This window comes from Manis pentadactyla, chromosome 2 (genome assembly GCF_030020395.1).
Source record: "Manis pentadactyla isolate mManPen7 chromosome 2, mManPen7.hap1, whole genome shotgun sequence".
Taxonomy (NCBI): Eukaryota; Metazoa; Chordata; class Mammalia; order Pholidota; family Manidae; genus Manis; species Manis pentadactyla.
In genome coordinates this window covers 104095015-104383372 of record NC_080020.1, presented here as the reverse complement: position 1 = coordinate 104383372, position 288358 = coordinate 104095015, and the positions used below count along the sequence as shown (strand labels likewise).

General features: G+C 36.7%; 1 protein-coding gene across 3 annotated transcripts; it reads left to right on the top strand.

Annotated features, from left to right (window-relative positions):
- Positions 1-103151: 103151 nt before the first annotated feature.
- Positions 103152-280553, top strand: PARP8 (poly(ADP-ribose) polymerase family member 8). Of its 3 annotated transcripts, XM_036900391.2 has the most exons (27): positions 103152-103507; positions 103594-103695; positions 104632-104686; positions 179334-179371; positions 202495-202584; positions 203155-203225; positions 204717-204794; positions 206047-206141; positions 225701-225761; positions 226189-226279; positions 234142-234208; positions 239394-239519; positions 240024-240588; positions 242165-242215; positions 242322-242417; positions 250060-250152; positions 256796-256921; positions 258166-258231; positions 260687-260754; positions 262455-262503; positions 263610-263722; positions 263946-264018; positions 265208-265277; positions 266944-267017; positions 268103-268172; positions 269024-269108; positions 280178-280553. In XM_036900391.2, the coding sequence occupies exons 1-27, from the start codon at positions 103399-103401 to the stop codon at positions 280278-280280; spliced, it is 2685 nt and encodes an 894-aa protein (XP_036756286.2). In that variant the 5' UTR covers positions 103152-103398; the 3' UTR covers positions 280281-280553. The 3 variants fall into 3 exon arrangements, 1 of the variants encoding a protein (XP_036756286.2); XR_005027730.2 differs by lacking the exon at positions 280178-280553 and having other exon boundaries at positions 266944-267130; XR_008995037.1 differs by lacking the exon at positions 280178-280553 and having other exon boundaries at positions 266944-267632; positions 269024-269062.
- The last annotated feature ends 7805 nt before the right edge of the window (positions 280554-288358 follow it).

The following is a 288358-nucleotide window of genomic DNA, read 5'->3' as shown; positions in this document are numbered from 1 at the left end:
CTCTTTACGAGTTTAAAATATCTAAGGCGATGTAAAAAGTGTAGCTATTGTTGGTTTAGCTAAACACACTACATATGAGGAGAAAGTACAAATTACACGTTTATCTAAACTCATGGTATGAGTACTGGGGTGACTTAGAGTGTCGTAACCAGTATCAGGTAGAATTAAGGAGGAAATATGCTTAAGAAGCTTACTATAGAGCTCTGCTGGGGGAGGGAGCGCAAATACCATGGCAACAGGGAAGGGCAAGCAAGCTAGATGAGAGTGAGTAACAGCTAGAACCTTGGGGAGTGTGGGTTCAAGGGCCCTGTATGATTACAGAAGGTTCTCAAACTCGGTAGAAGGAAAAAAAAGCATTGTGGAAATAAATCATGAGACTTTTAGAAAATCAAGATACTTCAAAATGAAACTGGCCCAAATGCCAAACCTTACATATTTTCCACCAGAACAGAGAACTGGAGATTCTTTCACAGAGTATGGTATGTGGATTTCTTTTAGAAAGAAAAAGAAAGGAAGGAAGAAAGAGAGGAAGGAAAGGAAGAAAGAAGTGAGAGAGGAAAAATGGAGGAAGGAAAGGACATTCTGTCAGGTAAAGTCAAGGATTTTGTTACAAAAAAATCATTCATTCTCAGAGTATCTTTCTTATTTCTCATTTACGGAAAAAATTAAAAATGCACCACAAACAAAACGTAGATTTTGTTTCCTTTCTCATTGCTTTGTGCATCCTTTAGTCACTTATGGATCCTTATGGATCATCTACTCTGCCTATAGAGCTGCAGAAATTTTTTACCTTTTCCTAATATATTTCAGAAATAATATCCTATTTAGACTTCACTTGATTGGCTGTAGTTGTTTATTTTCCTTAAAAAAAATTACATATCAAAATGTGAAAAATATCCCCTCCTCCTACTGCAGGCTAAATTTAAACTACCCAGGTGGTGCTTTCATCAGCATTTTACCTATTCTTTATGCATATACGGTATTCATCATTTTGTGTTCCTTACAATCCTGGTAATTTTTCCTAAAACACTGGTTTCCTGCTGAGAGGTTTCAAGTGTGGATACACATAGTTTTGTTTTCTTTCACTCATCTGCTGAATGTAATGATCAAACTATAACTCATATCTAAATAATTAAAAGCAACATCTGTACATAGTAGGAACTGGGTAACTGAACAGGAAGGAGTGACAATGATTGACTGTGAAATGCAGCAGTGGGGGCAGAAGGGAAATTCCTGTCATCCTGTGGCTGATCTGAAAAAGCTCAAGGGATAAATGAAATATCCTTGGTAAGATAAAACTTCTCTCTCAGCCAGCATTAAACTAGAACTACAAGTAGAAAATGGTAATTATTTTAAATTTGTATCACATGTAAGTAATGCATAAATCTATGTGTAAAAAAAATTTAATATTGTAGATTAGACTAAGATCCCTTTGAACACTGCCCCATAGATAATACATGCAATATTGTTTGTGGATATGTGGATTCTTTTTTCCCATGTGAATTCTGAGTAGATGTTTCATAACAGGAATGAGGGACAAAACCAGGGAAGACTAACCACGTAACAGTAATAGAAATAGCTAACATCTACTAAATTCCAAGTAACTTTTCTAAATACTCTGCACATATTAACACAGTTAAACCTTACAAAGACCTGAGGTAGTTATTGTATTTATTCCCATTGTGCTGACAAGTAAACTGAGGCACTTAGAGGTTAAGTATTTTCTCCAAAGTCATGGAACTTGCAAGTGGTGAAGTTGGGATTTGAAACTATATGCCTCCTGTTCCTGTGCAAAACCACCAGATCACGTATGATCAGTGTAGAAAAAAAGGGAGCCAATGATTGAGTGCTGAGAGTACAACCATTGATAACATGCAACATGCATCTATCTGCATTGGTATGAAACAAGTACCCTTCCAGGTTAACCCATGTTTCTCACTTGACTATCAGATACCCTAGCAAACACGAGGATTTATATCCCACTTTCTAATTTGCTGCTCTTCTCTTATATGGGAAAACCACTTCAATTCTCAAATGCATTTCTTCTTGATGAATAATTGAACTGAACTAACATGTGAGGACTGATACCAGGAGGTCCCCCTGCTCCAACGCTGTGAATTAACATTGCTGCACTCTTCTTCAATATAGATTACGATAACAAAACATCATTTCCATTGAGCTGCAACTACATGAGTTAGGTGCCTTCACTGGGTCTAAAATATCCTACTTTTGTTAGTTTAGGTGTCAATTCCTATTTATCTTTCAAACACTTGCTAGGGTGCAATCTCCTCAGTGTAGGCTTTCTTCCCTGATTTATGTCTGTTTCTTGTACCTGCTATTAGTACTGCACAATCACTCTAGGTTTTAATTTTTTTTTTTTTGGCATGTTCTCATGCTGGACAGTAAAATACTTGAAAACAATCATGGTGTTTAGGTATCCCAAGTCTGAGCACAGTGCCTGACACATACTAGATGCATTGCAAATGTTTGTGAAATTAAATGGAAATGTGGCTATTATATCAGCATTGTTGCAGCTTGGCGATACTTTATTCAACTACCTTTACTGCTCACTTTTAGTCAGGGTTTAAATTAACTTCCATATATTGAGAAAAATTCATTTTGTATTTTCTCCAAATATTCTACAAAGCTATATTCAAGCATGTCTTATTTGCTTGTAATCTTGAGATGACATTCTTAGCAATATTTTACACTTGGAAAAAGCTTTTTATTTCTTTCTTTACTAAATTTAGGAATAAGTCTGCCAATTAAACACCAAACAAATATTTGTAGTTACAAATTTTATGTAGTGCTCCTTTAGGAAGATGTACTTTAACAGTACAAGAAATGACATCTAATTCTACCAAAATGAGCTTAACTAACAATTGTTTTTCCCATTAACGGGATAAGTCCTCTTTACAAATAATTTTTCTTGACTGTGGAGTTATGCAAAAATGCAACTCCCATTTCTAGCAGGGTGGCTACCAAAGATAACTAGAAACCCTACCATCACTATAAATACCTAGGTATGGTGGATGGAATGTAACAAAACTTATTTTAAATGCATAGCTAAATTTTCAACAAACAGTGGAAAGTTTATAGGTACCAGAAATAAAATGGAAACTGAAAACCAAAGGGTAAGCATGTGGGTGGAACACAAGAGACTGTCCTGTGATATACTTTTCCTACCACATTCTTTAGGTACTCAAGTTGTATTTCCCATGTGAGAAAGTGGACATGTCCTCAGGCTAACATGGACAGAGAATTAGAAATGAGAGATCTCAAAAAAGCCAGGACCCTCAAATGTCTATACATTTGGTGGAAGATTTAATTTTTAAAAAAATTGTCCTGTGTCACAGAGATGTAAGGAAGCTTTCTGTTTCTGGTTCTATGTGGCAAAAATAAATAAATAAATAAAGTAAAATTCTAGTCCTGTGTCTACTTGGGCTTGAGGGTAAAATGTTAATATTAACAATATGCATTATCTTGTTCCTGGGACAGTGATTAGTACTAGGCCACCTGGCAAGGCTAATGCAAAGTTTTTTCTTAAAGCCATACCAGAAGTATTATCTCAAAAAAAAAGGGAGAGATGAAGCCTCATTAAAATCAATAATCAATAAGTAACAACCCATATGGAAATCACAGAAACAAACTACCATGAATGAGATTGAGCAGACATGATAGGAAGTTTAGAGAGAGTCAGGAACTTGACAGACAAAAAGGTGATCCAAAAGAGGGCATAAAAATAGTATGTATCAATGTAAAAAAAAATCTTTTTTTAAGTACACAAAGATATAAATATGGCTGCATTCACCAGTAATGCAAGTAATACACAGATCACAAGTCCAAATGTCTACAGGGAGGGAAAGATTAGACAATCTGGACAAGGGGGAGGAGGCTCAGAGGTAACCAGTAAAAAGAGGGCATGATTCATGTAGGGGGAACAGTTTGAAGAGTAAGAAATTAGTAAAAAATTGCCTAGTTCAGGTACATATTATAGATTCATGAGGAATAGAGTTGACTAGATGGAATCAGTGCATTTCAGTGGGATCAGCCAGGCTGAAGTAAACAACCTGGTTAATTTCCAACATCCATCCCACCACTTCCCTGATAAGTGGCTGTGTGATTGGGAATGGAACACAACTGGGGTGGGTCTGATTTGTCCACTACTCCCCTCCCCAAACCATGTCTGACCTACAATGCAATACTTTAAATGTAGGCATTATACCTGTCCATATCCCATCAGCATCCTGTGCCTCTGTAAGCTCTCTTATTCTATTTCCCATTACTTTGTTTTTTGGGATGTTAGGGGACAACTGGACAAAAACAACTGCAAGCAAAAATGAATTATTTAAAAATACCCCTGTTGTCTTAACAGCAGTATCTTTGCAGAATAGTAACAACCATTTAGAAGTCTGACTGGTGTGGTGTAATGAAGGGGAAAGGAGTAGAGGTAGGGTGAGTAATGTGCTGGACAATGTTTAACAATTGCTGGGGAAATGGGGAAGATTTGTAGCCTTTGATGATTTCTGTGATGTAAATCTTCCCACTATGGTTGATTTCTAGCTTCAATGTATGAATATTAGTAAAGGGGAAACATCACTGAAGTGGAGGCAGGCAGCTGGGTCAATTATAGGAACAATTGTCAATTACAGACCCCAAATGAAGAAGCTTCAGCAGGCTGGCATCATCAATTATAGGCCTCAACACAGAAAGAGGTACATTGCATTTCTTACCAGAAATTGGTTACCCCTGCAACTCAGCCAATGAGAATCTGTCATTGCTCTCGACACTTGCTTTTCTCCCATGGACTTTATTCAAAACAACCCCTCCATCCATATCGCTAATTATCAAGGAAATGTAAATCAAACCACAAGGAGATATCACCACACACCAGTCAGAATGGCCACTATCCAAAAAAACAAGAAATAACAAATGTTGACGAGAATGAGGAAAAAGGATACCCTCCTACAGTGTTGGTGGGAATGTAAATTGGTGCAACTTCTGTGGAAAGGAGTATGGAGGTTCCTCAAAGAACTAAAAAGAAATACCATTCAATCCAGTAATTCCACTTCTAGAAAATCACCCCAAGAGAAAAAAAATCCCTGATTAAAAATGGCATATGGATCCCTATGTTTATCACTGCTCTATTTGCAATAGCCAAGATATGGAAGCAACATTAAGTATCCATCAATAGATGAATGTATACAGAAGCAGTGGTACATATACACCATGGAATATTATTCAGCCATAAAAAACAAAAAGAAATCCTGCTATTTGCAATAACATGAGAGGATCTAAAGGGTATTGTGCTCAATGTAATAAGCCAGGTGAAGAAAGACAAATACCACATGATTTCACTTATTTGTGGAATATAACAACAAAACAAAACAGAAGGAACAAAACAGCAATAGACTCTTAGAGACTGAGAAGTGACTAGTGGTTACCAAAGGGGAGTGATTAGGCTGAGAGGGTGAGGGGGATAAGGGAGCACAATAATTCACAATCATAATGTATGTTGGTCACAGCAACGGTAGTACAGCATGGAGAATATAGTCAATGATTCTGTAACATCTTTCTATATTGATAGATAGTAACTGTACTAGAGGCGGTGAGGATTTTATAACATGGGAACTATTGAACCACTGTGTTGTACATTTGAAAATATTATAAGATTATATATCAATGATACTTCAGTAAAAAGAAAACCCTCCCAACTTCCTCCTTCTCTATAAAGTTTCCTCTTTCTTGTTTGTTGGACTTGCCTATGGTTCTGCCATAGCTTGCATGTGTCCTGAAATGCAGTTCTCAGATACTCCTGAATAAACCTGCTTTTGTTGGTAAAATAACTGACTGTTTTATTTTTAAAGTTAACAAGTGTAATAACCAACTTGAAAATTTCTGATAATTTAACACTTGACGGTCTCACACCACCATGAGCTGGCTCCAGCACACCTCTGGCGCTCAGCCTACCTGCAGAGGCAGCACTGTGTCATTTCAAATGCTCTCCCAGTAGGTCACCCATCACATTTTTCTAATTGTTCATATCAGCCTATGGATAATAAATATTATTCTCAGATTCCAGCAATAGGGTTACTGTTATCCTAGGTATTGATGGTAATGTGGGCTTTGTCTGCTTTGTCTTTATATGTATCTTATTGGGAAGCTGGGAAACAACAAAGCAGAGTTATTTTAAGCTGGACTCCAAAACAATAAAATATTAACATTTCTAAGTTTGTCATTCATTTACTCAACAAAAACATATTAAGCATTTTTCCAGGCAGTTTGAGGTGGCAAGGAGAGAGCAGTGGGCCAAAAAAGTGAAATAATTAAGACCAAACATACAATTTCTTCTTCCTTGCTCCCCCCAAAATTCTTCCCTGATTTGGTTTTAAAATGTCCCACTTCTTTCCATTATGCAAATTAAACACAAGGCAGTATCTATACACAAAAATCTTATTTTGAATTTACCAGTGCTGGAAGGAAATATATCTGCTTGAACACAGACATGTGATAAACCATGGTAAAACAGCTGCAAGGAGAGTATTTTTTAAACAAGCTGTCTAATTTTGTCAAGTTACAGGATTAATAATTCACCTATGAATTATTGAAACAATTGCAGTATTTTTTGTGATAGAAAAAATCTGAAATGCCTATTAATTGGAAAATAGATAAGTTGTGATAGATCCATATAATGAAATGCATAGCAGAGAAGACAAAATCTAAGCTATACATGTCCATGTGGCTGAACCTTACAAATTTAATGTTGAAAAAGTTATACATATATATGTATAATACAGTATGATGCTTTTTAAACAAAAGTTTTGAAACCTTTATATGTGTGTGTATATGTGGGTGTGTGTATACATATAAGTATGTATGTATGTATATATTTATGTGTGTGGTATAAAAATCTGCCGTTTGAATGGCATGATAATTTCATGAAACTAGTGACCTCAGAAACTGAAGTAAATTTGATGAATTAAAAAAGAGACTCATAATCAGCTTTAACTATGTCAGAATGTTTTATTTCTAAGTTGAGTGATTAGTATATAAAATATTCACCTTTTTATATTCTATGGAATATGTGAACTATCCCATGACATATTTTAATAATTAAAATTTCATTGACTAAATATTTGTATCTCCACAGACATTTGTGTGATTTCAGCATTAGTCAGTAGAGTATTGTGCATAAAAACCCTCATTAGCCTTTCCTACTTTCAAATTTGAGAATTATTTTCCTCAATATTTAATTATCAATGTGTCACTGATGTTATTAAGGACTTCTACCCAATTCCAAACCATAACTTCTGGAATAATGCATGTACAAAAAAAAATCAGAATTAATAATTAGGAATGATAGAGCCATCTCACTTAGAATAAATATAATGATAACACACATTAAATATTTCTTTGTTATTTATTATCCATGTTTTGGCCCAGGAAGATCTACCAGGTTTTTCATAATCAAGATCTGTGATGTCGTGTGAGTGTGTATGCTGGTGCATGTGTATGTGTATCCATTGAAAAGTGTCTTTGACATAATTTTTAATTATGTAAATTGATCCAGAGCACAGAACACGAACTCTAGTCAAACAGGAATATTTAGTTTCTCTGAAATTAACTTAAATATTGATTGAAGAGACTCAAAGGGATGATGTCTCTGACCTAGAAATCCTTGCTTTGACAGCCACAGAACTGAAATTACAGATTGGATGTACACTGTTTCAATAACTCTGAATGAGCCTAAGGAGAGTATTTTTTCTATTTCCATTGAATTTTAAGGTCAGATCCAGGCAAAAAATTGCCTTGCCATAGAATAGGCTACTGGGAGAACAAAAACATAGTTAGCCACAGGTTTAAAAATTCTAAAAAATCTTACTTATTTAAATCTGCATTTAAACCTTAAGGTGAACATTTATTGCTTAAGGTGCTATTCAACTTTATTTGAATTAAAATCTATATTAATTAACACCTTGCATACATAAAAAATGATGTTAGGCTGATTCTTTTTGTTTTATTTTGTTTCAACTTTAATTAAGGGTTGAGTTGCAAATGTGAGAGAACCAGAACCTCAGTATTGATCCTTATAGATGAATATTTTGAAATATACAACTTTGTAATTTAACAAATTAGTGCAGATGTTCTCATGATGGAAATAAAATAGAGTAATACTATCAAAATAAATGTAATCTGTACCTTCATAAGAAATGTACATTTTTGGGTGGGGGGAGGGAAATCACAATTCTTTACCAAATATCATTATTCTTTTGAAGTAGTAAACTCCCTTCCCAAAATAGTTCAAGGGAAGTGTGTCCTTTCTTTTCTTACCACCACCACCACCACCAAATTTCCCTGTAACTTGAAAGGACAAATTGTCCTAGAATTACAACTGCTCAATCGGCTTCTCGGGTGTTATAATCCAGAGTGTAGAACCCACTTCGTGCGCCTGCCCAGACTGCCAGGCTCACGACTGCCTTTCTGGGCTTCGGCAGGGTGCTCCCTGGAAGGCCCCCGCCATCATCCCTAGTGCTTCGCCCACGAGCACAGCCGGCTGTCTCAGAGGTCCCGGGGTCCGCCGCCCAGCACACCCTTCGCGCACTATCCACAAGCGGAATTGCGGCAGCCCGCGCTTCCAGGCCCGCCTTGGTGGGACCCACAGTGGCCCTGGTTCTTCCCATCACGTCCAGACCCAGACGACATGTGGTGCCACGGCAACTGAGACAGGGCTGACCCAGCACCTGCCAGCACAACTCAGAAGTGCGGGGGTTTCATTCCCCATGGACAAACTCAGACCCATTCAAGTCAGGAAAGCCAGCAGATAAATTCCTTGCCCTTCCTTCTCTGTCAGACTGTTCTGGGTAGTAGACATTCCTTAAGACCTTCTTTGAAGACTTCCTTACGGATTGTGAGAAATGCGTCGTGCTTTCTTCTGAAGCTGCAGCCTGCTGGGCAATGTGCCACCTTTCTTCCTTCTCTGAGTAATTTCTCTTTCCCTCGCTCTGGCTGCCCTTACACTGACCCTCACAGGGAAGTCTGAAACATAAACTTTTGACTTAGACTCTATTTTTCAGGGAGCTTTAGGACACTTTGGGGCACATCTCATCTTAGACCTATAAAAAATCTAAAATACGATGATAATAATTTTAGATGTTTCTGTAAAATTCCCCTTGACTATTCGTGGTTATTTAACAGCAATCACCCAAATTGAAAATCAACAGTAACAAAACCTAAGGTAAAGATCTCCTAATGCCAGTAAATTAGAATCGTTCAGGAGAAGATCCTGTTTTTCTCATATCTCTGCTAGTAATGTAAAATAACAATAATCTAAAAAAACCTGAAGTTAAGACTGTTAAAGGATAAAATAATAGAAAGTACACGTTTCTAACAAAATACAGGACGCATAATTGGTTTACTATGGAAAATAAATCTTATGAATGATAATGAAGAACATGGACAAAAACAAACTCATTCACTGTTTTTTTCTTTCCGAAGAATGGTACTGAGGAATAATTTAAATAAAATGCATAAATAAAATACCTAAAATAAAAGGTAAGTAAGTGTATAGTTCAATGAGTTCTGACAAATATCTATACCCATTTTACCATCATCACCATTCAGATTTAGAATATTTGCATCACCCCAGATAGCTCCCTCGTGATCCTTTGCAGCAACTTTCCCACCCTGGGCCCCAGGCAACCACTGGTCACTGGCTCTCACTTTCTGTCATTACAGAGCAATTTTGCCCATTCTATAATTTCACGTCATCATCATATACACACATACACAGACATAAACACACATCTAACTTCTTTCTCTCAGCATAACACTTTTGAGGTTCATCCCTATAGTTGTGTATGTAAGTAGCTTGTTCTTTTTTTTGTCAAGGAATATGCCATTGTACTGATATGCCACATGTTAATGGACCTTTGCTTCATTTCTAATTTTTGCCTATTACAGTACAGCTGCAATGAATATTTGTGTGCAAGCTTCTCTGTAGATATATATTTTCATTTATTTGGGGTAAAAATATAGTGGTGGGATCACTGTATCATACGTAGGACAAGTGTATGTTTAGCTTTATAAGAAACTGTCAGATTATTTTCTAAAGTAGTTGTACCCACAAGCAGTGTGCAAGAGTTCGAGTTGTTCCATATTCTTCCCAACACTTGACATTATCAGTCTTTATACCTGTAGTCATTTTAATGGGTAGCGTTATCTCCTGGTAGTTTTAATTTGCCTTTCCCTGCTGAGCAGTAATGTGGAGCATCTTTTCATTGCTTATTAGCCATGTTTTATCTTTATGGAAAGTGCCTGTTTAAATCTTTTTTTCATTTTTGTTGGTGTTTGTCTTCTTTTTCACTTTTAAAAGCCTTCGGAATCCACTGAGGGGTCTTATTGTTTGCAAATATGCCAGAACATTTTCATTAAATTCATGAAATAAGAACAATTAATTACCTCATTTTCTGCTTTTATCTTCCTTCCTCAGGAAGCTCCAGCTCTTCTAGCCTTCAATCTCTTGTTAGCCCAGGCCCAGTTTTTATCCCCTCCTCACATTGCTCTTGCAATTAGCTTTGCTGGAAATTCCACTTCCCTGTCTGCCCAGGAGACTGGATCTTTCTCATCCTTCAGATCTCAGTTCAAATGTCATATCCTCGGTGATTCCTCCCCTGACCATCCAATCTAAAATAAAGCCTTTTATGCCATTTCCTATTACACGTCCTGTACCATCCTTTCTCATAATCTGCTGTTAAATGTTTTTACTTATTTGCTTACTTGTTTATTGTTTTCATCTCCATGGACCTGTGCTGCATGACAGCAGAGACCACACCCAACCCATTTTCCAGGGAACCCTCAGCACATTGCTGGCGCAAAGTTCACAGTGGGAGCTGAATAAACATTTGCTGCTGGAATGAATTGATACCTCAGTTCTCAATGAGTTACTAAGTTAGAGGGTCAGTGTATTTCGAGAAATCATTCCCTGTAATTCCTGTTAAAGTTTTATGTAGCTATCAGTAATTCACAAACAGGGATATCTTTGGATTCTCTTTCTTCTTGTCTATTCATCAGGAGAGTCCTGGGAGAAAGGAGACTTCATGAGCTTTCCTAGATGACTCTGCAATTATGGGAATTCCAAGGAACCACAGTATAGTTCTTGGCTTTTGGGACTCCATATCAATGTTGAAACTTGTCAGAAGTTTACATACAATGTTTGGAACTATCCCAAAGGGACTTTCAAAATAAATAGGATTATCCAAGATCTATTGAGCTATTTCTGGGCTCACCAAGACACTAGACAAATCACACAGTAAGCAAATTAGCTTTGTCCCATAAAAGACGACAGGGTGTGGTAGCTTGGTGAGCACCAAGTCAAGCGTTGCCATGCTCAAATGCAGGGTCACTTTTTTCCAATCTCCTAATTTATGAATGAATAAATGAATGAAGGCTTGGGTTTACATATGGGTTCTGTCCCTTAGTAATTACATAAATTTTGGCATGTTACTTAATCTCTATACACTTTCATTTCTTTATCTTTAAAGTGGGGATAATAATACTGAATTTATAAGTTGTTTTCTGGATTACATGGAATGCTCATAGAGTGCCTGGCAAACATTAGAAGTTTTATTTTGTTTTTGTTTACTCATTTTGCATTTTAAATCACTTCATCTTACATGTATTAGAAAGCAAACATTTTCCAAACACATACTGTGTTCAGCTATTAAAATTGCTAATTAATGAATATTCACTGACAGCAATAAAAGCTTACTGAGCCTAGGAAAAAATAGGTAGCAATTACATAACCTAGAGACTACAGCAGCAAATAAAAGAAAAATCTAATTATTAAAAAAGAAAGATGTTCAATGTGTAATATTAAGTGAAAGAAGCCAATCTGGAATGACTACATACTGTATAATTCCAACTGTATGACATTCTGGGAAAAGGAAAGTTATGGAGGCAATAAAAAGAGCAGTGGTTGCCAGGGGTAGAGTGGGATGAGAAGAGATGAAAAAGCAGAGCACAGGGGAATTTTAAGGCCATAACAATACTCTGTATGATATTATAATGATAGATATATGTCATTATACATTTGTCCAAATACATAGACTATAAATACTAAAATGAACCCTAAGGTAAACTATGGTCTTTGGGTGATTATGATGTGTCAATACAGGTTCATCCTTAGTGAAAAAAAATAGAAAGAATGAAAAAAGCACCATTCTAGTGAGTGCTATTGGCAATGAGAAAGGTTATACACATGTGGGTGGGGCAGGCAGTATACGAGAAATCCCTCCACCTCCCTCTAAATTTTGTTGTAAACCTAAAATTGTTTTAAAATGAATGGAAGGGCAACAAAAGAAAAATTAAACGATTGGGGCCACATCAAACTAAAAAGTTTTTGCACAGTGAAGAAAACCATCAACAAAATGAAAAGATAACCTACTTAATGGGAGAAGATATTTGCAAACCAAACAATATAACTGTTTAACTGATAAGGGGTTAATATCCAAAATATATAAGGAACTCATAAAACTCATAACAAAAAACTGAACAACCCATTTAAGAATGGGCAGAGGACTTGAATAAATATTTTTCCAATAAAGACATACAGATGGCTGTCACACACAAAAAAGATGTTCAACATCATTAATCATCAAGGAAATGCAAAACAAAACCACAGTGAGATACCACCTCACACCTGTCAGATTGGCTGTTACCCATAAGAGAAGAAATAATTAGTGTTGGTGAGGATGTGGAGAAAAGGGAACCCTCCTACACTGTTGATGGGGATGTAAATTAGTACAGCCAGTATGGACAGCAGTATGGAGGACCCTCAAAGAATTAAAAATAGAACTACCATACAATCCATCAATTCCACTTCTGGGTATTTCTCTGAAGAGAATGAAAACACTGATTCAAATATATATATATATATATACACACACGCACACCTATGTTCATTGCAGCATTACTTACAATAGCCATGATATGGAAGCAGTCTAAGTATCCACTGATAGGTAAATGGATAAAGATGTGGTACATACATACAATGGAATATTAATCAGCCATAAAAAAGAATGAAATCTTGTCATTTGCAATAACATGGATGGACCTAGAGGAGGATATTAAGCTGAGTGAAATAAGTCGGAGAGAAAGACAAATACATATGACTTCACTTGTATGTGAATTCTTAAAAAGAAAAAGAAACAAAGATCAAACAAAAAAATCAGAAACATACTCAATAGGTCAGAGAAAAAACTGGTGAATGCCAGAGGGGAGGGGTTTGGGAATAGGCAAAATAGGTGAAAGGGATTAAGTGGTACAAACTTCCAGTTACACAATTAATAAGTCATGGGGATGTAATGCACAGCATAAGGAATATAGTAAAAAATATTGTAATTTCTTTGTATAGTGACATGTGGTAACTATATCTATCAAGGTGGTTATTTCATAATGCATAAAAATATTGAGTCAATATGTTGTACACCTGAAACTAATATAATATTGAATGTCAATTATAATTTAATGAAAAATGAAAGGAAGAGAAAATGAGATGTACAATAATTCAAGGAAGTTTTTCAAGGAAAAACTACTTCTCATAATTAATTTAAAGGAGCAGAGATTCAGACAAACTTGAAAATAATTATTTCATGATATTCTTATTAAACATTCTTCATAGAATAGTTATTTAATTTGTCCTTGACTAAAAAAAAGTGTTTTTTTCATTAAGGCATTTGATTGAGAATATCATGAAATTAGATATTATATTCTATACATATTTTCCAGAGATTCAGAAGTTAGTCTGTGAAATTTCCTTTTAGTATGACTTTGTCTAACTATAGAATTATAAATGTTGATGCATGGATTATTATACAGCCATTAAATATCAGAGATATTTAATAAAAATCCAAAGTTAAATAGGAAGTTCCTTTTCAATCCTAGGTCCTTCATAACAGTGAAGAAGAGAAATTTGATGAATAAAGTAACTTCAAAAATCACATCTGAAATCAATGGATATATATAACTAATGTCAGCTCAAACCCTCCTGATCATATACTCCATCTTCATGCTGATCATATGTACTTGAATATCTTGTCATCACCTTAAACTCAGCAAGCCTAGAGAAAATGTTTTTATCTCTGCGAAAATAGTTTTACTTTCTCAATCAAAATCTGTCTCATTTTTCTGAGTCATTAAGCCTTCAAAGTATACACTTGTCTTTCAGTCCTTATTTGATTTCAAATGTCATATCTGACCAGTTACCAAGTTCTAAAACTCTTTCTAGTGAGATAAGAAAAAAAATGATGTTTATTTCTTATTTCCTTTCTTACGCCTCAAACCAGAAAGGGGAGAGGAAATTTTAAATGTGTCTTAAAAATAGCCCTTGCCTAAAGTCCAGTCATCAAAAGCTATTCTTTCTCAGCTACTAAGTAGCCCTGTGACATCAGGTAAGACTGATGTCCCCTCTCTGCTTCAGTTACCTGATCTTCAAAATGGAAGTGGGTGGTATTCTAAAATACCTTTCAATTCTAAAATTCTGTGTGATTCTCTTCTCACATTTGTCACTTTCTTCCCATCCCCACTGTAGCCAATCCAAAATTAGGCATTTATAGCTTTGTTTGTAAATAGTTACATTACTTCAAAATCACTTCAGCCCTTTGCCTTAAAACCCACCATTGACCTTACTGACAGATTTAACTTCCTAAAACACCATTTTCTCTGTTTTCTCCTTACCTGAAATGGCTAGCAGTGTTAATTAGATAAAGTCATATGCCAGATCTTTCCAAATCACCTGCCACCGAAATTTGTTGCAGGGTAAACCACCTACATAAACAACCTTTCTGCTCCAGTCAACCTAGATCACTCATTAATACAAAAGCATTCACTAAGCTTTCTAATTTCTACTCTTTTGCCGTTTTATGTATACCAGTATTCTTTATCTGGAATGCCTTCTTTGTTTCTTTCTACCCACTGAAAACTCACCCTGCTCGTATTTCACATCCTCTCAAAAGTCTATTCTGATGACCCCAAAGCAAAACTCTTTGTCTTGCAACTAACTGTCACATCAAATGAGAAAACTTGAGTGTTAGTAAATTGGGAGGGAGAGGGGGCTCTCAGGCTCTTGGGGATAGAGAGAATTCCCAAGCTCGGTGCCTTGTAGGTGAGGCATCGCCATCACTATTCATCCTCTACCATCCTGCTGAAGGTCCTCTGGCATAGGCTGTAAGTGTCCTGCCCGTAACTGGTCTGCACTCTGTATGCCAACAGCTGCTTAACTGGAAGCACCTGGAAGTCTCTGGCTGAGGACTCTCTGCCTCCTGTGCAGAGCAGGAAACAAGTCCAGGGAACTTATAGCTCCAGGAGAAACTCAACAAATGAAAGATGGGAGTCTGTGGATAAGTACCCTAGTTTCCTTGCTCCTCAAGGAGGCTAATTCTGAAGAATGTTCCACACAGCCTTCCAGAGATCTCCAGTCCCAGTTGCCCCCATTGGTAACCTACACAAGAATGCTCCTGTATTACCTTCATTTTCTTCCCAGTCTGGCTTCTCCAGTTTCCTATCAGGACTTTGGGAGGTCAACTCCTCTATAAACTACCTCAGCCCGAATACTTGTCTTGGGGCCTGGGTTTCTAAAGGAAATATATAGATTTTCTATATATTTCATTTTTTCATCTTTTTCTTTTCTCTTGGTTTGACTTACAATCTTTTGAAAAAATTGTCATTTCATTAATGCTTTCAAATTTCTTGATACATATTTATTCATTATGTTCTTTCATAAATTAAACGATTTCTAATGTAGGTTCAGTTTATGTCTTTTCATTCCTAATACTGTTTTTCTCTTTATCTCTCTAGTTTTATTTACCATGCTTAAAAAATATCATTTTTATTTTTATTTTCAGTGAATTATCTCTTCTTTCTGTTATCATTATTTCTAACTTTGGATTATTGTTGCTTCTGTTAGTCTTGTCATTTTCTATTTTATTAATTTCTTCTTTTATGTTGGGTATTTTTTCCTCTGTGTTCTCTTGGTTTACTATATTTCTAACTTTTTTGGACACTAGTTTATTTATGCTTATTTGCCTTATCTTTTCATTAATGGACATGAAATTATATATTTCCATCCAAATACTAATTTTGGAACACCAATTGGGACATTGTGTCTCTCTCCTATTTATTAGATTTAAGTATTTTAAAATCTCTGTTGTCATTTATTTAGCAATGTGTCTTATTTGGCACTGTGAGGTTTTATTTCCAAATTATTGTGTTTTATTAGTTATCTTTAGTTGCTGGTTGCTAATTTTATCTATTTTGGCTAGACTTGTGAAGTGTTTAATGTTATTCTCTTAAATTCTTAAAACTTTTGTCCAAACTAATGCTTCATTTTTATAAAGGTCCAAAATCTGTGCTTGAAAATATACATTTTTGGGGGGATGAATACTTCTCTAAAATATGTATTGGCTAAAAATACTAATCAGTATTTCAAGGCCTACTTTTTAATCTGCTTAATCTATCAATTTCTTAATTAATTGGTTAAGATACTGCCACAGAATTGTAGACTTGGGATTTTTCTTCCATAATTCTGTCAGTTTTGCTTTATCTATTGCAAAGTTCTGGTTCAATGCACACACGTTTTAATTGTCATATTTTGGTTGATTGTTCACCTTATCATTATGAAATATTTCCCTTTCCCACTTTTAATGCATTCCATCTCTAGCTCTACATATCGTTCTCAGTTCTGATCCTCCCTGTATGTGGAGGTTGAAAACTTGGCCCCTCCCTCTGTGTATGTGCTGAGGCCTTAACCACCAGGGATTTTCTAGGAGAGAGTCACTGTGTGGGCTTAATGGCTTCAAATATGGCTCATTGCTATGTGTTCCTTCTCTGTTCTGGCAGCTAGACTTGGAGACGCTTTACTTTCCTTTTCTGTCATGGAAGATTCTACATCTATGCCACTGTCTACCTATCCACATGTTTTATACATATATATATACATATGTGTGTGTGTACAAAGCAGGAAGAGATGATATGTGTATTGTAATGCGTACAGAAAGAGAGAGAGAATGCACACAAAAAGGGGTGTTTTAACATGTGTTCCTTCTGCCATCCTGACCTTGAAGTCTATCCAATCTTTTCTTAAATAGGAAATGTGATTAGTTGGCATTTCCATTCAATTTCTTGAATTGGAAATGCCCTCTCTCATTTGGAATTAATTTTCCTGAGCAATTTAGTGAATATCCTCATTGCTCTCCTGTGGAAGTTGCCCAAAAGATTTCTATAAAAGTTGCTAATGGCCACTTAGTTCTTTCACTGAAAATGCATAGCTCCCCTCGAGCAATACTACTGATGTATTTCTATAGAACGCCTTGTTAAATGCTTACTGCTTTCAGAAATGGAAGCTGGGCTGATGCCCAAGTTTACATTAAGAAGGGAATGGTATTAATGTGCCCTTAAAAAGCATCTTTTATAGCCTAGCAAGAGGAAAAATCACTTTGCTCTCATAATTTGCTTTGTGTATTGCAGTTACTATTGCTAATTACAGTATCCCAATGAAGAATTTATTTAGTAAGTCTCATCAGTTTCCTCTCTCAGTAAAATTTTTCTTCCTATTAAAATTTTATATTATTTGATTGGATAAAATATATTGATAGATGATCAAAATAATTAATGGCAGATAGACTGGTTAAGTTAATGCCTTGGTTGCTTTCTTTATCATTCTATTTAGACTTAAAAATACAAGTTCTTTTTCTTTCTAAAATTAAGTAAGTCTTAAGGAGTTCTAAATCTCATTTAGACAGGCACATCCACTTATATTTTCAACAATTTTGAATTTGTTTTGACAGATTTTCTTTCTTTCTTTGCCATCAAGATTACAATTTATGGTTTCAATTTACAGCAGTTAAATATTATAGTCATTTTCAGAAAGAGAAAAAAAATGTTAACACAATCTAGCTACCTTTATATTGTCATACATGAATCATTTACAAAATTTTAGAAATCTATTCAACTTCATTTCTCATAATGCACTCCCATGTTTGTATACTGTGCAATGCCAAGACTTCTATATATGCAGTTTAGAAAATTGAGATAACTATCTAAAACAAAAGTAATTAAATAAAGCACGTTTTGCAGTACCATTGTGACCGTGCAAATTGAACAGTCTACTAAAGCAAATTTTGTTCAAATGCATTTTCTTACATGACATTTTCCAGCTTTTGCATAGTACAACCTGAATTAAAGATAAATATACAGTAGCTCTTTCACATATAAGCAAAAAACAAAAACAAAAGCAAAAACCAAATGTTACATTCTATTGATTATCAATGACTGCAAATAATAAAGAAGATATGTTTCATTTTCTCATCAATATTAGAATTGTTACCCTAGATGTAACAGAAGTTAAGATTTTTAAAGAGGCAAAATGAAACCATTTACTTAAGGTTACATTACACATAACATAGCTTGTTTTTAATTGTATTTTCAAATCAGATTTATACACATTTAACAAAGGGTTTTGTGATTCAAAGCTAGATAATTTGGGTTATAGATTAGAAGTATCTTCTGTTTAGCATGTGTCCATTCTGACACTTGACCTTGAAATCTATCTAATCTTTTCTGCAGCAGAACATCATTAATTGGCATCTCCGTTAGATTACCTGATGAAGTGGCTATTAGTGTTCATAGGCTTTCTAATTTTTTGTTTGTTTTTTAGTTTTAGTTTTTTTTTGCCTTGGCTTGATTCTTTTACATCTACGGTAACAATTCTAATATTGATGAGAAAATGAAACATATCTTCTTTATTCTTCTCAGAAAACTGTTACATCATGAATGTTTTCAAATTTACTGACATGGTTTCCTTAGATTCTCTTAGAATTTTTATAATTTCTAATATAGTTTTAGTTTATTCTAATATAGTTTAGTTTATGTCCCTTAAAATTTTAAGTTTCCACCACAAATATTTTTACTGTAAAATGTATTTTTTAATTTATTTTTTATTTATTAAACGCCTTAGGAGTTTCAGATGAAAAGATTTGGTAGTAAAGCGGTTTCACTTTTGATTCATCAGTCAGCTTAGTAAAACTTCTGAAAGCATTACTTGTTCTTTATCAGTAATCATTTTTCTTTATAACAATGTATTCATAATAGCTTGAAAATATCATGGTATTATTTTCTTTATTGGATTTCCCAACTTCCAAATGGTAATTTTGTGACATCTGTGAGAGCAATGACTCATGAAGCACCCTCCTAAACAGGACAAAATTGTCCAGTAGGTAATAAGACTCAAAGTGAGACAGTGGGTCAAGGCTGAAGAGGCGATTAGGAGCACATAGATATCTCAGAACATAGAGCTCCACAGAAAATTTCTGAAAGGCTAACTATATCCAAGTTTCTGGCTCAGTGGGAACAAAGAACAAGGAAGAGGAGAACAGAAAGGAGGGGAAAGTCAGAAGGTAATTGGTGATTCCATATACATTTTTAAGGTTGTATTACATAATTTCTTTCAGTTGCTTAGGCTTTTAGAATGAATGTAATCATAACTTCAACAAACTGATAGCTTTGAAAGCTAGGTCATACCTAACCTATTCTAAATTGTTTCAACTTAGGAACTGGCTGCACAGAGACTGGCAAATGTCAATGTGCACTCAATACAGTCACTGCATCAAGCTTTACTTTGCTTTATTTTTTGTTAATATAGAAGTGGCTGGCTAGTGTTCTAAATATGTGTGCATGTGTGCGTGTGTGTGTGCATGTTTCAGGATATATATACGTATATATATATGCTGAATGCAAATGAAGATGCCTTTGAATTTGAAACAGAACATTCTTGGCATTGGGACAGGCTACCCATTTTATGCTTTTATAACTACTGTCATGTAAACATTTGAAACACTTTGCAATCTCAACATATTATTAAATAATCTGATTGATGCAACATATTTTAAAAATAGTTTGTTATGTCTAATGATTTGGACTTGAGCATTAGGCTTTACCGTAAGTTTACTTGGGCATTGAAGTAATTTATGCTTGTTTTCCAATATGGTATCTAGAGTGATTGTTTAAAACTGTAAATCTTATTTTACCTCTCAAGTTAAATCCTCTAATGGTTTCCCAAGGCCAAATTCCTTAACCAAACCTTAATATAACCTGAAAAAATGGTTTAGGTACATGATTCTCCCTTGTCTCCTAAATGTGCTAGCCACAGTGTCCCTCGTGTTCTTCCAAACTCCCCCAAACCTCAGGTCCCCAGAATCTTTGCCTTGCCTGCTTTTTGCTGAAATCCCACTCTTCTAGATAAATCCTGCTTCATGTATGAGCTCAAGCTTTACTCCTTGGTCCCCCAGATCAGATCACTTCCTGTCACATGTTCATCTAGATCCTGATATTTTCTTCCATACCACTTTTCACAGCTTGTTATTGATTGAGGATAAGGGAATAACCACTGTTCTATATTATACTGTAAGATCCCTGAGTAAAAGTGGCCCATACCAATTTCACTCACCCTTTTATCATTAAGACCTAGCACTGTACTAAGCATCTAGTAGGTATTCAAGAAATATTCTCGACTAAATGAATGAATACATGTATGTAGTTACAGACTTTTTTAATGTTAATGAAAAATGTATTACAACCACAAATAAATAGAATTTTCAGTGTTTTGCAATTTATATATGTGAACTCAGATATTTCCAAGAGTCCTATCATATTCATGGACCTAGAATTATTTTTTCTGAAAATAGTGTCTTCTTGTGCCCTTTCTGTACTCTTTTGTCTCCAACATATTTAGAATTTTTAAGTCATATTAGAAAATATATATTAGAAAATGTGATAGTATATTAGTTTAAGTTCCCCCTGGAACAAGTAAACCCTGGAAAAGGGATTCAAGTGTGACTAGTTTAGATGGGAGATGACCTCAGAAAACACTTGCAGCAGAGTGAGGAAGTAAAATGGAATGTAGACAAATTTAATAGCATGATAATGTAGTAACACAACAAGGTTGGGTTACTAAGCAAGTTACCACTTTGAAAACCAATGTTGAACACGTACCTAGCCTTATCCCAGCAAAGGGGCAAAGAAGCTGGAGTATTTAAACACTATTTTCCATCAGTTGTGGTTGACGCCTGCTCCTGAGAGCTGTACATTTTCTTGGATTTCCAGCCTGCTATTGTGCACCAGCAAAGCAGCCTCAGCCTGTAAGACACAAACCTCAAAGAGCTGTACATGCTGCCTTTGGAAATCAGCAAGCATGCAGTATGATACTAAGAACCTAGGGGGCGATGGCAGGGCACACAGTCTGCTTACAATGGGCTTCATAAATATTTCTCAGTACATTACACTATATTTTGATGAATTCAAAGACTGAAATTTTCCATAATCTTGAATTAATCATGATATTTCTGAATCAAATGTGAAATTGTTGGCAACACATTTTTACATACAATAATAAAAAACATAGTAAGACTGGGCAGCTATAGATAGCAGCAAAAGGTAGCATTGCTGAACCCATACAGAAGTAGGCGGCCCTTAAACTTCCTTGGTGAAAGGATTTAGCACAGTATTTTAAGGGTTAATCTAAAATATGGTGTTTAAAAATGCTTTCAGACATATGTGGATACAACTTGAATAATAATTTGGCAAACAGTGGGCCTCTTCCTTCCTTTCCCTTCTGTTCCCTTCCCTCTTCTTTCCTTTCCCTCACATGTTGGAATTGACAAAACTTGCTTTCCAAATGAAGGCAAACACAGAAAAACAAACAAGCATATGAGTCCTAAGGAGATGAAAAGAGCTGAAAAGGAAGAAAATGAAAATAAAGACATTTTTCAACAAAAGGCATCCAAATTGGTAAGGAAGAAGTTAAACTGTCACTCTTTGCAGATGACATGATATTGTACATTAAAAAACCCTAAAGAATCCACCCCAAAACTACTAGAACTAATATCTGAATTCAGCAAAGTTGCAGGATACAAAATTAATACCCAGAAATCAGTTGCATTCCTTTATACTAGCAATGAACTAGCAGAAAGAGAAATCAGGAAAACAATTCCATTTACAATTACATCATAAAGAATAAAATACCAAAGAATAAACCTAACCAAGGAAGTAAAAGATCTATACCCTGAAAACTACAGGACACTCATGAGAGAAATTAAAGAAGATACCAGTAAATGGAAATACATCTCATGCTCATGGATATGAAGAATTAATATTGTCAAAATGGCCATCCTGCCTAAAGCAATCTATAGATTCAATGCAATCCCTATCAAAATACCAATGGTATTTTTCAACAAACTAGAACAAATAGTTCTAAAATTAATATGAAACCACAAAAGACCCCAAATAGCCAAAGCAATCCTGAGAAGGAAGAATAAAGCATGGGGAATTATACTCCCCAACTTCAAGCTCTACTATAAAGCCACAGTAATCAAGAAAAATTGGTACAGGCACAACACAGATGCATAGATCAATGGACCAGAATAGAGAGCCCAGATAAAAACCCAAGCATATATAGTCAATTAATATATGACAAGGAGCCATGGATATACAATGGGGAAATGACAGCCTCTTTAACAACTGGTGTTGGCAAAACTGGATGGCTACATGTAAAAAAATGAAACTGAATTATTGTCTAACTCCATACACAAAGTAATCTTGAAATGGATCAAAGACCTGAATGTAAGTCATGAAACCATAAAACTCTTAGAAGGAAACATAGGCAGAAATCTCTTGAATATAAATTTGAGCAACTTTTTCTGAACACATTTCCTTGGGCAAGGGAAACAAAAGCAAAAGTGAAGAAATGGGACTACATTAAACTTAAAAGCTTCTGTGCAGCAAAGGACACCATCAGTAGAACAAAAAGGCAACCTACAGTATGGGAGAATATATTCATAAATGACATATCTGATAAGGGGTTAACATCCAAAATAGATAAAGAACTCACATGCCTCAAACCCAAAAAGCAAATAACCCAATAAAAAATAGGTGGAAGATCTGAACAGACACTTCTCCAAAGAAGAAATTCAGATGGCCAACAGGCACATGAAAAGATGCTCCACATTGCTAATTATTAGGGAAATGCAAATTAATGAGATAAATTTCTCAAATTAATGAGACCACAATGAGATATCACCTCACCCCTGTTAGGATGGCCAACATCCAAAAGAGAAGCAACAACAAATGCTGGCAAGGGTGCAGAGAAAGGGGAACCCTCCTACACTATTGGTGTGAATGTAATTTAGTTTAACCATTGTGGAAAACAATATGGAGGTTCCTCAAAAAACTAAAAATAAACATATCATTTGACCCAGGAATTCCACGCCTAGGAATTTACCTGAAGAAGACAAGGTCCCACACTCAAAAAGACATGCATGGCTATGTTTATCACAGCACTATTTACAATAGCAAGATATGGAAGCAATTTAAGTGTTAATCAGTAGATGAATGGATAAAGAAGAAGTGGTACATATACACAATGGAATATTATTCAGCCATAAGAAGAAAACAAATCCTACCATTTGCAACAACATGGATGGAGCTAGAGGGTATTATGCTCAGTGAAATAAGCCAGGCGGATAAAGACAAGTACCAAATGATTTCACCATTTGTGGAGTATAACAATAAAGCAAAACTGAAGGAACGAAACAGTAGCAGATTCACAGACTCCAAGAAGAGACTAGTGGTCACCAAGGGAAGTGGGCAAGAAGGGTGGGTGGGGAGGGAGGGAGAAGGGGATTAAAGGGCATTATGATTAACACACATAATATGGGGACCACAGGGAAGGCAGCATAGCATAGAAAAGACAAATAGTGACTCTATAGCATGTTATTACACTGACGGACAGTGACTGCAATGGGGTAGAAGGGGGAACTTGATAGTATGGGTGAATGTAGTAACCACAATATTGCTCATGTGAAACTTTCATGAGATTGTGTATCAATGATACCTAAATTTTTTTAAAAAGGTCAGAAAAATAAATAAATAAATAAAGACATTGGTCATCTTGTGGTGTTTTCACATAAATGATGGGTATCTTATAGAACTTGAACTTACTGTATTGGAGTTACTTTTAAACACTTTACATAATACCATTAACTTTCCACCCTAAAAATGAACTACCATAGGAGATCAATTTAATGCTTATGGATGAATATTGTACTCACTTCATATGTGTAAAATAACATTGAACACGTTGTGATTTTCAATGAGATAAAGTATTTTATACATATTTATTACTCTCACAATATCTTCAAGTAATAAATATTGTTATTCATCTGAGAAAGGATTTGAAAACAATGCCAAAAAGTAAGAAACCTCTCTGACTGTTAAAAAGAATGTAAGAGTGTTCAAGTTTATGGGGTGTTGCTGTGATGAAACCAATTATTGTGAACAGCACTTTCAGTTGTCAGAGTGGTCTCATATGCATTGATTCAACTAGTCCTTGAAACATTCCATTTTAAAGGTAGGAAACTATGTCTAACATTAAATATCTAGTTATGTTCTTGTTTCCCACTTTGAAAAAAAACAAGCCTTAGACGTGAGTGTCTTTCCTGAGGATTTCAGCCCCCAGCAGGTTCACTGTGGATTCAGTAACACTGAGGAATAACAATGGATTGTTCTTGGGGTGAAGGGGTTTATACCCAGCGTTATTCTCCCGGCAGTAGGTTGAGCACTAGAATCACATCTGCATCCAGCCGTCTGCAGGTCCGTAATCCACCTCAGTCCCTGCGTCTGCCCAGAGCACTGGGCAGAGCTCTTTAAATAGTGAGTCAGTCAGTGATAGCTTATTGCCTAGGGTGTGGAAGCAGTAGCCTAGCAGTAGGCCAATTATATCATCAAGTAGTTTAGGGTTAGGTGAGGATCCTGGCCATAGAAACTTCCATTTTCCCCACAGGGACCTACCTCAATTTTCCCCAAATAAATCCAATGAACTTGTGTCCTACATTCACCTTCTCTTCCTCCAACATAGAGTAGAGGTATCAACCCTCTTCCTGCTGAAGGCCAGGCCCTTCACTGATGCTCTGCATCAAACCTTCTTTTGCCTCAGTCACATCAGTTTTTAAATATCTTCATATCTTTTCCATGTTTAAAACCAATCAAAACAAATGGAACATAAAACTTCACCCTTAAATACTTCACACTCTAGCTTTTCACAGCCAAACTCCTTGAATATGTTGCCCATATTCAGTCCTCATTTCCTTCCCACCCATTCACTCCTCAATCCCCATTGTCTCCCCCATTAAATTATTAATCCAACAGATTTTTTTCAACTTCATTGTATTTAATCCCTTTGTGATTTTGTATCTGTTGATCACCTCTGCCTTCCACTGGTTCATTGGTACTGTTTTCTCCTGGCTTTCTTCTCATATTGTGGCTGCAATTACTCAATTTTGTTGTTAAGTTTAAACTGCTTTACTCACAAATACTTCAAGGCTAGGACTTTCTCCTCTATATGTTTTCTAATAGTAATTTTATTCATGCCAAATTACTGTTTCTATCTATTGACCACCAAGTTTACACCTCCAGTGAAGACGTCTCTTTTTACTTCACATGAACATATCCTTTTTTCTTCTAGACATATCCATTTAACTGCCTCAAAGGCATCTGTTTAGTTAATAAAACAAAAATCCCAGAAAACTTAAAGCTAAACTCATGATCTTGTCCTCTTTCAAGATTCACTAGCCCAGTAAATGGCACCACCATCTATCTGATTTCACAGGCCAAAAACCAAAATTTTCATCCATTCACCTCCTTCTCCTTCAGCCCTGTATCCAATCTCCTCTCCAATCCTATTAAGTATACCTCTTAGATATGTTTCAAATTCACTTTCTCCTCTCCATTTCCAATGTATCACCGAAGTCAAAGCTACTCTCTTTTTTCTACCCTGGCAATTGTAATTGCTTCCTAACTGGTCACCCGCACATCTTCTGTTTCCCCTTCATTTTGTTGACATGATCGTGCCCCTGTTCTGTTTAAAACCCTTTAATGTTTCCCCATTTATCTTAGGAGAAAATCCAAAACCCTTGATGTGGGCTATAAAGCCCTGCACATTCTTCTCCTTGCTTAACTTATCAGCTTCATCTGATGTCACTTTCTCCATCACTCTGGGCTCCAGCCAATCTGGTTTTTCAAGTTCTTGAATATTGTATGTTCTGCTGCTCCAGGTCACTGTGCACTAGCATTTACTTCATCTTAGAACACCTCTTTGCCTAGGTCTTCCTATTTATTGTTAAATAAATATTTAAATATTTATTCCTATTCCTATTCACATATTCAAACCTCAGCTCAAATGATCAGTTCCTGGAAAACCCTTATTGGACCATCCAAGTCTACTCCTACATTCTTAGAATAATATTCAGCTTTCTTTAATGGCTTTCAACAAGATTATTAATTGCATGCTTATTTTTATAATTATTTCATTAGTGTATGTCTTCCCCCATTAGACTACAGTGAAAAAAGAAAAACATGACTCATTTTATTCACCATGATCTTTGGTGTGTGGTCAAATTCCAGTATTTATTAAATAGGTGAATAGTCATACCTGGGTCTTGATTTTAGTGTGACCCTCCATTCACGTTACCATTTACAGAAACTTTACCATCGCAGACAATGCTATCATGTTTAAAAGATTCACCTGCATTTTTGTAAACCCCGTACTATACATAGCATTCACAAAAAACAATGAAAAAAGGGACTTCACCTTCTTTGAAAGCTTAATTATAAAACTTTAACTCTTTATGAAAGCCTGCCATACAAAAAAAGTTATGTACTTTACTGCATATATCTTATTATCAACCACTTTCTTTTACTTTCAAAGTAATGTACTTATGGAAAACATTAATTTTATCAAAGCGAAGTAGAAGATTGTGTCTGGGGAGCTTGTAACTAAGGATAGATGTGTAAGTAATTCAGATAGCAGTGAATTTTCAGTTTCAGAGACATCATTTCCATGAGACCTCGTAAGGGCTGTTGATGTGCTTGAGCTTTGCAGACGATATATTGGAAGAAGTAGACAAACTAAACGCCACCTGTTTGTTTAAACTGTAAACCATTCCAGATATAGCAATGGCTACATTTAGAAAATAACCTTAGATTTAAGAAAGCTCTAGTTGGTGGGAGTAAATATTACCTTTCTCTCCTAATGGGAGTGGCTGTATTAGACCAATCCGATGCTTCACATTTTACTGAATGACTTAAGCGATTAAATGCTGCTACAATGACAGAATCCAGCTGCACCCTTCACCATTCATAAAAGAACAGTCTTGAAACTCACTCAGATCGCTGGTACTCTGGACACTTCCCTCAATAGCTTAAATCCCAGTTAATCTTTATCCTGTGCCCTTGAAATCCACAACATAAATCAAACTCATGTGGGTCATAGGATAGATGTATGTTTAATTTTACAAGAAACTGCTCTACTAATTTTCCAAAGTAATTCTATCATTCCACATTCCAACCAGTAATATATGTGCATTCCAGTTGCTTCTCATTCTTGCCAACACTTATCACTCTTTCTAGTCGTAAAACTACAGGACAGTGAGACCACGTAATTTCCATATTGGAGACTGAAGGATTTCTGAGATCAGGAAACAGTGAAAACAAGTTTTTTAAACTGTAAGATTGCAAAGTAATGCAATCTCTTTCAATTTCACGACATGATTACCCAGGAAATTACTCATGTAAGACAGTAAGTTGGGGAAGAGCCTTTTCTTTGCAGTCGAGGCTTCCTCCTACTTAAAGCCCCACATCAGCTCAAAGGTTCAAAAACAGTTTGGTAGATTTCTCTTACTCAAAGCAAAGACTGTCTTTGTTCTGGAGACCTCTTCCTCCACCTAACCTATCCCTAACCTCAGCAACTGCACCAGGTAAAAGTGATCTCCATCTTTTGCTCATATAGGAAGAATTTGTCTCTCTGGATAATTTAGTTCTTTAGACTTATTTGTACCTTTGAAACTTTGAAACAGGATTTTCACAAAATGGTAAATTTAAACAACAGTATCAATTCTTTGTTTATTGGGTAATTTGTGTCAATGGAAGTGAAAGTCTCTTGTGTTCTGTTCCATTGTAACCATAAGCACAGCACTTAGAAAAAAATTTCTTTTTTTTTGCTAATGTGAATGATTTCCTGAGGACATACTCCCAGAAGAACAATGAAATGAATTCCCAAGAATTCCAAGCATAATACATGTTTTTGTGAAGGTTGCCAAAAAGAATAATAATGTAGTAAGGGCATTATTTGTCCAAGAAATACTATGTTCCCTTTTTCACAGAGAGTATTTATTACCCTACAGATTTGAAACATGACTCATTGCATGTTATTGCATTCATTTTGTTAAAATATTTGTATATTCTTCTCAAATTTATATACTCTCACCTCATCCACCCTAATTTATTCAATACTCATTTATTCCAAGAGCAGTCTTAGTAAGAAAATGACCTTTGCCTCACTTTCACAGACAAAAATGAAGTAAATGAGGGTAACTGTAATGGGTATACGGTTTCCTTTTAAAGAGATTAAAATTTTCTAAAATTGATTGTGGTGATGGTTGAACAACTCTGACTACATAAAAATTATCGAATTGTACACTTTAAATAGGTAAATAATATCACAATAAATCTGTTATTTTAAAAAATGAAACAAGGGAAGGAAATATGACTGTCAGTGAAGTTTCTATGATATTTCACCAACAACTGAATTCTCTCACCCAACTGAAAGCCAAAATCAGTTTTGTAGGGCAACTTCAAACATATTAAAAAAAGAAAGAAAATTATCTGATCTCAAGAACATAAATATAACAAGAATGATTTGAATTTTTGTTTTATGTCAGACACTGAACTGAACATTTTAAATGAGTTCTCATCTAATTTTTCTCTCAGTTCTAGAGAGATGTTACTATTAATTTCATTTTTTTGTAGATGTGAAAACTGATATTTATATCATAGCAAGGAACTGAAAGAGCCAGGACTTAAATCCTAGGTTTGTCTGATATAATCGTTTTGAATCTATGGCTTCCCAGCATTAGAGCACAAATCCAAGAAGGTCTTCCTTGCTGTTGACTGTGGCCAAAAAGTCTACACATGCAGATGAACACCTCAGAGTCACATAAAGTATACCAAACTTATTCAAGCCAAAAAATTGATATGTACACGTCAAATTAGTCTGCTCTGGTGAAAACCTAGATTCAGAAATCCTAAAAGCCTAAATTGAGAAATCTAAATTCTTTGGAGGTTAACCTGAAACAGAGAGTGCAATACATTCTCCAGTTCCACCTGGCTATAAGTTTATAGCTATGTTCATGTTCATGAATTTAAAACTTCATTGATCGTGTGTCCAACCACAGTAATAATACTTTAGGTTCCATGACACTTTACAGTCAATGAAAAGATTCTGTAATGGTTAAGACAACCTGTGGCCAACCTTTTGAGAATATCAAATATTACTTTTGCGACACATCTTTGACATTTTTCTTATGGGTCAGGACACATTTCTCAGAGGAGCTTAGACCATTTTCCAAGGTAAAACAACTCTTTAGAAAAAAAGTCAGGGAACTACCTCAAGTGTCTTTAGCCAGGATCCAGGATCCTTTTACCAAACTATATTATATTTATTATTACTAATTAATAAATGTTAGTTCCCTTTCTTACCAGTCCCTGGTAAATGCCCAACACCAGCCCAGTAATCACGCATGATGCTGCCTCCATGGTCTCAAACACAGTCAGCTCTCTGACTTCAGACTCTGGCAATAAACTTGGCATTATCCCAAACTCTTGCTCCTGCCAAGTCCAATTTCACCAGGGAGTAATAAAAAACAACAATACATTTTTAGTCACATGTTCAAAGAACACTTCTAGATCACTGAATTTTGGACAGTATTTCATCTGTGGGATGCCAATTATTCTAATTACAACAAGTTTACCCTATAAAAAGAACACCTGCTTTTCAGGGCAACATCCCCTAAACAATACTGAATTGAATGAAATTAAATTTTGTCTTCATTTAATAGTAGTTAGGAAATGCTAAAAAAGAAGCAAGGAATTACATTTGCTGTTAGAAAAAGCACTGATAGAGAACTTTGTGGAAAGAACACTTCAGAATTTTATACTGTGTATATTTGTACTGTATGCACTCAATCAACAAAATGCAAAGAAATGACAGCATATAAACCCTGCCAAAACAACTCGTCAGTGTTGGCATTACAAAATGAACTATTTCTTTTAGAAATGCAATTAAACAGAAAGGAACTGAGATTTGCCTTATACACAAGTAAATTTTCAGATAACTAAGGCTTACAGCTCCTAGATGCATCAGTGTTTATCTCACTATTCATTCTATAAGGATAAATTCTATGCAAGCCTACCATGTTTGCCAGGCACTGAGCTAACCCTGTGGTACAACAGAGAACAGTCCCCACCCTTATGGAGTTTGTGCAATGTTAGATGGGGCCATTATCAGACACATCTCATGTTTCCCTCTTTAGACCATGTACATTCATGTAGTCATGATGACTTTTGATGAACACTATTGAAGTAAAGTACTAAGTCTATATTTTATACTTTGTGTCTCTTCCTCCTAAATAGAAGTCTGCCAACTTCTATGGCATACTTTCCAAATTTCTAGTAGTTTTTTCATTTTCTTAGTTTTTCATCTTCCATGAGGGGTAAAACCAAATAAGTAACTTACTCAAAATTGCATTTTTATTAAGTGAGACTTGGAACTATGGGCCTATAAAGTGCCTGGCCACTTGTAGGAACTCTGGGAAACTTCTTCAGCAATTTGAAGAGAACTTTGGGTTCACATATTTGCTAAAAGTTAGAGCGCTCCACAAGTGATATTCCCTCCAGTTAATTCCATTCTCTTTATGAGGTTAGCAGAAGGGAAAATTGGTAACTGGACTCCTCTGGCTGCATAACAAAATGCCATAGACTGGGTGGCTTAAACAACAGAAATCTATTTCCTCACAGTTTTGAAACCTGGAAGTCCCAGATCAAGGCTCAGCAGAGTCAGTTTCTGGTAAGCACTCTCTTCCTGGCTTGCAGACAAGCACTTTCTAGCTGTATCCTCCCATGGCAGAGAAAGAGAACAAGCTCTCTGGTGTCTCTTCTTGTACGGATACTAGTATCAGGGACCCACTTTTATGATCTCATCACCTTAATTGCTTCCTCAGAGGCTTCATCTCCAAATATGGCCACACTTGGGGTAGAGGAAGACACAAATATTCAGTCCATAACAAGTGGCTAAACTAAATACTAATAATAATAGTTATTATTATTATATTAGGTAGTGATGAACATGGAAATTCTTCTGAGATATTTATTTTAGTTATATTTCGTTTAGTGCCAGTTTGTAGTCAAACTCAGAAATGGCATCTATTCTTTGGATATCTTAAAAGAGGATATCAAAATACTCTGGCCTATAGCTAATTTTCAGAATCAAAGACTTTGGTTTTTATTATATATGTTTTAATTCTATAAAACAAGAGATAACCTGCGACTAATCAATGAGTGCAGAAATAACCTTTGTTATTTTTCTAGCATGTACATTTCTCAAGGTCAGATGAAAAACCATATTAAGCTTTTTTATTTGAGATTGATATTACTGCTTGATGATGTGGATGAAAAGGCAAAATTCATGGATCAAAATTTGTTTTCTAATACAGTGTCCAAATACGAATGAGGCTTGGTTGCTATGAAGCCTTCCCCTTGGGTTTTCTTTAGAAGGTTATAATGGTATTTTTCAATGACTGCCTTTGATACAGTGGTTGTGAAACTAATCAAGTGTAGTGGTCCTTCATCTGGAAATTCCTTAGACTTCATCTAATGGATTTTTAAGTTGTTTGTCCAGACTGCAGGTCACTGATTTACCTGGCAGTTTTGTTGTTCTTGTTGTTTTTTAATGGGGGTGATACAGTAAACAGAAAACACCATGGTTTTCCTTCATAGGAAAGTAAATATACATTATGCATATTTTTCATTTATATGCTACCATGGTACCACTGGTGCCTTCTTTCCAGGATAAATACTACTTGCCATCAATCGACTGACAGCTGAGTGTGGTGTTTGCTAAACTAGCCGAGCACTTAAATTTACAGTACTTCTTAAACTATGTTGTGTAAATGTACTACCCCAAGAGAATTTTATGGTGCTCTTTCTGTTTTCAGATCTAGTAGATCTAGGAGAGAGCCTGAAATTCTGCAATTTTAGAGGTAACACTGATATTGTTGGCCTGACCACACTTTGAGGAACATGGCTCCAAAAGGCTCAAGGCAAGATCATTTAGTTAAAAACTTAGAAAACATAATGTGATAAAATAGCATTAGTATCCTACTCTCTATTAGTGCTTTGAACATTGATGAGATTACGTATATAAAGTAGCTGGTACAAGATAGTTCAAAAATGATAAAACCTAGTAATTGAATAAACAAGAGACATTTCCATTGTTAATTTTATGTAGCTGAATTTATCTAAGGCAGAGAATTTGAAGGGCTTATTACGGTAGTGTGGGCAGGTCGGTAGGGGTGCATTGAAAATATGAAACTCCAGAGATGTGAGAATGTTTCAAAAATGGGAGTAAACTCAATGACTTTTAGTCACAGTGATGAAAAAGTAGAAGCAATAATTTCATCTGGCAAAATTTAAGTTTTGGAAGCCAGTGTGGACATTTCTGTAGTCAGGTAGATTTGACCTGATGGGAGCATGCAGGTAACGGTGGAAGTAATGAAAAAGCGGAAAGCAAGTGGCCAGTGTTTATTATTGAGAGCCTACTCTCAGCCAGGAAATGTGCTTTCCTTTACGCTGGTTACAGGTAAAACCACCTGGGAGACTTTCAAAATGCAGGGGCACATATCCAGGCTTCACTCTGTTCTCAGCAGAAACTATGTGTGAGGGTCCAGGTAAATCTTTTCAAAAGCCCTTCAAAGCATCTCTCTCTCATAGCAGGGGGACCATCGTTTGCAGATTAGTCTCCCCCCTCCCCCCCACAGAACTCCTCCCCCAGTCGGAACTCTCCCCACCCCCCAGGAATCCTCTCTCCTCCCCAGAACTCCTGCAGGGACGCTGCTCTTTTCTTTCCCCACTTCTCCTCCGTAAGCCTGGCCACCTCCGCATCTCCACCTGGAAGACATACAGGGTCATGGCAGATATCCTGGGCTCTGATCCCCTGGTGGACTTCTCTTTTTATTCTCAAAAGTCTAGACTGAAAGTAAAAAATATTTTTAGTTGGCCGTTTTTCCTCTCTGCTCTACCTAATTCTTCTAAGGCGATTAGAATGCTCAGGAAGTGCAGACAAGAAAAAAGTGCACACAGTTCAATATTTCAAGATCCTTTCTCTCTATAGTAAATGGCCTGCCTTAGTATGATTCCAGGTATGATGAGTCCCAAGTACGTATTATTCCTACTGTACCCTGCTGCCAAGTATTGCAAGGTATCTAGGAAAAAGCAATTAAATTAATAATGACTTTTGCTTTTCCTTATTTCTTCCCAGAAGAAATGCACTTTGCAATATTAAAAAATACGGTGCAGAAATTGCAGTAACGTCTTTATCTTGAGCTACGATGTTCTCACCTTGGGTTCCATTTTCATCCCACATCTTCAACTCCGTAGCTCATGTTTTGGGCCCAACTCAGATTCTAAAAAATGAACATCACTCTTTCTTATAGATCTTTCTCACCCACTTCTGCCTTTTCAAAAGGCCTCTTATGCCTCTTACCTGCCTTACTGGATCAGATGTTTTCCCTTCCATCAGAGCACAATTTATACTGTTCCCCTTGTTAGCTTCCCTGAACACAACAATTGAGTCCACCCAGTTAAAAACCTGTATGCAAAAATGCCATCACAATTCTGAATACCTTTTCCAAAGTGGTATTTCCTCAAAATGTGTGTAGGTTGTCTTAATCTGGGTTCTTTTAAAGTTTGAAATGCGTATAGTATTGCACTGCCCTTTTATCTTTTCTTTACGACTTTTGTAACGTAAGTCTATTATGATTTCCCAGGAACAGCGATTCTCAGCCCTAGTTACACATTAGAATTTTTTGAGAGCTTTAAAAAATATTGTTGCTTGGACCCAATCAAATCAGAATCTCTGGGGTGGACCAAGATGTGAGCTTATTTTTAAATGTCAGGATTGCGAATTGCTACATTAGATCATACATTTCTTCAAAATGGGCCCTTCTTTTTTCCCCTGAAAAACAAAGAACAAACAAAAAACAACCCTAGGGCATAAGTGTAAGCCAGAGGGAGTCCCAGAAAGGTTTGGAGGCCTGGAAGCCCGAGGGCTCCCAAGAGACAAATTTGGAAGTCACAGAATTGGAGGACATTTTAATGGGGATATTTACTCAGCTACTAGATACGGTATTTATAGACCCCATTGCAGCTAAATCTCCTAAGCCTGTAGGAAGTACCTCTTGTTCAAAATCAATCTCTTATTTAGTTTATAATCAATGACTCGTGAAGGCTGTGGGAGAGAAGAGAGGAGTCAGACATACCTAGTTGTAGCTTCTTCTCACTATGGCACCACATGACTCCTGAATTGTCCAGAGCAAAAACTTTCTTATCAGATTTCTTAATCAAGGGCCCAGAATTTCTACCTAACCTCTGCCACAGGGCCCCAGCACAAAAGGAGCATCGCAAGATAGACTGTGGTTCAGAATTTGAGACTAGGCACCAGGAGACTACTTATCATAACACTGATCTTTATTTTGAACACATCAGTAAAGGATTTTGTGAAATGACACAATCATACAACTAAGTGCTTAAAAAACTACAAGTACAATTGAACTAAAAATTGATTGTTGTCACTGTGATTATTTATGAGTGATAAATTTGGCTCATGTTTCTCTATATGTTGCCAAGTTTTAAGACAGGGTGGTGTTTGGAAAGTGAATATTAGGGAAAATGTCTCATTGCAGAGCATTTAATGATATGAACCCAATGAAAACTAAGAATCTTGTTAAAAAAAGAAAAAGACATCTTAGTTATCTGTGATGACAATGAAAATCTGGGGGGAGGGAGAGAGAAAGTGTTTTTTCTTTTGCTTTATATCTACAATGTCTTCCTCCTTCTGAAACATACTTGTTCTCCTTCAGCAATCCAAGCATTGTTTAGGAGAGAAATGGCTGACTTTTAATAAGCTAAATTCTTGAAAATCCAGAAGGAACTTATGCTGCTTCCCAAGCCAAAATAAAACTTAAATCTTTATCCTTATTACATTCTCCAGGGAAATTTCAGCTCCTGGGTTCAGCCCCTGGGACATGTTGCTGAAAGGCTTTTTGGCTGCTCCGGAGGAAATGATCTCAAACTTCCCCTGAGAAGCCACTGTAACTGCTCATTTCAGATATTTATACACACAATGTCTTTATTCTCAAAATAATTTTTCAGAGGCATTTTCTACAGAGATCCTTAATGTTAAATTTCCATTTCAGAAATTACTACTAGTAAAGAGGGTAACTTCATAACAAACCAAGAAGATTGTAAAACATTTTATAAATACCTAAGGCTTCTGCCACAAACAAGAAAATAACAATACCCAGGGGAAAATGTGTTCCAAAGCCACCAGGAAGAGTTTTGTTCCTTTTAATTCCTGTTATGGTAAATCCTCTATTCTGCATTCTCTCAATGTTTGTGAAATTAACCAATGCTATATTATCTTATTTTTATGATTACCTTTGGATGAGTGATCACAAAGAATCAGTGAAAACTTTTCCTTCTTAAAGACAAAATTGCACATTACTCTATGTTAGCACTCAATAAATACTTATAAAGTAGGAACTAACTTGAATCACATGAAATTACCATTTTTATTAGTTAAGTATAAATCAGCATCAACAATCTCATATGCCTAATCTACTACAGACTAGCTCTTGTCAATCACTTTTTTTCAAATAGCCGATTATTGCTACTTGTGAATACCTAAATAATATGTTTTTCCATCTATGTCAGAAAAGTTCAGCTAAGTTTTTTTTCCTTTCTGCTTAGTGTAGACATCTGCACTTCATGATAAATAATATTTCTTTGCATAAGTATTTCAAGTACTTGAAATATTTTTCTTTTATAAATCTTAACATTCTTCTCTATAATTTGTCGATTTTTATTGCATTCCTTTGATGTTAAAGAAAAATATCTTGTAGACAGGTAAATTGAACCAGAATGTTTCAGCTTTACTTTTGCTTGGACTCACTATATTATCTATGTACATATAAATCAAAGATTAGCTAACAACATCATTATTTCTTTAACACCAATTTTGAAATTGTGTTTATCCAAGCTTTAAAAGGCAAATCCTAAATTCCACTGCACCAGGTGCTAAGGCAAATCTTTTTACCATTTCAGTTAGTCAATCCTACTCTTTTCCCCCAATAGATAAACAATGTTTGACAATGTTACTCTATGGTAAGCAAAAAGGATTTCCCTTTATCTTACCAATACAAATGAGACAGGGACCATGGACTTAGAGTAGGGTGAGGGTCTGTGGAAAAAAAAAAAAGCAAGATAACCATTGGTAGATTTGCTTTGGCCTGCTGGGGGGCCCAACTTATTTTTCTAACTTTACCCAAGTGCTGCTTTTCTTCCTCTGGCCCTAAACAAATGATTTGTTGCAACTTGGGCAATGTAGCAAGCAAGCCCAAAACTACTGCAAGCCCAAAACAACACAGTAAAAAAACAGGAAGGATTCCTTCTTGAAACCCAATTCGTTAAAAAGTAAGACAATAACTCAGCCCACCTTGAGAGCAAAGCACGCAGCCGTGAGTGATGAGTGATATGCTCCCAGACCAGGAAGCTGGGAGGAAATAAGAGCAGTAAATTTCTTGTAAATAACCAGGGAGACTAATAAGAAACTTAATGTCTCTACAAAGATAAACATTTTGGGACCACTTAGCAGGTGTACATCCCTAGCACTTTGTCTCTCAACTGCCTGCAAAACCCCTAGACAACGCACCGCCCCGGGGCTCTCTTGTCCCCTCCTGGCTTGAGCCAGGAGCTCTGTCTTTTCACTTTTAAATAAAAGCCTCTGCCTTGTTCTCCTACCTCAACTGTTCCGCCAAGTTCATTTTTCGGCTTCGTGAAGAAGAACCCCGGCATCAGAAATCACAAATGTTAATGTCTAACAAAGACAAACTTAAGGTGATTGCACATCTTTCATCGTTGATTTAATTCCAACAGAATTCCAACAATCTCCAACAGAAATATTAAGTAACAAAACATTACAAAAACTGCAAATTGTCACTGTTTTCCCTTTACTCCCTTTTCCATTGTTTTCTACTATGTGTTCATGTTCCCGGATCATCTGTTTACAAAGCTATGCTTTCAAAATGCTGATATATCCCAGAGATCCCCTATGTCCCATAGCATAAATCTCGTTCTTTCCCTTTCCATTTAACAAGCTTCTTTGTCAATATATTTAGTCCACTTTTCCTCATCCCAATTTTCTGCTCCTTAATTTTAGTTTAGGCACATTCAGAGATTATTTTGCTTATTCTCTACCTCTCTCTTAAGCAGTATCAGTTACCTATTTTATCTAATAGTTTTATAACGATTTATCTAATAGTTACATAAACACCTTCATATGCCAATTCTGCATTGTTCTAGTTCGAATTTCAGCAGCTCCTTAAAGATGCTCTTCCACAAAACTAGCCATTTATCTCTTACATAGCAGGATCACCCCTGATGTTTCTTTGTTTGCCTCTATTTTCCAATTATTCTTTCCCCAGGGGAGAGTGGAGGGAGGAGAGTAAGTGGGAATGTAGCTTGGAACAGGAAAGAGCAGGGCTTGAGGGCTGGGACGGGAAGGCCAGAATAGAAGGATGGGAGAGAGCAAAGCAGGACCAAAGTGGAGAATTAATTGCTTCCTGCAAGCCTTTTACATACTAGGAGTGCCCCATTTTCAAAGGTACTGAAGACCAAGGGAAAGGAAGACATTAGAGAAAGAATTGTGAAAATACTTAGGCATCAGTACTGCTCCAGCAAAGAGCTGTGTAAAGAATAAAAGGACGTGCATGATATTATGTGCTCAGTCTTTACCCTTTGGAGGGCTCCTCTGCTCCCAACTCCCATCAGCAATGACTCAGGAGAATACCCTGGCTGCATATCTGCCCAACTATTAGGATTTGTCTCCAAAGTTTCCACTTTCTCTCTCCTTTTATGTTGAAACTTGAAACCAAACTCTTAAAGTGGTCTTACACTTAATTTTCCTAGTCGTTAATCCATGTCTTCATAGCATAATTTTTAATAACAACCACATAAATTCACATTTTTTCTGCTGGATTGTTAAAATAAGGTTGGTTATCAACGGATACAGCTCTTTTCAGAAGCTCTAACAAAGGAGAATTAAACTGAAGTTGGTTCTATAGATGTAAAAAAGACTAAAATCTGTCTGGGCCTGAAGGACTGAAACTCAGTGTGGGCTGAAAAAGAGAAAAAAAGCAGCCTTGGTGATAATCAGGCTGGGAGGACAGGCACAGATACAACCAGCTACAAAGGTTATAGGAAACATAGTTTCTTCCGGGCTCCTGCAGCAGCTAAATGCCATCAGGAACGCTCCTGCTTGTGTTTGACCACTACTTTGTTACCAATGGAGCCTGGACCTGCTTTGCTATCCCCACCCACGTGTATTACAGGGTAGTCAATAGATAAACCAACAACTGGATCTCTCTAGGCAGCACCGGGTCCCTACTTAATCCCTGCTTTTCCTAAATCCTGCTTCAGAATCAACTTCTAACCCAGAACTGGTCAGCTTTCCTTAAAACTTCCTCAGAATCTTTCAGCAGGAACTGAAATCCATCCCGTGTGGGCAGCTCCAGTCAGGGTTCCTCAGAGTGGGCTCCCCTGTTGGCAAGTCAATAAACGTGATTCTGTCAGTCAAGGTACAGGCTTGAGTCGGGTAGACTGCCTGAGCTCTAACAGATGTCAAGCAGAAGTTAGAGAGTTTGAAAGCTTTTGGCTATTTGGAGTTTTTAAATAAGGTTTTCCAAATGCCAGATTTGTGTGGTGGGGGCTGGGGGAGAAGGAAGGGATAGCATATAAATTATAGCAAAGAAAAAAATGCCTTTTAAAAAATCAAAATCCTTTGAGACATAATGAAATGAGTATCTGAGGCTTCATGACTTTATCCAAAGCTGACAACTTTCAACATTAGAAAAATTTCCTTCAATAATAGAAACATAACTTTTCTAAAAGGTATGACAGTTTGTCTAAGGTGGAATAAATTCACATCCACTATTTAATTTTTTAACAAACTTAATTAACCCTATGGTTTATCTTCTCTAACAAGCCTGGATCTCTTTGGCAAATACCTGATAGGAGCATTTATTTGCCTTTACTCCTCAAAAAGGCCCCCTGATGTATGTGTACCAGTTTTATTTCATTCAGATGTATGCCCCAGGTATGGCCTGTTTAGGACATTTATTCTGTTCCATAGTTTGTTTGTAAACACTATTACAGTTTTATGCCTTGCATCTTCAAAATATGTTTTATAGCTGATCAAAAATATCCCTTCCCACCATCCTTTTCTTATTTAAAAAAGCCTAAATCATTTAGACTTTTATTCAGCCAAATATATTTTGTTAAAACTTGGTTCAATTCCAAAAGAAAATCATGTTAAAAATGTTCCCCATTGTGAATATCAAAAATAACATTAATCCTTTAATTCTGAGATAATCATATTTACAGTCTCAAGACTTAGTATGCTCCTTTTTCTTTTTTAAATACTGTTTCTTAGCCAAGTTTCTGTTTAAAGATATATACCCAACATTTTTACTCTTTTAGATACAAAGTTCATTATTTTTCCTTAATAAAGATAATAATCATGATAGAAAAATTTGTAAGTGTAAAATATATATATATATATACCATTATACTCCTCATAATCCTAATAGATCATAATATCAATAATGCCCTTTTTTATTGAAGTGTCATTGATAATACACATATATTGGTTTCAAGTATACAACAGTGGTTCAACAGTTACCCACATTATTAAATCCTCATCCCCACTAGTGCAGTTACTATCTGTCAACATAGGAATGTTATATAATTATTGGCTATATAATAATCTCCTATTTTTTAAATCACATATATTTTCACATTTGCATTAAGTTAGTTTTGACCACTTTATTCATTGTTATTAATTTCATTAATATTTCCTTAAGTTTTCTAAGTGATCATATCATTGTCTAAAAATTTTAACAGTTATATCACAACTTCTTAAAAAGTCCTACTTCCTACTTTCTATTCCTCTTCTGTGTTGTGGTAGGCAGAATAATGGCCTCCCAAAGACGTACATGTCCTCATCTCTGGAGCCTGTGAATATGCTGTGTATGTGGCAGAAGGAAATTAGGATTGCAGATGGAATTGAAGTTTCCAATCAGTGACCTTAAAATAAGGAAATTATCCCGATGACCCCAATCTAATCACATAAGTACTTAGAGAAACGTTCTCAGTTTCCATTTGAGAAGGTTGTTATGATAGAAGGTCACAGACATGAGACATTAGAAGGACTTGACTCGCCATTGCTAGCTGTAAAGATGGAGGAAGGGAGCTGTGAGCCAAGAATGAATGGCCTCTAAAAGCTGGAAAAGCCTTCTCCCTGCAGGCCTCCAAAAAGGAGCAATACCTTGATTTTTGAAAATCCCTGTCAGCTTTCTAATCTACAGAACTTTAAGATAATAAATTTATCTTTTTTAAATCTTTTCTGCCACTAAGTTTGTGATAAGTTGTTACTGCAGCATTAGAACACTAATACGCTGTCTTCTTACACTGACCTGAAAAGTGGTAAAAAATGTCAAATTGGGGGAGCAGAAAGAAATATTTAGGTTGGAAAACAAATAAGGAGGCCCTCTCTTAGTAACAAATGATACAGGAATTCTTCTCTACTTCATTAAATTTAATTACATTTCTAATCTAATTTTGTTGATCTGGTTTCTAATGATACAATTTAATGCTTCACATCTAATTTTTGTGGTTTGCTTTATTAGTTTCTTGAAGTGCTATTTTCAAAGGATCATACAAGATTTTTTTGAGGAACTTTTGTTGGCATCTTCTCTAGGGAGTTATTATTTGAAATACATGATCCCCTTAAAATATTGGCCCCTTCTGGTACTTTTGCTATCATGTCTCTTTATATTTGTTATGACAAGATTCAGGTCCTATGTACATATTCTTATTTTCATCTTCTAACTTTTCTTACATTTAAGCTGTATTAAGCTAAAGATAGAGTCAATACACAGATGTATGCTAATGACCTTGCCCCATTCTCAATTTCTTTCTTTACAAATCCACTAGTCGTGGGTGGGATAAATAGCCTACTGTCTCCCCACTATCCCCTCATTCTCCTTCTGGTAATTGCACAGTGCTCTTGGACTGTCAATCACAGTGGCCTGTCCCTTCCTAACCAATGGGTAGTAAATAAACCAAGATTCTTTACATTCTGGGAATCTGAATCTTAAGTGCAATGTCATAGTGTTCTTGAAGTTGAGTTATTGGCACTCAAAAGAAACTCTCTGAATTTTGACTGAGATCCTGAAAGCATTGTAGTTCTATTTTTTTTCTAAGGCCTAGTTACTTTTTTTCATTTTATTATGGAAGCTAAGAAATATCTTCCTTTTATTCCTTTTTTATACTTTATTTAACCAGAGTCAGTTTCTAATGTTTTCAACTAAAGGCCTCAGACTGATAAACAGGGGTGGTCAAGATGATATAGAATAATCATACTTATTTCTGTGCATTGCCTGCAAAAGTGTTTCTTTGAATGCTCTTAGTTAAGAATCTTTCTGTTCTCGGGTAAAACGGAGATAACATGAAGAGAGAAAATATGTCAAATAATTATAAAAAGGCATTAAAATAAAAATAAATTTTAGGAAAATCTCCCTAGTGACTCCAGTGTTGCCAAATGTTCCTTCCAATTAATTCCTCTTTTCTCCCAGTGTACGAGACTGCACAATGGAGACTGGAATGGGATTAATGGAGAAGTTTATCTTTTGCTTCCTATTCTGCAGTAGGGATGTCAGCAAACGTCTTTTCCAACTCAGTCCTACACAACTCTCCAAGTCAAAGGCTTTAGCAGCCATGTGTCTATGTCAACTCTCTCCAGCCCTCAACTGCTGAATGGTGACATATAAATAAGGATGGCTTCCACTTAAAGTGGCCTGATGGTCTACATAGCAAATAAGGGCAAGACACCCAGTGAAAATGAAAAGAGTGACAATGAAGGGCAGCCCTAGGGGAAAAAGCCAGAAATCATACTGACATCAGAGATACTAAGTGATAAACATTAGGAACAAGTACTGAACATGACACATTAGGAAATAAATCAGATTTATAGTGGATCTGTTGGTTTGAGTTCTCTTGTACAGAAGAAACTTTCTAAACCAACAGAGCACCCACTCTTTTGCCCTACCCCCAAAAGAACATTTATAAATGAGTTATAAATCCCTTTTACTGAGATTAATCTATAGGAGAAAAGTTTGAGAACCAAGACAGCAGTGGATACACAACTCCATTTATCATGAAGGGAAAATAACTTTTTTTGAAAAGTTACTCAGCCATCTCTAAGAATCTAAAGAAAATTTTAAGTACCTAGCCACAAGGACTTCTGAATCCAGGATCACAGAGAAACTGAGTATCAGGCATTCACTTACCTTCCTTCTGTAGTTCTACCATGAATTTAATATAATTCATAAAACTGGAGAGTTAAATATGTGAGAAATGGGTGTGAAAAGGCTTTAGAAAAGGAACAATATGTTGGGCAGCTAGAACAAATTCTACCACAGGATTCTTACAGCAGTAACATTTCTAGTTTCAATGTAGTGCTTTTATTCTTCCTTTTTCCCCATGTTAGCTCCATTAATTATTCGTTGATTTCCATTCTCTGTCTTTTGTTTTTCTCTATTTCTTAAATCATTCAATTGCATTCTGTAATTTTGAAATTGACTATTTTTAAATAGTTTGTTTAATTTTTTCTCAAAATGTTTATCATATTTTTAATTATTTCATTACTCTCCAAAATTTTTAAAGTTAAAAAGGAAATTGATTTGCTCTCTGATCTTAACTTTCTTTTATATGATACAAGGTGTAAAAGCAATCTTCAAAAACAAGGGTAAACACATCATATTTTTATAAAAATAATGTGTATATAAAAGATAATGCATATCAAGGTCTAGATCAAACTACCAATTTGCAAGAAAGGTAAAGGAAAGAATAACAGAATAAGTCAAATGACACCACCAGAAGCAATCAAATAAATCCAGAATGTGAGAAATTCTTCAGTACAAAAGACCTAATTTCTTCAATAATGTCATTGAAGGTGGAGGGAGAAGCTATTACAGACTTAAAATTTTGGTTCATCACAAAATCCTCTAGGGAATCCTCATATGTAAAAAACAACTGTTTAAACACATTTTTTGAGAAAACCAGGGGAATTATATTAAGGAATAATTGCTCCATTTGTTATGTGTGATAATAGCATTGTGGTCATATTTTTTAAAGCCTATCTGTTAGAGATGCATGCTGAAGAATTTTCTGGAAAAATGTATGCATGGGTGGAATTTGACTTAAAATATTCCAGGACCACTTGTCAAAACTGTGTTGGAATGGGGTGGGGCAAGAGATGACAAAAATGACAAGAATGTTGATGATTCCTGAACACAGATGCTAGGTTCAAGGGGGTAGGCATTGTACTCTCTCTTTTTGTAAATGGTGAAAACTGCCATGGTGATGGTGGTGGGTTTATAGGTTATTTAGCTTCTCTCTTCAGCATTTTTCTAATTTCTTACTATAATGAACAAGTACTGAACATGAGACATGAACATGAATAAGAAAATTTTTAAGTATTTCAAAGGTATGTCCCATATTTCAAATGTAGTCCCATTACTAAGGGAATTTGTTCAGCCATTATGGGCTAACTGCCAGTTTTTCAAGTTTTGAGAAATGAATTTTGACATTATCAGGAAAGGTGCCATCTTCCATCACAAGGCAGTTTTGAAGTTCAATTGAGATCACATTTCTGAAAATACAGTACAGCCATCACAGTATTACCCGAATGCACTCTTATTTTTTATTGGTGTGCCTGTTGCTCTCCTCCTTCTTTTTCTTTTTTGTTATTATAATCCAGATTGTTAGTACATATACACAAATTTATGGACTTTCATCTCATATTCTGTCATATTATTTGGCATCCGAAGTAGCTTTACCTAGTTCTAGTTCTGTTCTTTTTTTCCCAGAGATGCCACTAAAATCTCCTTTGAATGATTGCTATATGCAGAGAAATTATCCTCAAATTATTTTCAGATAACACTTCATATTTCTCTTAAGAGTATGACTATTAAAGATTCTCACATTCTTCCCTCAAAATAAAACACCACAGGCTCAAAAGATAAATGTTAAAATATTTTGGTGAATGGAAAATACTGAGGTAGTAATAATAGTAGTAGTAGTAGTAGTAATGATGATAATAATAATAATAATAATTCCCTTTCCCCTCAACTCCCTTCCCAATCTCTCTCTGCTAGTTCCACTTGGCTCAAGTCCTATTGTTATTGCCCTGCTACTATCCTCCCAGTTCTTCCAGACCTATAGTCCATTTCAGTGGATCTAGGAACCTTATTTGTTTGATCCTTGCCTTTGCTGATTTACGCATACACTCTTTTCTTCTTACTGCCTTTCACTGTTGGAGCTAGACAAAGCTTCTTTCCTAAAAAACAGCTAGTACATAGTTGCTCTTTTCTTTACGCATATTTGCAGGCAGTGTTTTATGCCTCATTTCTGGAGACTTCACTCACTGCACTGCACTCTCATGTGGCTTTTTTTTATAACAGTCATTGGCGCAGAAGTAGTCAATTTATTTCTTTAAATTCCCATGTTATTTATTGTTTGGAACTGGCATCATTGTGTCCCTCTCTAAATTTGTTATGACCAGTTACTTAGAATCCATACAGAGTTCACAAGGGACCTATGGAATTGTAAACCCAGCTCCATCATTTTAGTGGTGAGAAACCAGAAATCTGTTTTCTGACTTTTCATCATGCTAGAACTCTTTTCAGATACCTCAATTCATCATAAATTTTAATAGTCGTATTTTATATTTGCATAATACTACTGCGTTTACAATGGGCTTTCACACATCTTCTCATTTGCAAACAGTTTAGAAACCATTCCTGACCACTAACTCCTAATTGTATAAGCCACAACCTTGGGATATTCCTGCCCTGTGACTGTATTTCCCCTGTTCTGGGCCCTTGGGAAACAGCATAGAATTGTGCACTGTGTTTTCTTCAATGCGTTCTCACTCTTGGGAGAACCCCTTTTGTTATACACTCCATTATCATGGTAATATTGGCCTTCATCTCTGTATAGAAACATCAAAAATGTGCATAATATCCTTTAAAAATATTATCTTAATAAACATCACTTGAGGTGGATGGGAAGAAAGTGAATAAAGGAAGGGTATACTTCCTCCCAGAGAAACCCACCAAGAGCCTCCAAACAGAAGTGTGCCGACAATCCAAATGAAGGAGGTTCACTTCAGCAACAAAGGCAAAGTAACCAAGGTGCTCTGAGGTAGGGCCTCACATTACCTTTTATAGCCTTATAGGTTTTGTAAGCCTTTTCACACACTGCTCTCTCTTTTTCCCTTCTAAGGGGTTTCCCATTCTAGTCTACCTATGTATTTTTTTCCTATGAGTTAGTTAAGTCCTTTTCTTCTAAATATGCAGCACTTTTTTTGCTTTTGATTTTCCTGACACTGTATAGCAGAAGGGATGGCAGGAAAATAAGCCTCCTCAGTTATGCTAAGTCAACACAGGCAGAAATGGTGTTTTGCACTTCGGTGTCCTTAGCCCGTTGCACAGCGCCCCCCCTGTACTGCAGGTGCTTGGGTATGTAGATCAATAAAGAAACGAAAGCTCTTCATGGGATTTCCACACCGTCCCCATTTCCCGCACTCTTTCCTGCAGCCCACTTCCTCTAGCATTTGTTGTTCCACCTGTTTAAGTAACTTACAAGTTGCTGTAAGGCACACTTACCATTGAAACCATGTTACCTTCATCTCACCCTGCAGTGGTCCTCAGTACAGCCCCTTAAGGAGAGCAGGGAGCTTTAGAAAATAATCGATTATGAAAGAGAGAAATTAAGCCATTTGTTCAAAATCACATAACAAGTTGGTGATGAACAGTGAACTAGACAGAACTCAAGTCTCTGACTGAGAGAGAAGTTCTCTTTTCATATAAACCACACGGCTTCCCAAAAGTAGATCAGCAATTCGCATGAAAATTCCCAGAGTGCAGCGTGACTGAAAAGATAATATGGAGACTGATGTGTTGCACAGATAGCATTGGACTGCATGTCACCCTGGTCCCATCCTGTTTTGACAGACTTCCTTTACTTGGGCAGCAGGCAGGGGGCACAAGAACTGTCAGAGTGAGTGGAGGCCACAGTTTTATGTTTCTGAATGTGTTGAGTCATTTCCCTTAGTTCACACTTCTGCCTCACTCTGTCTTCTAAGTTATTATCATGGCTTTCATCTCTCTGCTATTTTGATAGTTGGGATTTTTTTACCCATTACCCAAATGAAATATTGATTCTCACTTAGGAACCCCTAATCCTTCCCCAGTGGAATTGGCCCTTTATTTAATACAATTGCTAAACCGGTAGGATTAAAAATGCTTTTACAAAGACATTAGAAAGTTGTTTACGAAAACAACGGTTAATTTACAGAAAATAGAAACAGAAACTAGAAATAATTGCCATCTGCTTTCTCTAATGTGTGCTCAGCTCTTTCCTGCCTGTGATGTAAATTGAAAGCCTTTTTGAAAAAGGCCATTACCATTCAGGTGAGAAAAAAAAAACAGCCAAATTACTGAATTAGTTGGTAGACTTATAATTCCTAGTCTTCAACTATTTTTGTATTTTTTTATATAGTTATTTCTTTAGCCTTCTCTAATATTATATTTAACTAATCCCCCAGTAGAGAAACCCTAACTTCCCTATTATTTATTATTCCTTGATTTTAATATGGTATTTTACAAAAACTAAGCTTTTTTAAGTTAATAAATCTTAGTAGTAGTCTGAAAATGCCACTTCTCAATGAACAGAACAAAGCTACTTGAGAATAGAGAGACGGTAATCACCATCACGGAAGTAAGCAAACAGAAGGAGCCTGCCCAGCAGGAGGGAAGTCAGCAGCGGCTGCAGCATCAAAATATTAAAGAAGCTTGTTGGAAGGGCAAAACCTAATATAGTTTGTCTGTACACTTGTAAAAGGTTTTGCTTCTTGTCCCTTCTCAAATGCCCTCTGTCATTCATTATAACTGTATTTATTGTTTCAGGAGGGTTGTACATAGAATTTTGATCACAGTCAGAACAAATCACTGAATCTAGATGCAGTCATAGATAAATGACATAGTAGAGATTCATGCACAAATTTGCTCCATTGCCCTCTCAAATTTCTCTTACCATCAATCCATCTAGTTGGTGCTCTGTGAAGGTCATCAGAGGTCAATGTAATTTCAATAAGGTTTTAACTGAAGGATGGCCTTAACATTCAGAGACCTTTAGATATGTGTATAACCAAAAAAGCCACACCCCTGTTGAATGATCACCTTGTGCATGAGTCACCCATCCTGTGTCACTTTTCCTAAGAATACTCATGCTCTAATACATTAACCATTGATTCCCATAAACTTAGTTCCCCTCAACACTGACATCCAAATAATCTGAATTCTTTGCTGAGTCTTATCAAAGTCGTGTCATTTCCAGTCTTTATGTTTTTGCTTATACTTTTTCTACCTGGAATGTTCCTATATATCTGCTTCATTTTCTGTTTTATCCTTCCACCATCCATATGGTCTACAGACTATCACCAGAATTCATCTTAGCTGACTCTCCACTTTCAGCTTTCCCTGAACTTACTCTGAAATAACATTTTTCTCTGCCAGATTACTATTTACCATATATTAGTACATGGCTTCTCTACCGTGAAATAAAATAAATGGGAAGGAGATGGGACTTGAAAAGAAATCTTTTAAGGCAGGTGCTGGGGAAGTAGGTCTGGCTTATGGTGTACAGTCCAGGTTATATTTTCAGAATCTGAAGCTGGTAACAACTGAAAACCAATGCAAAGCCAGTAAGCTCTCAGCACTGGCCCTAGAGCTACGCATTTCAGTGAGTGGTCGAGTCAACATGGGGAATTGTGTTAGTAAAAAGAGGGAGGACAGGCAGGGGTGCGGTGCAAAACTGTTGAAGAAAACTGACTCAGAGATAGCAAGACTAACACACGGCTTAAACTGTTAAGAAATTAAGCCTATTACTGAGTCACTGAATCAATTATAGGGGCATAAGACAATGCAAGAGCATAGATTCAGTCAGCATTAGCAGCAAGGATGAAATAACATTGAGTCTTCAACACTGAGCTAGAAATATGTAAATCCTTCTTGCCAAAAGTAAAATATAAAGGACATTTATTAGTTCAGGGTGAATTCAGGTCTTTTGTTAAGACGGCCTGAACAAAAATACTTTTTTCCACTGAAAGTGAACAGTGAAGCATAAAACCCCAAATTTAGCTGCAGGTTCCATCACCTGCTGGCTGGTGTGTGTATGGAGCATAAAAGGAAGGCTCAGAAACAAAAGCATGTAGAAAAAAGTATAAGGTACCATTTACTTGCAAAGAAACATGAGGAAGCCAGACTGCTGAAGAACTGGCCCATCAAATTAAAAAACAGGGCAAGTATTTTAAAACAAGCAAAATATTATGAAGACTGTCAAGTTTACATTACTCTGTTCATAGTGGAAAGCAGTAATTCTGTCATGGCTACCATATTCTCCAAGTTCCTAACACATCTTCAAATGGTACCATTGCAAAAGTCAAGGATAAAGTCGTTTTCATTAAGGAGTTAACCTGCAGGAAATGTTTGAGATTTTATTTATCTGGAGGATGGAACTAAACAGATCTTTTTATTTTTTATTTATGTCAGAAAGGAATGTGAGAGTTCTTTTCTTTCCTTCAGTGCTGGGATATGACGTACGCGCCTATGATGGCGGCACTGTCCGGTGTCACTTGTTTTCACAGCCCTTTTTATGGCCATGTTTCCTTCCCTAGAGGACACATTTGTCTACTTACATTTGCTTAACAATTTTCTCAGTGTTATTCATTTTGTGTTTTACTTTGACTCATCTTACTTGCATAGAGGTAACAAAAATATCTTGAGTAATATATAATTACCTCCTTGTAAGTTTTTTTTAATGTAACAATATGATACAAAGACTTAAAATTTACTTCTGGCTGTAGGTTTGTAAAGTCCTTATGGTTTTAATTTATTTTTATGTGTTTATTAGACCAGTTGAGAGCAGATGAAACATCTAATTCACCTCCAGTTGGTATCATCTGCAGTACTAGTAATTTTAAGTGTCCGTTTTTCAAAAAACACCCAAGTTTCTCAGTGTCCCTGCCGTGACAAAAAGTGACCTTCTTTCCCACCTCCAAGGCTGAGATTCCCTAGTCCATACAGCAAGTACCAGGTGCATTTCCTGAAGCCTGTTGCATGCATCACTTCTGCATGCTAGACAGAACTTGTTTTATTACTGGATTTGTCTTATTTAATTAAGAGGAATTTGTAGCTCATTAATATTAAAAAATGTTTCCCATTGTATAATGTGGAAAAGAGGACAGATTCTTATTGAATCAATATGAATAACTACATTGTCATGAAATGTAAAGACTTATTAAAACAAATTTATATAATGTTAAACCATTATAACTTATTTATGACTGCTTTAACAAAGCCAAATATTGCATGTCATAATTTTTTGCAAATTATTTGTATGTTTTTCAACTTGATCCTACTTTAAGAATGTTTATGAGAATTTTTTTTCTCAACACTGAGGACTCAAATTCAATGTGCTCCATTTAATTTTTACAAATTTAATCTCTTAAATTGGGGAGTAGAGATAGATTCAGAAGAAAGAAAGGGAGTTTTGCTCATGTTCATTAAAACAGAAAGTAAACCCCAAATAAATGAACTTATTAAGTCCTTTAGTTCTAAGCAATTACTTCTTGCTTTGCTGGTCTTGAGCAGCATAGTCAACCTTCATGAATTCATCTGCTTCTATGTTATAAGAGTCTTGGAAATCCTGACTCATTCACTTAGTATAGTTAGAATATGGTTTGTGGGGACAGGTCAGCTCATTCAGAGAAGCCAACATCAATGAGTCAATTTCCTGTGGTATCAAGACTATCAACAGTGTCTGGGTTGCAATTCTTACTGAAGCTCTTTTGATATTTCTTCCAGATGACTCAACTTCTGACTGGCACTTTATAGAGAGGCCTTCAGGTATGTTTAAAGGGAAAGAAAATGTTATTGATAACAGGACTAAAAAACTGGTCAATTTTTTATTGTAGCAAACAACATCACAAAGGAGAAGAATGGAATTCTCTGTTGAGGTATATTCATTTAATGAATTTTATTAGCGATTACCACAAGATAAACAGCATATTAATGACAATAAGAGCATTCTGATACATCTCTAAGGACCTTAATTCACCCTGTATCTATTATTATTGCACCAGTTGATTGTAAAAATTCGATCAGCTGAATTTTATACCAGTCTTTGTACATGAAAATAAATATGCCTCAATCCAACCTGAAAAGTACGCAACTGTTGCAACATAGCCATAGTAATCATACATAATTATTGCATTTAATTAATTTAGTTGTGGGCTTGAAAAACAGAACAGCTCCCAATACCCTGTTGAGCTAATTAAGAACATGGAGAATGCAAAACATCACCTTTATTTCTTATTTCTTCATGTATATGGCTAAAAAGCAGGTCTTTGGGGTGGCCCAAATTGTATTCACAAAAGATATTATAATAGTATTATTACTTTGAGTTTGAGGATTAAATTTTGGAAAAGTATTATAAGAAACAATGTCAGGGATAGTTGCCGCACACTCAAGTGCCCATCAGGTTACCCCAGGCAGGCTCCCAGCTACGCACGTGGGTCCAGGATCCCAGCCTCGTTGGACCCCTCTGGGAAAGTTCATCTTCCTGAAGAATAAGAATTGTAGCTGACCCCTATCCCTGTCCCTCCATCCCAGCTTGCTTTTATACCCCTGTGCCCACTTTCCCTTTGAATTTGGGTACTGGGATCAGGTACCCAGGGCTTACATTGGGAGCTCCCCAGTGATAGGAGGAATTAAATAAATGCATCTTCTTCCAAAGCCTTGTTTGCTCGTGGCCCAGGTGCTGCTGCCAGTCAGTTTCCAGCAGGGGTAGTGCAAACCTGGACAATACCGGGTGGCCACACCTGGGCGTTTTTGGGTCTGGGCTTTTCCCTTATCAGTTGGTTAGAAATTTCACCTAAATTTGTCCCTGTTTTAGCCTATTCTGCTGTACAGGTCTCCTGCTCAAAAGACACAAAGGGACAGACAGCAGGGGACGAGGGTTGCCAAAGAGAAGAGAAAGTCTACAGATAACTAGTAGTCAGCAGATGAGGAGGAAAATCAATAGTCCCAGCTATTCAAAAAATCTAGAACACTGTATCCATAGGGTTAGCAGAGTTTATGACTGTAGCGTCCAGTGACCTTTACAAGTTAAAGTACAGAAGAGATAAAAAAAAAAATGTCCACTCATTTTATTCACATGAAGAGTTGATATTCCAGGACTTAATAAGTTCATTTATTTGGGGTTTATTTTCTATTTTAATGAACATGAGCAAAACTCCCTTTCTTTCTTCTGATTCTATCTCTACCCCCCAATTTAAGATACTTAATTTGTAAAAACTAAACGGAGCACATTGAATTTGAGTCCTCAGTGTTGAGAGTTCTTGCCCAAGGATTCTTCATTGGAGCTATGATTCTAGGTGTTCTCTATTCCACATGTAAGAATTACATTAGACCTTGATTCATCAGGGTGACCCCCAAAAATGAAGCCACTAGATAGGAAAAGCAAGACAAGAAGATTCTGAAAACTATTTCTTATCAAGAATGAATTTTCAATATGAAGCAAATGACCCTGCCAAAGTGCCAGGTAGAATTCTTGTTGCCTTGGAATATTAAATGTCAAATAGTTTAAGAAGTTAATTTCCAAATCAGCATTCATAAACAGTCAACTCAAAGATACCCTTTGTTAATGTCCTTCAAAACCTAGGACATAATTTCCCAATGTTTAAATTTTTTAGTTTCTAGTTAGTGGCTGAAAATAATCTGTATTATGCCAAACCAATCTGTAACTTATTAGGTATAGAGTGGATGCAGAAAACTTTTGTATATCTATGTCAAATACAACACTCTATTCATCTGCTTAATTCTCTCCAAATAGGGCAAAGTAGAGCTTTTTCAACTCTTTTTTAGAATGACCAAAAATGATATTAGAGAATGGTCATGTTGATGTTTAAAGTTGGTTCGGTACTCCTTGCTTCGCTCTAGTGTGAGAACTTGACGATTTTACCATAAAAAATGAATTTTTAACATTTATTTTTATACTTGCCTAAAGGACTTCAAGGAGTATGAAAGTAAATTGCTATAAATCCCTATTCCTTCAGATAGCAATATTGTGGCTGTAAAAGAACTGAGTCCAGATCTGGTAGGACATTGCAAAAGACACAGGAACACAAAGTAGGTATTTCCTGTTAAGTATAGGTGTGACCTCAAGCTCTCTAATTGCTCTGAAAAAGTAAACAGACTATTAGTTTGACAAGAGGTCACAGCTGTCTTGACTCAGGCTTACTCTCTAAGACTCTAACCTAAATAAAATGTAAAAGAAGTGTCAAAGGATACAAATATGCATATAAATTATAAGCAACTAAGGACAATGAATGGTAAAAAGCAATTAAAAAGCACAGCAATAAAAAACACTGATCATTAGAAACACAAAGACAAAATGATTATTAAAAATGGGATTTTGTTAAAAAGTTACTCAAATGTATAGCAAAAACCAAACTGTCTTGACTACATGAACAACGTTTGCTATATGAAAGAGAATAAGGTTTTGTTATTTTTACTAAAAGCAGGCTGGTATACAACAGTTGATTTATCATTTTATCAAAAAAATCCCAAAATTACAACTTTTTGAATCCACATGAGAAATTGCAGTAAAAGACTCAAAAGCCCTTTTGCATTTTTATACATAAACTCATTTAATATTGAGTCAACTTCAAAAATACTGTAAAGACTTTATTGATCACTAAAACTCATTATTTGCAGGTATTACAAAATAGAGTGAATAAAGGTTACTTCCCTCAGGTATTCTACAATTATTATAGACATTCACATTTGTATTTTAGTCTAACTGTATTCTGGCACTACCACAGCAATTTTACTTTGAGAAAAAATTCCTTCCTTTTTGCCCTGATAAACAAAAACACGTTAATTAATATCTTGCATGCACTTTCCCTACATTGACACTGACTTTAATTCTTAGGGAAGCGAAAATGAACACGTACACCAGTAGGTGTTAAAGGTATTTGCACATACTGTTCATTCCCTTATCTGATAGTATTCCATAATGTATGAAAATAAGAACATAGACATGTTAAAAACTTTGCTTGAGTGTGCCGATTATGAGTTATCTCGAAGTAACATTAGTCCCAGTTAAAGTTCATTAATACATTAAAATTCTACTCAAGCTGACACATCACAGTGAAACAGAAATTTACATTAAAATTTTGTCAGATCTGAAATTTAAAACGTTCTTCCCAAACAGTGTGATTTTTACCCACACAGTATAATAATTTGTAACCCTATCTTAAGTTACAGGGACAAAACTTTTTAAAGGACAGTAGCTATTATAATTTAATTTAATTGAACCATAAAGCCAGCACGGGACATTTAGAGAGTTCTGATTAATTAGAGTCTTCTAAAAATTAAAAAAATATATATGCTAACAGTAACTTTAACATTATGATAAAATTAGGAAGAAAATATAATTTATTTAAGCCAAAATAGTTAAACCATACACAATTATCCCAGGATTTCCCATGATGAGAAATACTACTTAACTCCATTTTAATCAAATAGAAAAACCCTTCAAAATTCGTTTTCAAATACCAAAGTCCTTAGCATATGAGGTTCCTCTTACATACCTGCTTTCCTTTGTTACTTTCGCACATAGCAACAAGTCCGTCCATTCATTTAACTCAGAACCAAAGCTGTGTATTTTTTCCCCTGAGCTATAGTTCAGCAAAGCATCTGTGTTTATATAGATAAGCCAATGAAAATAGCTCCACTAAATTTAAGAGTTGCTTAGCCTAATTCATTAATTTTCTCTAGGGATGGTAAAATATATATGAATTGATTCAAAAGATATTTATATCATAAAATAGGGGGTCATTATCAAACTCTAGGCCAGTGATGATATTCTCCCGATCTTATTATGTACTTTTATGTGCTGTTTATGTGTAGTCCTCATGTAGTCAGATTGTGGCATACAAAGCATTCCTCACTTCTTATGTAGACTCAGTTTTGTGTTTCTGTGATATTTCCCTGTTTTCTTTTGAGAGAGAAATTTGTGTACTAGAAACCCCTTAGCATTTTCAGAAGGGCATTCCACTCCAGACAAGTTAAAAGCAACAATTTCCACCACAAAACATATTGAGGCTCACTAATGCTTGGCTTAGTGAAACCAAGTGAAACTCTCTCAAAAGTTAGAGCTCTGTGTTTTACAAACAATGCAAAACTGTCTTCACTAGTTATTGCTATAGCAGTGATTTAACCTGTATATGCATAAGAATCATATTAAATATAATTCTGAATTAAAATAGAGATTCTCTGGCCTTTGCTTGGCAACATGTGCTTCTGCAGGTAAGATCTGAGGTTTTGCACTTTTTAACAAGTTCTTAGGTATTGCTGATAATGCTGGACTGGGGATCACTTTGAGAATCACTGTCCTAGAATGTTCACAAAATAACTGATTTTTGTGCTCAATTTTTGTGCCAAAGTTTCTTGAGAAAGAAAAAGAAAAACTAGAAACACTTACCATTATAAAGCTAATTGACCTTTTTTCATAAAAGTGAGGAAAAAATTTATTACATTTCACACCCACAAAAGGCTTTACAATTTTGTTCATGCATTAGAAGGAAGCAGAGAACATGAAAATTCACTGACCCAGGTCTCAAAGAGTCTCAAAGGATGGCTCTCCATCCCAATGGGTACAAAAGTTTTGAGCTCATATTGTTGAGCATAGGCAAAAAAAAAGTATGAAAAACTACCAACTAGATTTCCCAACACTCTCACCCAACAGAAAGGCACTCTGACATTATGTGACAAAATCCAAAAGCTGTGGCCTGGTAACAGATTCCCAACAAGTCTTGGACACAAGAGGCCTAAAATCAGAACATCTGGATTATTGAGGCCTAAGTAATATCACATGTGGGTTATTTACACACCACTCCATGCCAGTCCCATTGGTATTTTTTTCTTTTTCTCTGTCTTTGCTATTCAAGAATTCTAAAAATTCGAATTTTCTTCCATTTCTTTTAGGAAGACATAAATACATATGCCTGCACACTTGAAATTTTATTAAGAATTCCAGAGTAAAAATAGCCATCACTCTGAGAAGCAGATGGGTTGCTCAACAAAATTTTTGTGATAACTGATTAGCATTTGGAGAAAAATAAGAATACCTCTTAACCTAATTTTTAAAACTCAAACTGAGTTCCAGAGGTACAATGATTGAAACATGGAACACTGAACCATGGAACAAGGAATAGTGGTTGACTATTTTGTAAACTTGGAGTGGGAAGTTGTGTTTTTGTGTTTTTTCTAAACAAAACCATTCAAGATTTTAAAACCAAGAAGCCATAAGGGAATGTACTGATTATTTTAACTATCCCCAAATAAAAATATCTACTGATGAAAAAAAAACAGCCATCACTTTCCAACCCTTTTTCCTTAGTGGTACACAAACAAGGGTGAATGGTCATGAGGTCTTCATTGCCTCAAGACAGGCTGAACTCTGTTAGTGATGTAATGAAGGCTAAATGGGAACCAGTGTCTTCAGGGCCACCCCAAATAGGCCGCACACGGTGGCCCACCATGCTTTGTCAAGAACTTTTGAGGAATTTATTTTTAAATTTTTGTCCTTTATAGAATCTATAATAAGCTTTATAAATGTAATTTGACATTTCCATTTCAACTCATATAAACAAATTGGTTTTCTTACTTATCATACATACAATGTAACATTCCCCCAGGTCAGTAAATAAAATTCAAAACCGCTGTCTTACATGACTGCATAATTTTTACATATAGATATAAATAAGGTATACATCTGTAATATGTGTGTATGAGTATAGATATGTACATATAACTAAATTTTACAAGTTATTCGATCATTCTCTTATTGACACAAGATACACTTTGGTCCTATACATTTTGCTGATACAAAAAAAGCAGGAGCCACAGGTTCAAGTTCCAAAATTAAAATTAAAAGGTCAGAAGTTTTTGTCTTTAAAAAAAAATTACTTCCAGATTACTTTACAAAAAGGTTGTCCATTTCACATCTCCACCAACAATGTGTAATGTTGGTATCCCTGAATCTTCAATAGCACTAAATTTCAAAAATATAATCAGTTGGGAGAAAAAAGTTTCTCCTTCAATTTGAAATTCCCCGATCACTAATGAAATTAAGCATCATCATTTCTTTAAAACACAAGTGTTGAAAATATGTTTAATCATAATAAATGTTAAGAGTCATAAGCCAATAGTCTTGGTAGGTTAAAAATCAGAATTCCTAAGCAAACACAGCACTGGCTGCGCAGCCAGAAAGTACCTGTACAAATCCTAGCTCTTCCACCTACAAGTTTTGTAAATGTGGACAAGTTGCTTAACTTTTCCAAGTTTCTGTCCTTACAATATCTAAATTGGATGAAATCATCATACCTACCTCTGGGGGTGTTGTCATAATGTTAAGGAACAACATCTGTTAAAGTGGTGAGCAAAATTTCCGGTGCACAGGAGTAAACACTGGCCAATACTATGAGGATGCTCACCACCTTCTAATATGCTTTCATTGGTTTTCTCTCTAGATCTTCAGTGACACATGTGGATGCAGAGCAAGAGCACAATGACATCAACTTAATGACCTTGATGTATTCACATTTGAAATATCTTAAAAGTGTTTTGCTGGCAAACCAAACGACACCTGCTGTCTTAAGTGGGCACTCAGCCTTTCTTTAAACTATGGAGGTGTATAACATTACAAAGTGAGAATACGAAACCAAACAAACAAAAAAAAATGAAGCAAGACACATACCACACACTCCGCATAAACCTTAAAATAGTGAGTCATGAAATTCTTACTGATGAGATGGTAATGTTCTGAAGATTGAAATTTGAGGATTGCAAATTCATAAATGAATAGGCACCCCCTGTGAAACTGTATCATCAGCTCACCCATTTACTCATTGTTCCTCCTTTTCTGTACTTATATATCTTTGCTTTTTGTCTCTGTAAATTCATTCCTTCTTCCTACTCTTCTATTTTTATACTCTGAATCATTTTTTCCCAGTTTATAATAACCTTTATCAAATGATGGTTTGCATTTGTTTATCCTTGGCTGACTCAAACATTTGATATAATTTCCCTTAAATTATCTTCCTCCTGTCTCACAACACTACATCATTTTCGATTAATTCCCAATAAACTCTTAATCGTCAATGCTCTGTTGAAGCTAACAGAGTTAATTCCTGTTTAAGCTAATGGGTTCAACTTCTTCAACAAACAAAGCTTTCATGAAAGCTGCTGACAAGCCAGAGTATTAACTGAATCTAGTTTCATTCCTTCTCACTTTCCTTGATCTTTACCTCTTATTCTTTGAGAAATAGCCATAGTGTTCTGGTGCTAATAAATAATATGATGAAAGGTAGAGAACAAAGTCCAAGGAGGCCAGAATATTCTTCTTAAAGCTGATGTGACAGTTCTTGTGCTCCAAGCTTCAGATTAAGAGCCCATGATTTAGGAGGCACTCTATAAGCACATCTTCAACCATAAGGCAGAAACCAAACACATCTCATAATATGTGGTTTGACTAATACCTTACACAAGCACCAACGATAAGAAAGCACTGGTGTATCAGACACAAAGATAAAACATTTTTTGATTGGAATTAATTTTTTTTAATGGAAAGACTTCATTGTTATTTTTTATTATAAAAGTAATGTGTGCTTATCATTTTTAAAAAGTGTAAAAGTCTACATTTGACCCAGGAACTCCACCTCTAGGAATTTACCCTAAGAACGCAGCACTCCAGTTTGAAAAAGACAGATGCACCCCTATGTTTATCGTAGCACTATTTACAATAGCCAAGAAATGGAAGCAACCTAAGTGTCCATAAGTAGATGAATGCATAAAGATGTGGAACATATGCACAGTGGAATATTATTCAGCCATAAGAAGAAAACAAATCCTACCATTTGCAACAACATGGATGGAGCTAGAGGGTATTATGCTCAGTGAAATAAGCCAAGCAGAGAAAGACAAATACCAAATGAATTCACTCATCTGTGGAGTATAAGAACAAAAGAAAAACTGAAGGAACAAAACAGCAGCAGAATCACAGAACCCAAGAATGAACTAAGAGTTACCAAAGGGAAAGAGACTGGGGAGAATGGGAGGGTAGGGAGGGATAAGGGCGAGGAAGAAGAAAGGGGGTATAATGATTAGCATGTATAATGTGGGGGGTGGGGGAAAGGGGAGGGCTTTGCAACACAGGGAAGACAAGTAGTGATTCTACAACATCTTACTATGCTGATGGACAGTGACTGTAAGGGTGTTGGGGGGGGACTTGGGGTAGGGGAGAGCCTAGTAAACATAATGTTCTTCATGTAATTGTAGATGAATGATAACAAAATTTTTTTTTAAAGTCTAAAAGAAAAAGGGTAAAGATAACCAGCAGTCCTGCATCCCAGAAATAATCACTGTTAACATTTAGATGTAAAATATCTAAACATTTCTTTATGGACAAAATTATCTTTTACAAAAAAGAACATACTAAACGTATTATTTTAAATAACCTATGTTTTTCCCATTGTAGGTACCATAAAATGTCTTCCAGTGACAATATAAATTAATCCATTCTTTTAAATAGCATGGAACATTTCATTGTAAAATAGACACAATATAATGCAACAGAAAATATTTACTGACACGTTTGGATGGGAATTTAGGTTGCTATAATTTTCCTGTTACAAGGCATTACAAGCATTATAAAAATCATCTTTGTAAAGATATTTTTCTGCTATATTATTTGTGTAAGAAAATTACTTGAAAGAGAATTGCTAGATCAAAGATTCACAACAAAATTTAAACTTCAAGATACTGGGTCTAATTATTCTTCACAATACTGTGCTGAGTCGTACTGTATTTGAGTTTCTTTTTCTCCTTTTTCACTACAGCTGTTCATCTTAATTTTTGCCAGTCTTGAAACAAAAAAAGATTTAAAAAATTCAATACAATTATACATGGGAGGTTAGTCAAAGAAACACAAATGGCCAGGAGTAATAAGAAATGTTTAATCAATTCAGTAGGATTAGTAAAACTTTAAAAAATGCATTAATATTCAATGTTAACAAGGGAATGAGTATTAGACATTCTCATATAACATTGGTAGCGATATAAGCTGGGGCCATGTTTTGGAAGCATATTTGGTCACAGCAAGAAAAAAATGTTAAATCTGTACATTCAAGCAATTTCACTGACAGAAATTCATCACACACATAATCTTACAAAAGTACATAAACCAAGATATGGTATTGTTACTCGTAGCAGATTATTTAAATAAAATATGACATATTCATACAATACAGTTGTGGAGATTAAGAATATCTTGAAGATAAATTATTAAACAAAAACTCAAATCCTAGGTAATCATTTTACAACATATATGTGTATCAAGTTGCCAGGTTGCACACCTTAAACTTACATAATGTTATTTGTCAACTGTATTTCAATACAGCTGGGAAAGAAAGCACAAAGCTTAGGTTCAAACATCCTTTTGAATAATTCTAAAAGATAAATTTATATTCTTTATAACTTGTTTAAGAGATGTATTTTATAGAGATGAATATGTATTAAAATCATTTTCAGAAAGGCATTAAAGTAACTGCCAGCCATCAATGGGTGAGCTGATGATATGGTTTCACAGTGGATATCTGTTCATCTAAAACCTTCAGGGGAAGTTGCTCTCTGTTGGTAGAAGATTAGTGGAAGGGAATTTTATATGTTATATTTTTACCTTTATTGAATCCTTGGATTTTCTTACTAGGTGCATGAATTATATTTTTATATCAGCCTGAGTTATCAGGTAAATGAAATTGTGAGTCATTTATGTTTTCTCCAATGTTGTGTATAAATAAAGAAAAATAAGGTTTGTTTTAAATTTGATAATTCTAAGTCTGTGATTTTTAGGAAAACCCTCTGTTATCTTCCTATTTCCTTTCACAAACACTATTTATGTTGCACAAATAATTATTTTCACAAGACAAATGTCTTATAAGATAGACACAAAAAGTGGCGTACATCTTTTGGGTCAAACTAAATTCATGATGTAAACAAAATTGTGTGATGTCAGTTTTTAAGACCTTTCTCTGATCTATCAATCTACCAAGTTAAATAGCTGAAATCACTCCCAAAACAAATCTTTTTGCAGTCAGCAAAATGAAGCAATTACATGAATAAGTTTTTCCACTTGGCCTATTTTCTGCCCATGGTTATTAATCAGTCTCACTGACTACATTTTCCATTTTACATCCACTTTCAGGCACCACTCCAGGTGGCCAAACATTTCACAATATGTAAATAAAACAAAACATTTGCCCATTGAGCAAATGGATGTACTTCATATCTAACTCTTCCAGCCTCTCTCCAATCACTCAAAAACACAATATGGTTTCTATAAAAGGACGCTCACTATTTTCATTCTGTTTGGCTAACTAGAATTTATTTAAGTGAAATTTTACTCCAGCCAGTCTTAACCAGATAGCTGAATTGGTTTAAGTTGATGCACATGTCATCTACCAGCTCTTTGAGACCTTTGGCTGGTTGTTCTTGCCTTGTGCCCTCTGAATTCGGAGTCAGGAGAGTGCCCTTCTGAAACAGCTATTTCCATGGTATTCTTTTAGGTACCAGCTCTTACCCCTGACTATGCATTGGAATCACTATTTCCTCCTACGAATACTCTAGACACAACCAGGTAGAGATGCAGATTTAACTGGGACAAAGTGGGGCCAGGGCACTTTTTTTAAAGCTCCAGATGTGATTCTGTTGTGCCTATACCTTGACTCTAGAGCAGGACCAAACATTACTCTATGTTAATGATACTTCTTTTTTAAACTAACCAAAATCCCTAAAATGAGAGATTTTGATAGCTTGATCTGTCTGCCCTGTGATTTGTTTGGCTGCAACTATTCACATCTATGTTTCTTCATAGCATTTGCAGTGTTATAAGATTAATGGCTCTTAGGTCAGAGAGGTTTAAAAAGTAAAGAAGCTTGTCCCATTCCCTAAATTGAAAGTGTGACTTAGGCATTGGGATATTTAAAAATCTCCCAAGTGAGAGTAATGTGCATCCGAGGTTGAGAACCACCCTACAGAGCCAAATACTTAAGAAAATCCTTGTCCTGCCTTGTTAAACACAGTTGTCCCTCTTTCCAAAGAGATCCCAAGGGACACCTAAATACATGATAATGACAGACAAAGGGAAATAATGCACAAATACCATATGGACACATATCTTCTGGCTTTTTAACTTTGGCTTGGAAATACCTGTGTGACACTTCATTTCTAGAACTAAGCCTCTAGAAAACATATTTTCACTGTGCGGTACAGCGCCAGTCCTAGGAACAATAATGAGATGGGAACTTTTTTTTTCATGGCTTCTTCTCAACTTCTTTTATCATCTTCCCTTTTTTCTCTAACCAAGAAAGGAACTCTCTTGGGTTACACTCTCCAAGGGCTACTTAGCTGAGACATTGGCTTCCAAAAGTATATGACGCTTCTCACAAGGATGTAGAGTGTCTGTATTTAATCGGGCAGACTATGGAAAGGTTTTAACTCTCTTTCCAGGAATACTTCCTCTTCACTCTATTCATCAGAACAATCAGGTCTCTAGACCAAGACAGAGATTCAAAAGTAAATTAAAAAGTAAAAGAGCTAAATATTAAGTTCCCATATGACTTTTCTACAATCTTGGTGTGTCCAGGACTGTTTTGATTTCAGCAACAAAAGTTCCACATCCAGACAACCTCTCCTTCCTGGGTAAACTGGGAGATTGATCATCCTTTTTCTACCTGTGTCTCCCCCTTGTAGGACTGGCTCATAACCATGCTGCTATGTTCTGAATGTTTGTATCCCCACAAATTCAATTATTGAGTTCCTCCAAGGTGATGTTATAAGGAGGTGGGGCCTTGGGAGATGATCAGGTTGTTAGAAGGGACCCCGCAGGAATGGGAGCAGTGCCCTCATGAGACACCCTAGAGAGATCCCTCACCCATTCTCCATGTAAGGACACAGTGAGAAGAAAGTAGTCTACAAACCTGGAAGTGGGGTATCTCCAGATACCGAATATCCTGGTGCTTTGGTCTTGGACTTACTTGGCTCCAGAACTGTGAAAAATAATTTTGTTTTGTTTATAAGCCGCCCACTCTGGAAATTTGTTATAATAGCCTGAACAGACAATGATGAAGGTCCCAGTTTTTCTTTTTAATTTTATTTTAGTGCATTACTCATCGCTGGTTTTGCATTGTTTAAGTAATATATATTTATCAAGAGACATTGGAAATATACAGAAAATAGTGAAGAATAAAACAAAAATGATTGACAGAAATAGTCAGTATTGAAAATTTAACATGCTCCCTCTCAATATTTTTTTCTCTGATTTATATTGATAACTATTAATGTCAAGAGAAAAAATCAGAGATTCAGTCCTGTGAAACACCTGTCCTTTGCCTTTAGACAATATTGGACAAACATAGCTTAATTCTATCCAAGCTTCCCTTTTATAGACTCCATGCAGATTAACCCTCTTCTGTTGAGATATCAATTCTTGAGACAGAATAAATATGGTTACTAATATATTAGCTTTCTGAGTAAACTACAATCCTGTTATACTTCCTTAATTTTGTAGCAGTTGGATTTTGAGTGATCACAGAACATTTCTTGGATAATTTCTAACATAATTTATCTTTTCTTTGGCAATATTCTTCCTTTTTATATTCAATGCTTATAACTATAATTTAGGGGTATAATTTTTGTCTCATATTCATATTCTCTCCAAAAGTTCATGTATATTTCTATATGTATTTGAATACTTATATACAGTATGTAAAACAATGAGATTTTATTGTACATATATTTGTATGCCGCTGTTTTGGAAAGTAATGAAATACTGAATATATATGAAATAATTTTTATAAAATATGTATAACATTCACATTGGTTATAAAACAAGAATGTATCCTCCTCCAAGTTTTAAGACTAGGACATTGAAATACATTTGAAGCTCACATGCTTCGACTAGCCTCTCTCTTTCCTACTCTACTCAATCATTTGCTGGGTCCCAAACTAGTTTGTTCTTAGATCCCTGGCTATTTGTTCTCCTGCTCTCTTCTCTATTTCAGGAAAATACATTTCCAGGCATCTTTGGCCTCCAGTTTCTAAGTAGACTAGCCATTGAGAGTCACTGCAATAAGCCAGGATAGCATATCCTATCTCCTATGGTATCTCCAGCAAAGCCTGCCACTTTTCTGAGGGTCCAACTCCTGACTGATAGCCCCTCCTTCCAGGAAGCCAGCTCTACTACTTGATGCTGATCCTAGCTCTAAGCACCTGTTTGAGATTTGAGGCTCTTGACTCTGGTAAATACACTTTCTATCATTATCCTTCTACCCCGAGGGGCATTACGGTTTCTTGCTCTTAAGTAGGTGATTCACCATGCCTGGTTTGTCTTCCATTATCTGAGTAATCAATTACCTGTATTAAGCCACCTCTACCTGAAAGATCAAGAATAGTTTCTGATTTATAAGAGGACACTAAAAGCTCTTCTATTTCTAGTTTGCTAAAAAGATTTGCCAAGATTAATTATTTAATTTTATTGAATTCACTTTCTGCATCTCTTGAGATAATTTGGTTTTCCTCTTTTAATTTGTTAATGTGATGAATTACATTTAAAGATTTTTTTCTATTGTTAAAAATCTTTGCATTTAGAAATAAACTAAAATTTCATACTATATTACTTTTTTCTAGATCACTAGATTTCATTGACTTATTTCTAATTTAGAGCTTTTGCCATGAAGAGCTTTTGTTCATGAAGGAGATTGGTTATAATTTTCCTTTATTATACATTTCTTATACAATGTTGGTGACAAGATTGTAGTAGCCTCGTAAAATAAACTAACAAGTGTTCTTTTTTTTCCATTCTGGAATAGTTTATGTACAATAAAAATACTACATTCCTTGAGAACATTTGGTGGAACCCACCACTAAAAATGTCTGGGCCAAGAGGTTCTCTTTTTGTGGGAAGAGTTTTAAACTTCAAATAAAATATCTTTAATGGGTTAGGAAAATTTTCAAGTGCTATATTTTATCTTGAAAATTGATAAATTTGATTATGAAAAGTCCTCAAATATTATTTCCTTGATTATAACCTTTCCCTAATTCTGTTTTTCTTTTGTAGATCTTATTAGATATTGACTCTGTTTCTCACTGTTTATTTCACATATCCACTTTCCTTCCTGTGCTTTAGTCAGTATAATTTCTTCATATCTAATTTCCAACTAACTTATTTTATGTTTGGCTCTATCTAATATAGTGTTTAACCTGTGCATTGAGTTTTTAATTTCTGTTACATTTTTTATTTCTAAAAGTTCTCTTAAATTCAGTTCCAAATTTGCTTGATATATAATATGTACATGTTTTAAATTTATATATGATATAAATACTGTTTCTAATTTATTTACTTGTCACACCTCAGTGATTTCTTCAAATACATTAAATACAGTTTTTATGGTTACATAATAATTCTAGTACCTGAAATCTTTATGATTATAACTCTATCCCATGTTTCTGCTCATGACGCCTATTTCTCCATGAGTTTTGTGATAGTCTGCTTTTAATCCTATGCTTAATCTTACTGGAATCTTGTCTATGGTAATTCTCTGAGAACTAGAATACATGTGTATTTCTCCAAAGATGCTCTGCCTTAGTTTTAACTAGATTCTTGGATATAATACCAACCAGAGACAACTAGAAAATAAATTTTCATTTGAGTTTTTTTTTTTTTAATTCTATAGATAGAATTTAAACTACAAATTCATGGGAAGATGAACTTGTGATTTTCCTCCTCCGATTTTGGGACCGAAAAACTCTTGAGGTATAGTTCTTCTTCCTCCTCTATCCTTTCACTGAAATTATAATCCTTTGGAGTACTGGCTTTAAGCAGGCTTTTCTATAAGATTGCTACGCTAAGCAAGCTCTAGGCTTTGTCTCCTACTTTCCCATATCCCAGATAGTCATTAAAATTGAAGCTCAGCGTTCCAGGGACAGTACTGTGTTGTAGAAGTCTCTGGTTATGGTGCTTATATACCACTCTGAATTCATTTATTCTCCTCATGGTTAGCCTATGGGATTCAACTTAATTCCTTTGTAGGTCAGCAAATCCAGTCTACATATTGCTGGTAATAAAAATATCCCTTGCTTTTTGAAAACATTTTACATCAAATCATTTTTATTACCACTAATATTTATTTTAAATATGCTTTTAAATAACTCAACAGCATTTTGTTATATCTCTTTGTTATCATATATTTAATTAATCTGTCCCTCTCTTCTTGTTTTTAGAAGTGAAGTTTGTACTGAACTCTCCATTTTAAGGAATGTTGCAATGAACATGCAATTTCCAAATTGCATCTCAAAAATAATGGTACAATTTATACTCTGATCAGTTGCATATAAAAGTGCCTATTTCACTGCACTCCTACCAAGACAAGCTATCTCTGTTTTTATATCTGCAAATCTGGCAAAGACTTTGGAAGGTATCTTAGTATTTTAGTTGTATTTATTTGATTATCAGAGTACTAAACTACTTAGCATTTTATCATCAATTTTCAAACATAACAAAAAGATTTTTTCTTATTGTTTTTATATTAATGTAAACCCTAAATCACTAATTTCTTCAACCAAAATTTTCCTAAGCAAAAATATATGTTGCTCTATTCAGAGATTTTATATCATTCTCCCTTATTTATAGCCTGCAAAGTCTGTCAGCCTTATATATTAACTATAAACAGCTGATCATACATAATGTCTTTATTAGGATAATTTCTCTATAAGTGTAAATTTTGTAAATAGTCCTTTAAATAGCTTTACAGAATTTCCTCCGGTTTTAATAATTGCAGATAAACCTCTTTCTTCTATTGTCTATTGCTTCTATTTTTTTACTCTCCTTTTTCTTCCATAAAATAAATAAAAATTTTAGTACCAGGCTCCATGATATATTGTTTCTTACTCCCAGCCTCCCACATTTAAAAAATTCAAATTGACCTTTTCTCCCATTCTTCTTATTCTAAGTCACCAGTATGTCAATACCTAGGAAATCTCATCAAGGGTTTAACAGTCCATACTCTACTGTCTCTTTCTTAATTTCAGTTTGATCTTCCTTATTCTCATTCGGTTGTATTTTTTTTTAAGTAATATAACTTCAAGCCTTTTGTTCTCTAGTGGATTTTTTCAAATAGCAGCCATAACCCTTCCTTACCCTCACTCAGCAAAAAAAAAAAAAGCACTGAGCTTCTTGGAAGCAAATTATTACACCAATTTGAGAGCAAGAGAATTTAAGTACTGACAAACAAATGAGGACCTTAAGGTCATGCTCCTTACAAAGGTTTTAAGAGTCAGGAATCCCTGGGACCCTCCTGGGTTTTATTCTGAACAGGCTAAATGTATCACTTTTTTAAAAATTAAGCTTTTCTACAGTTCTGTAGCATTTGTTTACATTTGCCCATGTTTACACTTGTCCAATTTTTAATTCTCTAGACCTTGTTGCTCAAAAAGGGGTCTTGGGACCACTGACATCAGCTTCACTTGGAGGGTTTGTTAAGAAAGCTGAATTTCAGGCCCTTCCCAGAGCCATTAAATCAGAATCTGTAATTTATCAGAATCCCCAGGTAATTAGTATGTGCAATCCAGTTTGGAAGCACTGTTCTGGCCAACTAGGAGACTCTTCTACCTGCCTCATAGAAGTTGCAGGAGACATAACCAGTTAAGCAAAAAGATCACTTTTCTTAATGAGGAGCAGACACTGGCTATTATTTTGAATGGCAAAACGGATCATTCAGTCTCAATTAAAAATAGGTAATGACAGAGACAGAGACCAAGAGTTTCCATTTAAGACATGCCTGTGATACAATTACATTTGCCAAACAAAACTGCTTGAACAGTGGGATGCAGTTTTCTTCTTTCCTCTCCTTGAGGAGACGGGAGGAAACCACAGGCAGAAACTAACAAAACTGGAAGCCAGCTGGCAGATTCATGCTATCCACCTCCCTACTTTCTCGAAAACACTGTACTGAGCCAGTTAACATTCAAAAAGTCAACTCTCCTAATTCTAAAAAAAATACAAAGACTCCCCATAAGTCAATTTCAAAAGACTTACAGAATACTGTTTACAATTCTATTCTTCTTGCTTCATTAAAATGTGATTAGCAATATGTAAAAACTTCTACTTTATTATGAATCAGTAACCTCCCTTCTGATCAGCATTTTCTTTTTCAATTAACTTTAGAAAATGAGATTCTGGAAAGTAAACTTTGTGATTCTGAGATTTTTATATTTTCAAGTTGAATTTACTATCCTCTTACATCACAAAATGTGCTTAAAACGGTTTAGATTATATTTAAATGTTCTTGGATGAGGTGTGCTTAGCGACTGAAGCCAGTTATTATACAAATCATGTGTTTCTCCATACCAAATTAAATGAAATGGAAAAAGATGACAGTTCTATCTAGTATTCCTGCTTCAGTACTGCACAAATTAGAAACATCCATCCTCTATTATATTTACAAGTTCCAGGGCTGCTTTTTCATTTAGAAGTAGAATAATTAATAAGAAAAAAAAAGTGTGTGTGTGTGTGTGTGTGCATAATAACAAAATAGATCTAAAAACCCAATTGTCTGAGTAGCTAGCTGAGTATTGAAAGCAATAAGCATGTTTTGCCTTAACAATTTCATATTAAGCTTCAATGATATATAAGCAGAGCACATGGAACATAATGAATACTTGATGAGTAAGGGTCATCACTGCACAGTAACTATGATATATAGTTTATAGTTAAAAAGTGACTGCTCTTGGGACTTCGAAGGTGTTTGGGGTATGTAAATACCATATTAAGAGAATAACACACAAGTAGAATTTATTCTGCTCTCCTTATGAACACTAACTGAATTTTAAGGATTTCTTTAGCTTTTAAAGCACTTTCACTTGTGTTTGAATTTACCCTTTAATTATGGGGCTTGATAGGTTGTACCTTTCTGGTCCACAATGCTAAATGAATACCTATCCTTAGGCCTGATTTTACCTAATCTGAACCATTTTTATTTCTTCAACTCTGCATCTTATTTCTATTTTATAATAAACATATATAACACATATGCTAATATGTGGAGTCGAGGACAGAAAATTGCTGAAGAATTGTGTTTATTTTGTTCTTTTCACAAACCAGATACCGTAATACAGGAAAAAGTTTAAGAATGTGTACATGTTCAGTAGCCTTCAGTACAATTCACACCAGTTATCCCAAAGTTTGTAAGAATCAATATTTTTTGAAGATTTACCATGTGTGAGATGGTTGGTTTTATGTGTCAGCCTAATAGGACCACAGGGTGCGCAAATATTTGCTCAAACATTGCCCTGGGTATTTCTGTCATTGCTTTTGGGTGAGACTGAGATTTAAATTGGTAGACTAAGTGGAGCAAATTTCCCCGCCTAATATGAGTGGGCCTCACCCAATCAACTGATACCCTGAATGGAACAAAAAAGCTGACCCTAAGTAAGAGAGAATGGTTCTTCCTGCCTGACAGCTTTTGAACTAGGCCATCATCTTTTTTCTGCCTTTAGATGTGAGCTGAAATGTCAGTTCTTCCTCATTCTTGAGCCACCGGCCTTCCAACTGAACTATACCACTGGCTTTCCTGGGTTTCTACCTTGTGGGCTCACCCTAAGATGTGACTTGCCAGCTTTCATAAACATGTGAGCTAAGTAAAATACATATATCTTATTGGTTCTGTTTCTCTGGATAACCGACTAACACACGGTCCCTCACATAATATTAGAATTTTGACTTGGAAATAATGATGAAACTTAATTTCTTACAATGTTCTTTCACCTCTTACCATTTCCTCTTCAAGTGGTATTCTGGTTTGTCTGTGTGTGGTTATCATTTCAAGATCAGAAGTGAGCAGAGGTATTTTAACTTTTTCTTATATACCCAATCTCCTGACCAATTCTTGCTTTTCACTACCTATCTCTGTAAGATTTGCAGACAAATAATAGATTTGCTCATGGTAGCTATATTAAAGATGAATTTATCTTCAATCAGTCCAATTTTTAGATAAGACGCTAGTGAAATTATTTCATATAATCACATCAAAATCATTAGACAGTCCACAGAGCTAGAGAACAGAGTTGACCTTCTCCATTCTCAGATGGTTATAAGGAAAATTGTATCCACAAGAAAGATAATTGAGGCAGAGTCTCTTGCTGCATATCCAATATCTATTTCTCATTCTTCTTTGATAATAAATCCTGTTATTGTTAGGTCCCTAGTCTCAGCTGATGAATGATGAAGGATTCTGTGTCAATAAATATAATATCATTTTTTCCTATGCTTGATTATTTTAGAGGCAGGTCTGTGATCTATTTCTGGCCTCTGATGTGTAAGAGGAAATATTTTGAGGGAAATACTTCACCACTAATAAAACAGAAGGTGAAAGGCATTTTTGCCCCTTTCTCTACCTTCTTACTTAGGAAGCTTTCAGTAGTTTTTTCCTGTTATGTTAGCTTCTGAGTAGCCTATCATTTCTTGCATCATAATTGCATTATGTTAATTTCTATTCTATTTTCTCTTGACATCACCGTTGACTTAATATCCTGTGGTTGCCTTTGCTTGCCTAATCTTCTAACATACTTTATTAAAAATACAAATAAGTGTTTACACTAATGGTCTGGGTGCCCCTCAGAAGTTCACAGAGTTTAATGCAAAATGTTTCTTTTGTTTTTGTAAATAACTCTTGATTTGATCCTGGACCATTGTAGAGACTGAAGTCCTATCGATGAAACAAAATGACAACATGAACTGCTTATCATGAAATGAGTGCTACCCAATTAATGAGCATACTCCATCAGCAGATGGGAGTGATATAAATGGACTTAAGGCAAAACAGATCCTGAAGACTCAGCAAACTGCATGAGTTTATTCTCTGTATTGCTGCCCCTTCTTAATCCTCATCTACGTCTTCATAGGAAGCTCCTTGTAGGCAGCTGATTAATGAGGGGAAAACTGAACCTGATTTACAGAAGTCACTGTGCCAGCCAAAAGTAGATTGCTTAGGCATTATAGCTCACTTGAGTGTAATCCTAAAAGAACTTCAAGCTATATATTTGGTTGTCCACTATCCCTACAAGGAGAGATATGACTGATTTATGTGTGGAAGATAATAATTTGGCTAAATGATCAGAGACTTGGAAGGAACAAGATTGGAGGATTGGTAATAACGAGTTTTGCAGAAGAAATATATGGATGAACCACTGGGAATGGTCCAGAGTATGAGAACATTTGTGCTTAAGACAAATGCTCCCCAAACTACTGTCAAGAAGATTATCAATCAGATACGTAGTTGTGAAACAATACCTTTAACCAGTCATTGCATTGCATTGCTTATTCAGAAAGCTGAACAAAGCAGTCTTGGTGGTGGTAGTAGGCTATGTACAGGCATGACAGCATACACTGTCTCTCACCAAAGCCAGTTCACCTTCCAGGGCTATTAGGTGTCCAACTGCAAGCAGCAGGGACCAAGGTAGGCACCCTACAGTGTAGGTTTGCTGAGCAAACCACTCACCTTTCAGCAAGCTTCTTAATAACACTAGAACTCCTCTATCACAGTGGCAACAGGGAGTTTTATGACTGGAATCAACATTTATTCTGGGATTACATTGTCTTTATCTGCACCATGCTTCTCTGATCACTGTTCTTCATGGGCATATTGAATGCCTTTTATGTTATCATGGGATCTGATTCTATATTGTTTGTATGCAAGAAACTCACTTTATAACAAAAGAGAAGATATTCATTGGTCTTGCCTGTCTCGCCATTTACCTTATCACCCAAAAATAACTTAATATGGAAAGGTGAGTATTCGATTGGAGATTCAATACCAGCATCAGCAAAGAGTCAGTTGCTTGCCAGCGAGGTTGGATTGATGCTAGAGGACGCAGAATGTGTGTTCTGAACTCGTAACCATGATCTTTTATGGTGTCTCCCACAGAGCAAATACAAGAACCTTTCACGAAATACAACCACTGATCATTTTCAAATTTTTGTCTCTTATCCCTGAGATGGTAGGCTTTGCTGAATTAGTACCCAAGGGAAGATCTACAGCAATATTCCATTGAATCTGAGCATGAGAGACTGCTATGTGGCCTTTTAGGGCTCTCATGCCTCTGGATAAACAATCGAAAAATTTAAGAGGTGGTTACATTGTTGGCTGGGGTAATAATCTTGACTCTAGAGGGGAATTAAAATTGCAATTTCTGGGAGAAATGGAAAGAACCCTGGAGATCCCCTTGGATGGCTCCTACTTCTGCCAAGTCCTGTGGTAAAATTAATGAAGATTAATTGCCAAAACTTGGAAACCTTCGATAGGTGGATGGATAAATAAACAGTGGTGCACCCATACAATGTAATACTATTCAGTGATTTATAAACAAAAAGAGTTATCAAGCCACAGAAAGACATGGGGGAAACAGATTCATTTTGCTAAGTGAAAGAAGCTGGTCTAAAAAGGTTACATATATATATATATATATATATATATATATATATATATATATATATACTCTAACATTCCAACTGTATGTCATTCTGGAAAGTATAAAGACAGTGAAAATATTGGCTGTTGCCAGGAGTTGGAGGGAAGGAAATGTATAAGTGGAGCACAGGAGAATGTAGGGCACTGAAATGATTCTGAATGGTGTTGTCATGGTAGATAGGTAACAGTACATACATTTAGCAAAACCCATAGCTTTGTACAACAAAGAGTGAACCTTAATGTAAACTATGGGCTTTAATTAATAATAATGTATCAGTATTCATAAATTTTAACAAATGTACCACACCAATACAACATGCTGAAAGCAGGGAAAACTAAGGGCTAGGGAGAGGTATACAGAAGGGAAATATATAGGAATTCTCTGTACCTTCTACTCAATTTTTCTGAAAACCTAAAACTTCTAAAAAATTAAGCGTACTATTTTTTTTAATAAAGAAAGGGAGAAAGGATGATCACAGCAAGCTCATGCAAACAGATTATGAAGGACATTTCTATCAGGAAGGAAGATTTGGCCACCTTACAATTAAAATCCCAACAAGCAGAGATGTTAGCTGAGGCAAATGGTCATAGATGCCAATAATGACAAAATATCAAGATGGCATAGTGATGGGCTCAGAAGAGGAATGGACACCACCCAGAATTCTTGGACTTGGAGTAGATGCTGTGACTGATGAGATTTTTGGATTGTTCCCTTGTTGAGGACTAAGTGTTCAGTTATTGAAAAAATAGTTGCATTCTCTTAGAAGGAAGCATGGGTCTGCATTTAATTGAAAAGAGAAAAGTTTATGTTGATATTGAACAAATGAAAGCATGGATATTTATTATTATTGGAAATCTTTTCCTGTTGGAGAAGTTCCCCAGCCTGTTAGTCTTGATGGGAGCAGGAAACCACCTCTTGCTTTAGGAGCTAGCATGCCAAATGCTCACTTTCTCAGCCTCCTTTACAGCTAGGGTACCAGCATATGATCTAGGTTCTGCCAATCTGTTTGCCTGTGCTGAATTATGACTCGGGAATTCATAAAAACAAACAGGTTCAGTTAAGCCTTCTCTGTTTCTAGTGTAGGCAATGGAACAGCTGCTAAAGTGTCTGCTTTATAGTGCACAGTGGAAATGGTAAGGGTGGTTTAACAGTTGGCCTAGGATTGCAAAGGGTATAATTGCAAGCTGCTGCGTTAGTTCTTAGTGGTAGTGAACAGGATTTTCTCTCTGGATGCATTCTACAGGATATTTCGGGGCACGTTTTCTGCTTAGCTTTGAGTCTGGTTTTCCAGTACCACATGCTCCCCAGTATTTCCATGATCAACTTATCTACTGTTAAAATCAGACATTAGGCTTCTATGATTTATAGTTTTAAAAATCCAAGATACACAAATGTAAAAGATTCTCAGCAAACATCTGTCTTTTAAGTCAACATAAAACCTATGTCATATCAGGAAGAATGAAAAATCTCAACTTAAATTAAGGTAAAGACCAAAGATTTCTTAAGCCAGGTTGCCATCTGCTCGTTCCGAGAAAGGCTATTTTCCCCTCAATCACTGAATGAGAAAGTTGTACTTTCTTACGATTTGATTAGGTGAGGGTGTATGCTCCGTCCCACACCAGTTACCGTGACTGAGAATTTGGCTTGGGAGTTATCCCACTCAGATGGTGTCGGAGCTGAGAAATTCGTTGTCTGGTTAGGAGTGTGTGGGGTGGGGACACTAAGGCCACTACATGTCTTTCCAACAACATCCACTACATATATTTCCCTTTCAGCAAATTTTGCTGCTAAGATTCTGCTAAAGCAGAAATCAGAGGAGCAGAGCCTGGAGTCCACAGCTCTTGACAAAATGAGGTTGCTTTCAGTTAGATGGATTTAAATCTCCCATGTGCCCATATGTCCTACTCCAAATTTATTTTAAATAATTTTCAGAACCATGTTTAGTGTATTCCATTTGTTTACTTATACATGTGAGTATTGTGTATATATATAAGATATATATGTATAATTCTTTTAAATATACACACACACACTCACATACACTTTAATGTATAGTTTGAAGGCCTTTCGTATTAAACTGTTTTCCCTGAAGAGTGAAAAGATGGGTGAAAAGAAAAACTTGTTCTTTATTTACATTTGTAGCTTGTGCATCGAAATATTTGCATTATGGATATATTATTATTTTCATAATTTTATTTTATTGTTTTGTCTTAAAACAAAAGAAATTGATTTTTTCACAGTTCTGGAGGATAGGTGTCTACAGTCAAGGTGTGGGCAGGCCCTTGCTTCTTCTGAAATGTGTAGGGGAGAATCACCACTTTAAAACAGGGAGATGATTTCTCTTAAATTTGGCTTCCAACTAAAAGTTATCAAAGTATATTCTAGATGTAATTTGTTTCTCAGGCTCCTATACAGAAATTTAAAAGGCCCCTACATTTTAGAATGGTCCTAATATATACATGCACATGGTCTACAACTGTCTACCAAATACTGACAGAGAGAGTTATGGGGTGCGACAGAGATGGCAGCTTCTCTGCTTGTCATAGCTTCTGCTAGTTCTCCCCTCTGTGTCTGACACATTGCATGTTACTGTTATTTAGCTACTGAGCTAATACGCTTATATACTATAAGGGGTCTCATGTGATCCTGCAAATAATTAAAGACACAGTAGTTTCCTGGAGGGCCAACATGATTCCCTGAACAAACCAAGATACCTAGGGACCTAATCATGCTATTTCCCTAAAAAGCCTAGCTTTGAGTAAGAAGTCACGTCACACAGCAATGAGTATTATAATTACTCACAGCAGTTTGCCTGGTGCCTTATAACATTCAATTTACAGAATTAAAGGTAATGGAATTCAAAAGAAAAATAGCTGGTTTTAAGGAATGAATGGCCACATCAACTATTAGAAGTGTCTGTGGGTTAGTCTCTATATTTGGGTTTCACAAGGTTTATATTTTCAGTTAATATCCTGTTCAGCCTGCTATATCTTCCATTGAGTTTTTCTAGGACAAAACAAATCAGAGATTGATCTTTGAGTATAAACCAAAGAGCAAGTAGTCAAAGAACTGAGACAAATTTTGAATAAAGAGGTCTATCAGGACTAAGCATTCCAGAAGGATAAAGACTAGGCAGAAAAGAACCACATGTGGTATAAAAACTCTATAAAATGCACCAAAAAAAAGAGTTCAATTTTTTTAAGAGGGAAGATGTAACCTGACAGAGGGAAGAGTTAGCAGATTGGGCAGATAAAAAAAACAAATAAAATACCAAAGAGTTACTTGAAGTCTAGAAAATGAAGCTTTAAATGTTCTCAGAAAAGACTTGGGATGCTAAACTATATAGTTTAGTTAAAAATTGTGACATGTGGTGAGGGGCGGAAGATGGCGGCGTGAGTAGAGCAGCGGAAATCTCCTCCCAAAACCACATATATCTATGAAAATGTAACAAAGACAACCCTTCCTAGAATAAAGACCAGAGGACACAGGACAATATCCAGACCACATCCGCACCTGAGAGAACCCAGCGCCTCGCGAAGGGGGTAAGATACAAGCCCCGGCCCCGCGGGAGCCGAGCGCCCCTCCCCCCAGCTCCCAGCGGGAGAAGAGCAGGCAGAGCGGGAGGGAGACGGAGCCCAGGACTGCCGAACACCCAGCCCCAGCCATCCGGGCCAGAGTGCAGGGCGCTCGATACTAGGAAAACAGGGCAGCAAGAACAGTGAGCAGGCACTGGAGGCTGGCGACAGAGGGCATAAGAAAAGCGCGCGACCATTTTTTTTTTGTTTTGTTTTGTTTTGGCGAGCACTTTTTGGAAGTCTTAAAGGGATAGGGCCCCCAATACTAGGGAAACAGGGCAGCAAGAACAGTGAGCGGGCACCGGTGGCCTGGCACTGGAGGACACCAGAAAAGGGCGCGACCATTTTTTTTTTTTTTTTGCTGTTTTGTTCTGGCGAGTGCTTCTTGAAAGTCTTAAAGGGATAGGGCCCCCAATACTAGGGAAACAGGGCAGCAAGACCGGTGAGCAGATGCCTGAGGCTGCTGCTGGAGAATAAAGAAAAACGAGCGGCCACTTTTTTTTTAATATAAAAAAAAAATTTTTTTTTTAATTTAAATTTTTTTTTTTTTTGTGGTTGTTTTGTTTTGGCGGGTGCTTTTTGGAAGTCTTAAAGGGGCAGGGCGGGGCACTTAATCCAGAGGTAGGGAATCCAGGGATCTCTGGGCACCCTAACCCCTGGGCTGCAGGGAGCAGGGAGGCCCCTTACAGAGATAAATAGCCTCCAGGCTGCTCCCCCTCCAACGCAACTCCACCACTTTGGAGCAGAGGCCTGAACCAGGCCACACGCACAGCAACAGCAGAGATAAACTCCATAGCAGCCTGGCAGGAAGCAGAAAACCTGTCTGCGCGCAGCTGCCCAGCACAAGCCACTAGAGGTCGCTGTTCTCCCAGGAGAGGAGGGCCACAAACCAACAAGAAGGGAAGTTCTTCCAGCCGTCACTCGTCCCAGTTCTGCAAACTATTCCTATCACCATGAAAAGGCAAAGCTACAGGCAGACAAAGATCACAGAGACAACACCAGAGAAGGAGACAGACCTAACCAGTCTTCCTGACAAAGAATTCAAAATAAGAATCATAAACATGCTGACAGAGATGCAGAAAAATACGCAAGAGAAATGGGATGAAGTCCAGAGGGAGATCACAGATGCCAGAAAGGAGATCGCAGAAATGAAACAAACTCTGGAAGGGTTTATAAGCACAATGAATAGGATGCAAGAGGCCATTGATGGAATTGAAACCAGAGAACAGGAACGCATAGAAGCTGACAGAGAGAGAGATAAAAGGATCTCCAGGAATGAAACAATGTTAAGAGAACTGTGTGACCAATCCAGAAGGAACAATATCCATATTATAGGGGTTCCAGAAGAAGAAGAGAGAGGAAAAGAGATGGAAAGTATCTTAGAAGAAATAATTGCTGAAAACTTCCCCAAACTGGGGGAGGAAATAATCGAACAGACCACGGAAATACACAGAACCCCCAACAGAAAGGATCCAAGGAGGACAACACCAAGACACATAATAATTAAAATGGCAAAGATCAAGGACAAAGAAAGAGTTTTAAAGGCAGCTAGAGAGAAAAAGGTCACCTATAAAGGAAAACCCATCAGGCTAACATCAGACTTCTCGACAGAAACCCTACAGGCCAGAAGAGAATGGAATGATATATTTAATACAATGAAACAGAAGGGCCTTGAACCAAGGATACTGTATCCAGCACGACTATCATTCAAATATGACGGTGGGATTAAGCAATTCCCAGACAAACAAAAGCTGAGGGAATTTGCTTCCCACAAACCACCTCTACAGAACATCTTACAGGGACTGCTCTACATGGGAGCACTCCTAGAAAGAGCACAGCACAAAACACCCAACATATGAAGAATTGAGGAGGAGGAATAAGAAGGGAGAGAAGAAAAGAATCTCCAGACAGTGTATATAATAGTTCAATAAGCGAGCTAAGTTAGCAGTAAGATACTAAAGAGGCTAACCTTGAACCTTTGGTAACCACGAATTTAAAGCCTGCAATGGCAATAAGTACATATCTTTCAATAGTCACCCTAAATGTTAATGGGCTGAATGCACCAATCAAAAGACATAGAGTAATAGAATGGATAAAAAAGCAAGATCCATCTATATGCTGCTTACAAGAAACTCACCTCAAACCCAAAGACATGTACAGACTAAAAGTCAAGGGATGGAAAAACATATTTCAAGCAAACAACAGCGAGAAGAAAGCAGGGGTTGCAGTACTAATATCAGACAAAATAGACTTCAAAACAAAGAAAGTAACAAGAGATAAAGAAGGACACTACATAATGATAAAGGGTTCAGTCCAACAAGAGGATATAACCATTCTAAATATATATGCACCCAACACACGAGCACCAGCATATGTGAAACAAATACTAACAGAACTAAAGGGGGAAATAGACTGCAATGCATTCATTCTAGGAGACTTCAGCACACCACTCACCCCAAAGGATAGATCCACTGGGCAGAAAATAAGTAAGGACACAGAAGCACTGAACAACACAGTAGAGCAGATGGACCTAACAGACATCTATAGAACTCTACATCCAAAAGCAACAGGATATACATTCTTCTCAAGTGCACATGGAACATTCTCCAGAATAGACCACATACTAGGCCACAAAAGAGCCTCAGAAAATTCCAAAAGATTGAAATCCTACCAACACTTTTCAGACCACAAAGGCATAAAACTAGAAATAAACTGTACAAATAAAGCAAAGAGGCTCACAAACACATGGAGGCTGAACAACACGCTCCTAAATAATCAATGGATCAATGACCAAATCAAAATGGAGATCCAGCAATATATGGAAACAAATGACAACAACACTAAGCCCCAACTTCTGTGGGACGCAGCAAAAGCAGTCTTAAGAGGAAAGTATATAGCAATCCAAGCATATTTAAAAAAGGAATAACAATCCCAAATGAACGGTCTAATGTCACAATTATCGAAATTGGAAAAAAAAGAACAAATGAGGCCTAAGGTCAGCAGAAGGAGGGACATAATAAAGATCAGAGAAGAAATAAATAAAATTGAGAAGAATAAAACAATAGCAAAAATCAATGAAACCAAGAGCTGATTCTTCGAGAAAATAAACAAAATAGATAAGCCTCTAGCCAGACTTATTAAGAAGAAAAGAGAGTCAACACAAATCAACAGTATCAGAAACGAGAAAGGAAAAATCACGACAGACCCCACAGAAATACAAAGAATTATTAGAGAATACTATGAAAACCTATATGCTAACAAGCTGGGAAACCTAGGAGAAATGGACAACTTCCTAGAAAAATACAACCTTCCACGATTGACCCAGAAAGAAACAGAAAATCTAAACAGACCAATTACCAGCAACGAAATTGAAACGGTAATCAAAAAACTACCAAAGAACAAAACCCCCAGGCCAGATGGATTTACCTCGGAATTTTATCAGACATACAGGGAAGACATAATACCCATTCTCCTTAAAGTTTTCCAAAAAATAGAGGAGGAGGGGATACTCCCAAACTCATTCTATGAAGCTAACGTCACCCTAATACCAAAACCAGGCAAAGAGCCCACCAAAAAAGAAAACTACAGACCAATATCCCTGATGAACGTAGACGCAAAAATACTCAACAAAATATTAGCAAACCGAATTCAAAAATACATCAAAAGGATCATACACCATGACCAAGTGGGATTCATCCCAGGGATGCAAGGATGGTACAACATTCAAAAGTCCATCAACATCATCCAACACATTAACAAAAAGAAAGACGAAAAGCACAAGATCATCTCCATAGATGCTGAAAAAGCATTTGACAAAGTTCAACATCCATTCATGATAAAAACTCTCAGCAAAATGGGAATAGAGGGCAAGTACCTCAACATAATAAAGGCCATCTATGATCAACCCACAGCCAACATTATATTGAACAGCGAGAAGGTGAAAGCATTTCCTCTGAGATCGGGAACTAGACAGGGATGCCCACTCTCTCCACTGTTATTTAACATAGCACTGGAGGTCCTAGCCAGAGCAATCAGACAAAACAAAGAAATACAAGGAATCCAGATTGGTAAAGAAGAAGTTAAACTGTCACTATTTGCAGATGACATGATACTGTACATAAAAAACCCTAAAGACTCCACCCCAAAACTACTAGAACTGATATCAGAATACAGCAAAGTTGCAGGATACAAAATCAATACACAGAAATCTGTGGCTTTCCTGTACACTAACAATGAACCAACAGAAAGAGAAATCAGGAAAACAACTCCATTCACAATTGCATCAAAAAAAATAAAATACCTAGGAATAAACCTAACCAAGGAAGTGAAAGACTTAAACTCTGAAAACTACAAGTCACTCTTAAGAGAAATTAAAGGGGACACTAACAGATGGAAACTCATCCCATGCTCGTGGCTAGGAAGAATTAATATCGTCAAAATGGCCATCCTGCCCAAAAAATATACAGATTTGATGCAATCCCTATGAAACTACCAGCAACATTCTTCAATGAACTGGAACAAATAATTCAAAAATTCATATGGAAACACCAAAGACCCCGAATAGCCAAAGCAATCTTGAGAAAGAAGAATAAAGTAGGGGGGATCTCACTCCACAACTTCAAGCTCTACTATAAAGACATAGTAATCAAGACAATTTGGTACTGGCACAAGAGCAGAGCCACAGACCAATGGAACAGACTAGAGAATCCAGACATTAACCCAGACATATATGGTCAATTAATATTTGATAAAGGAGCCAATAGACATACAATGGCGAAATGACAGTCTCTTCAACAGATGGTGCTTAAAAAACTGGACAGCTACATGTAGGAGAATGAAACTGGACCATCGTCTAACCCCATATACAAAAGTAAACTCAAAATGGATCAAAGACCTGAATGTAAGTCATGAAACCATTAAACTCTTGGAAGAAAACATAGGCAAAAACCTCTTAGACATAAACATGAGTGACCTCTTCTTGAACATATCTCCCCGGGCAAGGAAAGCAACAGCAAAAATGAATAAGTGGGACTATATTAAGCTGAAAAGCTTCTGTACAGCAAAAGACATCATCAATAGAACAAAAAGGGACCCTACAGTATGGGAGAATATATTTGAAAATGACACATCCGATAAAGGCTTGACATCCAGAATATATGAAGAGCTCACACGCCTCAACAAACAAAAAACAAATAACCCAATTAAAAAATGGGCAGAGGAACTGAACAGACAGTTCTCCAAAACAGAAATACAGATGGCCAACAGACACATGAAAAGATGCTCCACATCGCTAATTATCAGAGAAATGCAAATTAAAACTACAATGAGGTATCACCTCACACCAGTAAGGATGGCTGCCATCCAAAAGACAAACAACAACAAATGTTGGCGAGGCTGTGGAGAAAGGGGAACCCTCCTACACTGCTGGTGGGACTGTAAGTTAGTTCAACCATTGTGGAAAGCAGTATGGAGGTACATCAAAATGCTCAAAACAGACCTACCATTTGACCCAGGAATTGCACTCCTAGGAATTTACCCTAAGAATGCAGCAATCAAGTATGAGAAAGATCAGTGCACCCCTATGTTTATCGCAGCACTATTTACAATAGCCAAGAATTGGAAGCAACCTAAATGTCCATCAATAGATGAATGGATAAAGAAGATGTGGTACATATACACAATGGAATACTACTCAGCCATAAGAAAAGAGCAAATCCAACCATTTGCAGCAACATGGATGGAGCTGGAGGGTATTATGCTCAGTGAAACAAGCCAAGTGGAGAAAGAGAAATACCAAGTGATTTCACTTATCTGTGGAATATAAGAACAAAGGAAAAACTGAAGGAACAAAACAGCATCAGAATCACAGAACCCAAGAATAGACTAACAGGTACCAAAGGGAAAGGGACTGGGGAGGATGGGTGAGTAGGGAGGTATAAGGGGGGGAGAAGTAAGGGGGTATTAAGATTAGCATGCGTGGGAGGGATAGGAGAAAAGGGAGGGCTGTACAACACAGAGAAGGCAAGTAGGGATTCTACAACATTTTGCTATGCTGATGGACAGTGACTGCAAAGGAGTCTATAGGGGGGACCTGGTATAGGGGAGAGCCTAGTAAACATAATATTTGTCATGTAAGTGTAGATTAGTGATACCAAAAAAAAAAAAAAAGGGCAGTTCCTGTGTGGTACCTCCAATGAGTTCTACACAAGAGTATAAAGGGCATATAAAAGTGTAGGCAAAGGGTCTGTTTGTGTTTATACCGAGGATCAAAGCCTAATAGGGCTACCCCGAAAATGAACTAAGGTACGATATGAAAAAGAACTTCCAACATCAGCACTCTCTGGAAGACTCATGCCAGAAGATGATCATCAAAAAACCCCAACAAAGATCCACGCACTGCTACAGCTGTAGATGCACTCATCCCACCAGTTTCTGGACTTGCCATGGGAATGAGGAAGGAGATATCTAAGCTGGCCTGTGCATACAGTAAAACAACAAATTTGGCTGGATCTATACAGTTGGAACTCAATCAACAATTAGGAGAAGTGCAAATTGTAGTGCTCCAAAATCTTACAACTACAGACTATTTACTGTTAAAAGAACATAAGGGATGTGAACATTCCCCAGGAATGGGTTGTTTTAATTTGTCTGATTTCTCTCAGACTGTTCAAGTTCAGCTGGACAATATCCACCATATCATAGATAAGTTTTCACAAATGCCTAAGGTGCCTAACTGGTTTTCTTGGTTTCACTGGAGATGGCTGGTAATTACAGGTATGCTTTGGTTATGTAACTGTACTCCTATTATGTTAATGTGTGTGTGCAATTTAAGTAGTAGCTTAAAACCTATACATGCTGAAGTTACTCTACAAGAAGATATGTCAAAGAAATAATCAATCTTCCCATGTTTTCTGCCGCCTGCTACTTCTATAGCTTTTCTTCTTCCTTCCTAATTACAACCCTTAAATAGAATTCGTGCCTCATATCGAATTTACCGAGTATCATAATTCTTCCAAGTGGTAAAGATATCTCAAGACAAATGCTGGGCATAGAAGCTACAGGGCATAAATATGCAAAGAAATAAAAAGCTAACCTTTTCAAACAATAAGGCTTCCCTCTCACTTACCAACTTTACATTTCCCTGTATGGCCCCGGAAGATGACTGGTTAGCCAGAGACGGGTAAGATTCCTCAAGGGAGAAAGAACCTAAGACAGGCACAGTCGCAGGGGGTCATCAGGTGAGAAATTGGGGATCAACAGAGGTGAGGCTTAGAACCTCACCCCCCCTGTTCTGAGAGAAATCTTCTGCATACGTGGATGTTTTATTGCCCTTGTCTAGCTTGGATTAACACATAGTCTACAGGCACACACCTGATCATCTACATTTGCTCCCTTACAACACTAAACTATGTTTTCTACCTTTATCTTTTACCTACCTACCACTTCAGCATTTTGTTAAAAATAATAATAATAATAAAGAGAGAAATGTGGTATCCACATATAAATCAAGTATAAAAATCAAATGAGTATTCATATTTGAACTGACTGTTTATAGTTTATAATGCATGAGCAAAACCGAAGGTTTCTGTGATGGCTGCCCTTGTACTGTTCACCATGTAAGAACTTATTCACTATGTAAGAATTTGTTTTCCATGTAAGAACTTGTTTGTTATGCCTCAGAAGATTGGAGACTGATGAAAATTAGGCTTGGGGTGGATTAATGATTGTGCATTGAGCATTGACTCCCCTATATAGAACTTTATTGTTTTTAACAACCATTTGATCAATAAATATGAGAGATGCCCTCACAAAAAAAAAAAAAATTGTGACATGTGAGGTTCCTATGATTTAATCTCAACACAATGATTTTTAACTTTTTAGAGTTGCACTTAAAAAAATTGTCGTTATTTCTTTATTTAATCAAAAAAATAATAAATGCAATGGCATTAGATTTTAAATAACTCATTGGGTTTAAAATGAAAGTAAATGTCTCCTGTCCCCTCCCTACCATCTTAGGTAGGTGTTGTTAATTTCTTGTTCATCCCTGTACGTGTTACATTTACTTTTTAAAAGTAGTGTTCAACACTAGTGTACATACTATTTATTCATGAGCCTTGATTTTATCATGTAATAATATGTTTTAGAGCTCTTTTCATAAATCATATGTCTCTATGCTTTCAGTTATGGCATGGTGCATTGTACAAATGCACCATTATTTATTTATCCAGTTTCTTATTAATGGTTATTTAGATGATTGTTGCCAATTTGCCCTTGTAAACAGCAATGAACATCATTATTTACATTAATTATTGCAAATATAGAGTTTGCTCTGTCAAAGGGAATATACACTGCTAATTTTGATAGATACCACACTACATTGTACACCAAAAGATATAATAAATCTGCACATTTTCTAAGAGTGTGTGAGCATAGTCCTTTTTCTCAAGCTGTCCACAATACTAGATTTGATCAGACGTAAGGTTTTGCCAATTTAATAGTTGAAAAATGTTAGTCCAGTCCAGTGCAACTTGGATTTGAATGCCTTGAACTCTCAGTGAGGTTGAGTATCTTTTCATACATTCACTGGTAATTTGTTTCTCAGGTTCCCTTTTTCTATGTAATATTTGTCCATATCATCTATCCTTTCGCATACTGTATTCTTCACTTTTTCCTTAATAATTTGTAAGTTTAAAACAATGACCTCTTTATCTTCTGCACATGACTCTAGTAAATTTTTCTCAATTTGTTTATCTTTTAACAATGTGGAATTTTTTTGCTATTTAGAAGGATTTTAAAAAATATTTTACATAAACTAATTTTTATTCTTTGCTGTTAAGACTTCTAGATTTGGAAATTTTTAGACCTCCCTGAAGATCACCTATAGGAAATTTTTAGATAATTTCCTCACTTTTTTACCATTTGATTGTTAAGCAAAGATTAACATTGGCAATGCAAGGCAGTGGAGGAAATTTGATCAGTGCATAACTGTTTTTAACCCTCATACTACTTCTACAAGTGCTATTTACTATCTCTGTCTTTTTTTTTTTTTTTTTTTTTTTTTTTTTAGATAATTATTTTTTATTGAAGGGTAGTTGACACACAGTATTACATTACATTAGTTTCAGGTGTACAACACAGTGATTCAACATTTATATACATGATAATTCTAAGTACCAGCTATCACCATACCAAGTTGTTACAATATTTTGACTATATTCCTTATGCTATACATTACATCCCGGTTGCTTATTTATTTTACAATTGGAAGTGTGTACTTTTTCTTGGTTGTTGTTGTTAGGGCATCTCTCATTTTTATTGATCAAATGGTTGTTAACAACAATAAAATTCTGTATAGGGGAGTCAATGCTCAATGCACAATCATTAATCCACCCCAAGCCTAATTTTCGTCAGTCTCCAATCTTCTGAAGCATAACGAACAAGTTCTTACATGGAGAACAAATTCTTACATAGTGAATAAGTTACATGGTGAACAGTACAAGGGCAGTCATCACAGAAACTTTTGGTTTTGCTCATGCATTATGAACTATAAACAGTCAGTTCAAATATGAATACACATTTGATTTTTATACTTGATTTATATGTGGATACCACATTTCTCTCTTTATTATTTTTAATAAGATGCTGAAGTGGTAGGTAGATACAACATAAAGGTAGAAAACATAGTTTAGTGTTGTAAGAGAGCAAATGTAGATGATCAGGTGTGTGCCTGTAGACTATGTGTTAATCCAAGCTAGACAAGGGCAATAAAACATCCACATATGCAGAAGATTTCTCTCAGTACAGGGGGGGTGAGGTTCTAAGCCTCACCTCTGTTGATCCCCAATTTCTCACCTGATGACCCCCCAGCGACTGTGCCTGTCTTAGGTTGTTCCTCCCTTGAGGAATCTTACCCGTCTCTGGCTAACCAGTCATCTTCCGGGGCCACACAGGGAAATGTTAAGTTGGTAAGTGAGAGAGAAGCCTTATTGTTTGAAATGGTTAGCTTTTTATTTCTTTGCATATTTATGCCCTTACTATCTCTGTCTTAAAGGTGAAGAAACTATGGTTTAAAAGCTTAAATAATTTGCTTAAGTAGTTAGGTAATTTCATCAAAGAAGTAAGTGGTGAGGCCAGAATTCAAATCTAGACAACATGAATCTGAGCCTGAGCACATTGCCCCTACAATAACTATTTCCTGTTGAGATTTATATTACAATGTCAGCAACATTTTACACTTATTTTTTCATCACTCTCTCCAAGAAATCTGCTGTAGGGTAGGGAATGTATTCATCTCTGCATTCCTCAATGCATAGAATAGGGCCTGGAAGTTGAAAAATATTTACTAAAATAATCATTTTTCTATGACAGTTGTTATAAATACCAACTCTTTGTGCCTGCTTACCAATTACTACAGTGGAGTTGAAATGGAAATTATGGACCTTTCTTCAGAGAATTTATGGTTTACTTGGTAAGGTAAACTATTTATACCTATGAAAGATGAGGGATATTTACAAAAGAATATATAGTTAACCCTCAAGAGGCTGAATTAATAATAAAGTAAATCAATTCTGTTTTTAAACAACTGAATGAATAAATAACCAGTTTTTCTCTGCCTTGACAATTTTTTTTCATTCCAAGATTTCTATTCATGTCTTTTTAATTTTTAATTTCAAATTGACTTTCTGGATGAGAAAAAAATGAGTGTGAGCCTGAGATTTGGAAACAAGATATTGCAGAGAGGAAATTCAGGATTAAGGTCAGATGTGTGCAGCTACACTGACACAGACAAGCCAGATTTTTAGCTCAGTTCTCCAACTGAGTGCCTGGTGAATGCTGGAGATGCAAAAAGATGAACCAGTATAACTGGCTTTGAAATATGTTCATTATTCCATCTCAGAATGGGCATGTGATATATATTCTAACATTGAACCCTGGAAAAATGATGACATCACATTGAAACCTTGACTTAGAATTTTTCACATGGTTTCCTAAATCAATTCATTCATATGTTAAGAGTAGACAAAATCTTTAATCATAGAAAAGGGATAATCACCTGAGGCTTTTCCTTAAATTATCACTAGAGTGAGAAAGTTAGTTAACGGGGTACACACACATGCATACATGCACATACATGAAAGGATCTATAGGATGTGTTATAGGTTGAATTATGCCCCCCCATTCATGGGTTGAAATCATTAACTCTCAGTACCTGAGAATGTGACTGTATTTGGTTATAGGGACTTTAAAGATGTAATTAAGGAAAATGAGGTCATATGTAGATTGTAACTCAATAGGACTGGTGACCTTGTTAGAAGAGGAAATTTGGACACAGACGTGCATACACACAGAGAAAGGACAATGCGAGAACAAAGGAAGAAAACAGTTGCCTACAAGTCAAGGAGAGAGGCTTCAGAATGAAATCAACCCTGCGGACACCTTGATCTTGGACTGTTAGCCTCCAGACTGTGAGAAAATAAATTTGGATGTTAAGCCATCCAGTCTGTGGTATTTGTTATAGCAACCCTAGCAAACTAATACAGGATATGTATATATATCTTATATACATAACATCCTTTCCTAATATGTATAGAACAAGAGAAAAATAATCTCAAATCTCTCTTCCTTTCTGCTGTTTTTGGATTACAGACTCTTCTTGCATAAATACAAGAATTAAGAATGTTAAAGTAAGAGAAAGGAAAATAATACTGTTATTATCTCTGCATGTTTTCTAAAATTGCTGCAATGCAGCTTTTTATTTACATTAAGAAGGTGATGTTAGGAAGTTTTATTGATGTGGAAAAACCTACTCTTATTCCAAACAATGAAATAAGAGATAAAAGATGACAGAGAATTCTTTTTACATACATAGCTAAATTAGAACAATAGAAAATATTTCCCTGCCTCCTCCAGGCATGAAGTCAAGTATCACATTGCAGATCGCTATAAAATATAGGTCTAAGAATGAAAAGTTGGGATGTATATAGAGAGAAAAAGAGAACAAATTATAATATAAATTTAGTAAAATAACAATATTAACAAACAGGGTAAAGAGTGGGTATTATTTGTGCTTTTTTTTCTTTTTCTTAATTATAAACTTGCCTATAAGTTTAAAATAATTTCCAATAAAATTTTTTTAAGTTAAAAAAGGTATTTTGGAGAAATATTTAACACCTAGTCCTTTCAGATGAGGAGAACTCCAGGCTCTGAGCAAACTCAACAAGAGTAAGTGCATATCTAGATACATCACAGTGAAATTGCAAGATACTAAAGACAAAAAGAATATCTTGGAGTCTACCAGAGAGGCAAGGCAGATTACCTGAAATGAAGGACAATTAGATTTTTGCAGACTTCTCTTCATCTGCAATAACAGCAGGCAACAGAGGAGTAGTATCTTCTGAATTGTGAGGGAAAATCATTGTCAATCTAGAATTCTACAACCAAATAAACCACCATTCAAAGGACAGGGATTAAAGATATTACCAGATGGATATGGAGGGATCTAATTCACAGATGTCACTGTAAGTTTAATTGCTGAGCTGTGGTAAACGAACATCTGATAAGCTTATTGGGAATGAGTTAAAAGCTCTTCAAAGCTGAGGTCATGTGTCTTCATTAAGCACTTGGAGCTATGTGCTTGATGTAGAAGAGACTCTGCTTCCTCCCAAAAGAAATCTCTGCAACTTCACCACCCCAAGTGTAAGTGTAAGAAGGGAAAGGTTCTATTCTTGGTTACTCTTCCTGCTAATGGATATGCACATTAGCATGACACAATGCTTCTCTTTTAGTTGCTTAATTCCAAAGATCCTCTCTTTCAAAAATCACTATATTCTTGCCAACCATATGGAGTTGTGCTAAGCTGACCTAGTTAACTGTATAGACTACATGGCAGTCATCTGGCTGGCACATTTCTTTATACAAAATTTTATGCTTTGAGGGAGAACTCTACATAAGTTCAAGTAGGAGAAATTGTCTTTGGCAGTTACTTGACATTTCAACACGTTACTGTTAACTCTTCCTTCAGCAAACAAACATGCTATAATAAAACTATTCCTAGATATACCTATGTTCATCATGCTTTCAGATGGTATATGAGGTAGCCCAAAGAAGGCAAATAGGAAAAAAATGATTATTTAAAAAAAATTGGTGCTGAGAAAGAGAAATGTGTGAAATGTGAGGAATAATGTGAGCAAAGTTTGAATTTAGATAAATTTTATATATATATATATATATATATTTTTTATTAAGGTATCATTGATACAAAATCTTATGAAGGTTTCACATGAGCAACACTGTGGTTGCTACATTCACCCCTATTATCAAGTCCCCCCGACACACCCCGTTACAGTCACTGTCCATCAGCGTAGTAAGATGCTACAGAGTCACTACTTGTCTTCTCTGTGCTGTACTGCCTTCCTCGTGGCCCGCCTACATTATGTGTGCTATAAATTTTATATTAAAAATAAACTTGTTTGCTAAGAATACCTGATTGGCTATGAGGTAGGACATCATAAGATGCTCTTTTCCTCAGTGTCTGACACGATTGCAGTATTTATTACAAAGGTAAAGCTACATAATAGAAAAACACAGAACAGGTTAAAGAAACTGTGGACTTTCTAGAACTGTGTTAAACTATGTGGATAGGAAGGCAGCAGGGAAAGAAAAGGGATTTGGGCTTAAGAATGTGGGGAAATTCAAGGTGCTGCAGAAAGGCTGGTGGTGTCTTTCCAGGAAAGCTGGAAATGGGTTAAGGCAAAGGAGAGGAAGGGACTTTCAGTGGGGAAACTGAAGACAAAAGGGGATTTCTTCATCATAGAAAGGGGATAGAGAGGCACTGAGAAAACTTCCCAAGGGAGGAGACTGTCAGAGGAAGGATCTGCGAAGAGTCAAAGGAAGTGCGCAGGAGGCAGCGGCTTCGGTGGGTTCAGGCTGCAGTGCAGGCAAGGCTGTGAGGCTTGATGGAATTCTGTTGGCTGCACATTTTTCAAAATAGTGCATTCCAGCACTCCCTTGGCCCTTTCTAGCTGAGGAACTAGCAGGCTAGTGAATGGAAGGTTAGGCCTTTCTAGAAGAAAGCTAAGTGCTGTCATTTAAAAACTAGTACAGGAAAATAACTAATATGAGGGGATAATACCCCCTTTAATTTACTAAATATATATCTCCACCTACCTACTTCCATGTATATCACCATTAATTTATTTTATTTTTTTTCTCTTTCCTTTCTACCAACTCTTTCGAGTACTTTCTGGACCACCGTGTGCTTGTTGCCTCTGGGAAGGACTGTGAAAAGTTGAAGCAGAGAAAAATGTTTCTTGGCTTTGTTTGTAAAGTTAGAAGCCCTTAGGGAAGTAAGGAAGATTCTAGACTTAACACAGTATTTAGAGGCAGAGAGCAGAACTTCCCCTTTATCTTCTTATTAAAATAAAAACAAAGCAAAAAATAAAGCCAACATACTTTGGGTTCACACTGGAACCAAGAGAAGGGAATATATGGAGAGTGGGAAGAAGTGTAAGGCCTAGAAAGAGAGAGCCACTCCAAAGAGGGTGCCCTGACGAGGCTCAGGAATGTTGCTGCAAAGATGGCAGCGAGGGGCACGGCTGGGCCCAGACCGAACCTGAGTGAGTAGACCAGCCTTCTAGTTAGTTGCATAAGCCGACTAGTTAGTTGCCTAACCACAGGGGTGATGCTCGCTAAACTTCCCCCTCTGTGACCCCAACAGATTCCTTCTCAGGAACATTGTGTCTGAGATCACAGCATTCCCTGTCAGTGCCCATTGGGTGGGTAACGACATCCCTAAAACGTCACTGTGTGGAATGGTCTGGGGGAGGTGTATGTGGAAGAGAAAAAGTCCCTGTTCCTGACCCCTGTTAAGAGGAAGCCCTGCTACAGAGCCTTCCACCCATGTCAGACATCAGATAAACAGTATCTAAGTGCACCCCTAGAAGTTGAGTTTTACTGAAGCAGCTCATTTTAAAAAGAAATATTTTCTTTTTGAGTTGAGAAAAATATAGTAAGAGTAAAATAAATACTTCACTTATTGAAGTGTAGCAAAGTTAGCTTTCCATCCTTTTTGTTGTTATTATTAGTTCTGAAATTCCCATGGAGAAATAAGTGATCATTTCAAAATCCGTAATGTGGAAATCAGGCTAAATGCATTCCCTTTAAAACAAACCAAAATGTTTAAAATTAGGCCAACATTCTATGTTGTTGTTAAAATTTTTTAAGTGAGGAAAAAGAAATACAAATATCCATAATACCACCATTCAAGGTAATCGTTCTTAACATTTTGATATTTCCTAGCACACCATAAGATTTCAAAAGTTTGACTTCAGACTGTGCTTTCAGCTTACAAGGCATGTGCTAAGCATAACAAAATGAGAGCCACCAGGAAGGCATGAAGGCATCTCTGTAGGCTTGAAGTTGGTGATTGTTAAACTAGGTTTTCTTATCAAGAAACTCACCATTTTATAGTTTAGACCAGTGGTGATGGTCTGGTGGACTCTTTATTGATTTAGTTTTTAGTCTTTGTGTCAGTGAACAATTACCCCAATAATGCTGAGTAACAACTCCACGCCCCACGCCGTGGGTTAAAACAACAATCAGTGATTCTCATTTCTGTGTTTGTGCCTGGTGGTGGCTGGGGTATGCTGGGCTTGGCTCCAAGTTACAGGTTAAATCCAGGTCTGCCCTATATGTCTCTCATCCTTCTGTGAATCAGCAGATGATCTGGTTATGTGCTTCTCATATATGTGATGGCAGGAGAGCAAGTCCAACCATACGAACACAGTTCAAGCTTCTGCTTGTTTCATATCTGTGAACCATCTATTGGCCAATGCAAATCAGTGAATAAGCCCAAAGGCAAGGGCAAAATTGTACACTCAACCTAGCAGGAGGCCAAAGAGAACCGCACATCCCACAGCAATAAGAAGTAGACTTCTGCCATGCAGATTAAAGGGCAGGAGGATTTTTGAGTAAGAACGAATCTATTCCATTAAATTTCAGTACAAACACTGAGTTCCATAAATTTGCTTTGTTTATTCTTGGAGTAATTATATACAGTTAATGTCAATGCTGCTTACATTTTGATTTGCCCTGTGACGACTTTGTCATGGATGACACTTTCATAAAAAGGGAGAAGAAAAATACCTTTTTAGAGTTTATCCTCATTAGGTTGTTTTGTAACCACTTTTCCTGGACAGTAACTAGTGATAGTAATACTGATTCTAATTCTTAGGTCCATTATAAATTTTCTTTGTAGGCTATAAGATGTTTAAGCAAGTAGAAAAATCACTGTAAACACAAAATATTTCCTACACAGGGCAGTTGAAAGGCCAAAGACCCCAGAGAAGAGAGAGTCAGCCTCAGGGACCTAAGGCTATGTGGACTGATGTTAGGGATCAGAAACTAGCAAAAAGGAAGAAGGCACATTAACTGCTATAATGTTAAGCAAGAAGTATGGGATAACACCTTGGGTTTTCATAAAAGCAAACCTCTAAGTGAAAAACAGCAAGTAACTTTGAAAAGAGTCTCCAGTGCAGTTCCTCATTTCATTGAACATGCATGTACTGTAGCTGCTTTCACTGTTTTTTATGTCTTCAACTCAACAGCCTTGGAAAGAACAATGTTCCCACTCTCTCCTCCCTCGCCCTACTCTTTCTTAAATAAACTTTTCTTTATAAATGTGAAAACCCATTTCATTCATACGTCTACTATTAGACAGGGCTGCACCTAAAATAACCTAGACAGAAAAGAAGAAATATGGCTAGAGTTGGCAACCTTTTTGTTGAAAGCTTGCTAATGTCAACATTTCTGGAGGCTGGTGTGCCAGGTGGCAGGAGGAAATAGATTTGTATTCTATGGGATATGTGAGCTCCTGACGCTGATATAAAGTGGTGCTGCTATTGAGGCCAACCTGGTCCTGATGGACTCAAGCTAAGGTTGGGCCCAGCATAGTTCTAGGCTAAGCAATTGGCTAAGATTGATTTGATAAGACAGGCAATAACTTCCCTAGAACTGCAAGCATTTAAATATAGGGTGACTATTTATGTCATCTTCTGCCAAATTTGTCATGCAAAACTGTTGTTGAAGAACTTGAGCCAGCAGATACTGAGCAAGTCAGGTCATGTGCTTTCCCTTTCAACATCTTTCACATACTTTCCTTCAATCTGATTTTTGTGTACCTTTCTAGCTTTATATAGAGGAATAGTCCTGTCCTCATGCTTTTATGCAGTGGCATGATAAATGTTTAACAGCTCTCCAGTGAAAATAGTTGAAGCCCTGTTTTACAGTGATTCTGATTTCTGTGGTTAAATACTCCCACTCTAGCTGATTTTAAGCTACCAACATGAAATCACTGAATGTGGAGTGAGGAAGAGATGTGTACAGTTGTCATCCTGCCTGAGCCAGCTTAAGTGAGGCAGCTCCAGCACACCATTGACACCAGGCCTTTCCACTTCTGGAATGTCTGTCTTCACTTCCTTCTCTCCTCCGCTTGCCCCCATGCTCAGGATCACTGATACCCACAAACCCTCTGTTCCATCTGAGTTATATGCCCCATGTCTGTGTCTCTATTTTGCACTGTGGAAGAATACTCTCCTTTCTTATAATAAGAATTTATTGAGTGTTTTCTGTGTCTCACATGGTAGTGTAAGTATAAGAGAAATATTGTGGATCAGAGAAAATTACTCAGGTTCTGAGCCCATTCCCTTCATGTCTTAAGGAAGAAAGGAAGAAAAACAGTAAGTGTGGCTAGTGCTGTTACTGGGGTAAGCATGAAGGAGAGGCACCGATATGGAGCATAGCCTGCAACCATACTTACTACACTATGAGAATAAAATGAGAAGAAATCCAAACTGTGATAAAAAAAAAATCCAATTCACCCCAGAAAAGATGAGTGAATATCCCAGATCCAGTCTAGAGAAATACAGTGAACTGTTGCATTAAACGATTTTTTACCAGTCTAGCAAGACACTAGGAAGAGATGAATGAATGGCATTTGTTCCTTCCCACGTGCTGCCCCTGAACAGGGAGTCGGTACCTGACCTGAGCTTAACAGATCACAGTGCTTCATGCACTGAGCAATAGTGGTTGTCCAAAAGATAGGCTCTTGACCCCATGATAGGAGTTTCATTATATTATTTTCATCCTGGGATTAATACATAGTTCTTGGGGAAAAGAAGTTATCCTTCCTGCACTGGGTTCACTAAACTGGAATGTTATAGATTGGGATTATCAGAGGGCCACTTTCCCTGTCCTTTGAAAATGAGAATATGCCAAGAAGAAATAAAAAGAGGAAAAGAGAGAATATGCAGGTTGGGTTGAGTCCTCTGTTCAATTCCTGAGCCCATCGTTCCTCCAGCTCGTGCCTCGGTCAGCTGAGCCAACTAAGCATCCTTCTCAGTTATGCGAGCCGACAAATCAGATCTTGCCTTTGCTGGTTTGATGACAGTTCTGTTTTATAATCAATGTTTCCTGACAAATATAGCGGTCCTGGATATGACCTCAAAGAGGCAAGAGTGAATTATAAGAATGTACCTCCACACAAGTTCAAGCATTTAGAGAGAACTTAGAAGATTGGGGAATAAATAAAATGTTTAGGAACAACAGGAAGAGGAGTATGAGGTGTTTCCCATGCTGCCATTCCTAATATTAACAGCTTGTTCCATTGGATGGAATGAAGAGCAGAAGAAATGGAAGAGGTCTACATGGGATTTACCCCCAAAGCGGGGCAGAAGTAGCAAAGAGAGCCTTGGCAGCTCCTAACATGGGAGTTGAGCAGTGGTCTCCTCCCAGGTGGGAGAGACTATGTGAACAGCGATAATAGGATGAGAAATAGAAATCTATTTATGTAGCCAAAAGTAAAATTTAGCTCTTCCTCCTCCACCTCTTCCTCTTTGTTCCATCACCACAGTCTCTGCCTCTGTGGTCGCACTGCTTCTCCTCTTTCATCCGTGTGTATGTCTGATCTTCGCCTGCCTCTCACTTATAACGGCATATGTGAAGCTGTTTGGAGCCCATCTGGATAACCCGGGGTGATCTCTTCAGCTCAAAATCCTTAACTTAATCCCATATGTTAGGATCCTTTTTCCTTATAAGGTAACATTTATAGGTTTCATAAATTAAGACCTGATACTTTGAGGGCCCTTATTCTGCCTATCAGACACACTAATGGATTTGGGGGTAATGGAGCATCAGGTCAGTAAATTTCTCTTAAATATTTCAGACAAAAAATAGTTATTTGTTCTACACTTCCAACTTCTTAATAACTTTGTTACAAAACAAATAAAGATAGATATGAACAGTCAAAAAGAGAAGAAAAGAAATGGATCTCTAGGGAAGCCCTCGTTCCCCAATTCCTCCAGTGCCTTCCTCCACCTCAAATCTGTTGGATTACAGCATGGCGCCACACACAGGGACTTACAAATATGAATAAGAGGAAGTTCCTGTGCGGGGACTTACAACTTACTTGTAACAAATGCATCTGGACAATATGATAGAAAAACTACCAGACATATTGGAGAAACAAAGGAGGAATTAATCAATTGTGTACATAGGGATGAGAGACAGTTTTTAAAAAGGGACTCCTTCATAATTAATTTTTATTAAGCAACTTCTATATTTCTCTTTGCATATGTCTATCTCATTTAATCCTCCTCTTCTGCCATCAAGGGATAGGAACCATTGTTCTCCTCATTTTTCAGATAAGAAAACTGAGAGTTTTATGTAACAACAAATTGGGATTGTGTATCTTTCTCAAACTTACATCTCTAGTAAATTAGAGTCAGAATTTGATTCTAACTCATTTACTTCAAAACTCAGTTATCACAAGCCTTTCTTGGGATAAGGGTTAAAACTATTTCACAATTGATATCACAGAGAAGAACAAGAGTATATAATGGAAGTTTTTACCTCAATTAAAGTGTGCACATATTATTGAAATTACATGGAACACAAATAACTGCCAGAAAACCAAAGAATCAGAAATCCCAATGTTTAGTCATCAAATAACTTTTTAGAAATGCTACATATCCTTCTCTTAGTTAGGAATATTACAGACTAGTTAATGAGACAGTAATTTATTTAACTTTATTTAATGAGTAAACCCGATGAATAAAACCAATTCCTGACTTGAAGGAACTTATAGTAGAGAAATGGGGAGGAGAGGGAAGAGGAAATATTAGTGAGCTGGAGAAATTAGGAAAGATTTTTTTGAAGACATTAGTATCTGGTTTGAAGGTATTAGATTTCAATGTTTTATTTTTATTATTTTTAATAAACAAAAATTCTAAATTCTGTCTAACTAAAGAATATCTGTAAGAGAAGAGGGATTGCTATCTAGAATATATAAAGACATTCTATGAATAGATAATAAAAAGCCAGAAATCCAACAGGAAAAGAGAGAAAGGATGTGACAGGCAATCATACTCAATTATGCTTACATACTCAAAGGACTATACAAATTGCCAATAAACACTATTTTCCCAACCTCACTAATAATCAGGGAAATGCAAATAGAAACAAGATGATTATTTTTCATCCAGCCAATTAGAAAAATATTTAAAGATTGATAGCACCTATTGCTGGGAATGTTGAAGAGAATTTGGTACTTTCAAAAATAGTTGGTGGAATATAAAATAAGATAATTTTGAGAGCAATTTGCTTATACCTATCAAATTCTTAAATTGTCAGTTCTCTACAATCCAGGCAATCCAATTCTAAATCTATCCCAGAGAAACTGCTGCAACTGTGGATAAAGATGTGTGTTTATTGCAAATTGTTTTAATCACAAAGCACTTTGAAAAACCCATCATGACTGCAGAGGCATGGTTAAAATATATTATGGCCATCCATTCAATAAAATTCTCTGCAGTAGCTAAAAGGAATGAGCTAGATCTCCTTGCACTGAAATAGAAAGTTCTCCATGCCAGTGGAAAAATTAAGTTGCAAAACCACAAGAATTATGTGGTTCTTTCTCAGTTAAAATTTATATGTATAAATCTCTGAGTGTAGGTATATATGAAGAAAGGAAAGATTCTCTCATAACTATTAATACTAGTTATCTTTTTGGTGAGGTGCAGAATTAGGGATTAGAAATCTTCACATTTTACTCTCTGTACTAATATATATATCTTAAATAGCACTGAAAATGTGCACTGTATATGCACTTTTAAAAATAAACAAAAGGACTCATTCTACGAGGCCAACATCAGTCTAATACCAAAACCAGGCAAAGACATCACAAAAAAAGAAAATTACAGACCAATATCCCCGATGAACATGATGCAAAAATACCCAACAAAATATTAGCAAACCAAATTCAAAAATACATCAAAAAGATCATCCACCATGATCAAGTTGGATTCATCCCAAGGATGCAAGGATGGTACAACATTCGAAAATCCATCAACATCATCCACTACATCAACAAAAAGGACAAAAACCATATGATCATCTCCATAGATGATGAAAAAGCATTAGACAAAATTCAACATCCATTCATGATAAAAACTCTCAACAAAATGGGTATAGAGGGCAAGTATCTCAACATAATAAAGGCCATAAATGACAAACCCACAGCCAACATCATACTTAACAGTGAAAAGCTAAAAGCTTTTCCTCTAAGATGGGGAACAAGACAAGGATGCCCACTCTCCCCACTTTTATTCAACATAGCTCTGGAGGTCCTAACTACGGCAATCAGACAACACAAAGAAATAAAAGGCTTCCAGATTGGCAAGGAAGAAGTCAAACTGTCCCTGTTTGCAGATGACATGATATTGTACATAAAAAACCCTAAAGAATCCATTCCAAAACTACTAGATCTAATATCTGAATTCAGCAAAGTTGCAGGATACAAAAATTAATACATAGAAATCTGTTGCATTCCTATACACTAATGATGAACTAGCAGAAAGAGAAATCAAGAAAACAGTTCCATTCACAATTGCATCAAAAAGAATAAAATACCTAGGAATAAACCTAACCAAGGAAGTGAAAGACCTATACCCTGAAAACTACGGAACACTCTCAAGAGAAATTAAAGAGGGCACTAATAAATGGAAATTCATCCCATGCTCTTGGCTTGGAAGAATTAATATCGTCAAAATGGCCATCCTGCCTAAAGCAATCTATAGATTCAATGCAATTCCTATCAAAACACCTACAGCATTCTTCAATGAACTAGAGAAAATAGTTCTAAAATTCATATGGAATGACAAAAGACCCCGAATAGCCAAAGCAATCCTGAGAAGGAAGAATAAAGCAGGGGAAAATATGCTCCCTGACTTCAAGCTCTACTACAAAGCCACAGTAATCAAGACAATTTGGTACTGGAACAAGAAAAGACCCATAGACCAGTGGAACAAAATAGAGAGCCCAGATATAAACTCAAGCATATATGGTCAATTAATATAAGATAAAGGAGCCATGGATATACAATAGGGAAATGACATCCTCTTCAACAGCTGATGTTGGCAAAACTGGACAGCTACATGTATGAGAATGAAGCTGGATTATTGTCTAATCCCATACACAAAAGTAAATTTGAAATGGATCAAAGAACTGAATGTAAGTCATGAAACCATAAAACTATTAGAAAAAAATACAGGCAAAAATCTCTTGGACATAAACATGAGCAACTTCTCCATGAACATATCTCCCCCGGCAAGGGAAACAAAAGCAAAAATGAACAAGTGGGACTATATCAAACTAAAAAGCTTCTGTACAGCAAAGGATACCATCAGTAGAACAAAAACACATCCTACAGTATGGGAGAATATATTCATAAATGACATATCTGCTAAGGGGTTTACATCCAAATTATATAAAGAGCTCACGCACCTCAACAAACAAAAAGCAAGTAAGCCAATTAAAAAATGGGCAGAGGAGCTGAACAGACACTTCTTCAAAGAAGAAATTCAGATGGCCAACAGGTACATGAAAAGATGCTCCACATCGTTAATCATAAGAGAAATGCAAATTAAAACCACAATGAGATATCACTTCACACCAGTTAGGATGGCCAACATCCAAAAGACAAACAACAACAAATGTTGGCAAGGATGTGGAGAAAGGGGAACCCTCCTACACTGCTGGTGGGAATGTAAACTAGTTCAACCATTGTGGAAAGCAGTATGGAGGTTCCTCAAAAAACTAAAAATAGAAATACCATTTGACCCAGGAATTCCACTCCTAGGAATTTACCCTAAGAATGCAGCAGCCCAGTTTGAAAAAGACATATGCACTCCTATGTTTATCGCAGCACTATTTACAATAGCCAAGAAATGGAAGCAAACTAAGTGTCCATCGGTAGACGAATGGATAAAGAAGAAGTGGTACATATACACAATGGAATATTATTCAGCCATAAGAAGAAAACAAATCCTACCATTTGCAACAACATGGATGGAGCTAGAGGGTATTATGCTCAGCAAAATAAGCCAGGCAGAGAAAGACAAGTACCAAATGATTTCACTCATCTGTGGAGTATAAGAACAAAGAAAAATACCAAAGGCACAAAACAGCAGCAGACTCACAGAACCCAAGAATGGACTAACAGTTACCAAAGGGAAAGGCACTGGAGAGGATGGGTGTGAAGGGAGGGATTAGGGGGAAAACAGGGCATTATGATTAGTATGCATAATGTGGTGGTGGGGTGACATGGGAAAGGCAGTATATACAGAGAGGACAAGTAATGATTCTATAGCATCTTACTACGATGATGGACAGTGACTGTAATGGAGTATGTTGGGGGGACTTGATAATAGGGGGAGTCTAGTAACCATAATGTTGTTCAAGTAATTGTACATTAACAATATCAAAAAAACCCCAAAAAACAAAAAACAAAAGGAGAATTACTTAAGACAAAGCAGAATATGAGGGAGTACAAGCTGAGATGGATGTGTTTGTCTGCATGGGATGGTGAGGCACCTAATTTACCTACGGCCAAGGATCTTCTATGGTTGAAATGGGAATGAGAATTTAATGAAAGACAAATGGGACTAAATTAAAGTGAACCTCAGAACTAGAAAGCACAGTTCAGGTTGTACACTGTAGCTTTGGTATTAGGTTAGTTTATTAAGTTTGTTAGAAAGACCATAAAACTTCAGCCCGGCTGCTGTGCTTCCCCATTCGACTTTAGGGAGCATCGAAGGACCAAACCTGTATGAATTTTACATCAAACCACCCCAAATTCTCTTTCATTTTGTCAAGTTTATTCAAGGTTGACTTCGGTTTGCTCATACTTGGATTGCTAGAACTACGTATCAGTTGAGATCAGGAGAGAAGGATTAGTTCCTCTCAAGGCAAAACTGCTATTGGCTCTATAAAGAATCTCCCAAATCCTCTTCATTTAGAAGAGGCCAGTTGGACCTCACATTTTGAATTTTATGGATTTCTTCCCACTACAGAACCATTGCAGGAAGTTGTATAAATCTAATAACTGAAAAGAATTTTGCGATCACTTTCCTTCCAGGGGCTTACCATTTCTCTCAAAATAAAATCCCACTTCCTCATCCCATAGCAACCCCTCAGACTCACCCTTTTCCTTTTTTCATTCTGATTCTACCATAAAGGCAAATTATCAGAGCGTTATTTCCAAGGCTTCTGGACATTCCCATGGGCATTCACTATTGCTAGCCCCATGGTCCTTCTGGGAAAGGGGGCTGTTCTCTTTGCTAATCCCCCCTCCTATCCTTCCTCTTTTCTTAATCTCCATGGAATAGTAGAGGCCAGGCTTTCACTTTTCTTAAGACCTTACTAAGGACTGGGATTCACTTGGGAAAGGAAGTTCAGTGCAAGAAGGGGGGATGTAACCTTCTAGAAGAGGCTCCTTTGAGAGCTTATAGGCTCCAGGTCTTCCTCAGAATACATTAAAGGGCTTCTTGATGGCTTAACTCCTGGCCTGCTGCTATGAGCCTGGCCAGTTTACTGCACAATGATCCTTCGAACACTTATTTTCCTTAAAGTCAGTTCAGCTTGGAGAGAGGAAAATTTCATTTGCTGTCTAAGTCTCACCTTAGACAAGTTAATTAACCCCTTTGTGCTTCAGTTTCTTTTTTTGTAAAATGTGAAGGATAATAGTAACAGCTACCATATAGGGTTATTGTGAATGTGGAATGAGTTAATATATGTAAAGTACATAGAGCAGTATCCAGCTGCTCTAATAAATTCTGGATAAGTGTGTTATTAATACCCATCACATCATTGAACTTAATGCCACATTTCCATTACCTGATACTTCTAAAGTGGGGTCTTTTAGCATAGGTGAGGAATTTACATTTTTCCTCTAATAAAGTCTATCTGTTGGTTTGGGATCATTTTTCTAACCTGATGGGACTTTTTTTTATTAGATTCAATCATGCAAAATACAGATTATTATCTTCAATTTACTATGCCACCAGAATTCTCTCTCATTGTGAATGATAACTTTTATTCTTTTAGTAGATTAAGGGTCTGCTTTGTACTATGTTCCTGAATGCAAATAAGTGTGTGTGTCTGTGTCCACACGAGTGTTTAAGGCAGGGGTATAACCCCCTCATCTCAAAGGCACATATGGTTTTTAATAAGAATGCAAATAATCTAAATGTTTAAGTAAGAATCTAAAATGAGGCAGGGTAAACAAATACTGACTGTGGGCAGAGTCTGAAAGAATCATGCCGTAAGGATCTAGCATAGAATATTGATGCCTTGGTATAGTTTTATTAGAGAAAGTTCTCTCACAGAAATGCATACAAATAGAAAAGTTAGTTTTTATTTTTTATCTTATATCTTAAAATTTAAAAATATTTAAATATATTACACCTTAAGGGCATGAACAGTGAGGTTAGCATTGTTTAACAAAAACAGGGCAGCTTGTGAAGCTTGAAAAAAATCAAATACAGGACAATTCATAAGAAGGCCTATTTTATGGAGTGAGTAGTAAAGAGGTGATCCAGATTAAAAACCCACTAAGTAGCTTTCAAATTATTTCAAATTTATTTGTAGTAAGGGTTCTACTTAGAGAATGCAAGCTTCTCTGACAATTACAAATTCTTCTGAGTTGATAGATTTTTAAACTTTTTAGAGAAGTGCAAGCACAGGAATAAAGAAAGAAGTTATGTGGAAGAGAAGAAAAGTGCTTTAGGTAGTGGAAGGGCCTTACACAAACTGGTGTATTGAGGAGGGAAGGACTTGAACCTGCCCTGTGCTAGTCAGGAAGTTTCAGGGGAGGTTAGAGCAGGAGAGGTACAGGATTGTGACTGGCTCTACTCTATCAAATACCACAGTAGGCCACGTGATGCTGAGGAACCTCTCCTCTTGTAATTCACAGTGAATGTGGTGTGTTTGAGGCTGTAGAACAAATCATCCCATGTTTTCTTTTCTGCAAGATGACCGAGTTGGAGTGTATGACCTCTCATTGCTTTTGTTTCTCTAGAATCTTAAGAATCAAGCGGGGGTTGACAGTCATTTCTAATTCTCCTAAATATCATGCCGCCACTGTCAGACTCCAGACTGGACTGATTAAGGGTCTGCAGCTCTTGGGTACTTATGCTGCTACGGAAGCTGACTAAAGCTGGGGGTACCTGTAAAGAAAAGAGACTGCAAGGCACACCATCCCTGCATTCAGTCAACTTTTAGGCCTCCCTCCTACACTGCAGGCACTGCACCAGGAGCTGGGAACGCAAAACCAAAGGCTACAAGGTCTGCTCAGGGAAGCCTTCTCAGGGGAGAAAGGGTCAACAAGGAAAGTCCCACTGGAGGCCTGGCCTGGGGCAGTCTAGAGGCAGGGAGCTACACCAGCAGGAGGTGGCCTCAGGCAGAACGGGGGGGAAATCGGAACATTTCTAAACAAGACAAGAGAATTGTAGGAGTTTTGCGCCGTCAAATGGGTAGCTTTTTAAAGGAAGCCAAACAGATATCCATCATTTTGGGAGACCCTGGCACTTACCCATTGCTTCTGCCAATTTTACGTCGCGGGGAAGAACCGGGGAAGAATCTTTGGAAGTAGAAGTCCCTCAGAAGGGGGCTGTGTTTCTTAAAGGACGCCTCCAAGGGGCTGAACTACTTGCATCTGGGAGAAAAAGACTTTGTCAGTAAGGGCACGGGAGAGTGTAATGTCTGGTGTAATTTCAAGGCTTTTTCCATCTTGCCTGATGTAGCAACAAGGAAAGATTTGTTCCTTTTATTTATTTATTTTCAATTCGTAAAGATTTTCCTCTTCCTTTTCCCTCCTTCCCAGCCACTCCGGTTTGGGTTTTCCATCCGACTCGTAATTCCTTCAGAAAGTGGAGTCGAATTCATAAAAGTGCTGGAGGTGGGGTGGCAGGCTGGGAGCCCCGGGGAGTCACTACCTCCGTTCCCACTCAGCCCCGGGCGCGAGGGACTGTCGGTGTGTGGGGGCAGGTCCAGCCTGCCCCCGGGATGGCGGATACTATTAAAACCCCGGCGGCCCGGCCCCGCTGACTCGGAGGCGGGCGCGGCGGGCGCGGGAGGGTCTGCAGCGGGCGGCGCCGCAGCAGCCTCCGCCCGCGGGCGCGTGTGCGCGGGTGTGGAAGGCCAGCGAGCCGGCCGCGAGGGGTGTGCGCGTGTGAGGCGGAGCGGGGCTCGCCCCTCGCCGGCGCCCGCCGCCCCGCCGCCCCGCCGGCGATCGCTCTCGGGCAGTCTCCAGCACCCGGGGCCCCCCACGGCCGGAGGTCCGGGCGGGGGAGGGAGAAAGTGAGACTCGGTGTCATCACCATCCATTGTCAGGACGGGAGGAAATCGGAATCCAGCAGAGGCGAGCGGCAGCTGGGCGGTCACATCTGGGAATGCAAAGCCGACCTCCCCCTCCTCCTCCGCCACCGCCACCTCCTCCTCCTCTCTCACCCAGGAGCACTTCCGAAACCACTTCGCCTTCAGCCCCTGCCTCGGCTAGAGGTTTCATTTTTAACTGAATATTTACGAAAGCTGGAAGCGTGCGAGGGGGTGGGGTGGGGTGGAAATAGCGGCTGCTTCTTTTCCAGGGATTTATTTAATGGGGATGTGTTCAAGGCAAGAGCGAATTCAGAAGGATATCGACGTCGTGATCCAGAAGTCCAGAGCCGAGAAGGACTGCCTATTTGCAGGTGAGTTCTCGCCTTTCCAGAGCCTCGGACCCGGTGCCACCTTCTCTGCCCGCCCACCTTTCCCCTCCCCAATTTTGGGACCACGACGCCTGTGGCTGGTGGTGGGGCTGGGTTGCACGTCCCCAATCCGGGGTTCATCTGGCAACAGCTGCTGCAGCGAGAGCGAGAGTCAAAAGGGGGAGGGGGTGCCAGCCTCTCCCCTTCCCCCCGGTCTAGGGCAGCCACCAGCTTTGGGGGCAAAGGCTGGTGGCCCAAGCAGAGATCTAGACAGAGGGGCGGTGCGTGGCATTTTTGCCCCCCGTGGATGCCCAGAGCGTCCAAGCCTGCCTCCGGGGTTTCAGCGGCAACGGCCGAGTGGGGTGGGCAGGACCCGCCGGGTTTGCGCAATGGGCTGAGCGGCGGCGGCGGCCGGGAATGGAGCCCGTTGCGCTGCGCTGCGCTGCGCCGGCCGGCTGCGCCTGGCGCCCGGCGAGGCCCCCCCTGGGGCGAGCGCTGGGCCGCCCTCCGGCCCCTTCAGTTCCTTCTAGTCCCTTCCGACTGGCATTGCATTGCCCAGGAACGAAAAGGGACTATTCCCCAGGTTCTCGAGGCGCCCAGCGCCCTTGTTTGGGGTCGCCTTTCGTCCATTTTGCTCCTCCGGACGAGGGACCAGATTTTGCTTTCGCTGCCGCGAGCCCGGCGGGGGCCGCTTCCGGTCGCCCGGACCGGGAAATTCCCGCCGTTGCCATGGCACCCGGCACTTGTTGCGGGGGGCGGTCTCCCGCGACTCCCCGCCCGGGGTGCGCAGCATCCCCTAGGACGGGGCGCAGAGAGGGGACCTCGAGGCTCTCCAGCCCCGCCAGGCCTCCCCTTGGCGCCACCAAATAGGGGGCCAAGTCATAACCAGGGTTAAAAATACACTCAAGGGGTAACCTTTAACAGGACTTTTCGTTTCAGATTTCAGGTACTCAGACTCCACCTTTACTTTCACCTACGTTGGCGGCCCCAAAAGGTATTTATGTGTATAGAGTTGCTTCATTTCCTGTTCACAGGCTTGTGTTTCCTTTGTTCTTAGTGTGTTCCTTGTTTGGGTAGTTTTTTTTCTTTGTCCCTCTTAACTGCTGTCCTTTAGCTACATCCCAAACCTGAGTTCCCTTGGCTTTAAGTAGTAGAGGAAAAATAAGTATGCTTGATTGAAGTGTTTCTAAGATCACGCCACAGGCAGTGAGCCCAACTATTGCACCGTTCCTGTTAAAAGCTGTTCTACAGTAGAAGCTTGCTCTTGAAGCATTTGGGGCTTGAGCGTCAAGCGGGTGCAAAACCGGAATAGTGGGTATGAAGTGAATTGCATGAAAGACGTACACGATGTCACAGAAATAGTTTATTTTCCTGGTGAGTGGAAGCTGCATCTTTCCGCGTTTTCTGAAGGTTGACATGAATGTGCAGTCTGTCAGTTCTCCATCTTTTTTTTAAAGGAGAGGTATTTCGGTTTTTACATTTATAGTAAAGAATTTGGAAGTTATGTTGCTAGAGTTGTAACTTCTTTTTGGAGAGGGAAGAATGACAAATGCATGTATTAATACTATATTGTTAACAGTGTGAAAAAAACCAAATCCAATTTTGTGTTTTCGGAGGTAGAGTTATAACAAAGATAGACAATAAATATGTTTTGCTATCTTCACATGTTAAATTAGGATTTTTGTCCAGTCTCAGCCTTTGGGGACCCAGTGGTTTAAAAGAGCAGTGACCACCTATGGGAACTGTCACAGAAGCAGCTTCTCAGGACTTGACATCCAGTATCATGTGACCACATTCCAAAATATCTTCTAACTAATGGAAACATTTATGAATGTAGAAATTGCAAAGGAGCTTCCTTCTGTAAATACATTTGTAAAACACTTGGAATTTAATGTAAGCCTTTAAAATGCTTAGGATCTGTGTTGCAGTCTGTAATCTCAACAAAGCTTTTATTGAAACAGTTATCAGATTTCCCATATGTACAGTTTGCCTATACTTCAGGGTTGATAAATTAATTGGTGTAGTTGGAAATACAACATTTATAATACATACTTACGGGGGAGAATAAAATTACGATATTTCTTAGTTTACTTTGTAGTACTACCATCTTTGTAATTATGAATAAAAGGAATTATTAAATTAGACTAATGACCCTACACTCATTATCCAAACAATATTGGTGAATGACTAATATCCTCTTGGATTATTTTAACAGTTAAAATACACTGTGTGGCCCATTGAAAACGTTCCCCACAAAATTAGGTAGATAACTGCTTGAGCAGTTTTTTTCACAATTGTTGCTGTTCACCTAGTGAGAAGGGTGAACTGAGAAAGCCCTTGGTAGGTTTTTCAACTAACTAGCTTTATTTTCAATAAGATACTTTAGTTCTTTTGGCCTCAGTTTACTTACTGTACAATGAGGGGGTGAACCATACACTTATTTTCTAACATCTGTTAGGTAACTGCAGTAAGCTTCTTTCTCAGTAAATTATTGAACTGGTGTTAAATGGCAAGAGGTGGGAAAGGCATGGATGCTTCCAGAAGCAAGGCCAGGGGGTTGGGATGAATAATTAACTAATCAAGATAACATCAATTTTCACTGTAGGAACATAAAAACACCATGGTTGCTTTTAAAGTAAGTTTCCTTTTCTGTGTAATCCTGTTAAGGGATGGTATTTTCTTAGGTCCCTGATTTAAATACCTAGGACTTGTGTATCTAATGTGGAACAGCCTCAAAGAAGAAAAATAACTGGTATAACTGTTAATGTGATTGCTTAGTCTCAAAAATTTGTTCTACAAAACAATATGTAAAAAGTTGCTTTAGTATAGTAATAATCTCTTTGATGATAATTCCTTTGTGGATGTGTAGCCAATGGCAGAGGAGACATTTTTTTCCTGAAAATAAAAATATGTTGTTTTCATTAATTAGAATTTGATATATATTATGCATATTTATTGTGATGTATCAGTTGGACATATAAATTTAAATAATCCTGCTATTTTGTTGTAATGTTCTTACCAACTTAAAGTATTCAATTAGTAGCATCATTTCAGTTAAACTAGTGTTCACCATTAAAGAAAGTGTGAATCTTACAGAGAGGTAGTATATGATGATGTTGAATTATAGTTAACTATCATTTCATTTAATCCTTGAGAACATACTTAAAGAATAATTTTCACTTCAGATTGTAGATAAAACTTAATAAACCAGTCCCCCTCTTGACATTGTCCAAGAACTGAGTTACACTCTGTTCTAAAGGCAGGGGTTCACTTAGATGTCGTTATTCAAAACAAGAAATAATATTGAGAATTTTTTTTACACACTTTTCTTACATTTCTGTGGATAAAAGGAAATGTCAAGAGGTGACTGTGTCAGTACTGGCCTTCATTTGGAGGTCAAAGTGCCTGTCAACATTTGGTCTTCTGCTCGAGTGGGCTTTAGGTAAGGAATGAGGGGTAGCAGATGGTCAGCTGGAAGGCTGAGTTCTCTTAGTTTTCTCTAATGGGAAGGTTCGTGGAATTACTATTCTTCTCACATTTGGATGTCCAACTGAGACTCGAGTTAAAGAAACAAGCTCAAATTTTACACATTTAAATGATGAATACTTAGTTAAATGAAGAACCCTGTTTTGTTACACTCCTGAAACCTGTGCTCATTCCTCTACATTATAGTTCCCTGCTTCTTTGAACATGGAGACACTTTAACTTCAAAAAATTATGCAGACACTTGAGAACAGTAGTTTTTGTGTCTTTTGATTGAGAAATGATAAGAAAGGAAGTGTTAAGTGTTGTGAATTTGATTATTAATACACCTACATATGCTGAAAAATTTGTGGTATATGTATATATAAGGCAAGATGAGTTCATTCAAGCAGTCGTCCTTATAACGAACATCTCTGATTCCTGGACTTGAAGTAACTCCACAGTCACCAGTAGTCCATGGCCTGCCATAGGCTGCTACCTAATGCTGCCTCCCAGTGTTAGGGTTTGCTAAGAATTGTAAACCAAAGGCCTCAACTGTATAAGATCTGAAAATCTAAAAAGTAATTCTTCCCTATGCTTTGTCATGCTTGCAATCTGCCTTTTTATTTCTCTCGTTGTTGGCAGTAAATTTCTTTAGACCACAAAGGATTTGGGTTCTGATCCTTCATCTCACTTGCAGTCAGTCATGCAGCTAGTGGCAGAAGAAACAGAAGGGGTAAAGTTGGGTGGTGACAGCTCCTGGAGGGATGGGAAAGCAGGCTGAATTCCTGGTGCCAATGGTTAAGACTAGGAGAGAGTAAGGGGAGCCCAGTGGGCCTGGCCAAGACCCCGTGGGATTCCCTGATTGTCAGCTTCTAGCAAAAGAAGTATTGGGAAGATAGAACTGAGGTTTTACAAATATGCAAATAAGAAGTGTTTATTGTAAAAAAAATATAAGTGAAAAAGAAGAAAATAAACACATTCCTCCATCTTCTATTAACATACTAGAATTTATTCTTTTAGAATTGTGATGTCTGTTTGCATATAATGTATATGTATCCAAAGATCATATCTTGAGACCTCACTTTTTTTACCCAAGAAAATAACAGTGTGTTTTCTTTAGAAAGGATATGAAAATAAAAAATGTTTATTAAATTGGGAGTTTTCCAATCAAGAGATGTCACTCTGCATGATAAGAAATCTGATATTTATATTAGAAATCATTGGTAAGCTAGAAATTGAATATTTGACAGAATGTTTGGAGGTGCCTATAAATGTGCACCTTGTATGAATCGAGACTCTTCTGTGGTCATGGGTAGACTGGCATCTTTTGAAGTGTGCCCTCCTACCCCCTTTTTAGTAGTTTCTGTCCATACAAATGTCTCACAGCATTATGTATAACACTAACAATGGTACTTCCAGTCCCTCAAATCACTTGCTACCTCCTCTTTCTCCTGAGTCTTTCTCCTGAACATTTACCTTCCACCTCTCTCTGTTCTTAACCCTAGTCAGCCCTCACTGTTGGGAACTTCTCTTAAGCCAAATACCTCTTGAGAAGCCTCTCTAGGCATCCCTTCCCCCGTATGACTCAGCTAGGTGTTTTCAAACTGTGTTGCCACCCTGTATTTTTAGCACCTGTTTACTTGATCATCTTGGAGGCAGGGTGTTGTCCTGCTCTTTGTAGTTTCCTCAGCCCCTAGCTGACTGCTTAGTACAGTATATTTTCTCAAATAATTATTTGTCAGGTGAATTAAATGAATGCCACCAAGTCTTCTGGCAGGTGAGAAGCAACTTCCTAACCAAACTGATCAGGAATACAGATATTTAAATGGTTCAAGAAGCCCCCAGTCTGGTGATGTCACTTGTAGTGGAATTGCTTGTTAATCTGGAAGTTGCCTAGCTAAGTTAGAAGCCCTCGTCTCTGGGTCGTATGTTCAAATGCTTTCAGGGAACAGACAGTGCAATTGCCTAGGATAACAGAGAGTTAGGGGCATCAGAGCATGATGGAAAGTTTGGATTCCAGAAGTATTTAATTCATTAAAAAAAACCCCAGCAACACAGGTAATCAAGCTTATTTTCTGGGAGCCCTAATTCACCTGGGCTCCTACTGTGTAATTCCCTACTCATGGGGTGCCTTGGGGAGAGACAATCTACTTGACTGCTAAAGTGCATTTGTTTTTGTTCTGTTTTTACTTTCTTTGAAAGGAGAAGTGTACGTGCATGCAGGAGTGGGGAGTTGCGAGGGTGGAGAAGGAATTCAATAATCTCAAAAAGATATCTGAATTTTTGTTATGAAAGTCCTCGCTCATTTTAGAAATCTTGGCATATGCAATTATTTTGAAACCATCGAGTACTCCTTAAGGGGTCAGGATGAAAAAGAATGATCATTTTTAAAAAAATAAAAAATTAGCATGTTCCTCTTGGCAATTAGGACTTGCTTCCCTTAACTTCCTGTGACATCAATTATCCAAAATGATGATTTTTTTTAAAAAAAAGTATGTTCCTTGGAGCCCTGGGAACCTACCTCGGAAGGTAGGGTGGCAGGTGGAAGGAAACCTGAAGGAAGCTGAGTGAGAGATCTGGGCTTTCTACCCCTTTGTAAATTTCAGCTGCTCTAGTCCTTTTCTGTATAAAATTTTCTTTGAAAGTGGTTTCATTGTTAAATTAGTTTTAAAACCCCTGGCCTAAAATAACCACCAATTTAACACAAATATAACTTCATTGTAGCTTTTATATTAAAAAATACTTAAACTCCACTGATTTCATGGATTAAGATTATACTACAAATCATATTTATTGGGCTTGGTCTCTGCCATGCGCTAGGCCTGCCTAACATCTTGTGTTTGCAACAAAGACAAGTAAGTTTTTGTCAGCTATTTTATGTTTTACAGCTAAAGAAACTGAGGCTTCAGCAATTTAAATAACTTAGAGTTAAGAAGCAGAGCAGAGAGATACTTCAGTGTTAAGACAGTGTTTATATAAAGGTTTAAGGAGCATTGGTTGAACTGGCATGACTAGAATAGTTGGGAATGTTTGGGGACAGGGAAGGATTGCTGGTGGGATGTCTGCCAGCGGGAGTCCTGAAAATCTACTGGTTGGCGAGGGAAGTGCCTGAGCCCAGTGCTAAGTATTAATAGTGGAAAAATAGTGTATATTGGCTGTGGAATCCTTATGCAAATATTGAGCTGATTCATTTAAATTCCCCATCACTTCTTTCTGCAGCATTTTTTAAAAAACATGTAAGTGAAATTTCATCAATCCTAAAGATATTGTTATTCACTGCACAGATTTGATTTTGGATAGATTGTGTTGTAGTAGAGAAATCTTGCTTTAGGACAGCTGCCAGTGACTTAGCGTGCAAGTTTAGTTAAGTTACTGACATGTAATCTTTCTCGTGTTCATTCCTTTGATTTTTGAAATCTCATCCAGGAAAGACTAATAAGATACGTTTTTATTAATAAGGCTTGTCATTTCTGTTTTATTGTGACATAGTCATAATTTAGGTTTTCTGTTCAATTGAATTGTCTCACTTGGGGGGACACTTCAACCCAGCACATCAAAACAATCCATTATTTCCTCTTTAAAAGAAGCTTTTCTTCCCAGCCTTTCCCTCGTCAGTATCCCATCACTTGAGCCAGTTAAAAGGAATTTCAGTTTCAGTTATCACTATCCACCTTCCACTTCACCCCTTTTGATGCCCCAGTAATTGGCCTTAAAGTGGTCTCAAAATTCTTGATAAACAGCTTCTCACCCCTGCATTTCATTTATACCTCACCCTTTAAGGATGAACTTAATCATAGCATTTTTCTGTTCAGAAGGCTTCAAATGTGTTCTCTTCACATCACATTTAAACCCCATTTTTGGCTTTCAAGAGCCACCTTCCTCATCCATTCATGTATTAGGCTTCTTAACACCAACTTAACTGCTGTTTATTGACCTCATCTCTCCATTCAATAGCAATTTGTATTTAGTGCATTAAGCACACACAGCTTTTTAAGGTTTATTGATTGATAATTCTGTGTTGCATAGTATGCTTGGTTTTAATATCAAGATTATGCTTTTTATTATCACAGACCAGTTCATTTAGTCTTTTCTTTGACCCAAGTGGCACTTTTGTGAAAATATATGATGTATTTATGCTCAAGGAGAGGACAGAGACCATGAGTAGGACAAAAGAACAAGGCAAAATGAAATCTGAGGAAGATGGGATGAGAATGTAAATAGATTCTGTCCAATCCATTACAGAATAACTAAGGCAACAATGCCTTGAGTATAGTTCATTTGCATATCAGTGACATCCCAGTTTGTGGCCGACACCTTGGCACATTAAATGGAGGATGCTAAATCATTCAAAGTCAAACTTAAAAGGGAGGCACCCACTTAAACCCGCTTGTGGTCAGATCAGTTTTCCTGGTACAGAAATTCAGAGAAAGCTAGCTGCTAACTGACTTCCCCCAAGATGGTTTCTTTCTGATCATTTTGAAATGTAGACTGGAAAGACCTTACTAAATGGCTTGAAAGTGTTAGGGTTTGTCAGCCAGCTCTGAAGTATTGTAGTTTTTTGGATTTTCATATTGTTTTGTTTAAAAAACAAGTGCAATTTGTTATCTAAAAATCATTTAATAGAGTAATTTACTGCATTTCAAGTGCAGAATGGAGTCAGACTAATGTAACTACCTTACATGTGTTAGGTTTTCATATCTATGAGGAACACAGTTCAGACAGAATTAGAAAAGAAATCAAAATTAATGTTAAGGACAGAGCCATGTAAATGAATGATAAGCCAAGCCAAAAAAAGTTGCAAAAACTAAATCAGTATTCTTTTTGAAAACCGAAACTTTGGTTCCCAGTAGAGTGCCTAGAATATAGTAAATATGTCCCAATATGTCTTAAATGACAGTAGTATTTAAAAGACAGTAATATTTTTTCCAACATTATGTGATAGCATTTCTCAAAACTGTTTAATTAGATGTTAGTTTAGTGGCCAAATATGTCTGGGAGATGCTTAGTTAATATTAAACAAGTGTAGTGGTTGGCTTTTTAGAACCTTTTCAGGGTTTTTCAACTTATTTGATTACAGACCTGGAACAGATCTTGAGAACTGTTTTGTGGAAAATACTTTGGCAAACTCTGTATCTCACTCATTAAAAATAGTTTTGAGTAAACAACAGTATAACAGAAATTGCCAATCCACATGAACCCTCAAGAATTTATTTTCAGTAATTTTTTAAGAATTGCTTTATGACAAGAAGAGCTTCAGTTAAAAGCATTTGGCATTTCATGCCAATAACTTTTCTGAAGGAGGATTTATTTCTCTAGCTTTCTCACTTTCTCCTCAGTTGTGTTGAATCCATTTATGATAAGGGCTCTCAGCTATTCTTCATCGAAACCCTGAAGTTAGCAGGGCCCTCTGTGGTGTAGGACCAGAAGTCAGCCTTATAAGGAAGTGTAGAGATAGATAATGATTCTGTGGAGCAGAAGTACTCATTATGTCCTCTTAAATTCTGTCACTTTGACTGCATTAGATCTGCTTAGTGAGCAGTCCTTGATGGCGTATACTTCTGGGGACATTGGTGGTGAGAGAAATCTGCAATTTATCTAAATGTTTCGTTTCTTTGATAAATTACATTTAAAAAAATCAATGAGGGTGTCTTTTTCATAAAATCATTTTCTTCCTAGTGAGAAATTTACTGAAGGAATTTTAAAACATTTCTCGTCTTTTTCAACATCAGTCAGGAAGCACACTTGCCCTTTTTTCTGCAGTGTCAATCATTACACTGGAGGAAGCTACATATTACCTTTGGTAACACATGAATGGAGAATGAAGCTCTTCTTTAAAGTGTACTCCTATGGACATAGGACCTAGTACAGTATTTAAAATGATTTAAGTTCACAATAGGTGTATTCCTATATGAATACTAGATAGCTTTCGTGATTCTGGGCAACCAGTGGAACCTCATATGTATTGAGAATCTACTAAATTCTAGGTTTCTCATTTGGAAGTCAGTGTGCAAAATCTCAGCTGAGTGCATTCGTGATTGTGATAATATGTTTGTCAGTCTGTATCTGTATCACTGATCTTAAGAACAAAGTCTCAGATATGGGTATGTGGGAGACCTAAGCAGAATGCTAAAATCTGCCTCATGGATTAAAGCTGATACAGTTGTCATTTCTCATTAAAACACACCACAGCTAGATAGGCAGCAAAAACGTTAGACCCTCCAGCTGAAAGGCAGTCATTACTTTATTGTCACCACCGGATTTGATATGATTCTTCTAGTCAATGGTCAAATTCATTTTTAGTTAAGAAAAAAGTGAATTGTTCACTGTGAACCAAATTATTTCTTGATTCTTTCAGGAGCAGTCCATTCTTATGGGCAAACCAGCCTACAGTGGTGATTTCAGTGAGTTTCAATTAAATGATTTCAGTAAGAATTGCATATTCTTGGCTGAATTTGACCCCAGAATTATGAAACTTGGGCCAAGAAAGATTTTAAATTTAATTCTAAAAAAATCATGCTGGTTTGGCTTTTTTTTTTAGTTGAGGTGTAATTGACAGATAACATTATGTTAGTTTCAGGTATACAGCATAACCATTTGATATTTGTATATATTGTGAAATGATGACCACAGTAAGTCTAGTTAATGTCTGTCACCACACAGGAAAATTTTTTTCTTTGATGAGGACTTTTAATCTCCACTCTCTTAGCAACTTTCAAATATTCAGTACAGTTAACATACTGTACATTACATTCCCAAGACTTATTTATTTTATAATTGAAAGTTTGTACCTTTTGACCCCCTTCACCACCCAACCCATAGCTTGATTTATATGAGCTTCCTGTGTTGACTTCCTATGTCATTAATTAAAAATTTCCAATATCCTCTATTCTTGATATCCAATATGCACATTCCTTTCCAGTAGGTAACTGGCAGGGAGAAATCTACTTAGGGCAGTCATTTCACAAAAGGCTTTTTAATTTTCATAAAAGACTTTTTATAACAGAAGTGTTGGCATTTCTAGCTTTTGGGATACATACTGGGAGATGTTAACATTTCAGAGGCACTTTTAAATACAGATGTAGGTGCCTACCACTACACACCTGTTAGAATGGTCAAAATCTAGAACATTGAAAACACCAAATGCTGGTGAGATGTGGAGTAATAGGAACTTACCATACATTGCTGGTGGGAATGCAAAATGGTAACAGCCTCTTTGGGAGACAGTTTGGCAGTTCTCTTATAAAACTAAACATACTCTTTTTATATTATCCAGCTGTCACTACTCCTTTGTATTTACCCAGAGGAATTGAAAATTTATGTTGAAACAAAAACCTGTACACAGATGTTTATAACAACTTTATTCAAAATTGCCAAAACCTGGAGGTAACCAAGTTGTTCTTCAGTAGGTGAATGGGTAAGTAAACTGATACATCCAGACAATAGAATATTATTCAGCACTAAAAAGAAGTGAGCTATGAAAAGGCATGGAGGAGATTTAAATTCCTATTACTAAGTAAAGGAAGACAATCTAAAAGGGTATGTACTATATGAGTCCCAACTATATGACATTCTGGAAAAATCAAAACTATGGAGGTATTAAAAAGATGAGGATTGCCAGGGATTGTGGGGGAGGAAGGGATAACAGGAAGAACACAGACGATGTTTAGGGTTGTGAAGCTATTCTGTATGATCCTATAACAGAGGATACCGATCATACATCTTTCCAAATCTATGGAATATATACCACCACGAGTGATCCGTAAGGTGAGCAGTGGACTCTGGGTGACAATGCTGTGTCACTGTAGGTTCATCTTTAGGAACATGTATACCCCTCTGTTGGGGTATGTTGATACTGGCAGAGGCTATGCCTTTGTGGGGGTAGAGGGATATGAGAAATCTCTGAACCTAAAACTACTATAAAAAATAGTCTTAAAAAAAAAAAGCCAGAAAGAAAAGGCAGGTGATTGACTTTTTCAATTTCTAGATGAGGATTCTGATCTATAGAAAATTTAAGGACTCCTTTTATACATTGCACAGGCATATAACCCATAATATGGTTATAGTGGGTATCCCGGAATGGACAGATTGATTTGGATTCCTTTTAATCAATCAGTCAAAAGACTTACCTTCTGGGAGTCTTGGTTTTATCATCCGTGAAATAGTAATATTGCAGGGTTTTTAGGATTGAACTAGATAATATGCTTTTCCAGAAGGGCATCCTGAAAACTACTCTCAGGCTCAATGGTACAGATTAAAATCAGCAAAGGGCAAAGGCTCCTTGAGCCAGTTCTAGGAGAAACCAGGCACAAGTTTCTGTGTCTTGTCAGTAGAGTCACATGGACACAATTTTCCCAGCAATCGATGTGTGACAACAACATGCAAAATGTTGCCAGCCAGAAAACTCAACCTGAGCCTTGGTGTCCAGGGATTTATTAGCGATTAGTCACATAGGCATGATGTGCCTTTATGACCAACCTCAACTACTTGGACTGCAGCCTCCCAGAGCAAAAACATGTGTTCTTTATAACACATCTGTTAGCATAAACTGTCTTGCAAACTGGTACTGCGTGGCTCCAGACTTTAGGCATACAGAACCACTCCTATCAGGCAGAATATTCCAATGTCTCAGAGCTCATTTTCTAGTAACTGGCCAAGGGCCAGTCTTGGGAAAGTGCAGGGTTTGAGCAACCAAGGCCCAAGGTAACCCTTTCCTGCGGATAATGCTGGCAGTGTCCAGCATAGGACCTGGCAGAGGAGGTAGTACTTGGCATCATTATTCATAGCACTATTCCAGTTCTAATTCCTGATATATGTACCTTAAGAGCAAACAGAATAAGAGAAAAATTTTGTTGTGGTTTTGTTTTGTAGAACAACTGCTGGTTTAGAAATACCAAATTTTCTCCATTTAAAAAGGTAATTTGCAAGATCCACTATCACTGAATAACAACTTCTAATGAAAACTACATGAAATGCACATAAAAGTAGAAAAAAGATGGCAGTAACATACATGCATTCATAGAGCTGCATGTTACTTTTTTTTTTCCAGTATCACAAAGTCCAGGTTTATACTTTTGTCAGACTCACCTTTGGCCTTTTGTGATACAGCTTTCCCTCCCCATGCTCTGAGTTTCTGGTCTTCACATATAACTTTAAAGTAGAGTTAAGATGTTTTTAAATATGAAAAATCAGAGATTTTTGTTTATATTTCTTATTATACTTACCCTTGGATTTTTCCCCTTTAGCTGAAGTGTGCCGTACTGAAAATTAAGTAGTTTCTCTGGGAAGTCGGCTACAACCTGACCCAGGGCCACTGGACAAGCCGCCTTTTGCCAGGTTGCTCACACTGTACCAGCCTCCCCTGTCCTCAGTTATTATGGGTGTGTTATGGGACCTTTGGCAGTTTCTGCGGACTTTTCTTTGTCTGAAGTGTAACAACCGACTCTATGGAGAAAACAGCTGTTTTTTCCAGAGCTGCATCACTGCTTTACCCAGCAGCAAGTGGTTCCAGTGCCTGGGACAGAGGGGTGACAGTCGGGCGGAGTGGAACGTACTACTGAGGGCTCAGTTCTCACTTTGCTGACACTGGCAGATAAATCTCACAACTTCCTTTTGCCTAGCAGTTAGCGAAGATGTTTCTTTTGATATATGTGTATATATTTATATTAGGGACATAAATAAAAATTATGAATTTTACAAACAAGATAATTAAATACCAAACAAAGGCCTCCCAAACAACTAATATGGGACAGGCAAATAATTCCTAATTCCTGCTGCTAAATAGGCAAATAATTACTAATTCCTACTTCTAATCTACCCTCACGTTCTTGTCCCAAGCACGTTTCTCATTTACTCCACATGAGAGATACCTAGAGAAGCTAGCTGTTGGAAGCAGAAGGTGCATGGAGCAACTTTATATACATGCTGATAGCCTGGATTTCTTCAACATTTGCATTTTTAATTAAAGTATCTGTTTAATCATTTAATTTTAAGCAGTGCAATAAAGGAGTACTCTGTGGCAGAGGGTGATTTGGGACCGTATATTCCTCATTAGACTTGCCACTTCTGCCTCTTTTATTACCCTGGATCAGCGCCCTTTATTCTGACTTCTCACGGCTCCCTCCCTTCTATTTCTCAAACCCTGCACATTCTCTACAAGCTTCTAGCCTTTTTGTTTTTTCACAATGACTCTCATGGCTGTTGGAGCTGCTGCAAGCAGGTGGGAAACAGGAGGGGTGAATGAGCATAGAGGTCGTTTGTACAGCATCTGTGTTCCTAATGCTCCTCATTCACCTTGTCTGTCTGTGTCTTTCTGTGTGCATGTCTGTTTACCATATATAAAATACATGCACACATCTGCAATTTTTATAGAGCAGCTATTGTCAGAATTCAAACCTGGGGGATGTTGGTTATTTTTAATGCCAACTGGCAAATAATGATGATTCCCCTCCACCTCGCCCCAACCCTTGGTTAAGTGGATTCATCTCGTACACTAAAGAAGAATGTTACTGTCTCATTAAATATGTTTCACTTTCATATGCCAGACACTCAGGCTTCCCCGTATTAAGGGTTACTCTCTCAGTAATGTTGGAAGCCATGTGATAAAAGAGGAATTATAAAATGCTGTTTAAAAAAGTAAAATCTTGCTCTGTTTGGCACATATTCATCAGCCCCAGTGTTCACTGTTAAGGGCCTGAGGGGCCTGCCTGATTTTCATGAAAGCAGTGCATTGCCATTCACAGGAACAAGAATTACTTTTGCCCTATTTGAAAAGGTACATGAATACCTTAAGTATTAGATATTTTGCAAATGGCTGAAATTTTATAAAATGTTCAATTTTATCTTCTTTCATGAATTCAAAGGGTAGAGCTTAGTTTTCTTAAAAAATTAATTTGCCTAGATAATTTCCCTAGTAATAGGGCTTAAGTGTTAGTTCCAACTAAAAAGAGTATGTATTATCATAGATGTAAGAATAGAAGATTTACAAATATATCTGATCCTATTAGAAAATAATACTTCTCTTAAAATTTAAATGACAAGAAGTTAATGATTGTAAGTATCTCTTATTTCATTTGAGAAAATTATTTCAGTGAAAACTACTGAGCAACTGAGATTTGTTTTCTCAATGTCTGCAAGCTTTTTTTTTAACTTAAAATTTAGTGTGTTTGGCTTTGAATCCAGTTCTTTCATTCTTGAAATTCTGTTGGGTCACTGATAAATGAGGCATTGATTCATTTTGGATGTGGATAGTCACTTTTAAGCATCTTCTAGAGCTTGTCTACTTAAAATTAGAGGGATTAGCAACGGGAAGCTGGAAAGGAAGGAATGATAAACATCCTCTTTGATGTCTGCAGCATACAGTTTGAAGATTCATTACTCTTAAAGCTCTAACTTGTTTAAGACACTCATACAAAATTTAACTTCAACTAGTTGTGAAACAATTGGCCCAAAATAAAATTAAAGTCCTTGCTTGAAGTCATAGAGGAGACTCAAGGATCAAACAGAATTTTCTTTCAGCCTCAAGTTCTTTAGCATCTGTGAGTTGAAGGGACTAAGTGAAAAAAGCAAACCGTTTAGTCTGGTCATTAAAGGGGAGCTGTCCCAGGGGTTACTGTGACCTGGGTAAAGAACATTCCAACCCTGAATCCCTTACTCTTTCTGTCTCTCCACACCCCATTCTTCTTCCCAGTTCGCTTTTAATATGATGTGATTGGAAACCAAACAAACAAGCTTGTTAGAACGTGTGTAAAATCCCACAGATTTTGTTCTGGGACCTGAGGGAATGTAAACGTGGTCTTGTGACATGTTTTTTGATGGTTTAAAACCGTTTGGTATGTTTTGTTTTCTTACGTGCTTAATTTTATGGTTATTATTTCATATCCTCTGAAGAGAGCTTTGGCTACAAAACAGCATAAATCTTGCACCTAGTACCGTTTGTTATATTGGCAGATGGCAGTGCATTGCTGTTTGAGGGCTGTGCCATTAGAAATTATTTTCCCAAGGGTTAGTATGTCCTCCACTTCTGAGTGGAGAAACCTAGATCTAAGCCCAGCATAACTGAATACATATGGCGGAGGGACAGTGTTTGATGCCACTTCCTTCGCTTGTAAATTGCTCATTGCATTTAAATATGAATAAAAAGGTTTTCCACCAAGAATATGAAAATAATTTGCTAAGCTAAATTTTAATGAAATCATTTGGGCTTGTTTATAGTCCCTTAACATTTTGAGTTCATGTGTTAATACTAAGTCTACTTACTGGAGAGAAAGTACAAAAAATGGTATTCAATGTGATAACCACCTTGTTACTGCAGACATGTAGAAGTTTGGCATTTTAAATATCACATGTTATAGGTTAAAACAAAACTGCTAGTGTTCCAAAGCAGAGAGAGGCAATCTGTGCTTGCCTGTGCCCTTTAATCTTTCCCTCATAAAATAAGTCTAGAGGTCTTCTCTATTTTTAATTTTCAAAATTAGGTCATGTAAGTGTTGTGTCAGACTTCCAATTCATAAGCAGTATCCTCCTGAATAGAGAAGATAGGATATATTTATATCCTACTAATTGCTTAGCTGAGGACCAGGGGCGAACATAGAGTAATAACGGTATTTTCAAATGTTAGTAAACTCTTCTTCCTCTTATATGCAAGTGTGATGGTTTCCCCCCAACTCCCCCCCCGAACTAGTATTAGAACATGTGATGTGCTAAGTGTGAGTACAATTGGGGAAAGCAAGATAGAAATCAGGGTTGACTTGGAGAAGAGCTGGTCGCAGGATTTGTGGGTTAGGAGTTGGTGGGTGATGGGGCTAAAAAAGACAGTTAAAAACTAGGGAATAGTAGATAGAATGGATTAACAGCAAAACTCAGGTATCTCAGGGATTTATCCTGAAAAGATTGTGGAGAGTTCCTGTGCTTTAGTGCAGCAGGGGCTCAAACTGAAAGCCATCAATTTAGGAAATGACTTAAATACCCCTGGTTTAGCTGGAGTGTGAAAGGAGTATGAATGCTTTATTTACTTTGAGGAAGATGTTTGACCCTTTTCACAGATTCCATCAATTTCAGATGTGATGTAAATACATTTTCCCTTTGGCTATTTTACAAGGACATTGAGGATTAATTAAATTTAAAAGAAAGTAGCTCATTAAATTCCCAGGAGACTGAAAAGCTCTTTATCATTTTCTCATCATTCATTCCTTACTGATTCATTTTATAAATATTTGTTAAATACCAATTACAGTGAAGACATTATACCAGGTGCCCTAATTAGGAATACAAAGATGAATGATTAGGGTGACTCCTGCCCTCATTGTTATATGTTCATATTTTATTTTTAAAATTCACATTATAATATGCAGGGATATAAGATTGCCAATCTTCAGCAGTAGTTGATCTTTGATTACATTGCTGACACATAATTTTACTTTGTAAATTCATTTTTCCTTTCTAAATTCAGAACTACCCTTTAACTTCTACTCTAAAAGAAGTACAACATAACTTCATGGTTTTTTCAATAATGTAGTCATGCTATATGAACTATGAACTATTTTTTCTTACTAAAGAACCACTAGTAGTAATAGCAAGCCAAAACAAAACCCTACACATTACTTCTTCCATTAAAATAACCTCAGTCTTATTTTAGATGCCACATTAAGAATAATTTTAACTTGGTGTTATTTCTGGTGAAAATATTACTAAGTAGAAAAAATTTTAAAAGCCTCTAATATTCATATTCTTTTGTTAGCATTAAAGAAACGTACATTAAACCACAGTTTGATTTAAATATGTTAATTATCAGGGACATGAACTAAAGTATTGTCAGTAGCATTGATAGGATATTCTGGTAGGAGAAAGCACACTGTTTCCCAGATAGGCTGGTGAAGGTTTCCTGAGTTAGATGACATTTTAGCTGGTTGATTCCTGAAGTTCATTGAATAATGAATGAACAGTTTTGACTACAAGGCTGAAAATGTTAATCTTTAATTTCAATTCAAAGCAAGTGAAAGCAGATAAATTTATGATGTGTTCCTGATTCTCTCCTTTAGGTTTGAAAAGGAATAAAGACTGTCCTTCCTAAACTAGTACAGAAAGGGGGAGAATTTCTCTCCTTGATTATTATTCAATTTGGGTTTGTGCTTTTGGAAAAGGAAAATGATAGTTTTGGAGTCATTAGTCTTTGTCTCTTATGCCAAATAGCATAGATATGTTGATGTTTTGGACTGGTTGTTTAAAACAATAAATAGTTAAGCACACACAGTCTCAGATAAAAATCTATGGTTATAAGAATGCTGAACTAACATGAAAATTATGAGTTGAAAAAATGCTGGGTTGAGAAAAACATTAAGTGACAAGATTTTGTATATATTCATACATTCTATTTCTCTTCAGTTTACATAGTGTCATAAAAATGATGAAGTGCTTAAATGTAGTCTTGACAGAGCCCCAGCATGTCACCTTTGCATAAATCACATGAGCCTTTCAGATACTGCATGATGATATTTTAGGGCTAACTTAATGTTATTTGTGAACCAGTGTCAGGAGTGATTTCTAGGAGTCATTTTACTGCCATAGAAAATGATTCAGTCAGTGTGGCTGCTTTGAAAGCCAGGAGTTTAGTGAGTTTCATAAATGGCAGATAGTTCTATTCCTGTCCCCTGTTCCTTTCCCAGAAGCAGGGTGTGGTCTCTTTATGAGGCCTGCTTTTGGGTGGTATGATTGGTGGGCAATCAGGAGACGTGTGATTCTGTTAGAGTTCCATCCGCAAGATCAAATCATTATCATCTCTTGGTAGCATCAGCTCTCCCACTTACAACAATTGCTCTAGACTAGTTATCTGTAAGCTCCTTTTTCAGAAACGTGGATTTTATGATATTCTTAATCATTCTCTTTGCATTTAGTTTAAAAATGTTTGTAGGTGATTAGAGGTGGGGATGAGCAAACCAGAATTTCTGGAATGCATGGCCCATTCTCCAAACCACACAAGAGCTGTGTGTCGAAATTTGTGTATGCCAGGAGGCTTCATTTGCCAATGACAGAGACTGGCTTAAATATAAGAGGATTTTCTTATTTGTCTTACTCTATAGATTGTGTGGTAAATTGGGTTTCTGGGTTGATCAGTTCAGGGTTTAATAACGCCTTCAAGGAGCTGATTTTTTTCCCAGAAGTTGGCTCTTGCCTTTCCTGTCAGCTAGAATCGCTTTCTCAGGGCATTGCAAGACAGCTGCAGACAATTCCAGTGGTTTTTCCTCTTCCATATCTAGAGAGGAGAGATGCTTTCAGAAGCTGATTATTTTAGGCCTGAATTCCATGGCCCATTGCTACCATCAAGGGTAAAATTAGTTGTCCCCAAATTAGCCACCTTGAGGAAATTATGACACAGTAGTGAATGTAGGCATGTTTCTAAGAAAAAGGGCATAGTTGCTGGCATGGCAACCAAGAAGTACCCCAAAGAGAGAGTTTTTCCACTCCATTTCATAGTTTATTTTCCGGTTTGTCCTTGGAAAATCTAGGCAACAGTTGGACTTACCTTAAGCAAATACATGTAGTGTGCTATGTGAGAATAGTTCATTCTGACCCACAGCATCTTCAGCACAAACAAAATACATTCCTTGATTTGAGTGTGCCCAGGGCAGACTTCTGTATCCATATCAGGATTTTTGTCATGAACCTCAAAAAGCCCTAGTGAGCAGCCACTAAATAAGAGGCTTTATAGGATATCCAGATTCATTGGGGAAAAGATCAGAAGATGCTGTAATGAACCATCCCATTCCAGTACAGATGGTGGAGATAATGATTTGTAAATATTTTATCGTTTTGGATAATATTCTGCAGTTTACTTGAACTTATATTATTGATGTGATTTCAAACCCGCATATGTGACATAAAATATGTATACTTTAAGCCAATGATAGGAATTAAAAATCAGATAATTCTCATCTCTATTTAAAAAGTAATTATGAAAGTTCTCAATATTTATATAATGCCTGGAAGTTAATTCTGGCTGGCTCTTCAAGTAGCATTTAAATTCTTAACTGAAAGAAAACCACTTATATATGATGAGTGCCTACATACATTTTATTCCTTTTATTATGTAACCTTGTCAGTTATGAAAGTTAAGAATGTCGTGATATATTACTGGTTGAGCTGTGGCCCAAGGTACACAAACAAGAAAATGATCGCTTTTGTGCGCTTATCTTAGACAAACCTCATCATTCAGAACTGCTTCCTTGTTTGTGCCAGAGGAATGGGGTGGGGTTTGGGATGTTTAAATATTAATAATTTTTTTCTTGATGGGTTCTTCAGGGCATGCTGCATTGTTCCTGGGGGCACTTAAGCTGCTGCCTGACCCTCTGGCCTTCTGGGGAAGAGATTCACGATTCTGCCAGTTATCTGAGGTGTGATGTTCCAGGAGGCTGGGCAGCTTGACACATTCCATTGGCTCTTCTGTCCTTTCTTCCACCCCAACCACTCTTGTCAGCTATCACAGCTTTTGGTTTTCTTGATCAACATGGAAGTTACCTCCCTTTAGTGAGTGTAGTCTCGTTTTGCTGTAGTAACCAATAACTCTGACATAGGAGCTGTTTATAATTAAGGCTGCTTACTCTTTGCATTGCTCTTTGGCTGGTGGGGGCTCCGTGTCACCACGTGGGGAGTCGGATGGAGGGCCTCCGTCCATGTGTGCGTTAGCTGAAAGCACACCCTGCTCAGTCTCCACTTCTGGGAAAGAAAGAAATTGGAGAATTCTGCATGGGCTTTTCATTACCTCAGCTGGGAAGAGACACACGTCACTTCTTCTCACATACCAAGACTCACAGTGAACATGTAGACTTAGCCAAACACAAGGGTTACAGGGAAGGGGAGCAAAACGAATGTTGGTGAACGTCACTATCCCTGCTTTATTTTTCTATAACCAGAAAATGCTGTAATTTCCGAACACTTGGTGAGCTTCCTGGGGATGAATTCATCCCTCACCCACCACTTCACTTGGTAGAAGGGTCTCTTGGAATCTGTCGAACTACATACTTTCTAAATGAGGCATATGTCCTACAGTGCACCTGGACTGTAGGTGCATTCTGCTGGAAGCTCTTCTTGGAAACACTGGCATCCCAGCCTGAGGCTGCTGAGGCAGACACCCTAAGGCTCCTCAGTTTCTAGCCTGACGTGGAGATTGGGCCTCTTAAGGTCATTTTCTTCTCGCAGCCCTCTCAAGAGAGCTGCCCATGGGCTCATTCTCTTTTTTGCTTTACAATTAGGAGTTGGGACCAGGGAATTATGTATGATGGCAAGAAAGAAAAAGGATTCTCACTTGATGGCTTCCATTTCTTTCTTAAAGAAGGTGGAGGAATGGAGAGATTCAGAAAGCTGGAATAGTCACTGTGAAGAGTGGCAAGGGAAGGAGAGATGCCCAGTACTTTCTTTTCTGTCCTGTGCAGAATCCTCCGGTCTTGTAAAGCTCAGACTAGTTCGTTGCACAACTTTCTCTTCCTCTTGCTGGTCTGTACCAGACTTCTGGTCATTCTCCCTCATTTATCGAGGACTTTGACATCCAGTTCACAATTTTCCCATCAACCCTAAATCTATCCAGCACATGACAGATTTCAGGATCCACACTGATGACCTACTTGATGGTCAAGGGCTTCTTCATCCTTTGTGCATCTCAGCACTAGTACTTTGACATCCTATCACTTTAGCCACCCATCTCATAGTCACACCTTGGAACTTGCTTTCTTCTGGAACTGCTTAAACGCTGGCATATTTAAGCCATGTACCTCACTCTGACGTTGTCAGTGTCCCATCTTTCCAACTCTCACATTATGACTACCACTTCATTGGGACCTTTAATCTCATGGCCCATTTACTTTCTTTCTATTAACTTCTGCCCAATTTTACCCATATTCCATTATTTCAAAGACCCATTTGGTAATGTCCTCTCAACCTCCTCATCCTTTCATCTTTCTGTTACTCCACTCCTGTGCTTAGAATGATTAACTCCCTGCAGGTGGAAACTCAAGCGGGACGGTGTTCCTAAAAGCATGATCGCCAACCTCAGCTGGGCCCTCGCTCACCAGATACTCCGTAAATAGTTGAATAGTGAGAAACAAGCACTGTTTCCCTGTTCAGCTCCTCTCCTGTTTTCCATGGTAGTTACTCTTCCTCTACATCACTCTTCTACCCTTCTCAAACCTCTTATTCCTCCACCTTCTTCCAGATGACATTCCATGAAAGTTCACATAAAAATTAGTAACCAAAGGATAGCAGTTCTCTCTACCTCTTGCCAAGTACCTACAAGCCTGTGCCTTCCTCATCCCCCCCTCCCCTGTCATGCGGTTCCTTGGGAAAGGAGCCCCCTCTTGTGCTGTGGAACAATCTGTTCCATGATTTACCCCCTTGCACTTAACTCCTCACTAGCTTCTTGCTGACTTTGAAAGAAGACAAAAGCAAACAAGCTTACCAGCAAAAACTCCCTTGTTTCTGCCTTCTCCATTTCCTCCTGTCTTCCTCCCCTCAGAAGTCAAATTCTCTGATAGAAATGTTTGTGGTCTTTCTTTTTTTCTTGATAATTTCACCTTTTCTCTTCAGCCTAACAGCAGGCTGGCATTGCCTGCAGCACTACATTGATTGAGCTCTTCACGTACTTGCCTTCCTGGAATGTAGCCTTTGACAGGGTCAATCATGCCTTCCTTCCCTTTGGAAATGCTCTCTTCTCTTGGCTTCTCTGAGGGATTCCAGGTTTTGCCCCACATCTCTGACAGCTGCATCTTTTTATGGACTTTGCTTCGTATGCCAGTATCTTAAATGTCAGTGTAACTTACCGTTCCCCCTTGTTCCCTCATCATTACCCACTCCAAACATTCTGGGAAGACTGCATCAACTCCCCTGTGCTCAGTAACAACTATATTGCCATGTCCAGATCTCCCAGTTACTGACCCTGTGTTTTTAACACTCTTGTTCCTCGGTGATCTGTTTTGCAGCCCAGATCTGTATATGTCCACCTGTCTAATAGACATCACAGTTTGGAAATTTTAAGAATCTTCAAACTAAGTACACAAAAAGTGAAACTTATCTCCTACCAAGTTCCTGTGTCATTGAATGACTCCACTACTCACTCCTATTAACCCATGAAAAAACTTGGGTAGCATCCAAAGATGCCTTTGTCTCTTAGACACCCTTACATATACAGTTAATCACTACGTTCTTACTTATTTTTAACCTCCTTGATACCAGTCAAATTACTGATGCTGAATGGTGGCTACTTCCCGACTCAACTCCCTCCACCTTAGTTGCAACCACTACTAACATTTCTTACTTTGATTATTCTAAAAACCTTTCCAAATTAATCACTTCTTGCAGTCTTACTTCATTGCATTCCACTTAGAGCAAAATAATCTTCCTTAACTGTAGATCTAATCATATTACTTCCTCCTCTTGAAGCCCTCTCTCATCTCTCCACCAACCACAGAACGAAGTCTGGACTCTTTGTCGTGTCACTCACAGGCCCCTTTGTGGCTGGGCCTCTCTCCACTTTCATATCTGTAACTCACTGATCCCCATCACTTATTTTTGAGATTTATTTTTTTTTGCATAGTTTTACTCCTGTTTGTTTTGATTTCAGTTTAGACACTATTTCCTCTAAGAAGTTTTCCCTGAAACCCTCAAAGTTCGATTAGATGTCTCTCCTGGGTGCTACAGGTAATTAGCCACATAGGGATAGTGATCACATAATTAAAATTCCCTATTTATGACTATCTTTTACATTCCTTAAGGGCAGGAACAGTTTCTTTTTCACTTAGTACAGCATCTGACCTAAAGAGATAAACTGATGAATGAAGGAATAAATGCTTTTGGGACATAGTTAAAGACTGATTTATTGATAGGAAATTATTTTTCCTCATGATTGCCTTTTCTTGCTTCCTTTGGGGGTAAAAATTAATACCTTTTACCCTCTATTCATTTGACTAAACCTTATTATCTTTAAAGATTCAGCTTAAGTAGTTATACCTGGCTAATCATGACCCTATCTTAGAGGCACTTTGCACCCCCATGGCCCCTATGCTTATTTGTTGTAACACTAAAAACAATGATTTATAGTTGTTTGTTTTCCTGTATTCTCTTCTTGATTTTAAATTCTTTGAAGCAGTTTGTTCTCTGCATCTTTAAGTGACTGGCCTAGGAAAAGAGAAGCTCTTAACATTTTTTTATTTTAAGAGTGTTTGTGGACTGCCCTTAGGAATTCTTCATATAAATTAAACATAAGAGTTCTCAAGATTATTACCAAACTGAAATGCCATTGGTAGCTTTTTAGCCAAATTGTCCATTGATAATAGATGAAAGGAGTATTTTAAGTGCTTTTTTTCCTTATCTTTGATTATTTACTTCAACTGACCAGATTTCCCTACTGATCTTTTAAATGTGCTGTCCCAAGTAAAATCTGACTAATCATGGAAAGTAGCTATTATGGCCAACACTTTCTCACCCTTTATTCATCCATTTAACACTACAGTTGAAAGTCTTCCCAGGCATAAGATGGAGTACATTTTGCCAGCATTTTGAATCTAAGTCTTGTTCTGAAGCCATTAGGAGAGTAAGTCTGTCCAGGTGTTGCTGATTATGTTGACTTAGGAAGTCAGAATCTATCTTGGGATAGAGGAACATAACTAAAGTTATAGAAGAACATGTTTACAGTCTAAGGTAGTATGATAGAAATCTAAGATTTTTTTGGTATGCTGTTTTTTACATCTACATGGCCCATGATTTTAGAGTTTTGCTTACTCTAAAAATGTATACACATGTGTGCATGCATGCACTTTTGTGCTTTCTCTCTTGTATTTTTATTTATTATGAATAAAGAAAGATTATCCTAATTTCCTAAATGGTGTTTTGCAAGTAGCTTTTTTTCACAATAGCGGTAAAAATAGCAATAAGTAATTATTCACAACCCTTTATGTACCACACTTTATGTTGAAGCTACTATCTGAACATTGGGTGTTTTCAGTATCCTGCAGTGAACAGGGATTCTTGTAAGATACTGTATTTTCTTGCACTTGTCTGTTTACTTTTATTTCTAGAGTGGAAATTCTGAGTCTTTTGATACGTGTTGCAAAATCACCCTTAGGAAAGTGACACCAGTTTACACTCCTGCCATCTCTCTCATGACTTAGCTCATGCAGGATGTTGGAATTCTTAATTTTTGCCAATTCCTTGCACACAAAGTTGAAGCTCATTATAATTTTAATTTGCATTTATTTAATAGTGAATATGTTTATATGTTTATTCCTCTTAATTTTGAACAGGTCTCCTTAGAGGGTGTCAGAACCACATTTCCTTTGGAGGACTTTCAGCTCTGCTTATACGAGTTTGGTGTTCTTGAGGCATTTCCTTAGTGTGATACCAAGAATCTTGGTTTTAACTCTGATGAGCCTGACAGTACAGCTTGAGATATTTCCCTTCAAGAAACTGGGGTATTATAGACTTTGTGGAATAATCAGCTCCCAAGTATAGAAATGTGTAAGACAAATGTATATGTGAGAATAATACATGGGGCAAGTGCCTTGACAGTAATACTGAATTGCCAGTGCTCATAGCAATGACCTAGTGCAGTGCCCCCAGCGCTCAGAAAATGAAAAGGTAACAACAGTCCAGGTTCATGCTCATGTATTAAGACCTTCTCAAGTAAGGAACTAGGTTATAAATAAATGGTTGTTGGAGTCTGTCCAGTTCAGCTAATTGAATATTTATTAGATTAATTTCATAAAAGGAGATGGGTATGTTCTGTAATCTGCACTAATAATGTGCACTAATTAATTAATGAAGATTACTGTCAATAAAAGAACAAAGTATTTTGAGAAATTTTTCTTTTGTGGCTCTTTTAAAAATAAATGTGGTCACTTTTTTTCCTTTGGTTAGTGTTCAGTCTTGTTCTTTTTAATTTTTGTATCCTTGTTTCACTGTGTAGTTCAGTAGTGGATTCTTTCTAAGTTTTTTTCCTAATAAATTATTTTGATTTAAAAATAACTCAGCAGATATGGAATTAGTATTCCCCAAAGCGCTACAAGTTGACTTACTTTTGAATATGCAAAATTCAAGCTTCAGTGTACTTGAGCAGTGTTTTTGTGATTGAGAGTTCCTAAGGGAATTATAAATTTCAAAAATTTTCTCTTGGGTGAATTCAAAATTACTCTTCACCATGGCATTATTTTGATATATTTCAGTTGAAGATGCTGTTTATTTTTGAAGAAAGATGTAATTCAGGTAAAAGACATGACATGCTCTTTATTGTTAGGAATTATGTAAATCTTATAAATTAAATCTGCACATCTGTACTTAGAGGACATAATTCCATGGTTATACAAGAGAAATGAAAGAATTTGTTTTAAATGAAGAAAAGAAAATCAGTTAGTTTGAATTTCAAGTGGATAATGCAAAGAGGACTGAGGAGAACCAAACTGTACCATTGCTCCTTCCGTGGGTCAGTCTGTCTTTTATTTAGTTTATAGTCACTGTTTGGGCTGTGTTACAAAAAAAAGAATAAAAAAATTAAATCAGAAATCTTAAGCTTTACCTGGGTGAAAGCTTTGAGTTTTATTTTAAGGTTAATTTAAACTTGGGTAACTGAGAAATTAAATTTGGGCACCAAGGTACCATATTTTAATGGATCTAAAACACATCCATTAAATTTCTTGAATGGGTACCCGTAACTAGATTGTATTATCTAAAAACAAAATAGTAGTCCAGTTTTATCCATCTTTACCTACCTCTCTTTCTCATAGTAGTGTTATAGACTTTCTATTTCCCATTTATTCATGAACTCACTGATACACTATTGTTCACCATAACCAGTTTTACTAATAATGAAAGTAATCACTGTGCACTACTTCCTCTTTTTATCTCCTTTGTATCTTCAGGTCACTGCCTAAGTGTGACACAGGAATGCCTTCCCTCTCTCTTTTGCCCACTTCCCTGTCATTAGGTGAAATCCTCCTATTGGAGATTTCTTAGAGCTTTACAACTGCAAGTTTACACATTTATAGATGATTATTTGGTCAGAGTTTAAATTCTTTCTCTAGGCTATGAATCTACAAGGGCTTTTGATGTCATGTCTGGCTCACTATTCTCCAGGGCCTAGCATGATGCCTGGTAGGTACACACTAAATGGTCAGTGACTATTTCTCAATTGAGTGCATGAGTAATCAATAGGAAGGAGTTGGTGTTACTTGATTAAATTGGAGGTTTAGATAAGAAAACTTCTAAGAACAAAATAGGTAAGACACTTACTGATTTACTCATCTACCACTCCAGCAGACACAGGCAGCAGAGAAGCAAAGATGAATGAACAGGACCCCTGTACTTCAGGTGTCTCTGTTAATCAAAGGCTTCCCCTATTTTCAAGGCTTCTTGAGAACCCTAGAACATCTGTTTGTTAGAATTGGACTACTCTCACATGAATTCCTGCCCTCCTAGCAGGTTCTTCTTATCTTCTTATTCCTTTTCACTCCTCATCTCTGTGATAAAATGACCTTTGCTTTATGTGAAGCCAGGAATTATACCTCAGAGTTTTATATGAAGCAGAATCTCTGTTGAAATGGGGTTCTTCCCCACGAAGCACAGCAGAGAACAGGGAACAGGAAAGAGGCCAAAGACCATCACTCAATCGAAGAATAATCAATCTCTTATCCTGATTAGATACGTGCTTTACCCACTTCTCTGAACGGAAGGAAAAGCCATTGGAGGAAATAAAAAGGAAACAAAAAATTCTGAAAAAAAGCCGTAGTGTCAGGGCTTCCTTGAAAGGGTTCAGGGAAGGAAAAGGTTAGAGAACTTGGTATTATGGAAGATGTGCTAACCAAGATGATCTTTAGCTTCTAACTGGAAAGTTAAAAACCAAATAAGGGGCTCTCTTGTCCCCTCCTGGCCTGAGCCAGGAGCTCTGTCCTCTCACTTCTCTCTAAATAAAAGCCTCTGCCTTGCTGTCTTGCCAATGGGTTTCAGCCCTGGGCAAGGCTGCTATGGATTCAATGTGACCAAAGAAATTGACAGCAAAGCGTTCTTGGGGTGAAAGGGTTATACCCAACTTTATTTCCAGATGGCAGGTCAGTCACTAAAATCCCGTTCACTCAGAGCAAGTCTGCATGCAACAAGCCAGTCTCTGTCTCTGGGCCCCTCTGTCTGCACAGCTGTCCTCTGGGCCTCTCTGCACAGTCGTCCCACATAGCCGTCCTCTGGGCCTCTGTCTTCAGCACTGCCACCACTCCAGCCTCTGCTCTGCTCTTCTGCAGCCTTGCAGCCCTGCCACTGTGGCTTGCCCAGAGCACTGGGCAGAGCTCTTTTTATAGAGTCAACAGCCATATATTGCCCACAGGTGTGCAGTGAGCTAGTCAACCATGGCCAGGTGAAAATCCTGGCAACAGGAACTCTCATTTTATCCACACTTGCTCTCCTAAGAAAAAAAAAAAAGTTAAAAAAAATGTACCAAATAAATCTACTTAGTCTATTCAAGACATCTTGTCCTCCTGCTAGGAAGAAGACTTAGAATGTGATTTTTTACATAGTTTAACAGGAAAAAAAATTTCTTTGAAAAAAATTCAACTTTGCCTCCTTGGAAATATAGTAGAAAGATATTTTTCCACATCCTCCGTTCAGGAAATGTGGGCACTGTCGTGTCACTGGATCTCATGAGCCTGGTCGAGGAGGGTGACACCTGCCCCAGAGCCCTGATGTTGGTTCTACACAGATGGAGTTGTGTCTGTATTCCTGTCTGATGACTGTATTCTGAACCGTAGCGTGACACGACATGGTGGTGTTGAGTAAGTTCTGTGTTAAATGATTCACCACGTGAATGAAGGATTGAGAAGGGCTGACAACCCTGGAACGTGGAAGGGATTCCTGGGTTTGCTGACTCTGAACCCCACTCCCTCCCCTACAGCCAAACCTTGCTCTGAGTCCTTTACATAAAGAACATGGATCTTGGCAGAATCGAAATCTGTAGGAAAGAAACAACACTGTACCAAGAGTTCTTTAAGACTTTGCCATTTACAAAGTGTTTGTACATACATTTTCCATACAATCTCATTTCCATGGTTGCCTCAGGTTCCCCATTGGCTCGAGAGCCTGTCAGGGTGGAGGTAGTCAGGTCGGAGCAAGTGCATGTTCATGCAGCCATTAAGACATCATCATCTGTTTAGGATTCCTAGCAAATGTGGACCTAGAGACTCTAGTGACAGTCAGCCAAATTATTTCTAGTGCCTTTTCTATAGCAATATGAAAAAAGAAGTGGGCTCTGCATTACATTTCAACTGGGCAGTCATAGGAATCTCCTGAGCGTCTGTTGAATGTCGATTCAGATTCAGTAGGTCTGAGGTGGGCCAGGAGGTGATGTTTTAAATAAGGTCCTTGGTGAACTGATGGCTGTTGAACTGAGTTGTAGCAAGTTGCCAGGATATTAGAGCTCTTCTGAAATAGCTAAGACCTCTCAGTGTCTTTCTGTGGCTGATGTATTCTTGATAGGATAACAACACCTACTGGATACATAAAGGTCCGTTAACATACAAAAGGACAGACGTCATGTCTCATGGAACTTAACTTCATTGAAAATTAGCAAAGTAAACCAGACTAAAAATATATCCATTTCTAAAAGTCCAACTGTAAGCATTCTGGTGAGAAAAATGAGGCTTTCAGCTGTGGTTACTTGTTTAAGGTCCAGCAAATAGTGGACTTAAGTCTTAAATCATCAACATACTGCCTCTCCCTGCTATTCCAAGAGCCAGAATCAGCTTCTAGAAAAACGAATTGCACTGGCTTAAGAGTGAAAAAACTTTTTTTAATCTTTCGCCACTGTGCTGAAAAAAACATTTTATATCATTTTCCTCTTTAAATTCTCTGAGTGGATAAAGTTGCTCTGCAGAGAACACTAAGTTCCATCTAACTATTGACCATTCTATGGAGAACTTCATTCACAGTTGGGGGACAAGATAATAAGTTTGCATGTAAAAACTTTTTCCTTGAGTAGCTTGTGCTTTGCAAACAAAGTTTTGTTTTGCTTTTCTGTAATGAAGCAAAATTTTAGACTTAATTGGATCAACTACAAGGACATAAACATCATGTTACCTAGATTTACTAAACAATGCTTTGAGGCAAGTATTTAAATTAATAAGAATTGGAATATATGTTTGATTTTCTCTTACTTTTAACTGTGTGTGTGGTCTCTTGCTTCTACCTAATAACTGAATATCTGTGTCAGGGCATCACTTTTCAAAATTGTATTTCCCTCCATGAATACAATATTAAATTAATGTAGTAATGCTAATTCAATTACTGTTTCCTAAGCATGCATGTCTGTTTTGTAATCTGACAAAAATCTTCTCTCAGGATAATCATTACACCTGGTAATCTTCACTCTTTTATGTGTAGTAGTTTACTAGATAATTCTCCAAGTAGTACTGCAGATCCATCTGAGTACTCATTCAAACACATTTTGATGGTACTGGAGTTTCTCATTTTCTCTACGAGACAGTGGAATTCCCCAGATTATGCCTTAGAGAATTTTTTATATTATATTTTATATTTAAGTCTTAATGCTGTTGGAATACCCTCTTTCTAATTTTAGATATGATTCATTTTTATTGAGTTCTATGAATTCAAGTTATAGAATTTAACTTTGAAGTTGAGTGAACCTAACACAGGTTGAAGACCTGGTAGCCTGTGTCCTTTCTCCTCTTTTTACCCTGATTTTTCCCAGTAGAACGATAAGATGGAAAGTGTTTTTTATAGTTATCTTTAATAATGGGGGCTATTATAGTAGTGGTTATAAGGATGGGATGAGTGGACAAATTGAGAAGTTCAGTGGCAGAACTAGTAGGATGTAAGGTCGATTTGATGTGTGCTGTGTAGTTTGAGGGAAGTCATTAAAACAAAGTCCAAAGCATGGTAAATTTGGTCACCTGGGGATAAAGCTTTTAATTTTTTCAAACAAAAAGAATATGCTTTGTATTTTTAAATAAATATAAATTTGTTACCTTGGCATAGTTTCCATAAGTAGCATTTAATGTATGTGATATTCAAACTATGTAATTACATTTACAGTTGGAATAGTCAGTTTTGAAGTGACTTTTGTTTTAATAAAATTGGCTTTTTGAAAGTCTGGAAAATTTATAAGATAGCTGAAGAGAGACAATTTGAAAAGACCACTTAAAGTACGTGCTGATGAGTGACTCCGAAATAAACTGTTTACTCTTCTATGGCATAGATAATAACCACATCCTAGTAAGATCTTGTCTTGCTCAAGGGCTGCAGATAGAGTACATATTGAGAAGTTTTTTGGTTTTTGTTCATAACACAGTTATACACAGCATTGAGAACGTTTTCCTTTCATATTTAGAAAATTGGAACCTTTTATGTCATAATTTTATTTTAAAAAAATTCAAGATTTTGACCTAGTTTTTTAAAGCCCTGACTCATGAAAATAATGGGTGTAATTTCAGAGTTGTGATTGTTTTAACTCATAAACATAAACTAATGGTTTTTTTCTTATTTTGATGACTGACCTTTTAAATAAAACAGCATTTGGCTTTTCCTGCATTTGGGGACTAATTTGCACAATATATAATTTGAAACCTAATGAAACATTTATACAATATACAATATACAGTTGAACAGTTGTACAATATATGTAACTGTTCTTAAATTTGGTCCTTTTAAAAATGAACGGAACATCTTCCCTTAACTTCTAAGAAAACTTAGAAATTTTCCCAAGAAAGGACATTAAGTTTTTTATAAAGGGAGGTATGACACCACACTTAAACATGGAATTGACATAATTTGACCTAGTCTTGTGTGACAATAACTAACTTGATGTGTGATGACTGGTAAGGCATGGAAGTAAAATAATCTTTTAACTAGACAAATAATTTTTCACTTTATTGGTGATCTCATGAACAGCACACCTTTAAAATTCACCCCTGCTTGTTGAAGTGAAAGTATTCTGAAATGACAGTTTTGAAGGCTTCTCATTTTCTTACAGGATTTTCTAACACATTTTTATTTCTAACAAGTATTTCAAATTCATTCTAAGTCAGAAAATCATGGTTCATTCCAAACTAAGAATCTAGTAGATGACGCTCTTGCTTTTGACACCTCACTCTTATCTCTGTAAAAAGAGGCATGAAATCCCAATACCATCGCTACAGCACTGCCCCTTTCCTCTGCCTGTTTTCTTTCCCCGCTCTGTTCAGCAACAGTATTAGGGATTGCTTCTTCTATAGCCCCTTCCCCCTTATCCTTATCCCTGGGGAACTTATCCTTATCCCTGGGGAATATGTTACAAGACCCCAGTGGCTGACTGAAACTGTAGATAGTACCAAACTGTATGCATACATTTTTTCCTACACATACACACCTAAGATAAAGTTTAACTTGTAAACTGGGCACAGTAAGAGCTTAACAGCAATAACTGATAATAAAAAAAGAACAATTATAGCTATGCTGTAATAAGTTACGTGAATGTGGTCTCTCCCTCTCTCAAAATATCTTGTACTGTACTCTTGTGATGATGGGAGATGATAAAATGCCTGTGTGATGAGGTGAAGTAAGATGAACCGTGTGGGCATCAGGAGGCTCCTTCTGGCCCTTCTGACAGCATGTGGGAAGGAGGGGCATCTGCTTGCTGACCTTGGTGGACTGCAGGTAACTGACACTGTGGGGAGTGAAACTGAGGATGAGTGGTGGGCAGGGAGGACTACTGTATCAATATAGTATTAGACATCTTTAATCCTCTTATAGTAGTAATTGAAGCACCAAATAATGCTAAGTCCATTTCAGGCTCTGTTCTTACTGAGGAAACAGAACTGGCAATCCTCTACCTCTGTGAGCTTGCCATTTGTCCTTTGGTAAAACCTGCCTTGGGGGCAGCTGCCTGGAAGTCTCTCTCCTCTCAGAAGAAAGCCTCCAGGGGGAGACGCCCTCAGCTGGGATGTTAGGGCAGCTCACCAGGAAACTTGACATTTGTGCACTTCTGTAGGATTGGGAAAGTGAAACAAAGATGTGGTCAATTGTAAGATTTTGGACTTACCCGTGCCTGGGTTCAATATTTCAAAATCTATCTTCCTATTTTTCTGCCTGTCAGACCTTAATGTTACTTAATCTTATACTTCCTTAGGCTCATATTTAGACTATGAAGTGATTCCAGTAATAACTTTCTTACTAGGTGGTTGGGAAGAATAAGTGACTGTTATTGCCAGGAACTTACAAATACGGCATATAATGAATGTTCACTCAATTACTGATGAGCTATTGTTAATATGTTGATCATAATTATTAGGTGCAGTGGAAAAGAGAAGTGGTTGGAAAACTCCCCATCTGTCAGATCTATCATGGGGTCATAGGATTTCCCTACTTAAGAACAGAAACTGTATTATCATCTATTGCATCTTTGTGGCTGTTGGCACAGTATCCCTGTCAGCACTCTTCACAGGTGAGATGCTGGTGAATTTTTAATGAATGACTTCCTGTTAGTACAGACCACTGACCTAGCAGCATATCATATATGTTGCAGACTTTTGAGGGTCTTTATTTAACGCACCAGGCACTAACATTTGAATAATATGCTTTTTCAGCTGATGTAATGCTGTCTCATTAAAAAGATACTCATTTGGAGATCTTATGAAATTTTCTTTTGAAGATTCTATGTCAAATATAGGAGGCTGTTAATAAATTTCTGTTTTTATATTTGTCTGGTTAATTTATTCTTGCCTTAAGCTTTTTTTCTTTGTTTTAAAAAATATTTTCATTTACTTTCTACCTTGAGACACTGAACTTTCAAAATATTCTTGAAAAGTAGGGATTGAAGTTTATTTTAATTTACTTTTTAGGTAAAAAGAATTGCCATTTCAGGGCACTTACTAGAAAAGAATAAAGGACTGTGTTTTTAATTTACTGATTCTGTAAGTTTTTTTATATCTACTATGTAGCAGGCACTTTGCTGGCTGCTGAGAATATAACAAGCACAATGAAAGTGTTTGATTTCATTATGTAATCAGGTAAAAAATATTCAGTGAAGAATTTCCAGTACTATTGTAGGACATGTGATATAATAATTGTTAGCAAGATCCATGTTTTCAAGAAAACTGTAATGGGGAAGAGTTGATAAAACTCAGGTTAGTGAAAAATTGGATTAAAGTAAGGTAAGTGTTGTATGATACTGACTACACATCCAGTAGTAGTTCAGAGAAAGGAAAAACCGCATTGCCTTGCATTATACATTGCTTTTTACAAGGTGAATATAATTCAGAAAAGTATTAAAGATATAACAGTAACATTAAAAATAAAAATAGTTCACATTTATTGGGCACTTACATGTTCCAGACTGTTACAGATGCACATTCTCTCTCTCTGTCTCTCTCACACAAACTTCCAGTTGAAATTTTCAGTTTTTGAGCTTTTATTCTTTAAAGAATTCTGTTATTGTTTAACTGTTAAAACTTTGTAGGGGGAATATCTTCTTCCTTTATCTTCCTTTTCTTACTTCAATTACACCAGAAGTACAGGAAGATAGTTGAATAGGAAAATACATGAGTGACCAAGTCTTCTTGTAGGAACTTTTTGTGTAATTGGTATAATATAAGGAAATTCCAATTTAATGGCAGTTAGTGAAGAGAAAACCAATTTAAGGAATGAACATTTAAAAACTTTTGGTAGATATTTTCATATCGTTGGCATTTCATGGTTGATAACCCCTAAATTCCTAATTGTTCCAAGGGCTGCTTCAACTTTCCATTTGTAGTTGGAAGTTTGCAATGCTCAGTATGGCATTTGTTGTCTTTTCTATTCTTGTGTCTGTTCTTAGGGAAAAGGCATAAATATCCTAGATTTAGCATTTGAGCCAGAGCTATCTCTTCTGTGTTAGGAGAAGAACCCGAGATTCAGAGAGAGAGAGAGGACTTGTCCCAAGTCACACAGCCGCTATGCTCACACAGCCCAGTGTGGCAAGCAGAGCCACATTTTCTTACACACTCAGGACTATTTCACAATACATAGTTTTGCTTGGTGGGGGAAACAAATAAAAAAAAAAGTGCCCCTCTCCACTTTCTAAATTTTAGAAACCGAGCTGTTTGCTTATTGTGAACACATACCTGAATAAATAGCTTTAAATTTCTTTGTTCATCTTTCACATGGTAAACTATTAAAAGGTGAGGGAAATAAAACTGTAGCCTGCCTTCTTATACTGGGGGATGCACTGAAGGTAAAACTATAGCTGTGGCAAGATTATGCAGAGGGCTTAAACTTTTATTTTTTTACCAGTGTCTAAAGATTAGTTGAAGAGTAACATAAGGAAAAGCCTATTTGGTTTTGCATTTCAGCTCAGAGAATTTCTTCTCAGTTCATATTGTGCTTGCTTCTGCTTGTCCAGACTTTATCTTGACGTTCAAAGCCTGCCAGACTGCCCAAGGCTTATGTTTATCGTGTTTCTTCCATGGCCATCTGAGTCAACCACACTGTTACCTTTGACATCATCTTTGCAATTCTGTGTTTTTCAAGCACGACTTGTCTGTTTAGAGGGTATGGACTTGTTGTGGCATTGTCTTGATACTGCCTGTACACATGCTCCCCAGTTGTTGTTGTTTTTTACAAATTAGCTGTTTCATTATAGTTCTTACTTATTCTCCACATCTTACTTGGACCCACTAAAATACTGAAATATGAGAAAAATCTAGATTAAACCATTTAAATTTTTTAGCTTTTGAGTAAAGTGAGAGTAATGAAGTAGAGGAGAGAAGATAAAACATCTATTACTTAAATAAAAAAGGGTTGAATTTCCAAGCATGTTCTCTAGTGGTAGGTTTGTTATCTTACAGATCCTCAGCCTGTTGGGTGAGTCGGGTGTCACCAGGTATATTCAGTGCTTGCTGTGATAATATATATCCCAGAGTTGACACGGTAAAAACACTTAAGCTTTGTAGCTGCTATCACAGCAGTAGAAATGTAATTCAGTAAGAAACAAGAATCCAGTCTTGATATGGGTCCATTTGCAGTAAATTTGCAGTAACAAGTAACAGATTTGCACTAAATTTGTTGATGTCTGTGGATTAATGCCTCAAATCTCAAAACCTCTGCTTCACTTATATGAAAGGTTTTGTTTTAGATACTTAAGATTCCTCCATTTTATAACGGTCTGAACATTCAGTCTTTGAATTTCAGTTTTCCATATTTGGACATGAGCTATAGGAGACAGTACCTACTATATACAATAAGATTTCAGATTTAACTGATTACATATTGAAATGATTGATTTTATTGTGGCCTTTATTTTGAGCTGTATTTAATATTTGTTTAACTTACCTCTTAACTTGCATTAAATCTTTTCCTGTAGCTAAAGTTGTCTTACATGTGCACTCTACAGAGTGGGTGCCAAATCTGCATCAGGCTGCAGAGGCTGGCCTACTTTCAGCCTCTGAGACTTGAGACACCTCAAAGTCTGTATCATTCTGGATGGGAGATCTGGTATTTATTGACATCTGTGGCTAGCTCTTAGATAGATAGATAGATAGATAGATAGATAGATAGATAGATAGATAGATAGATAGATAGATGATAGATAGATCCTGGTCACCAACTGACCTTCAAAAAGGCCATTTAACTGTCTTCTTTAAGGACATACTCAGAAAATGTTGCATAATTTTTACCATCTTTGAAAAATTGTTCTGGCCCAAGGTGTAATTATCTGACTGAGTCCATGGTCATTTACTTTTCCCTAAATGCTCACCTCTGAAGACTGGTGGTAATAATTTCAACATTCCACTTTGGAATTTTTTTCTTTCTTTAAATCTGTCCTGCTCAATATGGTAGGTACTAGCCAAAAGTGGCTGTTGAGCACTTCAAATGTAGCTGAACTGAGATGTGCCAAAAATAATAAACTATGCTCTGGATTTCAAAGCTTTAGTACAGTAAAAACAATGTAAAGTACCTTGTTAATAATTTTCATATTGATCCCATTTTGGAATGATACTATTTTGGATATACTGGACTAAATAAAATGTATCATTAAATTGCTTTTATCTATTTCTTTTTACCTTTTTAATTTGGCGATTTAAAATTATATACGAGGCTTGTAATATATTTATTTTGGACAGTGCTGCTTTAAAATAGGAATACACGAAAAATGTTTCAAAATGGTTTCAGAAGCCTGGATTCGTTGATCTGTTTGCAAAGTTGCAAGATGACTCTGGAGCAGTGTCGGAGCAGTGTCATTTTTTATTTTAGATCTAGAACTATTTCATGATCAATAATTTGCTTCCTTATAGAGAAAGTGAAAGCTTTGATGTTGCATAAGGGACGGATATGACATTTACAAATGGACAAACTGCAAACTTCTGATCAGTGCCTTTATTGCCATCTGGATATCTAATGTCTACAATGTGCATAATGTGTACTGAGACTGGTGTACACCATGGAAATTGTTTTGGTGGAGATTTCTGTTTTAAAACTTCAAAAATGCATTACTTTAAAGTTGTGATTTTTGATGACTGGTACTGTATGGGAGCTTTGCTTTGAGTTTGTGTTAAGCTTTGATGAGTTGCCAGACAGTAAAGTAAATCAAGGGCTTTTCTACATGTGAGTTTTCTGTGCCTCACTTGATTATAGGAGAGCAACCATGGTAGCTAATTAGCTTGCTTCTTTTTTAATTGCCATTTCCTAATGTGTCACAGGAGTGAGGAAAGAAAAATACTAATTTGATAAGAATGTATGACTTATTTTTAGTTAACTGGGCTCATTTTCTTTTTAAAATCAGAAGGCTGCAATAAAAGATATAAAAATTGGCAACATAATTATGTATGAGATAAATTATTGAGAATGGAGTTTTTAAAGCAAGTACTTTTATTATTACTTTCAAAAATAGTTCACTGATTAAGACAGTTGCTCTTCTGAGGCAGCATGGCTTAGGAGAATGTGTGATTTTAGAAGTAAAAGATGAAAAGAATATTGGTAATGTCTTTTAGTCAAACACCTAGGGACTATTTTCTGTAATATCTGGCTCAGCTATGAAGGGTAGAGGGGAGTCAGGTTCCTGACAAAAATTGATGAAATGAGAAATGATGATCTAGGTGTATTATTTCAAGGCACCAAAGTGCAAACCAATTGAAAAAATAAAATAGAGCTTCTTAGACATAATGTAAACAGTGTAAAGGTAGAAAAATAACATATAAGCAATATGGAGGCAACCAGTAGAGGAACTAAAAATATTTAAAAGGGGTTGATGGAACTGGGCTAGGACTTGATTTTCATCATAAGACCAAGTGCATGTACTATTTAATTTGTTGCCATTTATCTGCATTTCCTTATACATGTATTTTTAATTTGGTCTCTGGCAGTGTTGCTTAAAATGTGGTCCAGGGTTTGACTGCATCAGGATTACTGAAGGGCATACGAAGTACAGATACCTAATATACTGGCATCATAGCTTAGCCTAGCCTACCGCAAATGTGCTCAGAACACTTATGTTAGCCTCCAGTTGCACAAAATAATCTAACACAAAGCCTATTTGATAATGTGTTGAATATCTCATGTAATTTATTGAATACTGTACTGAAAGTGAAAGACAGAATGCTTTTACAGGTACAGAGTGGTTTTAAGTATTCTAACATTTACTCCTGTGACCTTGAGACTGACTGGGAGCTGTGGCTCATTCCTGTGGCCAGCATCACGCGGGAGAGGTAGTATTGTATCACGTATTCCTAGCCAGGGAAGAGATCAAAATTCAAAATTAGAAGTAGGGTTTCCACCGAATACACCTTGATTTCACACCATCTTAAAGCTGAAAAATCCTAAGTCGAGCCATCACAAGTTGGGAGATGTCAGCACTTAATACCTTCCAGCTATCTGTTTCTCTCCATATCAGCTTCAGTTTTTTCCACTTCCTTCATTTTTTCTGTTTTCTTTGTTGCCTTGCTTGTTTTGGTCTCCCACATTCGTTGCAGCTTTTCTCAAACGTCTAGTGATCTTTCATTGCCTGTTTACGTTTAAGAGTAAGGCACCTGGTGAAAAAACAGAACAGTAAGTATGTATCAGCATTGTCATAGGAGGCAGTAATCTGTGACTCTGAAGTGCAGTAGCCACAGCTTTAGATGGCTGTGTGGTGTCAGAAATTCACAGAAATTTATTCCTCTCAGGAAAAATACCCTGTGTCATTAAACCCTACTGCTGTTGAGAAATTTAAAAGAAAGAAAGGGAAAAATAAGAGATGGGAAGTCCAAAAGAACAAAGGAGAGAGAGAGAGGGAGAGATGTAGACAGACTAAGAGCCAAAAATGGGTAGATGGATTAATAAGGGTGTTTGGTGTTTGCAGGAGGTGGCAGGAAGTGGAGGAATAAATGGTATATATTGGAATGCTTTCCTAGCTTCAGCATACATTAGTATGTTTAATTACTTTTTAGAAAGTGAATGGGTTTTTGTTACAGGTCATCCATTTGTACAATGGCGTCCTGGTCTCATCTCTGGTAGACTATGCACTTATGTAATAACTATGTAATGATGAGCCTTTCCTCCCTCACTCTGTTTCCTTAGAGCTTGCTACTTTGGCTAAAACAAATTATTGTCTAAAACATTACTGTTTACCAGATATTGATTCCTACCTTTTTCCATGCAAAGAGAGATCCAATCTCGGTCACAGAATCACCCTTCCTGAGAATGAGTGACCTTTTCTCCAGGTCAAGGGTAAGCAAATTAGCTTAATCCAATCATGTGCCTTGTGCCTCTTGTACCCCATGCACCTTCCTCTTCCCCCCAGTGATTTGGGGCTGGCAGTGGGACCCTTATCTGGCCTCTTGAGATATGAGGAGTTTGCTGCTGTGAGGCTACTGGATGGAACTGAGTGAGACCTATGCTCTTTAAGAAAGAAACACACAGAATGGCTCTTCTGCTTTAAGACATTCTCATATCATGATGTGATGTTGGGACTGCAGCAGCCATCTTTGGGCCACACAGGAAGTTATTAGCCCAAAGGTGAAACTGATACACCAAGAGAGGCAGGAAAAAAGATGAGAGAGGCTAGAGTCCTTGATGACATTGCTGAGCTGCTGAATTAAACAGTCAAACCATCGTGGAGTAGCTCCCCCCACCCCCACACATTCTCTCTCCAACATTCATTTCTACACTTTTTGTAATATAAGATAATCAAGGTCTTATTTTAAAATCCATTCAGTTTAGGTTTTTTACATTTGCAGCCTAAAGCTTCATTGGTGATACACATCTCTGCTTTCCCTTTTATTTCCATTTTGCATAGTGATTATTAATACACCTATTAACCCTTTTTTGCTTTTAGGCGAGTGGAGTAAATGATAGGCCAGGTTATTTGTCTTGCATCACTGTAATAATGTTAAAACTTGAGGACAAAAATCTAAAGGATTTTTCTGCAAAGTTGATTTACCTACTTCCCAAAGGATCTCATTATGTCTTCCATCTCTGACAAATATTTATGGTACAGTATGATTTTCTTCCTTATCAATTTAAAGTTTTATTACTCTCACTTCATTCCAGATGACTTGAAATAGATTACAATGTAGAATGGCAGAAACTGAATTATTGATATGTCCAAAATAATAGAAGCCAACAATGTGTGATGGCCTTTGGCAATTGATTATCATTTTGTAGACTTATCCCAGAGCTATATATTTAGAAATCAGTATCTGGTATTTCATTAAAATAAAAAAAAAAACTTTTGGAAAATGTTTTCTGTTTTTCCACAGTAAATATATACTGTTTGTGAATCACCTGTGAACAACAAAGTGTTCATGTTTTTCATGCTTTGATTACTGTATTGTTGATTGCAGAAACAAACAGGAACTTTTTAGAATCTATTCAACTTCATACTGATTTTATGTTAACATAAGGAGATATTTTAAGCTACATACAAAATGACAGCAGTTACTAAACATTCTTGGCAAAACAACCTACCAGGGTTTTAGATTACTGCAGTTTATTATTTCTTCACTCATTCATTCAGTAAACCGAGAGGACCAGGCTCTACAGGTTACTCTGAGTTTAGGGAAGACCATGTCCTCAGGTACTCTCAGGTCACGGGGACAGATACAGGGGCAGACATTACGGTATGTTTTAACATTAACAGACAAGTGCAGGGAGCTATGCGAGCAAATATAGGAAGGAACTGAATACAGATCTGGTAGGGAGGAGGAGATTTGAATAAGGAATATTTAAAGTAGGAAAATGGGAGGCACAACATTTTTTTTTAAGTTCTAATGCTTATATTGAACTTGATCTTTATCATGTTTTTATGTTCATGGCTTGAGATTTATTTAATAACAGCAACTAAAATTCACTCAGTGTTTACCCAGGTGGTTAAGAGAGTAAAAATGGGATTTTTAATCCCATTTGTCTGTGTGACTGTAGGCATAGTGACAACCTCATCAGTTAAAGGGTGGTGATAGTGGTCTGTATTTTGTAGGGTGGTTGTGAGGTTTCAGTGAGTTTTAGATCTCCTAAGGGATTTAGAAGAGTGCTTGCCATATATATATATATTTTTTTTCTGATTCCACTTGTATTTATTTATTTTTTATTTTTTTATTATTTTTAGATAATTATTTTTTATTGAAGGGTAGTTGACACACAGTATTACATTAGTTTCAGGTGTACAACAAGTGATTCAACATTTATATACATGATAATTCTAGGTGCCAGCTATCACCATACCAAGTTGTTACAATATTTTGACTATATTCATTATGCTATACATTACATCCTGGTTACTTATTTATTTTAGAATTGGAAGTGTGTATATATATATATATATATTTTTGTGTCTGTGAGGGCATCTCTCATATTTATTGATCAAATGGTTGTTAACAACAATAAAATTCTGTATAGGGGAGTCAATGCTCAATGCACAATCATTAATCCACCCCAAGCCTAATTTTCGTCAGTCTCCAATCTTCTGAGAGTGCTTGCCATATATTGGGCGTTGGGTAAACATTAGCTATTGTTATCATTTGGATAATCTCACTTAATCTTTTCAGTCATCTAACAAGGTAATGTTTTAGATGGAATAATGGCCACCACAGTGTACACATCCTCATTCCAGAACCTGTGAATGGATTTCCTTATATGACACAAAGGAATTTGTCAATATGATCAAATCGAGATTTCCAAATAGGGAGATTATCTTGGATTACCATAGTGAGCCCAGTGTAATCACAAGGATCCTTGTAAGAGGCAGCAGAGTCAGAGTAGGAGATGTAATGGAGGGTCCTCAGGGGTTTGAAGGTGCCCGTCTGTTGGCTGCGGAGATGGAGGAAAGTGCCCTGAGTGAAGGAATACAGGCGGCCTCCAGGCACTGGGGATGCAGGGAACTGGCTTTCCCCTGGAGCCTCTGCAGGGAACATCGCCCTGCTGACAACTTGATTTTAGCCTCATTAACCCAACTGTGACATCCAGAACTGCATGATAATAAATCTGTATAAGTTTAAGTCACCAAGTGTGTGGGAGTTTCTTACAGAAGTAATAGAAAACAAATAAAAGAGGTATTGTTTCTGTTTGACAAAGGAGGAAATGAGCTCTGGGGAGTTAAGTTACTGGCAAGGTTATCTGAAGCTTTGGAGAGTGAGCGTGGCCTGTAAACTGATAGGTCTTAGGGTGACAGTAGCCACCAGGGAGGCATGGGGGGACTGCTGTCTGTGTGCAGCCTGTGTGTAACCGGCCCTGATTGTAGGCTCCCTCCAGGTTTCTGAGCCTGAACGTCCTGAACTTTTCCAGTGTCTTAAGGTGGCGCATTGCTCCACTTCTCCTTGAGATACAATCCTGCAGGTAGCCCCCCGCCCCCCAAGCTTTTCCACTGTGTTAAATTACTTAGCACTTTTCTAACCCCTTCTTTTTTTCCCAAAAGTCTTAGAAATCTCCTTTCCTCTGATGGCTCCCCCATTCTTCCTGTCCTCGTGAATTTGGTTTTCCCCTTCCTTTACTCTTGTTTCAGTAAAAATTCATAAGGAAACAGAAATGAATGCTCATCCAGCCACAGTCAGCCCGAGCAGCATACTAATTTTTGACCCAGGGCAGTGCTGCCTCTCACTTCAATCCCTCAAAAGACTGTAGACATAAAGTAGCAGGAAGTGAGCTGAGACTGCCATGGGAAAACAGGGGCTCATGTGGTCTTTAGGAAAGCACCCAGTTTTTGTACTCTCCAGTAATCTTCCCATACAATCTCAATCGTAGAGCAGAAGGTAGTGTAGGAAGGCTCCTACACACCCTGCCAAAATACTCTTAATGGAAAATTTTTGTTTATTTGGATGAATTTCTATGAATTCACTTGCATTTTCGTTAATTCCTTTTAGGAATTTACCCATACTTTCACGAGCTCCTTCTCCATATTAGGCGAGGAAAGGGAAATTGAAATGCACATTTTTTTGGGTGTGTGTGTATGAGAGTGTCCTGGTATTCATAATGACCTTTCCTGAAAATAAAATACTGGAAATAAAGATTAACAAAATTGGTAATTTAATAAAGAAAATACATTATGATTAATCAGTGTTTTAAAATGCCACTTTTAAAACAATTATTCATACTACCACATCACAGGCAGTAGAAACAAGGGGAACAGGTAAATACTAAGAGAATATAAAAAAAGCACTGAAATTATATTACATAGAATGTTTACATTTTAAGTTACATTAGCAAATTTCCATGCCTGCATGTACTGGAAATTGTAACTATTAGGTCTTTACAGGTTAGATATATACAGAGCTGTTCTTTCATTCTTTTGTGATAGGCAAGATTAATGCAACATTTTTTTCATCTGTTTTTTAAAGATGAACATTACATTAGGTCTTTAAATTTTCAGTTCCTAACTTTCTAACTGTAATTCCATCCCTCTTTAACTTACACAATTGCAAAACTACATCTAAATGAATGAAACTGGCATTTTTGCAAAAATCTTGAACTTACTGTGCTTTATCAAAATGAGTAATTCTAAAACTTTGCTGTGCTTCAAAATCATTAGGCTCTTGTGTTTCTACATGGAGGCTGATATTGCTATCTTGGAGCCTTCTGTGAAGAAAGGAAGGAACTAGTACATTATTTATGTTAGAATTGTTACATTACAAAGAGAGATGTCTTCATGATGTGGCCCAGAGCTTTACAACTGAGACAATAATTATATGATATAAGGTAGTTCTGATTTAATAGTTGTGTCAATACAGTGAATGTCATATTTTTTTACTTGGTCATCAGAGGATTTGATGATTAAATGAGCTACTGCCTGTATAACACCAAGATTCTCAGATTAAATTAATTTGGTAAAATATTTAGTTTTTTCTACTAGTGAATGTAAGCTGTGTTCAAATAAACATACTACACGTTTACTATACTTTTTATATTTATTCCATTCACTAATTCATTCAACAAATAGTGACTGCACACTGTTCTCGGTGCTATATTAACAGCAGTGAACAAAACAAAGTAGCGGAAAATCACATATGGCATTTTAAGAAATTTGAATTTTATTCTAGGAATAATGGAGCCCCTTGGAGGATTTTAAGCAGGAAAATTACATAATTTGTAAATATGTAAATAAGTGAAATAGATCACTTTGGCATTTCTGCACAAAGTGGATTATTTGGAGAACCAGGGAGTTGAAAGACTGGGTGGAAATGGGAAAGTACTTCCAGGGAAAGATGGTCGCTTGCCTTGGGGTTAAAGAGGAGGAAATTCAGAGCTGTGGGGAGCTTCAGAAAGTGGTGTCTGTGAGATGTGTGATGTGGGAGGACAGGTGAAGGAAGTAAAGGAATAATGATTCCATTTTCGCCTGAGTAAGTATTTAGATGGTAAATGTACAGAAGTCTGAAGGATTCAACTTGGGGTGGGGTAGGGAATCAACAGTTAGGTCAAGTGGGAAGGTAGAGACTAGTCTGGAATTTAAGTGTGAAGACAGGGTAGGAACGATGGATTTGGGGTTCCCTGAAATAGAGGTGACATTTACAGCCCGGGAATAAATGATGTAACATCTTTGCAGATAGAGAAGAGAAGGGGTTGCAGGACTGAGGTCTGGAACATTCCATAATTCAGAGGTCAAGCAGGAAGGTGGACTCAGTAATTGCAACTAAGATGGGGGCCATAGATAGGAACTAATGAAAGAGGATGGGAAAGGAGAGGGTGCAAGAAAGAACACTGCTCATTGTCTAGAGTTAATGAGAGTTCAGTCATGATGAAGAGAGAGAAGCGACCATTGGAATTGGAATTCTGGAGGTTGTTGATTATATGAACAAGACAAAAGCTTAATTTGGGGTTAGAGGGAAATTGGGGGCTAATAAAATGGAAATAGTATGAGCAACTCTCTCAAAAACTGTTCAAATGAAGTGGAACAGAAGTAAGGTAGTAGCTTGGAAAAATTATATTAGGTTATAGTAAAGTGTGTTTGGATGCTGATGGAAATGATTCAAGAGAGGAGAATTTGATGATGACAAACAGGCTAATTTCACAGATGCTGTGGGAGAAATTGAGAGTGTAATCCTCAAGGAATTACATAGTTGTGATCAACTGAAATTCATATTAAAATCTGGGGATTTGATTGTAGGTAAGAATTCTGATAAAACTTAAATTTTTGCACACCAAAATTTTGATAGTGATACACAATCTTAACTTTTTCTTTCACAGATGGAAATTACAAACATACTATTGAATAAATAGGAAATGCTTCTAAAACTGTGGAGAAAGCTTATATATATATATGTACTTTTGAAGGTGTGCCAACAGGAATTTGGACAGAGAATGTTACAGTTTTTGGTCCTTTACTGTAGGTTTTAAGAAGAATCATATTAAAAATTGTGTCCCCCTTTCAGAAGTTAAATAGTTTAAAAGATAGAGGGAACTTATAAAAAAAAAACATTTTTACAGCATCCCAGAGAAAGAATGCCCCTGGGAAACAAGAAACACAGTACTCTTCAGAAATTATTTTCGTCAAAGAGTCAAAGCTCATGCCAGTAATTGAACTTTCAAGAGATTTAACAGAACCTGTACTGTCTTGTCAGGTGTAACTGTTAGCCGTAAAATCCTTAGGCAAAATTATTTGAAGATATTTGACATACTTCTGTCATTGTTATGAATCCCATCAACAGGAATGTATTATCATTAATGGAAAACCTAGCAAAGTAATAGGTTTAGGAAATCTTCCTTTTATTACTCCTAAAGCATATTTTGCATTGTTTGCATTATAAGAGACATTTCATATTTCACTCTCAAGGTCTAACTCGGGCAGTGGTTTGCATTTGGTGGGCTCTAGACCATATGCCAAGGGAAGTTGTGTGCATTGGGCACCTCTCATCCCCCCTTTTGTATTCTCAGATTCTTAGGCACCAGGGCCCACACACAGCAATAGGCTGCAATTAACTAAAGTCCTTAATAACTGGCTTAAATGAAAAGTTTTTTCCCTAAATGAGAAGAGTAGGTCTTTCAGGGCTGGTTTGCTCACTCCGCCCAGGGCCCCAGGGGGCTCCCTTTTCCTCCCTTACCGACTGGGGCAGTATCCCTGTTCCCAGTAGCAAGGAGGGAGAGTGAAGGAGGCAGCAAAGGGACGATTACCAGTTTCTCAAAGAAGGATCCCAGAAGCTGCTGCAGGGTACCTCCATGTGTGGGGGACCAACCAGAACGTGATCACTTCATAATTCCTGGGGTCAGGGCAGGCTGGAAAATATAGTCTTGATTTGGGACAGACATATTCCAAGCTCAACAGTTTCCTTAGGAAAAGGAGTGAGTGCATTTTAGGGTCAAGGAGCAGTCTCTGCCACTCCATTCAACTATCAGAGGTCTGCCTTTCCTTGAAATGTTCCACACTCTTCAGCTGATCTTTCCTCTTTTCGCTTCACTGTAGCTGTTTGCATAGATGTTTGAAAATGAGAAAATGGCATCCCTTCCTCCCAGCCAAGCTGTACTCTACTTACTGAGGAGAGTGCAGGCTAGATAATGGCCTTCTTGGAAGCCCTCAGCCTGGAGTCCTTGAGCAGTGCACAGTTTGCATAGCCATATATGGCTGCCCCATTAGCACTTCTGCATTTCCTGCTACTTAGGGGGCAAAGAGCAATCCAATGATCAAATTAAAGTGATTCATGCGAGTTCAAAATTTTTCATTGTTGTTTTTAACGTTTGCAGGGGTTTTGTATGAAATATTTTTTTGTTGTTTGGATAAAACCCTTCCAGTGCTTTAATATCCCTGTGTGTGAAACTGTCCAAGTAGTTACTCTCCTTTTAAGAGAAATCTGTTTCACTTGGTATAGAAGCGTTGGGTCCCTTCTGTTTCAGAAAACATGCTAATGGACGTAGGAGACTCAAGAGTTGTTTTTCTTGTTCTTTTTTTTTCCTTTGCAGAGTTAGTGTTAGCTTCTGCAGTGCAATCATGCCTTGATAGTTGATTTATTGGAATAAGAAAATTGACCAGCTGTTTAAGGAGCATTAAGCTAATTGTGGCTTTTGTTGTAATTCACTCAATCAGTAATTTATTTCAGAGTACAGAACTGATATTCTTGAGAGGGGGAGAATATTTAATACACTGAATCCCGCCTTCTATTTTCTGTGAATTCCAAAAGTCAAGTTCCTGAGACTTCTTAATGAGTTGTATTGTTCTGTGCCTTCAATTGTCTGTGGTTAATTAATTGCGTTGGGTAAAATATAGTTGAAATAGCGTGCACTAATAATGAGAATGGGATTGATTATATCATGTGATTGAACGTCTAACTTCTTAGATGTTTTTTGAACATGGTGTCTTACTTAGCAATGAAGAGTGAGTAAACTCACAGACATGTTTTCTCCTCCTTAGTGAAACAAAACTTCTTACTGGTTTGTAAGAAATCATGGCTTTGCATGCAACAGGTAATGATTAAAATTAAACTGCAGAAGTTTTCTTTTTTCAGGCTGTTTTGTAATACACTTTTTCTTTTTTTTTAATGTATTCTGTGCTTTCTTTGTATCTATGTCATGCTCTAAAAATTTTGTAGCTTTGTAATAGTATTAGGGAACGTGACTAAATAGATGATGAGTCAGATTTTATATTTCATGCCCAAGTTGTCTTTTTTGTTGTGTCTGATTAAAATATGCTACAGTTTTCATAGTGAGTGTTTCAGTAGACTATTTGAGGATGAGGGGCAGCTGGACCGAAGGGTTTCTTTTTTATGAAAGTTTCAGGTTTACTGAAATCTCTGTTAACATCACTTATATTTGTTTTTCTCTGCCATTAACTTCTAATTAAAGGTAGTGGAAAACTGAAGTTTTATAGTTAATGAAAAAGTTCCAAAGTAATTAACTTTAACAATAAGCCAAATTATTCAAATGTTAAAAGTTGCTGTGACACAGACTTCTGTGTGTTCACCAAACCATTTCTTCCTGGGCATGCAGCTGGACTACATTTTTCAGCTTCCCTGGCAGTTAGGCATGACCATGCAGTACTGTTCCAGTTAATGGAGTGTGGATGGAAATGATGTGTGCCGTGTCATGTTTGCCCATGAAACTCTTCATGACTTCCATGCTCTGTCTCTTCTGCATGTGATTGAATGCAGAGGAGGATAAAGCCTTAGAAGATGGTTGGGTGCAACAGTTAGTTGGTACGCGTTAATATTCCCTCAGTGACTCTGTGGAGTAGAATCTTCCCCTCTTCTCCACACAGTGTGATATGGAAGAGAGGTCAGTGTCTGTTGTGTTAAGTTCCTGAAATGGCATGTTAGAATTGGTACCAAAAAGTATATGCTTCTCAGCCTTCTTGGGACCATGGAATTCAGCCATGTGCTCTGGAGGAGGTGGAATTTAGTGAACACAGGACATTGTGGCCTGCCAGAGGTACAATTTGCCAAAATTTTCAGGCATGGATGTTTTGTGTGCTTAAAATAAAGATTCTATGCATCTCATATCATCCCAGATCTTTCCTCACCCTGCCAAATGATGTGAGTTGTGTACTCACTAGGAGTATTTGGCACATTCCAGCATCAAGATGGCATTTCTGATCACTCTAAATCATGAACATTTCTGCAGCAGATAATTAACATCAGTAATTGTGTTGTTTTATAGCCAGCTTACTGGAATCATCTGTAATGTGGCGTGGCAAAAGTCAACAACTGTCAGATGCCATTTGAAATAATTTACTGATTAGAGATAAGTTTTTAATCCTTCCTTGCTCAGGCTTTTCATTCCACGACTGTTAAAGTGTCTTTTTGCCTCTTCACTATGGTGACAGGTTTTACTTTACATGTAAATATTGGTAATAAGTCAAAAATTCCCTTCCCTTGAGAATCAACTTCCAAATAATTTTAATGGATGATATATATTTTTAAATATATATTTGGTTCTCAGATACTTGTTTTAAAAACCTGCTCACTTCAGAGTCCCGAAGTGAAGTCCTGTCTTTCTGTCTCAGAAAGTGTTGGAAAGATCGTAAATTTCTCCTTCTTGTATTCTTGCCCAAATGTTTGATTCCTAGAAGAGAACACATCTGTGTTCTCTGCTAGGCATGGGTGGTTCTCGCAGTTCCTAGATCAGGCAGTGGTGTTTGATTATGGCGGCCATGACAGCGATGATGATGACGATGGTTATAGTATTAATATGATGAACTGTTGGGATGTCAAAGGCCAGAAGCCTTTCTTTTTGAAAAGAAGTAGTTGTTTCTATTGGCTGATTTATATTTAATTTCATTCAGGTAATTTGGGTTTGTATGAATACTGGATTCTGGTGCTAATTCTGTCACTTTCTTGCTCTAAGATACAGGTAAATCTCTTAACCTCGCTTTGCCTTCTTGTTCATTCATACCCATGACGTGGAAAGTTAGCCCTTTAAGGCTGATCCTGTGATCCATTGAATTTATGATTTACCAATGGCAGGTAGTGTCTTTACCCTTGGTGGTAGTAATCCTACTATTAGAGGTAAGTATAAGTTCTTAAAGAAGGACATTTAAAGTCATAAGTGAACAGAGAAACCTGAATGAGAAAAATAAAATAAACAAGAAAAAAATACATATCACTGGGGGATGATTTTTCAGATTTCACCCAACAGGTTTATTTCTATTCCTCATTAAATTTCTTTAAAAAATCTTATTTTAGGAAGAAGGAGGGAGATTTTTTAAAAGTTTCTTCTCCAAGTCTTAATCACTAGAGACATTGAAATATTTTCTAAACTATGTTTATGAGAAATTTTTTGTGCCTTTTAAATTTTAAGTAGAGGATTTCAAATCCTCAGAAGAAATTATTCTCTTTGGGTCAACCTCCATCTATGCAATGACATGCCTAAAAATATTCTTCAGGGCCAACTGTATAAACATTTTTGAAAATGTGATTGTCTATTCAGATTACATGCCTTTCCTTTCTGCTTTTGGAATGAATGAACAAATATATGGCTTAGTGAAATTATATGTGTGAAAATTGATTCTTTACTTTTATCTACCTTATTAAGCATGCAAATTGCGAAATTTTCAGTAGATGCATTTAAAATAAATTATAGCTAATCAAATGTGTGTTTTGTTTCCTTTTAAATGGCACAGTGTATGTGCCAGCACAGCAAAGAAAAAAAATCAGTTTAGTTATCCTTACTGAAAATAGAAGTTGATGGAGACAGAAATGAATTTGTAGCTATGTGAGCTGATATTGATGATTTGATGTGTAGTTGTATAAGAATCACAATTGACTCCATCAGAAATGACTGCTCATGATACATGGTGAAATGTTATATAATTCTTCCTTTTTTTTCTATCCATATGGCTGCAAGGTATTCTTTTATTAATGGAAAATATTGTAATTATGTTACTTGCTTTTAAATTTTTTCATAAAAACAATACATATTACAATTTTGCCTTAATAGTTTCATTGTTATAATTGTAGTTAAAATGTGTGAACTTTTTTGATCAGAATAGTAGCTAAATACCAGTTAACTGAATTTAGTATTTCTTCATAAACCATTTTCCATAATGTTTATGTATATGTGTATGAACTAGAGCTGAATGTTGACTAATGTACAAAGTATGTAAAAAGTTAGTGAATTACTTACCTTTTTATACTTTTAACAAGATACTTATACATAGGTTCAAATAAAAATCCTGTATTTGACATATCGCTGTTAGTCTGGGAAAGTATGGCTAACTGTTGTTCCTTAACATGAGCACATGTTTAATCAGGGCAAGTCTGTGAAATTCAAATGTAATTTTATGTGTTTACTGCTAATAATGACTGTTCATTAGAGCAAAATTAGTGGGCTAAATAACATAAAGTAGAAGGTATTTGATTAATTTAGTAATTGTTTTTTCCATGACAGACATTTTGAGTTGTTTATACAGTATGTTAACAGTGGTACTAAAAACAAGTGTTCACAGTTCCATTAAGTTGCAATAGCAGTGACTATCTGTTGGGTCTTAAGCCAATCTTTCTAGAATATGATTAGTATGTTCTTTTCTGTTGCTGTTTGTATTTTAAAATGGCACTGGTCATGTTGGCCTTATCAGTTTGTAAGCAATACTGCTTAGACAGTGTTTCTAATTCTGTGCATGCATGCAAAATATCCTTAAAATCATGACTTTGGATGCACCCCATGCAGCCTGAGCTGTTAATGGCTAGGCCACTTCCTCCTATGGTATTTCCATGGCTCTTTTTAGAAAGCCGACAGTTTTATTGTTTTATATGTGGTTATTCTACAGCTATGCCATGTTGCTTCAAGTTGTGCCCCTTCCAACTTTCTTTTTTAAAAAAAGATTCTCTTACATAGTGGTGTGTCACACAGATCTGGGTTTGAAGCTTCACTTTTTCCCTTAGTAGGATGTGACTGTTGGAGTGTTTCTAAATTTGAAAGTCCCTGTGTCCTCAACTGTAGCACAATAGTGATTTTATGGCATTTTATTAAATGACATAACTAAGTGCTTGGTACGTGAAAGATGTTCAGTAAAAATCTATTGAATGAAGGCAGTGTGTGTAAACTGCTTGCAAGCTTCATTTCTTTTCCCGTTTTGTGCATATGTTTTCACTGACAGGAGTACTTAAGGTTTGATTTCAAAATCTGAGAGTGGAGGCTGTTTTTCTCATTTAACCACATTGATTAGCATCACTAACCACTGGAAAGCATATTGTATATTGCCAGTGATGTCTCAGTTAAACCACCCTCCGGGAACAAAGCTCCATTTAATAAACTGGGGTTGGGCGCAACGATGGTTGAGCAAGTCCCCTTTCCCCAGGGAGGGAAACCCACAAGGAGGCTGTTCTGCACACAGGTCTCCTGTAGACGTGCTGGCTCCTGAGGTTCTCTGAAAAGGGCAGGCCCACCAGCGAGTCGTAAGCACTGCTCAGGGCTTTTCACCCATGGTCGTCTCTGTCCCCACCTTGTAGATCTTCCACATAGAGCTGAAAGCAGGCCCTTCTGCTCACCCAAAAGGCAAGACTCCTTTATTTAAGGAGTAAGGATAGAGATTCACTGGGGACGGAATTCACATCTTAGAATAAATACATCCCTCTGTTTCCTGTGTTCTTTCTTTTTGTGGAAATAACCGAGTGTTATTTTAGAAACTATTCTTCCTTTTAAGGACAAGGTAGTCTCATGGTATATAGTAAGGATGACATAAATCCTAAAGGAAATCATAAAACCATCTGAAATTTCTGAGGGCCTTCCCAGTTGGTAAGCAAAACAGAGGCACTTTCTCTGTATTAGTGTTTTGTGAGTGACAGGGCAATGTGCTGGCATTAGTTTTGGAGAACATTTTATCTTTAGTTGCCTGTCAGCAAGGCTATAGTACTTTATGACCACCTCCTCTCCTTTTAATGGGAACATTTGAGCTACTTCCTTATACAAAGAGCTATAGGCACATTTGGACGTATTGTGAGTCAGCCCTGGCTCTGGCAGGCCAACTGGGATTCTGTTGGAATTTGCCCAGTCCCCACGCCCACTGCTCCTGCTTCCCACAGGGTTTGGCTTCCTCTGGAAAAGTTGGACGCTGATGCACTCCAGCCCTATCCCTCTTCTTCATGCTCATCTTCGTGTGGATACTGTGTCAGATGCTTTGATCAAACTTCTGGCGATGGTAGATGTGGACCATATTTTTTAAAAAGTTAAGTACTCCAGATAGTCTACATGACTTGCAGGCTACTTTCAGTGTTTTTCAACAAAGGTGTTAAGGCCATTTATGATTTGTACCTTCCACTGTGCCCGGGGCTACAGATGTTACAGGTCCACCTAGGAATAAAATACTGTCTCTGCCTATGAGAGGTACTGGCCCCGCATTTAGTTTGGGAGTTAAAAGGCTAAAAAATGGTAATTTTGAAGAATGAGGGTGTGCATTTAAACTCCTAACCCTTTTCTTTTCCTCATCTAACCAGTTTCTGCCTGATTGTCACTTTCTCTGGGAACGTTCCTTCCCAGCACCATTGGCGAGTCTCTTGCCCTTGTATTTTGGTGTAGTCTTCCTTCAGAGCTTTGTCATGACTTTAATTTTTGTTTATTCCGGTGATGTTTTCATTCAAAGGACTCCTGATGTCTGTTTTAGTCACCAGCTGTGATGGCACCGGATGGGTCTGCAGCTACTACGCACTCCATGATTGGTTGAATGAATGGATGATACTACATACTGAGTGATTGCTTGGATGAATGGATGAGTTATGACTACTAATGGCTGATGAGATTATTGAATTCAGTTTCTTTTTACTTCTTTTCATTCTGAGTGTGAATGTCAGTTGTCATATTTATAAAACCTCTCCAATCTGCTTTTAGAAGTTCTCTTTTGTTTTGTGGTAGTTTTAGTCATCATACGGTAATAATCACTTTGAACTACTTCCTAGAGTCAGTTGGTGATTGTTGGAATTGGTTAAGATGGTGCGTATTTGAGAAGGAAGGTCAGAAGTCTTGGGATTAAAGCTGGACAAACATGACCGTTTCCAGCATTCATTAGTTCTGTGTCATTTTTCTATTTCTAGGTGGAAGTAGATTAAGGCTTACCTATTTTCCTTTCAATTCTAAAGTATATTTGTAAGCCATTATCTTGTTTCCTCTATTAAAGGCAACATCCAGTGAAGAAGTTTCCCTGATATACTTGCAATTTTTGGTATCAGAGTGGAGATAGGTTATGAATGAATTGCTGTTACGATTAGACTGACTTAAAAGAATGGTCTGAATTTTGAATTATCTGTGAATCAACTCTTTAAAAATGGTAAAAGTGATTCTGTTGATCTTAACATTTTGAATTCTGAGATACTTGTCATCCAGTCTTTTAAAATTGAGATTCTCATATTCCTTTCCTTATTTCTGAGTGCAGTTTAATTGATGGGTACCTCAGCTTCACTTTTGCTCTTTGTCATAATATCTATTTTCATGTCAGGACCTTGTTTTCATAGGAATCACACTTTCAAAATTAAGGTTCTACAGTTTCCTCCATTCTCAAAAAAGTACATAGACTTTTTTCTTTCTCTTCTTGCCTCTTTTCTTTTAGCCCTCATATGACACTTTTAGTTACCCCTTTCCAGATATAGTTGTCTAAACTTTCCCAGGAATGTCTGATACAGAAATACTTCTAAAAGAGAAAGAAAAACAATTATTTTAATATTTTAAATGTTTCAACATCAAGGAGTTAAATATTTTTGAGTTGATAGTTGTTCCAACAAAAATGTTGCATAAAAAAATTTGTAAATATGATTTTGCTATCACTCAAAATGAAATTTTATGTTAAAATATTTTAGTTTTCCCATACCCATTCATATTGGAGACACCTATATTAACTTTGAAACATATTTAATAATGTGCTGAGATGAATTAAAGACCTTCATTGATGCTGAAAAAGGTAACAAGCAGCTGAGTTTTACTTAAACTGACTGAAACTTAAACACTTTTTTCTCATAAATGTACTTAGACATGTGATAATTTTATGGTCCTTTTTTCTGTGAAACATATACATTTGCTTACACCTATAAAGTTGTTGAAAATTGCTCCTTTTCTAAAGTGAAAATCTCGTGCATTTAAAAAAAGAAAAATTGTTTGCTGTCATTGCTTTGGCAACTATAAACTAAGTAAAAATAGTTCACAACACTCACCCCATTGTTACAGAAACTGTCTTTTGAGAACTAATACTGATTTGCAAAACTGATGCCAGAGCCAGACGTGTCTCCATTTACAAAAATTGCTTTGCCAAGAAAACAATACACAGAGGAAAAACTAACTTTTTCTTCATATTTGGCTTTTACATGTCATGACTGGTTCATGATTGATCTCTGACTTGGAGCAAGAGCTGACATTCTGCTATGTATAAATGTTAATAAGTATGCTACAAATTCAATTCAATAATCTTGAAAACGTCTCAATTTAAGGAAAGACATCTGGACCAAAGGAGACCTAAGTTATGGACTAAGTGCTCTATACCCATAGGCAAATTGATAGACATCTCTGGGCCTTAATTTCCTTACCTATCAAATGAGAGGCCCAGGTAGATGGTCCATATTTATAACTAAAATACTATGAATGTTACGGGAGTAAACTTTATTTTTCTTTGCAGTTCAGAAAGCTAACTCCTTTTGAATTCTTTCTTTTCAGTTAGGTGTGAATATCTCCTTCAGGCATCTTCCATTCATCTCTTCCAGATTAACTGTCTCAAATGTTTTTCCTTCCCTTTCTTACTGATAAGATTGGACTCTTTCTTGACATTGATGACAACTTCAGTATCTTTCTTGTCACCTTGTAGACTTTAAACATAAAAATACTCATTTGTTTTAAAAGGAAAGAAAATATACATTAGGACTATGAAGCCTGGCCTTGAAACATTTCCTATCTTTTATTAAATGTTTGTTTCCTGAACAGAATTTATTTCAGAATGTAAAATGGGAGGAGAAAGGACCTAGATGTCAAATAAATATTTTAAGTGCTTTACATTAACTAAGGTATTAAGAAGTGTTTTTGCTTGTCTCATTAGGGCAAGTACTTGGGAATAGTTCATCTTTTAATATCAAAATAGATTTTTAAGAAACATAAAACTTGATTGATCAGTAGATTGTGGAAAAGTTTCAAGTGGATTTTGTTTGATCTTAGTTTTTACCAATTTTTTTTGTTTAACCTATTTTTAATTATTGAAAAGCTGATATGACAGAAATGAGTGTTTGTATGATTATTAACCAGTAGTTGAGCTGATGGAAGTAGTTACTCGGTGCTAAAAATTGAAGTGTTCTTGTTATATTTTAAGTGATTTCCTTTGAAAACTTCATATTTTTAGAATGTGAAAAAGTTCTTTTGTTGATAATGATCAAAGGTAAAATATAATAGATGAAGAAATAACTCTATAAAGTTAGGATATTAATTAGAAGACAGAATGTAACCTGTGGAGGAAGGGGTATCTGTGGGGTTTTGGCTTACTTTGGGACAGTAACTTTACTCTGTTGATAAATGTTCAGAAATATTTTGAGGAAGAAAGGTTAGATCTTGTTGCAAAGTAATGAAAATTTCTTGCCATAGCAAAGCTCAGTGTGCAGAATCAAAAGAGGCCAAGTGACTTAGAGTAAGATGTCAGAAAAATTAGCTGTGCTTCTTGTTCTACTTGGAATTGAACAAATCCCTATAAATTTATGGTTCTTCATCTGTAAAATGACGAATGCATTAGGTGATTACTGACTTTTCTTCCAATCTAACACTCTGTGAAATCAAGATCATATCAGGTACCCCGACCCCCCATTTCCAAAGCCTTTTATCCTTTGGCCTTCAGAGAGCGAAATCTAAACAAAAGTATCCATTTTGAATTTCTTTTTTCAACTGATTTCTCTTTTGTTTTGTCCAAAAGAATGAGCATGTTCATCTGTTGATCTTGAGTGAAATGAACATGTAAAATAGGAAAATCATAGCACTGTGCATTTGCTTGTACAGGTCTGGCTTATGTAAATCTGGAAAGTCTGGTAGAGTTCTTCAGAGTTATTTATATGTTAAAGAAGATGTGTTTGTTGAACTCTGAGTAAAGGATCACCACACAGCATTTCATTCTTTCCAATGTGAAAAACATTCTTCCTAATCTTACTGTGATGCGAAATGTTCATTATTGTCTTCAGATACGTTTCTTTTTTTTTTTTTTTCTTTTTGGATGCAGTCATTGGGAAAGCATAAGATGTAGGACTCAATGCTTATATATTTATGTGTAGATTTCTTATAATCAGTGCATTTGCTTAATTGCAGAATGTGGCTTCTTGAGTCATCCTTTTATGATACTAAGAGTTGAATATATAGATTGTATACAAATCATTATATATACAATTCATTATCCAGAATTTTTAAATACAAAAGGCTCTGATAATTAAAACAAAATTATTTTGTGAATTTGACTCATATTTAGTGGCAAACTGAGCTAAATTGACATGAGATTACTTAAGGTGAGGACATTCATGCATTTCCTCCAGATATATTACTGCTTTTGGTGAGAAGGTGTAAAATATCCACTCTGTTACCTTTCTAAAATATGAAAAACTCTGAGTTTCAAAACACATCTGGATGCTAGGGGGTCAAATAAGAGATTGTGATCTTTATCATTAATTTTTCCAAAGGATTAGCATGTGAGCATAGGAATATTGGTTTCTTATTCATTACTGTTGGCAGTGGAAATACAATGCAATATAAGTAGATGATAATTTAGTGCTTGCCCTTAAGAAAGGGTGGAATAGAATTTGGAGAAATAAACTACATACAATATGACAGGATCTTAACAAACATAAACTACATACAATATGACAGAGGATCTTAAACATAAAATATAGTAGTTATCCATAGAATATAGTGCACAATACTCGTAATTTTAAAACCAGTTTTCTGTTTGCTCTAAGTGCAGGCAATGAAATTCTGAATGGAAATACTAGATAAACAGACTGATATTTGCATAAAGGCTAATTAATGGATGCTGTAGAAACATTCAGTATTTCACTGAGTAATTTGGCCTGGAAAACAAAGTAGAAAAAATGTTCTAATGACAAATGTAAATGACAGAATATTTTTGACTCAGCACATTTTTTGGTAAAAGTAACTATAGGAATGATACTATGAATAATTTTCCCATAACGGTGCCTTTCTTTTCTGACCTGTGGACAAAGATAACTGATTAAAAATGGACTAAAAACTTCCCCCCAACATAACAGATGGTGTCTATTGGACTCTGTGGTGGATAACTTGACTTAAAAAAGAACTGAAAAAAAAAGAACTGAAAGTTCAAATTGCTAGTACCAATACTTTTTGGAAAATGTTTTCTTTTGCTTAAATCTTTTTATTTAAAAATTTTTGGTGAAATAGTTTTTCAAAAACTTTAAAATGATTCCCCCGACTGACTGACTTTAATTTAATATTCTTATTTTATAATAAATCAATTTTTGAAAGATTATATTAAGCTGTAATAACAGTATTTATGTTTACATTGCAATTAAACTATACTCAGGGACAGAATTAGTGGTTGGTTATTTTTGAAAATGGCCCATCAATTACTGCCTCATAGCCTCACAATTTGTTATGCCTAAAAAGTAGTATTTTGTCAATATCTGTGGTAGTATCTAATATCTTTATTTCATTTATAATCTCTTATCATGTAAGGCTTCATTTTAATATTTGATACAATTACTTGTTTTCCTACCAAGTCAGTACCCTATAATTAGTTCCCTATAGATCTGGTTCTCTAACTTGCTCATCTTTTCCTTAAATCTGTAGTACCCATTAATTTCTGGTGTATTCTCAAGTATCACACACTTCCCTCCAACAGCCTTCCTTTAGTGGCCTGTCTCATACCCTCCTTCTTGTCTCAATCTTCCCTGCTTTGCCTCATGTGGGGAAGTTGGGTTCCTATGGGCAGGATCCTCACTGAACTTAAACCACCTGATGATGTAACTGGCGTGTTGCTGGGCTACCACTTCCACACCTTTAGGCAATAAGCTATTATTGCGCTGTATAGGGAGCTGGCCCAGTGCTCTGGGCGGAGGCAGAGATGCTAGTGCTTGACCTACAGCTGAAGAACAAGCCGGGTAATAAACCCTTTCACCCCAAAGAGCGTTTTGCGGTCAGTTTCTTTGGTCACGCTGAATCTATAGCGAACTTGCCCGGGGCTGAAACCCTTTGGCAAGACACCTCACCTTGTCCTTACCTTCCTCATACAGCTGATAGCTTTACTAATGAGGAGGATGATCTTGAGTGACACACTGAAGTATGAAAAATAATTTTGGAAGCATTCCAAAGATCTTGAGGGAGCCTATGATTTAATGATATTAAGTGTAAAAAATACAGAAATGAGTAATACAAAGGCTTTTAACATTGAACTTCATCTTCCTTTTTTGCAGAGGTCTTATTTCAGATCCCATATGGATATTTATCTTTTTTTTCAGTCGGTATATATCAAGCTCTTTATAATTTATGATGGCTCTCGAGGGTAGAGATGGGGTTTGGGAAATCTTATGAAGGAAATGTCATCATCTTACTCTGACTGGCCTTAAGGAAAGGAAAGGGGAAAAAGACAAAAAAAGACCTTTGTCATGGTGTGTAAGCAAAATATCCAGTTCTTTATTTTCCTTGGGCTGTCACTGGATAATTAAAAGGGTGATATTCATACATAGTTAGTGTTAAGTGATAGCACAGGGCAGTGTGTTGGTTCATTGTTTGCTGAAAATCGTATTATTTTAAGCCAGTCAGTTTGTCAATAACATACTTGCTGTTATATAAAATTATATAAAATTGATTCTCTTTTCTTGTTTCCCATCTTGAGGACCCTGGAATGGCTCATATGCATTTTCTATCTCAGATTATCTGAACAAAAACAGTTCATGTGCTTGCATTCTCTCTCTCTCTGTATCTCTATCTCTATCTCTTAGCTTTTTATCTGCACTCTGTACCCAGAAAAGTTTCTTCATTGACTTATCTGGAGCTATGAGATTTATCTATTTTTAGAAATAGAAGTGACTTGCCATGGGTGCTGGGGTTTCCCATTTTCTTCAATGAATTCATAGGGCCAAAATCAAGGCTATCACGACGCAGATTTGTTCTTTAACCCTGCATTGCCTGGAAAGGGACGTTGAGACAGTATTTACACCCGGCCTGAATCCAAACTGTAACAAGATTATATATGCAAAACCAAGTGTTAGACAAACCTATATTCTAGAGCTTCACTATCATAGTGTCACCGTAATGTACTGCTGTGTAATAGAAATACACCGTGGACAAAGTGTTTGTAGTGACAAACTGAAGAACATTTTTATAAGCCACATGGTGGTTGCTTCTCTCATGTGGTAGCGCTGTAATAGGATTCCAGTGTACATTCGTTTGGCAACTGGGAACAGAATATTTTCTGTAATTTATTTATACATATTTGCATGGTCTGCAAATATTGAAGTTTCAAGACCTTCAAGGGCCCTTTGCTCTTTGTTCAGAGTTTATAATCAATGTTGCAAATATCAAGTGTAATATTTTCATGGTTCAGAGTATGTTGAATTATAGATGAATGCACTTGAACCCTCTGCATGTAAGGTATAAACACAGACAGTGTGACTCCTTTGTTCTCATTTCAGAACATTATACAGTACAATGAAATTCCTTTTATGAGCAGATACATTATCGGCCAAATTATGTCCCTTAAAATATTCCATATGTGAAAAATCTGTTCCAGGAGTGAAAGGCAAATGTTAGTTATCTCTCCTGAAATCACATTTATAAACAGACTTCAGTTAACTGTATTTAGGTTGTTTATTTTTGATAAGACATAAAATACTAATTATCCTACCCTATTTTAACAGTCATTCAGTGCTTTTAGGACATAATATGCATATATATTAAGCATCTGGGACACAATGGTGAATATAATACATAGATTTTATAGAATCTCAATGGGGAAAGAAGAATTGATTGGATAATTACTTAAGAAACTGAACAGTTTCTAGGAGGGCTTAGTGTAAGGCTCCATGGAAATGTTTCTCAAGGAGACTTAATTTTTTCTGGGTCAGTTTGCACAGAGTGGGGTGAAGCTGAGAGGGAGATATGAGAAAGTGAAAATGTAAACTAATTCCTGAAGAATGTGTAGGATCTCACCAGGAGGTGTAGAGGACTTTCTCCTACTGTGTTAATGAATATACTCTTATTTGAATTGTGGGATATAATTTTAAAATTAATTCTAGTATTTTCCCCTATAACATATTTAATCCTATTAATAAAGTTTATTCCAGAAATATTAAAAAGAAAAGCAAATATCAGCAATAACAACAGTCAAGTGATCCAAGAAACCTTTGCCCAAAAAGCATAACCTTATACCCTTCTCCCCCATAAAAGCCATATATAACTATAAATTTGTATTTTAATAAATATATACAAATCCAAATTTTTAACAAAAATAGAGGCATAGCATAATTAGATTACAGTTCTATATCCCTTTTTGTGGCTGTATCATCTTTGCAATAGATATGCCATTATTTAGCCACTCCCAATTTGTGAACTGTTTACCTCTGACTTTTTAACAACCCAAAAGTATTTTAAGCAAAGTCTACTCTCTTGTAAAGTTGACTTAATCAGTTCATCACCTAAATTAATCTGAAATAAGGAGGCATTCGTTGATCAATTCCAGAGCTTCTTTGCTTAAATTTGCACACTGAAGATGGTTCAAAATAAAATTGGAGGCAGAGACATTTATCTTACTAAGATATATATTGTTTACCAGGAAAAAAAGCTTATTTGAAATACCATGAACAGAAATCCTCTCTATTGTAATGAGTTTTTTATAAGTTAGCTTTTATCCCTACAGAGTAGAAAAATAGCTGAGGCAATCAAGTACCCTTTTAGAATCAGATAATCTCTGCAGGTCCACTGAACAGTGTTGAGCATTCCAGTGAAGAGCACTAGAATCTTTTTTTCCCATTTCCATGTTTTTGACTTTTTCCTTAGCATCTTCCTCCTGTGATCATAAGTGATTTCCAAAGGTAATTCCTCATCAAGAAGAGCTGCAGCAAAAGTGTTACTTGGTCACAGAGACCTCCTTGAGTTTGTAAATCTAGAACCATGAGCTGTTGAGGAAGTCAGTTCTCTCCAGAAATATTCATACAAAAATCTTGCATTGGACTTCTTAAAGCCTTTATTATTTGCTTCTCTAAGGCTAGAAAAACAAAACCAAGAGACTCTCTCCAACAAATTTCATCTTCAGTACTTAGGTGATTGGGTGAATTTCTGTCTGGTTGAGAATCCCAACATTGGCTAAAGTTAATGTCCTGCCAGAAGCTCACCTTCCTCACTCTATAATTCTGGGAGCCTGACATCAGGTGCTAGGCCACTTTTCTTGGGAGATACTTTTAGGCATTAATTCCACATGTAAAGTCAATCCCACTTTCTCAGTAGTTGCTTGCCATTCCTGTGCTCTTGTACAATGATAAGTTTTAGTTTATAAAAGCAGTGTCTACACAATTGAAGTTTAAATACAGCTTAGAAAAAAAAAGGTGAAGGTTTGTGGAATATAACAAGAGTGCAAAACTGAAGGAACAAAACAGCAGCAGATTCACAGACTCCAGGAAGGGACCAGTGGTTACCAAAAAGAAGGGGTGGGAGAGGGTGGATGGAGAGGGAGGGAGAAGGGGACTGAGGGGTATTATGATTGGCACACATGGTGTGTGTGTGGGGGTCACAGGGAAGACAGTGTAGCATAGAGAAGACAACTAGTGACTCTGTGGCATCTTACTACACTGATGGACAGTGACTGCAACGGGGTGTTGGGGGGGACTTGATAGTATGGGTGAATGTAGTAACCACAATGTTGCTCATGTGAAACCTTTATAAGAGTGTATATCAATGATACCTTAATTTTAAAAAAAGATGTCTTCCTCAGTATATCCTATAGAAAATAGAATATTAAAACAGCAACAACAATGTCTAAACAAACAGCTTGCATTAATGCCCCTCATCAGTTAGTCCCCTCTTGATGTGATTCTGGGTTCACTGGGTCTAGTGGGTCAGTGGATCTGCTTTAGTGAAGACTCTGCTTCCACAAGAAAATTCCATACATCAGCATTCACTGTAGACACACGTTCAACATTGATGTAACTGTAATTGTAAACTGCCACCTTTCCTGTAGTAAAACCATTTGCATGGCTATCTTTGTGTTACATATTTGTTAACTTTGAGGCTCTTTCAGTTACATATTCACTAGTTTAAGAATTAATTGCACTTGCCTATTGAATATCTAGTAATCGATTAACTTCATGGTCAAAATATGTCACATTTAAGTACAATACCCTTATTTTCAAATAATTATACTTTGCACATCAATCTTGTGAGAATAAATCATTTTTCCAAAGCTTAAGAAGAGTGAAAGGCTAATTGATTGTAATGAGCACTTACAGTTAGACTGTAGAATAATATTTCTATTACCGCTCTCCTGTTCAGTTACTGACCAACCAAAAGACTGTATGCAGTACAGATAAAATGAAGAAGAAAAGCAGGGAATAAGACTATGGCTTTCCAAGCCCATTTCACATACATATAGTATTGAAAAATCAAATGCCTATGAAAGATTTTAACCACAAGGAAAAAAAATGCTATGCCCTGAAGAAAATGACCTTATATTTGGAATACAAAAATAATAAGACCTGCTGAATTTGAAACTTTTGTTGTGTGATACCTAATTTATTATAATATTTTTAGGTCATAAATTCTATAGAACTTAGGAGGATTACTTAAAACCTTAAGTTAATCACTAGTATGTTCTCTATTAGGTAAAGATTACATCAAGGATATATATCTAAGTTTTTAATTTAAATAGTTTACAGATGTTTACATTAAAACATCTCAAGCAGTTTAATAGGTCTGTTCAAATTAGGATGATTTTAGTTATAAGAAAAAAATATTTCTTGCTGGCTTAAACAGTAAAAGGACAGCTACTTCATGTATTGAGAAGTTCATAGATAATGAAATTTAGACATAGTCCGATTAGGGCTCTGTTTCTGAAATGTTCTAAACTCTGCCTTTCTCTGTTCATCATGGGTGTTAAGAGGGCTACCAGCAAAACTAGGGTTACATACTTCCTCATGCACATCCAGGAGTGAGTGTGCCTCTTCCCAAAGGCCCTGAATAAAAGTTCGGAGGTTTACTCTGAACAGACCACCCTGAACCAACCACTGAAGCCAACATGCCAGTGTCTGGCTAGGTAGCTTCTCTTTTCTACTATAGGACGGGGCCCGGCAATTCTGAGTGGTTCTCTGGTTGATCAGCCCACCTCTCTGCCTGGGAGAAGGGATTCTCCTCCTGCAAACCTAAAGGCTGTCATATGCAGCAGGGAGGGGAAGAAGTGGAATGGAGAGTTGAGGAGGCCTTGTGGTTGTCTGTTACAGAATTATTTTGTGTTTTCTCATTCTTGAATATTTAGGGAGGGGAGGGATTGAGAAGTCATTTTTCATTAATCATCTCTCATTACACAAACTGCTTTCTTTCACCTGTCATCTTCCAGGTAATGCTCTTGACAGCACTTAGGAAATAGATGTAATCTCAACAAGCAGAAAGAGTGTAGTCCATTAATCCATTTAATTTTCCCAGGTTTTGCATGGTTCCTAAAGGCATATTCTAAAGCCCATGCTCTTTTCCTGTGCTCTTCAGGTTGCAAACTAATTCATATTTGCTAAGTAGTTTTGTAAAGAAGGTTATTGTGAGTTGGAAGATAAAAGGATTTATATATTTTTAATGAACATTAATTCTACCAATAACTGCTGTGTTCCCTACTGTGTGTTAGGTATATGGTAGGTGGTTGTGGAGAGAAGAGAAGTGCCTTCTAATCTTACAGATTGAGTAGGGAAAATGTATGTTAATGCCATGCAAATAAGTGTATAACTACAAACTGCATAGTAAGATCTGTTCAGATCTGAAAGGGTGATCAGAAAGGTTTTTCCTAAGGGGTGACATTTGAGTTGAGATCTGAAGGATGAGAATGAGTTAACATGGCAAAAAGAGCTGAAGGAAGGGAGAGAGAATTCCAGGCAGAGGGAACACGGCATACTTAAGAACTGAAAGGAGTCCATTTTGTTGGAGCAGAGAGAGAACCCAGGACAGTGACACAAGGTGGGGATGAGACAGGTAGATAGGCTGGATCCTGCAGGGTCTTCAGGTGGTATTAAGAATTAAGCAAAAAGAAACAAGTGGGACTATATCAAACTACAAAGCTTCTATACAGCAAAGGACACCACCAACAAAACAAAAAGGCAACCTTCAGTATGGGAGAATATGGGAGAATTCAGCCATAAAAAAGAAAATCCTTTCATGTGTGACAAAATAGATGGACCTAGAGGGTATTATGCTGAGTGAAATAAGTCAGGCGGAGAAAGACACATACCATATGATTTCACTTAAATGTAGAATCTAAAAGCGAAACAAAATGGCAAAGCCTCACTAGGCTCACAAACACCAAGAAGTGACTGGTGGTTACCACTGGAGAGGAGTTGGAGTGGGTGGGTGAAATAGGTGAAGGGGATAAAGAGGCACAAACTCTAGATGATAATATAAATTAGTTACAGGTATTAAAATATAGCATAGAGAATATAGTCAATATTTCTGTAACATTTGTGTTGACAGATAGTAACTACACTAGTTGGGGGGAGGATTTAAAATGTATCTAACTGTTGAATCACTATGTGGTATGCTTGAAACCAATATAATATTGTCTTTCAAATACTTCAATTAAAACAGTGTAAAAAAAACTGTCCTTGATAGGCCATAAGAAATTATCTTGAAAAGAACTAATTTTATGTATCTTAAATATCTGAGAAAGTTGCTGAGGTGTATATCGTACTATGTATTGCAGTTATCTCTGAACTCTGAATATTTATAGTGCTTTTTAAAACATGTTTTTCTGCCTCAAAAAAGCCTTACTTCAGTTACAGGATCGTTTCATCATAGTTCTGCAGCTTTGGCGTGCTGTGTAAATCATTCGTAGCAGCTTCCAACATTTTATAACCATTTATTATTTGAACTTATATGTAAAACAGTGAAGGTAAAGGCATCTGCATTTCTGTGGATATTTACCAAAAGAATATCAAAGTAGTTATAGTTGCAAATTGTGCAAAGAAGAAAAGTCCAGAAATTAAACTTCAGGGGAAGAAATAAGGAAATATTTATATATAGTTTAATGTAGGTTCCATATATATAATTAATTTACTGTTGGTGACTTGGTATGCTCTGTCCACTATTCATGTCATGTTGCAATTGCACTCATGACCTCTTTTTATTTTTGGCTATGGTTAAAGAATAAGATAGAAGCAGCACTTTATTTAAATATACTGTCTGTTGGTTCTTGCATTTGACTAAGGCAGTATAAGTGAAAAATGTTGTCCATACTGTATGGTATATTCATCCCACAATAAAGCATGCATCTAGGTTACTAACCAAAGTTCAACTTAGATCTTTGAAGTTCATTCCTGTTGAGAAGATGGTTTACTTAGAAGTGTAAGCATTTGATCTATAGTGCAATATTTAAGCATTAAGAGTTGGTGACTCAGCCAGTTCCCTAAAAGGCAAATACCGATACTTTAGATCCTGCAACTTCACTTGCTGAAAAGTATAACTTTAAAAATCATCAAAAGAAGCTCTGAAAGTAGGAACATATGTACTATTGAGAAACTAACTTAATGTTTATTAGGCAAGCATCTTCATCCTTTTACCTTTGTAAAGGGTGATATAAACTGTCCTATATTGACAATTGCTTTCATTCATGGGGAAGATGTTCTCTTCTGGAATGAGAACTTTGTTCTCTTACCTTGCTGTTGAGCGATATGGAAGAAGGGCAGGGCAATATATGCGCACTGTTTTTATTAGAGGCCTTGAATAAAGCATGCTTACTTCTTGCTTGGAATATATGATGTTGAAACAAACTCCCACTCATTTTCCATATTGCTGGCCTGTCTGTCTAGAACTGACATTCCTTATCTTACACTTTCAAGGTAGTAGTCATTTAAACAAAGACTTTCATACACAGTGCTCCCTGACCAGGAAATTAGAATTACCAAACAGCTTGAAATGCTAACATTTCTTGTATGTCAAAAAGAACTGGTGCTTACATTTTTTGGACCGTCTCAGAGATCTTACCCTACATCTTGTCATTGAATTTCAGCTGATGTTATCAGGACTGGTAATAATGCAAGTATCACCCTTATTGTATAGATTTGAAAATGAAAAATAACAGAGGGCATATGACCTGGACATTCAGAACTCATTCTAGCTTCTCTCCATCAGCGCAGGTCTACACGGAGCTTGTGCTGAGAAGGCCTGACACTCACGGGCAGGGTGGACTGCTGGGTACCAGTGTTTTCTGGTTTTAATCAGGTGTTTAAATAGTTGCCCACATAGTAGGTATTTTGTCAAGGATTGTTGTAGTACATCTTGAAGTAATTTTGGAAAAAAGATTACATTTTTTCCTTTATTCAGAAATTACTTGAATGGCAAGTCTACTGTCAGAGCCCTGGGAATTTTAAGGCGGAATTGTTTGGTTTGTACCTTCAATCTAGAGGTCAGTGTCAAAGAGAAGTGGGACGTCGGGGAAGGAACACCCAGGTCAGCCTGCATTGTTGCAGTTTCACAGCAAGTTGTCCATGAGATTGAGACTTGAGTGCAGTGGGGAATGTTTTCCAGGAAAGTAAGTCTATGTAGGTGTGATAATAATGATGACAATACTAATGAAGCAGCTAATGTTTGTTGCATGTCATTTTCTCATCTTCTGAATGTTTTACATGTATTAACTTGTTTATTCACAACAACCTGAGAGAGGTACTACAGATGAGGAAACTGAGGCAAAGAGGGGTGAGTTTTCTAGCCTGCAGTCACACAGACTCATAAACACAGAGAATGGATGATTGGGGGTAAGTGGTGAAACCGGGAAGGAGTATACAGAGGTACAAACTTCAAATGAGAAGAATTTAGTCACAGGGATGGGAGTATGACATAGAGAATATAGCTCATAATACTGTAAGGTCTTTGTGTGGTGGCAGATGGTAACTACACTCCTAATGGTGAGCATTTTCATAATGTGCATAATTGAGGAATCCCTAAGGTTTTCATCTGAAACCATTATAATATTGTATATAAGCTATTCCATTGAAAAAAGTTTTTTAAAAATGGTAGAGCCATATTTCACATTCAAACGGTCTGGCTCCATTTTCTTTTGTGTGAAAAAAATGACTTGTTTCAGGAATGGTAAACTTGATTGGAAGTTAAGGTCTGTGGGTATTTGGTATCCTTTTGGCTGGTTGGTAGTTATGGGTCAAATTATGAAGAAACTTGAAGACATGCTACGGAGTTAGAATTTTATTCTGAAGAGTCAGTATCTATGTTAGTTGGAAACAAGACTCAGAGCTTTACCACCATCGGAATCACTTGGGGTGCTTTTTGGAAATGCACACCCCTAGACCTCACTTAAGATCTATTATATCAGAATTTCCCTGCTCCAAAAAGTAGCCAAGGGGCTGGTGTCCTGATATGGTCAAGTGATAAGTAGATCTATAGTTCCTAACAGCAGCTGCTGCTGTTATTTGCCCCAGATTTCTTGGTATTTAAACTTGCTGGGTTGAAAATTAATGTAAAGAAGGCTATGAGTTCTGTTTTGTATGTGTTGGGCTTCATTTATTTGCAGAATATCCTGTTGAAAATGTGAAAAAGAAAAAAGAAGCTGCTGCTTAATTTGAAGATAGGGAATTTTTGAGTCTTCTATTTTTGGCTGCTAGGAGATTCTCATGGATATAGTTGAGATCACTGGCAAAAAAACAGCAGTCAGCATGGCTGGAAAAGATTGAAATATGAAAAAACATGGACTGTGAAATATGAAAAGACAAAAGATTAAGAAGAGCCTCTTCAAAAGTGAAAGGGGACCCAAGGAGAGGTGGATTTCAGGAACCAAGGAAGGAGGGTTTCGTGATGTCTTTGTTTTCATTCAATGCATTTGAGAATTCACGTAAGACAAGGACTAGAGAAGGAAAGGCCAATGATGACCTGAGAAGGAGAGTTTTTGTGGGACAGTAGGAGTGGAAGCCAGATTGTGATGGGCACATGCCAGTGGGTAGGTGGAATGGACAGATTACTCTTTGTAAAAACTTTAAGAAGAAAAGTAGGGTGATAATTTAAAAAGGCTACAAGGTAAAGGGGGAGCTTAAAGGTTACTAGCTTTTTTCTTTTTTATATAATACACACTTATTATAGATTGAAATAACTCAGATACACACAAAGAATGAAGTTCCCTTTCATCCAATAACCAAGAGCTAACAACTGTTAAAATTAGTCACTGTTTTTCAAGCCGTATTTCTATCAGTATATATTTGTAGTAGATAGGTGTTTATACACTTTTAATGAATATAACTTTCAGTTGTCTAAATTTTCATTGTGTATCTTAATGTATCAGAAGCATTTATCTCTTTTGTTACATAGTATTTTACACCATTACTTTTTCACATGCCTGGTGGTACATTGTGTGTTATAATACTTATATTAGCCTATTATTGTCACTCTTGTGTTTTGGGGGGTACTTTTTCATTTTAAATAGTGCTACAATTAATGTTCTGTGGGCGTATGTTTTCACACTTTCATAACTGAAGATTTCTGATTATTTTCAAATTGTGGAATTGTTGGTATATTTAATTGAACAAGGTCCCAGTGGAGTCTGGGTTTATAGGATCTATAAATCAAGTAGATGGATTCGTTTTCAGTAAAAGGGCAGAGATTTCTTTCTTCCTGGGTGCAAGCAGAGAAATATGAGCTTAAAGGTGGTTGGTGGAAGAAAGAATTGAGAAAATTCAGTAAGGGAGTAACCATATAATAATCTATTTTATGTTAATGTGGAAAGTGCAAGGACAAGTTGTGACACCGTTTTGGGAAGTTGTGAAGGTTTGAAAAAACAAGAAGAAAAAGCATACAAGCCTGTAAACGATGGATTCTGGGCTTACTGAGCAAAGTTGTACAGAGCTGGTGTGGAGCACCAGATATTGGTAGTGGTAACAGTTTTCCTTATTCCCATCATCCTTCCCAGCAGCCTTCAGAGCCCAGGTCTAGGAGTTGGGAATGCCGGACATGACTTAATCTGTGGTTTGGTGAATGTAGTTCAGGTAGGTAGTCTGCATGGGCAAGACAGCACATGATGAAGGAGCTGAAGGTGGTGCAGTGAGCTCAGTTAGGTATCTGTGGTCTCATAAAGAAGGAAATGAAGCCAGGAGGGACTGAGAAAGAAACAGAGTGAAAGCATGGGAATTGAGGATGTCAGAATAGCAATAAAGGAGTTAGGGCTGAAAAAAAAAACCATGGCTAGAAATGGGACACCAGGGTTGGGATTTTAGGAGGAGAGCAATCACATGTCAAGTCCAGTCTACGGATTAGCCATGGATTTGGCAAACTAAAGTTAAGGGAAGGTGAGGTCAAGGAACCTTATGCAGCTTGATGTTGTCCATATGGGTGTGGGTGGTGTGAGGATTTTTAGTAAAGAGGAAGAGTGCCCTAGAAATCCCTGATCCTGGATAAATGACAAAATGATTAGTAGCTAATAATGGTAAAGAATAAGGGTGCTATAGTGGTTGACCTGGATATTTAGAACATCCTTTTGGAAGATAAAAGCATTCCCATGCTTTCACTCTGTTTCTTTATTGGCCCCTCCTGACTTCATTTCCTTCTTTATGAGAACACAGATACCTAACTGAGCTCACCGCACCACCTTCAGCTCCTTCATCATGTGCTTTCTTGCCCATGCAGACTACCTACCTGAGCTACATTCACCAAACCACATATTAAGTCATGTCCAGCATTCCCAACTCCTAGACCTGGGCTCTGAAGGCTGCTGGGAAGGATGTAGTTAGCAAAGTTGAGTTAGAGGTGGCAGAAAGTCAAAACATTGTAGGGCCCACCTGTAAATTACATTGAATTAAGTACCTGTGAAAGGTCTTCTAAATCTAAAACTCTTTCAATTTTTAGTTCTTTGCAGACATTTCAGAAGGAATAGGATGGTAATGGAGCAAGTGGTAAGTTTAGATACAAGAATTACCTTATTAATTATTTTAATTATAGGGGTAAACAAATATGTAAACAAAATACTAGATTAGGTAGATGTTGAACATATGAGGGCTTCCCCAGGAGCTCCTTTGGAGGTTCTTGGTAGTCAAGAGATATTTTGGTTGGGACAGATGCTTTCTGAGGAATAAGGGGAGGAAGCAACCATTTTATTTAAAAAATGATTCAAGTTTAGAAATAATTTATAGGTACTACTTTTAATCTTGCAGTATGAGGAACCTAGTGCTGTGCCTTGCTTATAGTTCATAACCAAACACATATTGACTGACCTGAATTACTCTGGCAAAGCACCTCAATGTAATTATAATTGAGCTCATTCAAATATTCCAAGGCATTTTTTCTTGAATCAGAATTCAGAGCTTACTCCATCTTTTTCTTCCTTCTCATGTTCATCTTACTTCACAATTATTTTTGCCTGCATTAGTAGTTATTATATTCAGCACATGCTACCCTTACTCATAGCTACTTAAGCTTGGTTCTCTGCCCTTTTTTTTGGCCTTATCTATTAGACCCTTTAGCTTAATCATCCATGTCCGCTTCTACTGGATTGTTTCCCTAAGAACTCTGTAAGCCACAGAGTGAAACTGATTCAGATTTTACAGCCCTGGTGATTTTCCTTCTGGTGTACTACCAAGGAGATGCTACAGCACAGGAGCTGATGAATCATTTTGTAGGGCTTTTACTTTCTATTTTGTGTTTGAAAAATTAGGTATGGTCTTGAACATGGAAATGTCTCCTAATATCATGAGGCTAATACAGTCATGAAATAAAATCATCAATGTCAACTTTGGTCTCTGTTAAAATGTAATATATTGTGATTTTGAGCAATTGAATTCCCCAGAGGACATTCATAAAACTTTACTTCTGTCAATTTTCATTGCTTGTACTGGAAGCTGACTAAAATTACTTGGCATCTGCTGCTATGTGTCTGGTATTGTCCTGGGGGCCTTCCACCTGTTAGGCCATTAAGTCCCCACAGCAGGCTTGTAAGGTAGATCTGGATTCTCCCATTTTACTGAAAAGAGATACAAGCTGGGTATATTGGAATGACTTCTTATACCCCTTGACTAGTAATGCTCAAACCTGGAAATTGACCCGTTTGGCTCTAACTACAGCACACTCCCTAATTAGAGATAGACATGGGAATATATTAAGGCTTCATTTTGGATTTAGACATTGATTTGGATGGAAAATGAAGCCAACTACTGCTGGTTGAGATGGTAAGCTGTTGGGAATTAATTTAGCTTAGTACTGAGTAAATCTCTGGCAAGGTCCCAGGCTTCTGTCACATAGTACTGCCAGATGAAAGGTTCCCTTGACCATCAGTAATTTCATTTCTACATAGTATAGTTCCATTATATAATGGAATGAATTGTGGGAAATAAATTCATATGGGATCATAGTGTATATTTCCCTCAGCTTGTTTGAGGCACCACTGGCATGATTATTTATCTTCTAACTCTTGGCATTTGATTGAGGGCTATGATTCCCAAAGCTCAGCTCTTGGCTGGAGTCCAGCACCTGCCATTTGTTTCTGCTTTCCCCTTCCCATTGCATACTCTCCCCTCCACTGATACTTGCTTATATTTTACTACTATGGTAGCTTCTGAATCTGATCTCTCTGTTCTTCATTCTATCCTATTGCTAATCACAGTGGTTTTTCAAAATACTAATTCTGCCTTAAAATACTATGGTGCTTCCTACTCTGTTATTCATTTATAAAGTATTCTTGAAATGACAAAATTATAGAGATGAAGAATTGATTAGTGGCTGCTTGGGCTTTGGGGTACTGATACAGATAAGACTCTAAAGAGGGTAGCACAAAAATCTTTGAGTGATCAAATAATTATGTATTTGATTTGCAGTAGTGGGCACATCATGCAAATATGATAAAATGACAAAATTAATAGCCAAATTTTACACTAATTATTACCCAAACTTTCCTTGATATTGTACTATAGGTACCTAAGTTGTAATCAGTAGGGGAAACTGGGTGAAGGATACGTGAGACCTCTCTGTTCTGGCTGTGGAACTTCATGTGAACCTATTATTATTCAAAACTAAAAAGTAAAGAAGAAATGCTATTGTGCTTTTAAAATGTTCAGGTTTCTTTGTCTATCATATTCATGTTTCATATTCTTTGTTTACCTCTGAATTAATCATTCAAAGTCATTTCCTTATCTGTTTCTACCTAAATCTTGTTTGACATAAATACAGTCAGTGTTTGGCTTCTACCAGGTTAGCAAGACATGCTTTTTGAATTAATCAAACAATTAAATATGCTTTATGAAAGAACAATATATCAATATTGGGTATCATTAGGAATCACCGTCCTTTTCTACTTACCTTCTTACTCAATTTTTCTTGTCTCTGCTCAATTTCTTTCCGAGGACTAAGCAGCATGCCAGGGATTTAACTGGTGGAGTCCTAGAGGCTTGGGCTTGACTGGAAGGATTACACTGTCTGTAGCCCCAGTCATGTAGTCCAAAGTCCAGTCACAAGTTTTAAAAGGCATTAGCTTTTTGAGGACTTAAGACTTAGTGTCATAAGGGCAAAGTGAGCCAGAAAATCAGGATATGAGTTGTCGTGTACCATGACCTTCCATCTACTCAGTTTTATTGAGACTATAGTCTTATAGCCTAGTACGTGATCTGTATTGGTGAATATTCCATCATGTGTATCTGAAAAGAAAAGGCTATCTGCGATTGTAGTTTTCTATGAAAATCTATTTCAGATCTTCTATGTTTTTAATGGCTTTTGGGGGCAAGGGGTGCTGGTTGTGTCAGTTACTCAACTATGGAGAATTGTGGAATTGCCTGTTTTTCCTTTTAATTCTGTCAGGTTTTGCATCATGTATTATGAAGCTCTGTTACTAGGTGCATACACATTTATGATTGTTGTGCTTTCATCCTGATGATTTGATTATTTTATCACTGAATGATCTCTTTATATCTTTGTCTTAAAATCTGTTATTAATAATAAACACTTCAGTCTTATGCCTACTGTTTGCATGGCATATCTTTTCCGTCCTTTACCGTCAATCTGTCTATGTCTTTATATTTAATGTGGATCTCTCAAAACAACATAGAATTGGATCTTGATTTTTTTTATCCATTCTGGCCATCTTTGCCTTTTTTTTTTCAGTGTGTTTTGTATATTAGCATTTAATACAATTCTTGCTGTGATTAGTTCCAAGCACCAGTTACTATTTGTTTTCTATTAGTCTCTTCTGTTTTTTCTTCCTCTGTTCCTGTCTTCTTTGGATTAAGTGTTTCAAAATGATTTTAGATTTCCACGTTATTTGTTGTTTTTAAAGCTCTTTTTGTGCTTGCTGTAGGGATTACAGTATGCTTCCTTAACTTTCCTTAGAGTTATTATTAGAGTTAATAATATACCATTTCACATAAGATGTGAGGACCTTGACATTGTGTATGACTCCTTAACCCTTCCTTGACATGATGCTATAGTTGTCATGTATATTACATTTGTATCTGTTATAAATCCCACAATAAGTTAGAATTTTTCCCTTAAAACAGTCATGTATTTTAAAAACATTAAGTGAAAAAAATAGACTTTTATCTTTACAACTTATGGGGATATTTGACTTTCTGATAACATTCAGCCTAGAGAACTTTGGGATTTCTTGTACTTAAGTCTGCTGAAACAAATTTCTGCAATTTTATCTGAAACCTTCATTTTCCTTCATTTTTGGTGGCTAATTGGCCGAGATGTAGAATTTTGGGTTGACAGTTACCTGCTGCCCCTCTTCTCCAAGCATTCTGCTGTTCTACTGCCCTCTGTCTTCCAAGGTTTCTTATGAAAGGTCAGAATTGATTCCCTGTATGTAATCTGTCATTTTTTTGTTTTAAAAATTTTTTCCTTTTATTTTGTTTTCAGCAGTTTGAGTATGTGTATCTGGGTGTAGTTATTTTGTACTTACCCTGTTCGGGGTTTTCTGAGCTTCTTCGTGTCTTTCACCCTTCAGCTTCTTTTTCTTGCCTATGTTATTCTTTCTTCACTTCCTAAAACTATAATTATACAAAGTGTTGGCTCTTTTAACCAGTGTCCCACAATGCCCTGATGATTTGCTTTTGTTTGTTTCTTTTTCAGATTGAATTTTCCTTTACATCTTTAAGCATACTTATAATAACCGTTTTAACATCATTGTGGGCTAATTTCAACATTTAGGTCAAATTGTCTCTTGAATATAAGTTAGATTTTTCTGTTTCTTCAAATGTCACGGAATTTGAATTGTTTTGGATTCACTTTGTGAATGGTGCTTTGCATAGACTCTACTCTGTCTTCCATGTGCTCTCCTTCAAAGAGAATTGATTTTTTAGTTTTAACAGGCAGCTAATTTGGCTGAATGTGAGCTAAATTTTGACTTTTGTGTGTCAGGTGGCAGTTTCACTGATCCATTCAAAAAGCTAATATTGAATATGTGCCGGGTGTCATGCACTAAAATAAGTGACTATGCTAAAAGTAAAAATAGACGTGGACCATAACCTTAAGAGACTGTCAATCAAGTTACCAGAGATAGGAGAGTGAAGAACAACTCAGCACGATAACTTCCTATATGTCACTGTGATGAGTACCCAGTGGCAGTGGGGTTCCTGAACAAGGATTTGTGGAATTGTTAAAATGAATGTAAAAGTCATTTTTGAAGCAACTCATCCCTTTTGAGAATAGGAGGTGGATGAAAGATTGGCTGATAACTAGTAATTCCACTTAACATTTTGTTAATTTTTTGAAGAAAAGGATGTTTCAAAAACACAGCATATTGTAGCGAGCAATATTAAAAATAAATGTTTAAATTCTTGACTGCCATTCTAAATAGGAGGGATGCTTTATTATTTTCTGGGAAAAAAGATGATTTGATAAAATCTATAAGCAGATAACATAAATGATCATAAATTAGGGAATATTGACATTGCTGAGATAAAAGACCTTTCCATACTCATAAAAGTAACACTATTGGGAGAAAGATATTTAAAAATCCATTTATATTCATTAAAAACATATCTGAAAATCTGTATGTTTCCTAAGTCAAGTATCGGAGAGGTTTTCTAACTGATTTTGGGTGTTATCTGCTTATACTTATATCTGTATACAAAGGAATGGGTAACATGGGGTTGTTTTTTACTTTGTAAAGGCATATCTACCTTAGCAATAACCTGAGCCTTTATTTTCTCTCTTTTTCCCTGTTTTAACAGTGTATCCTATTCAGTACATGTATCTGAAGATTACCCAGGTATGCTTTTCTTCTTTTTATTAACAAGGTGTTCATGTCATGATTCCTTTGAATACTTTTTTTGTGTGTTCCTAAGATGTAAAATGTATATAAACGTATCTTGGGTGAAGCATTAGCAGGGGAAGACTTAAAGATAGAGAAGAATTCTGTTAATTGCCTGTTAGGTACATGTCTTACCCTGAGACACAGTCCAGTATCAGAAGTTTCCCAATGAAAGCAGTTTACTTCAGCCCATATGACAACTTCAGCCTATATATTTACCTCATTACAATTTTAATAAAATTCTCTAAACTGGGAATAGTTGTTGGTTTTGGAACATCATTTGGCTTTTCATAATGTAAAAATAATAGGTGAAAAGAACAGCTAAAATTATAGCTAAAAATAATAGTATAGCTAAAAATAGGGCTTTCTTCATTTCTTCAAGTATATATACACAATTAAACAATTCCCACAACAATTCAATGAGATTATTATCATAATATCCCTATTGTACTGATGAGTGAAGACACTGCTCTTAAGAGGAGAGCTTGGATTTTGAACCCAGTGGTCCAGAGCTTGTGGATTGTACCACTAGACTGGGTTAGGTGCCATGCATATATATACAGCTGCCCTACTGTGTGTCCTGAAATATATTACTAGGCCCACAAACACATATCCATAGAAAACAGAATGTAAGATCCCTGCAGATCCATTTTTCTATAAATCAGACAAGTAGTTTTCTTCTAGGGCATGGTCAGTCTTAATTTCTAGACTCAATGTAATCTAATGAGAGCACAGAATGTATATACCAATGTTTAAGTAATAGAAATTTGAAGATATAAACAAATTGTTTCTTTTAGTATTTTCTCTCACAAATGATATCTATAATTTCATCTTGGATAAGAGCATAGCACTGTAGACTTAGTGCAGGTCAGATAAAGCTTGATTTAGTGTACTCAGACTACTTGCAAGAGTATAATTAATGCAAGAATCTATTGTTTATTGCATTCTGTGGCAAAGAAAGCAAATTTTAACTGCGTGTATTTCATATATGTGTGTTTGTATTTTTTTTATTACAGTATTCCTACTTAATAAAATCAGATAGTTAACAAATTAACTTGTAATCTGTGAAGGTCATAAATTGGAATCATAATAATTCCAGTTCCTATTCAAATGTAGACATTTTATTCAAATACTGTGCTTGATTGGAATCATTTTTCTATACAAAATGACTAGATTACTATAAGTAACTTTAATTATATATGCCTTAGGCATGTGGTATGAGGGTATTGTAAGACCTAATTCTTTAGCATTTAAACTAAGTATTTCTTGTGACAGTTTGCATTATGCATTTAATCTTTCTATAAGATCAAATGTTACATTTTAAAAATAATTTTATAAATTATAAACCCCCGTACAATTATTTTGCTATGATCTCCATATATTTGTGCCAAGTATAGAACTCCACAAAACTATTGTACAATTTTATAGGGGAGTTATGCATTATTAAAGACATGCCTATTTTTTGATAATAGTATAAAAATATTTTAGGCAGATTTTATTAGAAGAACCAAGACAAGAGGTATTCATAAAGAAAACATTTTTTATAGATGCTTGCAGCCAGCCCTCTTAACCTCTCCTTTACGTAGTACGTTTTTGATGCTGAATGTTTGCTGAGTATGTTAGGTAAATGAAAGCCCCAGTGTTTGTTGTAAATATTATATAATTATTGTGCTTCTCATCAGAGGCAACTCCTAGAGATGTCCGCCATGAGAGAGGCAGAACTTTAAGTCAAGGTGATAGAAATAATACCACAAATGGAGGCCTGACTTGAAGACAGTAAGTGAATTATTCTGTAGCACAGGAAATACGGTAGATGACTACTGTAAACCAAGTGACTCAAATGTTTAGCTCCCTCTTGTGGCCAAGAGGTATTACTCTGTTTTTTTCTTGACACACGGGAGACCCCCTTGGAAAAACAATATCCAAAAATTGAAGTTTAAAAATAAAGCGTGGGCAGAGGCGGAGCCAAGATGGCGGCATGAGTAGGACAGTGGGAATCTCCTCCCAAAAACATATACATTTTTGAAAATACAACAAATACAACTAATCCTAAAAGAGAGACCAAAAGACACAGGACAACAGCCAGACTACATCCAAACGTGCAAGAGCCCAGTGCCTGGTGAAAGGGGTAAGATACAAGCCCCGGCCCGGCAGGACCCGAGCGCCCCTCACCCCAACTCCCAGTGGGAGGAGAGGAGTCGGAGCAAGGAGAGAGAGGGAGCCCAGGACTGCTAAACACCCAGCCCTAGCCATCCGCACCAGAGTACAGACACAGTGCATGCGTGGAGGCCTGGAAACTAGGGAAACAGGGCAGCAAGACCTCTGAGTGGGTCACGAAGCTGATGCCCCTGTGAAAAAGAAAAGCGAGTGCTTTTGAAAAGCCTTAAAGGGACAGGGATGCAACAGCTGGATGGAAACAACCCACGTGACAGTCCAGAAGCTGGAAATTCCAGGGAAACCTGGGCGCACTAACCCCCTGGGCAACAGCTCTGAGACCCTTCACTGAGGTAAACAGCCAGACAGCCCCCTGTCCATTACCCCTCCGGGCGCAGACATAGCAGAGAAGCAGCCAGTGGCTGGCCACGCCCACAGCAAGGGAGCTTCCTCCATACCGGCCGGGCAAGACACAAAGACCCAGTCTACACGCAATTGCCCAACACAAGCCACTAGGGGTCGCAGTTGTCCCTGTAAAGAAAGGCCAGTAGCAAGTGGAAAGTCTGGCTCTCCCAGCTGACAGTCAATAGCACCTATCAGCATGAAAAGGCAAAAAAATTTGATCCAGACAAGACTAACCCAGACAGCTTCGGCATCTGCTACATCTTCCCCTGAGAAGGAACCTGGGGAGATAGATTTAACCAGTCTTCCTGAAAAAGAATTCAAAACAAAAGTCATAACCATATTGATGGACTTGCAGAGAAATATGCAAGAACTAAGGAAGGAGAATACAGAAATAAAACAAGCTCTGGAAGGACTTCAAAACAAAATGGACGAGATGCAAGAGACCATTAGTGGGCTAGAAAACAGAGAACAGGAATGCAGAGAAGCTGATGCAGAGAGAGATAAAAGGATCTCCAGGAATGAAAGAATTCTAAGAGAGCTGAGTGACCAATTGAAATGGAACAATATCCGCATTATAGAGGTTCCAGAAGAAGAAGAAGAGAGAAAAAGGGATAGAAAGTGTCTTTGAAGAAATAATTACTGAAAACTTCCCCAAACTAGAGGAGGACATGGCCTCTCAGACCACAGAGGTACACAGAACTCCCATGACAAGGGATCCAAGGAGGGCAACACCAAGACACATAATAATGAAAATGGCAAAGATCAAAGACGAGGACAAAGTATTAAAGGCAGCCAGAGAGAAAAAAAAGGTCACCTACAAAGGAAAACCCATCAGGCTATCATCAGACTTCTCAACAGAAACCCTACAGGCCAGAAGAGAATGGCATGATATACTTAATGCAATGAAACAGAAGGGCCTCGAACCAACACTACTGTATCCAGCACGATTATCATTTAAATATGAAGGAGGGATTAAACAATTCCCAGACAAGCAAAAGTTGAGGGAATTTGCCTCCCACAAACCACCTCTACAGGGCATCTTACAGGGACTGCTCTAGATGGGAGCGCAGAACAAAACACCTAACATATAAAGAAGGGAGGAGGAGGAATAAGAAGGGAGAGAAATAAAGAATCATCAGACCATGTTTATTATAGCTCAACAAGCGAGTTAAGTTAGACAGTAAGATAGTAAAGAAGCTAACCCTGAACCTTTCGTAACCACAGACTTAAAGTCTGCAATGGCAATAAGTACATAACTTTCAATAATCACCCTAAATGTAAATGGACTGAATGCACCAATCAAAAGACACAGAGTAATAGAATGGATAAAAAAGCAATATCCATCCATATGCTGCTTACAAGAGACTCACCTCAAACCCAGAGACATGCACAGACTTAAAGTCAAGGAATGGAAAAAGATATTTCATGCAAACAACAGAGAGAAAAAAGCAGGTGTTGCAATACCACTATCAGACAAAACAGACTTCAAAATAAAGAAAGTAGGTGGAGGGGCAGAAGATGGCAGCATGAGTAGAGCAGTGGAAATCTCCTCCCAAAACAACATATATCTATGAAAATATAACAAAGACAACCCTTCCTAGAATAAAGACCAGAGGACACAGGACAATATCCAGACCACATCCCCACCTGAGAGAACCCAGCGCCTCGCGAAGGGGGTAAGATACAAGACCCGGCCCCGCGGGAGCCGAGCGCCCCTCCCCCCCAGCTCCCGGAGGGAGAAGAATAGGCAGAGCGGGAGGGAGACGGAGCCCAGGGCTGCCGAACACCCAGCCCCAGCCATCCGGGCCAGAGTGCAGGGCCCTCGATACTAGGAAAACAGGGCAGCAAGAACAGTGAGCAGGCACTGGAGGCTGGGCGCCAGAGGACATAAGAAAAGCGCGCGACCAATTTTTTTTTTTGCTTTTTTGCTGTTTTGTTTTGGCGAGCGCTTTTTGGAAGTCTAAAAGGGATAGGGACCCCAATACTAGGGAAACAGGGCAGAAAGACCGGTGAGCAGAGGCCTGAGGCTGGCACCGCAGAATAAAGAAAAACGAACGACCACCTTTTTTTTTTTTTTTTTTTTTTAATTAAAAACTTTTTTTTTTTTTTTTTTTTAATTAAAAAAATTTTTTTTTCTTTTTTTTTTTGGTGGGCGTTGTTTTGTTTTGGCAGGTGCTTTTTGGAAGTCTTAAAGGGGCAGGGCGGGTCACTTAATCCAGAGGTAGGGAATCCAGGATCTCTGGGCACCCTAACCCCTGGGCTGCAGGGAGCAGGGAGGCCCCTTACGGAGATAAATAGCCTCCCAGCAGCTCCTGCTCCAACGCGACTCCACCATTTTGGAGTAGCTGCCCGAGCCAGGCCACGCCCACAGCAACAGCGGAGATTAACTCCATAGCAGCCGGGCAGGAAGCAGAAACCCTGTCTGCGCGCAGCTGCGCAGCACAAGCCACTAGAGGCCGCTGTTCTCCCAGGAGAGGAGGGCCACAAACCAACAAGAAGGGAAGTCCTTCCAGCCGTCACTGGTCCCAGTTCTGCAGACTATTCCTATCACCATGAAAAGGCAAAGCTACAGGCAGACAAAGATCACAGAGACAACACCAGAGAAGGAGACAGACCTAACCAGTCTCCCTGAAAAAGAATTCAAAATAAGAATCATAAACATGCTGACAGAGATGCAGAGAAATACGCAAGAGAAATGGGATGAAGTTCGGAAGGAGATCACAGATGCCAGAAAGGAGATCGCAGAAATGAAACAAACTCTGGAAGGGTTTATAAGCAGAATGGATAGAATGCAAGAGGCCATTGATGGAATTGAAATCAGAGAACAGGAACGCATAGAAGCTGACATAGAGAGAGACAAAAGGATCTCCAGGAATGAAACAATATTAAGAGAACTGGGTGACCAATCCATAAAGGAACAATATCCGTATTATAGGGGTCCCAGAAGAAGAAGAGAGAGGAAAAGAGATGGAAAGTATCTTAGAAGAAATAATTGCTGAAAACTTCCCCACACTGGGGGAGGAAGTAATCGAACAGACCACGGAAATACACAGAACCCCCAACAGAAAGGATCCAAGAAGGGCAACACCAAGACACATAATAATTAAAATGGCAAAGATCAAGGACAAGGAAAGAGTGTTAAAGGCAGCTAGAGAGAAAAAGGTCACCTATAAAGGGAAACCCATCAGGCTAACGTCAGATTTCTCAACAGAAACCCTACAGGCCAGAAGAGAATGGCATGATATATTTAATACAATGAAACAGAAGGGCCTTGAACCAAGGATACTGTATCCAGCATGACTATCATTCAAATATGACGGTGGGATTAAACAATTCCCAGACAAACAAAAGCTGAGGGAATTTGCTTTCCACAAACCACCTCTACAGAACATCTTACAGGGACTGCTCTAGATGGGAGCACTCCTACAAAGAGCACAGCACAAAACACCCAACATATGAAGAATCGAGGAGGAGGAACAAGAAGGGAGAGAAGAAAAGAATCTCCAGACAGTGTATATAACAGCTCAATAAGCGAGCTAAGTTAGGCAGTAAGATACTAAAGAGGCTAACCTTGAACCTTTGGTAACCACGAATTTAAAGCCTGCAATGGCAATAAGTACATATCTTTCAATAGTCACCCTAAATGTTAATGGGTTGAATGCACCAATCAAAAGACAAAGAGTAACAGAATGGATAAAAAAGCAAAATCCATCTATATGCTGCTTACAAGAAACTCACCTCAAACCCAAAGACATATACAGACTAAAAGTCAAGGGATGGAAAAACATATTTCAAGCAAACAACAGTGAGAAGAAAACAGGGGTTGCAGTACTAATATCAGACAAAATAGACTTCAAAACAAAGAAAGTAACAAGAGATAAAGAAGGACACTACATTATGATAAAGGGCTCAGTCAAACAAGAGGATATAACCATTCTAAATATATATGCACCCAACACAGGAGCACCAGCATATGTGAAACAAATACTAACAGAACTAAAGGAGAAGATAGAATGCAATGCATTCATTCTAGGAGACTTCAACACACCACTCACCCCAAAGGATAGATCCACTGGGCAGAAAATAAGTAAGGACACGGAAGCACTGAACAACACAGTAGAGCAGATGGACCTAATAGACATCTACAGAACTCTACATCCAAAAGCAAAAGGATACACATTCTTCTCAAGTGCACATGGAACATTCTCCAGAATAGACCACATACTAGGCCACAAAAAGAGCCTCAGAAAATTCCAAAAGATTGAAATCCTACCAACCAACTTTTCAGACCACAAAGGCATAAAACTAGAAATAAACTGTACAAAGAAAGCAAAGAGGCTCACAAACACATGGAGGCTTAACAACACGCTCCTAAATAATCAATGGATCAATGACCAAATCAAAATGGAGATCCAGCAATATATGGAAACAAATGACAACAACAACACTAAGCCCCAACTTCTGTGGGACACAGCAAAAGCAGTCTTAAGAGGAAAGTATATAGCAGTCCAAGCATATTTAAAAAAGGAAGAGCAATCCCAAATGAATGGTCTAATGTCACAATTATCGAAATTGGAAAAAGAAGAACAGATGAGGCCTAAGGTCAGCAGAAGGAGGGACATAATAAAGATCAGAGAAGAAATAAATAAAATTGAGAAGAATAAAACAATAGCAAAAATCAATGAAACCAAGAGCTGGTTCTTTGAGAAAATAAACAAAATAGATAAGCCTCTAGCCAGACTTATTAAGAAGAAAAGAGAGTCAACACAAATCAACAGTATCAGAAACGAGAAAGGAAAAATCACGACGGACCCCACGGAAATGCAAAGAATTATTGGAGAATACTATGAAAACCTATATGCTAACAAGCTGGGAAACCTAGGAGAAATGGACAACTTCCTAGAAAAATATAACCTTCCAAGATTGACCCAGGAAGAAACAGAAAATCTAAACAGACCAATTACCAGCAACGAAATTGAAGCGGTATTCAAAAAAATACCAAGGAACAAAACCCCCGGGCCAGATGGATTTACCTCGGAATTTTATCAGACATACAGGGAAGACATAATACCCATTCTCCTTAAAGTTTTCCAAAAAATTGAGGAGGAGGGGATACTCCCAAACTCATTCTATGAAGCTAACATCACCCTAATACCAAAACCAGGCAAAGACCCCACCAAAAAAGAAAACTACAGACCAATATCCCTGATGAACATAGATGCAAAAATACTCAACAAAATATTAGCAAATCGAATTCAAAACTACATCAAAAGGATCATACACCATGACCAAGTGGGATTCATCCCAGGGATGCAAGGATGGTACAACATTCGAAAGTCCATCATCATGATCCACCACATCAACAAAAAGAAAGACAAAAACCACATGATCATCTCCATAGATGCTGAAAAAGCATTTGACAAAGTTCAACATCCATTCATGTTAAAAACTCTCAGCAAAATGGGAATAGAGGGCAAGTACCTCAACATAATAAAGGCCATCTATGATAAACCCACAGCCAACATTATATTGAACAGCAAGAAGCTGAAAGCATTTCCTCTGAGATCGGGAACTAGACAGGGATGCCCACTCTCTCCACTGTTATTTAACATAGTACTGGAGGTCCTAGCCACGGCAATCAGACAAAATAAAGAAATACAAGGAATCCAGATTGGTAAAGAAGAAGTTAAACTGTCACTATTTGCAGATGACATGATACTGTACATAAAAAACCCTAAAGACTCCACCTCAAAACTACTAGAACTGATATCGGAATACAGCAAAGTTGCAGGATACAAAATCAACACACAGAAATCTGTGGCTTTCCTATATACTAACAATGAAACAACAGAAAGAGAAATCAGGAAAACAACTCCATTCACAATTGCATCAAAAAAAATAAAATACCTAGGAATAAACCTAACCAAAGAAGTGAAAGACTTATACTCTGAAAACTACAAGTCACTCTTAAGAGAAATTAAAGGGGACACTAACAGATGGAAACTCATCCCATGCTCGTGGCTAGGAAGAACTAATATCGTCAAAATGGCCATCCTGCCCAAAACAATATACAGATTTGATGCAATCCCTATGAAACTACCAGCAACATTCTTCAATGAACTGGAACAAATCATTCAAAAATTCATATGGAAACACCAAAGACCCTGAATAGCCAAAGCAATCCTGACAAAGAAGAATAAAGTAGGGGGATCTCACTCCCCAACTTCAAGCTCTACTATAAAGCCATAGTAATCAAGACAATTTGGTACTGGCACAAGAGCAGAGCCACAGACCAATGGAACAGACTAGAGAATCCAGACATTAACCCAGACATATATAGTCAATTAATATTTGATAAAGGAGCCATGGACATACAATGGCGAAATGACAGTCTCTTCAACAGGTGGTGCTGGCAAAACTGGATAGCTACATGTAGGAGAATGAAACTGGACCATTGTCTAACCCCATATACAAAAGTAAACTCAAAATGGATCAAAGACCTGAATGTAAGCCATGAAACCATCAAACTCTTGGAAGAAAACATAGGCGAAAACCTCTTAGACATAAACATGAGTGACCTCTTCTTGAACATATCTCCCCGGGCAAGGAAAACAACAGCAAAAATGAGTAAGTGGGACTATATTAAGCTGAAAAGCTTCTGTACAGCAAAAGACACCATCAATAGAACAAAAAGGAACCCTACAGCATGGGAGAATATATTTGAAAATGACACATCCGATAAAGGCTTGACGTCCAGAATATATAAGGAGCTCACACGCCTCAACAAACAAAAAACAAATAACCCAATTAAAAAATGGGCAGAGGAACTGAACAGACAGTTCTCCAAAAAAGAAATACAGATGGCCAACAGACACATGAAAAGATGCTCCACATCGCTAATTATCAGAGAAATGCAAATCAAAACTACAATGAGGTATCACCTCACACCAGTAAGGATGGCTGCCATCCAAAAGACAAACAACAACAAATGTTGGCGAGGCTGTGGAGAAAGGGGAACCCTCCTACACTGCTGGTGGGAATGTAAGTTAGTTCAACCATTGTGGAAAGCAGTATGGAGGTATATCAAAATGCTCAAAACAGACTTACCATTTGACCCAGGAATTGCACTCCTAGGAATTTACCCTAAGAACGCAGCAATCAAGTTTGAGAAAGACAGATGCACCCCTATGTTTATCGCAGCACTATTTACAATAGCCAAGAATTGGAAGCAACCTAAATGTCCATCGATAGATGAATGGATAAAGAAGGTGTGGTACATATACACAATGGAATACTACTCAGCCATAAGAAAAGGGCAAATCCTACCATTTGCAGCAACATGGATGGAGCTGGAGGGTATTATGCTCAGTGAAACAAGCCAAGCGGAGAAAGAGAAATACCAAATGATTTCACTTATCTGTGGAATATAAGAACAAAGGAAAAACTGAAGGAACAAAACAGCAGCAGAATCACAGAACTCAAGAATGGACTAACAGGTACCAAAGGGAAAGGGACTGGGGAGGATGGGTGGGTAGGGAGGGATAAGGGGGGGAGAAGTAGGGGGGTATTAAGATTAACATACATGTGGGGGTAGGAGAAAAGGGAGGGCTGTACAACACAGAGAAGGCAAGTAGTGATTCTACAACATTTTGCTTTGCTGATGGACAGTGACTGTAAAGGGGTTTATAGGGGAGACCTGGTATAGGGGAGAGCCTAGTAAACATAATATTCATCATGTAAGTGTAGATTAGTGATACCAAAAACAAAGCAAAAAAAAAAAAAAAAGGGCAGTTCCTTTGTGGTAACTTCCAACAAGTTCTACACAAGTGTATAAAGGGCATATAAAAGTGTAGGCAAAGGGTCTGTTTGTGTTTATACAGAGGATCAAAGCCTAATTGGGCTACCCCGAAAATGAACTAAGTTACGATATGAAAAAGAACTTCCAACATCTGCACTCTCTGGAAGACTCATGCCAGAAGATGATCATCAAAAAACCCCAACAAAGATCCACGCACTGCTACAGCTGTAGATGCACTCATCCCACCAGTTCCTGGATTTGCCATGGGAATGAGGAAGGAGATATCTATGCTGGCCTGTGCATACAGTAAAACAACAAATTTGACTGGATCTATACTGTTGGAACTCAACCAAGAATTTGGAGAAGTGCAAATTGTAGCGCTCCAAACTCTTACAACTACAGACTATTTACTGTTAAAAGAACATATGGCATGTGAACAGTCCCCAGGAATGGGTTGTTTTAATTTGTCTGATTTCTCTCAGACTGTTCAAGTTCAGTTGGACAATATCCACCATATCATAGATAAGTTTTCACAAATGCCTAAGGTGCCTTAATGGTTTTCTTGGTTTCACTGGAGATGGCTGGTAATTACAGGTATGCTTTGGTTATATAACTATACTCCTATTATGTTAATGTGTGTGCGCAATTTAAGTAGTAGCTTAAAACCTATATATGTTGAAGTTACTCTACAAGAAGATATGTCAAAGAAATAATCAATCTTCCCATGTTTTCTTCCGTCTGCTACTTCTATAGCTTTTCTTCTTCCTTCCTAATTACAACCCTTAAATAGAATTCGTGCCTCATATCAAATTTACCGAGTATCATAATTCTTCCAAGTGGTAAAGATACCTCAAGACAAATGCTGGGCACAGAAGCCACAGGGCATAAATATGCAAAGAAGTAAAAAGCTAACCTTTTCAAACAGTAAGGCTTCTCTCTCACTTACCAACTTTACGTTTCCCTGTATGGCCCCAGAAGATGACTGGTTAGCCAGAGACGGGTAAGATTCCTCAAGGGAGGAACAACCTAAGACAGGCACAGTCGCAGGGGGGCCATCAGGTGAGAAATTGGGGATCAACAGAGGTGAGGCTTAGAACCTCACCCCCCCGTTCTGAGAGAAATCTTCTGCATACGTGGATGTTTTATTGCCCTGGTCTAACTTGGATTAACACATAGTCTACAGGCACACACCTGATCATCTACATTTGCTCTCTTACAACACTAAACTATGTTTTCTACCTTTATCTTGTATCTACCTACCACTTCAGCATTTTATTAAAAATAATAATAATAAAGAGAGAAATGTGGTATCCACATATAAATCAAGTATAAAAATCAAATGAGTATTCATATTTGAACTGACTGTTTAGAGTTCATAATGCATGAGCAAAACCGAAAGTTTCTGTGATGACTGCCCTTGTACTGTTCACCATGTAAGAACTTATTCACTATGTAAGAATTTGTTCACCATGTAAGAACTTGTTCGTTATGCCTCAGAAGATTGGAGACTGACGAAAATTAGGCTTGGGGTGGATTAATGATTGTGCATTGAGCATTGACTCCCCTATACAGAATTTTATTGTCGTTAACAACCATTTGATCAGTAAATATGAGAGACGCCCTCACAAAAAAAAAAAAAAAAAAAAAAAAAGGACAGACTTCCAATGGTAAAATAAATAAGTAACCGGGATGTAATGTATAGCATAAGGAATATAGTCAAGATATTGTAACAGCTTGGTAGGGTGATAGCTGGAACCTAGAATTATGTATATAAATGTTCTACCACTGTGTTGTACACTTGAAACTAATGTAATATAATACTGTGTGTCAACTACCCTTCAATAAAAAATAATTATTAAAAAAAATAATAATAATAAAGAAAGTAACAAAAATAAAGAAGGACATTACACAATGATAAAGGGCTCAGTCCAACAAGAGGATATAACCATTATAAATATATATGCACCCAATACAGGAGCACTAACATATGTGAAACAAATACTAACAGAACTAAAGGAGAAGATAGAATGCAATGCATTCATTCTAGGAGACTTCAACACACCACTCACTCCAAAGGACAGATCCACCAGACAGAAAATAAGTAAGGACACAGAGGCACTGAACAACACACTAGAACAGATGGACCTAATAGACATCTACAGAACTCTACATCCAAAAGCAAAAGGATACACATTCTTCTCAAGTGCACATGGAACATTCTCCAGAATAGACCACATACTAGGCCACAAAAAGAGCCTCAGAAAATTCCAAAAGATTGAAATCCTACCAACCAACTTTTCAGACCACAAAGGCATAAAACTAGAAATAAACTGTACAAATAAAGCAAAGAGGCTCACAAACACATGGAGGCTTAACAACACGCTCCTAAATAATCAATGGATCAACGACCAAATCAAAATGGAGATCCAGCAATATATGGAAACAAATGACAACAACAACACAAAGCACCAACTACTGTGGGATACAGCAAAAGCAGTCTTAAAAGGAAAGTATATAGCAATCCAAGCATATTTAAAGAAGGAAGAACAATCCCAAATGAATGGTCTAATGTCACGATTATCGAGATTAGAAAAAGAAGAACAAATAAGGTCTAAGGTCAGCAGAAGGAGGGACATAATAAAGATCAGAAAAGAAATAAATAAAATTGAGAAGAATAAAACAATAGCAAAAATCAATGAAACCAAGAGCTGGTTCTTTGAGAAAATAAACAAAATAGATAAGCCTCTAACCAGACTTACTAAGAGGAAAAGAGAGTCAACACAAATCAACAGAATCAGAAACGAGAAAGGAAAAATCAAGACAGACCCCAAAGAAATACAAAGAATTATTACAGACTACAATGAAAACCTATATGCTAACAAGCTGGAAACCTAGAAGAAATGGACAACTTCCTAGAAAAATACAACCTTCCAAGACTGACCCAGAAAGAAACAGAAAATCTAAACAGACCAATTACCAGCAACGAAATTGAAGCGGTAATCAAAAAACTACCAAAGAACAAACCCCCGGGCCAGATGGATTTACCTCAGAATTCTATCAGACATACAGGGAAGACATAATACCCATTCTCCTTAAAATTTTCCAAAAAATAGAAGAGGAGGGAATACTCCCAAACTCATTCTATGAAGCCAACATCACCCTAATACCAAAACCAGGCAAAGACCCCACCAAAAAAGAAAACTACAGACCAATATCCCTGATGAACGTAGATGCAAAAATACTCAACAAAATTTTAGCAAACCGAATTCAAAAATACATCAAAAGGATCGTACACCATGACTAAGGGGGATTCATCCCAGGGATGCAAGGATGGTACAACATTCGAAAGTCCATCAACATCATCCACCACATCAACAAAAAGAAAGACAAAAAGCACATGATCATCTCCATAGATGCTGAAAAAGCATTTGACAAAGTTCAACATCCATTCATGATAAAAACTCTCAGCAAAATGGGAATAGAGGGCAAGTACCTCAACATAATAAAGGCCATATATCATAAACCCACAGCCAACATTATATTGAACAGCGAGAAGCTGAAAGCTTTTCCTCTGAGATCGGGAACTAGACAGGGATGCCCATTCTCCCCACGGCTATTGAACATAGTACTGGAGGTCCTAGCCACGGCAATCAGACAAAACAAAGAAATACAAGGAATCCAGGTTGGTAAAGAAGAAGTTAAACTGTCACTATTTGCAGATGACATGATATTGTACATAAAAAACCATAGAGACTCTACCCCAAAAATACTAGAACTGATATCAGAATACAGCAAAGTTGCAGGATACAAAATTAACACACAGAAATCGGTAGCTTTCCTATACACTAAGAATGAACCAACAGAAAGAGAAATCAATAAAACAATTCTATTCACAATTGCATCAAAAAGAATAAAATACCTACGAATAAACCTAACCAAAGAAGTTAAGACCTATACTCTAAAAACTACAAGTCACTCTTAAGAGAAATTAAAAGGGACACTAACAAATGGAAACTCATCCCATGCTCGTGGCTAGGAAGAATTAATATCGTCAAAATGGCCATCCTGCCCAAAGTAATATACAGATTTGATGCAATCCCTATCAAATTACCAGCAACATTCTTCAATGAACTGCAACAAATAATTCAAAAATTCATATGGGAGCACCAAAGACCCCGAATAGCCAAAGCAATCCTGAGAAAGAAGAATAAAGTAGGAGGGATCTCACTCCCAACTTCAAGCTCTACTATAAAGCCATAGTAATCAAGACAATTTGGTACTGGCACAAGAGCAGAGCCACAGACCAATGGAACAGACTACAGGATCCAGACATTAACCCAGACATATATGGTCATTTAATATTTGATAAAGGAGCCATGGACATACAATGGCGAAATGACAGTCTCTTCAACAGATGGTGCTGGCAAAACTGGATAGCTACATGTAGGAGAATGAAACTGGACCATCGTCTAACCCCATATACAAAAGTAAACTCAAAATGGATCAAAGACCTGAATGTAAGTCATGAAACCGTTAAACTCTTGGAAGAAAACATAGGCACAAACCTCTTAGACATAGACATGAGTGACCTCTTCTTGAACATATCTCCCCGGGCAAGGAAAACAACAGCAAAAATGAACAAGTGGGACTATATTAAGCTGAAAAGCTTCTGTACAGCAAAAGACACCATCAATAGAACAAAAAGGAACCCTACAGCATGGGAGAATATATTTGAAAATGACACATCCGATAAAGGCTTGACGTCCAGAATATATAAAGAGCTCACATGCCTCAACAAACAAAAAACAAATAACCCAATTAAAAAATGGGCAGAGGAACTGAACAGACAGTTCTCCAAAAAACAAATACAGATGGCCAACAGACACATGAAAAGATGCTCCACATCGCTAATTATCAGAGAAATGCAAATTAAAACTACAATGAGGTATCACCTCACAGCAGTAAGGATGGCTGACATCCAAAAGACAAACAACAACAAATGTTGGTGAGGCTGTGGAGAAACGTGAACCCTCCTACACTGCTGGTGGGACTGTAAGTTAGTTCAACCATTGTGGAAAGCAGTATGGAGGTACATCAAAATGCTCAAAACAGACCTACCATTTGACCCAGGAATTGCACTCCTAGGAATTTACCCTAAGAACGCAGCAATCAAGTATGAGAAAGATCAGTGCACCCCTATGTTTATCGCAGCACTATTTACAATAGCCAAGAATTGGAAGCAACCTAAATGTCCATCGATAGATGAATGGATAAAGAAGGTGTGGTACATATACACAATGGAATACTACTCAGCCATAAGAAAAGGGAAAATCCTACCATTTGCAGCAACATGGATGGAGCTGGAGGGTATTATGCTCAGTGAAACAAGCCAAGCGGAGAAAGAGAAATACCAAATGATTTCACTTATCTGTGGAATATAAGAACAAAGGAAAAACTGAAGGAACAAAACAGCAGCAGAATCACAGAACTCAAGAATGGACTAACAGATACCAAAGGGAAAGGGACTGGGGAGGTTGGGTGGGTAGGGAGGGATAAGGTGGGGGGGAGAGGTAGGAGGGTATTAAGATTAGCATACATGGGGGGGTGGGAGAAAAGGGAGGGCTGTACCACACAGAGGGCAAGTAGTGATTCCAGAACATTTTGCTATGCTGATGGACAGTGACTGTAAAGGGGTTTATAGGGGGGACCTGGTATAGGGGAGAGCCTAGTAAACATAATATTCGTCATGTAAGTGTAGATTAGTGATATCAAAAAAAAAAAAAGGGCAGTTCCTGTGTGGTACCTCCAATGAGTTCTACACAAGAGTATAAAGGGCATATAAAAGTGTAGGCAAAGGGTCTGTTTGTGTTTATACCGAGAATCAAAGCCTAATAGGGCTACCCCGAAAATGAACTAAGATACGATATGAAAAAGAACTTCCAACATCAGCACTCTCTGGAGGACTCATGCCAGAAGATGATCATCAAAAAACCCCAACAAAGATCCCCTCCCTGCTACAGCTGTAGATGCACTCATCCCACCAGTTCCTGGACTTGCCATGGGAATGAGGAAGGAGGTATCTAAGCTGGCCTGTGCATACAGTAAAAACAAATTTGGCTGGTTCTATACTGTTGGAACTCAATCAAGAATTAGGAGAAGTGCAAATTGTAGTGCTCCAAAATCTTACAACTACAGAATATTTACTGTTAAAAGAACATAAGGGATGTGAACATTCCCCAGGAATGGGTTGTTTTAATTTGTCTGATTTCTCTCAGACTGTTCAAGTTCAGTTGGAGAATATCCACCATATCATAGATAAGTTTTCACAGATGCCTAAGGTGCCTAACTGGTTTTCTTGGTTTCACTGGAGATGGCTGGTAATTACAGGTATGCTTTGGTTATGTAACTATACTCCTATTATGTTAATGTGTGTGCTCAATTTAAGTAGTAGCTTAAAACCTATACATGCTGAAGTTACTCTACAAGAAGATATGTCAAAGAAATAATCAATCTTCCCATGTTTTCTGCCGCCTGCTACTTCTATAGCTTTTCTTCTTCCTTCCTAATTACAACCCTTAAATAGAATTCATGCCTCATATCAAATTTACCGAGTATCATAATTCTTCCAAGTGGTAAAGACACCTCAAGACAAATGCTGGGCACAGAAGCCACAGGGCATAAATATGCAAAGTAAAAAGCTAACCTTTTCAAACAGTAAGGCTTCTCTCTTACTTACCAACTCTACATTTCCCTGTATGGCCCCAGAAGATGACTGGTTAGCCAGAGACGGGTAAGATTCCTCAAGGGAGGAACAACCTAAGACAGGCACAGTCGCAGGGGGGCCATCAGGTGAGAAATTGGGGATCAACAGAGGTGAGGCTTAGAACCTCACCCCCCCTGTTCTGAGAGAAATCTTCTGCATACGTGGATGTTTTATTGCCCTTGTCTAGCTTGGATTAACACATAGTCTACAGGCACACACCTGATCATCTACATTTGCTCTCTTACAACACTAAAATATGTTTTCTACCTTTATCTTTTATCTACCTACCACTTCAGCATTTTGTTAAAAATAATAATAATAATAAAGAGAGAAATGTGGTATCCACATATAAATCAAATATAAAAATCAAATGAGTATTCATATTTGAACTGACTGTTTAGAGTTCATAATGCATGAGCAAAACCGAAAGTTTCTGTGATGACTGCCCTTGTACTGTTCACCATGTAACTTTTTCACTATGTAAGTATTTGTTCTCCATGTAAGAACTTGTTCGTTATGCTGCAGAAGATTGGAGACTGACGAAAATTAGGCTTGGGGTGGATTAATGATTGTGCATTGAGCATTGACTCCCCTATGCAGAATTTTATTGTTGTTAGCAACCATTTGATCAATAAATATGAGAGATGCCCTCTCAAAAAAAAAAAAAAAGTTACACACTTCCAATGGTAAAATAAATAAGTAACCGGGATGTAATTTATAGCCTAAGGAATATAGTCAAAATATTGTAACAACTTGGTATGGTGATAGCTGGTACCTAGAATTGTCATGTATATAAATGTTGAATCACTGTGTTGTACACCTGAAACTAATGTAATGTAATACTGTGTGTCAACTACCCTTCAATAAAAAATAATTATCTACAAAAAAAAAAAAATATATCAAACGAATATTCATATTTGACCTGATTGTTTATAGTTCATAGTGCGTGATCAAAACCGAAAGTTTTATGATGACTGCCCTTGTACTGTTCACCATGTAAGAACTTATTCACTATATAATAATTTGTTCACCATGTAAGAACTTGTTGGTTACGCTTGAGAAGATTGGAGACTGACAAGAATTAGGCTTGGGGTGGATTAATGATTGTGCATTGAGCATTGAGTTCCCTGTACAGAATTTTATTGTTGTTAACAACCATTTAATCAATACATATGAAAGATGCCTTCTCAAAAAATAAATAAATAAAGCGTGGGTTATTATTTGTGCTTTTTAAAATTAAATTCCCTTCTTGGAGCAAGTTTTAGTGAATTTCTAGTAAAATTTCCTTTCTGGAAAGAAAAGGAGTGCAAACAAAACACAAGGATGGGGGAGAGAGATCAGTGCATTCTGCAGTAGAATTTTGGATTTGTTGATGCAACCAGTACACTGCATAGCAAGTATTCTCATACACATAATTTAATTGACTTTAAATGCCTGTCTGTGTATAGACAGAAACAGGGGCTATGACAACATTTTATACCTGAAGAAATGTGCCAACAGAGGTGAAATAATATTTCCCAAGACATGTAGTTCGGTGGTAAAACAAAGTCTTTAATTCAGTTCTGATTCCTGTCTCTTCTTGGGAAGAAGTAGTAATAGTATTTTTATGGCACTTCCTTTAATGTGACTATTATGATGATATTTTACCCATTATTAAATCTTAATGTACAGTTATTTGTTCAGTTACTATGTTTGATTGCTCTCACAATATTATATAAAAATTATATGCTTCCTCTTCCCTTCAAGTATTCATACCTGTGTTTTTTCTCCTCTTGCACTGGCTAGAGTTTCCAAAATAATTTTTAATAATCTAAATGAAATCTTTGTCAGCTCACTGAGCATGCTTCCAGTTGTTTTCAGAAAAGGGAGTATCATTCCTTTTCTCATCTTCCAAACCTTTTTTTTTTTTAAGAATGAGTATTAAATTTTTACCATCTTGTTTGGCATATATTGAGGTCTCTCAATATGTTTCATCCATATGCGCTTTCTCCTTTGAACAACAAGGTGACCACTTAGACTGGTTGTATTAGATATCCTCATGTTGATCTACATAAATTGTGTGCATTTTTTGCCAAACACCTGGTTATTAAATACTTTAAACTGCTGAAGGAATTAAAGTGTTCTCTGGCATTTGATAGAACTTGCAAGCAAGTTCTAAGCTTGATATCTTTTTAGGGATGCTTCTGGGGCACTTGTCATGCTTTTCTGTCCTGATTAACTGATCTGTTCTGTTTTTTTTATTTCTTAGATACTTCTTAACACATTCCTGAGGGGCTGTTATGTTGGTGGGAATGTCCATGTTGTTTTAGCAAAAAGTTTTTTATAGTTGTCTATAAATCTAAAAGTCTCTGTGACTCTATGGCTATTTCTCTTCTCTCATTTCTATTGGTTTTATATTTGTTGTCTTTTTCCTCTGATTTTTCTTCCAAAAAGTTTGCCTATTTAAAAAATCCTTTCAAACAAAAAGCTCTTTTATGTTGTTTTATATTTTAAAATGCAGTAATCTTGGTAGTAGTTTTATTAATTTGTTATGCTGATGTTCCTTAGGCTTTCCCCCCCCTGCTTTATCTGAATGATGTGGTTCCATGACCAGCTCATCATCTAAGTTTGAAAATAGGGAATTTTCTTTGCCCTGTGTAAATTTATCAGCTTAATCCTCTAAATTCAGGATCATGTCACCCTCTTTATTTCCTTAGGAGCATGTTTGTCATTAAAAAATTTTAATCTATTAAGTAACCTGGGCGGTGTATTGCAACTCATTTCATAGTTTGTTTCAGTGTCAATGAAAATTGATAGGTTCTTTATTTTTAGGTATACATTAAATATCATGTATGTAAACAAAATACTAAATGATACGTTGGCTCTTCAAAATAGAGTGAAGAAATAGAGCAGCCTTCTGGTTTACTTGGACTGCTTTATGGAGTTTATACTGTAGACAGATTTTTTATTTTTTAAAGGTAAGTGTATTACAAATGACAGATAATTCACTCTGCTATAATAGAACAGCAGAATTCCTTCTCATCAATTTCTACCTTTAATTAGGAGGCTTATCTATTGGTAGGTGTGAATTCTTTCATCCCTTTTATATGTTTTACAGGATATCGCAATTGTTGAGTGACAAATATTTGATGTTAAAAAAGATAGTAAGTCACTGATTATTGGATTCAGGCAGTTTCACACTTACTAGCTATGTGCAATTACTTTAATTACCTCATTAATTTGGGCAAAATAATCTCTCTGAGCCATGGTTTCCTCATCTTTAAAATAAGGATAATAATTGATTAGCCTGGAGTTGACATTTTTGACATCATATTTAACATCCAGAGAAAATATCCAGAGTATATTATAAAACTAGTATAATTCTTATAATAATTTCTCTTAGGTTGCATAATAATGAATAAAGGAAGGAGTTGGCTTAAATTATGTTCATTTGAAATAGAATGAAAGCAATAGTTTGAGAGATGCTTTTCCATAGCTCTTTACCCACTTCTCTCAGTTGGCCACGGACATTTCAGCAATGCTTGCATAGTCTGGTAGGGATGGGAAGAGAAAGTGTTCCTACTGTTAAGTGCCTTTAGCAAAGAAAGATATATCGGTCCTCTGACACACACATGCTTTAGAACCTAAATGTCCCCATAATTTTTAAGAAAAAAAATTGGCAGCTCTAGAGTGAAGTGGGAGAATTCCAGTGAAAGAATTTGACTCTCTATTCTTTTACTGACTTACTGTGTTACCTTACGTGCATTCCTTACCCTGTTTATGTCCTACTTTCCCATGTCTAAGCAAAGGTGATGTTATTATTACAGATGTCAGAATAGTTTGAAGAAGATTTAGAAATAATTATTTAAGCAACAACAAACAAAAAGAATGTAGAATCCATTCATTACAGCTGGGTGATCCTCAAAGATCCTCAGTAAACTTCTCCATTTTGTAACTAAGCAGACCATGGCTTAGGTTAAAGGAGACAACAGCTAGTTGGTAGCAGGGTCTGGTTTTATGTGCTTTGTCTATGCTCCTGCGTTTCTGTTCTTGCCTTGGGTGTACCTCTGATCTGGCCTATTATATTGTAATGATGATTTAATTGGTAATGTCATGAAAACGGAAAGCGTTTTGGTTTGGATAAATCAAGCCAAAAACAGAAATTAAAAGGGTTCTAATGCCTAAATACTAATGAAAATACAAACTGGTAGAAAATCTCATAGAAAATAATAGGTTTGAAGGCATAGCCTTGTCTTTCAACACTATGCAACATTTATTCACCAAATTATATTCTCTTTAATCAAACTTACTGCCTTCGAGTATCAACATTTTATGTAAACCATTTTTAACTTGAGTTACTCATTTCCCTGTTTCCGTAAATAGAAAGTCCCAATTTTCTTGCTTTTAGTAAATCCTCCTCATTCCATGGTACTGAGATACTGCATGATACTGTGTCCACTGTATGGATTTTTCTAGATCTTCTCTTCTAGTTGGTGGTCAGCTATTATGGCTACTGCTTTAATGCTTCCTTTTAATACTCCTTTTCCCCTTAAGTTTGCTTCAAGGAATCATTGTGCATGGGGAAAACCTAAGTAAGTTGATTCAGTAACAAATGACTTTGAATCAGTATGACTCTGAATGAGGGTTGAAGAAATGTAAATACTGGGTTTAGTTGTGTGGTTTTTGATCCTTATCTCCAAGTATAAGGTTATTGACTGAAGAGATTCCACAGAACCAGTCTCAGCTAAAGTGATGAATGTTTAAAATAATTAAAACACATTCATATTGAATCTGTTTCTTAAACTGTGGATCCACTTGATAAACACAAAAATATCCCAACTTACTTGGTGTTACTTGGAAATGCAATGGGGCAAAATTTGTAATTAAAGAAATGAGGCAAACCTGTTTTGTTTCAAAGTTAACCCACATCCATTCCATCTGACCTTGGATAACTGTTAAAGCCAATGTCTGTTCAGTCTTGTGGCTACACTGTGAATACATACCACTGTTGTTGACTCAGTACTCAGGGTCTAAAAAAACAGTACAGATGTTTCTTTGGAAGCAGTGACTTAGATACCTATCAATCAAAAATCATATTCTTGCTTTAATGACACAATATTATGAAAACTTAACTGAAGATCTTTTATCATGTCAGACATCTGAACACTCATTTCCCTTAGCAGAATTGGTACAGGCTTCTGTTATTTGTTGTCTTACATTTTTATTTTTATTTTTGTATTTATATTATATATTTTATACAACTGATGAGTGTATTACAGGACTGTCATTAATGAATTGGTGAAGTGTTTGTTAAATACCTGTCTCACAGATGGCCATGTAATCATCAATGAACAAAGTAGAATAAACAGCTATGTGTTATATTAGTAAGTATCAGGAAAAAACCTTAAATTTATAAAACTATTTTTTTTCCCCGGATGGAACAAATAATGAATAAAAAGCTTAAATAATCAGTGGAACAATTTAGTGTTCTATGCATTCAACTTCTGTAGTATTGTTTAGATAAAATTAATTCTTGGAAGAAGAATCAGTGTGAGACTTTATGTTAATTTAAAACTATGCATGAGTAATATGGATTGTGTAATTTACAACATACTGACTCTTTTTGTTGCACCAAAAGTTCTTCCTTAGCGCCCTCCCTCCACTCACTAACCCTGCTTCATGATGTTGATACTGGGTAAAGATCCCTGTTCACCCAATTGCATCCAAAGGATGCATTGCCACACGGTTAATTAGAGATGCATTTGGGATCGATGTATTTGGATAGTCTCTATTTCTCTAGGAGATGCAGACATCTTCAAAGAGGCCATTTACAATTCATTCACACATAAGTCTACAATTTAATTCTTTTTTCTGAGATTAATCAGAATTGGTGTTGGAATTGATGTGAATCTAACCTCTTTTTTATAAAGAATGTATTTTTTCAAGTTACTTTTTCCTTGAACTGTCCATGTTTCTTTGCAGATAATACATATGTGTCAAGTTCAGAAAATGATGAAGATGTATTAGTTACTACAGAGCCAATTCCAGTGATTTTTCATAGAATATCAACAGGTAATAATAATGCACTTTTTTAAATTCCAGATTGTTTTCTTGATTATAGGTAGCTTTGTCTTTTTGTTTCTTTTATGCCTTATAAACAGATACTTATCTTTAGCATCTGTAAGTCTGGCTGTCCATACAAATTTTCTATATCTAAAGTACAATAGTTTGTTTTCCAATTTTTTAAATGCATAAATTTACAGTACTTTAAAAAAGTTCTGTTGTAATGTCTTATGTTGTTAATTTTCTTTTGTGAAAATATTTCCGTGTATCATGACACTGCTAGACAAAATGAATATTTAAAAGCATACTTAAGGCAATGAATGTAGATCCCATGAAGCATAATGAGAGTGGAAGAAATCTGTATAGTGACATTTAGTTTGACCATATTTTTATGGGAAACGAAAAATCAGACTAGCTTGTGTATTGTGTAACTCCCCAACATAATATAATTTCAAAATATTCCTTAATTCTGCAAAGGAGAAAATCACATAAGGGATGTTTTTCTACTGAAAACTTTGAATGTTTGGTAAATAGTATATTGAGAACTAAAATGATTTTTTAAACACAATTTTCTTCTAGAATTAAGAAAGACAAATGACATCAACTGTTGCCTGTCTATAAAATCCAAATTGCAGAAGGAAAATGGTGAGGTATGTCAATTATATTTCATATTTCTTCAAAACATTATAGATATGTTTTAAATTTACTACACATAGTTAATAATCAGTTTATTGTCAGATTTACAATTTATAAATTTACTATCAGCTTGTAGTTATTTAGGTTATGACTGCATATAGTGAATGAAACTTAAGCTCTCATGGCTTAGGGACTTATTGGGAAGGAGTAGTGGCCTGAAATTAACTTGAGAAGGGAGCTCCCTTTGAAATAATAGAAAGAACATCTGGTTTAAATCTAAATAAAATGCATATAAAAACTAACTTATTCTCTGTATTTTCATCAAAAAATGTAATTGGCTAGAAACATGTAACTTATAGTAACTGTATGTGGCTATACATATTTTAGTGAGACACTTAAAGTTTCATTTGTAAAAGGTGATTTCTATAGCTAAAGTAGCACAGATATTGTGTATAGTCTTATTGTTGTCCAATATTAAAACTATAAGAACAAACTAATCTCCTTTCCTCTCCTTTAAAAAATTTACTTGCATCTATAAATACTGGGACTTTAAACAAAATGAGTGCAATGGGACCAATAATTTTTTACTTTTAAAACTATGCGCTGAATATATGCGCTGAAACTCTCCCTTCCTCTTGGTGTTGTACGTTTGTTCCACACTGGGAATCACTGAGCCATACTGTTGCTAAAACCAAAAATTGTTAGCATTTTATTAAACCCAGATCCCCTTTTCGAGGTCTTTTATTTTCCTTAAGAATTTGTTATTTGGTCTAGAATTAGGGATGATTACAAAAAACTGGATTAATAGATTCCTATGTCTAAAGGAAGCTTCCATTCTCCTATATTTTAACCAGAGATAGGAATGACCCCCCATTAGTTACTTCAGAAGAATGTTCATTGTTTGTACTTCAGACACATAACAGAAGGTGGTTCAGTTAATTAGAAACTCTGACTTTGAAGTTCAAGCAAATTTAATTAAATGTCCTTTTGAAATCTGAAATCTAAAACAAATAATTTCTATATTCTGAAAGTTCTTTTCATAATATGGTTCATATTTATTTTCATAATTGGATTTTTATATTACTGCATTCAACCCTTTCATACCAGTTGTGTAGAGTTGGCAGTGGAAGTGAGAATAGTCTGGGATAAATAATGCTAAGGAACTTTTCAATAAAAAATTGAATAGGCATGAGCTTGTTGGATGCTTTCTCAGAACAAAACCAAAGTTGTAATTGATTATAAATAGTTTTTATATATACATCAAATATTAACTTGTACAACTCAGAATCAAAAAAATAGAACTCTTAAAAAAGATGTACATAGAGCTTACTGCATCCACAAAATCGTCTCTTACTACCAGAAGTATCCATGGTACTGCACCAAGGGTGTTTTTATATAAAGCACAGGTAATATGCACAAGACCTACCTGTTACAGCCACTCACTGCTTTGCTTTCAAAAGTTGACAATTAGTTTGACCATTAAAATTGTTTTCTATTGTTTTAAGGAGTCAAGACAAAACAGTACAGTGGAAGAAGATTCTGAAGGTGATAATGATTCTGAAGAGTTTTATTATGGAGGACAGGTAAGCACATCAGTTCCTCCTAGTGGAAGTCTGTGCTTATGATGTAAGAGTCCTGTGTGTTGTTCAGGGCTGTGTAATTAATGAAGAAATCTGTATAATTTATCTGTTTCTCATTTTCTACACATTTTCAGAAATTTAGGTTACTTTTGCAGTTCTTTGACTGTAATCATTCATTTACATTGAAGTTGTCTTAATTCATTATGCACGTTTTGCAGACAGCATTTAACTATGCTTTCGAATTTTACATTTCTTAAGCATATTGTGCTCAGTCAATATTCTGAATTGATGACACTTCTAACAAAGGCATGGATTAATAGTTCTAAACAGAAGATGATTAACCTTTATAATAATTGATGAGACCTAATTATTGCACATCCTTATTAGTATTTAATGTCTTCCTTTTCCTCTTATACTAATGTAAAGTGTTTGTTAAAAATTGTTGTGAAGAAACATCATAATTTATACACATGAAAAGGGCATAACCATGTGTGTGTGTGTACATACATCTATATACTCAAAAGAATTTATTATATTTTTTCAGGATAATATTACAATTTTAAACTGAGCAATTGATTTTAGGCTTTGGCTCTATATGGCGTCTTGTTCTGTTTCTATAAACTTCTTGATCAAATATGCTTTATAACTTGGGTAGTGTAATGGGAAAGTAGTATGTTACAGAAGTGCTTTAAAGCCAAAGTTGTTATTACATAAAACAATGCAAGTCAGTTTATTCATTCAGAATCAAAATCAGTAATTTGTAAGTCAATCATATGCAAGACAGTAGAGGTACAGATGGAAATAAAAGTAGGTTTCTTCTCTCCAGAAATGCTTTTTTAGCAAGGGAATACTTTTCCTAATGATTCTTTCACCATGGTAACACTTTGGCATCATTTAAAATAACTTCCAGTTTTGATTTTTGTTTACATAGCTAATTTTTATAGAGGAGAAATAAATGCTTTTCACCAGTCTGAAAGTTTTTCAGATCATCTGCTAGATGTTACTTGTTTGAATGTTTGCATTTTCTTTCTATCAAAGTAATCTAGTTTTACTTTTTAAGCATGATAAATTACACTAGATTTATTTGAACTGAGGAACTTTAGTGAATCTACTGCAGCATTATCTATAGTTTTCAGTGAAGGCAGAAGATAACCATGGCAGAACCTACAGGGTGACCTGTCCAGGAGCTGCTTTGTATTTGGTTCTTCTGCTTCTCTTCACCCCTCAGTCACTTCACACTGTCTCTTTGCATCAGGTGAACTATGATGGGGAGCTGCATAAGCACCCTCAGCTCGAAGCTGATTTGTCGGCAGTGAGAGAGATCTATGGGCCACATGCAGTTTCTCTCAGGTAAATAATGCCTTTGTGAATAAAATGTAAAATTACTTTTAATTTTAAAAGTGAGTCATTGGTAACAGAACTCCATTCTGTTAGAGCTTTTTAAGTGGAAATTTTCTTGGGCTGAATTATATTTGAACATATTTGAGAGAGATTCTATTGTGTATAAGACTCATCTTCTACAAAATGGCATATTTATGGCTGTACGGATTTTTTTTTGTACATGTGATTTAACATTACATTAAAATCTGGAGAGTTAGTTTGATAAAATACCAGTCTTAAGTAGTGTCATAATCAATTCCTGTTTTAGATTTGGCCAGCTGGGCCTGTGGTGTTATCATCAATCAAGGACACATCCTTGTGAAAAATAAGTCATGCACAGCCACCAGTAACCAAATCCCATGTGATATGGGATCAGTCCCCCCAAAAAAGAAAGGAAAAAAGACATCAGTTTACACAGTGTTTAAGTGATAATGTATTTTTCTCTGCAGTTACTTAATATCTTATTTGGTGATGATTTTTCAGACCATTTTTACAACTTTCTATCATTCAGAAGACCCCTCTATCCTTATTTACCTTTCCTTTCTCTCCTTAAGAAAAAGACTTCTGCTGCCACCATACTAGTTTCCTTCCACAAGTCAGATGTGATTATTTCAGCCTCCTGTTCTTTTATTTGGGCATCTCCAAGTCTCCATAGCATTGCAGACCCCTCTGACGACCTGATCTCAGTTCCAGTCTCGTCCATCCCAACCGGAATTATCCTGTTCTCCAAATCCAAATACTGGGATATTCCCTCCTGATTTTTGGCATTGGCACAAGCAGTTCTCTTACCATGGAACGCTTCCCTCTCGACCCTCATTGCTGTGTTCATTCATGCCCCAGTTCAGAGTTCAGCTTTTCTTTGAGTTTTACTTGAATCTCCAACAGATAAAGTATTCTGCCCTCTGGACTCCCATCACATGTGGCTCTTACCCCATTTATTATACTTCTCATGTCTGGTCGTTAGGTTTGCTTCTCTGCCTCTAGACTCAGAATTCTATGAATGTTGGGGCAGCACACTTTTTTGTTCACTGTATTTTGTTTGGGTTTGGTTTTTAATCACACTTGCAGTCCAGTACTTAGCAAAGCACAGGGTGTATGTGGAATACCGGCTGCTGGATTCTTGATTGTTCTCAAGAATTGCAGTGGTGAAAGGCATTTACATTATACAGTTGCATTCTTTTCAGCGGACATGCCAGATTCTGACAGAGCAAGCAAATACTGTTAGTTGGGAAGTATATGACACACTTAGAGTGATTAATTGCGAAATGTTTCTTTTTTTTTTTTTTTTTGTAAATAATTATTTTTTATTGAAGGGTAGTTGACACACAGTATTACATTACATTAGTTTCAGGTGTAAAACATAGTGATTCAACATTTATATACATGATAATTCTAGGTACCAGCTATCACCATACCAAGTTGTTACAATATTTTGACTATATTCCTTATGCTATACATTACATCCCGGTTACTTATTTATTTTACCATTGGAAGTGTGTACTTTTTTTTGTTTGTTTGTTTGTGAGGGCATCTCTCATATTTATTGATCAAATGGTTGTTAACAACAATAAAATCCTGTATAGGGGAGTCAGTGCTCAATGCACAATCATTAATCCACCCCAAGCCTAATTTTCGTCAGTCTCCAATCTTCTGAGGCATAACAAACAAGTTCTTAAATGGAGAACAAATCCTTACATAGTGAATAAGTTGCATAGTGAACAGTACAAGGGCAGTCATCACAGAAACTTTCGGTTTTGCTCATGCATTATGAACTATAAACAGTCAGTTCAAATATGATTACTCATTTGATTTTTATACTTGATTTATATGTGGATACCACATTTCTCTCTTTATTATTATTATTTTTAATAAAATGCTGAAGTGGTAGGTAGATACAAGATAAAGGTAGAAAACATAGTTTAGTGTTGTAAGAGAGCAAATGTAGATGATCAGGTGTGTGCCTGTAGACTATGTGTTAATCCAAGCTAGACAAGGGCAATAAAACATCCACGTATGCAGAAGATTTCTCTCAGAACAGGGGGGGTGAGGTTCTAAGCCTCACCTCTGTTGATCCCCAATTTCTCACCTGATGGCCCCCCTGCGACTGTGCCTGTCTTAGGTTGTACCTCCCTTGAGGAATCTTACCCGTCTCTGACTAACCAGTCAACTTCCCGGGCCATACAGGGAAATGTTAAGTTGGTAAGTGAGAGAGAAGCCTTATTGTTTGAAAAGGTTAGCTTTTTACTTCTTTGCATATTTATGCCCTGTGGCTTCTATGCCCAGCATTTGTCTTGAGGTGTCTTTACCACTTGGAACAATTATGATACTCGGTAAATTTGATATGAGGCACGAATTCTATTTAAGGGTTGTAATTAGGAAGGAAGAAGAAAAGCTATAGAAGTAGCAGGCGGCAGAAAACATGGGAAGATTGATTATTTCTTTGACATATCTTCTTGTAGAGTAACTTCAGCATGTATAGGTTTTAAGCTACTACTTAAATTGCACACACACATTAACATAATAGGAGTATAGTTACATAACCAAAGCATACCTGTAATTACCAGCCATCTCCAGTGAAACCAAGAAAACCAGTTAGGCACCTTAGGCATTTGTGAAAACTTATCTATGATATGGTGGATATTGTCCAACTGAACTTGAACAGTCTGAGAGAAATCAGACAAATTAAAACAACCCATTCTTGGGGAATGTTCACATCCCTTATGTTCTTTTAACAGTAAATAGTCTGTAGTTGTTAGATTTTGGAGCGCTACAATTTGCACTTCTCCTAATTCTTGATTGAGTTCCAACAGTATAGATCCAGCCAAATTTGTTTTTACTGTATGCACAGGCCAGCTTAGATACCTCCTTCCTCATTCCCATGGCAAGTCCAGGAACTGGTGGGATGAGTGCATCTACAGCTGTAGCAGGGAGGGGATCTTTGTTGGGGTTTTTTGATGATCATCTTCTGGCATGAGTCCTCCAGAGAGTGCTGATGTTGGAAGTTCTTTTTCATATCGTATCTTAGTTGATTTTCGGGGTAGCCCAATTAGGCTTTGATCCTCTGTATAAACACAAAAAGACCCTTTGCCTACACTTTTATATGCCCTTTATATCCTTGTGTAGAACTCATTGGAGGTTACCACACAGGAACTGCCCTTTTTTTTTTTTGGTATCACTAATCTACACTTACATGATGAATATTATGTTTACTAGGCTCTCCCCTATACCAGGTCCCCCCTATAAACCCCTTTACAGTCATTGTCCATCAGCATAGCAAAATGTTGTAGAATCACTACTTGCCTTCTCTGTGTTGTACAGCCCTCCCTTTTCTCCCACCCCCCCATGCATGCTAATCTTAATACCCTCCTACCTCTCCCCCCACCTTATCCCTCCCTACCACCCATCCTCCCCAGTCCCTTTCCCTTTAGTACCTGTTAGTCCATTCTTGGGTTCTGTGATTCTGCTGCTGTTTTGTTCCTTCAGTTTTTCCTTTGTTCTTATATTCCACAGATAAGTGAAATCATTTGGTATTTCTCTTTCTCCGCTTGGCTTGTTTCACTGAGCATAATACCCTCCAGCTCCATCCATGTTGCTGCAAATGGTAGGATTTGCCCTTTTCTTATGGCTGAGTAGTATTCCATTGTGTATATGTACCACATCTTCTTTATCCATTCATCTATCGATGGACATTTAGGTTGCTTCCAATTCTTGGCTATTGTAAATAGTGCTGCGATAAACATAGGGGTGCACTGATCTTTCTCATACTTGATTGCTGCATTCTTAGGGTAAATTCCTAGGAGTGCAATTCCTGGGTCAAATGGTAAATCTGTTTTGAGCATTTTGATGTATCTCCATACTGCTTTCCACAATGGTTGAACTAACTTACATTCCCACCAGCAGTGTAGGAGGGTTCCCCTTTCTCCACAGCCTCACCAACATTTGTTGTTGTTTGTCTTTTGGATGTCAGCCATCCTTACTGGTGTTAGGTGATACCTCATTGTAGTTTTAATTTGCATTTCTCTGATAATTAGCGATGTGGAGCATCTTTTCATATGTTGGTTGGCCATCTGTATTTCTGTTTCGGAGAACTGTTCAGTTCCTCTGCCCATTTTTTAATTGGGTTATTTGTTTTTTGTTTGTTGAGGCGTGTGATCTCTTTATATATTCTGGACGTCAAGCCTTTATCGGATGTGTCATTTTCAAATATATTCTCCCATACTGTAGGGTTCCTTTTTGTTCTATTGATGGTGTCTTTTGCTGTACAGAAGCTTTTCAGCTTAATATAGTCCCACTTATTCATTTTTGCTGTTGTTTTCTTTGCCCAGGGAGATATGTTCAAGAAGTGGTCACTCATGTTTATGTCTAAGAGGTTTTTGCCTATGTTTTCTTCCAAGAGTTTAATGGTTTCATGACTTACATTCAGGTCTTTGATCCATTTTGAGTTTACTTTTTTATATGGGGTTAGACGATGGTCCAGTTTCATTCTCCTACATGTAGCTGTCCAGTTTTGCAAGCACCATCTGTTGAAGAGACTGTTATTTCGCCATTGTATGTCCATGGCTCCTTTATCAAATATTAATTGACCATATATGTCTGGGTTAATGTCTGGATTCTGTAGTCTGTTCCATTGGTCTGTGGCTCTGCTCTTGTGCCAGTACCAAATTGTCTTGATTACTATGGCTTTATAGTAGAGCTTGAAGTTGGGGAGTGAGATCCCCCCTACTTTATTCTTCTTTGTCAGTATTGCTTTGGCTATTCGGGGTCTTTGGTGTTTCCATATGAATTTTTGAATTATTTGTTCCAGTTCATTGAAGAATGTTGCTGGTAGTTTCATAGAGATTGCATCAAATCTGTACATTGCTTTGGGCAGGATGGCCATTTTGACGATATTAATTCTTCCTAGCCACGAGCATGGGATGAGTTTCCATCTGTTAATGTCCCCTTTAATTTCTCTTAAGAGTGACTTGTAGTTTTCAGAGTATAAGTCTTTCACTTCTTTGGTTAAGTTTATTCCTAGGTATTTTATTTTTTTTGATGCAATTGTGAATGGAGTTGTTTTCCTGATTTCTCTTTCTGTTGGTTCATTGTTAGTGTATAGGAAAGCCACAGATTTCTGTGTATTGATTTTGTATCCTGCAACTTTGCTGTATTCCGATATCAGTTCTAGTAGTTTTGGGGTGGAGTCTTTAGGGTTTTTTATGTACATTATCATGTCATCTGCAAATAGTGACAGTTTAACTTTTACTTTACCAATCTGGATTCCTTGTATTTTTTTATTCTGTCTGGTTGCCATGGCTAGGACCTCCAGTACTATGTTAAATAACAGTGGAGAGAGTGGGCATCCCTGTCTAGTTCCCGATCTCAGAGGAAAAGCTTTCAGCTTCTCGCTGTTCAATATAATGTTGGCTGTGGGTTTATCATAGATGGCCTTTATTATGTTGAGGTACTTGCCCTCTATTCCCATTTTGCTGAGAGTTTTTAACATGAATGGATGTTGAACTTTGTCAAATGCTTTTTCAGCATCTATGGAGATGATCATGTGGTTTTTGTCTTTCTTTTTTTTTGATGTGGTGGGTGATGTTGATGGACTTTCGAATGTTGTACCATCCTTGCATTCCTGAGATGAATCCCACTTGGTCATGGTGTATGATCCTTTTGATGTATTTTTGAATTCGGTTTGCTAAGATTTTGTTGAGTATTTTTGTATCTACGTTCATCAGCGATATTGGTCTGTAGTTTTCTTTTTTGGTGGGCTCTTCACCTGGTTTTGGTATTAGGGTGATGTTAGCTTCATAGAATGAGTTTGGGAGTATCCCCTCCTCTTCTATTTTTTGGAAAAGTTTAAGGAGAATGGGTATTATGTCTTCCCTGTATGTCTGATAAAATTCCGAGGTAAATCCATCTGGCCCGGGGGTTTTGTTCTTTGGTAGTTTTTTGATTATTGCTTCAATTTTGTTGCTGGTAATTGTTCTGTTTAGATTTTCTGTTTCTTTCTGGGTCAATCTTGGAAGGTTGTATTTTTCTAGGAAGTTGTCCATTTCTCCTAGGTTTCCCAGCTTGTTAGCATATAGGTTTTCATAGTATTCTCTAATAATTCTTTGTATTTCTGTGGGGTCTGTCGTGATTTTTCCTTTCTCGTTTCTGATACTGTTGATTTGTGTTGACTCTCTTTTCTTCTTAATAAGTCTGGCTAGAGGCTTATCTATTTTGTTAATTTTCTTGAAGAACCAGCTCTTGGTTTCATTGATTTTTGCTATTGTTTTATTCTTCTCAATTTTATTTATTTCTTCTCTGATCTTTATTATGTCCCTCCTTCTGCTGATCTTAGGCCTCATTTGTTCTTCTTTTTCCAATTTCGATAATTGTGACATTAGACCATTCATTTGGGATTGTTCTTCCTTTTTTAAATATGCTTGGATTGCTATATACTTTCCTCTTAAGACTGCTTTTGCTGTGTCCCACAGAAGTTGGGGCTTAGTGTTGTTGTTGTCATTTGTTTCCATATATTGCTGGATCTCCATTTTGATTTGATCATTGATCCATTGATTATTTAGGAGCGTGTTGTTAAGCCTCCATGTGTTTGTGAGCCTGTTTGCTTCTTTTGTACAGTTTATTTCTAGTTTTATACCTTTGTGGTCTGAAAAGTTGGTTGGTAGGATTTCAATCTTTTGGAATTTTCTGAGGCTCTTTTTGTGGCCTAGTATGTGGTCTATTCTGGAGAATGTTCCATGTGCACTTGAGAAGAATGTATATCCTGCTGCTTTTGGATGTAGAGTTCTATAGATGTCTATTAGGTCCATCTGCTCTACTGTGTTGTTCAGTGCTTCCGTGTCCTTACTTATTTTCTGCCCAGTGGATCTATCCTTTGGGGTGAGTGGTGTGTTGAAGTCTCCTAGAATGAATGCATTGCAGTCTATTTCCCCCTTTAGTTCTGTTAGTATTTGTTTCACATATGCTGGTGCTCCTGTGTTGGGTGCGTATATATTTAGAATGGTTATATCCTCTTGTTGGACTGAGCCCTTTGTCATTATGTAGTGTCCTTCTTTATCTCTTGTTAACATTCTTTGTTTTGAAGTCTATTTTGTCTGATATTAGTACTGCAACCCCTGCTTTCTTCTCGCTGTTGTTTGCTTGAAATATGTTTTTCCATCCTTTGACTTTTAGTCTGTACATGTCTTTGGGTTTGAGGTGAGTTTCTTGTAAGCAGCATATAGATGGATCTTGCTTTTTTATCCATTCTATTACTCTGTGTCTTTTGATTGGTGCATTCAGCCCATTAACATTTAGGGTGACTATTGAAAGATATGTACTTATTGCCATTGCAGGCTTTAAATTTGTGGTTACCAAAGGTTCAAGGTTAGCCTCTTTAGTATCTTACTGCCTAAATTAGCTCGCTTATTGAGCTCTTATATACACTGTCTGGAGATTCTTTTCTTCTCTCCCTTCTTATTCCTCCTCCTCGATTCTTCATATGTTGGGTGTTTTGTGCTGTGCTCCCTGTAGGAGTGCTCCCATCTAGAGCAGTCCCTGTAAGATGTTCTGTAGAGGTGGTTTGTGGGAAGCAAATTCCCTCAGCCTTTGTTTGTCTGGGAATTGTTTTATCCCACCATCTTATTTGAATGATAGTCGTGCTGGATACAGTATCCTTGGTTCAAGGCCCTTCTGTTTCATTGTATTAAATATATCATGCCATTCTCTTCTGGCCTGTAGTGTTTCTGTTGAGAAATCTGATGTTAGCCTGATGGGTTTTCCTTTATAGGTGACCTTTTTCTCTCTAGCTGCCTTTAAAACTCTTTCCTTGTCCTTGATCTGTGCCGTTTTAATTATTATGTGTCTTGGTGTTGTCCTCCTTGGATCCTTTCTGTTGGGGGTTCTGTGTATTTCCGTGGTCTGTTCGATTATTTCCTCCCCCATTTTGGGGAAGTTTTCAGCAATTATTTCTTCTAAGGTACTTTCCATCTCTTTTCCTCTCTCTTCTTCTTCTGGGACCCCTATAATACGGATATTGTTCCTTTTGGATTGGTCACACAGTTCTCTTTATATTGTTTCATTCCTGGAGATCCTTTTGTCTCTCTCTATGTCAGCTTCTATGCGTTCCTGTTCTCTGGTTTCAATTCCATCAATGGCCTCTTGCATCCTATCCATTCTGCTTATAAACCTTTCCAGAGTTTGTTTCATTTCTGTAATCTCCTTTCTGGCATCTGTGATCTCCCTCCGGACTTCATCCCATTTCTCTTGCGTATTTCTCTGCATTTCTGTCAGCATGTTTATGATTCTTATTTTGAATTCTTTGTCAGGAAGACTTGTTATGTCTGTCTCCTTCTCTGGTGTTGTTTCTGTGATCTTTGTCTGCCTGTAGCTTTGCCTTTTCATGGTGATAGGAATAGTTTGCAGAGCTGGGACGAGTTTTGGCTGGAAGAACTTCCCTTCTTGTTTGTTTGTGGCCCTCCTCTCCTGGGAGAACAGCGACCTCTAGTGGCTTGTGCTGGGCAGCTGCATGCAGACAGGGTTTCTCCTTCCTGCCTGGCTGCTATGGAGTTTATCTCCGTTGTTGCTGTGGGCGTTGCCTGGCTCGGGCAGCTGCTCCAAAGTGGTGGAGTCGTTGGAAGGGGAGCGGCTGGGAGGCCATTTATCTCCGTAAGGGGCCTCCCTGCTCCCTACAGCCCAGGGGTTAGGGTGCCCAGAGATCCCCGGATTCCCTACCTCTGGATTAAGTGCCCCGCCCTGCCCCTTTAAGACTTCCAAAAAGCACCTGCCAAAGCAAAACAACCACCACAAAAAAAGAAAAAAAAAATTTTTTAATTAAAAAAAAATAAGGTGGCCACTCGTTTTTCTTTATTCTCCGGCGCCAGCCTCAGGCATCTGCTCACCGGTCTTGCTGCCCTGTTTCCCTAGTATTGGGGTCCCTATCCCTTTAAGACTTCCAAAAAGCGCTCGCCAAAGCAAAACAGCAAAAAAAAAAAAGGTCGTTCGCTTTTCTGGTGTCCTCCGGCGCCAGGCCTCCAGTGCCCACTCACTGTTCTTGCTGCCCTGTTTACCTAGTACTGGGTCCCTATCCCTTTAAGACCTCGAAAAAGCGCTCGCCAAAACAAAACAGAAAAAAAAAAAAATTGGTCACTCGCTTTTCTTATGTCCTCCGGTGCCCGCTCACTGTTCTTGCTGCCCTGTTTCCCTAGTACTGGGTCCCTATCCCTTTAAGACCTCGAAAAAGCGCTCGCCAAAACAAAACAGAAAAAAAAAAAAAATTGGTCACTCGCTTTTCTTATGTCCTCCGGTGCCCGCTCACTGTTCTTGCTGCCCTGTTTCCCTAGTATCCAGGGCCCCCTGCGCACACACTGTGTCTGCACTTTGGCCCGGATGGCTGGGGGTGGGTGTTCGGCAGTCCTGGGCTCCGTCTCCCTCCTGCTCTGCCTATTCTTCTCCCGCCGGGAGCTGGGGTAAGGGCGCTCGGCTCCCGCCGGGCCGGGGCTTGTATCTTACCCCCTTCACGAGGCGCTGGGTTCTCTCAGGTGCGGATGTGGTCTGGATATTGTCCTGTGTCCTCTGGTCTTTATTCTAGGAAGAGTTGTCTTTGTTATATTTTCATAGATATATGTGTTTTTGGGAGGAGATTTCCGCTGGTCTACTCATGCCGCCATCTTCCAGTCTCCCCGGAAATGTTTCATTTTTAACTACAGAAACAGAAACTCACAACCACTTGCAGCCTAAATAAATTGGGGTCGTATACCCCACTCACAGTGGTATTTGCGGCCGCAATTGTGTGAGAGTGATTGGGATTATCCTTTATGAAGGAAATCTTTGCAATTTCCCAAGTTTTAGCAAATTACCTTCAATCATTTCACAGTTGATCTCTACTGTGGCTCCAGGACAGGGAATCTGGATATTCAATAAGTGTTTTAGAATGAGTAGATGAAGGCCATAGAGAGTTAGCAATAAACAGTCCAAAACAAAAATTGATTTTTTTAACTTTGGTCAAATTTTGCTTGAAAACCTAAAACTTTAACCACAGTAATCTAACTCCCTCTCCCGCACTTAAAAAAAAAATGCATGCGATATAATTAATCATACAATACAAATGTAGAATTCAGCTTCTTTTCATTTGAAATACATATTTTTGCTTAGAAGATTACCTTAAAACACGTTGATTGCTTTTTATAGGTGTTTTTTTTAACACACTTTACATGCTTGTGTAGGTCCCAGTCGTACTGTCATGTATGTATGGAATTTTTTTGTTTTTCACCGTGTATTAAGCATCTATGATCATCTCTGTTAATATTTTTCATTATTAATAAAATTATTGATAATTTGTCAGTTGTTAAAATTAGGTAAATATTTGAAATTTCAATCAAATGAAGTGTCAAATTTCAAAATGGTTTTGATTTTTTCCCCCTTGCCATTTCACTTACAACTTTTAATCCAGTTTTAAATCTTAATGAATGCGAGGCATGTTCTTGCATGCTCTAGATTTTCTTTAGCTACCGCGGATGTTTCCAGAATAAATAACCTCCCAGAGGCCTCATGGTAAAAAGGTGAATCACAGCAGGATAAGTTTGATTTATTTAAAGTAAATAAGAGTGAATTTACTGTCTAGTCTCAAATACTGAGACTTGCACACATGGGAAAAGTGGTTAGGCCTAAGGTCTTAGAATCATCTTCCTTGCAAAGTTCTAAGTCTATTGAAAACAGACTGTTCTAATTAGCTGTTCTTTTACTTAATTGAGGTTTATAAGAACTTAATGGAGTTTGAAGAGCAAAAGTACCTCAGTATGCATAATAGGCTATTTGGTGTCATTTTTTTAATTTGACATCTAATGAGAAAGGCAGCTAAGCACATCTAAATTCTACGTAAGAGATGGAAGGAACTGAGAGTGCCTCCACTGAGGCAAAGCCCTCTTAAAGTAGGTTGAAGGACGATACAGAAAAAGCGACTGATGATAAATTACACAGGTGCTTTCAGCGTTACGAGGCCGTATCGACCAAAACGGAGGACTGGGTGTGCTGAACTGCACTTGTAAACATTGATGACAAATCAGATCCGTAGGCTTTTTTGTATAGGGAGTGAATTCAGTCTCTGGGGGAACATTATGATCAGTCTGAATATGTCTCGTCTTGAATCCTGCAACCAAGTAAGAGTATTTTTATGTTTTTCATTATAAACATACTCCTATGGCCATGTTATTTACAAAAAAAATATTTATTTTATCAGGGCCATCTGGAAACAATTTGAGGTTAATATTTTTAGGGAGGTAAGGAATTCCAGTCACAAATAAATGACTTGGACCATTTGCTTATGCTGTTTCATACTTGAACCTCATATAAAATATCTTTCACTTTATGACCATACTATCTTGTATTTTAAAAATTGAAGCCATGGGTAATATTCTAACTTTTTTATTGTGACTACTGCTTAATGTAGGTTGGAAATTTGTAAGATTGTGACTGTTCAGCGTTTCAATCACTTTTTGAGGGTGGATGATTGTAATAGGGCCTTTTGGAGTTGAGGTTTTGGAGGACAGCGTTCTGAGAATTTAAGGCTTGAGGAGGCCATACTACTATATCCAGGTCCACCACCCAAACATGTATCTCCTAAAGAAAAGAGAGAGAAAGGGAAAGAAAGAAAAGAGCACATAAGTCAAGATGGATCCCTTAATTTCTCTGGATTTCCATGTTTCTATTTGTAGTGGTGAGTAGGACTAGTTACAGTCCTTTTGGTTCTCCTCTTCTGGCACTTGGTAGGTTGTATTTCCCCATCCGTTTCAATGTTAAGAGAGGCCACACAACTAGTTTATCCACTTGACTGTGTCACTGTGCACCCTTTAGTGACTGCAGTGAGCGGCATCCCCACTCCCAATAACCATGCAGGGTGAATGAGAGATAAATCCTTTTCATCGTTAAATAACTTGAGATTTTGAGGATGTTTCTTAATACATCATTAATTAACCTACACTGAAATACATCATTCATCAAAAGAAGATCCTGGGCTGGGTGTTTGGAATGTCCTTCCCAGAATATTGATTCTCCCACCTCTGTCTCTTAGAGTCCAGGGAAATAACAGTCTGACTCTGAAAACCAGAGGAAGTAGTGACAGGTGGCACGTGGAAGAAAGGGACAGAGGGGACACTCTTTCCCAGAACCACTGGCCTCTAACCTAGGTGTAAGCTTCAGAAGTCAGGTCCCAGTCAGTCAACTCTGCTCCCAATGCCTGTACTTTTTCCAGCAAAACCAAGGATTTTTAAGCTGAGGGCAGAGGTGTAGCAGCTGTGTAGACTGTACCTCTCTAAATGTTCTTATTCCATGTGGGCTTCCTTATCTGCATCTGCTTTTTAAATTCTTCACAGCCCTTGTTGTCCTTGAGAGAAATTTACAGCTAATGTAGATACAGTTTTGCAAATGCTTCAATCTGCCAATATAGCATCCTAACTACTGAGTTTGCATATTTCTTGGCCCATTCACAAATGTCTCCCCCACACTAAACAGAACACACACACATTCAGTAGGCATGCCAAGACAGACACACAAACTGTTGAATTTCAGATGTCATAGGAGGTGTATTTTTTTTTTCTGGGTCTGAATTCCCTTTTTAAAAAATTTATTATTTATTTATTTTGGTATCATTAATCTACAATTACATGAAGAACACTATGTTTACTAGACTCCCCCCCACATGCCCCTTCACAGTCACTGTCCATCAGCGTAGTAAGATGCTGTAAAATCACTACTTGTCTTCTCTGTGTTGCACATCCCTCCTTATGCCCCCCCACACACTATACATGCTAATCATAATGCCCCCTTTCTTTTTCCCTGCCCATATCCCTCCCTTCCTACCCATCCTCCCCAGTCCCTTTCCCTTTGGTAACTGTTAGTCCATTCTTGGGTTGTGTGATTCTGCTGCTGTTTCGTTCCTTCAGTTTTCCTTTGTTCTTATACTCCACATATGAGTGAAATCATTTGGTACTTGTCTTTCTCTGCCTGGCTTATTTCACTGAGCATAATACCCTCTAGCTCCATCCATGTTGTTGCAAATGGTAGGATGTTTTTTTCTTATGGCTGAATAATATTCCATTGTGTATATGTACCACATCTTCTTTATCCATTCTTCTACTGATGGACATTTAGGTTGCTTCCATATCTTGGCTATTGTAAATAGTGCAGCAATAAACATAGGGGTGCATCTGTCTTTTCAAGCTGGAGTGCTGCATTCTTAGGGTAAATTCCTAGAAGTAGAATTCCTGGGTCAAATGGTAAGTCTATTTTGAGCATTTTGAGGAACCTCCATACTGCTTTCCACAATGGTTGAACTAATTTACATTCCCACCAGCAGTGTAGGAGGGTTCCCCTTTCTCCACAACCTTGCCACCATTTGTTGTTTGTCTTTTCGATGATGGCGATCCTTACTGGTGTGAGGTGATATCTCATTGTGGTTTTAATTTGCATTTCTCTGATGACAAGTGATGTGGAGCATCTTTTCATGTGTCTGTTGGCCATCTGAATTTCTTATTTAGAGAACTGTCTATTCAGCTCCTCTGCCCATTTTTTAATTGGATTATTTGCTTTTTGTTTGTTGAGGTGTGTGAGCTCTTTATATATTTTGGATGTCAACCCTTTTTCGGATCTGTCATTTATGAATATATTCTCCCATACTGCAGGATGCCTTTTTGTTTATTGATGATGTCCTTTGCTGTACAGAAGCTTTTTAGCTTGATATAGTCCCACCTGTTCATTTTTGCTTTTGCTTCCCTTTCCTGGAGAGATATGTTCATGAAGAAGTCACCCATGTTTATGTCTAAGAGATTTTTGCCTATGTTTTTTTCTAAAAGTTTTATGGTTTCATGACTTTATGGTTTCATTCAGGTCTTTGATCCATTTTGAATTTACTTTTGTGTATGGGGTTAGGCAGTGATCCAGTTTCATTCTCTTACATGTAGCTGTCCAGTTTTGCCAGCACCATCTGTTGAAGAGACTGTCATTTCCCCATTGTATATCCCCGGCTCCTTTATCGTATATTAATTGACCATATATGTTTGGGTTAATGTTTTGAGTCTCTATTCTGTTCCACTGGTCTGTGGCTCTGTTTTTGTGCCAGTACCAAATTGTCTTGATTACTGTGGCTTTGTAGTAGAGCTTGAAGTTGGGGAGCGAGATCCCCCCCACTTTATTCTTCCTTCTCAGGATTGGGATCTTTGGTGGTTCCATATGAATTTTAGAACTATTTGTTCCAGTTCATTGAAGAATCCTGTTGGTGATTTGATAGGGATTGCATCGAATCTGTATATTGCTTTGGGCATGATGGCCATTTTGACGATATTAATTCTTCCTAGCCAGGAGCATGGGATGAGTTTCCATTTGTTAGTGTCCTCTTTAATTTCTCTTAAGAGTGTCTTGTAGTTTTCAGGGTATAAGTCTTTCACTTCCTTGGTTAGGTTTAGTCCTAGGTATTTTATTCTTTTTGATGCTATTGTGAATGGAATTGTTTTCCTGATTTCTCTTTCTATTAGTTCATTGTTAGTGTATAGGAAAGCTACCGATTTCTGTGTGTTAATTTTGTATCCTGCAACTTTGCTGAATTCTGATATTAGTTCTAGTAGTTTTGGGGTGGAGTCTTTAGAGTTTTTTATGTACAATATCATGTCATCTGCAAATAGTGACAGTTTGACTTCTTCTTTACCAATCTGGATTCCTTGTATCTCTTTGTTTTGTCTGATTGCTGTGGCTAGGACCTCCAGTACTATGTTGAATTAACAGTGGGGAGAGTGGGCATCCCTGTCTTGTTCCCAATCTCAGAGGAAAAGCTTTCAGCCTCTCGCTGTTCAGTATGATGTTAGCTGTGGGTTTATCATATATGGCCTTTATTATGTTGAGGTACTTGCCCTCTATGCCCATTTTGTTGAGAGTTTTTATCATGAATGGTTGTTGAATTTTGTCAAATGCTTTTTCAGCATCTATGGAAATGATCATGTGGTTTTTGTCCTTCTTTTTGTTGATGTGGTGGATGATGTTGATGGGGAAGTGTATTTTTTGTTCTTAAAATATATTACTTCTGAAAATATAATGAACCAGTTGTTAAAAGCAGAAATAAATAAATAGCAATAGAAGTTTATTTCCCAAGAACCTGTTGTGGAGTTTCATGTGTGTGTGTCTATACATATAATTTCTTAGACAGTTAATAAAGGAAGACCAGATATCTAAAATATATTTTTATACCAGCACAGTCACTGCTAATTTTGGTCACACAGTATTATAAAATATCTCAACAACATAATGAATAGAGAAAAGAGGAGCAACACAGATGGCCTAACATTTATTATGTTGTGAGAAGGTACATTGTGTTTCCTTAATGAGGAAATGTATTGATTAGTTCCATTAAGAAAACATGAAAATGAATTGCTGGAATTCTAGCACATAGTGCCTTCAAAAATACGTTCATAGAAGAGTATATTTCACATATACATATTCTGAAATGAACTAGGTTGTATGTAAATATTCAAAATCAAATGATGAGGTTTCAAGATACGGTGATTCAAAGAGTAGCTCAGATATCTGGGAATTTGTGGAGCAGTTTTTTTTCAAACCCTCAGTTTCAGAGTAAAACAACTGCATCAGATAATTTCTGTGTTGTTTTCCTTTTCTTAAAAAAGTATTCAAGCTGCATTTGATGTGATCTTTTTACAGAGAGTAAATATAGGCAAATACATGAAATTATTTGGAGTTATTATAAAGCCAATATGGTATTCAGGACACAATCAAGATATCTAGCTGTACAATTCAAGTTACATTCATATTTCAAGCTTTCGTCTTGATTCTGCATTTGCTATTCATGAGATCCGTGGCTACTGAAGTTATTCAGATATAGAAGCAATCGTGATGACAGGGTCGCTGCATCTGGACAAACTGTAATCAGGCTTTGAAGTGTCGCAGCGGGAAATGTGAAATTACTGGCATTGTATAAAAAGGGCATCACAACGAAAATTGGTTTGCATATACACAGTGTTTTTGTGAATTCTTTGAAGTGTGGCATAAAACAAAAAGTGTAACTATTTACAGATCTACACCTGCAGAATCGAGTTAATTGCAAACCGTTAATGCCTCTGCCTCAAAATTCTGTATTTGTGCTCTGCTATGGTGAAGAGCATTTGTAACCCTCTATTTCCTTTTTTTTAAAGAAATGGTACTGTTAGAAATTGGGAAGATACTAAACATGTAACCAAGAAAGTGTTGAAGAAATATGAAGAATAATTTAAAATTCACATATTAAAGGTTTTTAAATAATGTATGTCACATTTTGATCATGACTTTGTGACACAGCCTGTTAAAGTGGCCTAGAAAACTATGAAGAAAATAGCCGAGGGAAGGTTCTTACTGATTTTTGTTATCTCTGATTCCTTTACCATCAGAAATAAATTGAGCAAAAGTTACTCTCCCTTACAAAACTGGCAGTGATGGGAGAAAAAAATATGCCTGGTGAAGAGGAGGATGTGGGAAATGGTGACTTTGCTGGTGTGATTACAAATTGTTATAACCTTTTAAAATAGTAATTAAGAAATATATATATATATATAAACTGTTTTTTCACTCAGTAATCCTAGAAATTCTGTGAGAAGACAGATGCATGTAGAGTTTTATCTGGAGGGCTATTTCTTTGTGTAAAAAAAATTCAGAAGCACCTTGATGTTTTATTATATGATTATTGTTATACAAATACAACCATTTAACTTTACAATTTTAAAGAATAATTTACAGTAAAGAAAACACTGATTTTAGAAGAAGTGAAGAGCAGGACAAAAATCTTTCTATACCATATTATCTTTATATATATGAAAGAGACTGAAATGAGATCTAAGCGAAAAAAATGATCTCTCAGTGGGGTTATTGAAAGTTACTTTTTTCTGTTTTTCTGTGTCTGGTATTTTATAAAATGAGCCTGTATTATCTTTGTAATGAGATAAAGTAGATGTGTTTTTAGAAAGTAAATTATATTTTTTGTAAAAATAAGTCTTACCCACAATCTAGAGTTAATATATAAATACTCCTTTTACTTTCTGGTTCCTATTTCTCTTTATTAAAAAAGGCAATAAAAATCATATGTTTTTGGTAATCTATCTGCTTGCTCAGTTAATATATTTAGAACACTTCCCTTCGGATAGTAAATGTTTTCATATCTTTGATAATGGGAAAATTCTTTTATCATGGCAACATGCTCTGGTTTAAGTATTTCCTTATTATTCAGTATTCACTTTTTTCCAACTTCTGTGCTTAAATACATTTTTCTAGGTAAAAGTTTGCACTTATTTTTTTACAATTTTCTTGGGAATGCTTGTAGTAAGGGCCTCTTCACCCCACTGAAATGTCTCTTGAACATCATTAGTCATCTATCATCATCATCACCTTTATGGCTTTTTCTTTGACAAGAGATATTTGAATTTTTATATTTATTATGTATAATTTGCTGATGTTCACTGTCAGCAAATTATGACCCCTGGGCTATGGGGCCTGTTTTTGAATAGCCTGTGAGCTACACACAGTGTTTGCTTTTTTAAAGGGTTGCAAAAAAAACAAAAAACAAAAACAGAAACAAAAAGAGGGAATATGTGATAGAGAATCTATGTGGCCTGCAAAAGCCTTAAATATTTACTATCTTGATCTATATAGGAAAAGTTTGCTGAACCCTGGACTAGAGGCATAGAAGAATGGTTCATTTGCTTGGTCCTTATTCTTGTCATAGTGTCTGTATAATTTCATAACTAAATTGGCTTATTTTTTAATCTAAATTTGCATCTCACCTTTAAGTTTGCATAAGGTTATAAAGTTTCTTATCCTTTATGAATAACACAGATGTTTTGATTCGTGCAGTGTTTTAAATTAATTGCTAAGTGAATAATTTTTCTCTCTTTTCATCTTTATATAATCTTTAAAAATATTACCATGAAAAAATAAAAATAAAAATTTCATAAATAATGAAATATGAAGTATGTTTTGATATCTTTTTAAGGGGTGAATAGAGAAAGCACAGATACTGAGTGACTATATTCTAATACATTGCTTTTTTGGGCATGGACATCAAAAACCAAGAATACCCCCTAGATTTCTTTATTTTTCAAATTACATAAAACCTTTTAATCATAAAAAATTACCTTCTCATAACCCTATGCAAATGTCACTGTTTTGTATTATATTAGCTTTACTTGAACATATAATACACAACAGTCTTCACTGAGTACTACCTGTGTGCCCGATGGTACACACAGTTCTAAAGTTGGATGTGAATTCAACACCTGAGTTAAGCACTGACGTGTCTGTCCTTTGGCAACTTGTTTCACATCCCTAAATCTCGGTTTCCTCATTTGCAAGTTTAGATAGTAATAGTATCCTCACCATAAGGCTATGATGAGGACCTAAGGAGATTATGCATTAGTGTTTGACCTGATTTCCAGCACAAAGTGACAATTTATTGACTGTTGAACCAGTTAGGCACCTGCTTAAGTAAATAGATGTCCTGATCATAAGGTTGTCATGAGGACCTAATGAAATCATCCATTAATGTTTGACCTAGTTTCCAAAACCAAGTGATAGTTTATTAAATATTAAACCAATTAAGTACCTGTGTAAGTAAATAGATACATATATTCAAATCTCGACTTTGTTAGGAATGATAGTAGGTAACATGTTATTACTCTGGGCCTTCATTAATGAGTTTTAGTTGTACATGGTGGTCATCAATAGTGCACTGTGATCACATGTACATAAAATTCTTCAAACAATGTCTGGCATGTAAGTGCTCAACCAATATTGGATATTAACTTTTATCATTTCAGTTATATCTGTAATTTTCTCCCTCACTATGTATGGCATTTGTGACTTAAGAATTTTATAGAAATGTCAAAAATACAGATGCTTGTCTATGGAGAATGTAAAAAACTATTAATTTTATGTTCTTTCTTTAACTTTTAAAATATGTGCTTGTTTTTGTCACTACCTGGGCTGTAGAAAAAGTTGGTCTTTATAATGTCTTCATGTGGAACATACAGTTGTTACTTGTTTTAATTTTGATATGTGCTGCCTGTTAAAGCACAGTGACGTGTAAGTGGCAGAGCACCTGAATCAGATTCAGAACTGCTGATGTTGAATGTGGCAGAATCACGGACCAGTAAATTATCCTCCCTCCTGACCCCATGCCAGAAACTCCTTTCTTACCTGTAGAAGCAGCTCCATCTGCAGAGAACACAGTGAAGACAGAGTGGACATATAAGAAGACTGGTTAATCTGCTACAGAGAACTGGGGATGTGTGAAATTATGAACCAAACAACTCTTGAATCTATGTATGCACATGCATGTACATAAAGATAGATGTCTACGTGGTATAAATAGATCACAGAAGATAACGTCCAACTAGACTGAGTTAGTTCATTCATGTCCACAGTCACTTCTGAGCTGTCTGGGAATAATCAAGAATACAAGTTTGTGATTGAATTTAACCCAGACACATTATCTTTTAAGAAAAATGAAAGAAATTAATGTTGATCTTTGCTTTCAGGGAATATGGAGCCATTGATGATGTAGATATTGATCTGCATATTGATGTTAGCTTTCTTGATGTAAGTATCAATTTGTGCAATATGATTGGTATGTTTAAAAACGTTTACTGGAAGAAATTTAATTTCCCATAATATTATTAGTAGCGTACTGCCTTTGTTAAAGTGATTTATGAAGAAATACTTTAACTGTTTGAAGAAGCAGAGATTTTATATATATATATAGTGTTGGCTTTTTTAGCATCTTTTAATATATTCTGATACTTACAGGCTCTTATTATAGTACTTTCCTTATTTCTTAAGTTTCCACTTTTATTTTTCATATGTAGAGGGCACAAAGTAAAAGTACTTTGGTTTTCTTTTCACAAACCGGTAGGTTTTGAGATAGTTTGTAGGCCTTAATGATCTATGTATTTTTTCAAAATTAATCTTTTTTAATTTTTTAAACAAGAGCTCTAGAAGATGACTAATTTCTAATATGTTTGCATAGGAGGAAATTGCTGTGGCTTGGGAAGTGATACGAACAGAACCTATAATTGTCCGACTACACTGTTCACTTACACAGTATTTGAATGGCCCAGGTTAGTTTTATTTATCTATTTATTATTTTGAATATTAGTTGTGCATTGTGCATTAAGCAAAATTACTCTTCATTTGCTAGGTCTGAGCAGAATTGCAGCTACTTGATGATGATACTGTTGAAATATATTAGCATCCTAACAACAATGGTTTATTGCCTATATACAGAAACATATATAGATTTCATAAGTTGACAAATTGCTGTGAAATAATCACAATAAAAACTGAAAGAGAACTTTGCATATAGTAGAAGCTCAGTATATTTTGGGTTGCCCTTAGATCTAATTATAATTTTAATGTTTATTTATCTCACCTTTGATTACTGGTGAATTTAGCCTAATTAAATGTGATGTATTTCAGGTTTCTGAAAATGGAAACCTTAATAATATTTTTGTTTTCCAATACCTTAAGAGATGATTTTGCTGTATCGTAACTGGTTGCTGTTTGCAATGAAAGACCCTATTGTAAACTTTGCCAAGATGTACTGGATCAAAATGTTTGCCCTTACCCACTAACACCTACAGTACACACTGTATTGGCTCAGTTATTTACTGTTGCATAACAAGCCACTCCAAAACTTAGTGGCTTTAAACAACTTACTCTCTCTCACTGTTCTTTGGGCTCAACCAGGCAGTTCTTGCTTGGAGTCTCACATGACTTTTTAGTCAGAATACGGGTTGGAGTTATGCTATATTAAGGTATCGCTGGCCTGGATGTCCAAGATGCTGGACTTCAGATGGCTAGCAACTGAAGCAGGTGTCATCTTGGAGCTCAGTTGGGGCCCTTAACCAGAGTATTAACCTTACACATGGCTTCTTGTGGTCTGGGCTTCTGGTAGCATGGTGAGTGGGAAAGCAAGTGTTTCAAGCACCCATTCAATTTTATTCTGATGGTGGTTAAAAGAGAAAGAAGTCCTCATGTCTGAACTTTCTTTAATTAATCAGGGTTATGAACAAAATTGGGCCAGGTCATCTCCACCCTGTCTCATCTGTCTGAGATGAGAATGTGGCATGCTTTTATGTAATCTTACCATGTTACTCATTTTTTAAATACAATTTTGAATTTTAGGCAGAGATTTTCTTTTCCAGGAACTCTTTAAAGATTTGTTATATTTGCTTGGTTTTAAAAATATTTTAACTATTACATTTTATTTTATATTTAGATGATTTTGTTATTTAACACCACTTGGTAGTATCAAAACTCATCTATAACTTGATGATTCTTTTTTCATCTCTGTTGGTTAATTTGCATATTTAATAGTTTATACACCAAAGAAACATGAGGGTTATGATGCTTCCTTTGTTCATACCTGAGAATGACTCTTTGTTTTGTGAATGAGACACACTTGACCAATTATGAATTTACAGGGTTATAACGTCCACAGCCCCCATACCCCCCCAAAAATGGCAAAAATGCTTTAGAAATTTCTTCTAGTTTGTGTCCAAAGCATTTTGAATTTGCTCATTTGTAAGAAATCTATTTTGGTGTTGTGTGTGTTTTGTTATGTATACTTAATTGGGCTGCTTTTTTCTCATTCTTCTTGATACTATCTTTTATATATTTATTTTGCATGGGATACTTAGATCTTAATTCACCTCAAGCAAGTTTGTATAATCATTTTATTAATCCCTTATCTGTTTGCCCCAATATATGTAGACTGGATCTAACGTCTGTATCCCCCATGTTGTTTATCTTTTCTCTTAGTCTTTTATCCTTTGTCTCTGTGTATTTTGTTTTTTTCCAATTTGTCTTCTACTTCATTAAGTAAATTGTTTTGTGATTCAGTCTTTGATGTAATGTTCCTCTCCTATTTTTAAGTTGACTATAATCTTTATTGATGCCATTTTATTCTCTATTACCAGTTGCTTTCATTTTATTTATGCTGGTGTCATTTTGAGTTTTGTTATGAACATCAATCAGTAATTATCCAAGATTTATTTTATTTCCATAGATGAGTTTTAGTTTCCTCAGTATTAATATTCAAGCAGGAGTTGAAATGTACTTCTTTCAGACTTAGTGTGATTTGTGTAGAATTTATATCAAGAAGAGGGAAGAGAGAATCCCACATTTACTCTAGATCCCTTAGTTCTGAGATCTGACAGCCGGAGGGAGGTGGGCTATGAAGTCCGTTGGTGCCGCGCTCCCCCAGCCTCAGACCCCTTTGGCCAGCTCTGCCCCCATCCCCTGACTTCTCTGTGCTTTATGGCTGATAGCTCACCCTGGGATGTTAGGGCTTGACGTCTGACACATGAGAGCTTTCTCTTTCCTGGGGAAAGCAGGTACATACTTTGGAGTTCTTCACTTCTGCCCCACCCCTTTGGTGTGACTGATGTGGGGGTTCAGTGGCCTGGCTACTTTGCCCCAAGGTTGGACAGACTTCGTGGTGTAATTCATGCTGCAGTATTACCCATAGGACCACAGGCTGAAGCTGGGACTTGACCTGAATTTGTGCACTTGTTTTGCATTTTCCCTTTTCCAGTCTTCCTTCTCTTGCTCCTCCCATCCCCTGTTGTTTTTCCTGGGAGCAATTACATAGTAAAGTGTTTGTCCCTAAATCTTCACTCAGGGTCTGCTTCTGGGAGAACTTGACCTAAGAAGGTGTGTCAGGGCAAGAAAGAGGTCAGCATCTGCTTCAGGAGGAAGCCCTGCTGGTCCAGCCCTTACGGAAACTGCTCGGGGACACGCTTTGCTTCATGCTTCATCTGCCCTTTTGTATTGAGATATATTACTGGTAGTCTGCTTTAAGCTGCCTCCTTTTTCATAGAATGGGGAGTTTTGAGTTAGCATTTTATGGCCCCTCAAGATTGGTTCCATTTGTTCTATTTGTAGCAAAATTCACTGAAAGTTTCTTATATGAGATAGCATTATTCCAAGTTTCTGGTCCCTTTGCTGATTTTCTCCTGTTTCTGTAATGCACTCATTATGACGGGGCTTGTTGCAGCCTGTTTGCTCACATTGCATCTTACTAGTGAGTTTCCCAAAAGATTATTGTTTTCTTAGAGAAAATTTGAGGAAAATATGATTTTAAAATGGGCAGTACTGTGAAATATATGACTAGAACTAGAGATAGTGATGATGCTATAAAGGAACATAGAATTTATTACTCTAGAAGAAATTAATTAGATTTTATCCTTGTTCATGATTTTGATTATTTCAAACAAATAAAAAGGTAAAAAAAATACTTCTTTAAGGCTGTTTTGCAAAATGTCTTTGAAAGTAACAGCATTTATAGTAAAATGAACTTGCAGAAGATATGTGACTTGTCCAAAGTTTGAACTGACCTCGTTAATAGTTCTTTTGAAAAGCATTTATTCCTGGGTTCTGGAAATGTATGAACAATATTATTTGAACTATAATATTTGGCTGGGGCTATTCTGACAATGAATCTGTGAGTGAACAGGAGTGATAAGAATTGAAGAAGTACACCTCCTTATTTGTCACTTTGAAATTAAAGATAAGGTTTTTTCATTGTACCTGGGGAAATACACTTTAAATAAAAGACGTGATTGTTATGAATCCTATGATAGTCTTTATATTTTCTAGAATTGCTGTTGTATAGATGTAGTTTCTAATCTGAAGGGCAGGGCTTCTTTTAGTTTAAAGTGATAAACAACTCACACTGTTGACAATGTTTTCTGGTGCAAATTATCTCATTATCGACACCTCTATTTACATGTACATGATCAGAGTATTAGAATAATTTACACACATCTTGAGTAGCCCTCCCTTACGGCCTTCCCATAAATTACTTGAGAGACAAAGAAAAATTGAAAAAGTTTCACCTTTTTTAAAATATGAAAATACTTTACAAGTATATCCTGTTAAGTGCTTCCTCATTCTCTTGCTCCCAAAAATGAACGCTGGGGAGAATTTAGTTATTAGAGGTAAACTTCTTAAAAACTTGAGGAAGAGTAAACATTTCTATTTATTTTTTCTATATTTTTCCTATTTGTAGTTTCTAGTTGTATATATCAGTATGTTTGGTGGTTTTTGTTTTTGTTTTTTTGTTTGGCCTTTGGTCACTAATTTTAGCTAAATTTATTCCTGAGTATTTTTTTACAACTTGTTGGCTTAGTGACACTTTAATATTCCAGTTTATTTTCTGATTATTATGAGTTGTCAGGAAGCTATTATTTTTTAAAACATTTTTTAGATTTACTGAAACTGCAAAGGGATTGCAGATCCTCATATACTCCACATACAATTTCACTGATTATTAACATTTTATATGAAGAGATTAAGTGCAATCAATTGTACTAATTAATTTCATTAATTTTTATAGTAGTGTGCATGTTATCACTTCAATTTTGGAATATTTTTAGAAGTAACATCTTGTTTGCTCTCAATATATTCTAAAATTTTAGGTCATTCAGATTTTATACTACCAATTGAGTCAGTGTTTGTAATATCTTTTCCTAGAAAATTTTATTATTTTGATGAAACTTTGATCTATATTTCCTTGGCATTCATAATATGAATAAGTTTTGGTCTTTCTACTGTTAATTTGTAAGAATAATTTATATATTCTGAATAAACTTTTCTGTTTTCTCTCTCCACTCTTTCCATGTATTTTATATAATTTCCTCCAATGAAGATTTCAATTCTTCTAGTGCATTTTGGATTTTTCTACATCTTTTTAAACCAAGTTCCTTTTGTCTCTCTGCCTCTGTCTTCCCAGTTATGTTTTCTATCTGCCTGTGAAGAGCTTGTGTCTTCTTAAATCTTCCTAGAAAAGTACAGTGTTTTCTGATTTTTGACATCTTTTTCTTCAGAAAATAATTCTACTGAGTTTGACAGATGTTAGGATTTTTTATTTACTTCTGAATTTCTATACCCCTGGGTTTGGGACAGGTGGGATTGGAGTGATGTCCACTCTATTCCTTACTATATATAAGGATTAGAATGCTTTTAAGAAAGGAATTGATTGGTAATGCTAACACCAGTTGTCTTTGATCGGTGGAATGTTTGTATCCCAGAGTTACAGCCAACATAGGGAGTGAGTCAACTGGGGAAAGCCAGTTCATCTTACAGCGTGGAGCACGTGTGGTATGAGAATGTGAACAAGGCAGTCTTTGCTCTAATTATCTGTTATCCGAACTGTTTGAATGAATGGCGCTATCTGTGCTCCTATATAATGTCATCCTTTCATTTGGACACTGGCTTCCATCCCCTTTCACCTAGTTAAGATGCTATTCCATCAATTCTCCCTCTCCTTCTGGTGTTTTTTCATGTCTCTCTCTCTCTTCTAGAAGATTCCTACCAGCAAACAACTATTTCTCTTATCATGACCTCAAATCACTCTTCAGTTAGTACCCTAATACTCTTCTTCCCCTGACTGTTAAATTTTTTCTTGTTTATTTGGGTTTTTTAAATTGAATTATAGTTGATATACAATGTTATATTGGTTTCAAGTAACAACATAGTGATTTGACAGTTTTTTACATTACTAAATGCTCACCCCTAGTGTAGTTACTGTCTGTCAACATAGATGTTACAGAGCTATTGACTATATTGTCTATGCTATATTTTCATCCCTGTGACTAATGTATAGTATGATTGAGATTTTGTGCCTCTTTATCTCCCATCTATTTCACCCATTCCTCTACCCCCCTCACCTATGACAACCATATCCCTTCTCAATGTAAATGGGCCCAACCACTATGGAAAGCAGTATGGAGTTTCCTTGAAAAACTAAAGATAGAAATATCATATGACCAAGCAATTCCACTTCCAGGAATTTACCTAGAGAAAATAAAATCACTAATTTGAAAAGATATGTGCACACCTGTGTTTATAGCTGTATTATTTACAATAGCTAAGATATGGAAGCAACTAAAGTGTCCATCAGTAGAGGAATGAATGTGGTACATATATACAATGGAATATTATTCAGCCATAAAAAAGAAAGAAATCCTGCCATTTCTGACAACATGAATGGACCTAGAAGGTATTCTATTAAGTGAATAAGCCAGGCAGAGAAAGACAAATACCATATGATTTCACTTATTTAGACAGTTGGAAAACAAAACAAAATAAACACAAGTGAGATAGACTGTTAAATTTCTTTATTATAGTTACCTCTATTAGCTCACTTCATTTTCTTTCCTCCTTTCTCCTTCAGTATACCCCAGACAGGTTTTAGACCCATCAGTCCACAAATGCTGCCCTAGTCAGTGTCACCAGTTACTTCAATATTGCTTAATGACCCTATGACCAATCTTGAGTCCCCATCTTAGCAGCATTTTATAACAGTTCTTTACTCCTTCCTTAAACTTTTTGAATGTATGACCAGATCAGCATTCTGGAATCTTCCATCCTCTAGCTATTCCTCTTCAGCCTTTTCTGTTGAACCTCTGCATGCTGGAGGGCTCAGGCCTAATCCTCAGCCTTCTTCTCTCCTCCATCTATATATTCAGTCAATAGTTTCTCACCTGGCCTCATGTCTTTAAATACATTTATATTCTGGCTCTCCAAAATTTGTATTTTTAGCAAATCTCCTTTCATCCAAATGCTTAAATGCTTGATTTCTCTATCCAGTTGCTTACTTAACTTTTCCACTTGAGTGACAGATAGCATTTCTAATTTAAAATTAAAAATAAGTCAAGTTGCTGATTTCCCCACCACTCTGAGTGTGCTTCTCCTGCAGCCTTCCACACGCCATGAATCGGTAAGATTCATCCTTCTGGTTGCTTGGGTCAAAATCCTTAGATTTGACTCTTCCCTTTTTCTCATACTTCAAATCCAGTTCATCAGTGAAGTCTGACAGTTGTTCCAGAAAGTTTGAATCCAAAATGTCCACCACCTCCAGTGATCATACCACTGCATATCTCCTGCCTCAATGACTGTGATCAGTTCCTGCTTGATTTTCCTATTTCTACCCTTGCTCTGCACAGAGAGCCTACACTGCTTCTTCCGCAGTCCTCTGATCTCATCTCCTGACATGGTACTGGTTCGCTCTCGGGTCCGTAGCCCCCGTGCTGCAGCGACTTCTTCCCCAGGGGCAGTGCTCTTGTTTCCTCTCACTGGGGCACCTTTCTTCGTGCCATGGTAATGCTGTTACCTCTGCCCACATAATCTTTAGCCTCTTCTTTTTTGATCTCCAGAGCCTTCATCATCATGTGAAATTCTGTCTATTTTCTTACCTGCTTTTTCTTTGTCTCCTCCCACTGGACTAAGGCTCCATGGCGGCAGGAATGTTTATATTTGTGTGTTCTCATGGCTCTCTATAGTGACTGGCACAGTGGGCACTCAGCTACTCTTTAAAATTAGTGAATGGTGAGTGACTCTTTGAGAGGTTGTTGATTTCATAATCATTAGTTATTAATTTGCAGAAATGCATAAAGCTGGTAAAAATATAACATACATGACAGAACATGCAGTGAAAAGTAAGTTTCCTATGCCATATTCTCATACTTCGTTCTTTTATCCTAGAAAAAAGGTGTTTGTATGTACAGGCATGTTTCTCTTCCACTTGAAGAATAGTGTGCAAACTGTCCTGCACATTGATTGCTATTTATACTTAATACATATTTTTGGGAGATCATCTTTCATCAGCATACACATTATACATTTACATATGCATATATTACATTAGTATATATAATGACCAAGAATGATCTCCAAAATCTACACAGATAAGGCATACATAGCAATGTATAGGACTCATGTGTACACTATTTTTAATGTACATGTATACATTACACTATGTAATATGTAATGTATATATACATATTATAGAATTACATGTATGTATATGTATACACACACACACACAAATACACACACACACATTACTTTTCACTCTTTTCCTGGCTGATGGTTGAGTTTCAGCTCAACATCTTGACTGATTTTTTTTCCTTTGCAGTGCCCACTGTTGATGTTTTCCAGATTTCTACAAAAGAGCGATTTGGATTGGGACATCAGCTGAAAAAGTAAGTTTCCCAAAGAGCAAGAAATAAATTTCTGTTAAAGAGAACTGAGTTCTCAATTTGCTCCACCCCTCGCTCCTCATTTTATTCAACAGGAATGTTTTGAAGCAAGCACTTCTGGAGACGGCTTGATGCTGAGAGCTGCATCAATAATTTAGTTGGCAAAGCTCACTTTTAGAACTGGGCCAAGTTCTTTCTACCTGCCCCATGTCCTTTCTCCTTCCTGCTATACATTCACCACCTAAGGAGGTTGCTATGTCTCAAATATGACCACCAGAAGAGACAGCAGTGTAAGACAGGAGCATTTATTACCTTTGGTTTCCTCCCTGAGGTCACCTTCAGCTGACTACTCCTCCAGCTGGAGCTTTCTGTTCTGCTGCAGGCAGCTGCCTTTGCATGACTTTTTCTGGGTTCTATTAGCGTTTCTCTTACGCCCCAGGGCCTAGAGGTGGTAACAGCTTGGTAGCCACTGGCCCTGGGCTACTGCACTCTCCTAGTTTTTACACCTATACTCCTGAAACATTTTTTGTAAATAAGCCCTTAATTTCCTGTTCGGATATTGACTAATATATTGAATGAATTTATGTTATAAACACAAAATTACTGCAGTTGAACTGACTTTTAAAATACAGGCATGTACCTCAATTAGCTATAGTCAAAATATAAACGTAATAAATCCTATACATATCAAAATATCAGCTTTAAGAATTTATATCAATGCAGAATTCCTGAAGGACTATTCATTTTTTTTGAACATGCAAGTTTTGCTTCAATATAAATTTATCAAGAGAGATCATTAGATTACTGTGTAATTAAACAAGTGGTTTGGGCCTTCTGTAACGACAAAGTCCACACGTTCATCCTTACTTTAAGTGGGCATCATACATTAGCCTTTGCTGAGCAGTGCTGTAAGAGAGAACACATTGAAACTTTTTATTTCATTTACTAAACAGGGAATTTTTTTGGTCATTTTGCTTGAAACTATAGATGTAGAAGGAAGCTTTATGTGTGGTATCAAGGCTTGTATACATTATAAAGGTTGTACATATTACAGAGCTCTAGAATTGTCTCAAGTTTTTATGACTACATTGCTCAAATGTGAGTTATGTTTGGCTTACGTATGAAAGGAAAAATTCTTGCAAATCTTCAGTGTTTGATTTAAATATATGCATATAAAAATTAGATAAAAAGCCCTTAATGTTGAGAATTCTACATTTCTAAAACTAACTTCAGCTCATAAGATGTTTATTAGCCCATTGTATTATTCAGTGTTCCCTTCATAAGGACTCGTAAGAGGACTTTTCTCAATTTTCTGTACTAGGATTAGGTGTGCTTTTCCAGTGCAGTTGGTTTTATTTTTCCAGTTGGATATTGTTCTGTGTTGAGCCAGAATCTTACAACAGGTCTGAGAGCTAAGCGTGGGGCCTTGTCCTGTGTTATGCCACCCAAGTTGGTTACCACCTCACCTTGGAGTATCTTTTTCTTTTTGCTCCTGTGATTTTTTACCCCCCTCACATACTTTTCTCCCTTGTTTTTTAACTTTTTAAAATATTTAATGACTCTATTGCTTTTTTTATAGCAATTTTAGGTTCATAGTAAAATTTTAGGCTCATGGAGGTAGGTACGGAGATTTTTCATTCGGCCCCTGCCCCCTAAGCTACATGTGCGTAGTTTCCCTGTTACCAACATCTCCCACCAGAGGGGTACCTTTGTTACAACTGATGAACCTGCATTGACATAATTAGCATTCACAGTTCATAGTTCTACTTGATGTACTTTGATAAGCCACTTAAGAATTTTTTTTTTTTAGAGTGAAATGAGGTTGATCCAAACAAGACAAGAATTATAAAAACACAGAAGTCTAGGAATAAATAGCTTCCTATCCTTAATGGTATCTGAGTACATCATTTGGGCTCAGAAAAAGAAATGATGTGTATAATTACAACTCTGAGAAATTAAATAAAGCTATATTCTGTATTCCCTGCTTAATCACCTTGTAGAATATGTAACATTTTATTAATACTCCCATCCAAATGTTTAACATTTTTAAAAAGTTACCTACTTGCATGGGTAAGTTGTAATTATATGGAAGGTTTGGTATATGAGCTAGAACTTTTTTTGAAAAATCCGTGATAAATTTTAGTCTAATTTAGTTTGTTTCCTTAATTATAAGTAACTATGTTCATCAAAGTCTCTTATAGTCTAAAATGGTAGGGTTTAAAAAATCTGATCTCATCCTCACAATAAGTCATAAGAGGAAATTAAAATGTAAAAAGTTTAAAAAAAAATATGTACAGAGGTTATTTTCCAGAAACAAAGCAAGTTAGGAAAGTAGATTTAGAATCCAGCCCTTTTGTTATTGCTCAGGTTTGTTTTCAGCAAATAAGGAACACTCATTAAACTTTTCCTGTAATTGTTTTATCTGGCCTGTTTCTGGCAACAAGACAGAGTCTTAACAACACTAGCAGCTGTCGCTTCTGTGGTGCCTCTTACATGTGGAGCACTATTCTGAGTGCTTTACATATGTTAACTCACTTGATCTTTACAACAGCCCTTTCAAGCAGGTACTGTTAATATTCACATCTTGTACATGATGAAAGCAAAGCCCAGAAATAATCAAGCAACTTACTTAAGGTCACTTGGTGAGAAAGTGGTAGAGCAAGAATTTGACACCAGATCTCTACTTTGATCCTTCTACTAATCTGCCTCTCACACATCCTCAATGTCCCTTAGCCTTGTATAAGACTTGGCATATATTTTCAGCACTCAATGAGTATTGGGAAAATGGGAAGTTGTGGAGCCTGAGAGAAAACATACAGAGGTAGTATAGTGATCAACCTCATATATGGTATCTAGCATTTCAAAGGCTAAGCATCGAGACTACGGAAATAATCTTAAACTGTGTATGATTCTATGCTGAATTTGCATTAATCAAATTTAAAAGTTGTTTCTAAAAGGGAAAATAAATTGTAGCTCTCCAGTATTACTTGAAATACATAAAACATAAAATTAGGTATAAATTCTCAATATGTTGAGTTTACATTTATAAAATAAAATTCAATATATAAACTGAAGTGCAAATCACAAAGAAATGCTCAGATTTCAAATTAATACATTTAGTTTGATGTATGGCATTATTTTGCCGAAGCTGTTTCACCACCACAGTTTGAATATAGTGCTGTCTACTCTAGTGCATGTATGTTTTGAACTCAGCAGGAAGAAAATCATGAAGTTGCTACATGTACTCCCTTTTCTCTACATGAACTACTTTGGCACCTTTGTTCACATAGTGGGTAGGATAGCATCTGGTCTTCACTTGAGGCAAACGTCTAATTTACCTTGAAGCGTTTTTCTCTTCTTTTTTCATTAACCAGTGGCAGTGGTAGTAGGTCTTGGTGCGAACACAACAGTAAACACCAACACTGCTGTGAGTACTGAAATCTCTTGGTGGCTGTCTGTCAGGAGGATGTAGTCAGCACACCAAATGTGCTTATGTGTGTATTTCAGATTACCATGGAAACTAAAAACTGGATAAATTTCTTATAGGGAACAGTTAACACCCTCCCCCTTTTGAATCCAAGATTAAAGAAGTGGGTACCCAAGTCTTAAGAATTATTGGTGTTGGATATTAAAATCACACTATAGAATGTTAATATAATATGAAAATGGGAACAATTATAGCTATTTGGCTTATGTTTTGTTCCAATTAGCTTATCAAGAATAAGAGAAGCACTTGCTGGGTTTCTTAGGGAATGCACACAGTAATGGAGATTTTTCATAGCAGGGAAAGAATCTGAATCTGCTTGATACAAAGGGTGGTGTTTCTGGATTTCTGGTTAGGTTTAAGTATAAGGATAAACGATGACCCCATTATTACTCTTACACTTAAATTTGCTGAAATCTTGAGTGAAAATAATCTTTAAAAATTAAGTGTAAAATACAAATTTTCCCTTGTCCTGAGCTCTAATATATACTTGCTGCAAATTTGGAATCATGCATCATTGACTGCAATTTTATCTCCTTCCTCACTGCACCAAAATAGTTCCATACTTGCTTGTTCCCTCTGAACTCATCCAAGCTATCTGACTAAAGGTTGGGGTAGCAATTCTGAGTAATGTACTTCTGGGTACCTGAGTTAATTTGGTAAGACATGAGGATCTTGAGAAATTAATAATTGGCCTGGTGCTGAGTCATACCGGTCCCTTTTGAATAACATATTAACACAGAATCAACCCATATTTAATAACATAGGTATTACAGCTCTACCACTTACTATGCAGGCTAATCTACACAGTTCAAGCAGTTTTAATTTCCTTACCTCATTTGTGAAATGTGAAATAATAGCTACTTTTGGGGGGTTGCCCTGAGAATTAAAGAGAAAACTGTTTTCCGCCCTGTTGTTTTGTAAATAGTAACTTTTGGTACCATTTTCCTGTTTCAAAGGCAATCTGCGTTAGAACTAACAAAACAGTATGAAAAGCAGGCAATGCTGAATTGACTTTTGAAAGAAAATGAAAATGTTTGATTTATTTGCATAATAATGTTTAATTGTAAAATTTTGTGTCTAGTCTACTTAAATATCAGATTTAAGGGGTCTTCCTCCATTGCCCCGTGAAAGAAGGAACACAGAGATGCTATCACAGCCTAGGATCCTTTTCAGAAAATAATGTGGTGTCTAAGTCCAAGCTGACATTCCTGAATTCCTTATCAGAAAACAATGATGTAATGATTTTGACTCAGAAAATATTGAGGTCAGGAGTTACCAAATCATATCCGTTACCAGATCAGGAGTTCCTACTTTTTATAGTAACTAACAATTTTTAGAGACATACATTTTTGAAAAACCATTATATTTAAAAATGAACTGGTTGTGCTGAAGATAAAATTTGCTGAGCTCCATAGAGTCAGTTTTACATGGTTTATTTCTACTTAGGATTTTACTGTTTGATTTTGTTTTCCTTTTCACGAAGAAAAATACACAAGTAAATCAAGTAAAAAGAAATTGACTTCACTTGTATCTTAATAATCATTCCAAACAAATTTTTTTAAAACTGTGTTTCCTGCACCCACAAAAAATTCAGAATTTTATCCCCTTCAGCTACAGTTGTTGATATTCTCTACATAATACAGAAGTCTTACATTAAATTGCCTAGAACTGTGGTAACAGACTTAACCTTTGGATTGACAGAATCATGCAGACGTTTGTTACACAGCAGTGGAAACAGAGCAAAGAAAAATTCAGTTGTCTCCACAATAAGAAGCTGTCAGAGAAGAAGGTGAAGTCTCCCTTGCATTTATTTTCTACCTTGCGCAGGTGGGTAACAGACGAGTTTGCTCTGGTCTTGCTAAGTGCTGAGCGTGTGATACTCCGTGGTTTAGTTCAGAGCATTCTTTCTATAGTCTTACCATCTGTTTATTTTGTTTATGCCTTCAAAGAACAGACTAAGTTATATCCATCCATGAAAATCATAGATATTCGTGTCTATGAATAGAGTTTTTGTTTCTTTAACTTGGGTTAAATGTACTAAAATTACATTCTTTGTTTTCCAATCAAAGAGAGTTTTCCCTGCAGAGACTAGTTCTGTATAGCTCTTACAGACAGGTAGGAGGGAGGAAAAATTAACAGTCTCTTGCTTTCAGGAAAAATATAACTGAGTCTCTCTGATGATTCTACACATACTTTTGGTTTCAGTTTTAGTGGATGGGCTGTATTCAAATGAGGTGCTATTTATAGCAGTCGAGTTGATTGAGCCTGACAAGTGCTCTTCTTGGTTATACTCATGATTTGCCTCTTAATAATTACTGTTCAATTCTGCAGGTCGCCAAGTTATCCACCCCCTGGTTGCGGGAAGAGCAAATCCAAACTGAAGCCCGAGCAAGATGGGATCTCCAAAACGCATAAGCTACTGCGGAGGACGTGTTCCAGCACGGTCAAGACTGATGACATGTGCACCGCCAAGTCGCACAGGACCTTTGGCCGCTCCTTGTCCAGCGACCCCCGGGCGGAGCAGGCGGTGACGACAATTAAGTCGCACAAACTCTTGAACCGTCCCTGCCCTGCTGCTGTCAAGCAAGAGGACTGCCTGGCTCTAAAGTCGCATAAACTACTGACTCGATCTTGTTCTGGAGATCCGCGATGTGAGCACACCACCAGCTTGAAGCCCCACAAACTCTTAAGCAGGTCTTACTCCAGCAACCTCAGAGTGGAGGAGTTCTACGGCCTGAAGAATCCCAAGCTGCTCAGCAAGTCTTACTCCAGTGGCGCCAAGTCAGCCAAAACGGAGCTCTTCAAGGAACCGCACGCAGAGTGCAGGAGGCTCTCTCTTACCTCAGGGCTTATTGGTATCTTAACACCGTCTTCCTCTTCATCTTCCCAGCCTCCTGTGCGTAAATGTTTGCATCTTGAGTTCTTAACTGTTAGCTAAGGTGTAATAGAATTTTTTGCTTGTTTTGTAAGATCTGGTAGAGGAAAGAAGATTTTTCTGTTTCTGTTTTTTTCTCTTTGAGTATTAGTTTGCATACCGGACCTTTCCAACAAGTACTCAAATCCAAATGTTTGTTTGGATTCTGAAAAAAATAAAGGTAGCTACTTACTGATTTGCCATCTAGCCCAAATTCCTATCATGGAAAAGAAGGCTGCTAAAAATGAAAGTCAGTTGAATTCACAAAGCCTGTCCTTTTAAGCAAGCACATAGTATTTTAATGTTTTAGTAAGTAGAATTATCTAATCTCTAGTATTCTCACACAAGTAGTGGAGGACAAAGTTTTTTTGATGATTAAATTATATGTAAGTAGAAAACTTTGCCCACGAGCACTGTTTCTTGTAAACAGAAGCAACATTTATAGCTGTGTCCCAGAGCTTCAGTTATAGCTGCTCTTAGTGTTTACTTTATAAAATGAAGTCAATTTATCTGAAAGCTGTTTTCTGGGGGAAATGAGGCCGGAAAGTGACTGTATTAAAACTCAAGTCCATTGGGTGGTATTTATTGGGAGTCAGTCTTACACAAAATTTACTTCTAAATGTATTATCATTATAGCTGGTTCAGATAAAGAAATAGACCTAGTTTGTATATATTAATTGCATTGAATAATTGACAAAAAAATTTGTTTGCTTTTAGTGAATGCAAGTGTCTGAGTTATGCAGGTGTTGGAGGGGCATATTTAATTCTTAATCATTAATGTGATACACCTGGCAGTAGATGAAAATGAAAAAATAAGACAAATTATCAGGAAGTTGTATAGATTTATTTATACATTCATATAAATAAGTCTCTTGTATAGATTTATTCTAAAATTACATTGTAAATTATGCTGTAAAATTATATTTGTGTTAAGAAAACATATTTGAGTATGTTGGTAATTTTAGATGGATATTCCTAAAAGCTCATTTCTTATCAAAGTTAAGCATTAAAGACATTGAAAGTAATGTCCAAGAGTTACATAGTAGGAAGTTTCCCATGATAGTTTCACCTAAGAAAGATAATTTCAGTTACTCTGCAAGAGAAAATGTCTCAGGGTTCTCCTGTAGGGTTAAGCCTCCTACAGTAGTTTAATGTCATGCTCCTTTTGTAGGTAATATGTCCTTAGGGGAATAATTTAAATTTATCTCATGGTAAAATAACATTCAAGTCATCTAAATGAGGAGGTGGGAGCATTTAATGAGTAATAGAGGAAGCAAGTTTTGTGATTATTTAAAGCTGCCAATCATTTTTATTAGGAGATCAGAAGTTAAGAATGCTATTCACATAGTTTAGACAAGGATTGAAATAATAGTGGCAGAAAATGTATTATAATAAAGAAATACTAAAACCTTGACCTCATAATCAGTGATTTAATTCTAATACAGGTGATCTTAATACAAGGTCACATCTCTTTTCACTGCTGCAAATAGTAAAAGGCTATAAGTTATAATTTACCCAATTAACACATTATTTTTTTCTTTTGCTTTGCTTTTTATAGCCAAATGGTGCCAAATGCATTCCAATACGAGACCGTGGCTTCCTAGTGCAGGTATGAGCCAGGACTCCATCCACTGTAGAAGTATTTTTAGCCTCTAGTGAGTTTTCAAATTGGTTATTAACTTGACTTAATTACTTTTCTTTACTGTTTGATTTAGACAATTGAGTTTGCTGAACAGCGGATCCCTGTGTTGAATGAATACTGTGTGGTTTGTGATGAGCCACATGTGTTTCAAAATGGCCCCATGCTTAGGGTAAGTTCTAATTGGTAAAATGTCAGTGCTGATTTAGACTATAAATAAAAGGGGAGTAAGATATAAAAATAAATAAATAACTATTTGCAGTGAATGCTCTCTATTGTAATCAAATTACTTAATGTACAAAGTGTTGTAATTTTGACAATTGAATCATTTGTCTCCATCTAGATCTATATTAATATCAGTGTAGTTGTCATTCCCAGTTTTCCCCTCCCCTCACCTCCTGGCAACCACTAATTTATTTTCTGTCTGTACAAGTTTGCCTGTTGTGGACATTTCATATAAATGGAATCATGCATTACGTGGCCTTCTGTTTTTGGCATCTTTCACTTAGTAAATGCTTTCAAGGTTCATCCACGTAGCCTGTATCAGTCCTTTATTCCTTTTTATGGTGGAATGATAGTATGTTCTGTGGATGTACGGCATTTGTTTATCCTTTAATCAGTTAGATCTTTCTAAATTTTGGCATTGGTAAGAAAATATAATAGGAGGTATCCAGACTGGAAAGGAAGCATCCCAGTGGCCTGTTTGCAGATGACCCGAGGGCTGTGTGCCAGGCACTGTGTGTATGTATTTTGCATTTGCTTCCTTGTTTGATTTTTACAAAACTCTATGTTTTTTTTTGTTTTTGTGCCCAGAGTGAAAATAAGGAGATTAAGATTCAAAGAGGTTAAGCAATTGGCTCACCATCACCCAGCTAGGATAGGTAGAAGCTGGACTTTGAACTTAATTCTCTCTGACTTCAAAACTGCACCATAAGTGCTTATCAGACTTTATAAGGCACCGTGCTAGATTGGGGCACTTGTTAAGAGAAATGCGTCCTTTCTTTAGGAGTATATGTTTGAAAAGATAAATCACAAAGCCTAGAATGAGATAATTTTATTAGAACTTTTTTTTAATTTCAAGGTTTATAGTTTAAAAAGCGTATGTAGTAGCCATTTGTGAAACAAATCATCTGGCGGGTTTTAGGATGTTTGTTCCATTTTATATGTTTATAGGAAACATATTTAAAAACTGTTTCTTGCCTCCCATATGCTATTTTTTTCATTCTCTTAAGGAGATAAATTATTATTTTGAAACCCAAATTGGACTAAATCAGCATTTGTTGATTAAGTATTTATGAAAGCTTATTATTTTTTTTGATACATGTAAATGTGTAATTATATGAAAACAGGGAAAATCCTCTGTTCACCTCAAGTTATCTCACTTAGGAGGTCCATTTTTATTTTGTTAGTGCCCGTCTGTGCATCTTGACCTATATGCTTGATCTATGGCAATGCCATTTTCACTGCAGAAGATAGTAGTAATGTTACTAATGGCATGTGCTTTTTGAGTACTTTTCACTTGATCATGTGTTCAAAGTGCTTTACATGGTTTATGTAATCAAAGTTCATAATAACTCTGTGAATGGGTACTATTATTATTCCTGCTTTACAGATAAGGAAAGCTAATTTATTTAGAGTCATGCTGCTATGAAGTAATAGAAACAGGATTTGAGCCCTGCAGAGTGGCACCACGGTCATGGTTAGTCATGGGGCTACTCTTGACTCATGTACTTTTATGTCCTGTAAATTTACTACACATATTGTTGGGAGTTCACTCTTTGTGGTTTAATTCCTAATAGTTCATTCCTATAGTAAGTGATAAAAATATCATAGTTGCTATTAGTATTCTCTGTGCCTTACTCCAGATTTTGTTTGACATTCTCTGTTTTGTTCTGCGCCAGTGAAGTTTGCTTTCTTTTTCTAGATGTGGAAGGGCTTTTGTAAATCTGAGAGAAAACAACATTTTCCAAATAAATATAGTTAGTTATCAGGTGGTTTTATGTTGCTGTGATTAAGACTGATACTGAGGAAATCAGAACCTTACTTTGGTTTCTTAAATAAAATAAATGACATATGAAATCATATCAGGAAATTAAAATCAAAGATCATCTAATGTTCAAAGGAAAAGAGGTAAACAGAAAGAACTGCCTCTTAATTCTGCAAAACAGATATTTCACCTAAATCAGGCACATTCATTTTTTTCTACATCCCTCTTACATTTACATTGCTGAATGTTCACTGTAATTTTAATAGTCATGTATAAAAATTATTACAAATATAATTTCCTATGGGGTATTAATCAATTAACTGACTCCTTGACCATTTATTCAGCTCATATGACACATTATAAATGGTAAGACATCCCAGAGATATAAAGAGGATAAGTTATAACCCAGCTGGTGATTAAATAGGTTAGACAAAAGGAATTTCAATAGAATTCTGTGTCTAATATTTATTGTATTTGTTAGAGCTTTCTCTTTCAAAATTCAAACTATTCCTTATTTTTCTCTTTTCTCCAAGCCTGCTTGTTTTATAAATCATGTAAGTCCCCTTTTACCCCTGTTCCCCAACAGTGCTGAAATTTGAATCACTACTTAGACTGTTTTGCCCCTGGACTCAGAGGTCTAGGTAAGCGTGTCACACTTCCTGCAACTTGGGAACTAAACTACTTACTTAGAAATACCACCATGCTCCAATTTTCTCCTTTGTTTACAAAGGATATAAATGCCACTTTTAGTTGTGAGTCCTGATGTGTAATATTTTAGATTTTCAAAGAACTCATTTAACCTGAGAGAAATTTCAGAGGTCCAGATCAGATTGCCAGTGCAGCTTGGATTGTGATCCAAAAACCAAACCAAAACCAAATCATTGGTCCTCTATACTTTGAATTAACTATAGAGTGTTCATGCAACAAACTGTTTTGGAGATGCTTTAAAATGTTGATTTGTTCTTCATCAAGTGGTTCGGGAAAACAAAAAGACAAGGGTTTATTGCCAGAATCACCACTGTTTATCAGTTTTTTAAATTCCTAGTGCCTTTGTCTTTTTGTTACGCTCCCCTTCTACACCCCAGTCCTCAATCCCATGCATATTGCTTGTCTTGGAGCCCTGCAGATGAGCTGCCAAACTCCAGACTCCCTTATAGAAAACCACGCCTCGTTGTGTGGATTAGTGTCCCCATAAAGTTAAAAGTTTGTCATTGATACTTGACAGTCATTCTGTGTATCCCTGGTTAACATCACTCCCACATCAACACATGATGTAAGAATTATGGTCTCATTCTCTTCTTCTGCCATGTGGAAGTGTCCCAGATTACTCGCTCAAAGTGGATGAATCAGGCCTAACATTCTGCTACCATCACCTGAGAATAATGCCCAGTCCTACTAGGCAAAGTCAACTGGGAAACCTGAGCGTCTGCATTTTTGTGCCTTGCTCTGGACCTCAGACAAGTGTTTGTAACCAAGGTTCTTATTTTCAGAGTGAAATTTTAACAACACACAGTTATAATTTGGTCGTAGCTTAAGGCATTCCCGCAGAAATTTGAGAAACTTAAGCATGTAGGTAAACCTGGATTTGTCCCATTTTACTTTCTGTGAGTAAAATAGGTTGGTCTTCTTATATTTAGTTCTGACTTTAATATTTGAAGAGTGGATGAGAAAACATGGCCTGTTCCCTTCTCATCCCATCCTCTCACCCACTTTCATCACAGAAATTAAGATTTCAGGTTTTAAAATACAGCTCAATTAAATAATTATATTGTAGTTGAAGAAAAAAAAATTTTTTACATCCAAATTGAATAGAAATCGGTTTTAATCCTCAAACAACTTAAGTTGTATGATGAAGCCGAATCAGGAGTGACTCTATCTCAGGATAGATCTGTCGTGATCTTTGTGGGGTTCCCTGTCTTAGTGGACAGTAAACCTTTCCCCACCCTTAATGTGTTTCTCTTCCAAACTATAAAAAGAACTCCCAAAGCATTGACTATAAAACCAGAAATACAGAGAATTAAAGCCTATGTGTTTTAGAAGATATTAATTCTGTGTTTGCAACACTAGTTTTTAAATTATGAATTTGTGTTTACATTGCTCATTTCTTTTTAAGCAAGAATGATTTTAGCAATAAATTAAAGGTTTTTGATACACTATGAATATGAAAATGCTACTTCTTAATATGCTTCAATAAAAATTTTTATTAAACATTTATTTTTGTATACATGTTGGATTAGAGCAAGTAGAAGATACAACTTATCTGTGTTACCTAATATTGTTAATATTTAAACAGCTTTCTCTATACCTCAAATCCCTGTTTTATATATAGAAAGACCAAGCTGGGCACATGTGCTCCAAATGGAACAATATTCACTTTTATCTATTTTGTTTATTGGACTTACATGAAATATTTTGTTTGAATGAAAAGACTGGCAAAAAAATGTTTGAAAGCCACTCAACCTCCGCCACGCTATATATAAATTCATAGCTTGAGTTGTATCATTTCTACTTCCAAAAGAAGTAATTGAAGTTCATTGAGAATACAGTTTCTAAAATGCAGTTAGGTTCAAAATATTCTTTGGGTCTTAAAGCCATTTTTTGAAACATGTTTTTACTGCTTACATTTAAATTGTTTTGATTCAAATAAAATAAGAATATTCATATTAGTTTAAAAACTTCTAAGATAAATCTTAGAGACAAAGTTCCCCTTTTTAAATGCTGCATAATAAATATTATATTGCAAAAAATTATTTATGTGTAGTGGCAGGAGAGACCTGCTGTGGTTTTACTGTTTTAACTTACAGGAGCTAATTGCTTGAAGGCAACATACTATTATAACATAAAGAATAGGTGATATTTTACAACTTGAAATGAATTTATTTATTGTAAATGCAAAAATGAATTAGTAAGTAATATACATTTTGGTTATTTGTAGGCATATATACTTTGTATTAAAGTATGTGTAGTAAAACATCATTACCCTTATCATATTATAGCTATTAAATGAACATTGTTTTGAATTGATACTTGAGCCTTCTGTAAATTATACAGTAATAGCAGAATTTAATGGGGATGGGTACTTGGCTGAAGTTGGTTCAAGGATTAGAATGCTAATCCACGATATAACTACTGATATTTCATTCAGAATGAGTTGGTTTCTATCCTTAAATAAGATGTCCTTTCTGTAAGCAAGGAGACTTCTAACCTTATACTGTAATTTGACTTGAAAACTTATCTTTTAGTGCACCATCTCACACTGACCTTTTTAACTTCCCTCAAATAAAATGTGGATAAATGTGGGAAAGAGAGGATCAATAATCCACAAAAACTAGTTTGGAAATGTTTATCTCAAAATTAAACTGATTTACATCTTGAATACTCTCAACTTTTTAGTATAACTGACAATAAATACAGAATTTTTAAAAATTCACTAGTATTTACTTAGTATGGTGTTCATGTAGTATATAAATTAATCTCAATATTACTACCTCTGTAGTTGCTAATTTAAAAAGAAAGGAAGATAAAATTATTTTTAAAGAATGTAATGTGTACTTCTACTTCTGATGTTTTAATATAACAAAAAATATTTTTCCCCCAAAGGCAAGTTTCTAGGATACCTGATTTTTTTCTTCCAATAGTTGCAGTAACAGGATACTCCTATAAATAAGTCTTACACATTTGAGTATGGAAAGGTCACTTTTCAACCAAAAATACACAAGAAAGAAAAGAAGTGTCCATAAAGTAATCAAGCCATACATTATCATTAGGAATGTAGGTGTATTATTTAAAATAAGGGGCCCCTTGGCCAAGTGCATGTGATTTGGAGATACAGAGGTTTGAATATAAACAGGTCTGGGAGGGGGATGAAACATAAATGCAGAAGAAACCATTGAAATGTTGCTTATTTGTTACCCAAGATAAAGAATGGGAGGTTTGGGTGAAATTGGTAAAAATTATTTGAGACTAAGTCAGGATGGCACACAAATACCTAGGATTGGGGATAAAATATGCTGAACAGATATGTAAGAATAACAGTGTCTGTCATATTTTTCCATTAGTTTTTGAAACTTTCCCTATACTAAAATTTCAAAAAATCCCAATCTAGTGTAGCAAAGTATTTTATTTCATTATCATTTCCATTGTTTAAAGCAGGAATTTGATACCTAAGAGGTAATTTGTATTGTTATGGCCTCTGGAATGTGTGTGTGAATGCACATGCACATTCATAACATACATACTTATTTGGATGATCACAAAATAAGTGTAACTGTCAAAGGTTTAAATTAAAAAATTAAAAACTAATCGTGAGTCATATACACTAAATGAAACTTATCCTATTATTTAGCTTCGGGAATGATGGATTTCAGTCATGAAAAATGAACAGTCATTTGACAAGAATATTATTAAAAACAAAGCACCTTCTGTTTCTCTTTATTTCTTCAGTGGACTAGGGTTAGCTGGCACATGAATAAATCCCTAGGGCCCTTTATGATCCAATATTTGTCTTCTCCTTGGATTCTTCTTTGTATACAGTTTCACTATACTTAAAAAACAGTATAGTGTTTGACATTATAGTAAATGTTCAGTAAATGGTTGATACTATTTCAGACCATATCATCTTCCCACAGAGTGAACAAAAGAAACAGTCCAATGTCCATGGGGGAAGTTGAGGGTGAAATGTACAGTCACATTAAAAAAATAGAAGATTAAGAATAAACACCCAAGTAAAAGAAAAAATAGCAGAAATTCAACAATGTACTCTTAAGTACATTCAGCTATATATAAATCAGTATATACAGCTTCGGTTTGGACTTTTCTCCAATTAATTTTCTCTCAAGGTAGTTTTTCCTGGTATTTTTGAAGTGTAATCAAACTGCGCTTTCAAGGCTGACGAAGGAAACCCGTCAGTTCAATTTTTTCTAGAATTCTCTTTGGGAAATGTCAACCAGAAATCTTTTGATTGGTCGTATTTTATGTCCACCAAGTCACCATATGGGCCATTTATGGGAACATAAAGCATGTGGTTTGACTATTTTGAATGGGGCTGTACTTGTCCACTGGTTAAGCACTAGACCAAGTTGCCCTCTGAAATGAGTGAGCATAGGAGCAGTGGCACTAACAAATGCCTTCTGTCTGCCAGGCAGCGGCACCATGGATCACGTCATGTTAGGCTTCATAAGCTGCCTAATGCAATGTAACTTGGGAGATAAGATAAATCAAACAAATGACACTATATTAGATTTGAAAGATGAGATCTCTTCCAAAGCCAGTTCTAGTGTATATTTCAGAGCTGTTGACTTCAGGAGGTTATTGAAGTCAAAAGTCTTTGCAACAAAACCAATCTTTCAAGAGCAGTGTAGCTCGTAAGCAGAGTCGTGTTTGTTTCTTCCCAAAAGATTACCTAGGGAAGAGTGGAATTCTCCTTTCTGTTTTTTTTTTACACAGTTTTGGGGTTTAACCTTTTTTTTTATATCACTAGCCTAGTATCTGCTTTTTTAAAATACATCTCAGGTACAAATATGTATTAAACAAGAGAGGTTACTTTTCCAGTTTAAGAATATTTTTGACTATCATTAAATCATTCTGAGTGCAAATGCTAAAAGCTTAACTGAAGTGGATTTCTTATATTTGTGACTGTATCAGTAAATGATTATTTACTAATTGTTACCTAAATTAAGAAACATAAATTTATTAAATAAACTAATACTCCTTTCTTTTAACATTCCAAAACTTTGCATTTACATTTATTAAATGGGATGTTGCACATTTAATTTAGGAATTAGGAGTTGGAACGAGATATTGTAATGGATTCCCCTTTCTTTTGTAGCCTACTGTGTGTGAACGAGAGCTGTGTGTATTTGCTTTTCAAACCCTGGGAGTAATGAATGAAGCTGCTGATGAAATAGCAACCGGAGCTCAGGTAGTAACACAGGATACTAATTCTTCCATATTTTGACTTGAAAAATTTATTCTGATCCACTGGTTATCCTCACTCTATTTCTTTTGGGAAAATTCCTGAGAGTTTGTTGTTTTTTGGGAAAATTCCTGAGAGTTTGTTGTTAGATTAAAAAGCAAACCAACATTTGATATTTCTTAGATAGAAACTAAAATTTGCCATCTTTATCTGATGTGTATTTTGTCATTGTGCAGTTGCCAAGGAGAGAAATTAAATTAACGTTCTATTGTTTGAAAAATAACTGTGATTCTTCTTATATGGTGAAGTTGAGATATTGAAATCTTTATTACATGCATCATGTAAAATTTATTTATAAAGTAATAGTGCCATAAAATGGAAGCCAATATATTTTCAAACTTAGGTGAAAAGATAAAGGGCAGAACATATAAGAAAAAGAGAGCATTCAGTTTTACAATAGCAGTGTTGATGACACAATGATAAAAATATTTAAAAAAATAAAGAAACAAGTTGGAAGTAGAAAAGCATTCCTTGTTTCTGGAAGGAAAAAATTACAAAGATGCCAAAACTGGTGTAGTACAGTTACATCAAAACCTTTTTTTTTGCTCATTTACAGAATATAACTAAATCGCTAAAAAATCTGTAAGAAAATAAAATCAGAGAAAATTAAAAAAAGAACATTAATATGTTAATCAGGGGAGGCCCGACCAGCCATAGAAAAACATCATGTAGTGCTATAATACTTTTAACAGATACAGTACTGGCAAAGAGTAGAATGGCAGATTATCCCTTAAATAGACCAAGCTATAAATACACTTGATATATTTTAAAGGAGGTATTACCTCAAATTATAAAGTAAAATGATTTAATAAGTGAGGTAGGAACAAATAACCTGCACATGGGGAGAATCAGTTGAGCTATTCACACTGTGAACAAAAACAAATTCCCAATGGCTTAAAAATAGTTTTGTTCATTTTACATAGACTAGAGGACAGTAAAATTAAAGCACTCACAGCCTAGGGAGGGCATCAGGTTTATGCATTTTTGCAGTTACAAGAAATTACAAAGGCAAATACCAACAGATGTGAGTCCATGCATACTTTATGTTTTTTACTTGAAAAATTTGTGAACATTAAGAGCTAACTGTAAGTTTGTTTTGCCTCAAACATAATTATATAAAAGCTCGTAAAAATTGAGATGAAAGATAGGAAGTCCATAACAATTGATAGAGGAAATAAATGCATAATTCATAAATAGGGACCTGTGGTTAGTAAATAAATGTGAGAAAATATTTAGCTTTACTAAAAATCAACAGGAAGCTAAATGTAAAAAGGATTCCAATATCTCATAAGTTTCACAAAAATGAAAAAAATGATTGTGCAGCAGACATTTCATCTGCAAGTATTGAATGCCTCCTATAGAACAAGCATTATGTTAGATGGGAGCACAACGGTCAGTGCAGATAGCTCCAGCCTCGTGGACTTATGGCCCCGTGACCTACTTATTTTCACTGATTAACTAAACTAAAGTATATCTAACTGATGAAAGATTAAGAACAATATATGTGGTATAATGCCCTGTAAAAGAAAAATACAAAAAGTATAACATAGACCATTTTACAACCCAGAAAAAGTGATTCCATGATGAAAATAAATTTCAGAAATACAGCTTGATATTGTCCCTACACCCAGCACGCATATACTTGCATATAAAAAGCCCTGAGAATTCCCAAAGCCAAGAAAATGACTAGCTTGTATGTAGAGGTTTTTTTCAATGTACATCTGATTACAGTGGGTCTTTTTCTTTTCTTTCTTTTTAAATGTGGAAGTTTTTCTCATCTTTCGGAACTAATAGTGCTTAAAAAAGATAGTTTAATGTATGCTTTCCGTAGCTATGTAAAAATAATTAAGCTTTACACAGGTGTGTGTGTGTGTGAATGTACATACCTGTACATTCACGTGGATATGTAAGTATGTATATATACATATATATATTGAGAGAGAGAGAGAATTTGGGTGGTACAGTTAACATTTGTGCATTTTACTAAATGTAAATTTTCCCTTCAAACAATTTGGAAAGGTGAGGAATTAGGGCCTAGAAATAAGAAATAATTGATTCAAAGGGAAATTAACATCATGCTAACAGTAGGCTAGGTTGATAGAACATTAGGTGCTTTTTTCCCCCTCTTTTTATACATGTATCTCTAAGAATAATGGTTCTTACAGAAAAATTAATTTTGATTATAAAATGATAGTTAAAAAACAGAAGTACCAGATCAGATGAATTTAGTGATTTAATTCTTAAAGATCATTATCCAAAAATCAGAGAATTTAGTAATTCTACTCCGAAAGGGACTGCTCTTTTTCACTACTGTAAAGCAGGTACTCCAATATTTGGTTGTAATCCTAAAGATCGCATGGCAACTGATTCTTTACTAGACAGCAGATAACCGTATCTCAGTAGTTAGTTACCTTGGTGCATCAGTCGACTCTACTCTGAGGCTGAAGAGCACGCTTAAGAGATGCTGTGGGAAGCTGGGCGGGGGTGAGAGTGTCTCAGAACTGGGATTTCAGGCCCCCCCGCCCGCATACTGCTTCAACAGAACAGGTCCGTTTTATTTCTTTATGTATAGGGCTCTCACAGACCACTGCCTTAAAAAAAAAGGGGGGGGGGAGTCACTGTTGTAATGTTTGAAGGTCATTGGTCTACATTTTGAAATTAGCCATACATTGTGTATCTGTAAGCCACTCCTGCGCTTGCCCTTTTTACCCATCTGGATTTGTAATTTTCTCATTTGCAAGAGCTCTAAGGCCTTTCATACCTCAGTTGAATTGCTTGAAATTTCCTTTGGAGGCACATGATTCTTTTATTTTCACTCATCAGTGGCCTAATGTAATGTTTCTCTGTCCTAAGTATCTTGGTCAGTCTCCAAATTTCTTCTTCCATTCTGTTACTCAGTCCAAGAAGAGAGGTGTCTGTAATGCTGGCTGTAGCACTCACCATATGTGCTAAGATCCTATTCATTGTCATTGTAAATGCTGGGAGGGGAGAAATACATGATTTGGGGTAAAAGAAACCATAGGCATGTGTTACTTTTTTTTTAAGTAAATATTTTACTCTATGGAAAAATTAACATGTGCAAATAGAACGTAAGTCCAAACAGTGTTAATAAACCTTTCTTTGTTCAAAAATTCTAAGTGGTAACTTCTCCTAACAGGTAAATCATAAAATTAGAGTGGCTTAAGATGATAGACTTTTATTTCTCACTCACACAACTATCCAGTTAGAGTGTTTGTTGGGCAGCTTCTGTGAGAATTGAAGGAGCTGGACTCCTTCCATTGTGTGGCTGGCTTGGCTTCAATGCATGGCATGTGGTAGAGGGGGAAAGAGGAAAGTGGAGAAGGTGCACCTGTTTCTTCATCAGCTCAGTGCCTTTCCTCTGCAGATCCATTGGTTAAGACTAGGTATGTGGCCTTACTTAGACAAAAGGGGTGGAAAGTCTGGCCCGCACTGGGGAGCAAGGACCATGAGACTTTGGTGGACAGCATGTGGTTTTGCTGTGTGAGTTACACTATTTCTTTGAAGTTAGGTTAGCACATGTAGTAACAGAACTAATCTTCTAATTAAATTCTCCATGCCTGCAGCCACTATTTCATTGTAATTTACTTGAACTCACTAGTGAAATTATTGCAAAACAATGCATATGCTTTTGGGGGTAGTTTTGATTGTTTTGAAGCTTCTGGCAAACTGTTTGATAAATAATTTGATTGAAAAGGGACCGTTGTTCAGGTTATCATTGTAACCATTAGTACCTTTGGTATTACTGTAGCAAAAAAAACACTTAACAAAATTTATTGTCTTAACCACTTTTTGGTGTACAACAGTTCAATAGTGTGAAGTATATTTACATTGCTGTGAAAAAGATTTTCCTAACGTTCTCTTCTTGCAGAACTGAAACTCTATACCCATTAAACAACTCCCCTGATCCCACTTCCCTCCATCCTGGTAACCACCATTCTACTTTCTGTTCCTGTGAATTTGATGACTTCAGATACCTCAGAAGTGGAATCATACTGCATTTGTCTTTCTGTGACTGGTTTATTTCACTTAGCATAATGTCCTCAGGGTTCATCTGTGTTGTAGCATGTGACTGAATTTTCCTTTTTTAGGCTGAATAATGTTAAACATGTCCCCTGTATGTATATACCACATTTTCTTTATCCATTCATCCATTAATGGACACTTAAGTTGCTTCCATTTCTTGGCTATTGTGAATAATGCTGCTATTAACATGGGTGTGCAAATACCTTGAGACCCTTCTTTAGTTTCTTTGGATATATAGCCAGAAGTAGGATTGTCATTTCTAGCGGGGTCATATGAAAGTTCTGTTATTAACTTCTTGAGGAACCTTTGTACTATTTTCTTTACCAGCTGCACCATTTTACAGTCCCATCAACAACACCACACAAGGGTTCCAATTTCTTCATATACTCACCAACACTTGTTAGGTTGTGGTTTTTTAATAGTAGTCATCTTAATGGTTATGAGATGATATCTCGTGGTTCTGATTTGCATTTCTCTGATGATTAGTGATGTTGAAGATGTTTTCATGTTTTTTGGCCATCTATATACCTTCTTTAATGAAATATCTATTCAGCCCTTTTTTTAAAAACAAGTTAATTTGATTTCTTGTTGTTCAGTTGCAGGAGTTCTTTATGTACCCTAGAAATTAACCCCTTATCAGATAATAGGATTTGCAAATATTTTCTCTATCAAATGCCTTTTTCACTCTGTTGACTTGGATACACAAAAGTTTTTAAGTTTGATGTACTCCCATTTGTCTACTTCTGCTTTTGTTGCTCGTGCTTTTGGTGTCATTTCCAAGAAATTATTGCCAAGTCCAATTTCATGAAGCTTTGCTCCTGTGCTTTCTTGTAGGAGTTTTATAGTTTAAGGGCTTATGTTTAGATCTTAATTCCATTTTGGGGTAATTTTTGTGTGTGGGATAAGGTAAGGGCCCAGCTTCTCTCTCCAGTTTTCCCACTGTCATTTGTAGAAAAGACTGTCCTTTCCCTTAGAGTCATCTTGGCACCCTTGTTGAATATCATTCAACCATATACTCAAAGGATACACACTTTAATAAATTTGAATTGCATGCTATAACATATAATTTTAAAATATATTTATGTAAGAGTGTACCAATTGGCTTACCACCCCTATCCCACCTCCACCCCACCAGAGTTTCAGAGGTTTTTATCTTAGATTATTCTTTTTCAAGAATCCTTATTTGGGTTTTCTTCAATTGTGAAACCTGATAATGCTGTAAACAAATTGTATGAGTTAAGGTGCATCTCTCTGAGGTAGAAGGAGGGTGAGTGTGGGAGCAGAGAACCAAAGGAAGGATTTTATTATGTCTTTGTTACATCCATTACTTGGAATCCAACTTACTGCACATATGTATGCACACATATAAGTGGAATAGTGTTTGAGAAACATTAGCTGTTTCAGTTCCACTCTTTTCTAAGTGAGTCTTGTGGGTTTGTATGTCTATCCACTTTGAGATGTGTTATTTGTAGATCATCTACCCAATGGCTTGAGTGTTGCTAATTATTTTAGGTCACTGGAAATTCTGGATGCTGTGATTGGGTGGATGTGTTTTGTGAGTATACACACAACATAGTGAGCCCCACTGTCATTAGGTCACAATGCCCACAAGAATAAAAAATTGTCCTGTTCTTGCTGTGTACTTTTTAAATGCCTATTTAAAAACTCCTAGAAATATCTTTCCCTACAGAGATTAATAAGTAGGTTGCTTTCTTATGAAGTCCCTTATCTTCACACTAAGATCTAATAACTGAATCAAGACAGTTTTCTTGATTCAGTTGCCAGAAGCATATTGTTTGGGGGACTGGAGAGGGGAGCCACACCCTTAACTATTATATAGTACTGCCTCTTAGTAAATTGTGCACTTGAATCATAAACCATAGGGATAAAGCCTTCATACTTGAAATGAAAGGTCATTAATGGCCTTTCGCAGAGGAGAGTGGGGAGAAGATGATGTCAGGAAATTGACTGTCCTTGGAGCGTGTCAGAGCATTGCCTGCCTTTGCAGTTTCCTATACTCGGAGTAGCTCCGCTCCAACAGTTCCACGTCTGCTTCCCTCACTCCATCAGGACTTTACTGAAACATTACCACCTTCCTAGTGACTCTAAAACAGCACCCCCCCCATTGCCTTAATGTCTAGTGCCTGCTTTATTTTTATAGCATTTAATACTACCAAAAATGTATTTAAGCATATATTTGTTTAACTGATTTTTTATTAAGCATCTCCATTAGACTGTAAATTCCATGAAAGAAAGGACCTGCCTGTCTCGATCATTGTCTTCCTGTAGAGCCTCGAACAGTGTTAGCACATGATAATGTGTTTATGACAAAGAGATATTGGGACATGAGTAATTGGAGGCAACATGTTAGTTATTTTAAATTAATGGGCAGATTTGGTCTAGAGCCGCAGATTACAGACTTGAGAAGCTGACAGCAGTCCTGAGGCTTTCCTAATTAACTTGGACTACCAGGAGAGGGAGAAAGACTGGCAAAGCACTTCACAAAGCCTGAAGGATACTAACTATCTTATGTATGTATTTCAAGGTGGTAGATCTGCTAGTGTCCATGTGTAGGTCTGCATTGGAATCTCCTAGAAAAGTTGTCATTTTCGAGCCCTATCCTTCTGTGGTAGATCCTAACGATCCTCAGATGCTGGCCTTCAATCCCAGGGTAAGTAGCCACCCTAGCACATGTTGCCTTTAACAGTAACTGAGATTTTAGTCTCATTAGCTTTCCTTTTTCTCTGTCTACATCACTATCTCAGCAAGCATATCCATGACTGTTATGGACTCCGCATCCAGTTAATAAATACAATTCTTTCTCCACAAACTTGATTTGTTTCCACCTCAGTCCTTCACATATCCTACTACTTCCTCATCCTTTCCTCCTTTAAAATCACTTTCAGAACTTCCTCTTCATGAAACTAGACTCATTTAAATTCTGATCTTTACACATCCCATTTGCATGGAAGGTAGGTAAATAGCTACAATAAACTGGCTTATAATGTTTGACATGATAATTTTAATTTCAGTATATATTTTTGTGACTAACTTACATAACTTCATATTAATTTTAAGGATCATGGGTAAAAGGACAAATTTCCCTTCTTCTTTTGTATTTTTACTTCATCTTGCCTTGCCCTTCTCTTTCTCCCTCCTCAGCTATCTGAAGGTTAGTGAATGTTTCACTCATAATGTTGATCCTCTGGCACTCACTGAGAAAAAAATTTAATAAATATTCATGGGAATTAGGCCAAATCCTTCTGACATAAAAATTTTCAATTGCATGAGAGCTAAAATTGCCTTAGTTTCTGTTTCTGTTCATCTTGAAATCATTTTATAGAAACAATAACTATATAAAATTTTCTCAGAAAAACTTTTCCTTCATGTTTTCTTCCTTCATTTGGCAACAGCACCCACATTTCCATTATACTTAAAAATGAATTACCAGTTCAGTGTATGGTGTCATTTATATATACAGTAGTCATACTCTTTTGGTTGCAGTCTTCCAATCCAAAGAAAATAAAAGCAAAATGAAACCGTAAGATTTAAAATGAATTTTTGTATTTTAGAAAGATACTGTTTATTTTTTAATGGCTTAATTTTTAGTGGTGAAAGTGAGAATCAGGAACCTAATAATACCTTTTTTTGTAGTTAAAATTTTTCTCCTGTAGGTGGAACATTATTTGATATACTTTCCTTAGGCTGGCCTTGCTTTCTTTTTCTCTTCTCTCTGACTCAGTTCTAAATCCCAGGTTCTTGAGCTATCTTATTAGTCTTCTCTTTCATATACACAACATAGTCACTGTTTTCAGATTGACCCTGATGGAAAATTCATGTACAGAAATATGCTTCTCAGTGCAGTACAGACTTGCAAAAAATACAGTGAATGCTATTTTTTTTCCATTCAAATAGAAGAAGAACTATGATCGAGTCATGAAAGCACTGGATAGCATAACTTCTATTAGAGAGATGACACAAGTAAGTATATCATCTTTTGGTCTTGTACAGTTCAGTTTTGCTCGAGTAAAACTATATTTTTAAAAATGCTGAGAGCCCTGGCTATGTAGTGAAATTTGGACTTTCCTATTCTGTGGGAGCAAAATCATAAAAAAATTGAAATTGGGTTAATTAAATTACATCTGTGTGCTGGCACACTACCACTGTGACTTTTGGAGGGTAGCTGCATAATTATAACTCTAATAGTCTCCTCTCAAACGCAGGCAAGAGTTTGAGATTGTGGAGGTATATGAGAAAATCTTTAGGCAAAGGTGAAATCTGGTACCATCTTCCTACACTGTCAATTTTAATTAATGGTAGTAATTTCAAAACATCATTTTAATGGTAAAATAAACATTCTATCAAATGTAAATTGTACATAGTATGTTAGATTTAATAAAGAGTCTCAAAACTACTTTGGAAGACAACAGATTCCCTGAGAGTGTGAGTTTATTTTTTTGGCCATTAGGGAGGCTTTGGGGGAAAAGTGTGATGAGCAAGGATCAGAGTTGACTGTGAAAGTCTAACGTGTCACTGGGCTGCGGTCCAGCACTTGGAAAAGCACATGCTGTTGAATTATTGAGGCCTGTCTACTGCCAAGGATTTGGAGAGAGGTTTAAAACTCGTTATTATAAATCAAAATTAATAATCCATAGTTGACAGCAACACTCAGTATGGGTTCAGTTTGCATATGGTGGTTTCAAGGCTTGTACTGTCCTAGAGACCCTTGGAGGCTTGTAAGTATTCCCCAGGTTCATATCCTTTCTCTGGTGAAGGACAGTGGATTCCTCCAGTACTGGGGTCCACAAAGCTTCTGTACCATCCTATGCTATTTGAAAATGTACTCCCAGAGTACATTTTTACATTCCCAAATTTTATTCTTAATTCTTTTGATAGTTTTTTATTCATGCAGTGAAATACTCAATTGTTTGTTAAATAAATGGTGTGTGTCAGACAATGGTAAATGAGAAATCCTTTAATTCAGAAGTTACATTATTTGTGTAAAAACCATCATCCTTTGCAGTTGTTCTCTGTGCCCATATCTTTCTGTATTATCTGAATTCCTTGTCAAACAAATATTTAATTATTTATATAAGAAAAAAACCCAATAAAGTATATTTCCACCTTGGGGAAAATAAAGAACCTATTGTAATATCAAATATCATACACAAAGTCAAGTAAACATTTTTAGTCACCAAGAATTTTGTGCAGGGTGTTGATACTGTATTCTAGACCCAGATCATTCTTGCTTTTAAAAATAGCCTGAAACTGACTCTGGCATCAGCTGTCTGCCAAAAATTACTTCCCTGATTCTGGATCATGTGTAAGCCATGTAAATAGGAGGCAATGGAGAACATTTAGTGTCAACCTAGGAAGTTAGAGACCCATGTTGTGCAATTTGCTCATCAGTAATGTGGCCTGTGACCTTGGACAAGTCGCTTGATTGGCTGATGCCTCAGTTTCTCAAGTGTCAAGATGGTAAATAGTTGACGCGGTACCCTCCTTCAGTGTGTACCTCATGGGGATGCTGTCTGGTTTTATTGCATCAAATTCTATAAGCCTCTCCAAATATACAACATCGTACTGTCCTATTTTCTAGAATGTACTGCCCTATAAGATAGACATGAATTGCCACAGAAAGATTGCCTTTTGTTCTATGAAAGGCTAATTGTCTAGGTAAACTCCATTAAATGCTTTTTAAAAAAAGACTTTTATGTAAATTTTGTCCAGTATTCTCATGTATACCTAAGTCAGTATCATAGATAGAAACACAAGTAGTGGCTGTGACAAGTTCTGCTTTAATGTTGTGTTAATTAAAAGTTAAAAACAGTCATTGTCCAAGAGAAATGGCACTGAACACTTGTTAAAGTTGGAAAGACAGATTTTATTTGAGGACTGGAATAGGGGAGAGACACTTGCTTACAGTATGAGGTGAGCTCATCTCCAAGTAAGACAGAGGTGACTGTGGTTTTTAAAGTAAGAACAGAGAGGACCCAAAAAGTGGCTTTGGGAGAAGCGGAGCGAGGAAATGGGAAATCTCAGAAGGGGGAGAAGTGGAGGATTACCGATAGGTTCACACTGGGTTGTACAGTACATTCTGTGATTTCGCAGCTTTGGATTTTCTTGGGCAAAGACTCATTGGGGACCCTGGGATCACCCTCAGGCACATGGCCTAGTGAAACCAGGCTAAAGTTTGATCAAGCTCTTAGCAAAACATTTGGGCAAAGTCTTTGTGCTGCGTGGAATTTCAGTCACATTATCTCGGGGACATGACTAAGGTAATTGTTGCTGTTACCATTGTCACAGCCACTAATTTCCAAGTTTAACTAGATTAGGCAGACCTATTCAATCTGATTTTCCTCCTGTAAAAAAGAAAAGAAAAAAAGGAAAAAGGAATTTGTAAGAAAAATCAAGAAGTATAATGACTTTTTTTCAGGCACCATATCTGGAAATCAAGAAGCAGATGGATAAACAAGACCCCCTTGCTCATCCCCTACTGCAATGGTATGAAATTTTAGTTTTCCTCTTAGTGAAAACAGTATTGTTTTCTACTGCCTGCTTTAAGGGGAAAAAAGCCTATTTTATAAGACCTGCAGTGCTACAGTTCTACAAGCCTGTGAGGCCTAGTGATTTCGCAATCCAGGAGTCCTTAATGACTCTCACTTTAATTACAACTTGTACATCACAAGGGGAAGAAAATGCTGTTATATCCACTACACCAGTGTATAAAGTATTTGACAGCAATTTGTCTGTAGTGGTAGAAAGTACAATTAGCTGGATGATGTGGTAAAGCTGTTTTGTATGTTTAATTTTCTAGTTAACTGAAAATGAAGTGATAAAACTGTTTCAAACCCTTACTACTGAAAAATTTTTCTAAAATGTTGTTTTATATAATTTACTCAGATGAGCTCTTTGAGGACTGTGGATGATACACTCTTTCAGACTGAACATGCTGAGGGGTATAGCCTTAGTCCACGGATCCTAGGAGAGCTAGACTAAGAGTAGGAGAGGTGGGTTGAGCATTTACCATGCTACATCATTGCCTACTCAAGTAATTTGCCCTCTGGTTTCTTACTTGCAAAATGAAAACAATTGTATCTACTCACCATACCTGTTAAAGATTTTACATATGTGTCTCTTTGAAATCTCTGGAAACTCATACTGTGGAATTTACCACAATTACTATGCAGTAATACAAATGTAAAGATTATAATAGATTGGTCTGAAAGAATCCTTAATTCCATGCTACAATGAGGAAGTCTTTTAAAAATATGTAAAGATGGGCAAAGGGGAAGGGATCCGGCTACCTCACAATTCTGATAACTTACTTTAACTTGGTCAAAATTTTACAGTACATATTCAGTTTAGTCTAATAAGACCATAAGAAAAACTAGGCTTAGAAATCATCCATCTTTGCATCTTTTCTGATCTGTTAATAGAATTCTGACCAATTAAGTAAAATAACATGGCTTTAACTTTTAAAATTATCACGTGAAGTTATATTAAAAATGAAGGTAAAAATCTCAAATATCCGATCTTTACCCCCTGCCCCGAGTTCAGCCTGATTGTTAACTTTTAGTTGTTGTGATCATTTCCTTCAGCTTATTAGTCACTCTTCTTTGAAGGAGAAGAAAATCTACCTTATAATTTTCTCTAACATTATCTTGTATACTGAAAAGCATAAAACAGTTAGTTCTTTCAGATACCTGAACTTAATTATTTTCAACTTAAGTATCTAAATATGGTGAGTGACAGTTTCTGTGTAAACCGTTGTATATATCAGCACAAAGATCCTCTAATACCTAAGGAGGGAAAGAGATCATGAAAACTCACTCTTACCTGGGCCAATGCAGGGAGGAGCAAAGGAAGCAGATGTGTGATTCGACTTCTAATCTTTGTATTTAGGTCATCATTATTTGAAAGTGTATTCAGAAATGTTCCTTTTACTGATATCTGAGGTGGTAATTATTATTAAGAATTATATCAGGTTTTAAAGAACTACTATGTTTTCTCAGATTAAATTTTTTTGTGTGATAAGCTCTTAAAATTATTTCTGGAAGCAAAGCACAATGATGTAATTAAAATTATTACCAATTTAGTTTATCACAGCAAATATGTTTCAATCACTTGCCAACTAAAGAAAAGTAGTATTAAATATTTTTGGCATATATTTGTTACTGATGGATTATTTTAATTAATTTCAGGGTTATTTCAAGTAATAGGTCGCATATTGTGAAACTGCCAGTTAACAGGGTAAGTTGTTTTTTCACATATACATACAAAGTGGGAGGACTGGTTACCAGTTGGGAGAAATGGCCCCTGTGACTTGGGGCAGCTTTTCCAGGAAGTTGAAGTAATAAACTCAAGTTACGCCTAATTCTTCAATTTGAAATTGCCTGTACCGCCAGCTCCAGTTTTTTCAATAAATTAAATTCGAATTCAGGCTGTTGCCATGAACTTTTAAGTATGTAAAAGAGTCTCTATGAAATCATTTAGTTATTCTACAAGTGCTAGAAAGAATATTATCTGGAGATGGACCAGAAAAAGGAGATGTGCTTTTTATCATTGTCAATTTCATGATGGCACAGTTCCCCTTTTCTGTATCAGAGAAGATACTGCCTCCAGATACCTTACCAGCCCAATACGCTTACAACATAAAGAAAAGACTAATGGACTGAGTCCTAATTGCCCCATAAGAGCAATATCGAAAAATTCCAGTTCTCCTGTCTGTGAATCTCTAGACTGGGATTCTTATGTATTGTGTTCCTGTATAGGTATATTCCTAGGTCAAAGGGAAGCAATTAGAAAATTTTGCCAAACAACTAATTCAAAAGGTTCTGTTTTAATTTCTTTCCATGAACAAAGGGGGAAACTGTATTTGAATGTAGGCAATTTCCAGTTTTATAAATGTATGCAAATAAAGCATGGTGATAAATTTTGCAGTTTTAAAATCTTGAACTAACTTCTTTTCTGCTTAGCAAATGCTCAGATATTTCCCCAGTTGAATAGCCAGTGTATACTTAGGGAATTCAGTAATAAAAGACTTAAAAAGAAATGTAATTAGGAAGGCAGATCTGCTAGAATGTGATTACATAGTGTATTCCAAAGCTAAATATAAATGACGTTGGATTGTCTCTCTCCTATTTCTTTCCCGTTAGCCTGAAGAATTATCCTTTACATATGTAATTCCATACTATTTATCATATATGCAGGGTTTTTTTTAACGTATGGCTGTGTTAATGTATATTAGTATGGCCTGAATCTAGAAAATTCTTAAACGATTAAAATTTGGAAGTGTCATCAGCCTGATTTTATATTAAATGCGACATGTTTTCATTTGTTGTTATTTTAAATGGCAGCAATTGAAGTTTATGCATACTCCACATCAATTCCTTCTTCTCAGCAGTCCACCAGCCAAAGAATCCAATTTTAGAGCTGCTAAAAAACTCTTTGGAAGCACCTTTGCATTTCAGTAAGTATGGCTTAAAGTTAATGGGGATGTGTCTGCACTTGAGACTTCCACAAATGTGTGGGGAGGAAAGGACTGTCAGGAGTTGGCTGTTAACACTGAACAGTCCGCTGCGTAATACTTGACTTGGAGGCTCAGAGCTTTTGGAAGGTACCATGACTTACTATATTGTGTGACCACTTCATTGATGTTTGGGTTTTGCTTCTTCCCCATCTCTGTGTTTTAGTGGCTCCCACATTGAAAACTGGCACTCCATCCTGAGGAACGGTCTGGTCGTTGCTTCTAATACAAGACTACAGGTAAATTTTCTGAATGCTTTCACAAGACTTCCTTATTCTTCAGGATTAGACCCCAGTAAGTAATCTGGTCTTATGTTTTTACTTGTAAAAGGGGAAGCATTTGGGCCTTAAAAAATTGCATGGAATTTCTAAAAGCCTAATTAATTTTCACAAAATAACTGAAGCAGAATTGACCTGTACACAGTATAGGGATGAAAAGAAAAAATTGGGTCCCCTATGAGAAAACAGTAAGTAAAATCACTGTGAACTTAAGTAGAAAGAATTACCATGCAAAAAGGAAAACCATATAATCATTCTATTTGCTAATTCAACACACATTTCTTTAGCACTGCCTCAATTTGAGTGCTTTAAGAGAAGGAAAGCTAGGGCTAAGAATAAGCAACAAGAGCAAGAGCCTTCTGCTACCTGCTTTTCAGCCTCCAGGGCAGCACTTGGAATTAGCAGGATACTGTGGGTACCATCCTTATCTTTATTTATGCTCTTCATTTCCAAAATCCATACAGCTGATTTCATCTGATGATTTAAAGAGGTCAGGAAATGAGATGCTCAATCCTATCACCTGTGCTACCTCACAGATTTTGATGACAATTGAGGTGATAAAATTAGGTATAAATGTCCATAAATGCACATTTATTGAATTAGTGTGCAGTTCACAGTAAATAGGGTATGAGGGCTCTAGAACATAGAGATGGTAAGACTCTTAATTGTTCTGACTCTTAGACCAGTCAAAGAGTATCAGCCAATGAAACTGTAACTTGAGAAATGCAGAGGAAGGTGAGAATGGGACTGACAGTATTATGTAATGAAAATCCGAATAGGATAATGTTGTCAGTAGACTGGCAAGTGAGTCTTAATCAAAATTCTGTCCTATATATTTCAGCCTGTTTCTTTTTCAGTATTTTAGAGTCATTAACATAAGAGCCTACTGCAGTACTTACATTATCGTAAGTGACTCTTTGTCATTGGTAGGGTGGAAAACCTTTATCAAGGATTTTTTCACTGGCTATCACTTTTGATACACCAAGTCACTCTGAATTCTAAGGACAGAATATTAGTACTATTTTCAAATTAGGCCTTGAAATAAGAGCTTTATCATGTTCTCAGAGTTAATGCTCCAACACTAAACTGCTGGCCTTAACATTTGAGACCACTGACTGACCGATTGCTCTCCCACCTCTTCCCTTTTTAGCTCCATGGTGCAATGTATGGAAGTGGAATCTATCTTAGTCCAATGTCAAGCATATCATTTGGTTACTCAGGTAAGCTGGTGTTTCATTTCTAATCTCAAATTTATTAGGGTTTTTAAAATTGTTATATATGCTAGGCATAGTTTTCTCTGAAGTGGCAGAAGCTTACTTGATATGCTTATATTCATTTGATAAATGTCAGAAACAAAAACAAAGCTGGAATGTTAGGAGGAATTTATAATACTTCCCCTAGTATATAAGATAGGGAATATATGTTTTGCGATTTTCAAAATTACAGTTTTGTTTCAGGAGTTTTACATTTCTACTATCCACAAGTAAATACTGAGAATGTAGTATGTGCAAAGCATTATGTTGAAAATACTGAAAAGTATTCATGCACATTAATCCATTATTATTGAATGTCATGCAATAGCATGCAGACTTCTTATCTTTGGATTATTATCTGTACCATAAAGAAGTTTGGAACAGTGTGGAAAATTTAGGATTAGAAAAACACCCTCAGAAACATCCTACTTACTGACAACTTCTTGTGACCATTTTGGTGAGATTGTATGAAAAAATTATTTTGGAATAAATTGAAAGCAGGTTCTGAGGAGGAGCCTGGTAAATTCGAAATAGGAGAAGAATGGCCACCAAACTGTGAGCATTTGTCATGTGATTTTCTGCTCCTTATGCTGGTATACAGACTCCTTAGATGGGTTCATGGAAAGGGTTGCTGATGCAGGTGGATGTAGAATTTGTGTGAATGCTTATTTGTTTGGGAGGAGGGTTCGTAGCTTTCTTCAAACTCTTGAAGTGTCCTTGACCTGAAAAAAGCATGAGCACCTGTAGTGGGTGGAGCAGCCTGCCGGCAGGTTCTCAAAACTGTGGCCAAAGGAGGTGGGGAGCAGAGGCCTGCTGCAGACAGCACAGGCCTCTGCCCTTTTCTCAGCACTGCAGGCCTGCAAGCTTCAGCCTACTCCTCAGCTTGATCCTGCCCACCCCGCACTTTTTGGGGGATGTCTGACTTAGTAAAGGTTGTACCCCACCATTTACAGTTTGGTCAAGAAGCTTTGCCCACTCTCCTTGAACCTTTTATAGAAATAGCAGCAAAATAATCAACATGCTTCTCAACTTCTGGACAGTTGATGGGCATTTTCATGTACAGTGTAGATTAAAATTGCCTTATTCTCAGATATGAATCTTCTGTTTCTACAGTCTTTCACAGTTAAAAATCATGTGAGCTTAGACTTATGAGTATCGAAGACAAAGAACTTGTATAAATTTCCTTTATTAGAAAATTCAGTAAATTCTTCACAGAATTTGGTATATATCAACAATTCATGCAGTTGGAGTACAAATGTATTTTTTTGAGTGTCATGTTTCCCAGTCCTTGTCTTCTACTAACCGCATGGGAGAATGAAAGTTAAGTTCTAACAGCCTTTTAAGACTAAGTAATAAGTATTTTCAAAATATATCTTTTTTATGAAAGAAAATTTCCTCTCCCTATTTTCAATACAAAGACACACCAAGTGGATTTTCTGCTGTCTGACGTGGTGAGGACGGCCACAGCCCTCTGACCTGCGCCCCGGGTGCTGAGGGCACAGCAGCTGCTCCCTGGGGAGCCCATGGTGACCCTCTGTGGCTGGAAGTGGAGCTTTGCAGTGCAAATGGGACTGTATTTTGAACAGCATCATACAGCTTTGTTCCTAAATTATGACTTTCTCTGGGTTTTCAGGGATGAACAAGAAGCAGAAGGTGTCAGCCAAGGATGAGCCGGCTTCCAGCAGTAAAAGCAGCAATGCGTCCCAGGTGTTGTACAGACAGCTCAAGTGACTGCAGTGATGAGTGAACCCTAGCCTCACTAGCCAGCGGGAACTCCATAAATACTCAGGCCTTCTAAGTCTGCAGAATTATTATAAATGGTCATTACTCATAAAGGAATAAAACTCACCCTAAAATGCAATAACCAAAACGCCCTTATTCAGTAAATATTCAGCAAGTATTTATTAAGCTCCTAGTATAATGCTAGAGACTTTGCTCAGCATTGGGACACAGTGATAATCAAAAACAGACACATCTTCTTGGAGCTTAAATTCTACTGAATGGATGTAAATAAATTAGATATATAGATTGAAGGAATGCTGGATGGTGGCAAATATTATGGAGAAGAATGAGGGAAACAGAATGTTTAATGCTGTGGGGCGGAAAATGGAATCAGAATGAATGTTTAATGGGATGATCAGGAAAGGTTACTCTCAGATTATTGAGTAAAGACCTATAGACAGTGAGTACAAGAGAGAAAGAACATTCCAGGCAGAGAGAAGAGCAAGCACAAATCCCTTGTTGTTTCAGAGAAAAAAATATGCTGTACAAATTGAAAATCCATCTGATGAATAATGTGACTTTAAGAAAAAAAGGGCATAGGTAATCTAATACCTAGATTTAAAAACAACTCCCCAGATTTTCTGCATGAATTTTTTCTGAAACCACTGTGGCTTAGTTAATGACATTATAAAAAACTGGTTTTGTGTAGTCAGGAATAATTGATTTTAATGTTCAAAAAGATCATGCAACTTTCATTTTGTTTCCCTTGAAGTAAAGATGCCAGATTTCCAGTAAAAGTAAATTTGAGTTCTAATTCTATGTTGTGAAGCTGTTGAACTTTAATTTAGCATTTTAGTTCACTTAGCTTGGAGTGATTTAATAATGATTATGTACAGAAATTAAATGCTATAACAAATACAGCTTGACATTAAGAGAGCATTTATTGCTGCTAAGTAGGCCTTTTAAAAAATCTGGAGCTATCTTCATGACTATTATTTTTTAATGATCATTTTTTTTCTTGAGTGCCTGCCCTATTTTCACTCTAATTTTTAAATTCTTTTGGCATTTAGTCACAGAAAAAAGGACAGCAATCCCAATTCTTGCAAAGCCGTAACTTAAAATGCATAGCCTTATGTGAAGGTAAGTTGAAGGCTTTACAACCATCAAAGCGTTAATTCTCTGTTTTATCTGTGTTTAAGAATTCAAGTATATTTACAGAATGCTCATTATGGATTAGCAAAAGCATTATTCCTTCTGACCATCTCTAAGGGCACTAATGGAAAACTGGTACAATAGAGATCTTAAATGTGAAAACCAAAGAGCAGATTTGACAAGAATTCTGACAGTGCTATATTACATTCTTGGCAGATATTTCAGAATGGTAATTATATCTTTCTAATCAAGTACTGCTTATCTCTTTCATGAATATGCCACCTTCCTCTTAAAGGTGGTTTTTGAATTTACAATACCATGAAAATTTTGAAAGATGAGCCAAGTACTGAGAAGATAATCCATTGGGGCTTCCTGTTCCTATACTGAAATTATTCTTCTTTTCTGAACTTGGAACAGAAAAATTGATAGGCAATTTGCAAGATGATACATTTTTTTTTATTCTTGCTTAAAAATATGGCTTTGCATAAAATACCAGTTTTTCTTGTATTGGTAGTTTTGGTAGACACTGTTAAATTAACTGTTCAGTTTTCAACATTTGATAGTTATATAGGACACTAAGATGCTTTCTGCATAGTTCCCCAAGTCAGGAGAACCTGTTGGCCTTTGACAATACAGTGTTTTCTCTCCTACTGTTAGACTAATTATGTTCAAAAAATAAAATTGTTACATGGCATTTCATTATTTTTATTTACATTTTTTGATAGCTAACCATTTTCCGTATGTTAATTTGTGCATGTATTTTTACTTTTAGATTTCTAAGAGAAGGGATATAATAACTTAGAATAAGATAGTTCTTTAAATTTATCTTTTACCTACAGTGATCACCTCACCTGACTTGCACAAACACGGAGAGATATGGGTCGTACCGAACACTGACCATGTCTGCACACGATTCTTTTTTGTGTAAGTATAAAGGTTCAAGATCGTATGTTGCAGTTTTTCCCCATACGTGAGATAGTAGCATCTGCGTTAATATTTGGTCACTTTCTCATCAACTTAATGTTTTTGTTTTATTTTAACAAGGTGTGAAAAACAAAGTAGTGTTTAATTGCTGTTAACATAAACACTGGAAGAAAGCATTCTGTCTCTGCATATATATTATATATACATGTACGCACAGATGTTTTATGTATATATATATATATATAAACACACACACACACATACAAATACTCATATATTCTTTTCTTTTTTGATTTTTTATTGAAGTATTATTGATATACACTCTTATGAAGGTTTCACATGAAAAAACAATGTGGTTACAACATTTACCCATATTATCAAGTCCCCTCCCATACCCCAATGCAGTCACTGTCCATCAGTGTAGTAAGATGAGTAAGATGCCACAGAGTCACTATTTGCCTTCTCTGTGCTACACTGTTCTCCCTGTGATCCCCCACACCATGTGTACTAAACGTAATACCCCTCAGTCCCCTTCTCCCTCCCTCCCCACCTGCCCTCCCACACCCCTCCCCTTTGGTAACCACTAGTCCCTTCTTGGAGACTCTGAGTCTGCTGCTATTTTGTTCCTTCAGTTTTGCTTCATTGTTTTACTCCACAAATGAGGGAAATCATTTGGCATTTGTCTTTTTCCTCCTGGCTTATTTCACTGAGCATAATGTCCTCTAGCTCCATCCATGTTGTTGCAAATGGTAGGATTTGTTTCTTTCTTATGGCTGAATAATATTCCATTGTGTATATGTACCACCTCTTCTTTATCCATTCATCTACTGATGGACACTTAGGTTCCTTCCATTTCTTGGCTATTGTAAATAGTGCTGCAATAAACATAGGGGTGCGTCTGTCGTTTTCAAACTGGGCTGCTGCATTCTTAGGGTAAATTCCTAGAAGTGGAATTCCTGGGTCAAATGGTATTTCTATTTTGAGCTTTTTGAGGAACCTCCATATTGCTTTCCACAATGGTTGAACTAATTTACATTCCCACCAGCAGTGTAGGAGGGTTCCCCTTTCTCCACAGCCTCGCCAACATTTGTTGTTTGTCTTTTGGATGGTGGTGATCCTTACTGGTGTGAGGTGATATCTCATTTTGGTTTTAATTTGCATTTCCCTGATGATTAGTGATGTGGAGCATCTTTTCATGTGTCTTTTGGCCATCTGAATTTCTTCTTTGGAGAACTGTCTGTTCATATCCTCTACCCATTTGTTAATCAGTTTATTTGCTTTTTGAGTTTTGAGGCATGTGAGTTCTTTATATATTTTTTAGGTTAACCCCTTGTCAGATATGTCATTTACAAATATATTCTCCCATACTGTAGGATGCCTTTTTGTTTTGTTGATGATGTCCTTTGCTGTACAGAAACTTTTTAGTTTGATGTAGTCCCATGTGTTCATTTTTGCTTTTGTTTCCCTTGCTCAAGGAGATGCATTCAGGAAGAAGTTGCTCATGCTTATTTTCAGGAGATTTTTGCCTATGTTGTCTTCTAAGAGTTTTATGGTTTCATGACTTATATTCAGGTCTTTGATCCATTTTGAGTTTACTTTTGTGTATGGGGTTAAACAATAATCCAGTTTTATTCTCTTGCATGTAGCTCTCCAGTTTTGCCAACACCACCTGTTGAAGAGACTGTCATTTCCCCATTGTATGTCCATGGCTCCTTTATCATATATATTAATTGACCATATATGGTTGGGTTTATATCAGGGCTCTCTAGTCTGTTCCATTGGTCTATGGGTCTGTTCTTGTGCCAGTACCAAATTGTCTTGATTACTGTGGGTTTGTAGTAGAGCTTGAAGTTGGGAAGCATAATCTCCCTAGCTTTATTCTTCCTTCTCAGGATTGCTTTGGCTGTTCGGGGTATTTTGTGGTTCCATATGAATTTTAGAACGATTTTCTCTAGTTCGTTGAAGACTGCTGTTGGTATTTAGTAGGAATTGCATACTCATATATTCTTTATTTACACATTTAAAAGATACTAGAACTGAGAACAAAGAAAACGATAATGAAAAAGTCCTATCCCTATGAATGTTGATCCACATGCCATGTAATAATAGGCTGGCAGTACAGGGCATATTAATGTGCACTTCTTGAGAAAGCTGTATTCTAAGAGCTTCATTAAAATATGATAGCATTGTTCTTCATCCCTAAATAAATAGTGTGTGTGGTAGACCTGTCTGATTTTTCACCCACCCTTGCTTGTCTCCTAACCCTTTTCCCATGCCTGTTTCTTCCTCATCCATGGCCCTATCAGAGAAGGGACTTTGAGGAATAGTTGAATATATCTGTTTTGTACTTCTATGTAGTTTTTTAAAAAGAAGCTGGAAAAATGCACTGGCTTGTTTTATAAGCCATGTCAAAATGACTGCATCAAGATTGCTCTGATATATAGTGTATACAATGCATGCTACACCTACAGCGTTTGGTCCCTTAGCTTAGTGACAGACTATTCACAAGGCAAACTGTATGCATTGCCTGCGTTTCTTTTGGGTGCTATGAAAACTGACTTTCTTATAACTTGTATTTATGTATTATGTGTCTGTGTATCTTGTGTTTATGAAATAATTAATACATAAATTATATATTGTGAAGACATGTACATACCCACAGATTTCTTTCTTAATGACAAAGCCCCAGTGAGTATCTTGGTAAGAGCCTCCCTTTTGATCAGTCTGTGCCCAGGTTCATCTGTAATTAGTAAGGTGACATTAGCCAACTTGCATAACCTCTCTAAACTTCACCAGTAGACACACTATGGTATCATCTGTCAGAATCCCAATAGGAAACTGATGGCCTATGAAAAACACAGTAGTTTCTACCATCCAGAAGTAGATGACCTACAAAGGTGTGGTTATAAGGGAACCCTCCTAGGTCTGGTGTGGTAACCTGGATCTAGTAGCACCAGACCCAGAAGGGCAAGAACAGGAAAGAGGTCTCAGAACCTGGTAGGAGAGCCCTTCTAGCTCAGCAGCTTTGAAAGGAGTCATGGCTTCAGTTGAGAAACTTGTGCAGCCCAAGGTGCCCTTATGGGACCAGAACCATGAGAATCCGTGGCCTTGGCCTCCTGGCTGTGTGGCCTGCTGGGACTCCTCATTGGTCAGACCCTAACAGAAACTATAGGACAAGGGAACATACTGAGTCCCTACGGGGCAGCCTCCAGTTCAGAATACAAGGTAGAGAAGGGTGCTGTGAGGGTCTGGAGGCTCTAGGGAAGATATTTTACTACCTTTTTAAGATTATTACGAAGACTAAGCACAACGCAGGCCTCCATTAAAAGGCACTCATTAAATGTCTTCCACCCTCTTCTTTCTTCACCATCTTGAATACTACATCCTTATAGCAGATTGGCCTTCCAAGACACCTCCCAATCACAAAGTTATTTCATTGAAGGATTTTTAAGCTATTTTGACAGAAAAATAACTCTAAAGTCTAGAGTAGTAGACTTCAGCCTAACAGTAGTAGTTAATCTGTTCTTAGCATCTTGCTAAAATTCAAATTTTTTAATCTAAATAAACGACTTTAGATATTTAAGTAGTAAGTAAGCATTCTAGCATTACTTCTTTGAAATTTTACATAAATTATTTGTAAAATAAATCTGTAAAGGGTATATGTATGTAGTGTGTGTTTACTGGAGAGAAGGATTTCTATATTTAACAAGAAGAAAAAATTGAGGAAAGATACCTGAAAAAAAAGAAGAGAACACTTCGAGTGTACTGAGATACTTTCCAAATAATGTAAAAGAAAAAAATTCTATTAAGATAATGATTTTTGTTTCTATTTTATAAATATAAATGAGATTTCATCTTTTGTCTACACCCTCAGGAGAAAAGGGACCAATTAAGGAAAATTGATAAGATTCAAAACACCTCAAAAAGAGAATCCATTCACTAATTAATGCACATTCTAGGTACAACCATCAGTTTCTTTCTTTATAAAAGATATAGGAACTCTCTTGTCCCCTCCCGGTGCGAGCTGGGAGCTCTATCCTTTCACTTTATCTCTAAATCCTGTACCTTGCTCTCCTAAAAAAAAAGAAAAAGATATAATCACATAGTTCTTCTAGTGATCTGCCTCCCTAGTGAATGGTAACATCTAGGGAAAGAATAAATTGATGACAAAGAAGTGAGCCATCACAAATATACCATTATCAGACAGAAAATTAATTTTTATTCTTATTTTATTGAAAAAATATTTTTTTTTACATTATATGATCCCTTATGTTAGAAACTTGGCCTGATAACTAGGGCATAATTTAATGTAGTTTCCTTTTTATCTGTTACTAAGAATATTAAAAATTAAAATAACTTCCATATTAATCTGATATCTAGAGTGAAGGGGATAATAAAACAGTCATTTAATATCCTAATAACATTCTTGCCAGCATGAAAACAACAAAGAATGACAAAACTTGAGTGGAAATTTTAGGAATCAGACTTTTGTGTTAGAAAAATTGAAAGTAAAATTTGAAAGAAGACTTCACTAGGGAAAGAAGGAGAATGAGAAATTTGGAAAAAAAAGTTTGTTAGATAATTCCAAAAAATTAATAAACTCAATCAAATATAAATGCTGCAGGCCACATGTTATGAACAGATACCAGCCAATTTTAAGTGTCCAGAAATTGTTGATGAAGCTTGAGTTCATTATTGACCTTGGGACATGTGTACAAAGACATTAAGGTCAGTATGTACAAATAAAGCAGTTGTTTTAAAAAAGACCAGAAGCTGGGCTTAAACGGGATATAAAGAGAAAATCGATATGCTGTGCTCCAGTCACATACAACAAAAATGTTTATTTCACAGTGAATGAAATTTTAGAGCTAGAAAAGAAAGCTTATTGATATTGGTATTTTCTGTAAGTGGGATTAAAAAATAAAATCCAGTAGGCTGTAATTGATGATTTGGCTAATTAACAGAACCAGGTATATCTAGTGCCATGGGCTCCCCTGTGCTACACCATCCCCCATCACTGCCATAACGAAAACTGTGAGATGAGAGTATGTCTTCTCCCTTAACTGTCTGGGACCAAGGAAAGGTTCCTCCTTGTTTGGTGTTACAAACTGCTTGTTAAATGCTTCAGTGTTTCTCTGATTGAGAGCAGATGGATCTACAAATGAACTGTAACATATTTTTGTCAATGTGATAAATTTAAGGTATATATCCCCTCCAATGTTTTCAAGAAATTCAGAAATTTAAGCACAGGAAGAACCAAATAAAACAATCTGCAGAGAAGAGATGGGGTATTTTCAGGTACTTGAGTCCAGCAGACCTCAGTGCGAATAAGTTTCAGGAATTCTTATCCAAAATCTATTTTATCTTTTAAGGTCTAGTTCAAATACTACCTCTTTCTTGAAGCTTCTAATCAAAATTAATCTTTTTTCCTGTTGTTCCTACAGGTTCCTGCAGAACTTCCATTTAAAATTCCACTTTTTCATTTTATCTGCCTCTTCCATGAGGCTGCTAAAGGGTGGACTCCTACGCTCCTTTTTCCCCCCACTCCTTCTTTCCCTGAAGCACCTTACATGGTACCTGATGCACAGTTGCTTGTCAGTAAATGTTTAATGAAGGAATAAAGACAAAGGCAAAAAAGGAAAACAGATTATATATGGTTTTTATGTTGGGTCAAAGTGTGAAATTATACAAGAAAAATTTATAAAATAAGAATTGTATAAGCCATGAAGTGAAATAAGAGATGTTGTTCATCATGATTTGGCAAAAGGTATGGTTGAATGGGAAAATAGTGAGGAGACAATGTATTTATAAAGTTAGAAGAGAGAACATACAGTCATAGCTCAGTGAAGCTATGTGGCATTAGCTATGACATAAGCTGATACGATCGGGGAACTTTGCTTTATCCCCAGTCTGTAATAAATCCAATTTCTTTGTCTGCAACCCAGATCCCTTTCCAAGATTTAAAGTGCCCCAGCACTCCCTTGCTTCAAACTCTTAGTAGCTGCCTACTATTAGAAGATGAAGTCCGACCTCCTTTACAAAGGGAACCTACTGACCCCTCAGCCCTTTGTTCGTGCTTCAGTACCATGCATTGGAAAGGCAGTGAGACCCAGTCCCCAGCCTCTTGGCCCACCATTTTTCATCGCCCACCATTTCTCACTTCATGATGTTAGGCTTCTCAGCCGAAACTATATGCTGTGGCTTCCACCCTTCCACGCTTGTATTCTACTCTTTCCTTCTTCCACAAGCTTGGATTCTCTTCCACTCTGTCCTCTCAACCTTATTCAACTAATTCCCATTCCTCTTTTAAATCTTAGTATATACCTTCCCTCCTGCCACAGACATCCCTTGACTCCTTTAGACTGCTCCTTTGTGTTACTATAAAATGTCCTGGTTGTATTGGATTTTTTATCATTGGATTATTCTTTTTGATGTATGGTCTTCTCCATTCCTCTGTATACTTCTTGAGGTCGGGAACTGTAGGGCTTACTTGTCTTTGTGTACTTAGCATGGTGCTTGGCAGATCAGTAGACATGAATGAAATGCCCACATTATAACTGCTTTCTGGGTATTTCTCCTTGAAAAGTCTGCTGATACCCTAAAATCAGTATGTACAAGTGGAACCCATTATCGCTAAATCCTGTAATCAATTTCTCAACTTCTTCAGTCTGTTTGGTAATTTTACACATTAAAGAGACTGGAAACCTGAGCTGTAGTTTTCGATTTCTCTTTCCTTATTCACTATGGTTATCTGCTTCTAAGTTTATCTTTACAGTTTTCTCCTATCCATACCTTTGTTTCCATGGATATATCATCCCCCCCCCCACAATACACCAAAAGGTTACTAGTTATTCTCCATGCTTCTAGTTTCTTCGCTGCTCCTAATTTCTTCTGTACAATGCCAGATTTACTAAATGGTACCATTATTACACTACAGAATCCTGTTCAGTATATAGAAACTAAAAGCAAAGATAAGCAAAAGCAGAGAAAATCACCCATAAAAGCCAAGTTAGAGTTAACTACGATTAATCTTTTGGTATATGGCCTACATTTCTATGCATATAAAACTTTAAGATCCTACTATTTATACCATGTTAATTTTCCTAAAGCATAGTTTTGATCATTCCTTACTCATAGAGGCTAGTAGTTTTTAGCAAATAAGAACATGGCGTTCTGCAACATAGAGCCCATTTTACCTTACTTGAGTTACCTATACAAATCACTGACTGAACATAATTATCATCCAAGCTGTTTCTTGAAAACAACTTGGAATCGTTTTCCCCACTGTGGAGCCTTTGCTCATTCAGTCCAAACGATTGGCCTTCTCACCAGCTCAGCAGTCAGACTATCTTCCAAAGCTTCACTGCCTGGTCTTTTTCATCTCCTGACATTCCAGTCAGACACAAAATTCTTTCTTTACTCTGAATTTTGCTCGTCCTCTCCTTCTACTACCCAGGCTGCCTTGTCCTGCAGGTATCTCCCCTAGTAAAATGCAAATTCTGCCCCTGTTTGGGAAAGTAACATCTCACGCAGAAACACATAATACATATTGAATGAAATAAGACCCAGTGCTCTAACTTAATGAGGAGATTATATGGCTCTCAAGTCCACAGTGCACTTACAGCACCAGATTTCCTATAGGAGCTTTGGTGTAGTGCTGGGTGTCACTCAGTTCACACTGCTGTCTCTTGCTGATGAAAAATAATGCTGTCGTTTCTGGGTTCCAGATTTAGGGAGTCAGAACACAAATCCTTGTGTGCCAATCTTAAAACTCACAAAGCTGCTATTGATAGAATACAGAAAACTTTTATTGGCGAGTAAAGGCTGTCAGTACATTCAAGTTTTCATCCATGAAATTTGCTAACATACCTAAGAGTTCCAGACAGCTAAATTCCATCTATTGTCTTATTTTCTCTCTCATAGCTTTTTAGGCAAATTGGTTTGGTTTTTATTAAAGTTTTAGTATCTTTTTATACTCCTGGGAACTCAAGTAACTTTTTTCTCCTTTAAATGGTTTCATTTTTCCTTCTTCAGAAAACTCCAGTCAAGTGTGTCATTTCCCTGTTGATATTCTTGCTCCATCTCTTAATTTTGTTGTTTTCTGGACTTCAGTGAACTTTACTTTTATATTAACATCCCAGTGTGTGTCTGTAATACTAAAAAATAGCTGCAAAGTGTTCTGTATGTCATATTGTAATAAAAGCCCTAATTTCACTAATAGTCCTTATATCCAAACTCTGCCAGTTGGCCAAATCAAATGGTGGTTTGTTTTTCCTTTATTATTTCATATGTTTCATATTTTAAGACATGCATGAGTGCCTTTGGCCAGACTTATCCTTCAACCCACAACTGTTTTGCTTCCTTGCAGGCTTCATAGGTAATGGAAAATAGGCATTTTTCTGAATACTTTAAATCTTAATCTTACTCTTACTCTCTGGTCTCTCCTCCTATGCTCTTTCTATCTTTAAACTATTGCAGTTAATTTAAAGAATGTGAGTCTCATCTCCCTCCATTAACTTCAAATACTTTTTAAGAGCCAATGAACATGGAATATTTTGTAGATACTTGCAAATCATTGCATTTAACTGGGAAGTAGAGCTGGTCGGAGGTAACATGACTGGAGAGGAAGGTTGGGTTCAGATTATGAAGGACCCTGGTGTGCCATGCCACAGACACTGTATTCTGTCCTGCACGTGAAGTAGAGGCCAGTTATATCACTTTAGCAGGGCAGAGAATATTCTTCTTGTAGGAGGAATGATGAAGATAAATGTGGAGACAGATTAGTTACAATGTTATGACGATAGTCTGTTTCTCATTCCCAGAAAAAACAATGTGTTTGACAGTGACTTGGGAAAAAGCAATGCTTACTTTGTGTGGTGCAGTCAGTGTCCTATTCTATTCTAATATCATTGAAAAATGCTAGCTTGGACAACCAAAGTTAATTTCAAAACCTGCTAATTGTACACGACCTGCAACTTGAAAATCTTAGGTAATATCGTTGGATGGAGTGAAGATGCAACTAGGAATAATTAGGAAAATGGAAACAAAGACACTGGATGATTTATTGGATTGAGGCACATGACTGAACCTTTCTTGTTGAGGAAGTGAATAGATGATGGTGCTTCAAGTTGAGATGTTGACAGTAAAAAGGAGCAGTCTTGGGGTAAAAAATCAGGTCTGTTTTGAATATACTACATTGGTGATTTCTGTGGGAAAACTATATATAGTTAAGGAAAGATGTTCAGAGTGGAGAGAGAGTTTGGGAATCAGCATGTGTGTGACAGTTAAAACAATGGGAGACACTTAAATAATTGAGAGTTTGGGTATCATGAGAATAGAGTGAGCTGTATATAAAACCAGCATTGAAATGGGAGGCCAGAAAGAGGATATAGTGATTGAGAATGAATAATCAGAAGGTTGACTAGGGAGTAAAGAAATAATAACTTGAAGAGAAAGCAGTCAACTGTATCACATGCTACAGGCATAGCAGATAAAATCTGAAGTAATCAACTAGGAGGCCATGGGCAACTGTTGTACTTTTCAGTGGAGTGGTAGGGTCTGAAGAATGATTACAGTAAGTTGAGGAAAACCTGAAAAGTTTTAATATATTACAGACAAATTTTAATCAAAGGTTAACTTGAAATTGAAAGGAATAGAGATGGCACGTATGTAGGCCTGGTTTCAATTAAGCCAAGCATATCTCATTTAGCATTGTATCCAAAGTACAGAGGACATAGTAGGGGTGTTGACTATACCACAAATGCCACAGAGATAGAACAAACATAAAAGCATATTAGGAAATTTAGAGTAGAGATACATGAGGACTGGTGTCTGAAATGGGGAAGCCATCCAGAACTAAAACAGTTCTGAGACCTGTCACTCTTCACACTTCTCTCAAAGCACTATGGACTACATATCCCATTCTTCCATACATTTGTTTCACCATTGTGGGGTGTGTGTGTGTGTGTGTGTGTGTGTACATACTTGTGTGGTAAGAATTAACCAACCTGACAGGAAACTTTGGGTCAGTGCTTAGGAGTTTAAATTTGATACAAATGCAGTTATCACCAGATATTTAAGCAATAGGTTATGTAAGGACCTAAGTTCTCATTGGTATATGTCATCTATTTCATTTTCCTGTCTTGGGCTATTTCAGGAGAATTAATGTATGGTGAAGAAAAGACAGTGGCATGCATTAATTTGAGACTCCTTACACCTTTGGTTATCTCTTTTGAAGTAATTAATAATTTCTCGTGAAGTCGTTTTTATGAAGTAAAATTAATTCATCACCTATTTTACAATGAATATTAACATGGAAGTTTAAAAATTAAATCTTGGGAAATTTTTATAGCCCAAGTAAGTTTATTTGAGGAAATGAATTATCATCTATAAATGTAATCATTTCTTTCTAAAAGACTTAGTAATAACTGTCCTTTAATGTTATATTTTCACTTCTATTGCTTAGCTGAACTTAGCACACTTACATTCTTACGTGAAGTACCAGCACAAGTGTTACACAGTCAGACTGAATAGAAAACCAGTGATGGGGGAAAACAGTGCAGCACTGATTACAACAGAGTAATAATTGGAGGTGAGGCAGCAAAGCAGTAGCAGAGAGTGAAATGACGTCCAAGAGCACCACTGATCAGAAGATAAGTAAGCGCCTGAAGTAAGATGGAGTTAAGTATGCCAGAACCTAAGGAACATGAACTTGGTATGTTCTTTCACAGTGGGCTTCATACAACAACCGCTGTGGGAGGTGTTTGCAAGGCTGGAGACACTAGGGTGCTTCCTGCAACTCAGGCAATGCTTTATGTGGGGATAAAAATGTTAAAAAGGAACGAAGGGGCAAATCAGGGCATGACATAGAATAATTGTTTAGTAATGTGAGCGTTTCTGTGTTTAGTAACGTGAACATATTATTAACTACAACTGAGAAATAAGCGCCTTTGCTATTGATTCCATTGGGCTATATTTTAGGTTTTAAGTAACATTTCTAAACTGTTTTAAGTGTTTTCTTTGCATGTTTTATGTTCTTAAATGTTTTATGTTTCTTTTTTGTGTCTTAGCTATGAAGATGGCCAAGTGGGAGATGCAAATATTAACACACAAGAAGGAGGCATTCACAAAGAGATCCTTCGTGTAATTGGTAATCAAACTGCAACTGGTTAAAGGGCCACCATTTAATTAACTTGATTTGAAAGGCTTCCTCGGGTTCAAAGCTGGATTTTGAACTGAAGAAGATGATGAAATAACTTATTGTTATTATAAGCAAAATTAACCCTTTGAATACTGATTTTTTCTTAGTATTTCTAAGTATCTCATTAAATACCTAAAATGGTATAAAATTTAGCAATTATAGGGTTATGGAATCTAGTAATAAAATTACAACAGCACTTAAACTGAAGTTTGGGTTGCTCACACAATAAACAGATTGAAAAAACAGTTTTGTGCTGATATTTTTATATTAAACTCTTTAATTGGAAATTTGGTGTTATATACTGACATTTTAGGTTACCGAAATAGAATTGAAAACATTTTATAATGACGTCTAAATCTATAAGATACTTTGCAATAAGTATAATGTTTGCACAATCTGATGTGCTATATGATTAGTGGTATGAACAATTCAAATGTTTGGAAAGGGATGTTTCCTATTCTCCTGTTATTTTTCCTTATACAGATAAATTAGGTCTTAGATGCAGTGCTTCACCCAAAAGTATGTAATATACCTATCTGTAGATTTCTGCCTCAAAATATGTGGTTGTGCATATATGTGTGCAGATACACATATATATGTATTTTGGTAACAGAGATGGCTCAACTCACAATTCTATTCTCATTCAATGAAAAGAAAATAGTATTCAGTAAGAAGTAAACCTGAACATAAACCAAGACATGAGCCAAATTCACCACCATCCATTCACTGAAAATATGTATGATTTTTCTATTTGTTTAAAGAATTTTCCCTTCAGTTAAAATTCAACTCTTCTATAATGTTATCTAAAAGTCATAATTTGGGGAGCATAGGTGCCCCTGGTGGACTAAATCTATATTCAAATGATCATTTCTTTGAAAGAAAGGCCTCAGGATTTAAACCAACAGTATGTATTTTTTATTTCCTACAATGGAACATTTTTTAAATTTATTTATAGCACACCAGCATTTTTATATTTTTTTCGTCTAATACCTCTGCTTATTTTTTTTCATATTGAGAAAGAAGATGAACTTTAAAGTTTCTTTTATATTAAAAGAACCCAAATAAGTTTATAGAGAACAGTAACACCAGCTCTCAGCATTTTCCTTCAATAGTCATGTGCTCATCAAAATCGTTTATATTTCTTTGGGTCCTGCAGTTCTTCTTAGTCATTACCGGTTTTAATTGACAATGTTTATTTTTCTACATGATGTCTTTGGAATAAGGCCATTACATGAGAGCAGTTTAATTAGTGAGTCTGCTACTCTATTCAAACCCTGAATCAAGGCTCATATCTGATTCTAATTTATTTAGAAAAAAATTAAAATGTATAATCATTTACAAGTATAATGTTAGAACTTCTGTGTTTAATTCCTTTGGCATAAAAGGTGATAAAAAAAAGGTCATACACATTGTTAAGGGTTGCTATTTAGGGACTATTTACTAATCATTTGTTTTCTTACATTGTAAAGAATTGACATGCCACTTATTCTGCAAAAATAGATGAGTAGTTGGAATATTAATCATTGTGATAGGATCCACTTAAAACATTGATCTGTTTTGACTCGTGCCTCTGAACTCAGAGCCAGGCTGAGGGATAATACTGGCATGGTAGGGCCCAGATACAGTATCTTATTTAGTGTTCTGTGACCAGATAATTTAAAGGCTTTACATGGGACAAAAGAACTACTTCACTTCTTTCTGCCAAGACTCCCCAAGTCTCCCAAATCCCTTTGATTGTGTTTTAAAAACATTTCTAAATAACAAAATCATTTCCTCAAATTTTGTGGGACTTTCTATATATGACATAAATATCAAGATATAATAGCAAGATTTGGAAATTGAGGTGTTGGAACCTCATCTGTGTGGCCATTCTGACCACTGAGGCACATCCAAAGAATCGCTGAACTGCCTCCAACCAGAATTTAAAAACCACTGACCTACCCATAGACTCTTCTTAACAGATGAGTGATCTGTGGCAATGTAGTGTTAGAATCTGAACTGGAAGGGTAACTTGAAGGACTCAAGGGAGACCATCTAAGGAAGGAAAAACTGGCGTAATATAAACTCCTACTGCTGGCTTATGAATAAAAAAAGTAAATTCACCTCTCAGAGCAAGGAAAGTAATTGTTATTTAGTTACTAAATATTATAGTAGACATCCTTTATGATAATAAAATGAGATGTCTTCTAATGTTAGTCAACTGAATGCTATTACAATGCAGAATGACAGATTTTAAGTTTGTTTCAAAGAAATTGTCAGAACCTTTGTGAGCAAAAGTAGAGCCAATCTTTTAATTGAACTTTCAGTATAAGTATATTATAGGATACTGATGCTTACCTTTATTTGCAAAGAATCTAATTTCAATACACACCACTAATAAATGAATGTCATGCTTCCCAAATCTAAGCAGGTCCTTCACATGTAGAAGTTTAAACATTACTTTCATGCCTTGATTCAGTCACCCCATTAAGATATTATCCATGGACTTATTTGATGATGCCAAATGTGATGTTGTATTGTGTTAATTTAGTCATTTGAAGTCTGTTCACTGATGCTTTGTTGTAATAGTTATTTAATTGTGTAGCCATTACTACTTAATAGTAACCCACCTAGCAAAGGCAATCATTTATTTTCATTCTTGAAGTAGGGGAAGAACCTTAATTTACTAGTTCTACTTTTTCCTGTAGTACTGATTTTGTAAACAGTTCACTATGAATAATTTGTCCTCTTTCATTATCCACTGTATTAAAAAAGAAGAACATGATTAAACAGTCGAGAAGAGAAAAAAGTAATACTGCACGTAGGTTATCTAGTGCTATAGAATACTATGGCAAGGTACTTGTGGTGGCTCAGAGGGCATTTTTATTGCTCAGCAAATCTCAGTCAAAATGTTGGATTTGAAGGTGGTTTTTAAATTTTAAAAGAAGAATGCCACATCCTAAACTTATCAAATACTATGTGATACAAGAAACCAACACAAACTATTGTGAATGCTCTGAATATTTCTCGTTGCAAAAAATTTTTAAGGGTTTTTAAATCTCTCAGTTGTTCTCCCCTTTGCTCAAAGAAAGGAAACTAATCTCCAAGTCTATGAATCTTCAATGTCTTTGAAAGAATGTTAGCAGTACTTTATACCATAATACCATAATTTGCCTTAGGGTGTGGGGTTTCAGATAAGGAAAAACTCATTATCCTCATTAAAGTCTGGATGACTTCATCAGATAGTAATTTAATATATCACGAAGGGCCACTCAACCTTGGACCTCTGCCATATAAATATATGGATTACTTGGTGGAACTTGAAGCACACTTTTAAAGTATTATGATGTTATTATATTGTCCTGCTAAATTCATCATTATAATACTACCTCAAGACAAATGATAGATTGTTTGTTAAGGTAAATTGAGTTTCCAGCATAAAGAACAAATAAAATTTTACAAATAAAAGTCATCAAATGATTAAATAGTCAAGACCAACACTGGACATAGATATTGCCAGTTACCTCTTGACAATATAGTAATACGGACATTTCAGTCACTGGTGATGGATGACACAGCACCAAGTAAGTTGTGTGAAGGGGTTTGAAATTGCAAATTCAAATATAATTAGTTCCCTTAAAATTGGTTGTCTGTATGGGCCAATTTTATGTCCATTCACCTGAAGCCACAAACAGTTGCCCACCCTAATCAATTAAAAGGTTAAAATACCCAATTGCTATGCTAGAATGGCAGGTTGATTATTCAAGCATTTTTGCATTGAATGCCTGCTAAATTTTTGTCAGATTATATATAAATCTGATGTATATTATTACCCAGTAAATTTTTCTTGGGGATTTTGTATACACCATGATGTATTCTTAGGGTAAGGTTTTTGTAGGTCAAAAGAATTTCAAGTAGTTTTTAGACAAAACATAGCCATGAGTGTGAAAAAGCTGTGTTGAAGAATAGATTACATAACACATTTACCAGAAAGTCAGTAAAAAATAGTGCTTATTTACATAGTCAACATAATTTAATGTTCTAAAAATACTTTCTTCAATCTGCCCAATATTTAATGTATCATCTGAGATTTTAAAAATGCAGCCACTCCTTTATGTAAACATTAAGATATGCCTATGTTTCTTTAACTAGCCTTCTTTACAATAAATTTCTTGATTTTTGTGCACAAAATAGTATTGCAACCTGCTATTTAGCCTTTGGTGCCTTAGAGTTATTATAAATATTTAACAATATGTACATAATGTAAATATTGCCAAGAGATCACTAAGGCCAAATATTTTCTCTATTCACTTTTTATTGCACTTGCTTTCTACTGCTACTTAAGCCTCTTTTATCCAGCTTTGTAATAGTTCTAACATTGTAGCCAATGTAAATGTTTACTTTCAATAAATCTGAATTTGTTCAACAAGTACCGTATATGTGGGCAGTATTTTGAAATCTCTGTTAGGACTTAGTTACTAATCATGATGAGTCTTGCTTTTGGGGTCTGGATACTTGAACTCTATCCTATGTTCTCTACCTCTAAAAGTGGTGTTGAACTTTTCATTTTTAAAATACTTTTAAAATAAGAGGGAATGAAAGAAAAAAATACCTTCTTGCCAGTATTCCCAAAATAGTTGTGGTAGATCTAATTGGTTATGTGATGAGCCTTTAAATTTCAAATTCTGTCCAGAAACACAGGATTGAAATAAAAGGTTTCTCTACATTTTGTATGTAGCCTCTATTTATAAACACTTGGGCACAATGTTAAAAGAAGCATTTCAGATGAACTCTCCTGAGTTTTCTAAGTGTTTCTGACTTGATTTATTAATTGGAAAGTGATTTTTAAAGCACCACTTTTTATATACATCTTATTAACTGAATAAGACATTAGTCCGTAAATAAATATGGTCTCTAAACACTTTAGTAGGAAATATTTTAGAGGAGCTAAGTTTATATTCTCATAACAAAATAATTTTACTCATGTTACATTTACAGCTGAGAAACACTAGATAGGAAACTTCTGTTCATTAAACTGGTTTTCAGTTACTGTAGAAATACTCGTTAAGCGTCTAGTATGGGTCTAGACAGTCCGTATAAGGAATAGAGAGTGTCTGATTTTGTGTTGGACTTAAGGAGACTTCAAGCTATTTGGGAAAAGAAAACATGTATGTTGGAAATAATTCATGAATGGCACAAGGCCAGTGATGCTGAATGGGAAAGGCCAAAAATGCAAGCAGCATTTGGAAAGAAACAGATCATCTACAACAGTGGGGGAAACACCACGGGAATCCGTGGTGTTAGCAAGACCTTTGACAGCCAATAGACCTTCCACAACCTGAGAACAAGTTCTTTAAAACAAAGATGATGGGAAATGGCATATCAAAGAAAGTAGGCTTACAGATGCAAGGATCTTGAGTAACCCTACAAAAGTATGTAAATACTCTGCACTCATTGAAATACTGCAATCCAAATGACATTTTGAATCCTGAAATTTACACTATTGAGTCAGTGTATTACTAATTTCGATTTACTTACTGTGTGATCACAAGTTGCCCAGGTGCGTGAGTTGGGATAGGAAAGCGCTTGAAAGACCAAAGGAAAGAGACGTGGAGACACCGAGGGTTTACTGGGACTTAGGCAGAGGGACTGCAGGAGCAGCTGGCTGGACGGCGTTGGGCACTGCTGTCATGGACAGGGAGGGAACTGCTTATAGGAGGAGAGGGAAAAGGAGACAGTGGGCTTTGCTAGAAGGGACCATTCTTGTGTGGCCAGTGCCCCAGGGAATAAAGCCTTGGTCGCAGGGGCCTGCCTCCCAATAAAGTGTTTCCACAGATAAAGCCAGCCTGGACTTGGCCAGCCCCGTGCCATCAGCATACCCTAAACATACCCATTCTGCCGGAAGGAAGGAAGGCACCAGGTGGGCACCTGGATATTCTGGACAAAAGGTTATATATATAGGCAGCAGTACTCATCCCGCTGCTACTCGCCAGACACTTTCTGTAACCTTTTTACAACAAAGTCAGTGATTTGACTGTGTTTCTGCTTTTGCTTTATTGTAGATCATACATATATTAGGAAGCACTTAATTTTTTGAATTTGTAGTTTTCGAATTCTCAGCAAAATTTTTGACGCTATCTTCGTGACTTGATGGCACAATCTTCCTGATTTCTGGAGCTGTCTTTGCCTCTGACACGTACCTGCATTCTTCCTCATAGGAATGTAGGTGTCAAGAGTGTAGTTCTACATCCTGGGTTAACTTAAAAGTTACACAGGCTGCTCTTCTGGAAAGCCAGTTTTGAGAATCCCTGAGAATTTGTTGAGTATTGAGTTGTTTTCTGTTCCCGATTTCCAGGTCCCTCTTTTAAATGTTTTCAAGTAGAAGCAATGTGTATCTTCTAAGAAGATTCACATTTTCAGATACCCAATAAATATAGGGTTTAAAAGTCATGTATTCTTAATAATAAGGGAGAAATGTGGGATTCACATATAAATCAAGTATAAAAATCAAACGAATAATAATTGACTTGATTGTTTATATTTCATGATGCGTGATCAAAACTGAAAGTTTCTGTGATGACTGCCCTTGCACTGTTCACCATGTAAGAACTTATTCACTATGTAAAAACTGGTTCACCATGTAAGAACTTGTTCATTATGCTTCAGAAGATTGGAGACCGTTGAAAATTAGGCTTGGGGTTGATTAATGATTGTGCATTGAGTCCCCTATACAGAATTTTATTGTTGTTAACAACCATTTGATCAATAAATATGAGAGATGCCATTTCAAAAAAAAGTCATGTATTCTTCTTTCAGATAAGAAAAGATTTTGATCAGCTAGAATTTACTTTATTAACATTTTGTAGTTTAGAAAGCATCTCCACATAGATGGTCTCATTTTCTGCTTCAGAGTAAGACTAGAAATGTGTTAGCAGATGTATGAGTTTTTTTATAGAGAAGTTTGCCAAATAGCTTGCCAAAGGGGTCACGGGGCTCCAAACTTAGGGTCAAGCTTTCTGAGTCTCATCGCTCTGCTTTTTTTAAATAAATCATTTTTATTATTGCTGAGATTCTGGCTTGGCAATAGCAAATGTAAGAATTAGAGTAATCTAGTGAGAAGGGTCTCTGAAGAAGTTGGGTCTCGTTGCCTTGAGAGCTCTATCATGGAATCGCTGATAACCATTGCATAGGCTAGGTGTGATTTTATTCTAGAGAGCCTGGCAGGAAACAAGTCTGCCCCTGATGTAGCTGGCAAGAGCAACTCATTCCGCCGTTGGGTGAGTGACGTGATAGAAGTGGGGTTTTGAAAGTGCTCTGGGAGCTGTTTTCAGAAGAGTTTCCAACAGAGAGGCAGAAAGCAAGAAACATTAGAAATCTGTTTTACCAATTCCAGCAGGTATGATGGTCTGGAGAGGAGGAACTGAGAAGAGGGTGAAAGACACATGGAAGATTTAGGGATAAAACAGTAAATTAGGAAATGAGACCCAAAAATAATACAAATTGAGAATAATTTTCTCCTGGACTTTCTACTGGAGATCAGTTAAGATTCTCCTACCCTTTTTAGTCTTTGGGTGAGAGGACTGACTGAAGACAATGGCGTGGTAGTGCTCTCTCTCCACCAAGAAATCTGTAAGCACATACTCAGCCTCATGAAGGGGAGGGGGAGGAGAAGGATATTATGGACCGCAAAGGATTTGTGCGAGGACCTCACCCACCACCTGGAAAACCAGGCTGGCTAAATACTGCGATCTGTATGAGATGGTTGCAGTAGTTCAGTTTGCATAGGACATCATCTCCCAGCATCACTGAACTGTCAAGTGTGTGTGTGTGTGTGTGTGTGTGTGGTGCCCTGCAGCCTGGGGTACACTTGAAGCCTCCCCACCCCAGTGGGTGGCATCTTACTCTGCATGCTGCCCCGAAGACTGTCCACTGGAAAGGCTCCAGCTCCCACATGTAGTCTGGTGACTCCTAAACCCGCAGCTCTTGTTCCTGTCTCCCTGAGTTTCAAATTCATACGACCAAATACTGCCAAACAAACGTCTCTTTCCCAGTGTTCCAAGGAAACGTCAAA

Bases quoted from the DNA above. Each gene is read 5' to 3' on its own strand.
- PARP8 (XM_036900391.2), top strand. From the start codon at position 103,399: ATGCAAAGCCGACCTCCCCCTCCTCCTCCGCCACCGCCACCTCCTCCT. The intron at 242,418-250,059 runs GTAAGTTCTAAT...TTTCTTTTGTAG, and splicing joins AAAATGGCCCCATGCTTAGG to CCTACTGTGTGTGAACGAGA. The intron at 267,018-268,102 runs GTGTTGTACAGA...TTTGGCATTTAG, and splicing joins AAAGCAGCAATGCGTCCCAG to TCACAGAAAAAAGGACAGCA.